Raw genomic sequence first — 286,654 nt, 5'->3', positions numbered from 1 at the left:
TGGCTCCTTTTACTTTTTGAGACAGCGTCTTGCTAAGTTGCCTAGCCTCAAAACTGGGATCCTCCTGCCTCAGCCTGTTGAGTGGCTGGGATTACAGGTGTGTACCAGCCCATGCTCAGTTAACTATTTTTTTATACTGCTTTCTTTTCTTGTTTTTTTCTTTCTTTCTTTTTTTTTTTTTTTTTTTTTTTTTTTTTTTGCAGGTCTGGAGATGGAACCCAGGGGCATTTGACCTCCAAGCCACACCCCCTGCCCTATTTTTATTCTTTATTTTGAAACAGGGTCTCACTGAGTTGCAGAGGGCCTAAGTAGCTGAGGCTGTCCGCGAACTGCGATCCTCGGGTCTCAGCCTCCCGAATGCTGGGATTGCAAGCGTGCGCCACCACGCCCGGCTACACTGCTTTATTTTCTATACCCCTTTCCTGGCCCTGCAATCCTTTCCCTTTGTACTGGAAGAAGTTTGTGCTTACAGACACCGGCGGCAAGGGTTAGTGCTAGAACACAAATCTGCTGGACTGCCTGAGGCTCTTGGCACATTTCTAGAAGCAGCCAAGTCTGAACAGCGAGCCCTAGAGCCGATGACAACTGGTGATTCCTGGTGAGCTGCAGCTTATCCTCCAAATACCCGCTTGAGCGTCGTGTCTTATACTTGTCACTATACTAGTACCTTGGCCCGGGGAAGACTTCCCTGAACAACCCCAGGGCACGCTGACCTTCACCCGCCTGATGTGGCCACAGGCAATGGGCATCACTAATATATTAATACTGGTATTCAGCAGAGAAGGTAAGGAGGAGCCGTTCATGAGTGGCGCGGGGAAACCATCCTGGAGCAGAATCACCTATAATCTAAGGACTGTTATCCCAGAGAGAAATGGCAGTGGCCCAGGCCAGAGCTCTGGATTAATGCTACCCAACGGAGTACTCTGCAACGATGAAAATGTTCTATGCTTGTGCTGATACGGTAGCTACTAGCCCCATGTGTCTTCTGGAAATGTGGCCAATGCTACTGAGGTCTCACTTTTTAATTTTATTTAATTAAAAATTATTTTATAGCCGGGCATGGTGGCGCATGCTTGTAATCCCAGCATTTTCAGGAGGCTGAGACAGGAGGATCGCAGGCTCAAGGATAGCCTCATCAAGTAATGAGACTCTTCATCAACCTAATGAAACCCTGTTTCCAACTAAAAATAAAATAGAGCTGGAGGTATAAGCTTGGAGGTAGGATGTCCCTGGGTTTAATCTTTAGGACCACAAACCAAAACAAATTATTTTGGGTACTGGGGATTAAAACCAGGGGCATTCTAACTCTGAGTTACACTCCCAGCCCGATTTTATTTTGAAACAGGGCCTTGCTAAGTTGCCAAGGGTCTTACTAAGTAGCTGAGACTAGCTTTGAACCTGGGATCCTCCCGCCTCAGCCTCCCAAATACTGGGATTCCGGGTGTATGCCACCACGCCTGGCTAATAGCTCCTTTTTATCCACTGAATATCAACTCCTTAGAGAGGTGACCTTCCCTGTCCGACGTTCCAGCTGCCTCTCCGTCGCAGCCCCCTGGTCTAACATATATTATCTAATCTATTGTTCTGCTGGGTATACATACAGAATATTTACATTCTGTTGTGGCCTTTGCCTTCACCTGTAATGGTGTCTGGCTCCTCTCACTAGCAGGTAAACCCCTTGAAGGTAGAAACCAGTTTTCTTTTTATCCCTAGCAGCAAGCTCTGGGCCGGGCACAGAAGAGACGGTCGTGTTTGTTGCACAAAGAAGTGGTGAGGAGGGAGAGTCATCCTGGGGGGCCCTGGGGCCACCTGGGGCCCTGGCCAGTCTTGTCTTGGGAGCCTGTTCTTCCTTGCCTCGTCCAGTACAGACAGGACGAGGGCAACAGGCCAGAGTAGGCCCCACAGGTCCTGGCCATGGGGACGGGGCGATGCTGAGAGGCCACAATGATCTCATCCTCCATCTCCTCCCAAGGGGCAGACGGTCCAAGCACACAGCAACTCGTGTTTTAAAAACATCCATCCTGAAGTTGGGCATGGTGGTGTACACCTGTAATCCCAGTACTTGGGTGGCTGAGTCAGGAGGATCGCAGGTTCACAGCCAGCCTCAGCAACTTAGCGAGCCTCTCAGCAACCTAGCAAGACCCTATTGTAAACTAAAACTAAAAAGGGGTTAGGGCGTAGTTCAGTGGCACAATGCATCTTGGTTCAATTACTGGTCCCAACCAACCAACATCCCTCACCACCTAGCAGCAATCTACCTAGTAGAAGTCGGAGGCAATTTAGCTTAATGGACATGCTCTGCTTTATGAATCTTATATGATCTCACTGCAGCCGAGCACCAAACTGTGGGGAAAGGCAGGGAGTAAGAAAACCAAGTCCCCTCCAGGTGACACAATTTGCTCAAAGGCCGTGAGATGTAAAACAATGTGCTGAAAGGCAATAAGGTCCAGTGGGAAGGCTGAATGTGGTGGTGCACGCCTATAATCCCAGAACTTGGGAGGCTGAGACAGATCACAGGTTCAAGGCCAGCCTCAGCAAGTAGGGAGACTCTCAATCTAGCAAGACCCTGTTTCCAAATAAAAACAAAATAGGGCTGGAGGTATAATCGGAGGTAGGTTGCCTCTGGGTTCAAATTCCAGTGACACACACACACACACACACACACACACACACACACACACACATACACACAGATGCAGAGTCAGGACCCGGGCTCCTTTGGGCTCCAGACCTCCTCTTTCCTAAAGGCCAGCAGGGTGGGCTGCCTGGCCAGCTGCCTGCACCAAGCTCCACAGTGCCAACTTGAAGATGCAATTCTTCATGACCCCATGAGACCTGCCACCCAGCCACGCTCAGGACCCCAGCTTCCCGGTCCAGTCTCCTTCTGCCCTTAGCTTCCAAGACAGTGGGTCACAAACAGTATGTTGTACCTGAGTCATGCGGGGTACTTGTTAAAAACATGGATTTCTGGGGTCATGTCTCCAGAGATTCTGATTTTGTAGTCTTGGAGAAGAGCCAAGGATATCTTTTTTAATTATCACTGTAGACTAAATAATTCTTTAATTATCCATTTTTTTCTCACTCAAGTGAAACATCGAATTCTTCACAGACCTTCAATCCTGGGGTCAGTTTTCTGAACTATGACCCAATTCTCCAGTCTCAGATTCACGTCCACCTGAGATGTTTGAGTGGCAGAATTTGTTTAGTGCCATCTTTTGGGAGGGGGGGAACAGTGTCTCCTTCAAATTTGTATCTACCTATCCAGATGTGGTGGCACACATCTGGAATCCCAGTACTTGGGAGGCTGAGACAGGAGGAGCCCAGGCTCCAGGCTAGCCTCAGAAACTTATCGAGGCCCTCAGTAACTGGTGAGACCCTGTTTCCAAATAAAAAATAAATTAGGCTGGGGGTGTGGCTTGGAGGTAGAATGCCCCTGGGTTTAATCCCCAGTAACACTCACACACACACACACACACACACACACACACACATACACACACCCCACAAAATTTATATCTACCTAGAACCTGTGGATGTGCCCTGTTAGATAAGGTTAGAGTGAATTAGGGTGGGCTCTAGCTTCAATATTTACTGGTGTCCTTGTAAGAACAAAAATTATATATATATATTCTCCACAGCTTGGAGACAGAGGGCTGGGTCTATAAGCTAAGGATGGCCAAGGACGGCCATCCTGCCTTGGGAAAGACCCTGGAGATATTCCCCCTGAGGCCTTGGAAGGAACCAAGCCTGCTAGTGTCTTATGTCAAACATCTAACCCCTAGGACTGTGAGACAGTACATTTCTGCTGTGTTTTTTTTTTTGTTTTTTTGTTTTTTTGTTTTGGTGGTACTGGGGTTCCTGGAAGCCCATCTAACCTCCGGGCTACACTCCCAGACCTATTTTTTTTCTATTTTGAAACAGAGTCTCGTAAGCCAGCGCAGCTGGCTTTGAACCTGCGCGATCCTCCTGTCTCCGCCTCCCAAGCGCGGGGATGACAAGCGTGCCCACCACGCCCGGTTCATTTCTGCTGTTTGAGTGGTGCTTTGTGACAGCAGTCCTAGAAAACCAATATAGCTTCACTGCAAATGAGGTCCTCCTTCGTGAATGATATCCTTCGTTTGCTATTATTGTGTTTTCCATTTTTTGCAGTATTGGGGATGGAACCCAGGGGCATTCGACCTCCGAGCTATACCCTTAGCCCTACTTTTTATTCCTTATTTTGAAACAGGGTCTCACTGAGTTGCAAAGGGTCTCACTAAGTAGCTGAGGCTGTCTGTGAACCGTGATTCTCATGTCTCAGCCTTCCAAATGCTGGGATTACAAATTGGTGCCACCATGCTGGGCTTGGAATCTCTTTTAAATAAGCTTCTCTAAAGTGGGCGTGGTGGCGCAGGCTTGTAATCCCCGTGCTTGGGAGGCTGAGACAGGAGGATTGCACAGGTTCAAAGCCAGCCTCAGCTACTTAGGCTTTGAGAAACTTAGTGAGATCCTGTTTCCAAATAAATTACAAAATAGGGCTGGGGGTGTAGCCGGGAGGTAGAACGCCCCTGGGTTCCATCCACAGTACTGCAAAAAAAAAAAAAAAAAGTTTCTCATGCCGGGCGTGGTGGGCACGCTTGTAATCCCCGCGCTTGGGCTTGGGAGGCGGAGACAGGAGGTTGTAATCCCCGTGCTTGGGAGGCGGAGACAGGAGGATCGCGCTGGTTCGGAGCCAGCCTCGCTGGCTTAAGAGACCCTGTTTCCAAATTAAAAAAAATAAAAAATAGGTCTGGGAGTGTAGCCCCGAGGTAGAAGGGCTTCCAGGAACCCCAGTACCACCAAATAAATAAATGACTAAATAAATAAATAAGCTTCTCACGATATTCTCTTGTGTGTGTGTGTGTGTGTATGTGTGTGTGTGTGTGTGTGTGTGTGTGTGTGTGTGTGTGTGGTACTGGGGATGGAATCCAGAGTCATTCTACTTCCGAGCTGCACCCCCTAGCCCTATTTTTTATTCTTTATTTTGAAACAGGGTCCCACTGAGTTGCAAAGAGCCTCACTAAGTAGCTGCGGCTGTCCGCAAACCGCGATTCTCCTGTCTCAGCCTCCCAAATGCTGAGATAACAAGTGTGCACCACCATGCCCGGCTTTCTCATGAGATTCTAATGAGAGGAGTAGGAAGGAGGAGGAGGAGGAATCAATTTTCAGTTCCCTTGCCCAGAGGGACAAGAAGTTTGTTGTACAGAACTTCCTAAGAGGCGCTGGGCTCCCTGCTGCAAACATGGCAGCTTGCTGGATCTCCTTGCCTCTGGTTGTCTGGGCACACACTGACCTTGACCTCAGGCTTCTTTCTCCTCTAACTCGTCTGAACACAGAACAGTGTAGAACCCATCCTGGTGCTGCGTCTGTATTCTCCCCCATCCCCAAATCCCTGCAGTCCCCAGCTAGACTCTCTGCCATTCTGTGATTGCTGGACAGCGCTCACTTTGGACTCCACACCCCATGGACGGTGGACCAGAGCTGTCAAGTACCCAGAAATGACTTCTTCCTTGCTCCAGCTCCCGGACCTCAAGGTCCAGGGCAAGCTACACAGTCCCAGCCTCTGAAAGTCGGATTCAACTGCGTCCCCAGGGCCCGCAGCGTGGCCCAGGGTGACTCTTGGCCTTTTCAAGTGGGGCAGAATCTTGGCTGGAATAGAAAGAGGAAAAAAATGAATGGTAAAAACCTAATAAAAATTGGTGATTTCATTGGTACACCAAAAAAAAAAAAAAAATCTCAGGGAAGTGAAATGCTTAGGTAAAACAAACAAACTGGACATGGGTCTCTCCTGTAATCCCAGTACTTGAAAGGTTGAGACAGGAAGACCACAGGGCAGCAACATAGCAAGGTTCTTACCAACTTGTTGAGACTCTGTTTCACAATAAAAAATAAAATGGGCTTGGTGTGTGTAGCTCAGAGGTAGAATATCCCCTGAGTTCAATCTCTGGTACCAACTATAAAAAAAAAAAAAGAAGTAAATGGAATTTTTTTTCTATATTCCTTATATGAAAAGAACAAAATATGACATTAGGTGAAAAGTAGCCGGTTGCTGGGTGGTACGCATCCCAGGATTCCTTTCCCTTCCGTGCTAACTAAAGAGAGACCATGCGTGTGCGTGCATGGTATATTTCTGCGAAGCTGCACATGAAATTTCATGTTGAGCTGGGCGTGGTGGCGCACGCTTGTAATCCCAGCATTCGGGAGGCTGAGACCGGAGGATCGCGGTTCGCGGACAGCCCCAGCTACTTAGTGAGGCCCTTTGCAACTCAGTGAGACTGGTTTCAAAATAAAAAATAAAAAATAGGGCAGGGGGTGTAGCTCGGAGGTCGAATGCCCCTGGGTTCCATCCCCAGACCCGTAAAAAAAAAAAATTCATGTTGATAGTACTTTTAATTATTTAAAATGTACAGGTTAGGCCGGGCGTGGTGGCGCACGCTTGTAATCCCCGCGCTTGGGAGGCGGAGACAGGAGGATTGCGCAGGTTCGAAGCCAGCCGCGCTGGCTTAAAAGACCCTGTTTCCAAAAAAAAAAAAAAAAAAAATAGGTCTGGGAGTGTAGCCCGGAGGTAGAAGGGCTTCCAGGAACCCCAGCACCACCAAAATAATAATAATAATAATAATAATAATAATAATAATAAATAAATAAAATAAAATAAAATGTACAGGTTAGCTGGGCATGGTGGTGCACACCTGTTAATCCGCGTACTTGGGAACCTGAGACAGGAGGATCACAAGGGGCCAGCCACAGCAACTTAGCAAGACCTTGTTTTGAAATAAAAAATGAGAAGGGCAAGGGGTGCAGCTAGCAGTAGAATGCCCCTGGCTGCCATCCCCAGAACCAAAATAAATGAATAAATTTTAAAAAGAGCCCTTGTCTGACTGCTGAGAGGGACCGCTTGGTCAATTGGCTGGCATCAGCCCCAAGTCCACCCGGGTGTCAGGGCCAGCTCCCCTTAGGGGTACTTCAAGCATGGTGGAACCAGCAGCAAGAGGGACCACTCCCGTCTCCCTTCCTGCCAAAGGCTGCACTCTTCAGCCAGTTTTGAGCTCCACCGAGCCGCCAGCACACGCTCCAGGGGCATTTCCTCAGGAGCATGGACCAGGGAGGCCCAGCTAGACAGGACGTGGCGCCCTCCCCCTGCCCCTGGAGGCCACCTCTGCCGGCCTGGCATTCTAGAGGTGGCCGGGTCTCAGAGCACTCTGTCACGGTCACGGCCACGCCGGACTGGCGCTGGGCGTCAGGACCGGCTGCCGCTGTCCTCTGGTCCTGACCCAGGAGCATTCTACCTCGCTCTGATAGGACCCCCATCTTAGAGGGGAACCCCATCTTGGAGGGGAGCCGCAGCAGCCGCGTCCCAGGTGACCTCCCTCCCTCCCTCTAGATCTGGGAGAAGTTGGTGAAGACAAAAAATTCGGAAGCAATGGCAAAGGAGAGGAGGGTCTGTACAGCCACCGGCCCTGGGCAGCCTTCCTGGACATTTAAGGATGAAGTGGACAGAAACCTTACTTTAGCGTCTGCCTTCTTGACCTAGCAGCTCTCTTTCCTCTTTCCTTCCACGATTTTTATTTTTTTTGTACTAGGGGTTGAACCCAAAAGAGTTCTACATTTATTTATTTATTTATTTATTTATTTATTTATTTATTTATTGCAGTACTGGGGATTGAACCCAGAGGCATTCTACCTCCAAGCTACACCACAAGCCCTATTTTTTTTTTTTTTTGGTGGTACTGGGGTTCCTGGAAGCCCTTCTACCTCCGGGCTACACTCCCAGACCTATTTTTACATTTTTATTTGGAAACAGGGTCTCCTAAGCCAGCGCGCGCGGCTGGCTTCGAACCTGCACGATCCTCCTGTCTCTGCCTCCCAAGCGCGGGGATTACAAGCGTGCGCCACCACGCCCGGCGTCCTATTTTTTTATTCTTTATTTTGAAACAGGGTCTCACTAAGTTGTGGAGGACCTTACTCAGTAACTGAGTCTGGCTGTGAACCTGTGATCCTCTTGTCTCAGCCTCCTAAGTACTGGGATTACAAGTGTGCGCTACCATGCCTGGCTGGGTTCTGTTTCTGAGTTCCACCCCCAGCCCTCTTTTATTTTTTATTTTGAAAAAGGGTCTTGCTACTTGTCCAGGCTGGCTTCGAGCCTGAGATCCTCCTGCCTCGGCCTCCCAAATACCGGGATTACAGGCATGCACTGCCATACCTGGCACATTTAACAGAAGAGAGAATTGTCCACTATCCCAGACACGTCAACTTAGACACCAAATCAGGCTCATATCTAAGCCTCAGGCCCCTTTAAGGGCATTCTGAGGACCACAACTCATCATTATGTTAGGTCCCTGCCCCAGACTCAGGATGTTTCACAGTCTCTATTGGTCGTAAAAGAAGTACTTCTCTAGCCTGGTTAAATTAACATGGTCTAAATCAAAGACTGCCTGATACAGCTGCCCAAAGAAGGCCCCTCTAGGGCTATTTCTTTTTGGTACTGAGGATTGAGCCCAGGGGCATTCTACCTTTGAGCTATACCTCCAGTCCTTTTTATTTATTTATTTATTTATTTATTTATTTACTTATTTATTTATTTTAAAACAGGGTCTCCCTAAGTTGCTCACAGTCTATGTTGCTGAGGCTATCCTCGAACCTGCGATCCTCCTATTTCAGCCTCTCAAGTACTGGGATCATAGACATGCGCCACCATGCCCAGCTCCCTTAAGGGGTTAAAGACTCCAAATGTACTTTTTCAAGCCAACACATTGCCCCATCTCACACTTTGACCTCCAGCCCCTCACTCTGTGGAAGGAGGGGCAGCTGCCAGGAGGTGGGAGCATTTGACTCTTGGGTTAATCAGTAACTGAGCAGGCTGAGTCAGGTGGTAGGGGAGGGAGCGCTCATTCCACTCCGGAAATCTCCTTGCACAAGTACACACTGCCACAGAGCATCTTAGAGGTGCACACTGCCACAGAGCATCCTAGAGGTACACACTGCCACGGAGCATCCTAGAGGTACACACTGCCACGGAGCATCCTAGAGGCACACACTGCCACAGAGCATCCTAGAGGCACACACTGCCACAGAGCATCCTAGAGGTGCACACTGCCACGGAGCATCCTAGAAGTACACACTGCCACGGAGCATCCTAGAGGTACACACTGCCACGGAGCATCCTAGAAGGCAGAAGTGGTTTATAAGTCTGGAAAGCAGACAGGTTCAGCCTGAGGACCCTTCTTTTATCTCTGGGCCATGGGAAGGACAAGAAGGGATGCCTAATGGCATCTCACCCTGGATGGCTCCAAGGGAAACATATCTGCTCCCTTGGCTTAGCTGCAGGGAGCGGCTTTGTTCCTAAGGGGTGTGCAATGGCTGTGCAGGACACCTGGGACCGTATTCCAGGATCTCTGAGCTATTGCTTCCTACATCTGCTTCCTCTACAAGTTCAAATGGAAAACTAAGGGAAATATTTTTAATAAAATGTAAATCACTATACAAACTTAAGGTATATTACTATTCTATGAGGATCACTGTCACCCAAGTTCTTTTCTTTGTGTGTATGTGTGGTACTAGGGACTGAACCTAGGGGCATCCTACCTCTGAACAACAACTCTGGACTTTCTTTCTTTCTTTCATTCCCTCCCTCCCTCCCTCCCTCCCTTCCTTCCTTTCTTCCTTTTCTCCTTCCCTCCTTCCTTCCTTCCTTCCTTCTTTCTTTTCTTTTTTTTTTCCGGTATGGGGATGTAACCCAGGGGCATTCTACCTCTGAGCTACATCCCCAGTCATATTTTTTATTTTGAACTAGGATCTCACTGAATTGCAAAGGGCCTCACTAAGTAGCTGAGGCTGTCCACAAACCTGGATCTTCCTGTCTCAGCCTCCCGAATGTTGGGATTATAAGCGTGTGCCACCATGCCCAGCTCCTACTTTATTTTTTATTTTAAAACAAAGTCTCGCTAAGTTGTGGAGGGCCTCATTAAACGTTGCTGAGGCTGACCATAAACCTGCGATCTTCCTCCCTTAGCCACCCAAGTATTGGGATTACAGGCATGCCCCATCATGCCTGGCACCCCCAGCCCTTTTTATTTTTTATTTTGAAATATAATCTCACTAAGTTGCTGAGGCTGTCCTAAGCCTGTGATTCTCCTAACTCAGCTTCACAAGTACTGGGATTACAGGTGTGTGCCACCATGCCTGGGCTACACCCAAGTGGTCTTTATCCAAGTCCCTGAAGATTCAAGTCTCAAAAGGCAGAAAAAATCTTAACCTGCAAATATTCACGAGTCAATTGATGAGTTATATGTTTAATCCCTGGTCACAAAAGACCACCTCCTTCCCCAACTTCTCCCAGACCGTCTAGGTGGAACATTTTCTCTTTCATGGTTAGAGGTTGCCATTATCTCACAACTCAATGCAATGAAATGGAAAGAAAAATGAAAACTCTCTGCAAAAAAAAATATAGAAAATGTCATGAATGCAATGAGAGCCACAGAAAACTGATTTACAATTCCACTGTGAAATGAAGACCTGGCCGAGTTGGGCCAATTCAAACGGGAAGGTGGGTAACCAGCAAAGGATGGGACCCTCAAAAGAGACTAACCTGTTTATCAAAGGGCCAAGAGAAGCCGGCTGTGGTGGCATACACCTGTAATCCTAGTACTTGGGAGGCTGAGACAGGAGGATCGCAGGTTCGAGGACAGCCTCAGCCACTTAACAAGGCACTAAGTAGCAACTTAGATCTTGTTTCAAAAAAAAGAAAAAGAAAATAGGGGTGGGGAAGTAGCTCAGAGGTAAAACACACATACATAAACACACACACACACACACACACACACACACACACACACACACAAAGAGAGACCCTTCACCTTCAGCTACATTTGCTAAAAATGACTCCTGGTGAAATTTAGAATATTACATTGTAGCTGGAGGTGGTGGTGCATGCCTATATAGCCTCAGCACTTGGGGGCTGAGATAGGAGAATTCCAACATGTAGGCTAGCCTCAGCAATTTAGTGAGATCTGTTTTCAAATAAAATAGGGCTGGGGGTAGGGATGGAATAGGGAGCTCCTACATTAGATAAAATTAAAAAAAAAAAAAAGCTATATGACACCGGGCATGGTGGCACACGCTTTTAATCCCTGTGCTTGGGAGGTGGAGACAGGAGGATCGCACAGGTTTGAAGCCAGTCTCGCTGGCTTTAAGAGACCCTGTTTCCAAATAAAAATATAAAAATAGGTCTGGGAGTGTAGCCCGGAGGTAGAAGGGTTTCCAGGAACCCCAGTACCACCAAACAAACAAACAAACAAACAAACAGCTATAGCTTGGCAGTAGAAGCCCCTGGGTTTAATCTCTAGTACCCCCCTGACACACACATGCAGAATGCCACATTGTGCAACCAACACAGTGTATAAAAACAGCACTGTCTAGCCGAGCGTGGTGGCGCACGCTTGTAATCCCTCCGCTTGGGAGGCGGAGACAGGAGGATCGCGCAGGTTCGAAGCCAGCCTCAGCTACTTAGTGAGACCCTGTTTCCAAATAAAATATAAAATAGGTCTGGGAGTATAGCCCAGAGGTAGAAAGCCTCTGGGTTCCAACCCCAGTACCACAAAAACAACAACAACAACAAAAAACCCCAGCACTATCTGATTCATTATTACTCCCATTTAAGAATTTGCACACAAGTATGACCTTCAGTTTGCACAGTCATACCCTGCATAGCCATGGCTCATATACAGGAAAGTGGTCCCAGAAAGTTCATGTTACCTAGTACTTTTGTGTGTAAGCACACTGCATGATATCCCTCCCCCCAAAATTGCCTAATGACACATTTCTCAGAGCTCATCCCATGTTCAGCGACACATACTTTTCAGTTTCTTTTTTTGGAGAAAATTAAATCCCTTATTCTAACTCCTATTCCCATCATCTGAGAAATTTTGGTCTTTGTTTAACATAGATTCACTTGGTGGGGGGTTTGGAGGAGGAATTAATGAAGGAAACACTTCCATTGACATTGTATACCTACATGACATTCTCAGTGCCAATCCAGATACCATGTGTGGGGAAGGGGAGGGGGAGGGGAAGCTTGCCAAGTGCTTGAGCTCGGATGCCACCCTCGCTTGGAACTTCATTATGATGTGGGACTTCACCGCACCAGTAAAAGTATATTTAAAAAATAAACCCAGAAAAACAAGGTAGATTGACTTAAGCAAACTTTTTTTTTTTTTTGGTGGTACTGGGGTTCCTGGAAGCCCTTCTACCTCCTGGATACACTCCCAGACCTATTTTATATTTTTGAAACAGGGTCTCTTACACCAGCGTGGCTGGCTTCGAACCTGCGCGATCCTCCTGTCTCAGCCTCCCAAGCGCGGGGATTACAAGCGTGCGCCACCACTCCCGGCGACTTAAGTAAACTTTTACTCCAGTATTCAGGGTTTCTTCTGTCTAGCTCCAAGGAACCGATGATTTTTTTTGACAGTACTCTGTGTCCAATCCATTTAAGCCTTTATATACCTGGTAGTCCAAACAGATAAGAGGAAGCCAGGATGGTCTGGCCTTTTCCCTGATTTGGGGCATCACAGAAGTTGCATTTATTTTGTCTAATATAGGGACTCCCTATTCCATCCCAGCAGCAAACCTCAAAGTGTAGACAGTGAACTGAATTAAAAATTTCAGGTCTAGCCAGGCATAGTGGTGTACTCTTGTAACCCCAGTACCTGGGAGGCTGAGACAGGAGGATCGCAGGTTTGAGACCAGCCTCAGCAATTCAGTAATACCCTGTTTCAAAAAACAAAGTAGCCAGGTGTGGTGGTGCACATTTGTAATCCCAGTACTTGGGAGGCTGAGACAAGATGGTCACAGGTTCGAAGCCAGCCTCATCGACTTAGTGAAGCTCTCCACAATTTAGTGAGACTCTGCTTCCAAATAAAAATAAAATGGAACTGGGGATATAGCTCAGAGGTAAATGCTCTTTGGGTTCAATCCCCAGTATGTAAAAAAAATTAATAAAAATAAAATAGGGCTGGGGGTGTATCTTAGAGGTAGAATGTTCCTGGGTTTAATTCTCAGTCACACACACACACACACACACACACACACACACACACACGCACACAGAGGTCTTTTTTGATCTTTGTGAATAAATGATACCCATTTCATAAACTTTCATTATCACTGTTATTATTATCATTATTACCATTGTTGGGGATTGAACCCAGGGATGTTCTACATCTGAACTACACCACTAGCCCTTTTTTTTTTTTTTTTTTTTGTGGTGCTGGAAATTGAGCCCAAGGGCATTCTACTTCCAAGCTATACCCCCAGCCTGATTTTTAATTCTTTATTTGGAAACAGGGTCTCACTAAGTTGCTGAGAGCCTCACTAAGTAGCTGAGGCTGGCTGCGAACCTGGATCCTCCTGTCTCAGCCTCCCAAGTACTGGGATTACAAGCGTGCGCCACCACGCCCGGCTACCCTTTTCTCTTTTTGTTTTGAAACAGGGTCCAAGTTCCTCCCCCCTCCACTAAGTTTTTGCTGCTGGCCTCAAACCTACTATCCTGTCTTAGCCTCCCCAGTACTGGGATTATAGGTATGTACCACTGGGCCCAACTATAAACTTTTATTACAACATAAGCATAGGGACTACTTAAGAGCAATTAGGGAGGTTATTATGAGTTATTAACATTTGGAGCTCACAAACTAAAACCAGCTATTCCTAGAAATCTCCTAAAGACTCAGATTCCATTTTTCATTAGGAAACCTCCCATCATTCAATGCCAAGCAATGTTCAGAAGACCCTCCTGGACACAGGAGAATATAGAGAATCAGAATTCTCTACTCTGTTTTAAAGGAGGAATTACGAATAATTCACTTAGGTAATAATTAACCAGATTTGTTGATGGTTGTAGGGCTCACTCTGTATGGTCACGTGTACTTCCAACAATGCATATTCTGGCTGTAGATCTTTTTTTTTTTAAGTCCTGGAGATTGAATCCAGGGCCTCGTGTATGCTAGACAAAGGTTCTTCCACTGAGCTACGTTCCCAGCTCTCTTGTTAAATTTTATTTTAAGCTGAGCATGGTGGCACATGCTTGTAATCCCAGGATCTGGGAGGCTGAGACAGGAGGATCACAGGTTCACAGCCAGCCTCAGCTACTTAGTGAGACCCTCTGCAACTTGGTGAGACCCTGTTTCAGAAATAAAGAATAAAAAGTAGGGCCTGAGGTGTAGCTCTGAGGTGATTTTATTTTTTATTTTGAAACAGGGTCTAAGTTACTGCCTTACTAAGATGCTCAGACTGGTTATGAACCTGTGATCCTCCTGTCTCAGTCTTCCAAGTACTGGGATTATAAGCTTGGGCCACCACGTTTGGCTTCATTCGGTGTTTTCTTCTTCTTCTCCTTTTCCTTTTTCTTCTTCTTTTTTTGCGGTACTGGGGATGAAACCCAAGGGCATTCTACCTCCAAGCTACACCCCCAGCCCTATTTTCCATTCTTCATTTTGAAGCAGTCTCACTGAGTTGCAAAGGGCCTCACTAAGTAGCCGAGGTTGTCCAAGAACTGTGATCCTCCTGTCTCAGCCTCCTGAATGCTGGGATTACAAGCGTGTGCCACCACCTTTTTCTAAGGCCAACGTCACCTCTATATTTTGCAGGAGACTTCTGGGAGGAGCAAATAGAGGTGGGGAAGATGGGAAGGCGCTCTGCCTGCTCACACTTGCTCATTCCCCTCCTCCCAACTCCCAACGCTCTCAGCTAATGAACAGGAAAGGAGGTTTTTTTACATTTTAATTCTTTAAGTATCTTGTGTATGTTAATAATTCATTCCTTCCTTCCTTCCTTCCTTCCTTCCTTCCTTCCTTCCTTCCTTCCTTCCTTCTTCCCTGTACCGGGAATTGAACTCAGGGGAATTCTACCTCCAAGCTATGCCCCCAGCACTATTTTTAGCTCTTTCTTTTAAAACAGGGTCTCACTAGGTTGCAGAAGGCCTCACTAAGCAGCCCCGGCTGGCGGGAACCTGCGATCCTCCTCTCTTAGCTCCCAAATTCTGGGATTACGAGTGTGCCACCACGCCCGGCTTACCATTTTCCTTTCCAATCATGCGCACAGCTTGGTTTTCCAAGCGGCTCATTCATTCACTCCGATACTTCTCAGCTCTGGCCGGCATGTGCCAGCGTGCTAGCGCATTTCAGAGAAACCCAGGAGAGCCAGACCAGTCCTCAGGGATCGTGGCTTAGTAGACAAGATAATAGGGAAGAAAAGACGTGCGATGACGATTTAGTCATAAAGAAGAACATTATGAATTCTGTAACGGGCTATATAGGTGAAGTGCCTCGAGAATGGGGAGCAAGGTCAAAATAGCTCTAGGTCAAGAAGTAAGGCGGCCGGCGTGGTGGCACACGCTTGTAATCCCAGTACTTAGGAGGCTGAGACAGAAGGACTGCAGGTTCCTGTCAGCCTCAGCTACTTAGTGAGGCTCTCTGCAACTCAGTGAGACCCTGTTTCAAAATAAAGAATGAAAAATCAGGCTGGGGTGTAGCTTGGAAGTAGAATGCCCCTGGGTTCCACTCCAAGCATCACAAAAAGAAGGAGGAGGAGGAGGAGAAGGAGGAGGAGGAGGAGGAAGAGGAGGAGGAGGAGGAGGAGGAGGAGGAGGAGGAGGAGGAGGAGGAGGGAGATCTCTGTGCGTGGAGAGAGCATTTGATGGACAAGCCAGTTTTATCTTCTTCCTTTTTGGCACTGGGGGTTGAACCCAGGGACATTCTACCTTCAAGCCACACCTCCAGCCCTATTTGATTTTTTATTTGGAAACAGGGTCTCACTAAGTTGCTGGGAGCCTTGCTAAGTTGCCAAGGCTGGCTTTGAACTTGCGATCCTCCTGCCTCAGCCTCCCACGTCCTGGGATTACAGGTGTGCACCACCACGACCAGGTTACCAAAGACTTCTTTTGCCAGTCACTCCCCATTTTTTCCCCTTCAACTGCCCATGGATTCCCTAGGACAGGACAGGCAACGGAAGCAATTGCTTTTAAGGAAGGAAAAGGACCTGAGTGTGATATCCCAATAATCCCAGTACTTGGGAGGCTGAGACAGGAGGATTGCAGGTTCAAGACTAGCCTTGGCAATTTTGTGAGACCTTCAGCAACTGAGCTAGACTTTTTTTTTTTTTTTTTTTTTTTTGGTGGTACTTGGGATGGAACCCTTCTACCTCCGGGCTATACTCCCAGACCTATTTTATATTTTATTTGGAAACAGGGTCTCTTAAGCCAGGGAGGCTGGCTTTGAACCTGCGCGATCCTCCTGTCTCCACCTCCCAAGCGAGGGGATTACAAGCGTGCGCCACCACGCCCAGCGAGCTAGGCTTTTTCAAGATAAAATAATAAAAAGGGTCAGAGGTATGGTTTCCTGGAAGAATGCCCCTGGGTTCTGTCTTCCCCAAAAAGCAAAGAGTAAGGGAAAGGACTAGGAGTAGAGCTTAGTGGCGGAGCATGCATCTATGAGCTCCTGGTTTCCATCCTCAGGATTGACTGATGATTCTAAAGAAAAGAATGATGATCTCCTAGCCATGGTATTGACCGCTGGGGGCTGCCCCGTAGACAGCATCAATCCTGTTTCTGTGCAGTTCAAAGACAGCTCTCTCTGTCCTGTGGTGATAGCAGTCAGGACAGCAGCACCTCTTGGGGTGCTATTGTCTGGGAGGAGGCAGAAGCCCACCATAGGTGCTAGAAGGTTTCTATATCTTGACCTGAGTGGTGGAGATAGAAGTGTTTACTCGGATTTAAAAAAAAAAGTTTAAGCTTTGTCTTCTTTTCAGGGAAGGGAGAAGTGAGAGAAACCAGCCAGGGAAAGAGAGGTGATGACCGGGGTACAGGAGGAGTGGTTAGGCAGGCTAGTTCCCTCCCTCCCCTGTGTCTCTGTCCCAATACCTGGTACCCACGGTAAGTATGTTATTTACTTGCCAAGAAGCACTTTACAGACATGATTAAGTTAAAGATGTTGAGAGAGGGATTATCCTTGATTGTGTGGGTGTGCCAAAGTCATCACAGGGCACTTACAAGCGGAAGATGCAGGAGGAAGACTCAGAGTAGGAGACTAAGCCGAGGCCAGAGTAATGAGATTGCTGGCTGGGGACCAGGAGCCAAGGAATACTGGCAGCCCGGAGAAGGCAGATAAAGCAAGAAAACAGATTCTAAGCTGGGCGTGGTGGCGCACGCTTGTAATCCCCGCGCTTGGGAGGCTGAGACAGGAGGATCACGCAGGTTTGAAGCCAGCCTCAGCTACTGAGTGAGGCTCTCAGCAACTGAGTGAGACCCTGTTTCCAAATAAAATATAAAAATAGGGCTGGAAGTATAGCCGGAGGTAGAAAGCCTCTGGGTTCCACCCCCAGTACAAAAACAAAACAAAACAAACAAACAAACAACAACAAAAAAACAGGTTCTAGAGTTCTAGAAGGACTAGAAGTCCACTCATTTCTTTTTTTCTTTCTTTCTTTCTTCCTTCCTTTCTCTTTCTTCTTTCTTTCCTTCTCTTTTCTTCTTTCCTTCTTCTTTCTTTCTTTCTTCCTTTCTTTCTGTACTGGGGATTGAATCCAGAGGCATTCTACCACTGAGCTACACTCCCAGTCATATTTTATTTTTATTTGGAAACAGGGTCTCAGTAGGTTTCTGAGAGTCTCACTACTTGCCGAGGCTGTCCTTGAACCTGTGATTTGCCTGTCTCGGCCTCCCAAGTACTGGGATTACAAGCATGCCTCAACACACCTGGCCTCTGTACACTCATTTCTGACTTTGGACACCCAGAATTGTAAGAGAATACCTCTGTGTTGCTCCAAGTTGCCACATATGTTGTATTTAATTATAGTACCAATAAGAAATGGATCTAAGCAGAAAACCCAAAGGGGAAGGTATCCAGAAGCCATGGGAGGACAGCGTGGCAGGCAGGGCAGGGGCCCTCGTCAGGAATGGCTGCCAGGCCAGGGAAACCAGGGTCACACCAAGGACCAGGCTCATGAAAGCCAAGGTCTTGGCATCCCTGGCAAGGGCTTGTTCGGCAGTGTGGCGGGTGTCAGTGTGGCTGCTTTACAACGCGTTTAGAACCTGCCTACATAAATGAAGGCAACATCTGGATTAATGAAGAGTGTGTGTCATCAAAACAAAACAAAATTTTAAGGAAAGAGAACATGACAGGTGCCACTCAGGCATTCATTTGAGTTATCTGGAGTATTTCCAAAGATGACTTCTCTCATCTTTCTGGGGTTCATTTTCATTTTTCTCAATTCTGGGTTTCAAAGCCATTCACTGAGTCCCGGGGCAACCCAGAGCAAACTCCGGGGACCTGTGCCTCCTCCAGGGTGGGCATGAAACACTGGTGACCGGGTCCCCGGATGCTCTAGCAGCTGGCCCTGGGCTTAGCCTCCAGGCCAGATGTGCCTGGCACAGCAGCAGACCAGGGCACGGTGAGGATAGACAGATTGCCGATGGGCCAGTGGGGCTCGCCGGGACCTTCCTGCTGGCCAAGAGGCTCTCCACCTGCTTGGGCTAGGTGGCTGCCCTCACCTGCAGCAGGGAGGGAGCCGTTTAGCAAGTTCCCCAAGCCCCAGCTTTTAGGAGTTCTCTGCTCAGACCAGCTTCCCAGGTTGGAGATCTTCTGGGAGCTGGGGTAGGGTGGGAACCTTAAGTCTTCCTGCCCTTGGAGCTCCTCCCTGTTGTCCATTCCCATTGAATTACTCAAGCCCTGAAGCTCTGAGTGGCCATACTGGCAGAAGTGCATGTGGCAGAATCTAGGGATTCCTCTGCCACTTAGAGCCCCGACCTCTGGGATGAGGCGCTCAGAGACCTCCAGACAGCAGAGGACTCAATGCCAGCACCTCGGGAGTTGATCTCTGCAACCTGTCTCCAGTCTGTTCCCGAGCAGAGGGCTTTCACGCAGCTGGCCCCTGGATGAGACCGCCAGGTTTGGGGGGCGATGTGGAAGAAGGATGAGCCACTCTCCCATCCCCTTGGTGGCAGGTTTAGGGTTAGAAGGGGCCCTGAGCCAGGTGCAGTGGCGCACACTTGTAATCCCAGTACTTGGGAGGCTGAGACAGGAGGATCGCACGTTCGCAGCCAGAGCCAGCGACTTCGTGAGGCCCTCTGCAACTTAGTGAGACCTTGTTTCAAAATAAAGAATAAAAACAGGGCTGGGCTATAGGTCAGAGGTAGAATGCTCCTGGGTTCAATCCCCAGTACCAAAAAAGGGGGAGGGGCTAATTGGACTGTGATAAAAGATGTAGTTTTCTCACTAGAAAAATGCACACTGACACTGTATCTCTGTGTGTCACTAGGGATTGAACACAGGGGCAGTCTACTTTTGAGCTATACTATCAACCCTATTTTACTTTTTATTTTGAAACAGGGCTTCACTCAGTTGGGAAGGGTCTCACTGAGTTGCGGAGGCTGGCCTTGCACCTGTGATCCTGATGTCTTGGCCTCCCCAAAAACTGGATTACAGGCATGCTCCACCGTGCCCGACACATTGCCACATTTTTCATACAATTTCATCTCTTTCATCAGCTTCAGAAAAATGATCCACGGGAGGGCAGGATTAAGAAGTGCTGCTCTGGCTGTTTTCCATTGGTGGTATAAAGGATGATTTTAGGGGACAGGAGGATGAGCATTTTAATAGTTTTATATTTATTTTAACCTGTCATTATACTGCTCTTATCACTTAGAGTGAGTTAATAAAATAAAAAGTTAACAAAATAAAAAGTGAGTCAGTATAAAGATAAATCAAAAAATATAACAGCGTGTATGGCAACTTGGAAAGAGGTGTAATTGTGATTCATGAATAACCAAGGCCTTAGAAACATAGGACTATAGCCCTGGAAGAGGATAATGACCCAAAGTCCTTTCTCTGTTCTCTCTCTCTCTCCCCCTGCGTGTGTGTGTTACTGGGGATTGTGTTACCTCCAAACTATACCCCTAGCCCATTTTTATTTTTTATCTATGAAACAGGGTCTCATTAGGTTTCTGAGAGTCTCACTAAGTTGCTGAGGCTGTCCTCGAACCTGCAATCCTTCTGTCTCAGCCTTCCAAGTACTGGGATCACAGGGTACACCACCATGAACAGCTTCTATTTCTTTTTTGAAAAAAAGCTGTTTGCAGTTCAAGAAATGGACTTCATGTTCACGGTTGGGAGAGCACTGCTCTTTCTGCTTGGGCTGAGATTCCGTGACAAGAGGCCAGGCCTCCATCTCGGCTTAGGAACCTTTCACTTGCTCCGGGTGGGCAGCTCACTGTCCCCAGGTTCAAGGCCACCGCAGAACCTGTCTCAACCCCCCTGCACTGTGTTGGCTCAAACAAGTTTGACTTGTTTTGTGTGTGTTCCTTTGAGTGAGTGTGAATGTGTGTGTAAGTGTGGACACAGAGGGGGTGTGGCAAAGTGGGGGACAGAGGAACCAAACAGGGTAGGTCTTCTCCTTGGAAGAAGACGGAGGATGCGCTCATTCAAGGACCAAGCCAGGGTAGAAGAACCCCCAAGGGGAAGCCATTCAGAAACGAGCCCCGACTGGCTCATGGTGTTTCCCTCCTGCTCCTCACATTAGAGGAGCGAGGCTCTCACCTGAACAGGTGTGAGCACCCCAGTCCAGAAGGAAAGAAGGTAGGTGGGGAAGGTGGGGTGGACTGAGGCTATTATGACTGTCATCTTCTCCGCATCCCTGGGTAGGACCTGAGGATACCAGCCATACACCACGCCCGGACACAGGTATCTCCGGTGATGGCAGCCGTTGGAAGCAAATGTGAACCAAGCGTTCCCTCTGCCTCCTCCCACAGGTCAGGTGAGTGTAGGCACAGCAAGGCAAAACCAAGCCCCGGTGTGGGTGGTTGACAGGGCCGGGAGGTGGGGCTGCCCAAGGCAGCTGGTCCAGATGACACGCCTCGAGGCTCCTGTCTCTAGGCCAGGCCGGACCATCAGCCGTCCCGAGCCTGGCAATCTCTAGGATCTGGATTTCAACTTCTGTTATTTGTTGTACTCTATTTTTTTTTTATATCTCTGGCTAACCCTTGTGCCCCTTCAGCAGAACCTCACGCCAGGCATCACCTTCTGAGGCTAAATCAAGTTCCCACTGCAGAATGCCAAGTCTAGGCATTTTACTTATGCAATCGCGCAAAGTCTCCCCCCAACCCCCTAGCACCACAGCTCCCACAGCTGTGCCCTTCTGCCCATCTCCTCGCCCCCACTCGGGCTCCCTTCACTCCTCCTTGGCGCTGCAGGGAGGTGACTCTTCCCAAGATGCAAATCTGACCTGCCACGCCCCGGCTCGCATCTCTTCCCTGCTTCCTCAAATCCTGACCACAACCGTGGGGCTCGGCGTCCTCTGGGCCTCAGTGACCTCTGGCCCCGCCCACACCTCTCTCCTGGCCCACCAGTCTCTGGCCACTTTGATTTTATTTCTGTTCTGTGGCTGGGCCAAGCTCTTCCCCTCCAGAGCCTTCACACCCTCTTCCTTGCTCAGCCCTATCCACCAATCAGCTCTCAGGGTAAATGTCACAGCCTCTGGAAAGCTCTCCCTGAGCCCCTCCCCTCCGGGTCTCTACTCTGCTAGCACTATGGAATTAAATAATTCTCATGCAGTTGGCAGTCTCCCCTTCCTCCGCATTTGCCTGTCTACTCTCTGAAGACAGGACTCACATTTTGTTCCCTGGTGCCTGCCTGTGCCTAGCACCGTGCTGTCTGCTCATCGAGGAACCCAATCAGTGACTGAATAAACATGAAGGACTCAGTACAGTGAGGGGGAAGCCGTTCTTCTAAAGATCTGATAGCGCTTGCGAGTGAGAGCAGGCAGTGGGCAACAGCTGTTGGTTTATACCCAAGCATGATGCCCCCAGCCCCCGCTCACCAGTCCTATATCCGGGCTCATAAAACAAGGTGCCAGCTTGCTTTTGGCCTGAGCCTACCCCGAGCCCAGCAGTTAGGGGCTGCGTTTCTTGCCCACGTGAATCTTTGGGATGGAGACGGCACTGACTTTACAGTCAGATGCACTTGGCTTATCCCACTAACGGGTTGTTTGCCCACAGACATTTGCAGAGCCTCTCCTGACATCCTGACATGGGGATAACAAAACCTGCCCCAGGAGCTGTGCTGCACGGTAGTGTTCGGCTTAGCACACAGCCTCGGTTCAAAGTACTAATCCCCCCTGCCCTCAGCAAAGCTGGCATCTGTCTTTCATTTCCTCTTCCACACCCATGCTGCCAGGTCGGACAAGAAATAAAGGGAGATACAGGGCTGAGAGGACACAGTTCGCCGATGTGGCCGGGAATTTGCCACCCACCCAGGAGAGTTCCCACCCTCCTCCGGGGGAAAGCCGAGCGAGCTGAGCAAAGCCTGGGACCCGGGCCTCCTTGAAGCAGGGGCAGGGTGGGGTGGGAGGGCAGGTGAGCCTCGGAGCTAGACCAGGTGCAAAGAAAATGAGGCTGATAAGGCCGGAGAAAGGGAAGGCTGGAAGTTGAGCTGGGGCCAAGAACTTGGGAGAGCTAGAAGGAACAGTTGCTCGGGGCAGGGAACTGGCGAGGTGGGAGCAGGAGAGGATGGAGACGGGTCTGGCGATGGGAGGGCGGGCGGGCAATGACCTGTTACCTGGAGAGAAGAGAGCGCAGAGGGAGGGGAGGCGAGGGCGGCACCCTGCGTCCTCCCGGAGGGCAGGAGCCGGGCTCGGCGCGGGGGTGGGGGGAGAGGAAGTGGGGTGCGCCCGCCCCGGCCCGCGGTACCTGCAGGTCAGCTCGCAGCTCGCCCACGTAGTACTGCTCCAGCCAGCGGCGCGCGTTGGCAGAGTGTCTGTGCGGGGGTCCGTCCAGGTCGGCGCCGATGTCCTGGCCGGCCCGAGCCCGCAGCAACTGCTCGCCGCCGGGGTGGTGCTGCACGAAGCCCGAGAGGTCGTAGAGGCGCGCCCCGCGGCGGACCCAGCAGGCGCCGGCCGCCAGGCGCCGCTGGACCTCGGCGGGCGAGAAGGAGGCGGCGGGGGGCGGAGCGGGGGCCATGGTGCGCGCGGAGCCGGAGTCTGCAGGGCGGCCGCCGGCGCGCCTCTAACAGCCCGGGAGCCCGGGGCCGCTACGGGCCCGCCGCCACCGCACCTGCTCATTTGCATGCCGCGCTCCCATTGGCCGCTCCGCGGGACGAGCCGGGGCCCCCTCCCCATTGGCCGGCAGGAGCGCCACCCGAGCGGGGCGGGCGAGGGGCAGCGCCGCGGCAGGTGCCGGCGCAGGTAGGGGGCGCGCCCGCCAGGTGCATCCCTTTGCCGAAGGAAGGCGGCTCCTGCGGGCGGAGCTAGTCTTCCCGCCCCGGGGAGGTGTCCGAACTCAACCTCGATGGGCTGATCGCCACTAGAGTAGACAGTTGCAAGGGAGAAACTGACAGTGTCGATCTTAAGACTCCAGGAGGGGCCAAAGAGAGGGCGAAGCGGGACGCGGGGGCAGGGTGGTCTAGGGTAAAGTGAGTGGGGCGCTGGGCTCGGGCAAACAATTGAAAGTGTCTCTCCCAAGTTCAGTAACTCAGTAAGCACAATATGTAATATCTTAATATAATACGTAATATTTTAATATTGCAATAATATCTCAATATGTAATATCTTAACGTCTTTGCACAATATGAATGTACTGAATGACACCGAATTGTACACTTAAAATGGTTGAAAAGCTGGGCGTGGTGGGGCACGCTTGTAATCCCCGCGCTTGGGAGGCGGAGACAGGAGGATCGCGCAGGTTCGAAGCCAGATGCGCTGGCTTAAAAGACCCTGTTTCCAAATATAAAAAAGTATAAAATAGGTATGGGAGTGTAGCCCAGAGGTAGAAGGGCTTCCAGGAGCCCCAGTACCACCAATAAATAAATAAATAAATAAATAAATAAATAAATAAATAAATAAATAAATAAAATGGTAAATTTATGCTCTTGTGTAGTTTAACATATATCTACATATATTACACACACACACACACACACACATATTGCTTTGGGAGGTTGTTTTGTTTTGGTTTTGGTACTGGGGATTGAACTTATGGGCATTCTACCTCTGAGCTATACTCCCAGCCCTCTTTCTTTCTTTCTTTCTTTGGTTTGGTTTGGTTTTGAAACAGAGCCTTACTAAGTTGCTAAGAGTCTCACTAAGTTGCGGAGGCTGATCTAGAACCTGTGATCCTCCTATTTCAGCCTCCCACATACCCAGGATTGCAGGCATGCATCACCACACGCGACACCAATATAATTTAAAAAAATTCTTAGCTGAGAGTGGTGGTGTATGTCTGTAATTCTGGTACTTTGGAGGCAGAGACAGGAGGATCAGAGGCTGAAGGCCAGGCTCAGCAACTTATCAAGACCTTGTTTCAAAGTAAAATAAGTAAAATAAGACAGCCGGATGTAATCCCAGTACTTCCGAGGCTGAGACAGGAAGATTGCAGGTTCACCACCAGTCTCATGTACTTAGTGAGACCCAGTTTCAAAATAAAGAATATAAATAGGATTGGGAGTATAGCTCAGAGGTAGAATGCCCCTGGGTTCAATCTCTAGTGCTGCAATAAATAAATAAATAAAAATAGCCGGGCATGGTTGTGCACGCTTGTAATCCCAGTTCTTGGGAGGCTGACACAGGAGAATTGAAGCTTCCCGGCCAGCCTCAGCTACTTAGTGAGGCCCTCCACAGCTTAGGGAGACCCTGTTTCAAAATAAAGGATAAACTCTGGAGCCAGGCGTGGTGGTGCACGCTTGTAATCCCAGCATTCAAGAGGTTGAGACTGGAGGATCGTGGTTCGGGGACAGTCTCAGCTACCTAGTGAGGCCCTCCGCAACTTAGTGAGACCCTGTTTCAAAATAAAGAATAAAAAATAGGGAAGGGGGTATAGCTTAGAGGTCGAATCCCCCTGGGTTCCATCCCCAGATCTGCAAATAAAATAAAATAAAATAAAATCTGGCTGGGGATATAACTCAGAGGTAATATGCCCCGGGTTCAATCCTCAGTACTGTGAAATAAATAAATAAATAAATAAATAAATAAATAAATAAATAAATAAATATAGAAGAAAGTTATGCTATTTTGTTCATCATGGATTTTTTTTTTCGGTCCTGTGGGTGTAACCCAGAGGCATTCTATCTCTGAGCTACACCCCCAGTTCTATTTTTTATTCTTTATTTTGAAACAGGGTCTCACTGAGTTGCAAAGGGTCTCACTAAGTAGCTGAGGCTGCCTGAGAACCTGTCTCAGCCTCTCAAATGGTGGGGTTACAAGCGTGTGCCACCACGACTGGCTCTTCATCATGGATTTTTTTGCATTAATTTTGAATTCTTAAACTATTGCTTTAAACTATTGGAAGGGAACTTTTGGCACCCAAGGTCATTGGCTCACCCCTTCACTGCAGTTGTGGATCATGGGAGATGTCCATGGGAGAATCCTGTCTCCATCATAGAAGGTCTAAGGGTTGGTAAAGCCCCGGGGGTCTCAGAGGGAAAGGGGGACTGAGAGTGTTTATCACCGCTGTTAGAAGGGGGCGCACAGATTTCCTTGCCCAGCAGCAGAAGATCCTGGAACTCCTGTTTGTAATCAAAGTCCCCTGGTTCTGAGCGCTGCCCTATGCAGCTGGCCCTTGCCCATCTCGGGAAAAGGTGCTTTCATGGTTGTCTCTGTCATGGCCTGCTGTGTGGGAAGCCAGCTCAGATGCCTCAGGGGCCACCACGACAACGGAGGTGCCCAAGGTCAGGATTGCTGCCCCTTCTCTGTCTCCCTTCCAGACCTCTCTCGCTTCAGCCTCGGGGACTAGGCCAGAGCTCTACTGAGCCTCTGGGTCTGCTGTGAAACACTTGCCCGTCAGGCCTGGAGGTCTTACATCACTAGGCTTGCAAGCACCGAATACATAGAGAGTCACCCTCACCCCACTTGCACACCTGCGCCACCCCAGATGTGCTGCATGTGTCTGAGCCGCCAAACACACACTCACAGGTGTGCTCTGGTACTTCCTGCCAACACCATCCGGGGATACCCCATTTGGGTGTCTTGTCATCTCTTTGGTGAGACAACTCTCTTTGTCAGAAGTGGAACAAACAAGTTAGCCATCTATTCAGAACTGTATCCCTCCCCCCCCCCTCTCTCTCTCTCTCCTTCTCTGTCTCCTTTCTTTCATCTCTTCTTTTTTCGTACTGAGAAGAGAACCCAGGAACCCTCTACCTCTGAGCTACACTCCCAGCCCTTTTTATTTTTATTTACTTTGAAACAGGGCCTTGCTAAGTTGCTGAGGCTGGCCTCAAACCTGTGATCCTCCTGCCTCAGTCTCCCAAGGACTGGGAAAAGAGGCACGCACACCACCACGCCAGCTTTAACACTCATATTTCTTGCCCTAGTAATTTCACTTCTGGAAATTTGATCTTATATATATGTTGTATCAAGATGTATGGATAATACTAGTAATGGCAACATTGCTTATAGACTAGAAGCAGTCTAAATATTCATCCATTAGGGAGGACTGGTTAAATTTTAGCATATTCAGATGGTGAAGTGCTACGTAGACGTTAGAATGAGTTAGACCTATGTGTTCTGATTTGGAATAATCTCCAAGACATGAAAATAACATGAAAAGTATGTATGACATGCTAACGATGCCCTTACTATTTTTAATTATTTAGTCTTTTAAAATATTTTGTAGCCGGGTGCGTTGGTGCACGCTTGGAATCCCAGCATTTGGGAGGCTGAGACCAGAGGATCGCAGTTCGCGGACAGCCTCAGCTACTTAGTGAGACCCTGTCTCAAAAATAAAGAATAAAAAAATAGGGCTGGGAGTGTAGCTCGGAGATTCAATGCCCCTGGGTTCCATCCCCAGATCCGCCAGAAAAAAAAAAAGAATTGTACACAAACATAAGAATACATGTAAGAGGTGTGTGTGTGTGTGTGTGTGTGTGTGTGTGTGTGTGTGTGTGTTGCTGAAGATTGAGCCCAGTAGCATTCTACCTCTGAGCCACACCCCAGCCCTATTTTATTTATTATTTTTGCAGTACTGGGGATGGAACCCAGGGCATCTATTTCTAAGATATACCCCAGCCCTATTTTATTCTTCCTTTCTTTCTTTCTTTCTTTCTTTCTTTCTTTCTTTCTTTCTTTCTTTCTTTCTTTCTTTCTTTTTGGTGGTTCCTGGAAACTCTTCTAACTCCGGGCTACACTCCCAGACCTATTTTTTATTCTTTACTTTGAAACAGGGTCTCACTAAGTTGCAGAGGGCCTCCCTAAGTAGCTGAGGCTGTCTGTGAACCACGATCCTCCTCTCTCAGCCTCCCAAATGCTGGGATTATAAGCATACACCACCACGCCCGGCTGGCACACACTTCTTGTCTCAGTACTTGGGAGGCTGAGACAAAAGGATTGCAGATTTGATGCCAGCCTCAGCATCTTAGTGAGACTTTTTCAAAATAAAAGGAGTTGAGGGTGTATACTGGACGTAAAATATGCCCAGTGCAAAGATTTTTTTTAAATGTAAGCAAAAATAGTGCAATTCCTTGGATCTGTCTCCTTGCTCAACAGCTAAGACATTACCAAAACTACAATATTGCTTTTTATTTTCTATATACATACTACGTGTGTGTGTGTATTTTTTGTGGAACTGGGGATTGGGGGATTGAACCCAGGGGCATCCTATCTCTGAGCTATACCCCCAGACCTATTTTTATTCTTTATTTTGAAACAGGGTCTCACTTAGTTACTGAGAGCCTCATGAAGTAGCTGAGGCTGGCTGCAAACATGATTCTCCTGTTTCAGTCTCCCAAGTACTGGGGTTACAAACATGTATCTCATGTGCCACCACGCCAAGTTTATTTTCAGTATTTTTATCAAGTCTGTGTGTGCGCCTATAGATGATATTGTCACCATCAGCTTGGTTTTGAGTTTTATGTAAATTATATGACATTGTATTTAGTTTCCCCTGGCCTTTCATGTTTCACTCAATATTATTTTAAAATTCATCCACATTGTCGAGGGTCAGTGCAGCCTCATATAGAGTTTCAGGACATGAACAAAACGTCAATAAGTTTTTTGCCAAAGTGTAACACACATGGCCTCTACCACATTTCCCTATGGAATCTTCTTTGCCCTTCGTAATCTCCTGAGCAGAGTCTCTACCACCTGCCTTTCTAGCCACATTCTGGTCCTTCCAATTTCCTCTCACAAACCAGTTCCAAAGATTTACGCAGTCAGACTTAGATGTAGCGGCGATCCCACTCCTCTGGTACCATCATACGTACCTGTCAGCATTCTTGCATAGCCTACAATCCATACTCTGTTCTGCTTTAACTGTGTCTTGGTTTATACTGAATTTTCCTTTTTCTCAGATAAAATTTAGAATCGTTTTGTCCATATCCTTGATGAAGCCTACGGTGATTGGGAAAGCAAGTGCCTTGGATGCACTGATTAATGTGGGGAGGTTTATGTTTGAAGTATGGAGCCTTCCTACGTGTGCACCTGAGCTGTCCACTTATTCAGGTCATGTGTACTCTCATCACATAAAGTTTAAAGTTTCTGCATTAAGGGCTTGCTCATATTTGTTAATTACTAGGTATCCTAAATATTTTCTATTATAATTTTGTGTGTGTGATACTGGGGATTGAACCCAGGGGCAGTCTACCTCTGAGCCATACCTCCAGCTCCTCTTTTTGGAAGAGGGTCTTGCTAAGAGGGTCTTGCTAGGTTGCTGAGTCTCACTAAATTCCAGAGATTAGCCTTAAACTTGTTATCCTCCCCAGCCTCCCAAGTATTGGGATTGCATGTATATGCCACCATGCCCAGCTAAGTCTTTCTTTCTTTTCTCTCCTTTTCTTTTCCTTTCTCTCCTTTTCTTTTCTTTTCTTTTCTTTTTTTCTTTATTTTTGTACTGGGGATTGAACCCAAGGCATTCCACCTCTGAGCTACATCCCCAGTCTCATTTTATTATTTTTATTTGGAAACAGGGTCTCAGTAAGTTGTGAAGGCTCACTAAGTAGCCGAGGCTGGCCATGAACCTGCGCGATCCTCCTGTCCCAGCCTCCCAAGCACTGGGATTACAGGCATTTGCCACTATGTTTAGCTTAAATGGTTTGTTTGTTTATTTATTTATTTATTTATTTATTTATTTACTTACTTATTTTTTTGGTGGTACTGGGGATGGAACCTGTCTACCTCTGGGCTATACTCCCAGATCTATTTTTTGTATTTATATTTGGAAACAGGGTCTCTTAAACCAGTAGAGGCTGGCTTAGAACCTGTGTGATCCTCCTGTCTCCAGCTCCCAAGCGTGGGGATTACAAGCATGCGCCACCACGCCCAGATAAGTGGTTTCTTTTTTTTTTTTTTTTTTTTTTTTTTTTTTTGGTGGTACTGGGGTTCCTGGAAGCCCTTCTACCTCCGGGCTACACTCCCAGACCTATTTTTACATTTTATATTTGGAAACAGGGTCTCCTAAGCCAGCCCGCGCGGCTGGCTTCGAACCTGCGCGATCCTCCTGTCTCTGCCTCCCAAGCGCAGGGATTACAAGCCTGCGTCACCACGCCCGGCCTAAGTGGTTTCTTTTTAAAGTAAGCTTTATATTAAAGTATGACTTGTAGAGAGAAGGTACACAAGTCATAAGTATACAGTTCAATGAATTATCACAAAGCAACCATATGCTTCTTAGGAAACAGGACAAAGGAAAGGAAAGGAAAGGAAAGGAAAGGAAAGGAAAGGAAAGGAAAGGAAAGGAAAGGAAGGAAGGAAGGGAAAGGAAGGAAGGAAGGAAGAAGAAAGAAAGAGAGAGAAAGAAAGAGAGAAAGAAAGAGAAAAAGAAAGAAACAGAACACAGAACTCTCCCTCAAGCCTTTCCAGTTTCTGCCTAATCACCTCTCCAGAGAAAGCTGCCATATTGATTTCAAACACTGCTATGGTTAGATATAATATATCCCCTTGAAGAGATCATAAATTGGCGTCTGGAGCTGATGTACTTGAGTCATGAGGGTGCAGTCCCAGAGTGGATACATCCACTGTGATGGATTGCCTGGGTGGTACCCAGTAGGCCAGTAGGGTGTGGCTGGAGGATCCCTGGGTCAGCCTTGGAGACTATGTGGTTTCTCCTCTCTGGGATCACTCTCTCTCTTGCTTCTGGTCTCCATGGTGAACACAGCCCATGGGCTCTCCTCTCCTCTTCCTGCCACGGTGCCCTGAGATACACAGTCCCTTTTTATGGTCCTATTCCTTCCTTTGGGAATGCCTTGAACCTGCTGTCCTGTCTGGACCCATGTGACCTGCTTTTTATTTTGATTTTCATTGTCTTTTACAGGGGCTCAAAGAGTTTACCTTGAGTTTCAGACGAGACTTTGGACTTTGGGGCTTTTCAGCAATGCGGGAACTGTTAAGACTTTGGGAACTCTTAAGAGAAGACTACATGCATTTTATTTATTTATTTATTTATTTATTTATTTATTTATTGGTGGTACTGGGGGTGGAACCCAGAGGCTTTCTACCTCCGGGCTATACTCCCAGACCTTTTTTATATTTTATTTGGAAACAGGGTCTCACTAAGTTGCTGAGAGCCTCACTAAGTAGCTGAGGCTGGTTTCGAACCCGTGCGATCCTCCTGTCTCAGCCTCCCAAGTGCGGGGATTACAAGCGTGCGCCACCACGCCCGGCCGACTGCAGTCATTTTGGATTCTGAGCTGGGCATGAGCTCTTCATGAGCCAGGGGTGGAATGTTCCGGTTAGATACAGAATGGCCCCTCGACGAGCTCATAAATTAGCGTTTGAGTCATTGAGTCATGAGGGCTGTAATCCCAGAAGTGGCTATTGATAAATCCATCATAATGGGTTACCTGGGTGGTACCCGGAGGCTGGTAGGGTGCAGCCGAAGGAGGTGGTTCCTGGGAGGGCAGCCTGGGGGATTATATAAATGGCTCCTCCTCCCCCGCTTGCTCTCTGGCTTCCAAACTCCATGATGTGAACACAGCCATATGTTCTCCCGCCTCCATGTCCTGAGATCCGGGGTCCCCAACTTCACATGAACTGAGCCCAAAGTATAAAAAAAAAAAAAAAAAAAAAACTTCTTTCCACTAAGTTATGTGGTCAGATCTTTAGATCATAGCTGCAAGAATGATGATGGATATGCACTGTATGGTGATTTTGAATTTTATATAAATGGACTAATACTGAATAGACTTTTTAAGCTATCTTCTTAGCCAGGTGTGGTGGTATACACCCATAACCCCAGTACTTGGGAGGCTGAGACAAAAAGATCACAGTTTTGTAGCCAGCCTCAAGCAACTTAGTGAGACCTTGTTTCAAAATAAAAAGTAAAATAGGGCTGGGGGTGTGGTGCAGAGGTAGAATGCCCCAGCACTTTATGACTGCCGTTCTGACTGGGGTCGGATGAGATTTCAGTGTGGTTTTTATTTGGGTCTCCCTGATTGCTAATGATGTTGAACTTTTTTCATGTCATCTGTGTCACTGGTCATTTGCAGCTCTTCTTTTATGAAGTGTCTATTCAGCTCAGTTGCCCAGTTCTTGATTGGGTTATGTGCGCCACCATGCCCGGCTACCTTGACGGTTTTGAAAAGTACTAGTCAGCTATCTTGTAACCTGTCCATCTGTTGGGATTTGTCTGACATCCTTCTCAATATTAAAGTGGGATTACGGGCTTGGAGGAGGATGACCACAGAGATAAAATGCCATTTCACCACGGCATACAAAGGGTAACCATGATCAGCGTGACTTATCTCCATTGGTGTTGACCTTGACTACTTGGCCCTGGCAGTGTTTGTCAGGTTTCTCCATTGCAACATTCCCCACACCATCTTTTCATATTGCATCTTTTGGAAGGATGCCATTTATATAGATACGTTTAAGAGAGAGGAGTTGGGCTCTAAATCCTCGAGTGCACAGCATCTACACAAACTATGTGGTGCTTTCCACATGGGAAAATTTGTCTATTGTCTCTAATATACTTGTATATTCAACAATTCATTCTTATGCCTGGAATCCCAATACTTGGGACGATGACACAGGACGATAGTAGATTTTAGCCCAGCATGCAATAACTTAGTGAAAGCCCATTTCTTTTTTTCTTTTTCTTTTTTTCTTCTTCTTTTTTTTTTTTTTTTTGGCACAGGGGGTGGAACCCAGGGGCATTCTACCTCCGAGCTCCACCCCCAGTCCTATTTTTTATTCTTTATTTTGAAACAGGGTCTCACTGAATTGCAAAGGGCCTCACTAAGTATTAACTGAAGCTGTCCTCGAACCGCGATCCTCCTGTCTCAGCCTCCCAAATGCTAGGATTACAAGCATGCGCCACCACGCCCGGCTCAAATATTCTTGTCTACCTCCCTTCTTCAGGGACTCTAATTACATGTATACTAACCCATCTAAAGTTGTCTCACACAAGACTGATGCTTTGTCAGATTTTGTCCTGTTCCTGCTCTTTTTTTTTTTCCCTGTAATTTCTAGCTGGTTCCTAATCTTCTACAGAATATTTATCTTCTCAGACATTATAGATTTTTATCTTAGAAGTTCGATTTGGATCTTTTTTCCTATCTTCAATGCCTCTACATAATATATTCAGTCTTTCCTTTAGAGCGTTTGAAGCCAGGTTCGAAGCCAGCCTCGCTGGCTTAAGAGACCCTGTTTCCAAATTGGAAAACATATGAAATAGGTCTGGGAGTGTAGCCCGGAGGTAGAAGGGCTTCCAGGAACCCCAGTACCAAAAAAAAAAAAAAAAAAAGAATATTTGAAGATATAAACACTAATAATTTTCCAGATTTGATGAGAAACTATATTTTTCCAGATTCAAGAATTTTAACAAACCTTAAGCACAAGGGTAATAAGAAATTTACACCAAAGATCATCAAAGGCAAATTGATTAAAACTAGCAATAAAAAGACATATCTTAAAAGGAGCTGAGGGGAGAAGGGAGCATTACATACTGAAGAACAAAGATTAGATTAAAACAGATTTCTCACTGATAACAGTTTGAGATGGAAGCCAGAGAAGCAACACCTTTAACTTACTGGAAACCTAAAGCTCATCAACCTAGAATCCTCCGCCCAGCGGCAACATCTTTAAGAATAAAAGAGAAGAAGGAAGACATTTTCAAAAAACTGAAAGAAGACATTTCTGGTAGACAAATTTAACTGCTAGAAATGTTAAAGTTTTTTTTTTTTTTTTTTTTTTTTTTTTTTTTTTTTGGTGGTACTGGGGTTCCTGGAAGCCCTTCTACCTCCGGGCTACACTCCCAGACCTATTTTATATTTTTGAAACAGGGTCTCTTACACCAGCGTGGCTGGCTTCGAACCTGCGCGATCCTCCTGTCTCCGCCTCCCAAGCACGGGGATTACAAGTGTGCGCCACCACGCCCGGCGTTAAAGTTCTTTATGTAGAAGTAAAATGATATCAGATAGCAATGCCATCTATGTGAAGAAATGAAGAACACCAGAAATGATGACTCTGTGGGAAAATATTAAAGAGTGTGTGTGTGTGTGTGTGTGTGTGTGTGTGTGTGTGTGTGTGTGTTACTGGGATAGACCAAGGGGCATTCTACTTCTGGGCTATATTCCCAGCTCTGTTTACTTTTCAGTTTGTAAACATGGCCTCATTACTGACAGCCTCACTGAGTTGCTAAGGCTGACCATGAACCTGCCTCCCTCTGTCTCAGCCTCCCAAGTACTGGGATTACAGGCATGGGCTGGCTAAGAATTTTTATTATTACTTAAATATCATATAGCCGGGTGTGGTGGCGCACGCTTGTAATCCCAGCATTCGGGAGGCTGAGACCGGAGGATCGCGGTTCGTGGACAGCCTCAGCTACTTAGTGAGGCCCTCTGCAACTCAGTGAGACCTGGTTTCAAAACAAAGAATAAAAAGATAGGGCCGGGCGTGGTGGCGCACGCTTGAAATCCCCACGCTGGGGAGGCTGAGACAGGAGGACTGTCCAGGTTCGAAGTCAGCCTCAGCAACTTAGTGAGACCCTGTTTCCAAATAAAAAAATATAAAATAGGTCTGGGAGTGTAGCCTGGAGGTAGAAGGCCTCTGGGTTCCATCTCCAGTACCACCAAAATAAATAAATAAATAGACTAAAAAATAGGGCAAGGGGTGTGGCTCAGAGGTAGAATGTCTCTGGGTTCCACCCCCAGTACCAAAATAAATAAATAAATAAATAAATAAATAAATAAATAATAGGGCTGGGGGTGTGGCTCGGAGGTAGAATGCCCCTGGGTTCAATTCCCTGTTTCAAAAAGAGAAACAAGTTGGAGGAGGAAGAGGAGGAAAAAGAACGAATTGGAACATTCAGCAGTGCTACGATGTCAGCTCTCCCTAGATTGAGGAATACTTTGAACACAAGTCCGTCCCAAGAGTTCTGCTCCTCTCTACACAATTACAGTCCGTTCCTCCTGCCTCCTGCCCCCACGCCTTAGTTCATCCTCAGCTCCACCAGTCATGTTCAAATCCTTTCTCTCCTTAGGAAACCTGTGGGCAAATCTCGGAAGGGGCCAGGAATCCTGGCACACACCCAGGGCAAGAGTCCACTAAGGAAGGAAACTGGCCCCTCAGCCGGCCCTGTAATCTGCTTTACACACCGCTTCAGAGAATGGACGGTAGGCAGAGAACACACCACGTGGTTTTCCAGCCTTAAGCCCAGGAAAGAAACTCTACAACTTTACTTGGGGGGAAAGCAGAAAGTCCTTCAAAATGCCCCCCAATAGCCGAGCCTACCAACAACCCATCCCCCGCTCAGAAGCCCCCGGGGCCCAGGCCTTGCCTCCCTCCCCAGGGATGGGCTGATTTACTGTAACAGTATTGGATACCATTGTGTAAGAAAGTAATTCCCTTACCCATTCCCCCCCAGCCCTTTTAATTGTGTCAGAGAGAACCCTAAGTCTTTCACACCTTGCTGAAGATTAGAGCTTTATTTATTTATGTGTTTATTTATCTGTTTTTGTAACCTAGGGGGCATTCTACCTCTGGGCAACACCCCCGGCACGGTTTTCATTTTTATTCGGAAACAGGATCTCGCAGGTCGATGGCGTTCTCACTATTTGCTGAGGCTGTCTTTGAACCTGCCGTCCTCCTGTCTCAGCCTCCCAGATACTGGGATTACAAGGATGCGCCACGACGCCTGGCTAAAGACGAACATTTACACTGGGGGTCCGGGGGGTGGGTCCCCATCGGGGATCCTGGGAGCGGGCGGCCAGTGAGGGTCCCGGGACAGCCTCGGTGCTGTAGGTGCGACCTCCCGGCCCCGGGACCCGGAGCGCAGCTCCGCCCCTCACCACTAGGTGGCGGGGTCGCGCCCAGCGAGTTGGCGCGGGGCGTTTTCCATTCCTCCCCACCCCACCCGGCCTGGTGCAGCTTGGCTCCTGGCGACCATCAGGAACCATCAGGAACCTCTGCCTCCTTCCGCAGAAGAGCCCTCCAGACAGGGAGGGGCCGGGCACAGCGCAGCTACGCTCAGCAAACAGAATCCAAACCAAACCCCAGAGCTGCTCGAGCCACAAGAAAATGCAGATAACACCTGTGCTGATCCCCACCCACCTTTTTGCAGTACTGGGGTGGAACCCAGGGGCAAGCTACCTCTGGGCTACACCCCAGCCCTATTCTTTATTCTTTATTTTATTTTATGCGATACTGGGGATGGAATGCAGGAACATTCTACCTCTGAGCTACACCCCCAGCCCTAGTTTTTTATTCTTTATTTTGAAAATAAACAGGGTCTCACTGAGTTGCAAAGGGCCTAAGTAGCTAAGGCTGTCCTCGAACAGTGATCCTCCTGTCTCAGCCTCCCAAATGCTGGGATTACACGCCCGTACCACCAAGCCCGGCATTATTCTCCTCCTCCTCCTCCTCCTCCTCCTCCTCCTCCTCCTCCTCCTCCTCCTCCTCCTTGTACAGATGAAGCTCTGGAGCTCTTGTTTTTATTATTTATGTGTTATTATTATTATTATTATTATTAGTAGTAGTAGTAGTAGTAGTAGTAGTAGTAGTAGTACTGGGGACTGAACCCAGGGCCATCTACTTCCGGCTTGCACCTGTTGCCGACAGCTAAGTATCCCTAGTATCCTAAGTATCCCTTTGCTCTGCAAGAGGGTGACAAGTCACAGTCACTTTAACAGGACCCCCTGGCTGCAGAGTCGACAGCCGACCAATGCGGGGAGGCCGGGCGGGAAGCCCGCCCCTCCTCAGCTCCGGGTTGCTGGGGTTGCACATGTGCCACCGCGCCTGGCCAGACCCTGCGGGATGAACCAGAAATGTGGGTCAAGCCGTCTGCTCCGACGGGTGCCTGTGGATGTGGAGGGAAACTGCTGAAGGAAACAGGTCTTGAAAGGAGCCCGGCGACCATGAGGAGTGGCTGGGTGAAGAGTCAGGGCGTGGGCTGTGCCACTGCATGGGTGTCAGCAGCCCCGCCGCTGCCCCGCCTGGGAGGGGAGGCACCGGGCACAGGTGTGCGCAGATGAGGCTGGTCCTCCCGGGTGTCGGCTGGGGGGTGCTGCCCGGGAAGGAGCAGGGGAGACAGGAAGGCTTCGGGGGTCTCCTAGAGATTTGAAAAGGCCATGGCCGGGCGTGGGGGCGCAGGTTTGTAATCCCCGCGCTCGGGAGGCTGAGACAGGAGGATCGCGCAGGTTCGAAGCCAGCCTCAGCTACTTAGTGAGGCTCTCGGCAACCTAGTGAGACCCTGTTTCCAAATAAAGTATAAAATAGGTCTGGGAGTGTAGCCCAGAGGTGGAAAGGCCCCTGGGTTCCACCCCAAGTACCACCAAAAAAATAAAAAAAAAGAAAGAGCCATGATGGTAACTAGGCTCAGATTGCAATTCTTCAAGATGCTCCCTGAAACCCTTTGTGGGGTTCTCTCCGCCCGGTCAAGCCTGGCCTGACCCCCTCTCTCCGCCCGGTCAAGCCTGGCCTGACCCCCTCTCTCCGCCCGGTCAAGCCTGGCCTGACGCCCTCTCTCCCGCCCGGTCAAGCCTGGCCTGACCCCCTCTGGGTTTTGTGTAGAGTGTTTGTCCTAGTCCAGCTTGTTAGATCCAAGAGCTTCCAGAAACCGCGTGCCAGCCCAGCGAGAGCCAAGAAGTTTTGAAATGTTCAGTAAGGTCAGGGCCGCAGGCTGTGCACACTCCTAATCCCAGCTACTCTGGAAGCCGAGGCAGGAGGATCACAAGGTCAAGGTGATTCTGAGCAATTTAGCAAGACTTTGTCTCAAAAGATAATAGCAGAGTAAGGGATGGGGGCTGGCATGTGGCTCAGTAGCAGAGGGCTGCCTCACATGCACAAGGCCCTGGATTCAATCCCCAGCACCAAAGAAATGAATAAATAAGTAAATAAATAAATAAATAAAATTTAATAAAAGAGTGTCAAGGTCCATTTAGGAAAAAACAATCACACTAGTTTTTTATAGTGTGTGTATGTGTGTGGTATTGGGGATTGAACCAAGGGGCATTTTACCTCCAGACTACACACACATTCAACCCTTTTTATTATATATATAATAAAAACATTTAAAATATATATATATATATATATATATTTTTTTTTTTTGGTGGTACTGGGGTTCCTGGAAGCCTTTCTACCTCCGGGCTACACTCTCAGACCTATTTTATTTTTGGAAACAGGGTCTCTTATGCTAGCGCAGCTGGCTTCGAACCAGCGCGATCCTCCTGTCTCCGCCTCCCAAGCGCGGGGATGACAAGCGTGCCCACCATGCCCGGCACACTAGTTATTTTAACAGAGAGAAGTTTAAATAGATATAGGAGGAAAGAAGACAAAAAGAGAAAACTAAGACACACAGAAACTGTAACTTCAGGAAGAAACCCCCACCCCCAGGACAGGGAGACCAAAGGGGGGGAGGTCTCTGAGAACACAGAAGCTTAAAGGAGGGGCCCTGTGTGCTGCAGCTCAGATCCTGAGGCAAGGCACTGCTTGGCTGACCCTGGTGCCTGGAAGGTAGAGGGATAAATCTCTAGAGCTCGGACCTGTGATTAATCCAGATTTGTTTGATATAACAAAATACCTGAGGCTAGTGGGGTGTAGTTAACACATGCCTGTAATCCTAGTTCTTGGGAGGCTGAGACAGGAGGATTGCAGGTTAGAGGACGGCCTCAGCAAATAGTGAGACTTTCATCAACCTAGCAAGATTCTGTTTCAAAACAAAAATAAAATAGGGCTTGGGGTATGACTGGGAGGTAGAATGCCCCTGAGTTTTAATCACTGAGTTTTATTTCAATAAATAAATAATTAATTAATTTAATTAAATACCTACGCCAGGCTAACTTTACAAAACACGGCTTATTTATTTAATTTTTTTTTCAAAACTAATTCGGTGGTACTGGGATTAAAAATGGCTTATTTCGCTGGCCGCTCTGGGGCTGCAAAGACAAGCTAGCCGCCAGCAGCCGCCCGGCTTGGCGAGACCTGAGGACCACGGCCGCACAACCACAGGAGCCGGTGCAAAAGGCAGAGCGATTCGGTCCCTCTCTTCCATCCCGCTCTTGGGGGTCAGCCTTACATCACGGTCTGACATTTCCTGTCCCGGCGCCGAGTTCACCTCTGACAACCTTTTCTCTTTCTTCACACCCTTTGGGCAGGTGCCCAGGTCGATGACACGCAATAAAACTGCCCCGTGTGGCACCTGGAGCACAGGCCGGCAGCGTGGTCAGCATCTGCCCAGTCCCCCGGGGCAGAGGGACTTTCCCACTTCCCTCCTCTGGATTTGTACCAGCAACCAATATATTGAAGCCCGATCGCACCTGCCAGAGATTTTGCAAAACACCCTCCTCTACAGACTGATTAGCAAAACGTTCTCAAAGCGAAATGCCTGGTCACAGACAGTAAAAAAAAAAAAAAAACCAGGGCTGGAGCTGCAGCCCAGTGTCAGAGGGCTTCCTACCATGCACAAGGCCCTGGGATTCATTTCCAACACTAAGTAAGTAAGTAAGTAAATAAATAAAGTAAAAAAAGAAGCTCAAATGCTCCAACAAGAATTCTTTCAGTGGCTGCTGTTGGACCAAAGAATGCAAAATTAAGGAGGAATTTTTTCTCGACCATCCTTACCAGTCAGGGATGTGATTGAACTTGACAACCTTTGTATTGTCCAACAACTACTGCTACTTCTTCCTCTTCCTCTGCCTTCTTTCTTTCTTTCTTTCTTTTTTTGTAGTATTAGGGACTGAACCCAGGTGCTTCTGCCCTCGAGCTACACCCCCAGCCCTATTTTATTTTGCTTTGAAACAGAGTCTCACTACGTTGAGGAGGGTCTTGCTTGAGGAGGGTCTTGCTGAATTGCGGAGGCTTTTCTGGAACCTGCCATCCTCCTGCCTCGGCCTCCCCGAGTACTAGGATTTACAGGCATGCGCCACCTCGCCTGGCTCTTAATGTCCAACCTCTGAAAAGCAACTTGAGGACTTAGAGGGGCACAAAGATGGCTTGTGCCCACCCAGAGGGGATCCGTACCACGGCCGGTCTGCCTCTGGTCTTGCCAGAGGCGGGAGCAGGAGGAAGGCATCCCTCCTTCGCCCGTGCTAGCTTCTGCCCCTCTCTGGCCTTCCACGCCCATCTCTGGAGACTCTCTGGACCATGGGGGTCCGTGATAGATGCCTGCGTGGAGGTCCTCTGTTACCCAAGGCTTCTGTGACTCTAGAAACCCCAGCTCCACGGAAGCCAGCCTGAAATGCAGCCGCCACAGTGGGGGCTTTAAGGAGCGGATGAAATTGGCCACCTGGAGGGAGGGCGACCTTTTGTGCTGGCAAAGACCCTCCCCAGAAGGGTCTCAGAGCCGTCGTTTAGGGAGCCTGGAGAAGATGGGAGAGGGGACCATCCTGGGGCGAGTGTGGCTGGTCCCGGAGCACACCGCAAGCCTACGGGGAGCTGAGTCCGGGGCTCGCCTCTCACTGAGTTTTGGGGAGCCAGGAAAGATGAAGAGGCTTTCCAGGCATCCAATAATATGCCAGCTCTGACCAGTGGAAGCAACGCAAACTGTCCCGGGGTGGGGCCGAGGCGATAGAGCAGGGGCATTTCAACCCCCCCGCACCTGCAGCCAGGGCCGTGTCCAGGAAGGAGACACGTGGAGCGGAAGGTCCCTGGCTCCAGGCGCCGCCATCTCACCTGCTCTAGCCAGGGGCAGCGGACGCAGGGCGCGCTCCTCCTCCCCCCGGGCCTGTCCACTGCGCTGGGCTTCTCTGATTTATTTACCTTTTCGTTTCCTTCTTTTCTTTTTTCTTCCTTCCTCCCTCCCTCCCCTCCTTCCTTCTATTGAACCCCTGGGTATTTTGCCTCCAAGCTACACATTCAGCTTTTCTTATTTACTTACTTACTTACTTATTTATTATTTATTTTTTTTTTTTTTTGCGGTACTGGGGATGGAACCCAGGGACATTCTACCTCCATGCTACACACCCAGCCCTATTTTTTAGGTTTTTTAAAAAAAATTTTTTGTAAACAGAGTCTCACTGAGTTGCAAAGGGCCTTGCTATGTAGCTGAGGCTGTCCTTGAACCGCCATCCTCCAGTCTCTGCCTCGTTTTTTTCCTTTTTTCTTTCTTCCTTTTTTTTTTTTTTTTTTGCAGGTCTGGGGATGGAACCCAGGGACATCAGGGACATTTGACCTCCGAGCTACACCCCCTGCCCTGTTTTTTTATTCTTTATTTTGAAACAGGGTGTCACTGAGTTGCGGAGGGCCTCATTAAGTAGCTGAGGCTGTCCAAGAACCATGTTACCTCCTGAATGCTTGCTGGGATTACAAGCATGCGCCACCCTGTTCAGCCTTACTTTTTAATTTTGTGGGGTTTTTTTTTTTTTTTTGTGGTACGGGGATTCCTGGAGACCCTTCTAGCTCCAGGCTACACTCCCAGACCTAGTTTTTATATTATTTTTATTTGGAAACAGGGTCTCTTTAGCCAGCAAGGCTGGCTTCGAACCTGCGTGATCTTCCTGTCTCCGCCTCCTGAGCACGGGGATTACAAGCGTGCGCCACCACGCCCGGCTTACTTTTTAATTTTGAAATAGGGTCTCCCTGAATTGCTGAGGCTGGTCTCAAACCTTGGATTCTCCTGTCTCAGCCTCCTAAATACTGAGATGACAGAGGTGCACCATCATACTCAGCTCTGATGCTTAATTTAAAAATGTTTGCTGGGTGTGGTGGCACGTACTTGTAATCCCGGTACTTGGGAGGCTGAGACGGGAGGATCACAGGTTCAAGGACAGCCTCAGCAAGTAATGAGACTCTTATTAACCTAGTGGGACCCCATTTTAAAATAAAAAAAAATTTAAAATGGGGCTGGGAGCCAGTCATCATGGCACATACTTGTAATCCCAGTACTTTGGAGGCTGAGACAGGAGCATCACAGATTCACAGCCAGCCTCAGCTACTTAGTGAGGCCCTCTGCAACACAGAAAGACTGTTTAAAAATAAAGAATAAAAGCCGGGCGTGGTGGCGCATGCTTGTAATCCCAGCATTTGGGAGGCTGAGACCGGAGGATCATGGTTCACAGATAGCCTCAGCTACTTAGTGAGGCCCTCTGCAACTCATTGAGACCCGGTTTCAAAATAAAGAATAAAAAATAGGGCAGGGGGTGTAGCTCGGAGGTTGAATGCCCCTGGGTTCCATCCCCAGACCCACACACACACACAAAAAAAAGAATAAAAAATAGGGCTGGAGGTGTATCTTGGAGGCAGAATGCTCCTGTATTTAACCTCCAGTACCAAAAAGAAAAAGAAGGAAAAGAAAAGAGAAAAGATAGGGCTGGGTATTATTGCAAGACTGTCTCAAAAAATAAACAACCACCCCCCCCAATATTAATGCATATTATCAGGCAGCAACCTCTGACTCCAAATAACTGAGGCTGAGAATTAGCATTTTTATGTATGTACGACTGGGGATTAAACCCAGAGTCATTCTACTTCTGAGCTACACCTCCAGCCCTATTCTACTTTTTATTTTGAAACAGTCTTTCTGTGCTGTAGAGGGCCTCGCTAAGTAGCCGAGGCTGGCTTCGAACCTGTGCGATCCTCGGGTCTCAGCCTCCCAGGCGCTGGGATAACTGGGATAACAAGCGCGCACCACCACGCCCGGCTCTCTGCATCTTAAAGACCACAACAGGCGGGTGGATTGGGAAGGGCCAGGTGAACACTGTCCGGTACTTCAAAGATTCACCCGTTCTCATTCTCATTCAGCCTCGGGGAGAAGCCACAGAGGAACCGGAGCCCAGCGCCACTTTTCTTGAAGTGTGATGGGGCAACCCTGTTGGTGGCCTGCCCTCCAGCACTGGAGAAGTTGGTTGCGCCCTGCTTGCGTGGCACACTGCCCTGCCTGGCCCGAGAGCCCTGGGAAGCTGTGCACCGCCCTGGGGGCGGCCTCTGGCCAGTGCCTAATAGCGGAGGTGTGAGTAGAAGAGCCGGCCCCTGGCCTGCGGGGAGGAGGGGACGGGCCCTGCGCACAGGCCGCACGCCAGGCCTCCCCGGTCAGGCTGAGGTTGGACGTGTCCCGGACCTTGTCTTCGCTTGGCCTTTCCCCCTGTGTTAACCTACTTCCCTCGCTGCCTTACCAGTTTCTCTGGGGATCCCAACTCAACCCAGCACGTCCAGGAGAGCCACCATTTCAGGCTTTGCCTCTGGGAAACCCAGCCTGGAGAGGGTCACACCCGACACCAGTCCCCTAAGATGATCAGCGAGAAACAAGGTCCCCGGCCAGAGAAGTGTGGGCAAGGCTGCCCAATCTGTTCTCCTACAAAGTCCAAATGCACAGTTCAGGTCCTGAGAAATCTCTAGCTAGAAGCACTAGCCGGGCGTGATGACGCACGCCTGTGATCCTTGTACCTGGGGAGGCTGAGGCAGGAGGCGCACAGGTTCAAGGTCAGCCTCAGCAACTTAGCCAGACCCTCGGGAACTTAGCAAGACTCTGTTTCTAAAGAAAAAATAAAATAGGGCTGGAGTGTAGCTTAGCGGTAGAACACCCCTGGGTTCAGTCCCCAATACAAACAAAAAAGAAATCCCATAATAAGGAAACTTCGTTTCTTTCTTTTTCTCTTTTCTTTCTTACTCCCTCCCTCCCTTTTTTTTTCTTTTTCTTTTTCTTTTTCTTTCTTTCTTTCTTTTTTTTTTTTTTTTTTTGAAGGGGTTACTAGGGATTGAGCCCAGGGGCATTCTACCTCCAGGCTATTTTATTTTTATTTTGAAACAGGGTCTTGCTAGGTTGATGAGAGTCTCACTAGTTGCTGAGGCTGACCTCGAACCTGCGATCCTCCTGTCTCAGCCTCCCAAGTACTGGGATTCCAAGCCTGTGTGCCACCACGCCTGGCTAAGACACCCGTTTTAAACTTGCTCAATCCTATCAGTCTCAGAAACTTAGAAAGACTTGTCTAAGCAATGTCCAGAGGGAGCCAGCACCCCTGAGTCAGACAGAAGCACTAGATGGGGAAATGAGGGTTGGGCAGAATTACTGATCTAGAATATTCTAAGGCTAAATCTATGGTGCGGGTGGCTTGTGGGTTTGGTTTCAGTTTGGTTGGAGACTAGAGAGAGGGTTTGTTCTGTGCTGGCCCATACTGCTGAGGAGACGTTTGACCTTGAACACAGATGACCAGGCTGCGGGGCCTGGAGCAGCGGGGTCCCTCTGACCTGCCACCTGCCGGCTGCCCCAGGCGTGACTCCCGGGGCCCGCGCTGCTCGAGGCTGCACTGGCGGCCACCTTCTTCCTTTCAGTCGAATGGGAAGAATATCATTCGACTAGAGAAAATGTCTAGGTATATATTTATTTTGGTATTGGGGATTTTTTATTTTTCAGTACTGGGGGTGGAACCCATAGGCATTCTACCCCTGAGCTACACCCCTAGCTATTTTTTTCTTTATTTTGAAACAGGGTTTCCCTGAGTTGCAAAGGGCCTAAGTAGCTGAGGCTGGCCACGATCCCAGATCCTCTTGTCTCCGCCTCTCCAATGCTGGGATTACGAGCGTGCGCCACCGTGCCGGCGATGTCTAGATTTTTCTGTTTGGCTTCCCATTTTAACCGTGGGCCACAGGGGAGCGGGCCTCCTCCCTGCCAGTGTGGGTGCTCACGGTGTCTTCAGCCACCCCGGGCTGGGGCCCTGGGCACGGCCGGCAGGCCCCCTCAGCCCAGAGGGGCATCCTGAGCGCATCCTCGCCATAGGAGACGGGGCAGCATCGCCGTTTTGAACTTGCGCAGTCTTTGAAATCAGCGTGTCCGGTCCATCTTGATTCATACCAAGCCCACTTCAAGTGCTCAGAGGACGCATATTGCCTCTTCTTTTGTTTATCCCTCCCTCCCTTATTTCCCCCCTCCCTTCCTCCCTCCCTCCCTCCCTTCCTTCCTTCCTTCCTGTGATACTGAAATTGAACCCAGAAGCATTCTACTCAGAGCTACACCTCCAGCCCTTTTAATTTTTTGTTTAAAGCAGGGCCTTGCAGGTTGGGCAGAGTCTCACTACTTGCTGAGGCTGGCCTTGACTCTGTGATCCTTCTGTCTCAGCCTCCCAAGTACTGGGATTACAGGTGTGTACCACCATGCCTAGCGGCCCCCCCCTTCCTTCTCCCTGTCCCCGCCCTCCCCCCTTTATTTCTTATGGTACCGGGGATTGAATGCAGGGATATTCTACCTCTCATGCTACCTCCAGTGCTTTTTTTTTTTTTTTTTTTTGGTGGTACTGGGGTTCCTGGAAGCCCTTCTACCTCCGGGCTACACTCCCAGACCTATTTTTACATTTTTTAATTTGGAAACAGGGTCTCCTAAGCCAGCATGCGCAGCTGGCTTTGAACCTGCGCGATCCTCCTGTCTCCGCCTCCCAAGCGCGGGGATTACAAGCGTGCACCACCACGCCCGGCCTTCCAGTGCTTTTTTTTAATGATCTTTTTTATTTTGGAATAGGGTCCGAGGTTGCTGACCATCTTGCTCCATTGCTGAAGCTGTCTTCAAATCTGCAATTCTCCGGTCTCGGCCTCCCAAGTACTGAGATCACAGGTCTACACCCCCACGCCTTTTTTTTTTTTCTTCTAACTGAAAAAATCCCAAAGTCAAATTCAGTCTGTGAGACCAAATCATCGCAATTCAACTTCTCTTTTCTCCATCCTAAGACATGGGGATCACTCTCACGGGGTGCTGGAGGTCCGCCTAGCTGGGGAGACGCGAGATTAACCCCAGTATGAGGAACTTGGTCTCCGTGCTCACCATTACTGAAGAGACGCCATCCTTACTCATCAGTTAAACCCCAGTAAGCCTGGAGAGACATCATTGCCGAACGTCACACAGGAAGCCCACTTCAGCAAGCCGCAGCCCCAGAGACAGTACTTGAATTATTCCCAGATGTGAAAAGCCACAAGTCCTGTGAAGCCACAGGCTTCAGTGGAGAAAGAAAGAGTTTAGATTTTCTTCCTTAAAAGAAAATTGATCAAAATTGATACTGAAGCCGAGCGTAGTGGAGCACGCTTGGAATCCCGGAACTTGGGAGGACTGTGCAGGTTCGAAGCCAGCCTCAGCTACTTAGGCCCTTTGCGACTGAGCAAGACCTTGTTTCAAAATAAAGAATTAAAAAAATATATGGCTGGGGGTGTCGCTCAGAGGTAGAATACCCCTGGGTTCCATCCCCAGTACCTCAAAAAAAGAAAAATTGATCTATCGAACAAAATTGGTCTATTGATCAAGACCCACCCGTGTTGATGGATTCGCTAACACAGTGGCCTGACATCACCCTGATTCCCAGGATGCCGATTACCGAGGCCATTCTGTCTGAGGCCTGAGACCAAGAAGGGAGCAGGAGAGGAGGCTCGTGGTGAAGGAGGCTTGTGGCGAAGATGGTCACGTGGCCCCCAAGGCTTTGTGCACCTGAGGGGGCTTGCGGCGTGGATGTGCGGGAGGGGCCGCGGGCTTTGATTCCAGAAGGCTGTGGATCTGAGAGGGGACTTATGGTGCGTACACAGACATTTGCGTGTGGCCCTGTGAGCCTGGGTGTAGAAGGCTGTGTGCACCGAGGGGCTCCTGGTGTGGACATGCGTCGCTGTGCCTGAAGAGACTCGGGCTGTGGGTATAGACGACACTGTGCGTCCCGCAGAGTACGATCCGGTTAAACCAGACCCTGTCCCCCAGCAGAACAGGCATTTAAAAGGTTAAAATAGGCTGCTTTGCCGGGCGTGGTGGCGCAGGCTCGTCATCCCCGCGCTTGGGAGGCAGAGACAGGAGGATCGCGCAGGTTCGAAGCCAGCCGGGCGCGCTGGCTTAGGAGACCCGGTTTCCAAATAAAAATGTAAAAATAGGTCTGGGAGTGTAGCCCGGAGGTAGAAGGGCTTCCAGGAACCCCAGTACCACCCCCCCCCCAAAAAAAATAGGCTGCTTCCTCCTCTTCGCAGCCTGCTGTTTGGACCCCTTCTGTCCCGACTTAGCAGGCTCAGCTCAGCTGCTGCAAGCCATGAAGATAAAATGAATGCCAACACCTAGAAAGTTACAGACCTTAAAACTTAGAAGGTCATGGCTGAAAAAAATCACCCTCTCCTGCAGATGCTGACAGAGCCGGCCTAGGGGCCTGGGAACTTGGCCACCCAGATAAGGAAGACTAGATAGGACCAGCCCTATTAAGACTGGGGGCCAGGGGGAGCGTCAGCGCTGGCCCTCCCCCCGCCCGCTGTCTGTTTGAGACATGGTGCTATTACGCTTACTTTCTGTTGGTTGTACTGGGGATAGAAACGAGGGACATTCTACCTCTGAGCTCCACGCCCAGCCCGATTCTTTTTCTTCTTTCTTTCTTTCTTTCTTTCTTTCTTTCTTTCTTTCTTTTTTTTTGTGACACTGGAGATGGAATCCATGGACATTGTACCTCCGAACTATACCCCAGCCATATATATATATATATATATATTTTTTTTTTTCAGGTCTGGGGATGGAACCCAGAGGCATTTGACCTCCGAGCTACACCCCCTGCCCTATTTTATTTTATTCTTTATTTTGAAACAGGGTCTCACTGAGTTGCAGAGGGCCTCACTAAGTAGCTGAGGCTGTCTGCAAACCGTGATCCTCCAGTCTCAGCCTCCAGAATGCTGGGATTACCTATTTTTTAGTTTATTTATTTATTTTAAACAAGGTCTCACTGAGTTGCAAAGGGCCTCACTAAGTAGCTGAGGCTGTCCACAAACTGCGATCCTCCAGTCTCAGCCTCCCTAATTGTGCACCACCACTCCCGGCCCAGCCCGATTTTTTATTCTTTATTTTGAGACAGGGTCTCACTAGGTTATGACGGGCCTCCCAAGTTGCTGAGGCTGGCCGCGAACCTGTGATCCTCCCGTCTCAGCCTCTCAAGTACGGGGATTATAGGCATGTGCCACCGTGCCCGGCTTACTCTTGCTTTTATAATAAATCCTTCTTGCCCGGCTCTAAATTCCAACTGGTTCCAGGAGGCGGAACCCTGGAAGCCAGAAGCAGAGATATTGCGAGACTACAGGTGCCACAAGACATACTTGAGGTCATGAGAGTACAGATGTCGCGAGAGAATCTGCATATCTATAAAACATCGGTGCCTCCGATCCACCACGTGACTCAGCCAGCCAATCAGGACTATGCACAACTCTCCAGATGCCTGGCCCATCGATCCCTTCCCCCACGGGCCGGCTGACTCCCCAGAGGGTGCCGGGTTGGGCCGGTCTCTGATAACCTGGTTGGTGTTTTTTTTTTTTTTTGGGGGGGGGGTTTGGGGATGGAACCCAGGGGCATTTGACCTCCGAACTACACCCCCTGCCCTATTTTTTATTCTTTATTTTGAAACAGGGTCTCACTAAGTTGCAGAGGGCCTCACTAAGTAGCCGAGGCTGTCCGCGAATCTCAATCCTCCAGTCTCAGCCTCCCGAATGCTGGGATGACAAGCGTGCGCCACCACGCCCGGCTTCTGATTGGTGTTTTTACCTCTCTCCTAAATGCCCTAATTCTATTTTCAACTTTTCAATTATATCTATCTAGGCTGAGGGATAAAAATTCACAGCGACCACCGAAATGGTAACGTGGTGGACAGAGGGACCTGTGCATCCCTGAGGGGACCGCCGGTGTACGCACAAAGGGCTATGTGTCCCCAAAGGGTCTGCGGCGGAGGTGGCTGGCAGTGTACCTACGCAGTGTGACGTGTGGTATGGACACAGCAAACAGTGTTCCTGAGGGGCTTGTGGTATAGACAGGGTACAAAGTGGCAAAAATATGAGGGTCCCAGGGATTTGGAAGTTTAACTATAAGGTCGTGTGAGCGTGAAGAAACTTCTAACATGCACACCATGGTGTGTAGGCTCAAGACAATGTGTGGATAGAGTTAGAAATCTGTTTGTTCCCAAGAAAACTTGTGCTGTGCACATAGAAGGCGGTTATAGTACGATCATTCCCAAGTACTTTGGAGGCCGAGACAGGAGAATACCATGTTCGAGGTCAGCCTCGGCAACAGAGCAAGACTCTCAGAAACCTAGTGAGACCACAAACAAATAAAATAAATGAATAAATGGGTGGATTGTATGGCACATGCAGCCTATCTAAATAAAGCTATCAAGAGCCGGGCGTGGTGGCGCACGCTTGTAATCCCAGCATTTGAGGGCTTGAGACAGGAGGATCGCGGTTTGTGGACGGCCTCAGCTACTTAGTGAGGCCCTCTGCAACTCGGTGAAACCTGGTTTCAAAATAAAGAATAAAAAATAGGGCTGGGGGTGCAGCTCAGAGGTCGAACGCCCCCGGGTTCCATCCCAGTATCGAAAATAGAAAGAAAGAAAGAAAGAAAGAAAGAAAGAAAGAAAGAAAGAAAGACCAGAGACTGTTTCACTGGCCTTTGATATTTTATTTATTTAAAAATCATTGTTTAGATACCCTTAAAGGGCAAAAAGCTTTCCCAATCTGGATTAGCAGATTAACTGGATTAGCAGGTGCATGAGGCCAAGTCCGAAGATTAAGGTTCAGGTCCCAGAACATCCTTTACTTTGGCTTGGCCCTTTGCAGGCGAGTTGGGACTTGTCTGGAGTTTCATGGGGGTAGAGGAGTAAAATGATGTCTTCCATACTTCTAAAATGTAGACAAGTGTCAGGCGTGGTGGCGCACCCTTGTAATCCCTGCGATTGGGAGGCTGCTGAGACAGGAGGATCGCACAGGTTCGAAGCCAGCCTCAGCTACTTAGTGAGGCCCTCACCAACTTAGTGAGACCCCTTTTCCAAACAAAATATAAAATAGGTTGCCAAGCATGGTGGTGCACGCTTATAATCCCAGCACTTGGGAGGCTGAGACAGGAGGATCGCGCAGGTTCGAAGCCAGCCTCAGTTACTTAGTGAGGCTCTCAGCAACTTAGTGAGACCCTGTTTCCAAATAAAATAGGAAATAGGTCTGGGAGTGTAGCCCAGTGGTAGAAAGCCTCTGGGCTCCACCCCTAGTACACACACACACACACACACACACACACACCAAAAAAAAAAAAAAAAAAAAAACCCTGGCCGCCTCTGATTCCCAGCATTCAGCAAACTGAAACTGGAGGATCGTGGTTCGCGGACAGCTTCAGCTATTGAGTAAGGCCCTCTGCAACTTAGTGAGACCCTGTTTCAAAATAAAGAATAAAAAATAGCTCGGAGGTCGAATGCCCCTGGGTTCCACCCACCAGATCCACACACACAAAAAAGAAAGAATAAAAAATAGGGCAGGGGGTGAATGTCCCTGGGTTCCATCCCCAGGCCCGCAAAAATAAATAAATAAATACATAAATAAATACATAAATACATAAAATATAGACAAGGATTCTGGAGGATGCAGAAACCACAGAAAACCAACCCCCTTGAATTTCCTGTTGGTTTCTGGAGAGAGTGAGTCATAGCTCTGACCACCGCTCCCGCTGCTCCCCAGCTGCTCCCCAGGCATGGGCTGGGCTGGCCCTCCTCCCCATCTGTTCTCCTGTTGACCCCTGGCCGCTGCTGGATCACCTCACAGGCCCAACTCATCCTAGACCATCAATAAATGGGTTAAATGTAAACCTAATAAAGTGTGTTTTTGGCCAGGTGTGGTAGCACACCCTTGTAATCCTGGTAAAAACGGGAGGATTGCAGGTTTGCAGCCAGCCTCAGATACTTAGTGAGACCCTGTTTCAAAATAAAGAATAAAAAAATAAAAAATAACCGGGTGTGGTGGCACATGCTTGTAATCCCTGCGCTTGGGAGGCTGAGATAGGAGGATTGCACAGGTTTGAAGCCAGCCTCAGCTACTTAGTGAGGCTCTCAGCAACTTAGTGAGACCCTGTTTCCAAATAAGATATAAAATAGGTCTGGGAGTGTAGTCCAGATAAAGAAAACCTCTGGGTTTCATTCCTGGTACCACATACATAAAAAAAAAAAAAATAGGGCAAGGGGTGTAGCTTGGAGGTTGAATGCCCCTGAGTTCCATCCCCAGGCGCGCGCACACACACACACACACACACACACACACACACACACACAAATAGAGCTGGGGGTGTAGCTCGGAGGTAGATTCTGTCCCCAGTACTGCAAAATAAATAAATAAATAAATAAGCCGGGTGTGGTGGCGCATGTACTAGTAATGGGAAGAGGTTTTAAAATGTATTAATGTATCAATATTGGGAAAGATTTCCAATTTTAAAAATATATCTTTTATACTAAGAAAGCCAGGGCATTCAGGAGGCTGAGACCTGAGAATCACGGTTCGCGGACAGCCTCAGCTACTTAGTGAGGCTCTTTGCAACCCAGTGAGACCCTGTTTCAAAATAAAGAATAAAAAATAGGGCAGGGGTGTAGGTCGGAGGTAGAATGCTCCTGATGTCCATCCCCAGACCCACAAAAATAAATAAATAAATAAATAATTTACAAAAAATAAAAAAAATTTAAAAAATTTAAAAAATGGCTGAGGGTATAGCTCAGAAGTAGAATACCCCTGGTCCAATCCCTAGTACCACAATTAAGAAGGAAAGAAAGAGTGTTTTATAGAAAATGATGAGGAACCAAACACATGACCCACCTACAGAAACTTAAGTTTTCTAGTAGAGACCCTGTCTCAAAACAAGAAAATAAAAAGGGCTGGGAGTAGCTCAGAGATACAGTGACCCTGGGTTCTAAGTCTTCTCTCTCCATCCCCCCTCCCACACAACTTATATCTAGATCTACATAGTTATACCGAGGATTAAACCCATGGGCATTCTACCTCTGAGCTGCAGCCCCAGCCCCTATTTATTTATTTATTTGTTTATTTATTTATTTATTTATTTATTTACTTATTGGCGGTACTGGGGTTCCTGGGAACCCTACTACCTCCGGGCTACGCTCCCAGCCCTATTATATAGTGGCTGTGCACTGCGCGGTGCGGGCTTGGGTGCTGTGGCACGGTAGCCCGCGGTCTGAGCCCTTCATGGCTTTACACCTGCGTTGCTATAATAAAAACCGACGCAATCGGCCGGCAGCCCACGCTCGGCGCTCACACCAGAACAGGCGATGTGTTCGGAGCAGCACCCACACTGTAGCATCTAATCACCTCAGCAGCCCTGTGAGTGCACACCTTTGTTACACTCACTTTCCACACGGGGCAAGCAGAGATTAGAAATATTAGGAAACCAGTCCAAAGCCACACAGCTACCGGGCAAAGGCGGCAAGCTCGGGAGCCCCGGGCAGAAGCTGCCTCACAAACAACCCGACATGTCTCCTTAAATTCCCACGCCCACTAGCAGGCGGCTTTCTTTTCGCGTCTTGTGCAAGCTAAGCCTCCCTGTGCACTCTTCCAGACTGCACTGGGAAGGATGCAGTGCTAACTGGATATTCTTTTTTTGTGGGTGTGTGATACTGGGGATCCAACCCAGGGGCATTCTGCCCCTGAGCAACACCTCTGGCCATATTTTATTTTATATTCGTTTGCTTGTGTATTTATTTATTGAAACAGGGTCTCAGTTGCAGATGGTCTTACTGAGTTACTGAGGCTGGCCACAAACCTGCGATCTTCCCGTCTCAGCCCCCCCACTATTAGGATTACAAGTGTTCACCAACATGCCTGGCTTATTCCTTTTTTTTTTTTTTTTTTTTCCTTTTCCCCCTGTGGATCTGGAGATGGAACCCGGGGGCATTCGACCTCCGGGCCACACCCCCTGCCCTATTTTTTATTCTTTATTTTGAACCCGGGTCTCACTGACTTGCAGAGGGCCTCACTAAGTAGCTGAGGCTGTCCGCGAACCGCGATCCTCCAGTCTCAGCCTCCCGAATACTGGGATCGCAAGCGCGCGCCCCCACGCCCGGCTTCTTCTTTCATTTTGACAAACAGAATCCTCACCACCATCATGGATCATTTTAAACATGGTTAGGAAATACCTGGGTGTGAGTTCAGGCCCAGGTGTCTGTCTACCTTTTGTTTAAAACTAAAAGGCAATAATTTACTTCCCTATGGAGTCTGATTTTGGGGTTCCAGTTCTTCAGGTTGTTAATTTTTAGACAGAGATCAGAACAGGAATTGTCTGTTTGACTTCTGTGTTTTGCAATGCGATTTAATAGTGCTCCGAAAGGCCCAAATCTGCCAAAACGCATGACCTTCAACCTTCTCCAGCGCCTGCAGGGCGCTGAAAATCTAGTTATGAGCAGCAGGAATCATTCGGAGGCGTTCTAGGGGAAGTGAACGGTTATGCTGCTGTGTGTGTGTGTGTGTGTGTGTGTGTGTGTGTGTGTGTGTGTGTGTGTTTACTGGAGATTAAATCCTGGGCCATTCTACCTTTGAGCTACGCCCCCAGCCCTATTTTATTTTTTTATTTTGAGACAGGGTCTCACTCAGTTGCTGAGAATCCCCCCGCCTTGCTGAGGCCGTCCTGGAACCTGCGATCCTCCTGTCTCAGTCTCCCGAGTACTGGGGTTAGAAGCATGCGCCGTCATGCTTGGCTGGCAATCTGTATACTCTTGGTACAGGCATTCCTAAGATTAGGAATGTTTTCTGCTTGCTTTGGAGGAGGTTTAGACAACGAAAAAAGCACGATAGAGTTCTAGATTATAGGCTCTGAAGTTCTTAAAAAAATTGGCATTACTTAAATTCCACTGATTTGCCTGCTTAGTAAGGTTGATTTTGTATATGTGTGTGTGTATGGGGGTGCTGAGGATTGAACGTAGGGGCATTGTACCTCCAAGCTACAACGCCAGCCCTATTTTATTTTTATTTTGAAACAGGGTCTTATTAGGTTGTTCAGAGTCTCACTATTTGCTGGGACTGTCCTCAAACCGGTGATCCTCCTGTCTCCGCCTCTCAAGTACTGAGATCGTAGGCATGTCCCACAAGGCCCGGCTCAAATTCTAGAATTCAAAAGCATGACAAATAAAATTTTTAAATTCCCTAGAAGGAGCCAGGCATGGTGGCTCATGCTTGTAATCCCAGTACTGGGGAGGCTGAGTCAGGAGGATCGCAGGTTTGAAGGCAGCCTTAGCAACTTAGTGAGGCTCTCCACAACCAAGTGAGACTCTGCTTCCAAATAAGAAATAAAATCAGGCTGGGGGTATAACTTGGAAGTAGAATGCCTCTGGGTTCAATCCCTAGTACCAAATATAAATAAATAAATAAATAAATAAATAAATAAATAAATAAATAAATAAAGCAAGCTCACTAGAAAGGTTCAGTAGCAGGTGTTCTTTTTTTTCCCTTCTTTTTTCTTTTTTGGTACTCAGGATTGAACATAGGGGAATTCTACTTCCAAGATACACCCTCAGCCCTTTTTATTTTTATTTATTTATTTATTTATTTATTTATTTATTTTTGGTGGTACTGGGGATGGAACCCAGGGGCCTTCTACCTCCAGGCTACACTCCCAGACCTATTTTATATTTTATTTGGAAACAGGGTCTCTTAAGCCAGCTGAGGCTGGCTTCGAACCTGTGTGATTCTCCAGTCTCAGCCTCCCAAGCGCGGGGATTACAAGCGTGTGCCACCACGCCCGGCGAGCCCTTTTTATTTTTATGAGGCTGGTCTCTTTAAGTTCTGAGGGTCTTGTTAAGTTGTGGAGGCTGGCTTCAAACCTGTGATTCTCTTGTCTCAGCCTCCCAAGTACTGTGACTATAGGCCTGTGTCACCACATCCAGCTTCAACAGCAGATTGGAGCAGTTTTGAAGATACATCAGTTGAGATTTTTTCCAACCTGAAGAAGGATAAGAAAAATGAATAGAGCTGGGCAGGATGGCTCACACTTGCAATTCCAGTACTTGGGAGGCTGAGACAGGAGGATCCGGGTTGGCGGCAGCCTCAGCTACTTAGTGAGGCCCTCCGCAGCTTAGTAAGACCCTGTTTCAAAATAAAGAATAAAATCAGGCTCGGGGTGTGGCTCAGAGGTAATATGCTCCTGGGTTCAATCTTCAGTACCACACACACACACACAAAAAAAAAAAAAAAAAAAAAGAAAGAAAGAAAAAGAAAAATGAATAAAGAAATAATAAAAAGAGCCTCAGAGATCTGTAGGAGACCATCAAGTAAGTCAATGCACCTTACAGAAAATTACTGAAGAGAAGAGAGAAAGGGAGGAACAGCAAGGCTATTTAAAGAAATAATAGCTGAAAAATCCCTAAATTTTATAATTTATTTATTTATTTATTCATTTATTTTTGGTGGTATTAGGGATGGAACCCTTCTACCACTGGGCTACACTCCCAGACCTATTTTTTTATATTTTTATTTGGAAAGAGGGTCTCTTAAGCCAGCGCAGCTGGCTTCAGATCTGTGCGATCCTCCTGTCTCCGCCTCCCAAGCGCGGGGATTACAAGCGTGCGCCACCACGCCTGGCCCTAAATTTTATTTTGAAAAGATTTTTCTACATACCCAAGAAACCTAACACATTTCAAGCAAAATAAACAGAGTCGGATGGGCGTGGGGGCGCACATCTGTAACCCTAGAATTTGGGAGGTGGAGACAGGAGGATCACGGGTTTGAGAACAGCCTTAGCTACTTAGGGAAGCCCTCTGACACTTAGTGAGGCCCTGTTTCAAAATAAAGAATAAAATAAAATAAAATCGGGCTTGGGGTGTAGCTTGGAGGTAAAATGCCTCTGGGTTCAATCCTCAGTACCACAAAAACAAACAAACCAGTAGACTCACTGAATCACATGATAATCAAACTGTTCAAAGACAGAAGAGAGAATCTCTAAAGCAGCGAGACAAGTGGACCCTCAAATTCAGAGGCACCTCGGCAAGATTAACAACTGCTTTCTCACCAGAAGCCACACATGACAAAATACAGTGGAACGGAAAATTCGCATAACTAAAAACATACATATAGCCGGCGTGGTGGCGCACGCTTGTAATCCCTGCGCTTGGGAGGCGGAGACAGGAGGATCGCGCAGGTTCCAAGCCAGCCGTGCTGGCTTAAGAGACCCTGTTTCCAAATAAATAGGTCTGGAAGTGTAGTCCAGAAGTAGAAGGGTTCCATCCCCAGTACCACACACACACACACACACACACACACACACACACACATTCAGCCGAGAATTCTATATCTGGCAGAATTATCTTTTAAAAATTTAAAGATAAATTAGGTAAGGTAGCCGAGTGTGGTGGCGCACGCTTGTAATCCCCCCGCGCTTGGGAGGCGGAGACAGGAGGATCGCACAGGTTCAAAGCCAGCCTCAGCTACTTAGTGAGACCCTGTTTCCAAATTTAAAAAAAAAAAAAAAAGGTCTGGGAGTATATCCTGGAGGTAGAAAAAGCCCCTGGGTTCTACCCCCAGTACCACAAAAATAAATAAATAAATAAATAAATAAATAAATAAATAAAAGGGCAACGTTTTCAAAATATAAAATAAAATAGGGCTGGGTGGGCAGCTCGGAGAGAGAATACCGCTGACTTCAATCCGCAGTTGGAGAAAGGGGGGAGGATTAGTTATTTCCATATAAATAAAAAGTAAGAATCTGTTACTGACAAACCTGACCTACAACAGTTACTAAAGAGACTCCTTCAGGCTGACATGAAAGGTTACTAGACAGTCACCTGAATCTACGAGGAGATAAAGGGCATTTGGAAAGGTGACTCTACAGCCAACAGGACAGAGCTATGATGCTCTTTTGTAACTCGCTTTATCTCCGATCTGATTTAAGAGCCAACTGCATAAGGCAACAGTTATAAATCAGTGCTAATGCGCTATCATCTTAAAACAATACCATCTTCAAATAGAAAGAGCAGAAGGCAGGGGAAGCAGCCATTCGGGAGCCCAGTGTTTCTATAATCCTTAGATTAACTTGGAGTCATCAGATTTAGATTTTCATAAGATGTTCCTTGGAACTCCCAGGACAGCCAGTAAAACAACTTACAAATCTTTTTTTTTTTTTTTTCCAAGGGCAGAGGGGCCGGGTGTGACAGGGCACGCCTGTAATCTCAGGATCGGGAGGCAGAGACAGGGGGATCTCAGCAAGTAGTGAGAGTCTCATCAATTTAGTGAAGCCTTGTTTCAAAAAAGAAAAATTATACATATGTGCCCACCATGCCCAGCCGCCAACCTCCCCCCCCCCTTCTTTTTCTGGGGCTTGAACCCAGGGCCTTTTGCAGGCTGGGCTCTACCACTGAGCTACACTACAGCCCCAGCAGGTAGGCCCTGAGTGTGCCCTCTGTCTCCTGCTGATTGCTTGATCAATGCAGTGTAAACAGTGTGTAAAACAAGAGCAAAACTAGGAAAGTCCAGCTTGATTTAGAACATGCAATAATTACTCCAGGGAAGAACAGCTTATTTGCATGCATACGAATATTATTATTATTATTATTATTAGTAGTAGTAGTAGTAGTAGTACAGGGGATTGAACCCAGGGGCATTCTACCTCTGAGCTACACCCTCAGCTCTATGTTTGAGTCTTTATTTTGAAACAGGGTCTCACTAAATTGCAGAGGGCCTCACTAAGTAGCTGAGACTGGCTGTGAACCTGCGATCCTTCTGTCTCAGCCTCCCAAGTACTGGGATTACAAGCGTGCGCCACCACGCCTGGCTCCATAAGAATAATTTTATAATGAGCAGGGCAGGGCAGCATATGCCTGCAATCCCAGTACTTGGAAGGCTGAGACAGAAGGATCACAGGTTCGTGGCCAGCCTCAGCAACTTAGCAAGACCCTTGGCAATTTAGTGAGACCCTGTTTCAAAATAAAAAAATAAACCGGGAGTGGTGGTGCATGCTTATAATCCCAGTACTTGGGAGGCTAAAACAGGAGGATCGTGGGTTCAAGGACAGCCTCAGCAAGGTAGTGAGACCCTGTTTCCCAATAAAAATAAAACAAATAAAAATAAATAGGGCTGTGGATGTTGCTTGGAAGTAGAATGCCCCTGGATTAAATCTCCAGTATAATTCTAATGTGTTCTTTTGCTATGTGTGAGAGAGGTGAGCCCTTGAGTTTCCGTGTAAGTTTCAATGATCTTCCTACATTCTTCCTCACACTGCTTCTTGACCCGTTCTTACTTTGTGTGACATCAGGGATCGACGTGGAAGGTTCCTGGATCATCACAGAGCTGAATCCACGAGGCCGAACTTCATAATCTGCTTCTTGCTGATGGCTTGAGCTGGGCTGAGTCCTTTCCCAGCCTCAGGCAGGATGAAGCCACGCTAATCCTTGTCCTTCATCAAAGTTGCAGAAAGCAGAGCACAGGGCAGGTTTCTGCAAGTGTGCTGTGCCGCCTCGTGAGCCGAATAACCGGACAGCTGAGGGGCAGCAGGGTCGCCATGTGTGGAATTCACAGGAAGTGCCAGCGAAGACTTGAAGCCCTGAAACTGGACTTGAGCAAGGGATTTCCTCCTCCTCCTCCTCCTCCTCCTCCTCCTCCTCCTCCTCCTCCTCCTCCTCCTCCTCCTCTTCTTCTTCTTCTTCTTCTTCTTCTTCTTCTTCTTCTTCTTCTTCTGGTATGGGGATAGAACCCACGGTCATTCTATCTCTGAGCTGCACCCCTAGGTCTATTTTTTTTTTTTTTTGGTGGTACTGGGGTTCCTGGAAACCCTTCTACCTCTGGACTACACTGCCAGACCCATTTTTAATATTTTTATTTGGAAACAGGGTCTCTTAAGCCAGCTCACGCGGCTGGCTTCGAACCTGCGCGATCCTCCTGTCTCTGCCTCCCAAGCGCGGGGATTACAAGCGTGCGCCACCACACCCAGCTTTTTTTTTTTTTTTTTAATTTTAAAACAGCATCTCACTAAGTTGCTGAGGGCCTTGCTAAATTGCTTAAATGGGCCTCAAACCTGCAGAAACTACAATCCTCCTATCTCAGCCTCCGGAGTAGCTGGGATTATAGAACTCACATAGTTTTGAATAATCCGGTGTCTTCCTACAGAGCAAAGACTCTGTAATCATTCTTCCTGAAAAGCTTTTCTAGATCCATGAGTCCAGCCCTGGCCCAACAAGTTGGCTGAGCCCACAAGAGCCTTTTGTTTCCAGTGGAGAGGTAATAATTGTAGGATTTGTCCTTAATCATGTTAAGCCATTATAATTACACTTATCTTGTGGTTTCCTACAGTACATTTACCCAAGCATTTTTCTTTCTTTTTTTTTTTTGTATTTAGATCAACTCTTGACTTCTACCAGGGCTGGGGGAGGGGCACCATAGAGCTAGAAAAGAATCGCCCAAGGGTTTACTCTGCCCAAAAGAAAATAAATTTTGAGTAAAACTGTCCCTGTTTTTCTCTGGCAAAGTCATTTTCACCATATCAATACCAACCACTTATCTGCATAATCCCAGATCCTGGCTACGTTTTTATCTTTTGAAAATCTCTCCTTTTGTTCCACGTCCTTGGTCAGTTATTTCTCCTTCTAAGAACTGGCCAGGCTAAAATCAAACACAGGCCGTGCAATGCTGGCTGAGCTCACAGCTTTGTTGACTTGATGCTGTATTTTCTGGGCCAGTGAAAGAGCCACTAACAAGCCTTGATTATTTTTTTTTCCCTCCACACAACACAAATTCATTATCTCACAGTTCTGGAGGTCAAAAGTCCAAAATGGGAGCCATGGTGGCACATGCCTGGAATCCCAGTACTTGGGAGGCTGAAACAGGAGGATTGAAGGTTCGAGGACAGCCTCAGAAACTAGTGAGGCTCTCATCAACCCAGTGAGCCCCTGTTTCAAAAAATAAAAAATAAAAATAGACCTGGGAGTGTAGCTCGGAGGTAAAATGCCTCTGAACCAGGCGTGGTGGCGTGCCCTTGTAGTCTCAGTACTTGAGAGAATGAGACAGGAGGATCACAGGTTCAAGACCAGCCTTATAGCAAGACTCTCAAAAATTAAAATAAGGCTGGATGTGTAGCTTGGAGGTAGAATGCCCCTGGGTTCAATCCCCAGTGCAAATAAATGAGAGAGAGAGAGAGAGAGAGAGAGAGAGAGAGAAGAAAGAAAGAAAGAAAGGAAGGAAGGAAGGAAGGAAGGAAGGAAGGAAGGAAGGAAGGAAGAGAGAGAGAGAGAAAGAAAGAAAGAAAGAAATAAAGAAAGAAAGAAAGAAAGAAAGAAAGAAAAAGCAAGCCTTGGTAAATTCCCATGGTTAAGGCTGGCGATCCTCCTATACCAGCCTCCCAATTCCTATCATTGCAGGTCTGTGCCACCACTCATGACCTGATCCTATCTTTATATCTCTTTTCTGCTCCTGACCATTCTCTCTCTCTTCAAAGGCCCGTTATTACACTGAGCGCACCTGCTTGGTCTTGGATAGCCTCTCCATCTAGAGATCCTCAATCTAATCACATCTCCCAAGTCTCTTCTGCTACAGAAGGTGACATAGCTTCTGGGACCCGGGAGTGGAGAGGGCAGGAGAGTTCTCCAGGTGGCCTCGGACAGGTCCAGTTCTTCCCTCTTTCTTGCTATAGTTCTTAGGAATAATCACAGAATGTTCTGGAAATGCAACACTCTTTTCTTTTTTACTTTTTGTGGTAGTGGGGATGGAACTCGGGCATTCTACCTCCGAGCTACACCCTCAGCCCTATTTCTTTTTTTTTTTTTTTTTTTTTTGGTGGTACTGGGGGTGGAACCCAGAGGCTTTCTACCTCTGGGCTATACTCCCAGACCTTTTTTTTATATATACTTTATTTGGAAACAGGGTCTCACTAAGTTGCTGAAAGCCTCACTAAGTAGCTGAGGCTGGCTTCGAACCCGTGCGATCCTCCTGTCTCAGCCTCCCAAGCACAGGGATTACAAGCGTGCGCCACCACGCCCGACTCTCAGCCCTATTTTTTATTCTTTATTTTGAAACGGGTCTCACTGAGTTGCAAAGGGCCTCGCTAAGTAGCTGAGGCTGGCTGCAAACTGGGATCCTCCTATCTCAGCCTCCCAAATGCTGGGATGACAAGCGTGCGCCACCATGCCCGGCCTATGCAACATTCTTAAATAAGGAATCACTGGTGGGAACAGCCCGGGCTCTGTTCCTGCATCCTCTAGTACAGGCTACCCCGCAGTACTTTAGGCCAGCAAGTCAGGTGACCAGCAGGGTATGAGCGCAGGGTGGGCTGTTTCCCAGGGCCCTGACCTGCGGTTCAACTGGGGCGTGTCCAGATGAGATTCCACCTGCCCTGGGCGGGTCTTCTGGGCCTTGGGAAATCGGCTCACCGTGAATCCTCGGCCTCTGCTGTCTCTTGCTGCCCGTCTGTAATCAAGTTTCTTCATTAACTTGTGTGAATGTTCTCTGTCTTACTGGACTTGGGCCAGGGGTGCAAATCACAGCCCACGATGCGAGGGGCTGGAGTGGAGATCAGCGCGTGGGGACTCTGCTTCCCCGGGGACGCTGTGAAATCTTTCCAGCCGACCGCAGGGAGATTTTCTATTCGCTTGACCAGCGAATAGAAAATAGTACTTTAGCTCTGGTCTTGTTTTCCAACTTGGCATACTGTAGCCAGAGCCACCAGCCACGGGAACCTGTTTGCAAAATCCCCTTAAACAGGGGAAATAGGGGTGTGTGTGTGTTTTACTGAGGATTGAACCCAGTAGCCTTCTACCTCAGCTACACCCACCCCTTTTTATTTTTTAATTAATTTTTTTGTGGTGCTGGAGATTAAAACCTGGGGTATCAACCTCCAAGTGGCACCCCTACTCCTATATTATTTTTATTCTTTTATTTTATTTACTCTTTTTTTTTTTGCAGTACTGAAGATGGAACCCAGGGGCATTCTACTTCCAAGCGGCACCCCCAGCCCTAATTTTTATTCTTTATTTTGAAACCGGGTCTCACTGAGTTGCAGAAGCCTCACTAAGTAGCTGAGGCTGTCCGCGAACCGCAATCCTCTGGTCTCAGCCTCCCGAATGCTGGGATTACAAGTGTGCATAACCATGCCCAGCTTATTATTTTTATTTATTTATTTATTTATTTATTTATTTATTTATTTATTTATTTTTGGTGGTACTGGGGTTCCTGGAAGCCCTTCTACCTCCGGGCTACACTCCCAGACCTACTTTTACATTTTTTTTTGTTTGGAAACAGGGTCTCCTAAGCCAGCGCGTGCAGCTGGCTTCGAACCTGCGCGATCCTCCTGTCTCTGCCTCCCAAACGCGGGGATTACAAGCGTGCGCCACCACGCCCGGCTATTATTTTTATTTTGAAAGACGGTCCTGCTAGGCTGATGAGAATCTTACTACTTGCTGAGGCTTTCCTCGAATTTGTGATCCTCCTGTTTCGGCCTCCAAAGAACTAGGATTACAGGTGTACACCACCATATCCATCTTAGGTTATTTTTTTTTTTTTTTGTGGGTCTGGGGATGGAATCCAGGGGCATTTGACCTCCAAGGTACACCCCCTGCCCTATTTTTTATTCTTTATTTTGAAACAGGGTCTCACTGAGTTGCGGAGGGCCTAAGTAGCTGTCTGCGAACCTGTGACCCTCTTTTCTTAGCCTCCCAAGTACTGGGGTTACAAGCATGTACCACCTGGCTGTATTTTATTTTCAAACAAACATATAAAAAAACTTTAAAGCCACTGTATGGAGTTAGGCAAGTTTATAGTTTTTCTTTGCATTTAGGCATTTGTAAAATACATTTTTATTTCAAATATAACAGAAACTCCACATGTTTCTATGAATCAAGGACAGGCTGACTAGGTATGAGCTGAATGTAGCCAGGCCTGATGGTGCCAGCTGGTAATCCCTGCACTTAGGAGGCTGAGATAGGAGGATCACAGGGGCGAAGCCAGCCTCAGCAACCGAGTGAGGCTCTCAGCAACTTATTGAGACCCTATTTCCAAATTAAAAATAAAAATAGGGCTGGGCGTGGTGGCGCATGCTTGTAATCCCCGCACTTGGGAGGCAGAGACAGGAGGATCGCGCAGGTTTGAAGCCAGCCGCGCGCTGGTTTAAGAGGCCCTGTTTCCAAATTTAAAAAATGTAAAAATAGGTCTGGGAGTGTAGCCCGGAGGTAGAAGGGCTTCCAGGAACCCCAGTACCACCAAAAAAATTAAAAAATAAATAAATAAAATAAAATAAAATAGGGTTGGGGGTGTAGCTCAAAAGTAAAATGCCTCTGGGTTCCATCCCCAGTACCATGTGCACATATACACAAACACACACACGTGCACGCGCGCGCACACACACACACACACACACACACACAGGCTCAATAAGGTAAGAAACAACCCTAACCTATATCCCTACATTGTAAATTTGTTACTTAAGAGAGAAGAGGGTAATAACAGGTTGTCGTAAGGATTGCCTTTGCCTGAAAGCCCAAGGCTCATCACGTCAGTGACTGTCAGGACTTTATAAAATTCAATGCACAATGATTGCAAAGAAACATGTCCGTTCGAGGCGCGCAGCTATCACAATGGGTTTGTGCTTGACTGTGTTGTCGTGGATGAGTTCATTTTCTCCCCTGTGCTCTCTCGCCTAGAGAGGTGAAGAAATCGAGGCAGAAAGTTAACGCGCAGACGAGGCGTGCGCAGAGAAAACACGTGCGCGACGGGAGCAGCCCAGGCCTAGGTGGCCTACTCCTGACCTGTCAGAGGGTGGGGAAGTCGGCGGCCTTTGGACTGAGAACAGGTCAGGAGAGCTTCGCTTCTGCTCTCATTGTCTCTGACTTTACCTGAAAAAATAAGGCCAGAAACTTAACAGGGGACACTTTTTTCCATTTTGTTAGGAGTGCTGAGTTCAATCTGTCAACAACCAGCTATGCAATGGGGGTAGGTGGAGAGCTTACACATCGGGAACGGAAGTCCACGAGCTTCCTAGCAGGCAGCGGGAAGATGGGCTGCGACCCAAGAAGGGGAAGGAGACAGCTGCTAAATTCTTTCTAGCAGAGTCAGATGGTCCAGACTGGTACGAGGGAGATGTCAAAGAGGACCCCAAGTGTTTGACACCCTGGGTTGGAAGTTTGAAGATGTGGTCTTGAGAGCCAGACACTGAAAACGGCTTGTGCCGGCCGCTCCGTGTGCAGCTACGGGGACCCAAGGTCCCCAAGTCCTGGCTGCCTTTGCTCAGTCACCCTGAGTCACTCCCAGGCTGGGGCCCTCACTCAGCTCCCCTAGGTAGCTGAGTGAATTTGCAATCTTAGAAAGGCAGGAGAAATGCGCCAGGAGCCTGGCGAGAACGTTTTGAAATGCACTGTGTCAATCCCGCTGTGAAAAGTCTCGGCATGGTCGTATTTCTTGTTAGATACTTTATCTTTCTCTTTTGGTGGTTTGGAATATTTCACGCAATCTGACATTCTAGAGAGTTCTTTAAAATTCTTAGAAAATTTAACTCAGTGGGCAATGAATACTGAAATGTGGAGATTGTGATTTTCTAAATGTTTTAACATAAAAAAAATGTCTGGGCATGGTGGCGCACGCTTGTAATTCCAGTGCTTGGGAGGCTGAGACAGGAGGATCGCAGGTTCAAAGCCAGCCTCAGCAGTTTACTGAGGCTATTGGCAACTTAGTGAGACCCTGTTTCCAAATAAAATATTTTTAAAAATAGGTATGGAGGTGTAGCTCAGAGGTAGAAGGCCCCTGAGTTCGATCCCCAGTATCACACACACACACACACACACACGCGTGCGCACGCACACACGCACGCACTGCTTTAGAGGTCAGAATGGTGACATACAACTATTATCCCAGTACTTAGGGAGGCTGAGACAGGAGGATCTCAGGTTTGCAACCAACCCCAGCTACTTAGGCCTTCTGCAATTTAGTGAGACCCTGTGTCAAAATAAAGAATTAAAAAAATAGGGCTGGGGGTGTAGCTTAGGGGTAGAATACTCCTGGGTTCTATACCCAGTGACACATGCACACACACACACACACACACACACACACACTCACGCACACACTCACACACACTCACACACACACTGCATACTGAGATATGATGGGTGAAATAATCTGATACTAGCACATTGTTTCCAAACAATTCTGTGCAAGATGGAGAGGGCAGGGGATGAGGGTTGGGGACAGAGATGAAACAGGGTTAGCAAGTGTCGGCAAGAGACGGAGTGGGGTCAGGACTCTATGGGGGCTCACCAGACTAGCACGCGCGTGTGTTTGTGTGTGTGTGTGTGTGTGTGTGTGTGTCACTGGGGATGGAACCCAGGGACATTCTACCTCCAGTCTATACCCCAGCCCTATTTTTTTATTTTTTATTATTTATTTATTTATTTTTGGTGGTACTGGGAGGTAGAAGGAAGCCCTTCTACCTCCAGGCTACACTCCCAGACCTATTTTATATATTTTTTTAAATTTGGAAACAGGGTCTCTTATGCCAGCGTGGCTGGCTTCGAACCTGCGCGATCCTCCTGTCTCCGCCTCCCAAGCGCGGGGATTACAAGCGTGCGCCACCATGCCCGGCTCTATTTTTTATTTTGAAACAGGATCTCATTGAGTTGCAGAGGGCCTCACTAAGTAGCTGAGGCTGTCCACAATCCTCCTGTCTCAGCCTCCCAAATGCTGGGATTATAAGCGTGCACCACCACGCCCGGCTTCATTTTTATTTTGAAACAGGGTTTCGCTAGGTTGCTGAAAGTCTCACTACTTGCTGAGGCTATTCTGGAGCCTGTGATCCTCCTGTCTCAGCCTCCCAAGTCCTGGGATAACAGATGTGCACTACCACGCCCAGCTCTACTATCTTATCTTTGTATATATTGGGGGAAAAAAATTTTTTTTTCAGTACTAAGTATGGAACCCAAGACCTCATGCAGGCTAGGTAAGCACTCAGCCAGTGAATTCTATCCTCAGCCCGTGTGTGTGTGTGTGTGTGTGTGTGTGTGTGTGTGTGTGTGTGTGTGTGTGTGGTGTGTATTTGTGTCTCATGATTGAACCCAGGGGCATTCTACCTCTGAGCTACACCCAGCCCTATTTTGTTTTTAATTCTTTATTTCGCAACAGAGTCTCACTGAGTGGTGGAGGGCCTAACTTGCTGAAGCTGGTTGCTACCTTGCGATCCTTCTATCTCAGCCTCCCAAGTACTGGGATTGCAGGTGTGAGCCACCAAGTTGGCCTTGTGTATGCTTTTATTTTTTATTTTTTTGAAGATTTAAAGAAGTTTATTAGAAAGATAGAAATACAGAAAATAGAAATACAGCTCCATACCAGACTGGCATGGAGGGGTGACTTGAATGAATACACCCAATGTGTATGTTTCTAAAATGGGATTAAAATTAAGGTTTAGGTTGGGCGTGGTGGCGCATGCTTGTAATCCCCACGCTTGGGAGGCTGAGACAGGAGGATCGAGCAGGTTCAAAGCCAGCCTCAGCTACTGAGTGAGGCTCTCAGCAACTTAGCGAGACCCTGTTTCCGAGTAAAATATAAAATAGGTCTGGGAGTGTATCCCGGAGGTAGAAGGCCCCTGGGTTCCATCCCCAGTACCACACACACACACACACACACACACACACACACACACACACACACAGTTTAAGGTTTAAACCAGGTGTATGTAGTGGCCTATGTTTATAATCCCAGGATTTGGGAGGCTGAGACAGGAGGATCGAAGGTTCACGGCCAGCTTTGGTTACTTAGTGATACCCTCCACAGTTTAGTGAGACCCTATTTCAAAATAAATAATTAAAAAATAGGGCTGGGGTGTAGCTTGTAGGTACAATGCTCCTGGGTTCAATCCCCAGTATGAAAAAAAATTAAGGTTTAAGTATATAATTTGATAAATAGAATATTAATATAACTATACATTTATATGCCTTTGTAATAATTAAAAGGAATAAAAAGTTAAATTATAAGTTAGTAAAATAAATAACACCATTTCCCCCCATATATGCTTACAGCTCTTGAATCTACCCAGGTATCACTTTGGAACACTAGGGGTTCCATGAATCTCAATTATGAACTTCTAGTTTGAGAAAAAAGAAAAACATAAAAAAACTTTGGGCCAGGCATAGTGGCACATACCTGTAATCCCAGTCCTTGGGAGGCAGAGACAGGAGAATCATAGGTTGGATATCCGCCTCAGCAACTTAGCAAGGCACTGTTTCAAAACAAAAAATAAAATTGGCTGGGAGTGTAGCTCAGAGGCAGAATGCCATTGGGTTCAATCCCCAGTACCAAAAGCAAAAACAAAAACCTATAAACGTCCATTGGAGGAAATTACACTTGTTAATATGTATATCGTAGCCGGGCGTGGTGGCGCACGCTTGTAATCCCCGCGCTTGGGAGGCAGAGACAGGAGGATCGCGCAGGTTCGAAGCCAGCTGCGCACGCTGGTTTAGGAGACCCTGTTTCCAAATAAAAATGTAAAAATAGGTCTGGGAGTGTAGCCCGGAGGTAGAAGGGCTTCCAGGAACCCCAGTACCACCAAAAAACAAAAAAAACAAAAAAAACAAAAAAAACAAACAAACACAAAAACAAAGCCAGATGCGCTGGCTTAAGAGACCCTGTTTCCAAATAAAAATATAAAATATACATATTTATATAGAGGTCTGGGAGTGTAGCCCGAAGGTAGAAGGATTTCCAGGAACCCCAGTACCATATATATATATATATATATATATATATATATATATATATATGTATATATATATATATACATACATACATACATATACACATATATACACACATACATATACATACATATATACACACATATACACATATACTCACATACACACATATACATACATACACATACACACATATATACATACATACATACATACACACATATATACACACATACATATACATACATATATACACACATATACACATATACACACATACACACATATACACATATACATACATACACATACACACATACATACATACACACATATATACACACATACATATACATACATACATATATACACACATATACACACATACATATGCACATATATACACATATACACATACATACACATACACATATATACACACATATACACACATACATATACACATATACATACATATACACACATATATACATACATACATGCATATACATATATATACATACATACATATACACATATATACACATATATACATATATACATATATACATATATATGTATGTATCATAGAAACCATTTTACTTGAAGTTGCAAATTGTTTTTCTTCAGAGACTTTTTTAATCTACCAACCTAATGATAATTAATTCACTAGCTATCAACTGAGTTTTTACTCAAGTCGCCCTATTCTGAGTCTAGTTATATTCGTTTTCTATTACTATATCACAAATTTAAAAACACCTAGGAATCATATCCAAACACAGATTCAGCTCGAACACCGCCCAAGTCACCAAACACCAGGCGTCTCCTCCTCTAAGCCGCACGGGGAGGGAGGCTCCTTCACCGTGTCAGCCGCGGGTTTGTTCTGGGCTACCCTTCCGGGGAAATAGCCAATCACAGCCGAAAGACGCGGCGCATGCGTATAAACCCAGCACTTGGGAGGCCGAGGCGGGAGGATCACAGGCTCAAGGGCGGCCGCAGGAGACTTGGTGAGGCCCTGTTTCAAATCAAAAGAGTAGAAGTAAAAGGACTGGGGGTGTGGCTGAATGCCTCTGGGTTCAATTCCCAGTACCACAAAAATAAAATATCCAATCATATGAAACTAGAAATCCTGGCGCTGAGAGCAGCCAGAGTCAGAGAATCAAGGGTCACACATCTTCTTTCTTATGTGGATGCCAAAGAGAAAAACAAGAAAGGAACCTCGTGAAAATGTAGGAGAGCAGTAGAAGAATAGCAGGGGAGGAGGAGAGGACGTTTGGGGAAGGAAACAGAAAATAATGTATGTGCGGATATAAACGCATCGCCATGAACCCCGCTGTCAAGTACAAGCACAGTACAACAATAAAAAAGTTTTAAAGCTATCCAATCATAGAATTACCTTCGCTTCCAGATCTCTATCCATCTGCACTTTAGCAAACCTCCATTTCCGAGAACCCACCCCAAAATCACAAACGAAAAGGTGAAATCGTGGAAGAAAGATCTTATCACACGCTCTCCATGAAACAGCCAGGGCTCCACAGACTGAGGAATAAAAATACACTTCTCTATCGAAGTAGCGAAATTACCTAGAAGTGTGTTATTGTGCACTTTGTAGCTTTACCTTAGACATCCATTTTGTAACTGGACACGTGTCTGTACACTCCACTCTCTGGATCATCCCGTGTTCTGTCTTAGCTCATATGACCTTTGTTTGACCAGAAAATTCCAAAATGTTAACCTTTGGTTTGAACTTGCTGACTGTCGTAGCAATAAGGAAATCACTGCAGTTTTGCCAAACGTTTCAGAATTCCTGTCTGTCTTAGAAAGTAGCCAATCATGCAGAGTTGTGGCCCCAACCTCTCACCAATCAGGACAAGGGGCGGAGCGTGTCAGGTATAAAAGCCCAGTGGACTTCCCCATGCCGTGCTTGCTGACCAGACTTGGTGTCGGTTCACACCCTTCTGCAGAAGTAAATTGCCTTGCCAACTTACTTCCTTTCCATTCCATGAGTTTTTATTTGCATTTTCCCTAAGATTCATTTCTAACAATGGTTATCTACTTCCTGATATCCGTGGATATTAGTGATATCATTCCTAATTTTTTTTGTTGTTGAAGTTCTGGGGATGGGACCCAGGGGCATTCTACCTCCAACGTACACCCCCAGCCCTATTTTTTTTACTATTTTTTATTTTTTATTTTTTGGCGGGTCTGGGGATTGAACCCCCGAGCTACACCCCTGCCCTATTTTTTTTTTTTATTTTTTATTTTGAAACAGGGTCTCACTAAGTTGCAGAGGGCCTCACTGAGTAGCTGAGGCTGTCTGCGAACCGCAATCCACCTGTCTCAGCCTCCCGAATGCTGGGATTACAAGTGTGCGCCACCACGCCCGGCTTTATTCTTTATTTTGAAACAGGATCTCACTAAGTGCAGAGCACCTCACTAAGTAGCTGAGGCCAGCTACAAACCTGCAATCCTCCTGTCTCAGCCCCCCCCAAGTACTGGGATAAGTGTGCGCCACCACGCTTGGCTAGTGATCTTCTTAACATTCATTTCCCATTCTTCTGGGTAATACACAGTACCGGCTGGGCCTGGTGGTGCACACCTGTAATCCCAGTACTTGGGAGGCTGAGGCAGGAGGATCACAAGTTCAAGGACAGCCTCAGCAAGTAGTGAGACTCTCATCAACCTAGCAAGACCCTGTTTCAAAATCAAAATTTTAAAATAGGGCTGGGGGTGTAACTTGGAGGTAGAATGCGTCTGGGCTCCATCCCCAGTGCCACCCAAACAAACTAAACCGGCGCCGATTCTATTTTTCAGGTAACCTCTCCCACTCGGCCTACCTTTTGATTTCTTGGCTTACAGGGACTCCAAAGGCCAAGGCCAGTGCCGACCGCCGATGCCGGGGCCCAGGAGCTCCCAGGTGCTCCGGGCAGTGGCCTCTGAGGCTGGCTGTGAACCTCCGCCCGGCTGGGGGCGGTGCCAGCCCTCACTCCCCCAGCTGCCCCTGAGCTGTCGCTCTTCCCTGTACGAGGGGCAGGTGGATCAGAGCTGGGGCTGGGATTCCACGATTAAACTATGTGCAAATGCAGTTGCTGGTGATCTTACAAAACTCCTAACACGAATGGGAGGCTTTGAAAAATCCTCTTTTATTTAATACATTCTCAATATTTACCCCAAAGGGTTCTTCTGTCTCTTACTTGGGAACTGATTACCCTGGAACTGATTTCAGCTGCTGTTTGAGTTAAAACGACTGATCGACTGATTGTCTTGACTGGCAGATTGGGGGTACTGGAGCTTGAACTCAGAGCCATTTAACCTCAGAGCTATGCCCCAACCCTTTCATTTATCTTACCTTTATTTTGAAACAGTCTATGCCAGGCGTGGTGGGACATGCTTGTAATCCCAGCATTCAGGAGGCTGAGACAGGAGGGTTGGGGGTTCGCGGCCAGCCTCAGCTACTTAGTGAGGGCCTCTGCAACTTAATGAGACCCTGTTTCAAAATAAAGAATAAAAAATAGGGCTGGGGTAGGCCGGGCGTGGTGGCGCACGCTTGTAATCCCCGTGCTTGGGAGGCGGAGACAGGAGGATCGTGCATGTCCGAAGCCAGCCATGTGCGCTGGCTTAGGAGACCCTGTTTCCACATAGAAAAGTATAAAAATAGGTCTGGTTTGTAGCCCGTGGGAGTGTAGCCGGAGGGAGAAGGGCTTCCAGGAACCCCAGTACCACCAAAAAAAAAAAAAAAAAAAAAATAGGGCTTGGATATAGCTTAGAGGTAAGATGTCCCTGGGTTCAATTCTCAGTACCACAAAAAGAAAGAAAGAAAGAAAGAAAGAAAGAAAGAAAGAAAGAAAGAAAGAAAGAAAGAAAGAAAGAAAGAAAGAAAGAAAGAGAGAAAGAGAGAAAGAAAGAGAGAAAGAAAGAAAGAAAGTCTTGCTAGGCTGCTGAGAGTCTGGCTAAATTGCTAAGGCTGGTCTTGAACCTGAGATCCTCCTGTCTCAGCTTCCCAAGTACTGGGATGTCAGGTATGCACCATCACACCTGGCAAAATTTTTCTTTTAGTCTTAACAAAATCAGTTTTGAGACTAGTTTGAGAAAAGTGTCAAAGTTTCTTGGTTGCATTATTATTTCAAGGCATGTGTAATATCCACAACATTAAAACTCTTCAGGGAAGAATTTTTATTATTTTAATTTTATTTATTTTTGTGTGTGCACCAGGTGTGTACCGCGCGCCTGTAATCCCAGTACTTGGGAGGCTGAGACGGGAGGATCACATGTTCAAGGCCAGCCTCAGCAACTTAGTGAGACTCCATTTCAAAATAAACAATAAAAAGGCTGGGGTGCAGCTTAGAAGTAGAATGCTTTTGGGTTCAATCCCCAGTACCAAAAAGAGTCCAATTTTGCTATAATTCCTCATAACACCTACTTTAAAACCTCATCAACACCTTGCTTACCCTTTGAACACTGTTCCTCCAGCAATGTTCCAGAACAGAACAGAACAGTGGCCCATAATGTGGCAAGAGTAGGACTCTTTCCCTTCTCCAGTGAAGTCTGGAATTATACTGAGCCTCTTTGTTTTTAAGCCATAAATGCACATTGTTGGCTCATAGCACACAGTTAGCGAAAGTCTTTAAGTGTTTTCCCCTATGAACCACCTGAGCCTATACACCTTCAATTGTTTCCAACTCACTGCAAACTTTGCATGCGTCATAAAACTTGACTTTCCTCAGGCGTGGTGGCGCACGCTTGTCATCCCCGCGCTTGGGAGGCTGAGACAGGAGGATCGCGCAGGTTCGAAGCCAGCCTCAGCTACTTAGTGAGGCTCTCGGCAACTTAGTGAGACCCTGTTTCCAAATAAAGTATAAAATAGGTCTGGGAGTGTAGCCGGGGGTGGGGGGTAGAAAGCCCCTGGGTTCCTTCCCAGTACCCCCCCCCCCCCACACACACACAAAACCTTGACTTTTCAATCTAGATACACAATCACAATTTGTTAAGATTTTCATCTTGGTTTGATGCACCTATCTAACAATATAAGTTACTTACGTCATCTTTGTTTCATTGATAGGCACACCTGTGTGTGTGTGTGTGTGTGTGTGTGTGTGTGTGTGTAACTGGAGATTGAAGATTGAACCCCAGGGAATTCTACCTCTGAGCTACACCAGCAGCCCTTTTTCATTTTAATTTGGATCTTTCTTTCTTTCTTTCTTTCTTTCTTTCTTTCTTTCTTTCTTTCTTTCTTTCTTTCTTTCTTTGTTATTGAGGTTTAAACCCAGAGATATTTTACCTCCAAGCTAAACCTCTAGCCCTATTTTATTTTTTGTCTTGAAACAGAGTCTTGCTAGGTTGCCGAGAGTCTCACTACATTGCCAAGGCTGTCCTCAAACCTGTGATCCCTCTGTCTCAGCCTCCCCAATGCTGGGATTACAGGCAGGCACCTCCAGGCCCGGCTTATTTTATCTTTTGGCACAGAGTCTCGCTAAGGGTCTTGCTGAATAGCTGAGGGTGGCCTCCAAACGGTGACCTTCCTGTTTCAACCTCTCCAGTGCTGGGATTACAGTCATGCACCATCTCTGCCAGTTTCTAAGAACAATCTTCTAAGAATACATTTTCCTAAAAGCTAGCCATTGGAGATCGCTGGACAATCTTGCTGTTAAAGCAATGTGGTTCAGCAAAATAAACTAGGCTAAAGTATAAGAAAGCTGGGTTCCCATCCAAGCTGTGTGGTTTTTCTCTGTGACCTTGGGCATAATGTCTCCAGCCTTCTTCTCGCCAACTGTCAAAAGACCTGTGTCCCAGAGAGGCCTGGTATGAAGGGCAACGGTAAACAGAACACGAAAAGACGTGCATCTTACTTCAGCTGAATTTTTAAATATTTTATCCATTGTTTCTGCTTTTTAAAATTTGCTTTGGAATTCAGCATTGGTAGATTCTCCTGAACCACTTCACAACTAGGCTCCCAGATCTGACTTGCTCACACCCATAGCCCTTATTTATATCATATTTTAATTCTCATTCTCTCTCTCTCTCTCTCTCTCTCTCTCTCTCTCTCTCTCATACAGGGGATTGAACACAGGGACACTCTACCTCTTAGATGCAGCCCAACCCTAATTTACTTTTATTTTGAAAAAAGGGTCTTGCTAAATTGCTGAGCCTGAGCCGGGCATGGTGGTGCACGCTTGTAGTCCCAGCATTCGGGAGGCTGAGACAGGAGGATCGCGGTTTGCAGACAGCCTCAGCTACTTAGGCCCTCCGCAACTCAGTGAGACCCTGTTTCTAAATAAAGAATACAAAATAGGGCAGGGGGTGTAACTCAGAGGTCGAATGCCCCTGGGTTCCATCCCCAGGCCCACAAAAATATATAAATAAATAAATTCCTGAGCCTAGCCTTAAACCTGCAATCCTCCAGTCTCAGACTCCCAAGTACTGGGATTACAGATGTGCACCACGACACCCGGTTTTTTTTTCTCATTTTAAGATGACATTTGAGGGCTATGATGTAGCTCGGTGGTAGAGTACTTGCTTAGCCTGTGTGAGGTCCTGAGTTCAGTCCCAGTACTGTACTGAAAAAAATAAAGAAAAAGAAAAGAGGCGGAAAAGAAAATTTATTTATTTATTTGCTTATTTATTTTTGGTGGTACTGGGGTTCCTGGAAGCCCTTCTATCTCTGGGCTACACTCCCAGACCTATTTTTATATTTTTATTTGGAAACAGGGTCTCTTAAGCCAGCGCTGCTGGCTCCGAACCTGCGCGATCCTCCTGTCTCCGCCTCCCAAGCGCGGGGATTACAAGCGTACGCTACCACGCCCGGCTGAAAAAGAAAATTTAAATTAATATTATGAACTCCCACTTAATGCGTGAGACATCTTCGTGCCCCAAAAGGCAAGGGGCAGGACTTCTACCGACTTTTCTTTCCTGATGTTTGTTCAATCCTGCATGGGTGAATGCAGAGTGAATTACAGGTGAGCCTCTACATTTCATTCTAGAGAAACAAATGCAGTTGGAATTGACCTTGACCCTCAACTTTCTTTCAGACCTCAATGCGCCAACTCACCAGCTCTCTGCTGCCCCTAGTGTTCAGACCTCAACGCGCCAGCTCACCAGCTCTCTGCTGCCACCTAGTGTTCAGACCTCAATGCACCAACTCACCAGCTCTCTGCTGCCCCTAGTGTTCAGACCTCAACGCGCCAGCTCACCAGCTCTCTGCTGCCCCTAGTGTTCAGACCTCAACGCGCCAGCTCACCAGCTCTCTGCTGCCCCTAGTGTTCAGACCTCAACGCGCCAGCTCACCAGCTCTCTGCTGCCCCTAGTGTTCAGTGTCTCAGCTCTGGCGGTGTCGCTCTTTTGGCCGCCCTGACTCAGGACCCGCGTGCACCTGGAGCTTCTTCAGCCACCTGTTTCAAGGTCGCTGCAGCAGCGGCGACGGGCACGATGCTGGGCTGAGAGTGGGAGCTGAGTACCAAGCTCGGAGCCCTGCGCTGGGTTCAGGGGCTTCAAAGCACACAAGAGAGGAATGCTTGGACGGTCTCCATCTCACAGCATCCCAGGTGCCAAAATGGATGAATATATTGCACTTATAAAGGAGAAACCTGGCTACACTTCCAGATAAGACCGTTGCAGGCCTTGTAAAATATTATGGTTCTTGGGGGAAAGAAATCTGCTTTGGGATAGGTTTGATGGATTGCCAGGCTTGAAAATCAGCCACTGGACATAGTTAGGATAATGGTGATAATGATGTGGAAGAAACGCGCCCGATGGGTGGGAGCGGTAGTGATTATGATCCTACACAGGAAGCCGAACTAGCAGGACTGGGCTTGGAAGGAGAGGATACCAGAGTTCGCCATAACTCACCATCCACAAGGTTTTTTATTTTTTTAATTTATTATTATTATTTTGCGGGTCTGGGGATAGAACCCAGGGCCATTCTACCTCCGAGCTACACCCCCAGCCCTATTTTTTTACTCTTTATTTTGAAACAGGGTCTCACTGAGTTGCACAGGGCCTCACTAAGTAGCTGAGGCTGTCCTCGAACTGTGATCCTCCAGTCTCAGCCTCCCGAATGCTGGGATTACAAGTGTGCGCCACCACGCCCGGCTCCATGCGCAAGGTCTTAAGTGCGTGCGGTCCACCTAAGGGCATCTGTGTAACGCAGGAAGATGCGGTAGCGGTTTCTTGTAGGCCCAATGCAGCCAACGCCATCCTGAGGAATCTGCACATTTTACAGTTGATCTCCCCAAAACGTCAGGTTCAGAATGCTAAGCAGGTTAGCAGTGCGCTTAAACAGAAAACGGAAGGTGGGATTGAAGAATTCCGACCCCAGGTCGAATCAGAAAATTAAAGGCCCGCTGGACCGCAAAGGAGCAGCTTCTCGCTGGCGGTGCAAGGTGCCTGCAAATATGATAAAGATTTTCAAGCCATCGCGGGTGTAATCGGCAACAAGACTGTTGGCCAGGGGAAGAGCTTCCTTGTACACGACGGGCGTCGGTTGAACTTAGGGAGGAATTGCAAGCCTGGGAAGCAGAGCAAGGCGCCCAGGCTTCCAGTGGTGGCGCCTCCACTGCAGGGGAGGGGCCCAAAGTGCTTCTAATGTGCCATCGGAGTAAAGTTTTTATGAAAGAAGAAAAACTGGAGCCACGGGTGGTGGCGCACACTTGTCATCTCAGCATTTGGGAGGCTGAGACAGGAGGATCGCGGTTCGCGGACAGCCTCAGCTACTTAGTGAGGCCCTGTGCAACTCAGTGAGACCCTGTTTCAAAATAAAGAATAAAAAAATAGGGCTGGGGGTGTAGCTCGGAGGTAGAATGCCCCTGGGTTCCATCCCCAGTACTGAAAAAAAAAAAGAAAGAAAAAAACGAAAAACCGGGTGTTTGTGTTATGCTTATGCTTTCCTTGTGCTTTTTTGGGGGCGCCTGGTCTGAAGAGAACTTCTCCATGGCTCCCCCGGCAGCAGCATTGGAGACATCCTGATCTGACTTGGGAGGAAGCAGTCCGCGGAGTTTAGCTCCGAATCTCCAAAGCGATGGCAGGCATCACAGTTGCCACACTCCGACGTGGTTTTATTTTTTAACTTTTTATTTATTTATTTTTTGGTGGTACTGGGGTTCCTGGAAACCCTTCTACCTCCGGGCTACACTCCCAGACCTATTTTTACATTTTTATTTGGAAACAGGGTCTCCTAAGCCAGCGCGCGCGGCTGGCTTCGAACCTGCGCGATCCTCCTGTCTCTGCCTCCCAAGCGCGGGGATGACAAGCGTGCGCCACCACGCCCGGCTCCTACGTATTTTTAATCACTTTTCAACCTCAGGTGCTACTAGACAATAACTGCCACCCCTATAAGGACCAGAATCAAAGCAGTAAAATTGGAATGAGAAAAGAGCAGTTTATTATTGTATGCCCATGACGCCACCTAGTGGTGGCGAATGCAGGCCTGAGCTCAGTCCTGCTGAGAGCACAAGGAGCAACGGTCTTCCATTTACCTCTCCATCCCCACTATGGAGGGGTTTCTTTTACTTTTCTTCTTCTTCCTTTTTTTTTTTTTTTTTTTGTGTGTGTGGTTTAAGGTACTGAGGGTGGAATCCAGGGGCATTTTACCTCTGAGCTACACCACCAGCCCTGTGTGTGTGTGTGTTACTGAGGGTGAAACCCAGGGGCTTTTCTACCTCCGGGCTATACTCCCAGATTTATTTTATATTTTATTTGGAAACAGGGTCTCACTAAGTTGCTGAGAGCCTCACTAAGTAGCTGAGGCCGGCTTTGAGCCTGTGCGATCCTCCTGTCTCAGCCTCTCAAGTACTGGTTGGGATTACAAGCGTGCGCCACCACGCCCAGCTATATTTGTATTTTTCTGATTTATGAAAATAAGTTAATCCCACTTATTAAAATCATGGTCGGGCACGGTGGTGCACGCTTGTAATCCCAGTACTTGGGAGGCTGAGACAGGAGGACCTCAGGTTCTCAGCCAGCCTTAGCAACTTAGAAAGGCCCACGGCAACTTAGTGAGACCCTGTTTGAAAATTTAAAAAATAAAGCTAGGCGTGGTGGCGCATGCTTGTAGTTCCAGCACCCAGAAGGCTGAGACTGGAGGATCACAGTTAACAGACAGCCTCAGCTACTTAGCAAGGCCCTTCACAACTCAGTGAGACCCTGGTTCAACAAAAAGACTAAAAAATAGGGATGGGTGTATAGCTCAGAGATACAATGCCCCTGGGTTCCATCCCCAGCACCACAAATACATACATACATACATACAAAATAAAATAAAGCTGCAGGTGTAACTCAGAGGTAAAATACCCCTTGGTTAAAACCCCAGTAAAACACACACACACACACACACACACACACACACACACACACACCATATGGGACTGGCAGGAAAGGACAGAATAGTAACAAAATTTTAAATGTTTCTTCAATTAGAAAAAAACAATAAAGATATAAAAATCTTTCTGTGCTGGGCGTGGTGGCGCACGCTTGTAATCCCCGCGTTTGGGAGGCGGAGACAGGAGGATCGCGCAGGTTTGAAGCCAGCCATACTGGCTTAAGAGACCCTGTTTCCAAATAAAAATGTAAAAATAGGTCTGGGAGTGTAGCCCAGAGGTAGAAGGGTTTCCAGGAACCCCAGTACCACCAAAAAAAAAAACCAAAAAAAACTTTCTGTAAAAACATGTGGGTTAGCCGGGCGTGGTGGCGCACACTTGTAATCCCAGTACTCAGGAGGCTGAGACTGGAGGATCGTGGTTCGCGGACAGCCTCAGCTACTTAGTGAGGCCCTCTGCAAGTCAGTGAGACCCGGTTTCAAAATAAAGAATACAAAATAGGGCAGGGGGTGCAGCTCGGGAGGTCAAATGCCCCTGGGTTCCATCCCGAAAACTGCAAAAAAAAAAAAATGTGGGTTAAATACAAACTTGAGGTTGGAGACATAGATTCCTCCCCTGGGTGTGATATTGTTGCATAAGGAATATGTGCACTTGGTGTCTGTCTGGTCCCTCACAGGGCTCCTGACTTCTCATTTCCTGAGCAGCAGGGCCGCTAGAAGATCTTCTGTTCTAATATTTGGCCGTGGCTGGAGCTCCTGACACAGAGCCTAAGGCCTTCCCAGCTGCCAGAATGATAGCATCAGACACCGAGCTGACTAAGCCCCTCTAAACTTCCTGGGTGATAAGCAGCTCTGTTCTGCGCGGGCCCTTGGTGGCACCTGGGCGAGCTCAGGGCGGGGCTGCTCGCCTGGGCGTACTAGAGGCTGGCGCTTCCAGCCCGCCCTGGGCTCCGGGTTGAGCTGGTCACCACGGCAATGATTTGATCAACGCGTCTACTCACCGAAGCCTCCATAAGACCCCCAAAGGATGGGCTCAGAAGGCTCCAGGTTAAGTCCGTGGGTGTCTGGAGGGCGCGGCACAGCCGGAGAGGGCATGGCGGCTCCTCGCCCCACATGCCGGGCCCCAGACCTCTTCGCCCGCTGGCCACCTGCATTTTATAATTTATACTAACTGGGTTAGTTAATTTATACTAACTGGGTTCATGTAAGTGAAGTGTGTCCAAGTCCCGCCAGCCTCCTGTTGGGCCTGCGGAGGGGTCGCAGGAACCGTCTTCGGCTGCTTGGTCGCAGCAGTCCACCTCGGACGGGAGACTGAAGTCGGGGCAGCCTTGCAGGGCTGAGCCCCCAACTTGTGGGGTCTGACAGGTCTCCAGGAAGATGGTGTCCGAATCGAGGTGAATTCCAGGGCACCTGTGGGCATCTGTCTGCTGGAGAAGTGTTTGGCATTCGGGGACCCCTGGTACCTTTGGGTCACAGAAGCCTGCCATTTTGGGGCACCGCGGGGTTTTGGCTGCTCGTCCTGAGCAAGGAAGAGGTCGAGGCTCAGGCGAGGACCGTCCCCACCACCTCCAGGCAGGTGGGCGGCTGGGGAGACAGGTCAGAGGCAGAGGGCCAGTGAAAGACTGGAGCCCAGGCCTAGGAAGAGCCCAGACTCCTCGGCAGAGCGCTCCTGCCCGGCCTGCTTCATGAGCTCCGGCTCGGCTCCGGGAGCCAGGCATGGTGGCGCACATCTGCCACCCCGTGGGAAGCAACACAGGATGGTACAAAGCCGGCCTCAGCAAGTTAGTGAGGCCTCGGCAACATGCGGTTTCAAAAACAAAATAATAAAGTAGGGCTGGGGGAGGAGCTGAAGAGGTTGAATGTCGCTCAATCGCCCCCCCCCCCACACACACACCTATTCACAGTAACCAGGTGGTGGCACACATCTGTAATCCCAGGGCTTGGGAGGCTGAGACAGGAGGATGGCAGGTTCCAGGTAAGCCTTAGCAACTTAGTTAGACCCTGTTTTAAAATAAAAAATAAAACAGGGCCGAGGGTGTAGCTCAGAGGTTGAACACCCTTGAGTTCAATCCCCAATCCAAAAAATTAAAGAAAAGAAAAAAGGAAGAAAGAAAAGGTTTCAGTGCTCTCCCAATGCTGGCGCCCCACCCGCCTTGGCACAGCCTGTCCTGTGCCCTCATCTTCCCCCCTTGGAAACACTCATCTTCCAAAGGCTCGGCGTGCCCCACGCTGGGGACCTCAGCTGGCTTAAGAAACCCTGTTTTCAAAGAAAAAATATGATACAGGTCTGGGAGTGTAGCCCGGAGGTAGAAGGTCCCTGGGTTCCATCCCCAGTACCATAAAAACAAAAAACAAAAAACAAAAAAACCCCACAATTCCCACGCTGGGAGCTCCGGCCCTTATTCAGTGGCTCCGTCTCAGGTGGAACGCGCCAGGAGCTGAGGGAGGCAGCGGTCGTTTACTCGGCCAGCGGCGGCCTCCGGACACCCGGCGGAAGGCTTGGGGAGCCATCAGCGGTCTCTATGCGACAGAACGATTTCTTAGAAGGTTGATTTTGTTAGCAGCGGAAAAAAGCAGTTGGGGAAACGGGTATAAAGCACAGCCCCTCCTTTGCGCCTTCCCCGAGGCTGGAGAGAGCAGTCGGGTGTTATACACACAATCCTAAGCTAGATCCCAGGGAATAAAACACACCACGGGTTCCTCTTCTTAGAATCCAACGTCTTTATCAGAAACAGATAAATCTACCATACTGGCACCGTCATTGCAAGTTTAGGTCGCCACGGGGTCACTGACTTGGTGTTTTTTCCTCCTATCTCAGAAGGCCCCAAGTACTGGGATTACAGGCACGCGCCAAATCCTACTGTATTATTTATTTATTTTTATGTTTTCTTTTTGTGGTACTGGGGATTGAACGCAGGAGCATTCTACCTCCGAGCTACACCCCTGGCCTTACTTTTTATTCTTGGAACAGGGTCTCACTGAGTTGCAGAGGCCTCACTAAGCAGCTGAGGCTGGCTGTGAACCTGGATCCTCCTGTCTTGACCTTCCAAGTATTGGGATTACAAGCGTGTGCCATCATGCCCATGCCCGGCTCATAGCCCTATTTTTTATTCTTTATTTTGAAACAGGTTCTCACTGAGTTGCAGAGGGTCTCATTAAGTAGCTGAGGCTGGCTGTGAACCTGCGATCCTCTGGTCTCGGTCTTCTGAGTACTGGGATTACAATCGTGAGCCACCACGACTGGCTTATTTTTATTTTGAAACAGGGTCTTGCTAAGTTGCTGAGGCCGCAATTCTCCCGTCTCAGCCTCCCAAGTACTGGGATTCCAGGTATGTGCCACCATGCCTGGCTTGGCTCCTACTTTATTTTTTATTTTGAAACAGGGTCTCACTAAGTTGCCGGGGCTGGATGTACACCTGCAATCCTACTGTCTCAGCACGGATACTGGATTACAGGTGTGCGCCGCCAGCCAGTCAAGGCATTAAATGCTGGGTTTTATCCATAAATTGACCTCAAAATCCACTGATGGGTCCTTAGTTTTGAGGCATGGGGATGCACGACTCTCCTGTCACTGATCGTGCAGTGTCATTCCTTAATTTAACCAATTTGGAAGGACAGAATTCTTAGAAATAGAAATTGCAACAGAAATACCAAGGGATAAAAAACGATTTTCCTTCCCTGGCACATATGCGGTGCGGAGAGTTGTTCTCAAGATGCGGTGGACACGAGAGCTGTGCCCCTCGACACAGATAAGCCCAGGCAGTGAGCAGGAGGCCCGAGCGGGGCGGAGCCGAGACCCAGCCGCCAGGCAGCCTCCTCCTTTGCCAGAAGAAATAATTATAGGACGCTCAGGGCTGTGAAGAACCTTACATGTCGAGCTCTATTTTCTCCTGCCAGATGACCAAAGTAAATGAGCATTTCCTTTAAAAACTGGAGCACACTGATTTGGGACCTATCCGAAACCGCTAGCTTCGATCAGAAGTCGGGTAAAGATGATTCACCGAGATGTTCAGTTTTCTGGTTTTTTTTCCCCCAAACAATGACTAGAATTTTATTAGTCAAGGGAAAACAGCTGATGGAGAAATAAAAACAAATAAATCTTAAGAATTCTTAAGTATATCACATATTTACACTTTTAGGATATTTTACCTTTTTTGCTTTTGGTGCAGGGGATTGAACCCAGGAGCATTCTACCTCTGAGCTACACCCCCACCTCTTTTAGTTTTTGTTTTGAAACAGGGACTCACTAGGTTGCTGGAGGCCTCGCTAAGTTGCTGAGGCTGGCCTTGAACCTGAGGTCCCCTATCTTAGTCTCCCAAATACCGGGATCGCAGGCACGCACCACCACGTCCGACTAACATCCTATTTCAGAAGGCCACGGTCCGTCAGCTTGTTAGAGTCAGTGTCTGAAGTCACAGACCCTCCACGTAGATGGCTCTCCTTGGTCCTTCGGCTCGGGGACCAGCAGCTGCCGGCGGGGTGCGCCGGTGTCAGGAGAGCCTGCTCCGGGGTTTGCCCTGGGGACAGCGCTTTTCTCCGTGTAAATTTCCACGCACACCCAGCTCTGCGCCAGCCTGCGCTCCCCAGGGCCGCGGTGCAGGAAGGCGCCGGAGCAGATGCCGCGCAGTCTGAGGGCACAGCTTCCGTCTCTCGTGGACAAGCCGGGTTCTGGGGGCCACCCCTGGCAGAGACGTCTTAGCGGCACTCGTGGGGTCCTCCAGGATTTCGGACACCACCTCCACCCGGAGCTCAGAAAGTGCTTTCCAGCAGGCAGTGGCACCCACACCCGGTGGGGCACACCTCCTGGGTCCGAAACCACTCCATCATGTGGCTGGTGTGGCCCCCGTGCCCGCAGGTCAGGCAGAAATTGGACGAGCCGCGCACGGCCACGTGGCAGATGGCGCACTGGAACGTGAAGCCTTTGCAGATGGCGCACTGCGTGCCCCGGACCTCGCTCCGGCAGTGGCTGCAGTACACCCCGAACTCTGGAGACGGCAAAAGGAGAGGCGGGGTGAGTTTGGTCCTGAGAAAGGAAGCCGGGGCTGGCTGGGTAAGAAAGCTGTCCTCTCAGCCAGGTACAGTAGTGTAAGCCTGTAATCCCACTACTTGGGAGGCTGAGACGAGAGGAGTGCAGGTTCGAGGCCAGCCTCAGCAGCTAAGAGAGACCTTCAGCAACTTAGTGAGACCTTGTTTCAAAAAAAAAAACAGGGTCGGGGGTATAGCTCACAGGTAGAATGCTCCTGGGTTTAATCTACAGTACCACAAAAATAAAAAAGGAAAGAAAAGAAACACCAACAGTATTCCCCTTCAAATTCTATAGCCCGTGGCTTCCCCTCTCTGGAACCCAGGCCAGACTACCGCAGGGGAGCCGCGGCCGCGCGTCGCCGGAGGGGCTGCTCCCGGCCCTCGCAGCTGCTGCTGTCTGACGCCTCTTCCTGCCCCGCGGCTGCCCGCGTCCGTCACACAGTTTGTTTGAGGAATGGCACGAGTCAGGAAACCTGAGAAAACCACGACCCAGAAAGCCTGGGGAGCGACGGACGGACGGACGGACTCTCCAACTCTGCAGCCCCCGTCCCCGCAGCCGGCCACTGCCCCGGCCGGGGTGGGTCCCCGCGGCCCGGCCGGCCTCCTGGGGCAGACCTGAGGCCCCGCTCCCTGTGCCAGGCAGCCCCGCAGCCCCGCGGCTGCCGGGCCCTGCAAGCCCCACCCAGGCCGCGGCCTCAATCCTGCCGCCCGGCCTGAGTCCGGTGATGGCGGCGGCCCTGGACTTACTCGGCGGGGCTCAGGCCACGGCTTCCTCCACCTTCCCTGTCGGCGCCCCCCCCTGGTCCTGGGGTCTCCACCCACACGCACACCGCCTTGGGTCTCCGCCTTCTCCTCCCAGGCCCGGGACCTCTGCCCCTTTCTGGCTGAACTTTCCCCTTTGACCAACCTATAGAGACCTTTTGGCAAGTGCCCTGGCCTCCTTCGCCCTCCTCCCCCACAGCACCGCCAGGCCCTGGAGGCCCAGGAGGCCCAGGAGGCCCTGGAGGCCCAGGAGGCCCTGGAGGCCGCCTCCCTCCCCGAAGCCCCTGCTGGCGGGCTGCCTCTCCACGCAAGGCCTGCAGGCTGGCTCGCCTGCCCTTCCCTCAACAGTCGGACCATGTTGCGATAGGATTACTTACTAAACACTGCATAAATCTTCACGAGGAAAAAGGTTTACGTATGGTCAGGGAAATTAACCCAGAGGTACTCTACCACTGAGCTACACTCTCAGCCCTATTTTGGTTTTGATTTTGGGACAGGGTCTGAGTTGTCGAGGCTGGCCTCAAACTGGCGACCCTGTCTCGGCTCCCTGAGTTCCGGGATTCTGTGCCGGCCTCCGACCTTCGCGCCTCCGGTCTCAGCTTCCTGAGAGCCGAGATAAAAGGAGTTGTGCCTAAACTCTGAAATTATACATCCCAAGAGCGGACGCGCCAGCAGGGCTCGGCTGACTGACGGACTGATATGTCGGTTCCACATCTCTGTGATTTATATGTTTTCCTAAAAACTAATATGAAAAGACAAACCTCTCCAGGCTATCATTACTCTCCTATCCTTTCCTCATTTAGATGCTATGAAAAAATACACTGCCTAAATAGCTTTTTCTGTGTGGGGGGCACTGGGGACTGAACCCAGAGCGCTCTACCTCTGAGCTGCACCTTCAGCCCTATGTCACCTTTTATTTGGAATCAGGGTCTCACTAAGTTGCCGAGGGCCTAAGTTGCTGAGACTGTCCTCAAACTTGCGATCCTCCTGTCTCAGCCTCCCAAGCACTGGGATCGCAGGCCGGCACCACCACGCCCGGCTCCAAGCAGCACTTTATGTCTCGGCATCTCTTCAAAAACGTACGCTGAAGTCAGTCATATTAGGATAATTCTTGTTATTTGCTGTTGAAATTTATGTATTATTCTGGTTTTTGACACTGAAACTACATGCACACACTAGTTACGGAGTCAAATTGGTCCCCGCATCTTATTATAAACTCAGCACTCCCGCCGGGCCTCCTCCTGGAGGAATCTTTAACTGACGCTTCTGTGTTTACGTCCTCATCTCTAAACACACATTTATAAAGCTACTGCTCTTTCTTTCTTTCTTTCTTTCTTTCTTTCTTTCTTTCTTTCTTTCTTTCTTTCTTTCCACTGAGGATTGAAACCAGAGGCATTCAACCTCTAAGCTACAAATCCACTTCTTTTTATTTTTTATTTTGAAACAGGGTCTTGCTGAGCTGGGCATGGTGACACATGCCTCTAATTCCAGTACTTGGGAGGCTGAGACAAGAGGATTGTAGGTTTGAGGCCAGCCTCAGCAACTTAGCAAGACTCTCAGCAACCTAGTGAGACCCTGTTTCAAAACACAAAAGGGCTGGAGGTGCAGCTCAGAGGTAGAATGCCCCCAGTTTCCATCCCTAGTACCATAAACAAAACACAGGGCTTTTCTAAGGTGCTGAGACTGGCCTCAAATCTGCAATCCTCTTGTTGCAGCCTCCCAAGTACTGAGATTACAAGTGTGTACCACCACACTTGGCAAACTACTTCCTTCTTCCCTCCCTCCCTCCTCCCTCCCTCCCTCCCCCTTCCTCTGCAGTGCTGGGGATCAAACCTGGGCCTTGCACATGCTAGGCAAAAGCTATTTCTTAAATTCCACATTTAAGTGGCTTCCCACGGTGGGATCTCTTGCACTTGCACACACACACACACACGCACACACACACGCGCACACACACACTCACGCACACACACGCACACTCACGCACACACACGCACACACACGCACACACCCCTGCACCAACTCCCGCTGCCCACGTGGGTCCTCTTCTGCCCAGGCACTATTTACCTGGGTAAACACCCTTCACGCCATGTATTATGACACTTTTCTTTTTGTGAACATTTTGTTTTCCCCAGAGCTGGTGCGTGTCTGTTTTTCATTTGCTTCGTTTGCTATGAGCTCATCGATAATTCATCTCCAAGCTCTCCCTCAAATATAAAAGGCGCTGAGCACTGAAGTGCGCGGATGGCGGTCTCGGCGCCCTCTCCGTGGAGGGGCGCGCTCCGGGCCGCTCCGGTCCTCTCTAGTCTGCCGTGGGGACGCGTCCACCAGCACGCCCGCCCCGTCTTTCCTGGCCTGGATCCAGTCTTCCTTCTGAGCAGGCCGAAGGCTTATTTTCACACACACTGGATAATCTGGGTTCCAAATTCTGGGTTATAAATTTTTTTTGGTACGGGGGTCGAATGCACAGGCATTCTACCTCTGAGCTAGACCCCCAGCCCTTTTTATTCTTTTTGTTTTGAAATAGGGTCTCCCTAGGTTGCTGAGAGTTTTGCTACATTACTGAGGCTGGCCTCGAACCAGCAATCCTCCTGTCTCAGCCACCCAAGGACTGGGATGACAGGCATGGCCGCCATGCCCTGCGGAGATGGTTCTTGGGTATTTTGGAGGCCCCACTGCCCCGTCCTCTGCACGTGGCCTGGCTCCTCTCTGCCCTCTGGGCCCCTCTCTTCTGGCCCGCTGTGTTCTGGCCCCGCGGCCTCCCGACGCCTACTAGGACGGTAAGTGGCGCTCTGCGGCTGCGCCCTCCGCGAGGCTCGCCTGCCCCTCGCTGCTCTTCCTGGGCCTCCTAGTCACGCCGTGGCCTCAGCTCCTCGGGGAAACCTCTGCAACACACCCGCGCAGCACCTAGGAAGTTCTCCCTCCCGCCCTCCCTGCCCCGATGGCGTTTCTGCTCGCTCATTAATATCTGCTGCAATCTGTAATTACTTAATTTTTCTCTCCCACTCAGCGGTGGGTTCCATGAGGGGAAGAAATGTTCAGGCACTGAGCGCTGTGCCTAAGAGCACTTGATCCATATTAGTTCAATAAATAAGTAAACATCACCACTTCCAATCAATTCTGAGTACTGTATATCTAACGCTACTTCTGATACAATAAAAAATCAGTCTTGTTATCAAATCTAAGGGTCAGCCGGGCACGGTGGTGCATGCCTGTGATCTCAGTACACGGAAGGCTGAGAGAGGAAGACTGCAGGCTTGAGGCTAGCCTCAGGCAATCTAGCGAGGCCCTCAGCAACTAAGTGAGACCCTGTTTCTGTCATTTTTTTCTTTTTCTTTTTCTTTTCTTTTTTTTTTTTGCTATTGAGGGCATTTTACCTCTGAGCTACCACCCTGAGCCCTATTTTTTTTTTAAATTTTAAGCTGTGGAGGGCCTCACTAAATTGCTGAGGCTGGCCGTGAACCTGAGATCCTCCTGTCTCAGCCTCCCAAGTACTGGGAATACAAGTGCATGCCGCCATGCCTGGCTTGAAGCCTGGTTTCAAAACAAAGAGTAAAAAAGGCTGGGGGTATAGGTCAGAGGTAGGATGTCCCTGGGTTCAATCTCCAGTACCAAAAAAAGAAAAAAAAGTAAGCGTTTACAGAAGCTTGGAACAGACTCAAAATGCTTCAGAAATTTCTTATGAATGAGAAGCAAAAAATTCATCCCAAGGCTGAGGCTGTGGACTGCTTAAATGACAGGCCCTTCGGCGAGCGACAGGAAAGGAGAGAAGGCGGTACTCACCGATCCCTTTGTGCGGGTCAGGGGGGCAGGACACGAACTTGAGCACCTCCGCCCGCTTCTCCCTCAGCCCCCAGCGGTAGAGGATTTCTCCGTAGCATTTCTTAAAGTCATCGAATTGCTGGGTGTTGGCAGGGTCCAGAAGCCTGGGTAAAATTCAAAGATTTCCCGTCAGTTCCAGGAAACGCACATCCCTACTAAACGGCACCTTCCAGATCTTTCTTCCAGCAGCTCTCTCCCTCTCCCTCCCTCGCGCTGTGTGCTGTCCTGGGGGCTAAGCCCAGGGGCGTTCTACTTCTGAACTCCAGCCCTATTTTATTTTATTTTATTTATTTTATTTTATTTTATTTTTGGTGGTACTGGGGTTCCTGGAAGCCCTTCTACTTCCGGGCTACACTCCCAGACCTATTTTTTATACTTTTTTATTTGGAAACAGGGTCTCCTAAGCCAGCGCGCGCGGCTGGCTTCGAACCTGCGCGATCCTCCTGTCTCTGCCTCCCAAGCGCGGGGATGACAAGCGTGCGCCACCGCGCCCGGCCCTCTTTTATTTTTTTTCTGCGTTGATGCAGGGTCTCGCTAAACTGCCCAGGCTGGCCTTGAACCTACGATCCTGCCATCTCAGCCTCCCAAGTCCTGGGATTCCGGGCTGAGCCACCTGCCAGGATTCATGCGTCTCCCCTGCGGCCAGGGCCGCGCTCTGGGAGAACGGGGCTCCGGGAGGCCGTCACCTCTTGTTCCTATCATGCAGGTCGCGCTCCCGCTCGCGAGGGTCGCTGTAGGTCAGACTCCCGTAGCGCAGTTCCTCGGGCGAAGGCTCTCCCCAGGGTGAAGAGGTGGGCTCGGCCTCTCTCCCCGCTGGAGGGGCAGGGGAAGACGGTGAGAAGGTCGCACCTGAGAACCCCCGCAGCGTCCAGCTGACGCCCTGGAAGATTCTGAGAAACAGAACCACACAGAACTCCTTCCTAGCTTTATCTCTGTCTGTCTGTCTGTCTGTCTCTCTCTCTCTTTGTTACTGGGGATCAAAACCCAGGGCATTCTACCTATGAGCTATACCCGCAGCCCTTTAAATTTTTGTTTTGTTTTGAAACAAGGCCTTGCTAGGTTGCTGAGAATCTCACTATGGTGCTGAGGGGCCTCCGACCTGCGATCCTCCTGCCTCGGCCTCCCAAGTACTGGGATTATAAGTATGCGCCAACATGCCTGGCTATATTTACTTTTACTTTTTTCTTTTTCTTGTGTGTTGGGGTGTGCTGGAGACTGAACCCAGGGGTATTCTAACTCTGAGTTACATCCTCAGCCCTATTTTATTTTTAGTTTAAAACAGGGTCTCACTAGGTTGCTGAGGCTGGCTTTGAACCTGTGATCCTCCTGTCTCAGCTTCCCAAGTCCTGGAATTACAGGTGTGTACCACCACGCCCGGTTTACTTTACTATTTTAAGACTCAGGGTCTTGCTATGTTGCCCAGGCTGGCCTACAATTCCTGGGCTCAGTACCCTCCTGCCTCAGCCTCCCGAGAAGCTGGGATTACCATGCCCGACTCAAGTACTATTTTTGTAAATAATAAAATAATTTTGAAAAGAAAATTTAAAAACTCTAGGAAATACAAAGACCCTTGTTCATGAAACAGACTCTTACGGCCGGGTAAAGACGGGTCCAGCGTTACTTGTCTACACTGAAGGCGCTCGGGGAAGGGGTGGACGATGGGAAGTGTCAGAGGGTCTCGTGAAGGAGAAACGATAAAGCTTGGCTCGGAGGAAAGGTGAGGCGATAGAGCTGAGGGCCGGTTTCTCAAGGTTACGAGCCAGAAAGCCACCCAGCAAGGCTTGAGGCCTTCCAAACGCCAGCCAGGGCTGGCCTCGACAGCCTTCCTCCCGCACTAAATTGAGAGAGATGTAAGCAACAGAGAAAAGCAGGGCGCGTCTGCACCGCGCACACCGACCTATGTTCCAGCCGCCGGTGCTGAGTCCTGGGTCTGACATGCTGGAGCAGGAGCCGGAGGAGGTGAAGCTGGGCTGCGGGGCAGAGGAACACACCGGCATCAGGACGCTGCTCCGCGCGAAGGCTACGTGGGGGAAAACCAGACGCGAACCGAGAGGCAAACTCACGTATCGACTGTGGGACACCACGAGGTTAGAAGCCCGGTTAGGAAAAGGCCCGAAGGGGCTCGGCAGCCCCTGCGGCCGAGACTGGGCTTCGAAGACGCTGCAGAGCATGGCCAGGGTCTGGACGTCGCGGAGCTGGCAATAGTGAGCCAAGCTGGAAAAGAGACGCGAGGAGGGAAGGGCGTCAAGAGCGGCTCGGAGGAAGGCCGCGCGTGGCCACCAGACACCGCCCAGGGAGGAGGCCGCGCCGTCCTGCCTCCAACCTGTGAGCTGGGCCTGCCGCACACCCAGGCTCGCCTGCCTTGGGTGTGGCTACATCTGTGCCGGAATAAAAGCCATCAAAGCATCACAAATGCCTTCGACGCCCAACCTGAACGCTGAGGCCGGCACCCAGGCCGGGCCGCACACCAGGGCGCTTCTCCCCGGGAGCCAGGCCGACGAACCTAGCGTCTGAGCCGGGCAGTCCACGCTCAGCCAGCCTCCCCAGCTCCGAGGAGGACTCTCACTGCTTTAGGGGAGCTCCTAGACTCGTCATTCCCATAACCTGAAGCTACAAGACGGTACTCAGAGAACGCGGCGCTGCCGCAACGTGGCGAGCAGGCCAGTGGCTCCGGACCTGGGGTTCTAGGTATGAACTCTTAAGTATGAACAAGGAAAATTTCTTTTTCTTTGTGGTGCTGGAGATGGAATCCAGGGCACTCTACCTCTGAGCTACAGCTACAGCCCTGTTTTTTTTTTTTTTTTTTTTTTTTTTTTTTTTTTTTTGTGTGTGTGTGTGTGTGTGTGTGTGTGGTACTGGGGTTCCTGGAAGCCCTTCTACCTTCAGACTACACTCCCAGACCTATTTTTTATATTTTATTTGGAAACAGGGTCTCTCTCTTTTTTTTTTTTTTTGGTGGTCCTGGGGTTCCTGGAAGCCCTTCTACCTCCGGGCTACACTCCCAGACCTCTTTTTACATTTTATATTTGGAAACAGGGTCTCCTAAGCCAGCGCGCGCGGCTGGCTTCGAACCTGCGCGATCCTCCTGTCTCTGCCTCCCAAGCGCGGGGATTACAAGCGTGCGCCACCACGCCCGGCTACAGCCCTGTTTTATTTTGAAACAGGGTCTTGCTAAGTTACCACACACTGGCCTCAAACCTTGATCCTCCTGTCTCAGCCTCCCAAGTACTGGGGTTACAGGTGTGCACCACCATGTCCAGCGACAGGAGGGGTAACCTCTGAGGTACTCCTGAGCCCTCTGTTTTTCAGGACCATCACCCTAGAGCATGAGGTAGGGATCCGAGACTTTCCTGACGCCTCCTACCACTCAGTGCCCAACATCTTGAGGGTTTTCGCACTCACTGTTAACTGAAGCCTTATCTGACAGGCGCAGAGCAAACGTCACGAGCTGCGCCTTGGTGTGTGAGGCAGCAGCGTGCGCAGGCGCCCCCTCGGGGGAGCATCCCCGCCTGAAGGAAGGGGCTTCCCTCACCCCGGCCCTGAGCCTCCGTGTTACAGAGATTCGAGTGGTTTTATTTGGTGTCAAACTATTTTATATATCATAATTCCAGCTGGCTATGTTTCAGTGTAATAAACTGGACATCAATTCAATGTTTGCACGACTTGCCCGACAGGGTGAGCGCGTCCTGGTACTGGGCGAACACGAACCTAACACGCGGTCCTCTGTCTCCTCCCTGGGCCTTGGCCCAGGGCATCCAGGGGGAAACCTCACCCTCTCCCCAGCTCAACGCCTGTGTGCAGACTGCTGCGACGGGCCAGCTACGGTCTGGCTCTGAAACACATGTCTAGGGGCCTCTCGTCCTTGTTTAAGTGATACGGAATAGATTTGTCTGCTCTGTTCAGTCTGCAAGAGGCAATTTCAGCTCTAAAAGGAAAGACCCTGCTTCCCCACTTCCCTGGCCTCGGCGCCTTTCTCAGGTAACGCCTTACAGACCCGACGTGGACACCACGCACGCACGGGCCTCACTTCAGCTCTCAGCACCTACAGGGACTCCAGCAGCTGCCGCCCAAATGGATGTCGAGCCCAGGGTGTCTCCAAATCCGGGTCAGACTTCGGACCAAGGCACAGGTCTGTAGCTACAGTGGCCAGCGACCAAACCTGGATGGATCAAAGATCAAAGTCAGACGCAAACTCAAACCGGTGAGGACAGGAACAGAAGCCAGGAAGGAACCTGTCTGTCTACCCTCCATCCACGCCCAAAAGCCACCGCACCAAGCGCAGGACACTCCTGGGAACATGATGAAACAGAACTGCAGGCCCCACTTGGAGCTATGAGTCACAATTTGCATTTCAAAAGATTCTCAGGGGATTTGTGCGTACTACAGAATTTGAGAAACACTAGTCTTAGCTGGACACGGTGGTGCACACTCGTAATCCCAGTACTTGGGAGGCTGAGACGGGAGGATTGCATGTTTGAGGACAGCCTCAGCAAGTAGTGAGATTCTTACCAACTTCAGTGAGACCCTGTTTCCAAATAAAAATAAAAGAAACACTAGCCTTAAGACATTCATTAAAGGGCCGGGGATGCAGCTCGGTGGTACAATGCTTGCCTAGTGTGCGCAAGGCCCTGGTTTTAATCCCAGCCTTGAACAACAACCACAGCAACCACGGTCATTAAGTAAACTTCGAGAAACGACAGCACAAGAATGTCAAGGGCTGTCGATGTAACCACTGACTCGTGACTTTCTGAGCTTCCCTGGTGACCTGGGCTAGCAGGGAGCAAAGAAAAGCACTCGGCATCATGTTTAAAACCTGCCCCTCGCCCGAATAAAGGAAAAGTCAGAGCCCGGAGTGTGGGGCACACCTGTAAGCCCAGTCCTAGGGAGGCTGATACGGGAAGATCACAGGTTCAAGGCCATCCTTGGTAACTTACTGAGGTTCTTAGCAACTTAACGAGACCCTGTTTCAGAGTAAAAAATAAAAAAGAATGTGCCTGTGACTCAGAGGTAGGATGTCCCCGGGTTCAATACCAGGACCAAAAAAACCACTTTGTTATCTTCATTATAAAGGTCTTGGTGTACTCTCTAAAGCTAAGGAAGAACAGGCCCAGACTAAACAGAGCGGCTTTCTTTTTGCTGACATCATATCTGAGGAATACCTCCAAACGTGGAATCTCACAGGACCTGGAGTCATCAGAAACTTGTCCTTTCGGTGTCTATTAACTCCAAGGGGCAAGATAAATATATCATGCCATAAACAAAGTTCCTGACCTCCCTCTCTTCCTTTCCTATGTCTTTCCTATCTGTTCTCCTTCCTTCCTTGTATGCTTCTAGAGACTGAACGCAGGGGCGCAATACCACTGAGCTACACCCCGAGTCTCCCCCTTTGTGAGACAGGCTCTCACTAACTGCCCAGGCTGGCCTCAAACTTATGACCCTCCTGCCTCGGCCTCCCAAATACTTTGACTGCAGGTACCCTTGATACCTTTGAATATTGAATAATACTTCTGGAAAATCTTTTCTAATAGCAACGCACAATTATATGCCCATTAACTGGAAAGTACTAGACTCTGAGAGCTTGAAGGAAGAAGACACTAAATTTGAATCAACGAACGGATACTTTTAGAAGAAAGAATAAACAAATAAAAACGCTGAGCAACAGAAACATCGGACATGCAAAATCAAGAAATCATGTGGCACAAAAATACGTAGCAACAACATACAGGTATTGTTGAAGGGATGAAACTTGGAGTTTACGTCATCTCTGTAAGCGCCAAATGGTTGCTAAAAGAAATTAAAGGCAGGACGTGGTGGCCCACACCGGTAATCTCAGTCCCTGGGAGGCCAAGAGAGGAAGACTGCAGATTCAAGACCCGATCCTGCACTTAGTAAGACTTTCAGCCACTTAGCGAGACTGTTTCAAAAATAAAAATGAAGAGCTGAGTGTGGTGGCACATGCTTGGAAACCCAGTTCTTGGAGGGTGAGGTAGGAGAACTGCAGGTTCACGGCAGCCTCAGCAGCAGAGGAAGCCCTCTGCAACGCAGTGAGACCCTGCTTCAAAATAAAGAGTTATAAAAGAGTCTTGAGGGTATAGCTTGGAGGCAGACTACCCCTGGGTTCAATGCCGAATACCACAAAAAATAAAGTAAAATAATATGGGGCTGGGAGTGTAGCTCAGTGGTAGAATGCCCCTGGGTTCAGTCCTCAGTACCATAAAAATTAATTAATTACCACCCTCTTGTGCCTGGGAGGAATGACCCTCAGGGCGCTCGTTTCACACCGAGGCCGAGCCTGGCTGAGCGGGCGTGCCACGGCGCCCATGCGGCTGTTATCTCAGTTGCCTTCTTGGTGTTCACAAAGTCTAGGCAGCTGGGGCCTTCCAGAAAGAGCCTGATCCATCACGGAATTTCTCTTAAAACAGCTTCGGGCAGAGACTTGACAGTGTTTACCAGAAGATCAATGAAAATCTTCAGGATTTTTTAAATCAGATAAAAATCAAGGACAGGCCTTAGAGTTGATTCACTTGGAGGGTTAGAAGGGAAAATACTGAGCTGACAGAACCACTAGTAATTTCTATTGCTCAAGTAAAGGACAAGGTGCAACAGACACAGAAAGCAGGCTGCTGAGGGCTGGTGGAGACAGCTGAGCGCAGACAGCTAAGGAGCTGGGATTCCTTTGGGAGTAACGAAGATGTTCTCAAAGTGCTTGTGGTGGTGACTGCCCCACTCTGAACACTCTAAAAGCCACTGAATGGTACATTTTATTTATTTTTATTTGATTGGTACCTCTGAGTTACACCCCCAGCCCTATTTTTTATTTTTGAAATAGGGTCTGTGCTGGGGAAGTGGTGACGCACGCTTGTAATCCCCACGCTTGGGAGGCGGAGACAGGAGGATCGCGCAGGTTCGAAGCCAGCCTCAGCTACTTAGGCTCTCAGCAACTGAGTGAGACCCTGTTTCCAAATAAAAAAATATAAAATGGGTCTGGGAGTATAGCCCGGAAGTAGAAAGCGTCTGGGTTCCACCCTCAGTACCACCAAAAAAAAAAAAATAATAATAATAATAAATAAATAAATAAAAACAATATAGGGGCCAGGAACAGTGGCACATGCCTGTAAACTTGGGAAGATGAGATAGGAAGATCACAGGTCCAAGACCAGCCTCAGCAACTTAGGAAGACTCTGTTTCAAAATCAAACAAAAAAAAAAAGAGCCGGGGAGAGACAGGAGTGGTGACACATACCTGTGATCCCAGTACTTGGGAGGCTGAGACAAGGGGATCGCTGGTTTGAGGATAGCCTCAGCAAGTAGTAAGACTCTCATCAACTTAGAGAGACCCTGTTTTAAAAAAATAAATACGCTTGTAATCCCCGCGCTTGGGAGGCAGAGACAGGAGGATCATGCAGGTTCGAAGCCAGCCGTGCACGCTGGCTTAGGAGACCCTGTTTCCAAATAAAAATGTAAAAATAGGTCTGGGAGTGTAGCCTGGAGGTAGAAGGGCTTCCAGGAACCCCAGTACCACCAAAAAAATAAATAAATAAAAATAAATAAATAAATAAATAAATAAAGAGGGCTGGAAGTATATAGCTCAGAGGTACAATGCTCCTGGGTTCAATCCCTCATATTGAAAAAGGGGGGGGGGCTGGGGATGTAGCTTGGAGGTAGAACGGTTCAATCACCAGTATCATAAAAAACAAGTGTGTGTGTGTGTGTGTGTGTGTGTGTGTGTGTGTTTTACTGAGAATTGAACCCAGGGGTATTCTACCTCTGAGCTACATCCCCTAGCCCTATTTTATTTTTTGTTTTGAAATAGGGTCTCTCTAGGTTGCTGAGGTTATCCTTGAACCTACAATCCTCCTGTCTCAGCCTCCCAAATACTGGGATTACAAGTGTGTGCCACCATGCCTGGTGCACCCACCCACACACACACACACACACAAAGACACAGACACAGACACACACACACAAAGACACAGACACAGACACACACACACACACACATTTTATTTTTGGTACTGGGGATTGAACTGAGAGGCATTCTACCTCTAGGCTACTCCTCCAGCCCTATGTTTATTGATGAGAATCTCACTATTGCTGAAGCTCTCCTGGAGCCTGCGATCCTCCTGTTTACAAGCATGCCGCACCATGCCCAACTGCTTACGTGTATATTTTAAATAAATACGCATATGTCAGCAACTCGCTTTAATACACTGATGCGTTCCTGCAAAGATGAAGAATGTTTTCATTTTTGTAAGACGAAATCATATTTTACAATCAAACACCTCTAACTAAAGGACACTCTGGTACTTCTGTAAGATACAGTTCTGTGTTGCTTGCCGTGCTGGGGACGGGCCAGGGCCTCGCGTACGCTGGGTACGTGCTCTACCACCGAGCTCCATCCCCAGCTCTTCATCTTGAAAGAGGGTCTCGCTATGTTGCCCCTCCCAGTTGAACTCGCGCCCCCCTACCTTGGCCTCTGGGGACTTAGAAAGCCACCCGAGCCCTACAGAGTGGGAAAAAAAAACAGGAAAAGAAATCGCAAATAGGAGGAATAATACCTTATGGTTGCTTAAAGCACCACTATCAAGCGAAAACCACTCGCTCTTAACAGACAGCTCCATGGGGCAGGAAGCACAATACCTGGACGAGATCCCTTCTCCCCACCAGCATGGCCGAGGTGGCGTTCTTCTGACACGTCTCCTGAATATCATTCACATTCAGGCTGGAAATTAAAAAAGAATAAAAAGGTGTCTTTCTACTCAGGCTTCCTAAGTTAGTGCCTCCTGGTTTCACAGACTAGGAACTGCCTTTCTGGTGTTCGCTCTTTTTTTTTTAATTTTGTGTTGGTCCTCAAGCTCCTTTCTAGCTGACACGGGGGACGGGTTGACTAGGGCTGATGTTCTTTGCCGAGGGAGGGTGAGATCGCTCACTATTCTGAAGTAGAGGATGCCATCCTCAAATCTAATTTGCCAACCTGCTTTTCCATGGAGTTCCCAAGGCTTGAGGAGTTTACGTATGTGCGGCTCTGGCTGTGACTTCTACAGAGTACTGTGCTGTGCTGACACCACAAACAGTGTGTCATGTGTTCAAGTTCAGGACAGGTAAGGAACCCAAAGACCGGCCTCGACTTGCTGGCCACCTACCTCCCGCTTCCCTGCAACCAAAGCCGCTCCTTCCATGTGCTTAGCTTAGTGAGTGCAGAAGGTAGGATTCTAAGATGGTCCTCAGGATGCCTGCCCCCTGACATACACACCTTGCATAATCCTCTCCCCAAAAGGTAAGTGAGACCAGTGTATTCTGATGGGATATTGTACTGATGATGATTTAGTTAAGCAGCTGACTTTGACTTTCTTTTCTTTGACTCTGACAGGCCTGACATAATCAGGTGGGGGAAGGCCTGTGAGCTATGCCTGCTGGTCTCAAGGCAGATGGAATTCCCATGAGCATTCCAGAGTTACCAGCATGGCTGAATTCTGATACTACGGTGTCTGCGGTCGGCTAGGGCCTTGAGCATCAAGAGACAACCACCTGGCCAGTGCCATAGTTTTAGCCAGGTGAGATCCGGAACAAGGGCCCAGCAAAGCTAAGCCCGGACTGGCCACCTAAAGAAACTGCAAGGTAATAAATGTGTGCTATCGGAAGCTGCTAATTCTGTGATCATTTGTTATGTGGTAACAGAAACTTAATACACGGTGCTTCCCCTAAAACCGTTTTTGAAGAAAAGCTTCCAACACTTATAAAAAGTGACTAAGCGATCAGCGCAGCGTACTTAAAATCTTGAACGTACATGTACAGTTCTCCCAGGGACTTGTGAACAGGAAGGAGGCACGACACATCCTGGACGATGACTTTCCCAGCAGCCTTGATGGGCCGATTGCCAGAGTCCGACCCCTCGCGCTTGCTTTTCCACCTCCTTGATTTCTGGGGGAGACGACAAGATATAACTAATGGGGGCACTGAATCGTGGCGACCTACAGTTGCAGAGCACGTCATATTTGGGTCATTGGTAATTTGCAGAGACTTTAAATTACATCATGCCCACAATTACATGAATCAGCATCTGTAGGAAATAAAAGGATGACAAGGGCACTGATTTCTTGATCCAAAATCCTAACAGGAAAATAGGCACCTACTGCAGGGCCATCTACATTCTGCAGGTGCTCAGAAAGAGGATCCAGGAAGCCAGAATTAATAGATTTTTAAACAGCAGGTAAATAAGTTAGTGAAGACCCCAAAATGTGGGAGAAATTTTAAGGCTGAGTTCAGTATTAGCCTCAAAGTCCTTGCCTGAAATGAATCAGCTTTTTTTTTTTTTCCTCAAGCAATTTCAATGGGGTTTGTTGAAATTTTAATTCTGACACAGCAGTGTGAGCTCTGCAAACCTTAATCTATGGAGGAAGATAGAGAAACCTGGCAGCTGGAGAATTACCCTCTTTTTCTAGCAGACCTGAATTATTCCTAAAAGAGATCATTCTAGAAGGTCAGAAATGCTGGAGTTGGGGGATTTGGATAATGGATGGGAGGGCTCATGAGCAAATGTCCCAGTTCCCCAAAGCCATTCCTCCACGTGGCTATCTACGAGAAGGGTCCGTATGTGTGAAATGGGAAATAGCCTGGAAGACAACTCTACTGGAGGTTAGCTCCATCTGCTGTCTCCAAACTGCCAGCCAGCTCTATCTTATTTCCAGAAGTTCAAAAAAGAGGTCACCAAAGTGATTCGACTAAGGAAAGGAGTGATAAGGGAGCAAGTGAAGAGGGCCTGCGGCTTGGCATCAGAAGACCAAGGTTAACTGGTCTCCACCACCTGTGCTCAACTGGATGCTGCTAAGTCCATTATTTTTGTGGTTTTCATCTGCAGGTCCCTCCTTTGCCTGCTATAACTTATGGTTAATGATGAGCTCTGCGATCTCATTTCATGAGTTACTAAGAGTATAATGAAACTATATGGGTGAAAAACAAGAAGTGCAACCTAAAAAACACAATTACTATGAATGTGTATCAACTCAGGAATCTAGGTTGCAGGAAATTCCCGCCTCACAGGCCAAGTCACTAAATATTTAGATTATTGGCAAACTCATTTTTCACAAGCGATTTTTAAATTTATTTTTATTTTCATTTTTTGTGGTACTGGGAATTGAACCCAAGGGCATTCTACCTCTAAGCTACGCCCCCTAGTCCTTTTTATTCTTTGTAAGGAAACGGGGTCTTGTTAGGTTGCTGAGAATCTCAATGTATTGCCGAGGCTGTCTTCAAACCTGCAATCCTCCTGTCTCAGCTTCCCAAGCACTGGGATTATAGGTGTGCACCACCACGCCCGGCTGCAGTGATTCTGACATAATCACTTCTTTATGACTTAGCCTTGCTCCAAATCCAGGCATTTCTGACCACTGATGTTCCATGTAATCCCAAAGGTGCCCAGTGCATGTAACTTGATTTGCATGTATTTTGGAACCTACTAAATCCAAGACACCTGGACTCTGTTCTAGTCAGGCTAATGAAGAAATTTAGCTGAAGCATCCGTGAATTAGCAGTCATCATTTAGAAGTATATATGTTCCATTACCAATTTGGAGCCTCAACCTATCTCAAGATCTTGAGCAGCAGTCCGGTTACTATTTACTACTTATCCAACACAAGGTGTCGTTCTTTGGTACAGGGGGCGCTCCATCCACTGCTGTGGGGTAGGCCTTCAGTTCTCTATGTGCCCTGGTTCTTTTCTGAAAATTTACCTGCGTACTCGCAGAGATACTATCCTAATAGCCACAAACATCCTGACGTGGGTACAAGTAAGGAAAGGGCGTGGTGCAGAGCAGACAGCCTGTCTGAAGGGGCTGGAGCGGCAGCGGTGACTGACAGTAGACAGATGTGGCGGCGTGCACACTCAACGCTACACAGGACTTGGTGGAGGGGAGCAACCGAGTGCACGTGGAGCCTGAGGCACAGTGAGCGGCACGAGGTGCTTTGCCTGCTGGAAACAAGCCACAGGCCCCGCGTGGCTGACCATCTCCAGCAAGACTTAGGGCACTCGATTTCTGAAAAATCTATGCTAAAAAGATTCCACCCGGAACGGACTATGATCCATCTAAGTTGGTCCTGCAGGTTGGGTGGAAGGCTTCTAAGACAGGAGGAAGTCACTCGAGCTCCTGAAAACAGGAGCAGCTGAACAACAGGGCGACACATGGGCGCTTATTCAGCTGCACAGCTCAAGGAAATGGAGGCTCTGAGAAGAATCTGGTCTACTAGCTTTTGGAACTCAGGGAAAAGGCCCACAACTTCCTGACTTTTAAGGCAAACCTAAAAAAAGAAAACAAATCATACTATTAAATCTACCAAGGCTCATGTGCCCAAAGTGGCTCACTGGCAAGTGGACGGTGAGACGAATGGAAGTGTACCAATGTTTGGCGCTGGATGTAAAGTCCTGTCTGTTGTTTGCACGACTGTGTTAATTCCTGCTAATAGCCTGCCCACTCCGGGCTGGCAGGAGCTCACCGCAGCCCCGCGGCATGGTGGGCACCACCTCCATTTATAGGTGGGGATGTGAGGCTTATTCCAGAGCACAGACATAGAGTCGAGATTTGAACAGGCCTGTAAGGCTGCTAAGCCCAATAACTTGCTTTTCGGTATTACATATGCTTTTAGATTTACAACGAAAAAAGTAAGATCGCTTAGTCTATTTCTGCATGTAGGAAGAGTAACCTCTGATGCTAGTGATGCCGACCCCGTCACCTTTCTCCGAGGGAGATCCTGGCACTTCCTCGGCCACTTTTCTGCCAGACATCGTGACTGCGTCCTGCTAAGCCAGGGGAGTCTGCTGAGGACCAGCTTCTGTAGCCACGCAGCCTTCCAGATTCAGACCATGATGCTGTAGCTCAGGCTGGCTGGAGGCTCTGCAACTCACACTTCTGTGTTTACTCTCCTTCTAAGCATTTGTCAGGATTAAGCACTTCCACATAGAATAAAACTCAGAGTCCAACGAGATGTCTTGGGACTCTCCTCCCGCTTGCGAATGGATCTCTTCTTATCACAGAGATCATAAAACAAACCAATGCAAGCCATCAATAAATGCCTGATGAAAATAAAAAGATGGCAGTCTTGACAATCACTTTTGTACAATTATCTTTCCTGAATTACGGAAATCACAGTCTGTGTTTCCTGAGGCCTCACTCCTGGGACGCCAGCTTTGGAGCCGTTCCTGTTGGATCTGCACTGGACATAGAGGCGCTTTATGAACCTGCACTCAGTTGCCTCCGGACCCACACAGAAGCTCTCCAACACGGGACCTTTCCAATTCTAACCGCCACCAAGAATCCAACTGCGGAAGCAATTGTGGAACAGTGCTAGTAGTTTTCTGTGTGTTTGTCCTGCGGCAGTGGGGACTGAACCCAGGGATATTGTACCCAGCTTGATTGGTAGTTTTAAATATGAGTTATCTGCCCTTCAGCCCATAGGCATCACCCAGTAATCCTGTCTTACGACCAGTCATTCTGGAGATTTAAATGAGATTGCCTTCAGTAACAATATGCTAAAATTCAAATCGGATCTTAGCTGGGGCCTTGGGTCATGGCTGCTCACAAGAAGAAAAGACAAATTTTCAGGGTGTTTCCTCCCGGGCTTTGGCAGCAAAAAAGCATCCCTGCTGCATCTACACTTCCCTTAAGAGTCTCTCCCTTCATATCCTGCAGGCTATTTTAGGAGTCTCTCTCATCGGGACGAGTATCAGGTAACACCACACAGATTTCTCTGGGGAGTCTTTGGTTTCAGAGAACAGGGTCACGCTAGGCTGGGGTGTGGTTGCTCTTTCTGGGCTAGGGAGGGGCACCATGATCTAAAAGCACCGACCCTCCTGCACTGCTCCAGTCCCAATCTGATGGGCTTTGGTGTGGATCCTTTTCTGTGCCGTAAAACCGGTATCTCTGGGAGGCAAAGGACTGCATTTCTCTTAGGTCTTGTCAATCCTCCATCAACAGAGAGTAACCCTTCCCCACAGACTTCATGAGAAGGGGCTGAAGGAAGAGAGACGAAGCGAGACAGACAAATTATCACGTGATGAGCTCCGGGACGCCCCTCTGGACATCCCAGCACCGTGTTGGCGGAGTATGGCAGAGAGAACAGGGACGGGGGTGGGAGGGAAGGAGGGAAGGAGGCACTGGTGCAAACAGCACTGAATGACAACCAACAGCCAGCTCGCCACTGTGCCACCAGTGTTCACTGCTACAATTGGAGGCAACATCGATGCCAGAAAATGGGTTAAATGTAAAAACGGCCCAAGAATAAGCCACCAACTGCTTCGCAGCAACCCCATCAACAGTAAATAACCAGCAGAGCAGGCAGTGAGCCGAAACGCGTTCCTATGCAAGCAGCAGCAGAAAAGGGCACTTGTGGAAAATCGGTGGAAATTCAGCAGTTGGGTGGGCTGGGACCGGCTCCCCGCGGGAGGTGGCCGCGGCGGCGTGCGCAGCGGTGGTGCGTGCTGATCCGGCTCGTGATTTCGACTGGGTTTTGAGTGAAGAGGCTACAGGACTGTCCCTCTGAGCATTTAGGAAATCTGCGCAGAGCCTCAAGGCTGCCTTGAGGTCACACTGGCACTACTGAAACATGAAGGGAACGGGAGAGGAAGACAGAAGAGGGGGACGGCTGACAGCAGTGAGCAGAAAGGAAAGAGACGCAGAGGGGGTTATCCACGACAGAGGTCTTATCCTTAATGCGAAATACTGAGGGGAAGGGGAAAATTTGTTCTAGAAAATTCCCAACGGACAAAACTCGTGTATGCATCATGCCAATGAAACAGGTGGGCACCTCCCTCTCTGAACTAGACCAAGACTATTAAAACAGAGGCTAGATGGTGGAAGCCTCTTATATCTTCCTCTGCTCCCCCCATGCCAAAGGTAGGCTTTCGAAAGCGCCATGGGATTATATAAATGCTCTAAGGGAAATCTTGGGAGCTAAAGACTTTCGATCGGGGTTCCTTCCAAGAACCCGATATTAAGTTTTCGTCTGTCAAGGAGTCCATTCATGGTCCTTAGCCACATTTACCCACTTGAAACACCATGATCGAGCAAGGGGGCAGTCCTTGGGGCCTGACCCCCCAAAGCGTGGAATTTATTGTTGCTGGTCCTGACAACCAGCCAGCCTGTCATTTCAGGTTCCTCAAAGCCAGGCAGGTGGCATTTTATTCTTGGGCCTTTGAGTAGAGACAGGATTAGTTAAGGAGAGCATTTGCACAGCGCACAGTACCGGGAAGTCGTTAATTGCTTGTATGGACCAACGTCGCCGGGCAGAGCGAGGAGACATCTGTGCGTGAAAACGTTACACCCAGGAGGAGGGAAGAAAAACACCGAGAAAATTAAAAGGGAAAAAATAGAGTAAAATGAAAGCTTCCCACACATGTGATGGATTAAACGGTATACACACTACAAACCCAGGATCCGAATGACTAAAACACTGGGACCCCAGCACCTCAGCATCTGGGTTCCCTCGCCCAACCCGCCCCATTCTGACTCAGGCTTCAATTTCTTTGGTCTTTGGTCATATTTCAGGACACAAGAAGGCGGATGTGAACACATCTCTGACAAAGAAGCTATGGTCAATGTTTGAAGTACTGAACAAGGACTCAGATCATAGTGGGAGCAGAGAAACCGAGGAAAATGACTTTCCCCTGAACAGGTGAGAGGAGCCAGCACAGAGCGCACCCTCATTCCTAGCAGGGAAGAAGCTATTTGGTAGGTTCAATGCACAATTTTGGCAGTGTGTGTGGCTGAGGGGGCAAGGAAGGAAGTGTGTGTGTGTGTGTGTGTGTGTGTGTGTGTGTGTGTCGTGGGGGGTTTGTGTGTGTGGGATGTGCGTGCTGGGATTGAGAGCAGGGGCATACCTCTGAGCTACATGCCCAGCCCGTTTTGTTTTCTGCTTGGAAGCAGGGTCTCACTAAGGTTGCTGAGTCTTGCTCTACGTTGCTGAGACTGCCCTCGAACTGCGATCCTGTCTCACATTATAGGCAGGTACCACCAGGGACCACCCAATTCATAGCTGAACTGTCTTGACACTGGAACTGCAGGAGTATGTTCAGAGCTAGGGAGAAGTGGAAGTCCCGGAGAACTGAGGAGAGGAGCGGACTGAGCCAAGGAGGGCGCTCCGGAGGCGTTTTCACCTGAGCATGGGCTGGGAGGGCACCATGCTGAGTGGCGATCAGAAGTGATTCTCTTAAAATGTCTGTCGGGCACTGCCTATGGTTCATCCTAAGTTCTGGGCTTTCTGATTTATTGTAGAAGTAAACAATCCTTCATCAGCTATTAACAGCTGGTTACTTGCCAGATTTATTCATGCTAGCGTCTCTGCTTTCTGACTTCCTATGAGATGTGATAGGTTTTTAGGTCTGTCACATTCTGAAGTTTTTAGGAACAAACCCTGGAATTCCATCTGGAGAACACTGGGTGAACAGAACCATGTCATTGAAGTAAAGCAGGTTGAAAACACAAGAGGAAGAAATAATAGCTTCCAAATGGCTCTGTAAAGATCTCTGTGATCTCAAAAGCGCCTGGTGACTCCTACACTGCGAGGCTTTACTGCAAGCTTTTGTTTGAGACGGGGTCTCGTCTTGCTGCCCGGGTGGGCCTGGACACCCTCTGGTCTGGGTCTCCGGAGGAGCGGGGATTCCAGGCGCGTGCCACCACCCCGCCGAGGCTCGCATAGTCTCCGCCTCCATTCTCCCTCATAAAGCTCTCAGGAACAGAGATCTCCGTGTGAATACAAGCATACAGGAGAAACATGGGGGCATGAAAAAAATGCGGTAAAAAATGTAGCCAGCTGGAAATCTTTCCAGAACAAAAGTAATAAAGTGGTGTCATTGGACAGGTGAATCCGAGCTCCTGAGGACTAGAAAATACTCCTCAAGGAGGAGTGACCTCCGTGAGGAGGACGAGGCTTGTCTACACAAGAGGCCACGGTAGCCTCCATCGCTGCCATGCGCTCCCCCGTCCTGTCTGAACAGGAGAGAGAAACTCATTTCAAATTCATCACGAAAATAACTGACTTATTCATCTTTGCTTTCTTAGATTAATGGGCTGAACCAGATGGCATTTTAGATGAAAAAAATGGTCTAATATCAGCAATTTCAAACAATTTACCCTAATAATTATGTGTCATCCATTAAAACGTATCCCCCTACCCGGGGCTTCTGAGGGTCTAACAATGTTCTATTTCTTGACCCATGCGACTTATTTTCTTTGTGTGTGTGTGTGGGGGGGTGTACTGGGGGTGAAACCCAGGGTCTTTTTTTTTTTTTTTTAATCTCTGGTATTTTTTTTTATACTCCCAGTATTTTTTTTTTATATTCCCAGACCTATTTTATTTGGAAACAGGGTCTCACTAAGTTACTCAGTAGCTGAGGCTGGCTTCGGACCTGTGCGACCCTCCTGTCTCAGCCTCCCAAGCGTGGGGATTACAAGCGTGCGCCACCACGCCCGGCTACGACCCAAGTGACTGTTAATTCACTGAACTATACACTTAGGATGTGTGGGCTTTTCTGTACGTATTTTACGTACAAGTATCTTAGAACCTACGAGTGGGCTTTGCACTACTACAAACCCAAAAGTACTAGTCAATCTCTCCTGCCCGACCTGAACCCAAGCAGGGGGAGCACGTGAATGAGCTGAAGGGGGATGAGAAGCGCCCGGTTAAAGATCGCCTCGGCCGGCCTAATGCTAAAGAAGGCTCTCGCGTTCCTCCAACCAGGGGTTTATTTGGCTTTTGTGGCAATGAAATGCCTTAGTTCCATGTAGTTCATCAAATCATTTATCCGGTTACCTGTTAGCTTGCAGAAAAAGAAAAAAAGAGTTACATTTTTTAATTTAAAGAACTCGGGGAGGATACAGTTTGGAAAGTATACCAGGGACGTCTGTGGCAGCCGGGAAGGCAGGACTCCCTGAGGACGAGAAGGGGACCGCAGAGAGTGGGCCGGGAGGGGGACGCTCCCTATGTGACTGAAGGGCTTTGCTCAGGACTGGTCCAGTCTCGGGCACCAGCTGCTCCCATTCAATTCAGTCACCTGCACCCTAAGAGCATGCAACGTCAGAACTGGTCAGCGTACCCACGGGAGCCGACACCTCAACTGCACTGAAGACACCCGTTTCAGTACTAGGGAATGAACTCGGGAGCATTCTACTTCTGAGCTACGATCCCAGCCCTCTTTCTTTTTGACTTTGAAACAGGGTCTCGCTAAGTTGCCGAAGCTGGCCTGGAACCTGCAACCCATCTAAGCCTCCCAAGTACTGGGATTATAGGTGTGCACCACACGCCTATAATGTGAAGACATTCTAGTACCTGATAGAAACTGTCGTTGTTGTTTTGATTTAAAACAATTAAACTTAAAAAATTTAGTTATGAACAGGACAGCCTTTCTAAAGACCGAGCACGTGCAGGAGCCCAGTGGGCGCTCAGGGCAGCAGCTACGGCCCGCTCACGCCAGGCTCTCGGCGGGAAAGCACCGTCCCTACGTTCGCTACGCTGCCGCTGGCCCGTGGTAACTACTTTCAGGACAACAGGCTCCTTAAGAGCCCCAGAATGCAAGGGCAAATTCAGGTGATTTTGTATAAACTGATCCATTCAAGTGGGTACTTAAATATATTCTTAGCAAAAGTATAAACCTTTTAGAGAATGACTTTCAAGTCCTCACAGCTGTGGAGTCCGTCAAGATCCCAAGTCTTCAGAAGCACCCCTTAACGTGTGGACAAACTTCAAAATACCGAGGGCGCTGAAGCTGTGCTACTCCAACGGCACCATGGGACCAGCTCGGCGAGCAGAGGTTACAAGCACAGGGTTCAACGGGGTGCGAAGGGCATGGAACACCCCGCCCCAACTCCCAGCGCCAAAACCAAACGAAAGGAACAGACCGCGGTCCTCCTTGAAGACACTAATGACGAGAGTGAGCCTATCGAGGGACCAGGGACCGCTAGGTCAGCCGCTGTGCGGCCCCAGGGAACCCAGCAGGGATCCAGGAGAAGGGGCTGGAAGGCAGGGCTGGCGCTTACCCGCTCCTTGTAGTAGAAGGAGCTGACGGAGACCTGCTCCTTCTCGCTGCGCGTGGGGCTCCCGCTGTACAGACGAAGGTTCCCGGGGGCCTCTGTGCGGATCTTCATTGGCGCAATCAAGCCCGTGTGATAGGCAGACAAGGCGGAGAGAGATCTGCGATTGTAAACAAAAATGACCCATACGTGCCTCTAAGTAGGGATATTCTTAGAACTTGATGAAACCAAGAGGAAAAGACACGGGAAGAAAGAGGAAACTCCGAAAAAAGAACCAAGTAAAAGCTGGAGAACGGAAAGACGCTGCGTCAGCAGAAGCACGCAGAATGTCTCCATGATGGTAAACACAAAAAGTTCAAAGGAATCTACGAACTACTAGAACTCAAAGGTGAACTTAGATTCAAGGTTAACCTAGAAAAGTGTGCCCTAAGCCAGAGGTGGTGGTGCACACCTGTAATCCTGGTACTTGGGAGGCTGAGACAGGAGGATCGCAGGTTTGAGGACAGCCTCGTCAAACTACTGAGGCCCTCTGCAACTTAGTGAGACTTTGATTCAAAATAAAAAAATATAACAGGGATGTGGTACAGCTCAAAGGCAGAGTCCTCCTGGGTTCAATCCTCAGTACCACCAAAAATACATAAAGGTACTGTATTCCTACACATTAGAAACAAGTATTTGAAAAACAAGCTTCTAAAAAATGTCCTTTACAATACAGCAAATACTCAGGGACAAACTTAATATAAAAACATGAACTGAAAATATAAAATACTGCTGAGAGAAGTTAAAGAGACACACAACAGAGGAGAAATACCCGTGCCCGTGGATGAGGGGGCCCGCACCGCGTGACCCCTGTGTTCCCTACGCTCATCTGTGGGGTCAATGCAATCCAATCGAAATAGAAGCAGGCGTGTTTGTAGAAACTAAGCTGATTTTATAATTTTAAAAGAATATAAAAAGGCCGTTAACAGTGGACATAAAATTATAAACAAAAACGATAAAATTAGAGAACTTCCACTGTCAAGTGAAAACGTACAAAGCTATATTATGAGTGTAGTGTTGGTGGAAGGAGAGAGAAATAGAGCAGAGGGGAAAAAAGAGAATCCAGGAGCAGACCAGATGTATCACCATCTGGTTTTCACCAAAATTATCAATACAATTTCAATAAAGACGGGAAATCTTTTTAAAATGCTGCCAGAACGACTGTGTATCTCTACTGGAGAAAACAAACTGACCCTTACCTCGTGCCATACCCCAAAATCAGAGATGGATCACAACCTTAAATAAGGAATTGAAAATCAAAAAAAGGTTTCCAAAGAAAATGCAGGGGGGATATTTTTGTGACCTCGAAGCAGGCGATTTTTCTGAGCACAACACAAAAATCACTACCCATAAAATTAAAAAGTGATAAACTGGACAGTGCCAAAATAGGAAACTGCTATTCTTTGAAAAATCATTAAGGAGGAAGAAAGACAAGCCACAGACTAGGAGAAAATTAATACGCACGTCCAGCAAAGGATTTGCAACTGAAATAGGTAACTGCCACAGATAAACCAGAAACGCCATCCAGAGAAGTGCGCGATACTTCAACAGGCACATCTCAAAGGAAGCCCGATGGCCAAGGAACGCACAACCGTCACCATGGAAACGCAAACCCCAAACAGGAGACAACCCTTCACACCCACCACAACCACTGAGGTCGGGAAGATGAATGGGCGCTCGGACCACGCTGACGAGGGGAAGCACGACCACCAGCCACAAATGTTTTTAGTAATTTCTAATAAAATTAAATACACACCTCTCCTAGGGGTCAGCAATTCTCCTCACCGGGTACGGAACAGAAGAGAAATTAATAATATCCATAAAAAGATATCCATAAAAGGACATGGATATCTAGGTTTACTCATAATAGCTCCAACTGGAAATAAGCCAAATGTCCATCAGTAGAGAAATAAAGAGCCCCTGCTATTCATGCGATGCAATTCTTGACACAGGAGTCACGTGGGTCCCTTCAATAACATTAGGTGAGCAGAGTAATCCAGACACAAAGCCATTCAGGAGTTCATGCTGCACGATTCTACTTGAGTAACATCTAAGGACAGACAAACGGATCTGGGTGACAGACATCAGGACAGTGGTTCCTTTCAGGCTACGAGAAGCTAGAGAAGCGCTGGGAGCCTCAGGGGTGACAGACACCGCGCTGTCTCTTGATCTGCGTGTTGCTCACCCAGCCAGCACACTTCGAGCTGTGTACTGTTGATTATGCTTCAATAAGGACTGCTGAAAAATGTCCTCCCCAGGACATCTGATCCAAAGTCTAGATACAGATACTCCTTGTTTCCCCGTGAAAGCAGGTGACTGTTTTCTAGTCCAACCCTTCCTTCCAATAAGGAATCTGGTCTGGTGCAGCGCGGGCCCCTGGCCACTTGGTCCCCGGCTCCTGTGGCCAAGAGCTCACCTGCCGCGTGGCCCAGAGCCAGGCTCCCTGCCAGTCTCGGGGGTGGCTCGCACTGCAGCCAGTCACTCTTGCTAGCTCTGGCTACAGCTCATGACAGTATCCAATACATCCAGGTGTTTGTAAAAGGAAAGTTTCCAGTCTCAGTCACAACATCACAGAACCAGAAGTCTAATACATAACCTTAAAGTTTAAAAACAGTGGTCAAGCTGGGCGTGGTGGCGTACACTTGGAATCCCAGCATTTGGGAGGCTGAGACAGGAGGATCATGGTTTGAGGATGGCCTCAGCTACTTAGTGAGGCCCTTTACAACTCAGTGAGACCCTGTTTCAAAATAAAGAATGAAAAATAGGGCTGGGGGTATAGCTTAGAGGTAGAATGCTCCTGGATCCGTCCCCAGTACTGCAAAAGAAAAAAACCCCACAGTGGTCATAGCAGGAAACCTGCCCCCGCGCTCCCCAGGCGCCGGACAGTGTTTTCGATGCCTTTAAAGGGACTTACTAGTTTAACATCTCCCTGACACTGTTGAAGAAACGAAAGCAGGTTCAGGAAGCTCCCACAGCCACAGAGTGACAGGGCCGCAGGCGGCCTGGGCAGCCTGGCAACGCGGTCCATACCCTACCTGCTACACTGGATTTGCTGTCCAAAAAACACAGAAAAACGATGGGGGTGGCATGGCCACAGCCTGCCAATGACTGAGCGTCTCCCTGGAAAGAGAAAGAAGGCGCGCGTGTGTGCGTGTGTGTGTGCGTGTGTGTGTGTGTGTGTGTGTGTGTGTGTGTGGTACCGGGGTTCCTGGAAACCTTTCTACCTCCGGGCTACACTCCCAGACCTATTTTATATTTTATTTGGAAACAGGGTCTTTTAAGCCAGCACGGCTGGCTTTGAACCTGCGCCATCCTCCTGTCTCCGCCTCCCAAGCGTGGGGATTATAAGCGTGCCCACCACGCCCGGCTGCGCTTTCTTATTTTAACAAAAAACTTCCACATTGCTTTTCCAACGTGCTCCTTATATAATTTTTAAGATGAAAGCTATCTTGGCAATGTCAGACATGGCTATCAGTGTTGTAGAACTACAGATGACGTTTTTCCAGTTGGATGACTTTTTTCAGTTTGATTGAATATTAAATTACATAACAATTCAAATAAGTGATAATAAAGTAACACCTTAGCAAAAGGAGGAAAAGCACATTTAAAAAGAATTTTTATCAAGCTATTTCTTCACGTGATTCGGTAATAACCTTGCAGCAAAAATCTCTGTTTCTCTGCAATTTAATGAGTCTCTTTCTTTCCTTCTTTCTTTCTTTTCAGTACTTGGGATTGAATCCAGGGGAATTCTACCTCTGAACTACATCCCAGCCCTATTATTTTTTCTTTATTTTGAAACACGGTCTCACTAAGTTGCAGAGGCCTCACTAAGTAGCCAAGGTAGGCCACAAACCTTCGATCTTTCCTGTCTCAGTCTCCTAAGTACTGAGATTATAAGTGTGCGCCACCATGCCTGGCTCAATCTTTCTTGAATGAGTGTGTGTGTGCGTGCGTGCGTGTGTCTGTATGTGTGTGTGTGTGTGTGTGTGTGTGTGTGTGTGTGTGTGTGTGTGAGTGAGGGGGGGGGAGAGGGAGAGAAAGAGACAGACAGACAGACAGACAGAGGATCGACTCTAAGGACATTCTGCCTCTGAGCTACACCCCTAGCCTTATTTTACTTATTTTGAAATAGGGTCTCACTACATTGCTGAGGCTGGCCTCAAACCTACAATCCTTCTATCTCAGCCTCTTTCTAAATACTGGAATTACAGGCATGGGCCATCATGATCTGCTTGACTGAATCTTACAGCGGCAGTTTACTTAAGAACTAAAACTGTCCAAGGACAAGACTCAGGGGTCCTTCCTAGATCTCTGCCTGCTTCTGGCCACATGGATGCAGACTCCTCCACGTCTCTAGACTCACCTGGGAGTAGGTTCTGTTGGAGACACGGCTCGATGCATCGTCATGGGCCTTGTGAAATACACCAGGTAACCTAAAGAAGGGAACGGCACATGTGCACATCAGTGCCAAGGAGCTGGATGCGGGAGATGCCGAGGCGGACTGGGCAAATCTCTCTTCTGCTTCAATGTACCTGAAGGCTAAGATACATTTTCATAAACTGCATGGCTACAGTGACCCTTACTAGGAAGGAAGGTAAGACTCTGAGGATCCAGGGAAGAGGGGATCTATGTGGATTAGATGAGTCTTCACAGGTCCTTTACACAGTTCTACTAGGGGGCATATTGTCCTTAAGAATCGGACTCTGAGCCAGGCCTGGTGGGACACATCTGTAATCCAAGTACTTTGGAGGCTGGGACAGGAGGATTGCGGCCAGCCTCAGGAATTTAGTAATGCCCTCAGAAACTTAGTGATACTCTGTTTCAAAATAAAAAATAAAGCCAGGCCTGGTGGTGCACACCTGTAATCCCAGAAGTTGGGAAGCTGAGACAGGAGGATCACAGATTGGAGGTCAGCAATTAGTGAAGCCCTCAGCAACACAGTGAGACTGTTTCAAGCTAAAAAATAAAATAAGCCAGGTGTGGTGGTGCACACTTGTAATCCCAGTACTTGGGAAGCCGAGACGGGAGGATCTGGGTTCAGAGCCAGCCTCAGCTACTTGCTAAGGCCCTCCACAGCTTAGTGGGACCCTAAACAATAGGGCTGGAGATGTAGCTTGGAGGTAGAATGCCCCTGGGTGAAATCCCCAGCATTATAAAAAAACAAAATAAAATAAACTTGGCATGGTGATGCACACCTGTAATCCTAGAACTTGGACAGCTAAAACAGGAGGACTGCAGGTTTGAAACCAGCCTCGGCAACTCAGTGAGGTTCGTATCAACTCAGCAAGATGCTGTTTCCAAATAAAAAATAAAACAGGGCTGGGTGTGTAGCTCGGAGGTAAAATGCCCCTGGGTTAAATCCCCAATAACACAAGTAAAAAAATGTAAACATAAAAAATAATAATAAAATAGGGATGAGGCTGTAACTCAGTGGTAGAATGACCCTGGGTTCAATCCCCCATATCATAAAGAAAAAAAGAATTGGGACTCTGCTGTGTGTGGTGGTAGATGCTTGTAACTCCAGTACTTAGAAGGCGAAGACACAAGGATTCCAGGTTTGAGGACAACCTCAGCAAGTAGTAAGATTCTTTCTCATCAACCTAGTGAGACCATTTCAAAATAAAAGGGGGGTGTAGCTTAGAGGTGGAATGCCCCTGGGCTCAATACCTAATATCACATATACGCAAAAGAAATGGGGCTCTGAGCAGACTAAAAACCAAGCCTATCAGAATGAAAAAAATTAAGCCGGGCGTGGTGGCGCACGCTTGTAATCCCCGTGCTTGGGAGGCTGAGACAGGAGGATCGCGCAGGTTCGAAGCCAGCCTCAGCTACTTAGTGAGGCTTTCAGCAACTTAGTGAGACCCTGTTTCAAAATAAAATATAAAATAGGTCTGGGAGTATAGTCTGGAGGTAGAAAGCCTCTGGGTTCCACCCTCAATACCACCAAAAAAAAAAAAAAAAAAGAGAATGAAAAAAATTAAGACTCAAATTCTAGTGACCACTTTTAGGGCATGCTCACAGAAAACAATGTGGCCTTACACCATACAATGCACTGCAAATGATCCGTTGAAGCCAGGTGTACTTAGGAGGCTGAGACAGGAGGACTGCAGGTTCAAGGCCAGTCTCAGCAATTTAGTGAGGCTCTCAGCAACTTAGTGAGACCTTGTTTTTAAATTAAAAAAAGAGCCAGACATGGTGGCACACGCTTGTAATCCCAGCATTTGGGAGGCCAAGACAGGAGGATTGTGATTCACAGACAGCCTTAGGTACTTAGTGAGGCCCTTTGCAACTCAGTGAGACCCTGTTTCAAAATAAAGAATAAAAAATAGGGCTAGGGGTATAGCTCAAAGGTAGAATCCTCATGGGTTCCATCCCCAGTACCTAAAAAAAAAAAAAAAAAAAAATTTAAAAAAGGCTGAGGCCGAGGGTGTAGCTCAGAGGCAGAATGTGCCTGAGTTCAATCCCCAGTACCACCCCCCAAAAAAGAAGAAACATCCTGTTGAGTTTTCAAAAAATAAAAACAAAGACACTATATATTTTTTTGTGTGTGTGGCACTAAGGATGGAACTCAGGGGCATTTTATCTCCGAGATATACCTCCAGACCTATTTTATTCTTTTATTTGGGAACAAGGTCTCACTAAGTTAGAGATGGTCTCACCAAGTTGCTGAGGCTGCTTCTAACCTGTGAGCCTCCCGAATCAGCTCCCCAGTGACTGGGATTACAAGTGTGCACCAGCATGCCAGGCACAAGACACTCTCTCTCTTTCTTTTCTTTCGCGGGTCTGGGGATGGAACCCAGGGGCATTCGACCTCCGAGCTACACCCCCTGCCCTACTTTTCTTATTCTTTATTTTGAAACCGGGTCTCACTGAGTTGCAGAGGGCCTCACTAGCTGAGGCTGTCCGCGATCCTCCGGTCTCAGCCTCCCGAGTGCTGGGATTACAGGCGTGCGCCACCACGCCCGGCTCGTAAGACACTTTTCCTGATGAAGTTGTTACGCAGACTAGGAGACATGCCGGCTCAACTCTGGAAATGCAGATTCAGAGAACCAGAGGGACCAACCTGCTCCACAGAACCTGGCCCCGGAAGTCCTAGGAAAGGGGACGTTGGCGTCCTGGTAGGACCCGTAGGCTGTGCTCACCCGCGCGAACGTCGGTAACGGCGGAGTGACGGGGTTGGGGAGCGCAAACGGGTTGCTGGAGGCACTGTCTTCTTGGTTCTGAAATTTCAAAAACATCAACAAACTAAAAACCAACCACCTGTCATAAGGCTCATTTACAAGACAGGGGGGCGAGACTACAAACTCAGGGAACCCAGGATTTTAGGGAGACGAGATGAAACCAGACCCCAGGGACAGGCTGGTTTAACAACTTCACGTTCCCCACCACAAAAGACTCGAGGCAGGAGACGAGCTGGCGCAGGCAGGGCTCCAGGCAGCTCTGGTTCCGCTTCACTTTTTGCAGGGACGTGTCCTTCAGGATCTAGAAAAGGCCAAAACACGGTCACGAAGCGCACGGGTTCCCGTCTGCACAGCAGGAGGAGGCGCGCGGCACGGGAGCCGAGCTTGGCAGGACGGGGCTGGCCGGCTCTCCATCTGCCTACAGAGGCTCCTGGGAGGGACTCGATCCTCAAGCCTACAGAGATCCTTCCCTCAGCCAGGGCAGACACGCACCGGTGAAGGGAGGGCACGACCCAGGGACAGAACAACCGTGCTTGCTTTCTAGTGAATTCCGATCCTTCTGTCTCCCTGACCCCAGCCCCTTCATAAGAAATCTCAGCAGATTGGAAGTAATACCAACTGATTGCACGGGAAAGTGCTGAGATGGATGTCAGGGGAACAGAATTCTTTTGAGTAAAGATTACAATGTATTTCTTTTCATTCATTAAAATGATAAACCTTAACATTTTAAGATAATGCCAGATGAGCGGATGCGCCAGGCCCCCACACAGGGCTATGAAGCACTTGAAATGTGCCAGGAGCAAACCGAGGGGCTCTAAGAGTAAAATTCACAGCCAATGCTGAACACCTGGTTCAGAAAAACAGAATAAAATATCCATAATTTTATATATGTTGATATGACAGTATTTTGAATGTGCTGGGCTAAATTAAAATACTATTAAAATTAACTTACCTGCTTTTTATTTTAATCTTTATAGTATGGCTACTGGAAAATTTGGAATTACACACAGCTTACATAGTATTTCTATTGGACAGCACAGAATTACACCTTTAAAGGAAATTTCCAATCCTATCAATAAAAATCTTTTTTTTTTCGTATGTCTAAACTAGGTGCTGAAATACTCAGAGTCCAAGTTTAAAATGTCAAGCACCATAAAACTCAGAATAATTAGCATTTCGGGGATCCCTAAGTTTGAATCTTGAAAATTTTCTGGTTCCATGCAAGACCAGGACAGAATGGGACAATCGAGTGCGTACGATCCAAAATGGGCAACAGACAAACGACACCGAGGCTGGCTCGGCTGTGAGGACACTTCGGTCTCCTCACTTGTGACACCGCTCAAACTGAAAGTCCGTCGTCGCCTGGCACACGGGCTTTCTCTGATTAGCCCCCCATGAAACGGCACATCGGGCGTCGGACCCTGTAGGACTGAAACCCAAGCGCAGGCAGAGCTCCCCCAGACACCACGCCGAGCTCCAGGGAAACACTGGCTCCCTGCATGGGATGGATCGGTTGTTTTTAATAACTAAGAAGATTTTTCCTTAATTATCAAATAGAGTGAGCGTGTGTGTGTGTGTGTGTGTGTGTGTGTGTGTGTGCGTGTGTGTTTGTGTGTATATGTGTTTGTGTGTATGTGTGTGTGTGTGTGTGTGTGTACGTGTGCGTGTGTGTTACTGGGGATTGAACTCGGGCATTCTAACAACTGAGCTATACCCTCAGTCCTTTTTATTTTTTGTTTTGTTTCGAAACAAGGTCTTACTAGGTTGCTGAGAGTCTCACTAAATTGCTGAGGCTGTCCTCAAAAGTGACATCCTTCTGTCTCAGCCTCCCAAGCACTGGGATTACAGGTGTGCACCACCATGCCTGGCTTACCAAATATCTTTTAGCTTCAGAATACATCTTGCCTATTTCTAGGTAGATAAAATTTTGCTACAGGGCTCTTAACCTAGTATTAATGCATAGCTTAATGAGATCTGTGAGCAGATTAGATGTAATTCATACACTTATATGCAGTGTTTCTGAAATTATATGCAAGATTTGTGCAAATTTTTCTAAAGAAGGACCCATAGTTTTCATTAGACTTCCCAAAGGTATCCATCTCCCAAAAAAAGATGAAAAAGCCACTTTTCTAATGTCTACACAAAGCAAAGGCCAACGCAGTAGCTATACTGCTCAGGACACAGAGTGAAGGAACAAACACGCCCAAACCTTATCTCAGAGTCTCCACTCGACTTCCCGACTCAGCGGACGCTAATGTATACGAGCAAGCTGGGCTTGTCTTACAAAACAAGAACTCGGGAGCCCAGAGCCCCACCTTCAGCAGCTTGGCTTTCATGGTGGATGTGATGGTCGTGGGGTTGATGAACTGGAAGGAAGGGGCAGCGTTGTTGGGGTACTGCGCCGGGAACTTCACCAGCACCTTGACTCGGTGGTTGCTGCAGTGCACGGACACCGTGCAGCTCCTGTCAGCGGCATCCATCTGCAAGACAAACCCGCGGCTGAGCAGGAGGCAGACCGCGAAGGGTCTGCAGATGCGAATGGACTTTTACATTTTTATTTATTTAACTTGCAATGCTGGCCCTGAACCCAGGTTTGGCCCACGCTCAGGAAACATTCGAACACTGACTTATACTCTGAGCAAGATGCAAATCCCTTTAAACAAACTATCGGAACGTTCCGCGTTCTTGGAAACTGGGTAAAAGGGAAGAATCTACAATTTATTTTCCAAAGAGATCCTGAAAGCCGGGCGTGATGGCACACGTTTGGAGACTGAGACGGGAGGATTGCGGTTCGAGGCCAGCCTCAGCTACTTAGTGAGGGCCTTTACAACTCAGTGAGATCCTGTTTCAAAATAAAGAATAAAAAAAAGGACTGGGGGTGTAGCTCAGAGGTAGAATGCCCTTGGGTTCCATCCCCAATACCAAAAAAAAGATATTGAAAGTTTAGTGCTGATTCAAAAAATGCAAATATTTTCACTTAAAAAGTTTCGCCACGGATCTGATTTCTACCCTGAACAGAGGAAAGTCATAATATCATGAGGCGAAGCTGGACATGGGGGTGCACGCTTGGAATTCCAGCATTTGGGAGGCTGAGACAGGAGGACTGTGAAGACAGCCCAGCTACTACTTAGTGAGACCCTCTGCAACTCAGTGAGACCCTGTTTCAAAATATAGAATAAAAAATAGGACTAACAAGTATAGCTTGGAAGTAGAATGCCCCTGAACCACCAAAAAAAAAAAAAAAAAGTTTCACCGGGCGTGGTGGCGCACGCTTGTAATCCCCCACTTGAGAGGTGGAGTCAGGAGGATCGCGCTGGTTCGAAGCCAGAGAGGCTGTTTCCAAATGAAAATAAAAAATAGGTCTGGGAGTGTAGCCCAAATCACAGCCACAACAACCCCCTCCCACAAGCGGCACCAGTAAGCAGGTGCCCCCGTGAACCGTGACTGACCTCCACGCTGACGTTCCGGATCTGCACATTGATCAGGGAGAACTCCTGCTGCAGAGTCTGAGGCAGGCCCAGCTGATCTGATTTCTTCTCTTCCAGGAGACTGCTCGGGGGGTCTTCCTTTAAGGCTGGCAGGAAAGATGGTCAATGTTGGAAACATTCCGGAGAATTAGTCAGTCCTGGGGTCTCTGCTGTACAACTCGGAAGCGCGCCGAGGGGCCCCTCCTCGGGACACCACTGTGCCGTGTTACCTTCTTCCTCCCCGTGGCTGGAGTTGGGCTGGAGGTCTGTGTCTTGGGTATGCAGGGTCTTCTCTGGTTCTGGCAGAAGAGATATGCTCTCGATGAAGTCATCAACACCGTCCAATATGTCATTGGCACAGAGCTGCAACAAAGGATAAAGATACAGGGCTAGAGAGGGCAGCCGAAACGGCCGGGGTGTCTGGCTAAAGAGTCCTGACTTGGCCAGGTGTGGGGGTGCACACCTGGAACCCCAGTACTGGGGAGGCTGAGACAGGAAGATTCCAAGTTCAAAGCCAGCCTTGGCCACTTAGTGAGACTACCATCAACCCTGTTTCAAAATAAAAATAAAACAGGGCTGGGAGTGTAGCTCAGAAGCAGAATGCCCCTGGGTTCAATCCCTAGTACCACACATAAAAAGATTTTTTTTTTTCAGTACTGGGGCTGGCACTCAGGGGCATTCTACCTTGAGCTATACTCCCAGCCCTATTTTTTCCTCTTTACTTTGAAACAAGGTCTCACTAGGTAGCTGAGGCTGACCTTGAACCTGCGATCCTCTTGTCTCAGCCTCCCAAGCACTGAGATAACAAGCATGTACCACCATGCCCAACTTTCAAAACAGAATTCTGACTTAAAAATGGGAATCACCGGGCCGGGCGTGGTGGCGCACGCTTGTCATCCCCGCGCTTGGGAGGCGGAGACAGGAGGATCGCGCAGGTTTGAAGCTAGCCGCGCATGCTGGCTTAGGAGACCCTGTTTCCAAATAAAAATGTAAAAATAGGTCTGGGAGTGTAGCCCGGAGATAGAAGGGCTTCCAGGAACCCCAGTACCACCAAAAAAAAAAAAAAAAAAAAAAAAAGGGAATCACCAAGGACAGAGATGTGTGAAACAAGAACTGATGTGATCAGCGCAGGCCTGGACCACCATCGGCGGCATCACTCTACTCCAGACACTGTCCATCACATTCAGAGTTTATGCGGGGCTCAGAAAAATTAAATTTTGAGACTTAATGGAGTTACTCAGTTAACTCATGAGCAAAACATCAAAACCTCAAAGCATGTGGAGCATATAATACATTTTGGAGAAATCAGCTGAAAAGGCAGTTTAGTGAGGAGACTTAGCCAAAATGCTCGAGAGAGACTTTAATCAGTATTATAATTTTTTTCCTTTTGTGTGTGTGTGTGTGTGTGTGATACTGAGATTGAACCCAGAGTCATTTTACCTCTGAGCTACACTCTCAGCCCAATTTGGGTTTTTGCTTGGAAACAGGGTCTGGCTAGGTTGATGAGAGCCCCCTCCTTGCTGAGGCTGTCGTCAAGCCTGCGATCTTCCTTTGACAGCCTCCCAAGTACCGGGATGACAGGCGTGCGCCACATGCCCGGCCAGTATTACAAATTTTACTCAGCGTTTCCCACAGGCTGTGTGCCAAGCGCTGTGGGGGATGCAATATCTGCGGATACATATCTCGCCACCCAGGGATTCAGCTACCAAACGAGAAGACAGACAGCCCTGACATGCGGCGGAGCAGAGCAAGGGTCGTGACAGCAGTTCACACCAGCTACCACTGTGGTTTATGTAAGAAAGGAATATCATATAGGAAGAAAAATACTGGGAAGAGCTTCCCAGAAGAGGTGTTGCTGATGAATGAAAGGGGTCTACACAGGCAACGTACAGGGCTGGCTTCTTAGCCCTACGAGAAGAGAACGAAACGAAGCCCGCACGCCAACTGCTCATCTCACACCACAATGAGAAAAGAAAGATGCTTAGAGCCTCTTGGTCCTAAAGACTGTGGCTCTTACACACCTCAGAGTCAGTGTGGCACATACAAACCACTCACCCAACCGCCATACCCGCTGAGAATCTACCACGTATCTGCTAACTTCCACAGACACTGCATCTTGTGTTTCTGGCTAAGTTTCTAGTGTATCCAGCTATATTCTTGCACAAAAGCATTGCATACATACCCTCTGCATCTGGAAATCCACCCGCCACATCCTCAAGGTCTGATCCCGGGACCAGGTGACCAGCTGGTAGTCCTTGGACCCTAGAAATGACCAAAAGAGAATCCTAACAATTCTTCTGGACTTGACGACAGGTCACAATGGAACAAGATTCACTCATTGCTAAGGACGTACTTCCAACATAAACTTACCAAACATTTTCTCTATGCCAAGTACTGTTTTAGGCACCAGGATAATAGCGTGAATAAAATAATCTCTATGGATATCACATTCAATGGTGAAAAGACAAGCAAATAAATACGGACTGTAATGTCTGGCAGAGTGGTAAGTGGCACAGGAGTAACGGGATAAAAAGAGAGACCGATGGAGAGCTATTTTAGACAGGACTCCCTGGGGAAGTCCGGTCTGAGCAGAAACTTAAATGAAGTGGAATAACAGCTGGCGAATGAGGAGGTGGAGAACGATGCTGAAGCTTTACGTCACACTCAACTTCACCGCTGCAAACGTTCCTCCTTTTATATGCTCCCAAAGAGCTGGGGGCGAATACATTTTTGGCAAAAATGAATTGTTTTAAATGCATAGTGGCATCTTACTGTTCAAAAGGGGTTTTTTTGGTAAAAATGATGCATCTCTTTATAAAGTGAATAACCGGCCTTTAATCTTCTTCACTGATTGGATCATATTTTCACTTATCAGGTCTAGTCAAATGGAAATTATTCTAGGAAGTTCAGTGTGCTTTATGAGAGATCAGGATGTAATTATGCACCATCTAGAATCTCCTTTGCAGTCATCTAAAGAGAGTCCAAAATTTAGAAATAATTCTATCCCGTTCCCTCATTTCATGGATGGGAAAACTCAGGCAACAGAGAACACGATCTGTCCCGGGCAACATGATGAGACAAGGTCCAGTTGTCGTCCCCTTTAACATTTCTTTCTCTGTGTCATCACCCTCGATCAAAAATTCACTCCAGGGCTGGGCATGGTGGCGCACGCTTATAATCCCTGCCCTTGGGAGGCGGAGACAGGAGGATTGCGCAGGTTCGAAGCCAGCCACGCTGGCTTAAAAGACCCTGTTTCCAAATAAAAAATAGATATGTATAAAATAGGTCTGGGAGTATAGCCCAGAGGTAGAAAGTTTTCCAGGAACCCCAGTACCACCAAAGAAAACAAACAAACAAACAAAAAAACCCTCACTCCAGGGCCGGTTGTGGTGGTGCACTTATAATCCCAGCGCTTGGGAGGCTAAGACAGGAGGATCGCAGTTCGTGGACAGCCTCAGCTACTTAGTGAGGCCCTTTGTAACTCAGTGAGACCCTGTTTCCAAATAAAGAATAAAAAATTGGGCCGGGCGTGGTGGCGCACGCTTGTAATCCCCGCGCTTGGGAGGCTGAGACAGGTGGATCGCGCAGGTTCGAAGCCAGCCTCAGCTACTTAGTGAGGCTCTCAGCAACTTAGTGAGACCCTGTTTCCAAATAAAGTATAAAATGGGTCTGGGAGTATAGCCCGGAAGTAGAAAGCCTCTGGGTTCCACCCCCAGTACCACCAAAAAATTGGGCTCGGGGTGTCACTTGGAGATAGAATGCCTCTGGGCTTCATCCCCAGTACCACACACACAAAAAAAATTTCACTCCACCTTAAGCATGCTAACAAGATAGCAACTATCCTGAACCAGCTGGCGTTCCCCTGTCCAGCTCATGTTCACGGTCATCAATCTGGCCTCTCTGCGTGCTCCTGACTGAGGGGCAGGTATGCCGGCATGCTTTACCGACTCAGATCGTCTGTCGGCACCTTCTGAACCACTCGGCCCAGGCCCTTGCTTTCCCGCGAAGCCCTGCATCCTCCCCCGCCTTCAAACACAGGGCAGCAGGCTCTGCCGACCGCGCATTCTGCGCTCCTTGCCTTTGAAGATAACAGAGCTGGGTCCTGTGGTCTCTCTTAGGCTGCCCTGAGACCTGGCTTCTTGCCCCAGTCTGCTTGGGAACGCCTCTCTTAATGGCTTCCTTTTTGTTCATTAAGAGCTTTCCTCCTGCGCTCTGCACTCTGCTTCCTTCGTGCAGCAGCCTTTGCCCTTGGCCACAGGACCTGATTCTCTTCCCACCTTTGAGAGGTCCTTCCTCACAGCGAAATCGGAATCAAACCACAATCCAATAAACACTGAGAACGCACGGCCACAAAAGGAAATCAGAGCAACATCATGTTGGGAAAAGTAAAATGTGAGACTAAACACAGGATAATTAATTTTATAAAAGGTTAAAAAAACAGCAAACCTATTTTTACAAATTCATAAATAGGTAGTGAAACCATAAAAGACGAAGCTAGGAACTGCTGTCCTAAGTACTGAGCTGGTAACACCCCGCGGAAAGGAAGACTGGTCAGGAAGCTCCGAGGGTTCTGGCCTTGTTCTTTCTTGACCGTGGTGGGATTTACACAGACTTTTTTTTAACTTCATAATTATTAAACTATACATGTTCTATGTAATTTTCTAGACTTTACAACACCAAATAAACATGTGGGGGTGGTCCTGGGGGGTGAACCCAGGGGCCTTCTACCTCTGAGATATACCCCCTGCCCTATTTTAGCTTTTATTTTGAAACAGGGCCTTGTCAAATTGCTGAGGTTGGCCTCCAACCGCCTAAAAACTAGGACTACAGGCCTGTTTCTCTCCACCCAGCTCAAGTGATTAAAAACAACAACACCACAAACTATAGGCTGTGACTATAACCAAAATTTCACTATTAGCTAGATGGTTCTAATTTACACAACTCCCCCACTAGCTTAAAGATGATATAGGTACAACCAGGTGTGGTGGCACACACCTGCAAACTCAGGACACGGGAGGCTGATTCAGGAGGATTGCAGGCTCAGGACCAGCTCCAGCAACTTCCTGAGAGTCTCAGTAATCTTTGCAAGACCCTATTTCAAAACAAAACAAATAAAAAAGGGCTAGGGGTGTAGCTTGGAGGTAGAATGCCCTTGAGTTTATTTAATCCCCAGGACCACCAAAAAGGAAAAAAAAAATTTGAGTATAGATAACTAAAATTGGGTTGCTAAAAATTATTTCAGCTGGGTGTGGTAAAGTATGATTGCGATACCAGTAGTCGGGAGGCTGAGACAGGAAGATCACAGGTTCACTGCCGGCCTCAGCTACTTGAGACCCTGTTTCAAGACTAAGAATAAAAAAATAGGGCTGGGGGTGTATGTCAAAGGTAGAATGCCGCCGGGCGTGGTGGCGCACGCTTTTAATCCCAGCATTCGGGAGGCTGACACCTGAGGATCGCGGTTCGCGGACAGCCTCAGCTACTTAGTGAGGCCCTCTGCAACTCAGTGAGACCCGGTTTCAAAATAAAAGAATAAAAAATAGGGCAGAGGGTGTAGCTCAGAGATCAAATGCCCCTAGGTTCCATCCCCAGACCCGCAAGAAAAAGAAAAGGAAAAAAAAGGTAGAATGCCCCCGAGTTTAATCCCCGTTACCGCAAAAAAAAAAAAAAAAAAAAAAAAAAAAAAAAAAAAAAAAAATATATATATATATATATATATATATATATATATTTCAGCCAGGTGTGGCGGCACACGCTTGTAATCCCAGCATTTGGGAGGCTGAGACAGGAGGATCGCGGTTCACGGACAGCCCCAGCTACTATTTAGTGAGGCCCTTTGCAACTCAGTGAGACCCCGTTTCAAAATAAAGAAGCAAAAATAGGGCTGGGGGTATAGCTTGGAGGTAGAATGCCCCTGGGTTCCATCCCCAATACTGTAAAATAAAAAAAAAAATTTCAATCCATAACCGCAGGTCAATCCTTCCCTGCCAGACTGGAAGAAAAGTAGATCATCTGTTCTCTGTTATAAAATTGGAAGCCAAGAGCCATGCACACAATTTGTAGCATAAAGACCAGGAAGCCTAGTGTTTCTGGAACCAAAGGAGATGCTGAAGATAAACAAAATTAAGAGGATGATCCAGAGGCCCTGTGAGCTCACTCTGGGAGGCCAGGCGGACCTTTCCCACCCACCTTCCTTCTGTCTCCTCCACTGGAACTCCAGCACCACGTCGTCGTGCCCCACAAAGGTGTGGACCGGGGCGTTCAAGTCAAAGACATTCCACAGGAGAAGGCTGTTCTCCCGCCGCAGCTGGGGAACCATCACCGTCACTAATCCATTGCTGAATGGCTGCAGCAAGAAAGGGAAAGTCGTCGCTATTCCAGGGAGAAGCAGCCACGTCCCAGTTTCCAGAGTTGGAATTCTTCCTAACTAAAATAAATTAAGATGACAGAAGGCCCCCACCTGTCTGGGGAAAACATCCCCAAATACCACTAGGTCTCACATCAAGCCTCCTCTGCTTAGGGAAGGGACTGTGGCAAGTGAGAAGTACAGCCGAGCCGGATACTTGCAGAAGAACTGTGAAAAGTCCTACAACGAGCAAATGTCTGTGACTGGCGTTTCCCATCCTAGCTACTCTCCATGAGTTCCTTCTCAAAAATGAGCGTGTGCTGGGCATGGCTGCCCACATCTGTAATCCCAGTACTTGGGAGGCTGAGCCTGGAGGAGCTCGGGCTCCAAGCCTCAGCAACTTAGTGAGGCCCTCTGCAACTTAGTGAAACTGTTTCCAAATAAAAAATCAAATGGGGCTGGGATTGAAGGCCCCTGAGATCAATCCCCAACACCAAAAAATAAAAAACGGATGAGGCAAGGGTGCCTGGGAAAGCCCTTGGAGCAACAAAACATGTAGAGAGCCGGAGGCATGCCATCCACACGGTGCACCACCTCCCCGCTGGCCCAGGGCGACGTCCACTCCAAGGGAAACTCGGTAACCTCAGGACCGATCCACTTCATCGCGCAATGCCCAAGCTGCTAGGAAGATAAGGAGCCCATTTGGTCGATAATGGACTCTGTTATTAAAGGAATAAGAGCACATTTATTTATCTTCACTCCCCCATCACACTCCTACACTTTTATGTTTACTTTTTAAAGCAAACATATTAATCTAGAAAAGTCGGACCCTGAGAAGAGTGCCTGATTTCTTGGCAAGTGATCCCAGATAAAAAAGAAACTTAACACCCAGTTTATCTTCTCGGCTCCACGACGCCCCACAGTGACAGCCTACTGTATAAAGGTAGCTTTATTCACGCCTGTGCTTGCTTTCAAAGTGACAGTAAAAGAAAACATTAACTCTGCCCAGCAGCATCGACTCTGATCGAGGTGGCCACGGGACACGCAGGGTGGGCTGGCGACCACCGCCCCGGGTGCTGCTTCTCTGACTCGTAGAGCACATTCACGTACATTTGAAAAGGAAGGCAGACTGTGGATGTACCAAGTGCCACCAAACCGTCCATGTTAAAATGGTGTATTCTTTCATAATAACAAAAAGGAACATAGTAAAAATTATTCTTCACAGTGTACAGGGAAGGGGTTATTTGCTCAAAACCAGGCGGCTGCTCGAGGGCGCATGAACACTAAATGGCAGTGCTGGGCCCCAAAGAGGCCTCGGATTCGAAAGCCAGAGTCCTTCCCTCCGCAGTTCACTGGCTGCCAGACCCTCGACCCTCCACTCCGCCCTTCACCTGCTGCTCCGCCCCAGCGAACACCTTCAGACCGCCCAGCTTCACTGTGGCGCTGTGGTCCGCAATTCCTTTTTTTTTTTTTTTTTTTTTTGGTGGTACTAGATATTGAATCCAGGGACATCCTACCTCTGAGCTATACCCCCAGTCTTATTTTGTTTTTAATTTTTATTTTTTACTTTGAAACAGGAACTCACTAAGTTGCTGGGGCTGGCAGAGAACCTGCGATCCTCTTGTCTCAGTCTCCTATGTACTGGGTTCACAGGTGTGCTATGGTCAGCAATGCTAATGCGGAACATCCAATGTTCCAAGAGGAAATCTCTAAGAGGTTAACAGCATTTATGCCACATTTGCTGTATCCACAAAGCAACACGGTAAGAGAAAACTGTTTCATAAAAAAGAAAATGTCCCCTGACCCTTTGCATCGGGAGCACCAAGAGGCGGCTTCCTAGCGGGGCGGGGCGTCTCACTCACCGTGTATCTGGCCTTCCACACGGGCACCTGGCAAGGGAGAATGTTGAGGTATTTCCGAGGCTGTCGGTAATCCCAGAACTAGAAGAAAGCAAGATGATTTGTGAAATAAGTGCCACTTGAAAAACTCTGAATTCTCCCAAGAAACATCCCAGTAGTGTATTTTTAGTTCCGCCCCCATAACCATGCTACTGTGAAAGACAAAAAGAATCCTCTTTCACATTAATGAACACTACAGGAGAATTCCTGGACTTCACGAGGACTTCTCGAGGACTGCCAATCAAGACAGATGGCTGTCAGATGCCTGCGAAAGGCCTTTGGAGCGAAAGGTAAAAATGACAGGTCTTGATCCTGTGTTACTTTTACGCAATGCAAGTAATTTAATACCAATAGCTGACATGCCCTACTTACTGCTCTTCAGGAGTATACGTAAAACTTTAAAGTTTCTTAATCCTATTTAATCTTCATAACCACCATAGAGCAGAAGCTGTTAATCCTTTTTGAAATGTAGAATAAGATGGTTTTTGGCTCCTGAACTTGGTAGATAAGCTGATGGGGATGTGGGACAAAAACTCCAACGTGCGACTAACAAAATAAAAACAAACAAACATGCCACTTCTAGCACATAAAAGTAAACGGCAATCAAGCACAGTGGCGCATGCCTGTAACTGTAGCCACTTAGGAGGATCACGGGTTGGAGGTCTGCCCGGGCAACTTAGGGAGACTCTGCCTCAAAATAAATAAAAAAGGGCCGGCAATGTAGCTCAGTGGTAGAGCACTTGCCTAGTATGTACAGGCCCTGAACTGAATCCCCAGTACAGTGAAGAAGGAGGAGGAGGAGGAGGAAACGATGACAACAGGAAAAAAAACTTGAACCCTAGATTTATACACCTCAAAATAGAAATTAACTAGAATCACTTATGCGTGATTCTATTTTTGCTAACCACACCAAAAAGGCACCGTGCATAGCTTTGTAAATATAATAACGCATTAATTAATTAATGATGCTGAATCACAAAATTGCTAAACCAATTTCTGTGGTCAAATTCTTTTTTTTTTTTTTTTTTTTTGGTGGTACTGGGGATTGAACCCAGGAGCATTATACCTCTGAGCTATACCCCCAGCCCTATTTTGTTTTGTTATTTGGAAACAAGATTTCACTAAGTTGCAGGGAGGTCCTCGCTAAGTTGCTGAGGTTGGTCCTAAACCTGCGATCCTCCTGCTGCTGCCTCCCAATATTGAAATTACAAGTGTGCGCCACCATGCCCAGCTCAAATCCCTATTCTTAGGGACCCTGCGCTGCCGCTGTTCTGATCACGGGTGCACAGCACAGGTCACAGTGAGAAAAGACAAAGAAGGAATGTGGTCCTCAGGGGTAAACCAAAAAAAACCGGGTCACTAGAACACATAGAATCTTAGCATTTCCTGCAGGTCTTGCTAGGGAGAATGCCCAGAAAAGTTACTGCACTTTAGCAACGCTCATGTCTCAGTTGTCGTAACTCCTGCAGATTATGATCATAGGAGAAAACTGCTGTTTTCCACCACGGACAGACTGATCGTGCTTGGTAACCTTTTAACCTAGCAGGCTTCTCTCCTTTACGTCTAGCTCTCTGTGTATATCTGACTGCCTTGCACCTTTTTTTTTTGGTACTAGGGATGGAACCCAGGGGCATTCTACTTCCAGCTATACTCCAGCCCTTTTAATTTTGTATTCTGAAACAGGGCCTCACCAAGTTGCAGAGGCCGTGTATCTTCTTGGCAACCAACTTCTTTGACTTCCTAAATGCTTTTGTCTCTGATTTCTTTTCACAGAGGTTAAGGAAAGTGTTTGAACAAATTCTATGAGCACTATTGAATTCTACCGTATCACCCTGGCTGGCCACTACAACCAGCCTATTGCTCCGCTTCCCAAAAGGCACTTGTGCCCATAACGCAGCACCCTCACCAACGTGCCGGCGTGTACACCTCCTGACAGCTCCTCCAGCCGCCCCGGGGGCGCCACTCACCTTGACAGAGTTGTCTTGACTGGAGGTCGCCAGAATGTGCTCGCTGTCTGGGTGCCAGTCCAGGCCATGGATTTTGGAGAGGTGAGCTGCAAGATATTCCACTGCCGTGCTGGGTTTCTACAAGGCAGTCAATTTGGAAAGAACTCAATGAGAATCTACCGTGTGATGGTCTGCCGGGCACTAAAGGGGGACACAGAAATATTGCCAAATACTGTCTCTGCCCCTCAGAAATGCCACTTTCTTTGCTTAAGCCAAACAAATCAATAAAAACAGCTTTTTTTTTTCCTCTGCCAGAAGCTGAGGGCAAATTTCTCTTATATTGACAGTGTGTACTGCTTGAGTTCCTAGAAGTGGCTTCACAAGCCTGTAGGGGAGCCCGTCTCGGCTCTGGTTTCCCCAGGGTCTCTCCGGCTCCACAGATGTTCGGAACTACATTCCAGTGCCTGTGAAACATGAATAAGTTCAAGACTCCTCAAGATTCTAAAGCCAGAAAAATTTGGAACTTCCGGGAAGATGGCGACGGAGGAAAGCGGCACTTACAAGTCCCGCTAACAATCCAACTCTACTACCTCAAAACCAGCGCCTTTCAGAGCCAGAAAACACCACAGCAAAGAAATAAAAACGGTAAATACAAGAGACAGAGAAAAAAGGGCTGGAAAAACAAGACACCGGAAAAAAACCAGCCCGAAGTGCTGCGCCCGCGCGGCGCAGAGCGGCCTGAGCAGCCGGAGCGGCCAGAGCCGCAGCGCGGATTGGGGGGAGCCGCGGAGCGGAGTGGCCTGAGCAGCTGGAGCAGCCAGAGCCGCGGCGCGGAACAGCCGGAGCGGCCAGAGTGGCCAGACCCGCGGTACAGAGCAGCTGGAGTCGCGGTTCCGAGCAGCTGAGCAGAGCAGCCAGAGCAGCCGAGCGGAGCGGCCAGAACAGCCGGAGCAGTCAGAGCTGCAGCGCAGATTGGCTGGAGCGGCGGCGCGGAGTGGCCGGAGCCGCGGAGTGGAGCGGCCGGAGCAGCTGGAGCAGAGTGGCCAGAACAGCTGAGCGGAGCGGCCAGAGCAGCCGGAGCGGAGCGGCCAGAACAGCCGGAGCAGCCAGAGCCACGTCGCGGAACGGCCGGAGCGGCCGGAGTGGCCAGACCCACGGTGCAGAGCAGCCAGAGCCGCAGTGCAGAGCGGCCGGAGCAGCCGGAGCAGCCAGAACCGTGGTGCGGAGCAGCCAGAGCCGCGGCGCAGAACGGCCGGAGCGGCGCGGCCTACATCTCCCCTAGCAACACCAGGCTCCAGAGAGGAGGGAGACTCAAAACAGAGCTCAAATCCAGAGAGGAGGTACTCTGGCCTCGCGGCCTAGGATGCAGAAGCAGCGTCTTACTGCTGGCGGCAGCGGCGAGTTCACCGGACGGCCCTAGACCAACCCACTCAACCAGCCACCAGGCGCCTGAGAGGAGGGGTGGACAGCGAGCCGAGGTGAGCAGGTGCTGAACAGCTGGGCGGCAGTCAGCAGTTTTGTTGGTGCAGGGAACATCTAAAGCTCCCAAGGGCTGGGCGCAGCACAACTGGCAAGGATTCAGAGCAGAGTTCAAAACCAGAGAAGAAATACGCCGCATCACGGCCGAAGGCGTGGCAGTGGTGCCATATTGCCAGTGGCGGCAGCAGCGAATCCACCGAGTTCACTACAGCTCCATCAGCGCACTCAACAACCGTGAGTCAAATTGCGGCCCCTAGGGGAGAAATCCCAGTACTGCACTCCCAGGGACTTGCGCAGATAGTCTCCCTGGGTCGGAGATTTTAGCAGTGCAGCCCAGTGGGGGAGTGGCAGTGGCAGAGATATCATACCATAGTCACAACTCCCCACTGGAGAACGCCCAACTTGGCACCCCCCACGGTCTAAGCAGCCTTGATTGACTCCCTGGGTCTGAGACTTTGTGATACAACACAGTAAAGGAGTAGTGGTGACTGAGATACCATAGACTAGAGATCCAGAGCATCTTAAGTGAACTCGTAGTGACTCAGGGAAGAACCCAGAGAAGGCACAAACTTCCAAAATCATGGGAAAGAGAAATAACAATGGAGCAGTGAATGCCAACAACACCACAACATCAGAATCTGATAACACAGAAACCCAAAGATCTCTAGAAGATCAAATTAGGAAAATAACTTTAGAAATAATAGAGGACTTTCGAAAAGAATTTAGAGAGAGTCAAAAAGAGATAAAGGATGCAATTAATGAAGTAAAGGCCTCAATTCAAAGTATAAACAACAGATTAGACCACATGGAGAATAGAATCTCGCTTCTTGAAGATGATCATGCTAAAAATGAACGCATAGTTTCTAATTTAGAAAAAAAAACCCGACAGCAGGAATCTGACATTGAAGAAATATGGGCCCATTTCAAGAGAGCTAACCTAAGAATAATTGGAATAGAGGAGGGAAAAGAAGGTGAAACCAAAGGGATCAACAATCTCTTCAAGGAAGTAATAGCGGAAAATTTTCCAAACATAGAGCAAGAGGTCGATACAAAGGTCCAGGAAACTTATAGAACTCCCTTTAGACAGGATCAGAGAAGAGGATCCCCACGCCACATAATTGTCAAAATGACTAATGTGGAAGCCAAGGAGAGAATCTTAAAGGCAACAAAAACAAAAGGCCATGTGACATACAGAGGCAAACCAATTAGAATCACTCCAGACTTCCCAAACCAAGTTATGAAAGCCAGAAGGGCTTGGAGTAACATATTCCAAACTCTGAAAGAAAACAACTTCCAGCCAAAAATTTACTACCCAGCAAAACTATCCATCAAATTAGATGGGGAAATAAGAAGCTTCCATGACAAACAGCAACTGAAGGAATTTATGTCTTCAAAACCAGCGCTAGAGAAAATACTCAAGGAGATTAACTGCAAAGAGGAAATGGGTAATTCACGCCAGAACCAAAGAAACAAGAATTCCCATCCAGCGGACAACTAAGCAAAGAAGAATAAACAGTATCTCAAACAGAAATAAGATCTTAACATGTTGGGAATTAAAAATTATCTCTCTATAATCACACTAAATGTAAACGGCCTCAACTCCCCAATAAAAAGACATAAAGTGGCAAAATGGATTAAAAGCCAGAATCCATCCATCTGCTGCTTACAAGAAACACACCTCACAAGTAAAGATAGGAACAAACTCAAGGTAAAGGGCTGGAGCAAGGTAATCCATGCTAATGGTACTCGAAGACAAGCAGGAGTAGCAACTATGATATCAGACAAGTTAGACTTCAAACCCAAACTTATTAGAAGAGACAAAGAAGGTCACATTTTACTGGTAAAAGGAATAGTCCAGCAAGAGGAAATAACAATAATCAACATCTATGCCCCAAACGTAGGGGCAGCTACTTTCATAAATCAAACTCTTTGTGACATGAAGCCACACATAAATCCCAACACAATAATACTGGGAGACTTCAACATACCTCTCACAATACTAGACCGATCTTCCAGACAAAGGGTCAGTAAAGATGTCTCAGAACTAAAGAACACCATTAACCAAATGGACCTTTTGGACACATATAGAATATTTCACCCAACTACAGCAGAGTTTACATTTTTCTCAGCTGCTCATGGAACCTTCTCCAAAATAGATCACATCCTGGGACACAAAATGAGCACTAGCAAATTTTAAAAATGTTACATACTTCCCTGTGTCATTTCAGACCATAATGGAATGAAACTAGAAATCAACTATAAGAAGACCCAGAGAAACAACATAAACATGTGGAGACTGAACACCACACTTCTGAATGAAGAATGGGTCATAGAAGATGTAAGAGGTGAAATCAAGAAATTTCTAGAAACAAATGAAAATAAAGAAACAACATATCAAAACCTCTGGGACACTTTGAAGGCAGTATTAAGAGGAAAATTTATAGCACTGAGTGCTCACATAAGAAAAACAGAAAATCTTCAAATAAATAGCCTTATGACACACCTCAAAGCCCTTGAAAAGCAGGAACAATTGGACCCCAAAGCCAGCAGAAGACGGGAAATTATTAAAATTAGAGCAGAAATTAACGAAATAGAGAATAAAAAAACAATACAGAAAATCAACAAAACCAAAAGCTGGTTTCTTGAAAAAATTAACAAGATTGATAAACCACTAGCCAACCTAACTAAAAAAAAGAGAGAATCAACCCAAATTATGAAGATAAGGGATGAAAAAGGAGACATTACTACTGACAGCGTAGAAATCCAGAGGATTATCAGAAACTACTTTGAAAAACTATACTCCAACAAAATGGAAAATCTGGAGGAAATCGACAACTTCCTAGATAAATACAACCTTCCTAAACTGAGTCAAGAAGATACAGAACACTTAAACCAACCAATAACAATCAAAGAGATTGAAATAGCAATAAAGAGCTTACCATCAAAGAAAAGCCCAGGACCAGATGGTTTCCCAAGTGAATTCTATAAAACCTTTATAGGAGAACTAATCCCAATACTACTCAAACTATTTCGGGAAATAGAAAAAACCGGGACTCTCCCAAATACATTCTATGAAGCCAACATCACACTAATACCCAAACCGAATAAAGACAGTTCAAGGAAGGAAAACTACAGGCCTATATCTCTGATGAACTTGGATGCAAAACTATTAAACAAAATACTAGCAACACGCATTCAAAACCACATCAAGAAAATCATTCACCATGACCAGGTAGGGTTCATCCCAGGGATGCAAGGCTGGTTCAATATACGAAAAACAATCCATGTAATTCATCATATAAACAGAATCAAAGACAAAAACCACATGATCATCTCAATAGATGCTGAAAAAGCATTTGATAAAATTCAACATCCATTTATGATAAAAACACTGCAGAGAATTGGAATAGAAGGAACATATCTCAACATTATTAAGGCAATCTACAATAAGCCCACTGCCAACATCATATTAAATGGGGAAAAACTTCAAGAATTTCCCCTAAAAACTGGAACGAGACAAGGATGTCCACTATCACCACTTCTCTTCAATATAGTACTAGAGACTCTAGCCAGAGCAATAAGGCAAGAAAAGGAAATCAAAGGAGTACAAATAGGAAAAGAAGAACTTAAGCTTTCACTATTTGCAGATGACATGATACTATACTTAGAAAACCCAACAAACTCAACCAAAAGGCTTATAGAACTGATCAACAAATTCAGCAAGGTATCTGGATACAAAATCAATCTTAAAAAATCAGAAGCTTTCCTGTACACCAACCATAAATCCACTGAAAAAGAAATTCAGAAAACACTTCCACTCAGGATCTCCCACAAAAAAATAAAATACCTAGGAATAAACTTGACCAAGGAAGTAAAAGATCTCTACAAAGAAAATTATAAAACACTGAAAAAAGAAATCGAAGAAGATCTTAGAAGATGGAAAGACCTTCCAAGTTCATGGATTGGCAGAATTAATATCATTAAAATGGCCATCCTCCCAAAAGTGATCTACAGATTTAATGCAATGCCCATTAAACTACCAAGATCATTCCTCACAGACATAGAAAAATCAGTCCTTAAATTTATCTGGAATAACAAAAAGCCCAGAATAGCTAAGGTAGTTCTCAGCAACAAAAACCACGCAGGAGGAATCACAATACCTGACTTTAAACTATACTACAAAGCCATTGTAATAAAAACAGCATGGTACTGGCAAAAGAACAGATATATAGACCAATGGAGCAGAATAGAAGACCCAGAAACAAGTCCACACACTTTCAGCCAATTGATTTTTGACAAAGAGGCCAAAAACATACACTGGAAAAAAGATAGCCTCTTCAACAAATGGTGTTGGCAAAATTGGTTAACCATATGCAGAAAATTGGATGTTAATCCCACTTTTTCACCCTGTACAAAAGTCAACTCACGATGGATCAAAGACTTGGAAATTAAACCAGAGACCTTGAAGCTCCTTGAAGAGGGCATAGGTCCAACACTACAACACATAGGTACAGACAAACATTTCCTCAACAAGACCCCAAAGGCACAACAAATTAAAAGGAGAATCAATACATGGGATTGCATGAAACTGAAGAGCTTCTGTTCAGCAAAGGAAACTATCAAGAATCTCAATCGAGAGCCAACAGAATGGGAGAAGATTTTTTCCACCTACACCACCGATAGAGGACTAATATCTAGAATATACAGAGAACTCAAGAAACTCAACACTAAGAAAACAAAGCATCCAATAACAAAATGGGCAAATGAACTAAATAGACACTTCACAAAAGAAGAAATTCAAATGGCCAATAAATGCATGAAAAAATGCTCAACATCACTGGCCATCAGAGAGATGCAAATCAAAACTACCCTGAGATTTCACCTAACTCCAACTAGAATGGCCATCATTCAAAACACAAACAACAACAGATGCTGGCGAGGATGTGGAGAAGTGGGAACTCTAAGACATTGTTGGTGGGATTGCAAATTAGTGCAACCACTTTGGAAAACAGTATGGAGAATCCTCAGAAGAATGGGAACAAATCTTCCATTTGATCCAGCAATACCACTGTTGGGTATCTACCCAAAAGAAAAGAAACCAAACTACCAAACTAATGCATGTGTATCTATGTTCATAGCTGCACAATTCACCATAGCCAAACTATGGAAGCAGCCAAGATGTCCATCAACAGATGAATGGATTACAAAACTGTGGGATATGTACACAATGGAATTTTACTCAGCCATCAAAAAAAACTCAATTACACCATTTTCAGGGAAATGGATGGAACTGGAGGACATTATGCTAAGTGAGATCAGTCAGGCACAAAAAATAAGAAATCAGATGCTTTCCCTAATATGTGAGAGTTAGGGAGAAATGGGTCATAGGAGGAACTCTTGGAAGAGGATCAGTAACTTTTAACTCTGTTTACATTGTCTTTGGATATACAATATTTTTTTTATTTTTTAGGGAGTTTATTTACTCTTTTGTTGCCTGTGCCATTGAAATCATATCCAAGAAATCACTTCCAATTTCAATGTTGTGAGGTTTTATGACCCAGATTTTCTTCTAAAAGCTTATAGTATTAAGATTTATATTTAGGTCTTTTATCTATTTTGAGTTAATATTTGTATATATGTTAGGTAAGGGTCCAATTTTATTCTTTTTCATTTATTATTATTTTTCAACAATATTTAGTTAAAAGACTAGTATTTCCTCCACCAAAAGTTCATGGAAACCTTGTCAAAAATAACTTGACAATGTATGGAAGAATTTATCTCTAGGCTTTTAATTAGCTCCAATGGTTTATATATCTGCCTTTATAACAGTACTACACTGTTTCAATTATTGTAGCTTTATATGGTTTGAAATCAGAAAATATACATCTTCTAGCTTTGTTCTTCTTTGAGACTGTTTTGGGTATCTAGAGTCCATATTCCATATCAGGATAGATTTTTTTCTGAAAAATAAATAAATAAATGTATGATAGTTTCACCTAAAAAAAAAAAAAGAAAAAAATATTCTCTGGTAAGAAAGAAAGCAAAAAGAAATATTGAAATGTTATCTTTAAGTCATCAAAAGTTTGGTACCAGACAAATGAAACTGTTATGTGAGATTATCAATGTTAATATTGTATAAATTGCTATAATACTAGATGTCAACCAGTAAGCCAAGCGTGGGAAGGAGGGATGGGGAGGGAATGGGGTGGGGATCGGGTAGGGGCTAACTGGGCGAGATGTGCATGTATGTCCACAAAAGTATTTTCTTTATACCACTATGATGTATGAATACATTGCACCAATAAAAAATAAATTAAAAAAAAAATAAAGAGTAAAAAAAAAAAAAAAAAAAAAAAAAGATTCTAAAGCCAGCAAAAAAAAAAATAAATAAAAACAAAGGGGCTACTTGGCTCTCCTGCGCAGGCTCTATAAAGCGGCCTGTCAGTCGGATGCTACCTGATGCAGCCTGGAGCGTGACTTATGAAAGATACAGGCAGCGGGGGTTTCCACCCTCTCACAGTGTAACCTCATCGTCCCACTCCCCTCCTCACAAATGGGTGTGACACCAACACAAGCACCAAAGCAATTTATTCTCAAACATGAAGATAAAATCATTAATCTTTTTTTCTTTCTCCCCCCTCTCTTTTTCTTTCTTTCTTTTTTTTTAGTACTGGAGATTGAATTCAAGGGCATTCCACCTCCAAGCTATACCCCCAGCCCTTTTAATTTTTGTTTTGAAATAGTCTCACTAAGTTACTGAGAGTCTCACTAAATTGCTGAGGCTGGTCTTGAACCTGCAATTCACAAAATTCTATGTCAGCCTTCCAAGTATTGGGATTGCAGGCGTGCACCACCATTCCCAGCTAAAATCATCAATCTTTTTTGTGTTTCTTTATGGTACTGGGGATTGAACCCAGAAGTATTTTGCCTCCGAGCTACAACCCCAGATCTACTTTTATTCTTTATTGTGAAACAAGGTCTCACCAAGTTGTGGCGGGCCTTCACTAAGTTGCTGAGGCTGGCTGCAAACCTTTGATCCTCCATCTCTGCCTCCCAAGTACTGGGATTACAAGTGTTGTGCTACCATGCCTGGCTTAAAATCATTTTTTTTTGGGGGGGGGCAGTACTGGGGGTGGAACCCAGGATCATTCTACCTCCGACCTCCACCCCCAGCCCTATTTTTTATTCTTCATTTTGAAACAGGGTCTCACTGAGTTGCAGAGGGCCTCACTACATAGCTGAGGCTGTCTGAGAACCGCGATCCTCCTGTCTCAGCCTCCCGAATGCTGGGATTACAAGCGTGCCCACCACGCCCGGCTTAAAACCATCAATCTTCACAGTGATTGAGCATTAAGATCCCAAAAGAGAGTGAATACTTAGTACACCCCAAAATTATATTAATCACGTTATTTTATTTCTTATGTATATATGTGGTACTAGGGATTGAACCCAGGAACAATCTGCCTCTGAGCTATACCCCAGGCTTTTTTTTTTTTTTTTTTTTTTTTTGCAGGTCTGGAACCCAGGGGCATCTGACCTCCGAGCTACACCCCCTGCCCTATTTTTTTTTTTTAATATTCTTTTTATTTTGAAACCGGGTCTCACTGAGTTGCAGAGGGCCTCGCTAAGTAGCTGAGGCTGTCCGCGAACCTTGATCCTCCCGTCTCAGCCTTCTGAATGCTGGGATTACAAGTGTGTGCCACCACGCCCAGTTTATCTTTTAATTTGAAATAGGGTCGTGCTACATTGCTGCGGGCTTGCCATGTTGTTGAGCCTGGCTCTGCACCTGCAATCCCCTTTCTCAGCCTCCCGAGTGCTGAGGTTACTGCCAGGTGCCAAGTTCGTTTTCTCAACCACTGATGCTAACGCCTCGCTCGCTTATCTTCCTTTCACATCAGTCTGATTGAGAAGCAGATGCCATCTGGCACTGCAGGCTCACATTGACACCGGCACGCTGCGCCGAGCCAGGCGGCGAGTCCCGGGCCCCGACAGCCTCCTCAGCGCCCGGGGGCGAGCGCAGGGCGGCAGCCCACTCACCCGCTTGTCCCAGATGCGGACGTCACCATCGTGGCTCGTGGCGAGGCAGTGGGTGTTCTTCTTATTCCACTTGACCTGCGAGGCCCCGGCTGCAAAGAGAAGGCAGAGGAAGCAGGCTGCTGCCCTCGCCGCCTCCAGGAACACGGCGGCGCCCGCCGGGCGCTGGGCAACGCGTCCTGGAATAGGCGCGGAATCCTTCTGTTTCTGGGAGGGCTGCACCAACTGCCCCATCGCAGAAAAGCAGCAGCCAGAGAGAAGTGAATTAGTACCTGGGAACAGGATCACAGTCACCTAACCACGGAAACCATCTCCGGAAAATGGCCCGCCACGGACTGAGCAGAAGCAGAAGGAAAATGTCGTTTCTTTGGGAGCAGCGGTCAAGTGGTCACCCATGGCTGGCTGGGAGGTGACCTGCCCACGGCCTCCCGATCCCTGCTCGGCCCCTGCGACACCAGAAGAGCCTCAGCTCTTGCACCGGCTCCGTCCCACTCTTAATCGGAGTCGCTATCTCTGAGTCTTGGAAACGCAAGGCGTGAGCCGAAGCTCAGCTGGGACGTGGGCCCCGTGCGGGCCAGTCCCGCTCCGGGTTCACTGCCCCGACCGTCAGCTGAGCGGCACCAGCAGCCCGGAGCCAGCCCGGCGTCAATCTACTCCTCTTCCCTCTGCTGACGGGAGAGGCAACACGAGGGTGAAAAGAGCGGCCTAAAGCAGGCGAGGTGGCCCACGCCTGGAATCCCAGCACCTGGGAGGCTGAGACAGGAGGATTGCAGGTTTAAGGCCAGCCTCAGCAAGTAGGGAGACTCTCAGGAAACTAGTGAGACCCTGTTTTAAAATGAAAATGTAATAGGGCTGGGGGTGTAGCTCAGAGAGAGAATGCCCCTGTGTTCATCCTCAGCAACACGCCCACAAATACACGCACAAGTATATACGTGCGTGTGTGTACTACTGTGAGATAGCACACTAGAACTTACTCCTCCTATTTAGCTAGATCTGGGTACCTATTATCCAACTCCTCTGCTCCCCGATTTGTCTTTTTCCTTTACTTCTTTCCTTTTCATGGTACTGGAGATTGAACTTGGAGGCCTTCTTTCTCTGGGCCACACCTCCAATTCTCTGTAATTTTTGGTCCGAAAACAGGGTCTCACTAGATTTCTGAGGACCTCACAGCGTTGCCGAGGCTGGCTGGAACCTGTGGTCCTCCCGTCTCGGCCTCCCAAGTACTGGATGGCGGGCGTGCGCCACCGTGCCCGACTTTGTTTTCTACTGAGATAGAGAGTACCGCAACTCGTCAAAGGACGAACGTGGGGAAAGGTAGCACGTTACTTAAAAGACTCGGTTTCCAGACAGGGCATCAACTAGGGGAGAAAGAGAAAAAAGCTTGCTCCATCTCCTCTTGAAAGAGACACTTGAGGACTTAAAAGTTCTCAAGTAAACTACTTTCCCAGTGGGGGCCTCATCGGAACATGAAGACTCCCAAAGGATTCTGGGAACACCCAACTCAACTTGCCTCACTAGGCTCGTGATAGCAGAGCCCAGTGAAGGTCCCCGGCGGGGAGTGCTCTCGGACTCAGAGAGCACTCTAGAGAGCGCGGAGAGGTGCTCTCTCACTCCTCCCCAAACAGCAGTCACACTGACAGATGGGGACCGGCGGCCCGAGCAGCAGGACCCAAGGCTGCGCTCTCAGGGAAGACAGAGGAGCCTTTTAAAGGTCCATCAACTTCTTTGCTTTTTTTTTTTACCCCCTCCTCAGGTAGTTCTGGCGCCACTCCGAAACCTCAATGATGGACAAAAAGGAAAGAAGTCTCCTACTTCTACTTTTTTTCCTCCTTAAACTGGGGATTGAACCCAGAGGTGCCCTACCATTGAATCATACCCCAGCCCTTTTTGTTTTCCATTTTGAGACAGGGTCCCACTAAGTTGCTGATGCTGGCCTCAAACCTGCAATGCTCCTGTCTCGGGCTCTCAAGTACTGGGATTACAGGTGTTTGTTTATTTATTGTAGTACTGAGGACTGAACCTAGGAGCATTCTACCTCTGAGGTACACTCCCAGCCCTGTTTTTCTCTTTTCTTTTTTTTCTTTTTTTATTTTTTGATGGTAGTGGGGATGGAACCCTTCTACCTCCGGGCTACACTCCCAGACCTATTTTTATATTTTTATTTTTGGAAACAGGGCCTCTTAAGCCAGCAAGGCTGGCTTCGAACCTGCGCGATCCTCCTGTCTCCACAGGGATTACAAATGTGCGCCACCGTGCCCGGCTCCTTCCCACAAAGCTGCTGAGTATCGCAGTGAACCTGCAACCCTCCCAAGTACTGAGATTATAGGCCTGCCTCACCGCATCTGACCCCTAATCTGATATCAAACATAAAATGTAGATAACACATGACCTCACAGATCAGCCTGGGTAGCTAATGTAATCATGATGGTAAATATCTAAGAAATGAAATGTGGAGGTACAGAAGAAAAAAGAATAATGGAATCAATTTACAAATGTATATTCAGATGTACCAAGAAGATGCAAAAAAATTAGGATTTTTTTTTTTGGTACTGAGGATTGACCTCAGGGACATTCTTCCTCTCAGCCACACACCCAGCCCTGTTTTATTTGGAAACAGGGTCTCTCTAAGTTACTGAGACCCTTACTAAAGTGCTGAGGTTGGCCTCAAACCCGCAATGCTCCTGTCTCAACCTCCCAGCACTGTGACTACAGGCGTGCGCCACCATACTAGCAAGGAACAGGATTTAGGAAACAGAAAGTATATGTTTTTATCATGGATTCTAAAACATTGATGAGCCGGGCGTGGTGGCGCACGCTTGTAATCCCCGCGCTTGGGAGGCTGAGACAGGAGGATCGCGCAGGTTCGAAGCCAGCCTCAGCTATTTAGTGAGGCTCTCAGCAACTCAGTGAGATCCTGTTTCCAAATAAAATATAAAATAGGTCTGGGAATATAGTCCGGAGGTAGAAAGCCTCTGGGTTCCACCCCAGTACCACCAAAATAAAGAAATAAATAAAGAAATAAAGAAATAAAACATTGATGATTGGGCTTCATCACTGTGAGCAAATCACACGAGTTTTATATCCACATTCTACTCTCAGAAAGTGGTTGGAAGATTCCCTAATGAGCCCCAATTGAGAAGTGCAAAAATAGTCAATTCCAAGGAACCATGAAAATAGGTGGATCAGAAGGTAATTTCAAAGACTCAGGTCATCCATGTTTGATGACACCATGGGATACAATCGGCACAATCTAGATTTGTGGAGAAAGCTCGGGACAAACAACCTGGTTTCTTCAACCGTCTCTGAAGGAAAGAAGAACAAATAAATCCAAAGAGGAAGGAAAAAATAACTATCAACTAAAAAAGATGAGAAATATATCAACCAAGCTGAGCTGGCATGGTGCATGCCTATAATCCTAGCACTTGGGAGGCAAAGACGGGAGGATTGCAGGTTCAAGGCCAGCCTCAGCAGTTTAGCAGTACCCCCAGGAACTTAGACCCCATTTCAAAATAAAAAAGGGCTGGGGTATAGCTCAGAGGTACGATGTTCCTCAGTTCAGTCCCCAGTAACCTCCATATTCAACCACTTAGAAGTAAAGATTTTATTTTATTTCTTACTGAAAAAAAAAATTTTTTTTAAAGAAATGGGCTGGCTGGGTGTGGTGGTGCACGCTTGTAATCCCCGTGCTTGGGAGGCGGAAACAGGAGGATCGTGCAGGTTGGAAGCCAGCCTCGCTGGCCTTAAGAGACCCTATTTCCAAATAAAAATATAAAAATAGGTCTGGGAGTGTAGCCCGGAGGTAGAAGAGCTTCCAGGAACCCCAGTACAAGAAGGAGAAGGAGAAGGAGAAGGAGAAGAAGAAGAGGAGGAGGAGGAAGAAGAAATGGGGTAGAATGGGTTTGGTAGCACGTGCCCGTGATACCAATACTTGGGAGGCTGAGACCAGAGCATCGCAGGTTCAAGAGTAACCATGGCAACTTAGAGACACTCTCAACAACCTAGCAAGAAACCTTGTATTTAAAAACAAAACAAATTTTAAAAGGGTTGGGGTATATCTCAGAGGTAGAATGCCTCTGGGTTCATCCCTAGTACCAAAAAAAGAGAACAGAAATGGGCTGGAGGGATAGATCAGTAGTCAAGTATGTGCTTGGTCAGCATGCACAAAACCCTGGATTTGATCCCCAGCACCAAGAAAAAGAGAGAATGAGAAAGAGACAGACTGACAGACTGATTACTGGGGACATCTGAATACTTCTTAGATACATGATGATATTAAAGAAGCCATGATTAATATTTTAAATATGTTCATGGTATTGTGATTACTTTCTGTGGTATAATAGCAAGGTTTGGTTTCAAAATAATCTGAAGAGGAAGCGCAGGGGCAGAGGTAAAGGAAGACCGGGTGTGTGGGGAGAATCCTGAGGCCCAGGTGGGCTGGGGTCAGCGGCAGGGTGGCTCCTCGCCACGCGGGGCTCACGATTCTGCCCAGCACGGCAGAGCGTGGACGTGGCTACTCAGACATGGCTGTGAGAGGGACGGACAGGGCAGAATGAAGGGACAGGAAGGCGTGGGGCCAAGACGGCAGGGCGCTTGCACTCACCCACGGCAGACAGCGCCACGGCGGGTTTCCTCGTGTCTCTGAAATAGAAAGCAGAAGTCAAATGCCCAGCCGTGCGCCGCCAGGCCCGGGCTTCTCATCCTTTACGCGTACACTCTGCTCGCTCCTCAGTGGGTCTTGGAATTAGATCTGCTGAGAGCACCTTACGAAATATAAACAGAGACCTGTTTTCCCTCGAGGTGGATGGACTTTCTCAGCCACTTCAATCGAGGCTGAGTCTAAATTTCAAATCCAGTGACTCTGCAGAACGCAGATTACACGACTCTGCTGGCGAGGGTGGCCCCGCATGGCAGGAGGAGCGCCACACACCCCCTCCTGGGGCACCGCTCCTAGGGGCAGCAGGTGACAGTGGACAGAGGAACTGCAAGAGCCTTCCAAGGGCATCGCAGAGGTGGCCCCAAAGCCGCTCCAGGCGTCCCCGATACGGAGAGCCAGAAGCAACAAACGAGTGGGCAGACGAAATGCGGCACAGACACAGATGGGGAATATTCACCTAAACAAGGACGTTTGCACCTGGCAGGCAGAGACAGGAGGATCGCAGGGCCTCCTGTCCATTTCCCCTCTTCCATCTCCCCTGGACTCAGCCTCTCCCTGGACGCTGCCTTTGGCTGGATGGGCTCTGAACGCTCAGTCAGCTTAGAGGCACACCCCTGACTCCCTGGGAACCTGTCATGATCGACACGTGGGGCATCCCCTGGAAGAGCTCACGTACTGATGTGGGGATGTTCGGAGGTAAAGTGACTGAATCATGAGAGCTGGTCTCATGGGTGGATAAATCCATTAACTGATTACTGGCTGGTAAGCAGGGTGTGAGTGAGGAGGAGTCGCTGGGGTGTGGCCAGGCCCCTTCTCACTCCCTCTCCGCTTCCCGCTGCGGCTGCCACATCTTGAGCTCTGCGGAGAGACCTGGCCCAGCATCTGAGAGACCCAGCGCTGTGAGCAGATGAATCTTCCTTCTTGAGCTGCGGTGCTCAGGTATTCTGATCACCACAGTGAGAATGCTGACTGTGCTGGACTGGAGGGTCCGCCCCATCGCAATGCCTGCCTTGCCTTCTGCCTCCAGCCCCACCCTGGGTAAAACAGTGCCCAGTTACTGCTGAGGGAAGCAGCGCCACTGGCTGGAGGAGAGGGCGTCCGGCCTGGGAGACTACTGATTGCCCCTGCCCAGAGTAACACCTCTAAGCACACAAATGGAACGTTCTGTTTTGGTTTTGGGGGGTTTTTTGAGTACTAAACATTGAACCCAAAGGCATTCTGCCTCTGAGCTACACCCTCAGACCTCTTTTTTTTTGTTTTTAAACAGGGTCTCACTAAGTTGCAGAGGGCCTCACTAAGTTGCTGAGGCTGGTCGTGAACTTGTGATCCTCCTGCCTCAGCCTCCCAAGTACTGGAATTACAGGTGTGCGCCCCACCTGCTGTTCCACTTTGTTTTCAGAAGGGGTCTCGTCATGCTACCAGGCTGGGCTCAAATTCAGTCCTCCCCCTTCAGCCTCCCGAGTAGCTGACCAGCAGGAACACTGTTCTTACAAATGTGCAGCCCCAGCCAAGGGCTCCTTCACTCTTTGCTCCAGGAGGTGCAACCCTGAGAGGTGGATCTTTGACAGATGGGGAATGGAGGCTCACAGAGTCAGCAGAGAGCTGCGGGGCTCAGCACTGCCTGCTGTAGCAGATGTGTGTCTGCGCCCCGCTGCAATCCCACACTGACACTTGCCACCTCAGTGAACTCCAGCTCTACTTCCAAACGCCAGCACCTGTGCTGCTCTGCCAAAGGGATGTCCCTGGCTGCTGCGGCCTGCTTTGCGGAACGCTGGCAGGCCTCAAGTGCCAAGGAATCCAGGCCCAGGGGGCTGCCTTCAGCACTGACGGCACCGTAGTGCCCACGTCCTTGGCCCTCTGTGGGACACCTCCAAGAAGGGAGTTCTGCACCAGCTCCTCACTCCCCAGTAAGATTTAGCTCTGTCTGTTCAAAGTGGTACCCAGAGGATGTTCCCTCTCTTTACAGCCTTCCCCATCTGCTTCTCCTCTCCACCCCCTTACCAGCACTTCTTTCTCCTCCTATGTAATTGTACCCAACCTATCTCAGAATCTGCAACTGGAGAAAACCAAACTAAGCTGTAATCGCTAAACCAAGTCCTAAATCATCCCACAAGCAAGCGCTTGTGCCTCTTCTCTGTCCTTACTTGATATCCCAAATATAGATGTAGGTGTCCACAGAGCTGGTGACCAGGAGATCTGGCTCGAACACTGCCCAATCCAAGTCGCTGGGACAGAAGAAATAAACAGGACAAAGAAAAAAAATTAGTGACTGGTTCCAAAGCACTACTAAACCTAGGCTCTAGCAGCTTTAGAACGATGCCGTCCATGGGCTCGAGAGCACCCAAAGTTCTCTGGGAATGACCAAGGGTTTACTGCACTTGGAAAGAACCATCCGAGCCCTTCTCTCTGTAGTTACAAGCTATACTAACACCTGCTCTCCCAAAATAGAGTATCTCAACTTAAAAAATACAGTTTCTCTCTCTCCCTGAATAAACAGACACAAATAGACAAAACAAAGGGAAAACAGACAAAGTAATATATATAATATATATATATTTATTTATTTGTGGGGGGGGTACTGGGGACAGAACCTAGGGGCATTCGACCTCCGAGCTACACTCCCAGCACTATTTTTTATTCTTTATTTTGAAACAGGGTCTCACTGAGTTGCAAAGGGCTTCACTAAGTAGGTGAGGCTGGCTGAGAACCTGGATCCTCCTGTCTCAGCCTCCCCAATGCTGGGATTACAAACATGCACCACCATACCAGGCTGACAACGGAATCTTTAAATTGCTATTTTTTATTTATTTTTTTATGCTGGAGATTAAACCCAGGGGTATTCTACTTCTGAGCTATACCTCCAGCTCTGTTTCATTTTAAATTTTGAAACAGGGTTTCATTAAGTTGCTGAGGTCCTCACTAAGTTGCTAAGACTGACCACAAACCTGCATCCTCCTGCCTCAGCCTCCTGAGTCCTAGGATTACAGGTGTGCACCATCATGCCCAGTAAACTGCCTTTCATGTGTATGTAATACTGGGGATTGAACTCAAAGGCATTCTATCTCTACCTCTATTTTATTTTTATTTTGAAACAGAGTCTCCCTAGTTGAAAACAGTCTCCCTACCTGCTGAGGCAGTCCTCAAACCTGCGATTCTCCTGTCTCAGCCTCCCAAGTATCGGGATTATAAACGTGTACCACCCATCCAGCAAGTTGCCTTTTTTTATTTTTTATTTTTGCTAAACTGAGAATTGAACTTAGGAGCATTCTACCTCCAAGCTACACCTCCAGCCCTATTTTTTATTCTTTATTTTGAAATAGGGTCTCACTAAGTTGCAGAGGACCTCACTAAGTAGCTGAGGCTGACCACAAATCTGCGATCCTTCTATCTCAGCCTCCCAAGTACTGGGATTACAAGCGTGTGCCACCTCGCCCGGCTGCAAGTTGCCATTTTTTAAATCAGACTTAACCACAGGAACTTGGGTAGACCCACCCTCTTCATCAGAGGCGAACGACCACATTTCCACACAGCCTTCCGTCCCCTCAGCCCTGGAAAGGCAGTTTAGCCCACACAATGTGCCCCACGCTTGGGGTATCCGAGCTCTCCCATCACTCCACTTTCATACCCATGGGACTCCCAGGTGCTGCTCCCCAGAAACAGTTCCCCGGGGAAGGAGGGGGTCAGTAACACTCTGGAAGGCTGTAGTGGGAGGCGGCTGCGCGTCTGGGCCATGGACTACGTGCAGAGCCCGGCGTGGTAACCCACACGCCAGGGGAAGGGCAGAGGGCGGCCGCTCACTGCCGTCTGCACACACTCCTGGGACTGCGGGTCCTGAGCTGGGGTTCTCTTGCGTGGCCTCTCTCCCTCCTGTAGCAAAAGCAACACGAACCCTTCACCCTGGGCTGGGGTACAGCCAAGCCTTCTGGGACTGGGATCACAAGCTACCTGCATGACGGTTCCTCAATACTGGCTGTCTGCCGAGTTCTCTGCCAGCAGCTCGGTGGGCACGAGGACCTCCCAGCCACAGCAACATGGCGGACGGCATCTTCACTAACCAAAGCACCACAATGAAGTGAGGCGGGCCGCCTACCTGATCACACGAGTGTGGCCCTGTAAGGTGGTGCCGACTTCCCCAGTGCCGTCTTTCCACTTATAAAGATCGACCCTTTGGTTACTCTGAAAAGAAACAAGGGAGAGAAGGCATCGTGTAGCCCGGCATGCACAGCGGAATATACATCCTCATCCCAATCTAAAGTGGAGGACTTGCCAGGCGAGGTGGTGCACGCTTGTAATCCCAGCATTCAAGAGGCTGAGACCGGAGGATCGCAGTTCACAGACAGCCTCAGCTACTCAGGGATGCCCCTTGCAACTCAGTGAGACCCTGTTTCAAAAATAAAGAGCCAGGTGTGGTGGCGCACACTTGTAATCCCAGCATTTGGGAGGTTGAGACAGGAAGATCCTGGTTCACAGCCAGCCTCAGCTACTTAGTGAGGCTCTCTGCAACTTAGTGAGACCCGGTTTCAAAATAAATAAAGCCAGGCATGGTGGCGCACTCTTGTAATCCAGCATTTGGGAGGCTAAGACAGGAGGATCACAGTTTGTCTCAGCTATTTAGTAGGGCCCTTTCAACTCGATGAGACCCTGTTTCAAACTAAAGAATACAAAATAGAGCTGGGGGTATAGCCTGGAAGTAGAATGCCCCTGGGTTCCATCCCCAGTATCAAATAAAATAAAAATAAAATAAAGAATAAAAAATAGGGCTGAGGATGTAACTCAGAGGTAGAACGTCTGAGTTCAATCCCTAGTTCCACGAAAGGAAGGAAGGAAGGAAGGAAGGAAGGAAGGAAGGAAGGAAGGAAACGAAATCAAAGCCAAATAAAACAAGGCATGTGACACAGGCTTGTTAATTCCAGTAAGTTGGGAGGCTGAAACATTGGGATGGCAGGTTCAAGGACAGCCTCGGCAACCTAGCAAGGCTCACAGCAACCTAGCAAGACCCTGTTTCAAAACAAAAAATGGGTTGGGGATGTAGCTTGGAGGTAGAGTTCAATCCCCAGCAACACACACACATGAACCAATCACTTCATATACACTAGGAATGACTATAATTTAAATTTAAAAGAAAATAACAAGTGTTGGTAAGGATGTAGTTTTTAAAAACTGGAACCCTGTGCATTTGGTGGTTCCTTTAAAAACTTAAAAACACAGAATTACCATATGGCTGTTTAAGTCCACTCACAAACATACATCTAGCAGAACTGAAAATGAGTATATCCATACTCGTGTTCAGATCAGTATTAGTCATTATAGCCAGCAAAAATGTTCATCAATAGGTAGGTAAACAAATTATAATATATATAAACAATGGAATAAAATTCAGTCATAAAAAGGAATGATATTCTGGTGCCAGGCGTGGTGGTGCACATTTGTAGTTTCAGCACTCACGAGGCTGACACCAGAGGATCGTGGTTCGTGGACAGCCTCAGCTACACAGCAAGGCCCTTCCCAACTCAGTGAGACCCTGTTTCAAAAACACAAAGACTAGAGCCGGGCGTGGTGGCGTACGCTTGTAATCCCAGCACCTGGGAGGCTGAGGCAGGAGGATCACACAGGTTCAAAGCCAGCCTCAGCTACTTAGTGAAGCTCTCAGCAACTTAGTGAGACCCTGTTTCCAAATAGAATATAAAATAGGTCTGGGAGTATAGCCCTGAGGTAGAAAAGCCCCTGGGTTCCAACCCCGTACCACAAAAAATAAAATAAATAAAATAAAATAAAGCCAGGTGTGGTGGTACACGCTTATAATCCCAGCATTTGGGAGGCTGAGACCAGAGGATCCCGGTTCTCGGACAGCAGTGAGGCTCTTTGCAACTCAGTGAGACCCTGTTTCAAAATAAAGAATAAAAAATAGGGCAGGGGGTGTAGCTCAGAGGTCGAATGCCCCTGGTTCCATCCCCAGACCCGCAAAATAAATAAATAAATAAATAAATAAATAAATAAATAAATGGCTAAAGAAAATAGGGCTGGGGGTGTAGCTCGGAGGTTACATCTCCAGTACTGCAAAAAAAAAAAAAAAGAAAGAAAGAAAGAAAGAAAGAAAGAAAGAAAGATAGATAGATAGATAAATAAATTCTGGTACTTGCTATAATATGGATGAACTCAGAAACATTTAGCTAAGTGTAAGAGGTCATACACAAAAGATCACTTCTTGTGTGATTCCATTTCTACGAAATATCCAGAAGAGATAAATTCATAGAGACAGAATGTAGGCTGGTGTTTACCAACGGGGAATTGAAGAAAAACCACATAAAGGGTAAGGGGTTTTATTCTGGAGTAACAGAAATACTGGAACTGGATAAAAATGGTATTTATAAAGCATTATGAATGTAGAAAATGACATAGACTCACTCTTTAAAACTATTAGTCTCCCGTTATCCTTGGTTTCACTTTCCATGATTTTAGTTACCCATGGTCCACTGTCGCCCAAAAACATTCAATGAAAAATCCCCAAAGGAAAACAGTTCATCGATTCATGGGTTTTAAATTGGGTGCCGTTTTGAGGAGTGTGACACTGGGATATGAGTCACCCCTTTGCCCGCAGACTCCACACTGCAGATGCCACCTGCCTGGGAGTCACTCTTGCCGTCTCAGTTTTTTGAAATCAACCACTACACTATCACAGTGCTTGTGTCCAAGTAACCCTATTTTACTTAATAATGACTCTTAAGGAAAAAAGGAGTGATCCTGGCAATATGGATATGTCAAAGAGAAGTTATAAAGTGCTTTCTCTAAGTGGAAAGGTGAAAGTCCCCTGAGTTAACAAGAAAGAAATTGTATGCTGAGGCTGCTAAAATCCGTATTCAGTTATTCTTGTCGGTCTCTTGCTGCGCCTAACTTGTAAGCTGAACCTTATCATAGGTATAGGAAAAACATACAGAGGGTTCAGTAATAGCTGCAGCTTCAGGCATCCACTGGGGATCTCGGAACACATTCCCCGTGGATAAGGGAGGAAGGGCACACGGGCGTGGTGGCACATGCTTATTACAATCCCAGCATTTGGGAGGATGAGACAGGAGGATCACAGGTTCAAAGACAGCTTCAGCTACTTAGAGAGGCCCTTTGCAATTTAGTGAGACCCTATTTCAAAATAAAGAATAAAAATAGGGCTGGGGATGCAGCTTGGAGGTAGAATGTCCCTGGGTTCCACCCCTAGTAGAGGCACGGCTGTCTAATTGTGGGAGAAGAGAATGAGGACACAGCATCTTGGAGAAAGAAGTCACAGACGGCCTCGCCCAGATTCTTTTGGGGTCATAAATTTCTCAGGAAGACAAATAAAGCTTATGCATATTTTCCCCTGAAAAAATTCACTCATAAACAGGCACTCAAATTTAAGCAACTTAAACAATCTCATGAATTGGGATCGGGGAAGAATTCCTTCCTCTGAGCAGAAAGGTTGTAGGAAGCCTTCTGCTCTCTCTGAAAGTGAGGAAGGCCAAGCCCAGACCAGCTTCCTCCCAGTCACTCTCCTCAGAACATCTCTCAGGGCGGTTTAGCCACTGGCTAATTACATGGCTGCTGATGAAAACAGGTTCTCCCTGTGATCCCAGTACCTGAAAGGCTGAGAGGGGAGGACTGCAGGTTCACAGCCAGCCTCAGCAACTCAGCAAGGCCCCCTGCAACTTAGTGAGATCCTGTTTCAAAATTAAAAACAAAATAGGGCTGAGGGCATAAGCAGCTCAGGGTAAATGACCCTGGGTTTCATTCCAAGTACTGAGAAGAAAAGAAAAAAAAGATTCTTATTATTCTCATTACACACAGAATTGAAGGCTTCACTTATTTCCCTTTCAAAAGCTGGATACAGGCTCTAGAAAGAGAAGGCCTGACACTGATGGAACCAGCAAATATACACAGATACACACAAAAAAAATGTTTTTAAATCTGTACTTGACTCTGTTTCTTGCAAAACCATCCTAACCTCTTATCTGACTGAGCAGTGGACTGCGTTCTCCTCTCTTCAGGACACCAACCTGCCAGCCCTAGATGACACATTTTTTTTTTAATTGGTGCATTGTAATCATACATCACATTGGAGTACAAGACTTGAGGGGATATACAAGCACACATCATCCAATTAGCCCTCATCCAGCCCCCATCCCATTCCCTCCCCCTCCCTTGATCCCATGCTTGTTTGGTGATTAACTTTGATACATATGTTTATGCACCTCCTGCTTTTTAAAGAGGCTCCATCCTCCCCTATTCCATACCCTCTGATTGGTCACCTCAGTTGCTTCACTATAGGGCCCTTTCTATAGCTCAACCTCTTCTGTTGCCCCTTTCCTCCTAGCTATTGCTGATTAGGGGAAGTATCTGGTTTTTATTTTCTGTGATATTTCTCTGTGCATGCCACATTGCAAGTACCGATCCCACTCTTGACAGCCCCAGTAGTGGCCTGGCTACCCGGTGGACTGATCCAGACCTCGCTGGCTCAAGCAGCGGCCTTGCCTCATGGGAGGCCCCGAGTCTGGTCTCGCTGGCCCCGACACCAGCCTAACCCCTCAGCTGGCTCCAATCCTGGCCTCGCTGGCCCCAGCACCGTCCTAGCCTCAAGGCAGGCTCCGATACCGGCCTCGGCAGCCTTGCCTCCCGGAAGGCTCCGATGTCGGCCGCTGGCCCTGGCACCGGCCTAACCCCTCGGCAGGCTCCGATCCCAGCCTCAGAGGCCCCAGCTCCGGCCTTGCCTCACGGCAGGCTCCAATCCCGGCCTCGGAGGCCCCAGTAGCAGCAGGCTCCAATGCCGGCCTAGATGACACATTTAAAAGATGACACATTCGTAAACAAACTCACCGAAGCTGCAAAATAGTGTGCGGCGCTGTCATGAGGGTTCCACTGCACCGCGCCAATGTCCCACTTGCTCTGGCGGGAGATCTTCCGGTGACCTTCGAAAGGCGCGTCTAGGTTGACGATGTACAGGAACCTGCGGCTGGGAGAGCAGCATCAGCATCAGCATCGCAGCGATGCTACTGCATCAGCACTGAGCAGAGCAGCGCGCTTACAGCTGCAGACACACCGCGCAGCGCTCCTGAGCTCCCAGATGCACACGACATTCACCTCCCCTGAAAGGCATCCGGGTGGCAAGGCCGCTCGAGCCGGCAGCTCTGTGAGCGTCCACCTCCAGAGCTGGCCTACCATGAGCGTCACCCAGATTCTCTGAACTCAGTCAGCCCCGGCCCGTTGCTCCCCCAGTCTCTGCCCACGCCCGTTAGGATCAACTACTCTACCCAGTATTCCCACTGCGTGGTCTGCACCTCGACTGCTGTGCTGACCTCTATGGCAGGGCTACTAATGAAAGGCTCTTGAACCAGTTCAACTCAGGCCTGGCGCAGGGCCCGTGCCTTGAGTGTCTCTGTGTGCTCCGCCTCGGTAGGCACAGTGCTCTGCACTCCAGAAATGTGTCTTAAATTAAAAACGTCATTTTTCACTAGGCCAAAATCCTGCTGAAAATGTCAAATTCCCCTGAAAATCTACTACCTAGAAACTAAATTAAATCTATCAGGAAGGAAAATAATAACCCCACAAAAAGAAATAATCATTAAAATAACATAGTAAACCGGGCGCGGTGGTGCACGCTTGTAATCCCAGCATTGGGAGGCTGAGATTGGAGGATCACAGTTAGTGGACAGCCTCAGCTACTTAGTGAGGCCCTCCGCAACTTACTGAGATCCTGTTTCAAAATAAAGAATAAAAAATGGCAGGGGGTGTAGCTTGGAAGTAGAATGCCCTTGGGTTCCATTCCCAGACCCGGGAAAAATAAAAATAAAAAAACAAAAAAAAAACAACATAGTAAGTGCCAATAATATCCAAGGTGTCAATCAGTATAAGGAATCTGAGCCAGGCATGGTGACACATGCCTGTAATCCCAGTACTTGGAAGGCTGAGATAGGAGGATGATAGGCTCAAGACCAGCCTCAGCAACTTAGTGAGACCCTCAGTAATTCAGTGAGACTCTGTTTCCAAATAAAATAAATAAAATACAGTTGGGTGTGTGGCTCAAAGGTAGAATGTCCCTAGATTCAACCCTTAGTACCAAAAGTTAAATAAATAAAAATTTTTAAAAAGGGCTAGGGGGAGCCGGGTGTGGTGGCACATGCTTGTAATCCCTGTGCTTGGGAGGCTGAGACAGGAGGATCGCACAGGTTTGAAGCCAGCCTCAGCTACTGAGTGAGGCTCTCAGAAACTTAGTGAGACCCTGTTTCCAAATAAAGTATAAAATAGGTCTGGAAGTATAGCCCGGAGGTAGAAAAGCCCCTGGGCTCCACCCCGAGTACCACCAAAAAAAAAAAAAAAAAAAAGGGCTGGGGGGGTAGCCAGGAGGTAGAATGTCCTGGGTTCAATCCCCACTAAACAAACAAATAAATAAATATCCTGAAAATAAGGATGTCCTATGTTCACCTATTTTCCTTTTAAGTAAAAAATAAATCATTGGCATGTAAATCAACATTTCTGCAGTCATCTGCTATAGATCCTTCAGTAGAAAGTACTCGAAGCCTCCAGCTATCAATAAGAAAAGGCAGACTCAAAAGTAAATTTTAGAGTCCCTATTCAGAAAAATGACAGGTTAACCGGGCATGGTGGCGCATACTTGTAATCCCAGTACTTGAGACAGGAGGATCACAGTTCGCAGACAGCCTCGGCTACTTAGTGAGGCCCTCTGCAACTCAGTGAGACCCTGTTTCAAAATAAAGAATCAAAAATAGGGCTGGGGGTGTAGCTCAGAGGTAGAATGCCCCTGGGTTCCATCCCCAGTACTACACACACACACAAAAAGAAAACCACTCTCTTTAATTAAAAAAAAATTATGACAAAATACAGTTGACCCTGAACTTGCAGTGGGTAAAGAAGGCCAAGTGAGGCCGTGCTCTGCGGAGTCTGGGAAGCAAGGCAGTTCATGTTCCAGGAGCAGCACGACTTCTCAAGGCAAGGACGAAGGGCAGCGCCAGCAGACAAGAGACAAAACGAAGTAAAACCAGAACTGATCGAGTGTGCCAAGGACAGTGGTTACGTGGCCCCACAGCCAGAGGAGGGTAGGCACTGTCATTCCCTCAGAAAGCCCAAGCCAGGGGCAAGGAACTACAAAAAACGATGGGGTTTAATTCATTCTTTTTATGTGTGTGGACTGAAACCAGGGGCAGTCTGCCTCTGAGCCCTGTTTTAGTGTGTGTGTGTGTGTGTGTGTGTGTGTGTGTGTGTGTGTGTGTAATTGAATACTGGGAATTGAACCCAGAGGCATGCTACCTCTAACCTACACCCCCGGCCCTCTTTCATTTTTCACTTGGAAACAGGGTTTCACTAAGTTGCTGAGGGCCTTGCTAAACTGCTGAGGCTGGCTGCAAACCTGAGAACCTCCAGTTTCAGCCTCCCAAGTACTGGGGTGATAGGCGTGGATCACCACACCTGGCCTTGACTGTTTTTTTGTTTTGGTTTGGTTTGGTTTTCGTGGTACTGGAGACTGAACCCAGCTTTGTACCTCCAAGCTACACTGCAGCCCTTTTAATTTTTTTGTTTTGAAGCAGGGCCTCGCTGGGTCACTGAGACTCTCCCTAAATTGCCGAGGCTGTCCTCACACCTACAGTGCCATCTTAGCCTCCCAAGTACTGGGGTCACAGGCACGTGCCACGCCTGGCCTCAATTCATTTTTAACGAAACCCAATTCCTTCATGAGAAAACCAAAGTGCAGTTAAGTCAGCCAAATAAACATGTGGGGCACATAATTAGTGGCACTGCCAAACTAAAAGCCAGAGCCCCTCAATCCCAGTAACTGTGTGACCAGAGCAGAGCGCTTCCTTCACGTCTGCGCAGTAAACAGAAAATCACAGTTTCAAGACCAAACTACCAGACACTAAAATGCCAATGGAATTCTACTGCTTACCTGTGAAGGCAGAGACAAAAATAAACTGCCAATAATCCCTGGGCGTGTCCTCGCAGTCACTGGGTTGTGAGAACTGAATGATGTGATCGTAAGCCTTACATGTGTAAGGATGTTTTCCAATTTCCCAGAAACTGGGTTGGCAATTTGTTCCCCAGAAATGGTGGCAGACACGCTCTGAAAGCTCACTTACCCGGAGAGCACTGCGTGCTGCCCAAGACAGTCCACAGACATTGCAGTTGCCTATGAGAGAGGACAGAGTCAGTGCTGCCAGCAAACCCGCGGGGTGGAGACAGCCGTGCCTTGGCTCTCCCGCACCCAGCTCCCAGGCAGGCAGCCCCCGGCAGCAAGTAGCACGAGTGCTCTACAGTGGACGCGCCCGCTCGAGTTCCCGCCCGAGCCTTCCTTCATTTTGAACAGCAGGGCTGTTGCTATCTCAGCTCCCATACCAGGATCTCGCAGTCGAGCTGGCACAGTCTAAATTGAGGAGAGAGAAGTTCCAGGACCCTCAGAGAGTCTGACTAGCACGGAATAAAGAGCAGCTACTCTGCACCAGAGCCTCTTCCAGGGAGAAGCCGTCCTGAGGCGCTGCCCCATGTGCGCACACGCCCCACCGTGCCTTCCCGAGGCCCGAGCCGGGCAGCGCCTGGCCCTCTTCAAACACCATCCCCACTGAACCCCAGGTCCTATTCTCGCTCCCAAGATGCCCGGTTCGTATTCAATCTGACATTTCTAGGGCATTTTACTGGTTTCCATTTCCCAGGTCTGCCCATTTCAGGATGCGATGTCTAATTCCCAAAATATCCATACCTGTAAGCCCAGCACTTGGGAGGCTGAGACAGGAGGGAGGATTGCAGGTTTGAGGCCAGCTTCGGCAACTTAGCAGAAGCAACTTAACGAGCCCGTTTCAAAATTTAAAAATAGAAAATAGGGTTGGGGAGGTGTAGCTCAGAGGTAGAATGTTCCTGGGTTCAATCCCAGTACCCTCCCCACCTGACGCCACTCCACCGCCCCCCAAAAGACTGCACCGAGTCCAACCGATCTGCGTTCCAGCTGCAGCACGAGGCTGATTTAAATCCTGGCAGCTACAGCACTGCATTTACTTACTTGGACAAGTTTAAATCCCGTCGCGTTCCCATGGCACGAGCATGAAATGGTGTGTGCCACTGTTTGGTCATTAAATGTGCTAAGTTCTTTCCAAGAGCACGTCAAGAGAATTCCCTTCAAATGTGCTGCCGCAATCCCAAATCCCAAACGGCAAACACAAAGGCTCTCCCACCCTCTCCTCGGCCTTACTAATGGCTTTCTCCCACATGCCCACCCTCGAGATAATACTGGGGACACGGAGGCAGAGTGCGCTCGCTGGGCATGCAAAGTGGTGCGCGTGCAGCCCTCCCGTGGCGTGAGAGCGTGAGACAAGACCGGCTCCACTGGAGAGGCAGGCCCAGGAGCAGCCCGCTTCCAGCACTCTCCTGTGCAGTACCCAGATTAATGCTACGAACGAGCGCAGGAAGGTTCCCTCCCCAAGGGCCAGTGTGATCTTTCTGGAGGGCACATGGCTGGCAGGGTCCTAAGCTGGCCTCCAACATGCTGGGCCCCTGGTGTGCACATGTGGCCTCCCTGCTGTCCAATGCCAGTAAAACACTCATCTAGGTACTGAAGTGAAGGGACTTCAGAGGTATAAAATAAGCTCTCAAATGAGCTGGCCTCAAGACAGAGAAAGACCTGAAACATCCCAAAATGGGTGAATAGGGAATACACAAAATGTGGAATATTATTCAGCCTTTAAAAGGAAGAAAATTTAGCCAGTCGTGGTGGTGCATGCTTGTAATCCCAGCATTTGAAAACTTGAGACAAGAGGATCTCAGGTTTGTCGCCAGTCTCAGCAACTTAGTGAGACACTATTCCGTGTGTATGTGTGTGTATTGAACCAGGGGCATTCTACCTTAAAGTGACACCCCCAGAACTTTCTATTTGTTTTTTCCCTCCTCCTCTTCTTTATGGCACTAGGGATTGGACCAGGGATATTCTACCACTGAGCTACACCCAAGTTCTATTTTATTTTTTTGTTTCAAAACAGTCTCACAAAGTTGCAGAAGTGCCTAAGTTACTGAGCCTGGCTGCCAACCTGAGATTCGCCTAGCTCAGCCTCCCAAGTACTGGGATGACAAGGGTGCATCACCACGTGTGCCCAGCTGTTTGGGATCTTAATTCAAACATATATATATAAAGAGCCGGGCGTGGTGGTGCACGCTTGTAATCCCCGTGCTTGGGAGGCTGAGAAAGGAGGATTACACAGGTTCAAAGCCAGCCTCAGCTACTTAGTGAGGCTCTCAGCTACTTAGTGAGACCCTGTTTCTAATAAAATATAAAATAGGTCTGGGAGTATAGCCCAGAGGTAGAAAGCCCATGGGTTCCACCCCCAGTGCCACCAAAAAAATATAGATAGATAGATAGATAGATAGAGCGAGCGCGCGCGCGCACGTGTGTGGGCTAGGAGTGTAGCTCAGAGCTAGAATGTCTCCCCAGTATTACATGAATAACTAAATAAATGCCTGCCTGCTACCATAGGCAGTGTAGTCTTAAAAGCATATGCTAAACCGGACATGGTGGTGTACACCTGTAATCCCAGTACTTAGGGTGCTAAAACAGGAGAATTGCAGGTTCGAGGACAGCCTCAGCAAATAGTGAGACTCTCATCAACCTAGTGAGACCTTGTTCCAAAATAAAACTAAAACAGGACTGGGGTATAGCTTGGAAGTAGAATGCCCGAGTACCACACACAAAACAGCATATGCTACACAAAAACCTATTTATAAACGGTGAAAGCCACATTACTCATGATACCCCCAAAGTGAAAACAACTCACAAGCCCAACAATTGATAAATGGATACATAAAAATGTGATGTCAGCCAGGCATGGTGGTGCACCTATAATCCAGCACTTAAGAGGCTTAAACAGGAGGATAAAGGGGTCGAGGAGCTAGCGCAGTGGCAGAAAGCCCCCGGGTTGTCCCCAGTACTACCAACAACCCAAAGGAATGAAGTCCTGAACGCACAACTACATGAAAGTGAGTAGTCACAAACGCTAAGTCATTTGATCCTATTTACATGCAATGCCCAGAAAGCACAAATCTGTAGAGAGAGCAGGAGATAAGTGGCTATTCCCTAGGGCTGGAGGGGCGGGCGGTGATGGCTGAGGGCATGGGACTTCACAATGGGGTGGTGAGTGCATTCTTTTTTTTTTTTTTTTTGGTGGTACTGGGGTTCCTGGAAGCCCTTCTACTTCCGGGCTACACTCCCAGACCTATTTTATATTTTTTTGTTTGGAAACAGGGTCTCTTAAGCCAGAGGGGCTGGCTTCAAACCTTCGTGATCCTCCTGTCTCCGCCTCCCAAGCGCAGGGATTACAAGCATGCGCCAACACGCCCCGGCCCCGGCGTGGTGAGTGCATTCTAAAAATGACTGTTGCTGGGCATGGTGGCTCATGCTTGTAATCCCAGCACTTGGGAGGCTGAGACAAGAGGATCGCAGATTCACAGACAGCCTCAGCTACTTAGTGAGGCCCCCCCATAACTTAGTGAGATCCTGTTTCAAAATAAAGAATAAGAATAGAGCTGGGGATGTTGCTCAGAGGTAGGATGCCCCTGGATTTAATCCTCAGTACCACAAAAATAAATAAAAAATAAAAATGACAGTGATGAGTTTACAGTCTGTGAGGACAATAAAAGCCACTGAGTTATGCTTCAAGCAAGTTAACTCTATGGCATGTGAATTGTTAATAGCTCAAAAAAGCGATCAACAAAAAAAGCTCATGCTTTAATATTTTCATCTTTTAAGACCAACAAGCATAAGCCGGGCGCGGTGGCGCACGCTTGTAATCCCAGCATTCGGGGGGCTGAGACTGGAGGATCCCGGTTCGCAGACAGCCTCAGCTACTTAGTGAGGCCCTCTGCAACTCAGTGAGACCCTGTTTCAAAATAAAGAATAAAAACTAGGGCAAGGGGTGTAGCTCAGAGATCAAATGCCTCTGGGTACCATCCCCAGACCCGTGCGCGCGTGCGCGCGCGCAAACACACACACACACACACACACACACACACACACACACACACACAAACCAACAAGCACTTAAAATACTTTGTAATAGTTATTAACACTGAACTTAGAGATAGATTGCACTAAAAATCCATTTTGGAAGCCAAGCATGGTGGCACACGCCTGTATCCCAGCACTTGAGAGGCTGAGACAGGAGGACTGCAGGTTCATGGCCAGCCTCAACTACTCAGGAGGGCCTTTGCAACTTAGTGAGACCCTGTTTCAAAAGAAAGAATAAAAAAAAATATGGCTGGGGGGTGTAGCTCAGAGGTAGAATGTCCCTGGGTTCCATCCCTAGTACCACATTAAAAAAAAAAAAAAAAAATAGGGCTGACGATGAAACTTGGAGGTACAGTGCCCTTGGGTTCAATCCCCAATATCTCACCCCGAAAAAATCCACTTTGGACTTATGGTTAAATTTTGGCACAAACACAAAGGAGTCTTTCAGAAAGCTGATCTCTCTGGGAAGAATTCATCGTACAGCTTCGTAAGGGTATCTTTCTACCCTGATTGAAAGCAAAGGACAGCCTCACTATAGAGGACTTTTGCTATCTACAAAACAAAAGCTGGGGTTTGCTTACCTGAAAAGACTAGGAAAGAGATCGATTCTTCCTCTTTGAAACCCAGCTGGGTAAGAAAGATCTGTTCGCAAAAAACAAAAGCACTCCGCCTCTCCATCCTCCCCATGATGCAGTAACACCCAGTCATGCAAATCAGAGCTGGGTCAGAGGCCCCAGCAAAGACGGTAATGTATGCACTATCGGATTTCAGACGCTAAAACCACAAGCTGAAGCCCGCTGATATGAAAAGGATCGGGCCATTCCAGACGACAAGATCCAATCTCTATTAAATTAAGACTGCCGCTGCTGCCAAAATTATCTTTGAGCCATCCTTGTCTAATGCCTACCCCCCATGCACGGCTTGAGTTCGCACGTTCAGCAAGAGGTGTTACATGGAAGCCCCCCCTTAAAATGGGAGCATCCTCACCTCCTCAGGCTCAGGCAGCACCCGGCACACGGCGGGGCCCACGCGGTGAATCGTCTCACCTCTGCAGGGCTGAGGCCCTCATCCGTAAAGTAAGAGGGAGAGAGGACTTCCAAAGCTCCTCTCAGCTCCAAGTCTCTCTCTCGGGGCCCATCTGTCGTTTCCTTAGGTCAACGTCCTAGCATTGCGATAGCAATTGAGCCAGGCAGGGATGGTGGCGCACACTTGTAATCCCAGTACTTGGGAGGCTGAGGCAGGAGGACGCGGGTTCAAGACCAGCCTCAGAGACTCGGGGAGACTCTCGGCAATCTAGCAAGAGCCTGCTTCCAAATAAAAACTAAAACAGGGTTGGAGGTGCAGCTCAGAGGTAGAACCTCCCGGGTTACATCCCCAGTACTATACACACAGCCCCCCAAAAAGCAAAATAATTGATAATAAAATACTGAAAATAAACACATTACCAATCACTTAGTATATGCCCATCACTGTGCCAACTACTCTGCGTTGCTAATCTCATTTACTCCTCAGAGCAACTCTGCACAGCACTGTGCACAAAAGAGCCGGCACACTCGGCCTGGGGAGCGCCTGTAATCACAGTACTTGGGAGGCTGAGACAGGGAGATGACAGGTTTGAGGACAGCCTCCACAATGTAGCAAGATTCTCAGCAAGTGAGAACCTGTTTCAAAATAAAAAATAAAATAGGGCTGGGATGTAGCTCAGAGACAGAATGCCTGAAATTAATCCCTAGTACTACAAAAAGAAAGAAGGAAGAGAAAGAAAGAGAGAAAGAAAAGTAAGCAAGCAGGTAGGTGGGTAGGTGGGTAGGTAGGGAGGGAGGTATAGCAGGCCTGAGACTGCTATCCTTCCAAAGGCCTGCTCATAGGGGTGGCTCTTGGCTGGTATCTAAAAACTTGGATTTTGGAAGTGATCCCACCAATCCTTCACTGAGAAGCATGGCTGGCCGACTGTGAGATAGGCCCAGTGGCACAGGTATGTAATCTTAGTACTTGGAAGACAGGAGGATTCAAGGCTAGCCTCAGCAATAGTGAGACCCTGTACTAATCCTCCCCCTCCCCCGGTACTGGGGATTGAACTCAGGGGCATTCTGCCTCTGAGATACACCCCAGCAAAATTTTTATTCTTTATTTTGAAAGAGTCTCACTGAATTGCGGAGGGCCTCACTAGTAGCTGAGGCTGGCCGAGAACCTGTGATCCTTCTGTCTCAGCCGCCTAAGTACTGGGATTACAAGCGTGAGCCACCATGCCCGGCTTCTAATGGGTCTTAGAGAGGGATATGTTCTGGGGAAAAGGCAGCATTCAAGCCTTAAAATTAACCAGAAATCCAGGCACAGTGGTGCAAACCTGTAATCCCAGTACTTGGAAGGCTAAACAGGAGGATCATGGGTTTGAAACCAGCCTTGGCAATTTAGCAAGACCCTTAGCAACTTAAAATTGAGGCCATATTTCAAAACCTAAGATAGCCAGGTGGGGTGATACACACTTGTCATCCAGCACTCGGGAGGCTGAGACCGGAGGAGCGCGGTTCGCAGACAGCCTCAGCTACTTAGTGAGGCCCTCTGCAACTCAGTGAGATCCCGTTTCAAAAAATAAAAAATAAAAAATATGCCGGGCGTGGTGGCGCACGCCTGTAATCCCAGCATTCGGGAGGCTGAGACCGGAGGATGGTTCACGGACAGCCTCAGCTACTTAGTGAGGCCCTCTGCAACTCAGTGAGACCCGGTTTCAAAATAAAGGGGAAAAAAAATAGGGCAGCTCCGAGCCAGTTCACAGGTGCCCTGGGCCCCAGCAATTATGGGAATGGGGGGAGGGCGGGAGGCAGGCTCCTCACCTCAGACTGCGAAGTCACTAGCCAGCAGGAGGGGCCGGCCACAATGTGTTCCCGGCCAGCTTAACCTACAGGTGACCTGCGGAAACGTTTGCAGATGCGCGTGCATATGTGGATTAGTGCACACGGGTGTATTTGGGCGTACATATGTGGATTAGTGCACACGGATGTATTTGCGCGTACATACGTGGATTAGTGTACATGGATGTATCTGCGTGTACACACATGGATTAGTGCACACGGATGTATTTCCTTGCTCCGTCAGCTGAGAGGGCCTCGAAGCAATGACATCTAAAGTAATGAACACATCCAGCACCAGGTCTTGATTTTTATTTTCATTCTCCAATAAAACAAACCAGGGCTCCTTGAAGAACCAGCTACCTTAGGACCAGGGCAGGAAATAGACAAGATGAGAGCTGTGTGTCTTGTAGTGCAAGAAAGTAAAATCCAAACCTCAGCCGTGTGTGGTGGCGCGCCCTTGAGATCCCACTACTGGGGAGGCTGAGACAGGAGGCTCGCGGGTTCACGGACAGCCTCAGCTACTTAGTGAGGCCCTTCACAACTCAGTGAGGGCCTATTTCAAAATAAAGGATAAAAAATAGGTCTGGGGGTAGAACTCGGGAGGTAGAATGCCCCTGGGTTCAATCGCAAGTACTGCAAAAAAAAAAAAAAAAGGCAATACGAATAAATTTAATTTTCTCTTCTCTCTATTCTTGAAATTGTTAATGAGTTCCTGCCCTCCCCAAACATCACTAACATCAACCGCAGAACCACACTAATTCACACTACAGATGTGTCCTTTCAATTAAACAGAAAAATCACAAAGAACAGAAACTCCCACAAGGCAGTTCAACTGCCCAGTTTCCTTTGTTCTCTTACTCTGACAACTGCTGTTTAGGTTTCATTATCTGCTCCTACTTCTTAGCATCCTAATGTATGTGTCAGCTCTCTCTCTGCAAGCCTCTTCAATTACATCTCCGTCAGGAAGTCGGAGTGAGACTACCTGGGCTTCTGTGAGAATTAAAGGTTTTGCAGATTAGTCTCTTCCAAATTAGCAGGCTCGGACACACTGTACAGGATTTGGTCCTGTCACCGTCCCCAGGGAAAGCAAGTGACAAGGAGGGGAACCGCAATATGGTTCTGTTTCCCTAGAAGCCTGGCACCTTGCTTGGGAGAACTGGCCATGCAAAGACGCCATGGTAACAATGCAAAGTGCTTCCGGATCCCTGCATCCAAGAGCTGCCGGTCATATTCCCCACGGGGGCTACTTATCAGAGGGCACCACAGAGCAGGCTTCTCCATACAGTCCCGCTTGTGAGGAAAGTCAAGATGGGGCTTTAGAAAGGAGAAGCCGCGGGCTGGGATGGAGCTCAGTGGCAAAGTGCTTGCCTGGTAAGTGCACCGCCCTGGGTTCAATCCCCAGTCCAAGAAAAAAAAAAAAGTCTCCCTTAAAAAAAAAAAAGCCGGGCGTGGTGGCGCACGGTTGTAATCCCAGTACTTGGGAGGCTGAGACAGGAGGATCGCACAGGTTCGAAGCCAGCCTCAGCTACTTAGTGAGGCTCTCAGCAACTTAGTGAGACCCTGTTTCCAAATAAAATATAAAATAGGTCTGGGAGTATAGACCAGAGGTAGAAAGCCTCTGGGTTCCACCCCCAGTACCACCAAAAATAAATAAATAAATAAATAAAATTAAAAAAAGAGCCGGGCATGGTAGCACACATTTGTAATCCCCGCGCTTGGGAGGCGGAGACAGGAGGATCGCACGGGTTCGAAGCCAGCCTCAGCTACTTAGGCTCTCAGCAACTTAGTGAGACCGTTTCCAAATAAAATATAAAAATAGCTAGCCTGGAGGTAGAAAGCCTCTAGGTTCCACCCCCAGTACCACCAAAAATAAATAAATAAATAAAAATTTAAAAAAAAAGGAGAAGCCACTTGCTTACTGTAATCTGGATTTCCTTCAGTGTAAACCAACTCAGTCCCAACAGCATGCCGGGCACAGTGGACACCGGGTAGAAGCTCAATAAACACTTGTTGAAAAACACGAGTGAATAAAATTCTGGCACACGAAAGGTATTTAATAAATCCATATTGAATAAGCAAAGAAAATCATCAAGACACTGTGCTACCTGCAGGGAAGGGGGTCATGATTTTTATTGTAGAAGGGCTCTCACCCTGAGGCACCGTGGCGTAATGAGTGGAACAGGGCTCTGGGGTCGGAGCCTGTGCAGCCAAAGGGGAATCAGCTTTACTTTTTGAAATAAAGGTGTGACACCCAGTTACTCCGCATGTTTTCTTCATGAATTAGAAAATGTGAACCAGGCATGGTGGCCCACACTTGTAATCCCAAGGAAGCTGAGACAGGAAAATCACAAGGTAAGGCCAGTTACTGGTCTAACATATAGAAGAAGAAAAAATTCTAGCCGGGCGTGGTAGCGCACGCTTGTAATCCCCGCGCTTGGGAGGTGGAGACAGGAGGATCGCGCTGGTTTGACCCTGTTTCTAAATAAAAAATATAAAATAGGTCTGGGAGTGTAGCCCAGAAGTAGAAGGGCTTCCAGGAACCCCAGTACCACAAAAAAAAAAAAAAAATCTACATAATACACATAGATCAACGGTTAAAAAAAAAAATCCTAAGTACAAACATTTCTTGAGACTTGCCAAGTACCCGTCAATGTGCCACACTTACTGCTGAGGCTGGCCTCGAACCTGCAATCCTCCTGTCTCAGCCTCCCAAGTACTGGGGTTACAGGTATACGCCACCGTGCTCAGCTATCGTGCCACACCTTCTAAATGTTTGACCTCAAAATCCTCATGCCCATCCTGTGAGGTAGGTCCGATGATGTCTTCTAAAGTAAGAAAACGGAGGTTGTAAACCGGGTGCTGTGGTGCACACTTGTAATCCCAGCATTTGGGAGGCTGAAACAGGAGGATCCGGGTTCACAGACAGCCTCGGCTACTTAAGTGAGGCCCCTGCAACTCAGTGAGACCCTGTTTCAAAAAGAAAAAGAAAAAAAAAAATAAGGCTGAGGGTGTATCTCGAAAGTAGAATACCCCTGGTTCCATCTCCAATACCGAGAGAAAGAAAAAAAAAAAAAAAAAAAACAGGTTGTAGCCTGATGGCTGGGCAGGGTCTGCGGCAGGAGGGTCTGACCAATACATGCAGTGCAGTGTACACTCCGGTCTCTTACACGGTATTTCCCATTACTCGAGCATCAACAACCACATACTCGCTCAAGCTCTGAATCCAAGCACTCTGCAAACAGCGTTTACTGAATCCACCCCCGAAATCCTGCGAGGCGGAGTCAAACCCACGCCGCTGAGGCTCAGGGAAGTTCTGGGGCCGGTCGCCGGGCCGTGCTTCCTCGCTCCCCTGAGCGCGGCGGCGGCCCCCCGGCGCTGCTCGCCTCTCCTCCGCAGACCCCACCCCGCTAAGCCCGCGGGGAGCCCGGACCGCGGCCGCCCCAGCGCCCCCAACGGCCCTGCCAGGCCTGACAGCCCCAGGTCGCCCCTGGCCCGTCTCCCCCGCCTGGATCAGGGGTCTCCCGCGGCCCTTGGACCTGTGCCGCGGCGTGGGGGAGGGGAACCGCGGAGGCGCGTGCCCCACGGCCCCCCCGCTCACCTGGGAGTCCCGGAACTCCACCACCACATTCTCGCTGCTCCATCGCGCCGCCATCTCCCTCCCCGGCCGCGGTGGACGCGAGACGGAGCCGTCCGGACCCCAGGACCCGCGTCTGGTAGAGACCCACGGCGCGGGTGAGTCCAGCCGGTCACGCCCCGGGCTCCCTCTTCCCTGACCGCTAACTATTGGCTGACCCAAACAGAGGCCCCGCCCCTTATTCCGTCTGCTCCAATTGCGGTGCCGAGTCTGCCCCCCAAATAGACACGCCCCCTGTCCGTCATCAGCTCGCGTCACCCACGCGCCGGGCAGCTACGGGCACGCCCCCTGCCGCGAGCTCTGCCGGGAATTGTAGTCCAAAGTCGTTCACAGCTTAGCCCACACAAGAGTTTGCAGGTTAGGATTTGGACCAGGGCAGAAGAATCCTGTTATCCTCCACCGCCTTCTCCGTGGTGTCTCCGGCATTCTCCCAGACCCTAATTACAAATCAATACCCAACTTTCGTGCAAATTGAAGAGACTTCTTTTCCTGATGCCTCCTCATCAAGGCTTTGAAAAGTCTTAATGCCCCAGGATTGGGGGGGGGGGGGGAATGCCTGTAATCTCATTATTTGAGAGGCTGAAACAGAAGAATCAAAGACTGGACACCAGCCTCAGCCACTTAGCCCAGATCCTATTTCAAAAACCGGGGGGGGGGGGAGTGCTGTGTGCATATATGTCATTGTCAACATGATTTACATTATGAGACTATAATGACCAATAAAAGCACATTATTTAAAAAAGAACTTAAAGGGGAGGGGGCTGGGGTGTAGCTTAGAGGTAGAATGCCCCTGGATTCAATCTCTAGTACCAAGAGAAAAAAATGTCTCAATGTTCAATTTGTTGCTTCATACAGAACAGCAGCACCTCTCAAGTGCTCCGTGACCACCGCAATCCTTTTTATGTAGGATAGAAGAAATAAGTAGGTAGAGAGGAGACAGAAAGGAAAAGTAAAATATAACTTTAATATAAAAACCTGGAGCAATTCAGCTTCAGCCTCTAGTCCACAGATCAGTTCTCTTTCCCAGACGTGACCCTCCCAAATTCCTGGGAAATTTGTAGATCCTAGAGTTAACTAAAAGAAACTATAATTGTCCTGTGCATTGATAACAACACAGATACAATATTTCGAGAAACCCATAATTTAGGACACTCCAGCTTATCTGTCAGTCAGCTAAGGAGGACTCCGATCAACCTGAGGACCCTAAGGTTTACCAGACCACCAGGAAGTGCCTCATGACTATCAAACTGAGATCATCCACTCTGAAAGGTGACCGGACTACCAGACCACCATAAACTGCCTCGGGGACTACTGAACTGAGATCATCCGCACACACCTCCTCTAGCCCACCCCTCATGAAAGTCCCCTATAAGAGAGCCCTGAACTTCCCACATAGGTCTTCCTCTTTTGGGGATAAACTACGTTCTCTCTCCTTTCTCTCCTCTCTCACCTCTCTCTCTCTCTCTCTCTCTCTCTCTCCCTCCCTCCCTCCCTCCCTCCCTCCCTCTCTCTCACTAGTGATAGAACCCAGGGGCATTCTACCTCCAAGCTACACCCCCAAGCCTTATTTCTTATTCTTTAATTTGAAACAGAGTCTCACTGAGTTGCAGAGGGCCTCACTAAGTAGCTGAGGCTGTCCTTGAACAGCAATCCTCCTGTCTCAACCTCCCGAATGCTGGGATTACAAGCGTGCGCCACCACACCTGGCCCACATTCTCTCTTGAATGTGTATTTCTTCCCTTTTTCTCAAACAAACCTCTGTCCATGTCTCTGACTAGTGTGTGATGAAATTCTTTCCATTATGTAGCCAAGGAACCTGCAGATCCTTAGTTCCTGACCTGAGGATGCACCCTGAGACTCTCAGGGGATCTTGGAAGGCAAACAATTTTCACAGCCCTACTAAGACATTATTTTCACTTTCTCTCATCAGTGTACAGTAGATTTTTCTGGAGGCTACTTGGAACTAATGCAGCCAATTGACTATAGAAGCAGATGTGATAATCCAGCTGTTTTCTAGTAAGCCAAATATTTTAAAATTTGCCACAGCCGGGCGTGGTGGCGCACGCTTGTAATCCCCGCGCTTGGGAGGCTGAGACAGGAGGGTCACACAGGTTCAAAGCCAGCCTCAGCTACTTAGTGAGGCTCTCAGCAACTTAGTGAGACCCTGTTTCCAAATAAAATATAAAATAGGTCTGGGAGTATAGCCCGGAGGTAGAAAGCCTCTGGGTTCCACCCCCAGTACCACCAAAAATAAAAAAATAAAAAATAAATAAAAATTTGTCACTATTTCAAGAAACATATTTTTGGTTTTAGAAAATATAGTTATTTCTCTTTTTTGTGGTACTGGGGATTTAACTCAGAGGCATTCTACCTCCAAGCTACACCCTTAGCCCTATTTTTTATTCTTTATTTTGAAACAAGGACTCATTAAGTTGCAGAGAGGCTAGTCTCAAACCTGTTATCCTCCTGTCTCAGCCTCTTCCCATGGTCCTCCTGTCTCAGCCTCCCAAGTACTGGGATTACAAGCGTGCACCACCATGCCTGGCTAACAGAACATTTTAGAATGAGAAATAAGAGCCGGTCATGGTGGTGCACGCTTGTAATCCCAGTACTTGGGAGGCTGAGACAGGAGGATCGCAGATTGGAAGCCAGCTTCAGCTACTTAGTGAGGTTCTCAGCAACTTAGTGAGACCCTGTTTCCAAATAAAATAGAAAATAGGTCTGGGAGTGTTGCCCAGAGGTAGAAAGCCCCTGTGTTCCACCCCCAGAATGGCAAGAGAGAGAGAGAGAGAGAGAGAGAGAGAGAGAGAAGAAGAAGAAGAAGAAGAAGAAGAAGAAGAAGAAGAAGAAGAAGAAGAAGAAGAAGGAGGAAGAAGAAGAAGAAGAAGAAGAAGAAGAAGAAGAAGAAGAAGAAGAAGAAGAAGAAGAGGAGGAGGAGGAAGAGGAGGAGGAGGAGGAAGAGGAAGAGGAAGACAGGGAGGGAGACAGGAGGATCGCAGATTCAAGACCAGCCTCAGCTACTTACTGAGGTCCTCTGCAACTTAGTGAAATCCTGTTTCAATATAAAGAATAAAAAATAGGGTCTGGCATGGCATGGTTTTGTACACTTGTAATCCCAGCATTCAGGAGGCTGAGACTGGAGGATTGCAGTTCGTGGACAGCCTAAGCTACTTAGTGAAGCCCTTCACAACTCAGTGAGGCCATTTCAAAAATTAAAAATAAAACTAAAAAAATAGTGCTGAGAGTGTAGCCTGGAGGTAGAATGCCCCTGGGTTCCATCCCCAGTAACACACACACACACACACACACACACACACACACACACACGAGAATAAAAAATAGGACTGGAGGTGATAGAATACCCCTGACTTCAATCCCTAGTACTTCAAAAAAAAAAAAAAAGTTTTATTCATGGTAAAGTGAGTCCGAGCATGGTGGTCCACACCTGTAACCCCAGTACTTAGGAGGCTGAGATGGGAGGATCACAGGTTTGAGACCAGCTTCAGCAACTTAGGACAGACCTTGTTTCAAAACAAAAAATAAAAAAGGGCTAAAGGTGTAGCTTAGAGGCAAAACACCCCTGGGTTCAATCCCCAGTAACACACACACACACACACACACACACACACACACGCACAGACACTAATGTGAATTGAAGTTTAACTCTAATGAATATTTTTATGTATTTTATTTTATTTTTGGTGGTACTGGGGTTCCTGGAAACCCTTCTACCTCTGGGCTACACTCCCAGACCTATTTTATACTTTTTTATTTGGAAACAGGGTCTCTTAAGCCAGCGCGGCGGCTTCAAACCTGCGCGATCCTCCTGTCTCCGCCTCCCCAGCACGGGGATTACAAGCGTGCGCCACCACGCCCGGCTAATGAATATTTTTAATTATCCATTATCGTTTGTAATATTTACTATCAATACATTAGCCCACATTAACGTTTCTTAGGATCTTCAATAATTTTTGACAGTGTATATGAATCATGAAATCAAAAAGTTTGAGAGCCATTGTCTTAGCATAGTAGATGCTCCCCTTCGGTCCCACGCTCTCAAATCCTGGCTGGCTTAGCCTCCGTGTGGTTACATGAACGCAGATGACTTAACCTGGTTTGGCTGTTTGTTCTAAGCACAGGGCCTGGGACACCGTAAGTGCTCTAGTATAAACTATTATTGTCCTTGTTATTAATATCACTATTTCTTTGTGCAAGTTACAGCTTGAATAGAGAGAAGGTGTGGATGTAAAGGAAAAGACAGATTCATCTACAGATTTTGTTTGCCTGGGGCTTTCCAGGTTTTAGCACCGTGTCCAGGAAAGAGTCCTGCCTCTCAGAAAACCCTTCAGTACCAAGAAAACTGGAACAGTCGGTCCCTCTACAATAGGTACGTACTTGGCAAAATGAATCGTCTATTATAATAGACTCGCAAGCAATGTGCCAGGAGGGAACAGCCTACGTGGGGGACCTGAAATGGTATCTTGAAGGTGACAGTTAAGCTTCTCAGTATAATACAAAGGGTTTTTTTTCTTCTTCTTTATTTTTTGTGATACAGGGAATTGAAACAGGGGCATTTTACCTCTGAACTGAACCCCCAGATCTATTTTTAAATTTGAAACAGAGCCTCACTGAGTTGTTGAGGCTGATCTCAACCTGTAATCCTCCTGTCTCAGCCTCTGAAACACTGTGTGCGTGTGCATGTGCGTGTGCATGTGTGTTACTAGGGATTGAACCCAGGGACATTCTACCTGTGAGCCATACCCCCACCCCCCTTTTTTTTGCATACTGGAAGTGGAACCCAGGGGCATTCTACCTCCGAGCTATACCCCAAGCCCTACTTTTATTCTTTATTTTGAAACAACTGTCCTCGAACCAGGGTGTCCTCCTGTCTCAGCCTCCCAAATGCTGGAATTACAAGTGTGCTCCACCATGCCTGGCTCCATCTATCTATCTATCTATCTATCTATCTATCTATCTATCTATCTATTTTTTAAATTTAAAAACAGTCTCACTAAGTTGCAGAGGGCCTCAACTAAGTTTCAGAGGGCCTCAACTAAGTTGCTGAGATTGTTTGTGAACCTGCGATCCTCCTTACAAGTCCTGGGATTACAAGGGTGTGCCACCATGACCCGCTCCTAAATACTTTGATTCATTATTTATTTTCAACCTTTAGGAAAACAAGACCCAGGTGCATTTTGTTGGGGCCTGCATGGTAACTGCATATACAGGCTACTTTATGAATATTTTTCCAACGAATGAATACAAACAACATATAAAGTCATGGCCCCAGAGTGCTGTCAAGATCAGAAGGACACCTTCTGTGCAAACTAAAAGTAATTTCAAAAGCTGCTCAAGGCCTCTGCTTGTAATTCTTAACATCTAGAAGGAATTACAGAATCACCAGTTATTCTAAAAAATCCCCTTGCTTTCCTTCCTTCCTATCCACCCGTCAGGTTTTCTCTTTAAAACTCCTTGAGAGCCGGGCATGGTGGCGCACGCTTATAATCCCAGTACTTGGGAGGCTGAGACAGGAGTTTCGCAGGTTTATGACCAGCCTCAGCTACTTAGTGAGGCCGTCCACAATTTAATTAGGCCCTGTTTCAAAAAAAATAAAGAATAAAAAAAACAGGGCTGGGGATGTAGCTCAGAGGTAGAATGCCCCCGGGTTCAATCCCCAGTACCAAACACACACACAGAAAACCTCCTTGATCCAGGTGTGGAGACCCATCCCTGTAGTCCCAGCACTTGACTTGGGAGGAAGGCTAAAGTAGGAGAAACTTGAGCTCAAGAGTCCGAGACAAACCTAGACATCCCAGCAAAATCCTGAATCAATCTCTCTGTCTCTGTCTCTGTCTCTCTCTCTTTCTCTCTCTCTCTCCCCAGGGGCATTCTACCTCTGAGCTATACCCCCAGCCCTATTTTTTTATTCTTTATTTTAAAACAGGGTCTCACTGAGCTGCAAAGGGCCTAAGTAGCTGAGGCTGGCCACGAACCATGATCCTCCAGTCTCAGCCTCTCAAATGCTGAGATTACAAGCGTGAACCACCACGCCCGGCTCCGAAACCCTCTCTCGAAATCAAAAAATTCTGCTATAGTCCTGACTTCCACTCTCTTCTAAGGTCCTTTCTTCCAGCCTCCCAGTATCCTCTGAATTCTCCATCACAAAAGGACAAAGTCTAGCCAGTCGTGGTGGCGCACGCTTGTAATCCCAGCATTTGGGAGGCTGATACAGGAGGATCGCGGTTCGCGGCCACCTCAGCTACTTAGTGAGGTTTCAAAAATAAAAAAGGAATAAAAAATAGGACTGGAGGTGTAGCTAGGAAGTAGAATGCCCCTAGGTTCCATCCTCAGTACCACAAAATAACTAAATAAATAAATACTGGTATAGATAGGGAAGGAGATATCCCAAAGCGCAATGTGTCTACATATACCTTGACCACCTGCTTCCAACCCAAACCAGTAGGATCGCCCTGCCTGCCTGAGCATCCCATCACCCTCATCCCATCACCCTTCCCACTCCCACTCTTCCGTCCATTTTTATCTAGCTCTCAAGATCTGCCTGTTACAGACTGCAGGCACAGAAAGTACTTTGAGTTTCAAGCCTTTTGGAGCTCTCTGTCTCTCGATATTTTCTCTCTCCAAGGTAAAAAGCATTCTGGAGTTGGAGAGTCTTCGCACCTCCCCGCTTCCCTCCTTGGGCCCTTCCTCTTCAAAATCTCCAGCCCACACTGTCTCACCCAGTGTCAAGACACTGGCATCAAAGGGTGGGGGCGCTGGAGTAAGGCGAGAGCTCTGCTGCTTCTGCATTGCTATGAGCCTCTGAGATTCACAGGTGAGGCCTGGCCTGAATCAGAGACTCAGGTTCACTGGAGGTCACTTGCCAAGTAGACCTCAACGTGTGGTGCGGGTCACAGGGCCCTTATCAGCAAACTACTTCAGGTCACTCAGGCCATAAGAAATCAGGGTAGCCGGGCGTGGCGGCACACGCTTGTTATCCCAGCATTTGGGAGGCTGAGACAGGAGGATCGCGGTTTGCGGACAGCTTCAGCTACTTAGTGAGGCCATATGCAACTCAGTGAGACCCTGTTTCAAAGTAAAAAATAAAAAATAGGGCTGGGGGTATAGCTCAGAGGTAGAATGCTCCTGGGTTCTATCCCCATCCCCAGGTCTGAAAAGAAAGAAAGAAAGAAAGAAAGAAAGAAAGAAAGAAAGAAAGGGTATAAAGCAAACCCAGAAATACTGGGCTATGGCTGGCTAGACAGACAGACAGACAAACAGACACTAGGTATTGAACCCAGAAGCATTCTACCTCTGAGCTACATCCCAGTTCTACTTTATTTTTATTTTGAAACTGGGCCTCACTAAGTTGCTGAAGCTGGTCTTAAACCTGTGATCCTCCTGTCTCAGCCTCCCAGGTAGAGGGTTTGTAGGCGAGTGGCACCCCGCCCAGCTCTTGGCTGGCTTTTACCAATAGCTGGCCGTGCAACTTGAACACAGCCTTTTATCTTTCTAGTCTTATTTCTTCTTCTGCATAAGGCAAAGTTGTCACCATCTGGGGATTTGAGGAGGTTTCTCCAGAGGCAGAGACCACCTCTACTCGGACCTCCCAGCCTCTTGATACACGGCAGAAAAGAACTGAATGATGCAAGTCAAGTCAGGTTCTAGGTAAAAAAAAGAACTTTATTAGCAAGCTGAACATAGTTGTTTTCAGAGCAGAAGGCATGTATACTCAAGCCTGAGTCAGGCTTTGCGTCTGGCAGGCTTTTTTCTAATACTGGGCATTGAATCCAGGGCCACTCTCCCATTGATCTGTACCCTCAGCCCTTTTACTTTTATTTTGAGACAGGGGCTTGCTAAATTGTCCAGGCTATGCTCAAACTTGCAATCCTCCTACATTAGCTTCCTGAGTGGTTGGGATGACAGGCAGAGATCATTGCACCTGGCCAGCTGCTCCTCTTCCTCCTCTTCCTCTTCTTCTTCCTCTTCCTCCTCTTTCCTGGTACTAGGGACTGAACCCAGGGGTGTTATACCTCTGAGCTACACCCTCAACCCTACTTTATTTTTAAATATTGAAACAGGAACTGGCTAAATTGCCGAGGCTGGCCCCAAGCCTGCAATTCCCCCATCTCAGCCTGCCAAGTACTGGGATTAACAGCCATGCAGGACCACACCTGGTGGACAGGCGAGGGTCTGTGGGAACAACGTCAGCCTGGAGTACTCAGGTCTTTGATCAGGGCTCTCAAGGTGTCCGTGGTGATGTTGCCCTCTCCAGCATGGGTGGTATGATTGCTTCCCAGCCTCGGGGCTAGGATCAGTGCAGAATATGCAGGTTGACCTTGTCTCCTCTACCTGGATCTTCTTTCTTTTTCTCCTCCTCCTTATTATTTTTTTTCTTCCTAGAGCCTTGTGTACGCTAGGCAAGAGCTCTACCACTAAGCAACACCCTCCTGCCCAATACTCTTTTTTTGACAGTCCTGGGGATGAAACCCAGGGGCATTCGACCTCCAAGCACACCCACTGCCCTATTTTTTATTTTGAAACAGGGTCTCACTAAGTTGCAGAGGGCATTACTAAGTAGCTGAGGATGTCTGTGAACCGAACCGTGATTCCTCCTGTCTCAGCCTCCCAAACGCTGGGGTTACAAAAATACGCCATCACGCCTGACCATTCTGGACATTTCATATATAATATATACCCTTTATGACTGGCTCCTTTTAATTTTACTTATATACCTTTATTGGCGCATTGTGGTATCACATAAAAATGTAGTTGAGACTGAGAAGGATGCACATGCGCACAGCACTTGCGGGCTTCCCGGACTCCCTCTCCACTCCCCCCGGACCCATACACGATAGTGAGATCAGCACTGACAGTTTCACATATGTACATAATATCAATGGAAGTGTTTCTTCATTAATCCCTCCTACCTTCTCTAGACCTTCAATCGCTCCTCTGGGCTTTCTCTCCCTCGTTATCTAAAATCCCTCTTATAGGAGCCGGGTGTGGTGGCACACGCTTGTAATCCCCGTGCTTGGGAGGCTGAGACAGGAGGATCGCGCAGGTTCAAAGCCAGCCTCAGCTACTTAGTGAGGCTCTCAGCAACTTAGTGAGACCCTGTTTCCAAATAAAATATAAAATGGGTCTGGGAGTATAGCCCGGAGGTAGAAAGCCTCTGGGTTCCACCCCCAGTACCACAAAAAATAAAAATAAAAAAATAAAATAAAATCCCTCTTATATCCCAATTACTTTCTAACTTCCATTGATAAAAAATAAATATGACCCTTCAGTTTCTGTGACTGGATAGTCTTACTTCACATAATGTTCTCCAGGTCCATCCATTTTCCTGCAAACGACATAATTTCTTCTTTATTACCGCGTGGAATTCCATTGTGTGCGCCAGGTGTGGTGGTGCACACCTGTAATCTCAGTACTTGGGAGGCTGAGACAGGAGGATCACTGGTTCAAGGACAGCCTCAGCAAGTAGTGAGACTCAGCAACCCAGCAAGACCTTATTTCAAAATAAAAACAAAATAGGGCTGGGGACGTAGCTCAGAGGTAGAATACCCCTGGATCCAATCTTCAATACCATAAAATTTCTATTAGTGTGTGTATTCCATAATTTGCAATCCAGTCCTCTGTTAATGGACATCTAGGTTGGTTCCCTAATCTGTGAATTGTGTTATATAAACATGGATATGCATTATCACTGTAATATTCTGATTTCAATCCCTTTTGAAAGATTCCTGGGAGCGGCGTACCTGGATCATGCGGTGGATCCATTCCCAGTGTTCTGAGGAATCTCCACGTTGTCTCCATAGTAACTGTACCAATCTGCGATCCCACCAACAGCTTTTAAGAGTTCATGCTCCCCTCCATTCTTTTTACTTTGCATGGTGTTTTCAAGATTTAATCATGTTGTGGCATTATCTGTACGTGTGTGTGTGTGCGCGCGCGCGTGCATGTGTTTAACTGGAAATTGAACCTAGGGGCATTCATTACTTCTTATTTTGAAACAAGATCTCACTAGGTTGTTGAGGGTCTTGCTACACTGCTGGGGAGGCTGTTCTCAAACCTGAGATCCTCCTGTCTCAACCTCCCAAGTGCTGGCATTATAGGTGTGCGCCACCATGCCCGGCTACATTATTCTTTTTTTTTATGACTGAATGATATTTAATTGTATGGCTATAACAACTTGGTTTATCTGTATATAGGTTGATGGACATTTGAGTTGTTTTACTTTTTTTTCAGAGCTACACTCCCAGACCTATGTTTATGCTTTTTATTTGGAAACAGGGTCTCCTAAGCCAGCGCACGTGGCTGGCTTCGAACCCGCGCGATCCTCCTGTCTCCGCCTCCCAAGCGCGGGGATGACAAGCGTGCCCACCACGCCCGGCTAGAGTTGTTTTATTTTTGTGGCTATTTCATATAATGCTGCTATGAACACTGGGAGTACAAGTATGTTTGTGGATATGTTTTCATTCCTCTTGGAAATACACCTAATAGTAGAATTGCTACATAGAATTGTAACTCTATGTTTAATTTTTTTTTTTTTTTGAAGAACTGCCAGGCTGTTTTCTAAAAGTAAAAACTACCTGGATGGTTACAGTGGTAATTGAGTGCAATCTCCCCATTAAGGGTCTATCAAGAATTCCGATACTGTTTTCCTGCAGAGTACTGAAGCATTCCTCTTTTGACACCAGAGTCCTTCTGAGAGGAAACTGGGTTAGGTGTAAAATTTCTTATTTCTCTTCAGATAAGTCACTTGGATCTGAGCTGCGCAGACTCCCCACTTAGGGACATGCAGATAATGTGTTGGTTTGGGCTCCTTTTGTTTTCTGCTACTTCTCTTTCTCATACAATATCTCAGTCCCCTTGAGCAGGACTTTTGCTCAGTCTCGGGCACTCCATGTTCGCAAATAGCTGTCTTCCTGTCTCTCCAGGCTGTGTCTCCAGGCGAGTCACACTGGAAAAATCAATATCTGCAATCAGCATCTATCTTTTTGGTTTTCTTTTTTCTTTTTTCTCCCCCCCCCCCATACTGGGGTTTAAAACCAAAGGGACATTCTACCTTCAAGTTATACCCCCAGCCCTATATTTTTATTCTTTATTTTAAAAAGTTTTCTTGTGGTTCTGCGATAGAACCCGGGGACATTCTACCTCTGACCTTTAACCCTATTTTTTATTCTTTAATTTGAAACAGGGTTTCACTGAGTTGCAAAGGGCCTCAATAAGTAGCTGAATCTGTCCTCAAACCATGATCCTCCTGTCTCAGCCTCCCAAGTACTAGGATTACAAGTGTGCACTACCATGCCTGTCTAGTTTTCTTTTAATATTTCTTCTGTTTGGGGCTCCTCAGTCTGGAAGGATCTGGGGACACTTAAGAGGAAGAAAGTCAGGCCAGAGACTAGAGGATGCTCATAGCCAGCACTTGGCCGTCCAGAAAGTTGTTCAGTGTATGAATGAATGAATGACCGAAGCACAGGGACTGAAGTGGAAAGGTGACTGTCGGTTGCAAAATACAGATTTGGTTGACAAATATTTATTCAATGCTCACTGTACCCTTGTCTTGTGGCGTATGTCAAAATGTGTGGCACATAGCTCCGCATGATGGTGCACACCTGTAATCCCAGTACTTGGGAGGCTGAGACGGGAGAATGGCAGGTTTGAGACTCGCCTCGGCAACGAAGGGAGATCTCAGCAACCTAGAGAGACCCTATTTCAAAATAAATAAATAGATAAGTACACAAAAAGAGCTGGAGATGCAGCGTGGAGGTGGACTGCTTCTAATTTCAATCTCCAGAACCAACCAACCAACCAAAATCCACTAGCACAAGGAAGACCACTTCTGGCTACTTGATTCTATTTCCTTGTCCATATCTTCTTTTTTTTTTTTTAATCATATACCTATTGATTTTGAGGATTCCATTTTAGCTAAGAAATCGACTCACTTGTTCAAACCCCCAAATAGGAAGTTGTGATTTAATGTGCTCCGAGCCCTTCCTTCCCCTTCCCGAGTCCTAAGAGCCCCAGGGCACAATTACCCCTCTAACAGCGAACTCCCTAACCCCCCAAATGGGGTCCTCGGCTGGGGAGTCGCCGAGAGAGCGGACAGCACGTCCACCAGAGGGTGCTGTGGGGGCAGATTCGGGCCGGGAGGGGAGCTCGCCCAGTGACCCTCGGAGCCAGGTAGGCGTACCGAGTGATTTCCTTTCTTCCCGGCGTCCCCTCCCACCCCCGGGCACCGCCGCCGCCCCTCCCCCGCGCCCCCGAGCCCCGAGCCTCTTTCGGGGACCCCCGGGCGCGAAGGGCACCTGGCCCGGGGCGGGGGCCGGGGCGGGGGCGGGGCCGGGGGCGCGCGGGGCCGGCGCCGAAGGGGTTAACGCGGCGGGCGGCGGCGGGGGAGGGGGAGGGGGCGCGGGCCGCGCCTGCGCTCTGCCGCCCTCCATTGTCTCCACGGCGGCGCGGCGCCGGCGAGCGCTGCCGGGGAGCGGGCGGGCGGCCGGCTGGCGGGGCCGGCGGCGGCGGGCGAGGGCGCGACGCGAGCGGCCGGCTCCCGGGCTCCGCGGGACCCGCAGCCGCCGGGCGAGCCGAGCGGGGCCGCCGGCGCCCGGCCTCCCGGCCCTGCGGCGGCCTGCCCGAGCCCGCGGCGGCGCCTGCTGGACCGCGGGGGAAGCGCGCCCGGGCGCGGATGGCTTAGATCCTGAGTTTGGGGTCCCCGCCCGCCCCCTCCGCCCCGCAGGTTTTCTGCCTTTTTTTTTTTTTAATTTTTTCCTTTGCTCCCTCCGGTCTCCTTTTTGACTCCCTCCCCCTCTATGCTCGCCCAGCCCTCCCCCCGCTGCTGAGAAGTGGGGGAGGGTCTCGGCCTCCAGGCTCCCGCCCCGCCGGGGCCGGGCCAGCATGGGGGGCAAGCAGAGCACGACGGCCCGCTCCCGGGGCCCCTTCCCGGGGGTCTCCACCGATGACAGCGCCGTGCCCCCGCCGGGAGGGGCGCCCCACTTTGGGCACTACCGGACGGGCGGCGGAGCCATGGGGCCGCGCAGCCGCTCGGTCAGCTCGGTGGCGGGCATGGGCATGGACCCCAGCACGGCCGGAGGGGTGCCCTTTGGCCTCTACACCCCGGCCTCCCGGGGGACCGGCGACTCCGAGAGGGCGCCCGGCGGCGGAGGGTCGGCGTCCGACTCCACCTATGCCCATGGCAATGGTTACCAGGAGACCGGCGGCGGTCACCATAGAGACGGGATGCTGTACCTGGGCTCCCGAGCCTCTCTGGCGGATGCTCTACCTCTGCACATCGCACCCAGGTGGTTCAGCTCGCACAGCGGTGAGTCTCTGGGTGGCGGAGGCCTCGGAGGGTGGAGTACGGGGAGGGCGCGCCGGGGCGCCGGTGCCTTCTCTCGCGGACCCGGGCTTGGGGATGGAGCGCGCTCCTGCCTCCGCCTGTCTTTCCTTCGGTTCCTGGTGCCGGAGGATGAATGGGATACCTCCGATCTAGAAAAGAGGCTTTCTGCAAGGACTGCGGAGCTGGGCGTTTGGGGACTCCAGGCGTGTGTTCACTTGTGGATGGCAGCGTGAACCCTGCCCGTTGGAGTCCCATGAATCGGCATCCCCATGCTCAGAGGAGAGGTCTGGTCGGGCTTACAGCGGTCGGCTTGGGCGCCTGCTACTGCAGCATTGTGCTACCTCACGGTGAACCGAGAACGGATCCAGTTTGACCAGACAGTGTCTCCCAAACAAAAAGAGTGTGAAAGGAGTAAAATTGAGGGCAAGTGGTGCTTGGATGAGGGTTCTCACCCTCGCCGGGAGAGGAGGATGCCCAATTTTGCCACCCTACTGGAGATCTGTTCGATTTAAGATGGAGCAGGCGGTAGCAGAGACAGGTGTGGCCTGCCGAATGGAGGGCCTCCTTCCCAGGCTTTGCAGGACCAGGTTCTGGTCACTCGTGCTGCATGCAGTAGGCTTGGCTCAGCGCTGTTCACGTCCCTCCATCTTTTCTCTTTTTTCATTTCTCCTGGTTCATGCTAAGCATTACTCCCTCTGTCCCGTGAATCTGCACCCTTTTGTAACCGAGGGCCTGGCTAGGTGGGGTATGATTACCTAGCTATTGGCACATGACCCGGGAAGAGGAGGATTCAGAGAATCTGGATGAATTCATTTTGTGAATTTCTGGGGACAGGCCAGCCTAAGGCTGCAGGGGGATTTCCCTGGCCCTGGCGGGCAGGGCAGAGAAGGCCTGGCAAGCCTTCTGGAGGAAAACAGGTCTGTCTGCTTGGCTATCCCGAGAAGCCAGGTCAGGCGGCTAGGAGATTGGTCAGAGAGGGTGTGGGGCTGCCATTTGCCAATTGGCAAGGTGAGTGAAGAAGTTAGTCAGACTCCTTTGGCTGAGTTGGGGAAATTTAGATATTGTGGAGAAGGAAGATTTCTTCTGTCCTTGGGGTATTTTATGGAGGGTTTATCTAGTGAATCACTGTTACAGCTATTCGGAAATCGGGTAGACTTTTTGAATCTCTCTTTTTTCTACAAAGTTTCTTGCTGTCAATTCTATAAAATTTAATTTTTGAAGTAATTTTTTGAGGACATAGTGACTAATTCCAAGGGTAACACTTGAAAGTAGCTTTAGAATTGCCTTTTTTTTGGGGGGTGGTGGTACTGGGGATTGGACTCCGGGGAATCTACCTCTGAGCTGCATTTATTTTTTTGAAACAGGGTCTCACTAAGTTGTTGGGAGCCCCAGTAAGTTGCTGAAGCTGGCCTCAAACTTGTGATCCTCCTGTCTCAGCCTTCTGATTGGTGGGATTACAGATGTGTGCCACTTAATTGCTATTCAAATGGTGTTTTAATCCCTGGATAGAACTCTGGATATCATTGGAGCTTCTCTGACCTGCAACAAATTACCCTTAATGAAATGCAAGGCGCGTCTGCCTTCGCCACTTTCAGGCCTTTGATCAGCTTTAGAAATTAATAATCTTGAAACTAATCATCTTTCTTATGCAGGTTAGCCCAGAAAAAGTCAGCCCTATTTATGATATGCTTGTAGTTAAGTTTTTAAAAGAACCGTCATTAGTATCTGCTTTTAAACTGAACAGCACTGTAAATGGGTTCTTTAAAGTTAGAACTTCAGGCTGGGCGTGGTGGCACACGCTTGTAATCCCCACGCTTGGGAGGCAGAGACAGGAGGATCGCGCAGGTTCGAAGCCAGCCGCGCGCTCTGGCTTAGGAGACCCTGTTTCCAAATAAAAATGTAAAAATAGGTCTGGGAGTGTAGCCCGGAGGTAGAAGGGCTTCCAGGAACCTCAGTACCACCAAAGAAAAAAAAAAAAAGCAAAAACAAATGTGATCTTATACAAAAGTTTGTGTGGAGAAGGAAGAAAAGTTCTCTCTTTGCTAAAATTTCTTAAGAATGTCTCTTGCTAGAAACTTCTTTATCCTTATTCCACTACCAGGTTCCGTGTTAGAGTTAAGAGCTTGCAACTGGATTTCAAAATTTCACACTCTTCCACTGTGAAGCCTTAATCCCCCCACCCCATCTAGTTGTGGTGAGGGCAGGGAGATCCACTGAGCCACGGGGAGACAGGAAAAGCTGGAGCATATTAATTCATTTGGAAAGGGCATCTCCAAATTTGATGGGGGCGCTGTTGTTAATATTCTGTGTAATTTTCTTTACTATATAGGACCATTCAGCTTGTTTTTTTGTTTGTTTGTTTGGGTTCAATACCCAGAGGTAGAATGCATTCTACCTCCAAACTATACCCCTAAACTTTTCTTTATTTTTGTTTGAAAACTGGGTTTCGCTAGGTTGCTGAAAGTCTCACTAAGTTGCTGAGGCTGGTCTTGAACCTCCCAAGTATCTCCCAAGTCTCAGCCTCCCAAGTACTAGGATTACAGGCATATGAGCCGTCACACCTGGCACCATCCTGTCTTTTTGCAAGACATTGAACATACCTGGCCCTGCCTACTAAATGGCAGTACCAGAGTGTGCTTCGACCCAGAATGCCTTTGTAAATTCCCAAACGCCCTTTGCGGGGTGGGGGTACCACTCTGATCGGGAGCCACTGCTTTGGGCCATGTTGCTCTATTCAAACGACATCATTGGCTCTTCTTGTGCAGTTCACGGGAGACGAGCCCTCCTATGCAGCAGTGGCTCTCTCTTGTTTCTTGAACGGGCCGCAGGATCTTCTGGGCCATCCCTTCCCTCTTTCGTTCATTGCTGCAGGAAGAGACTCGCGTTTCTACTCCGGGGCCCTTGCATCAGGTCTGAGCAGCTTCTTTTCCTCTCGCATGGTAATTTCAGAGCGTAGGGATTTCGGCACACAGCCGCTGAGACGCCTGGGAGCTGGCAGAGCGATGGCTTGTGTTTCTAAGGTACTTCTGGGACTCTGCATGGCACAGAAAACAGCCAGGAATGAAGTAGGTAGAAACAGTGGCAAGAAGCTTGCAGAGGGGTCCTGTCCCCGCTCCACTTCTGAGGAGCTGTGACCTTGGACAAGACACATCGCCTCTCTAGCCTCATCTTTGTGATTTTAAAAATAGATGTGGTAATCCTCAGTGGTGGCAGCCTATGAGGGACGTTCCCCGAGTCCCATGAGACACACGCTGCAGTCACATTTGTCTTCAGGATTCCCATGATCTCCCGTGCTGTGACTCCCACACGTGCCAGGCCGGGGATGCTTTTCCTTCCGCTCTTCATAGGAATGGCGCCTTTGGACCCCCTAGTGCTGCACTGAGTGTTTCTCCTCGGAGATTGCTCTTAAAAACTGGCCCTTCCCGCTTGAAAATATTGGATAAATATTGAGTTAAGTTGTGATGTGTAGGCCAGGTGTGGGTGGGACATGCTGGTATTCCCAGTACTTACAGGAGGCTGAGATAAGAGAATCCCAGTACTTGGGAGGCTGAGACCCTGTTTCAAAATAAAAAATAAAAACGGCTGGGGTATAGCTCAGAGGTAGAAAGCTCCTGGGTCCAATCCTCTGTTTCACAAAACAAATATAGCTGGCCCTTCCTGTGATTGACTCAGTTACATTTAATTCTAGTGTGTGTGTGTGTGTGTGTGTGTGTGTGTGTGTGTGTGTGAGAGAGAGAGAGAGAGAGAGAGAGAGACAGACAGACAGACAGACAGACAGACAGACAGAGTATTGAACCTAGGGGCATTCTACCTCCAAGCTACACCTTTAGACCCATTTTATTTTATTTTACTTTATTTTCTCGAAACAGGGTCTCATCATTAGGTTGCTGAGAGTTTTGCTAAGTTGCTGAGATTGTCGTCCAGCCTATGTTTCTCCTGTCTCAGCCTCTCAAGCACTGGGATTACAGGTGTGCACCCCTGTGCCTAGCTACCTTAATAGTTCTTAACACACGTTTACCTGTTTACTTTTTCCGCTTGCAGTGTGACTAAGCTCTTAGCTCCATCTTTTGGGTGCTCCTGGAACTCTTGGACTGTGCCTGGCACAAGTAGTTGTTGAGTGAACGAATTAGTGGTTTATGTCCATCATCGCTTCCACTCTATGACATGAAGCCATCTTCCTGCCCCCAGTTATAGGTGAGGAGCCAGGCTTAGGGGGAGCTCAGACAGCGAGTAGTTGGCAGAGTTGGGGCTGGAGTGCAGGTCTGGGGCAGAACCCAAGCTCTTAACCATCATTCTTGAACCTGCGACCCGGAAACATGAGGAAGCAAGGTGGTGTCCTGGAAGCTGTTGACGGCTGCAAGCTCATCTCCGGGTCGTGCTGCTAATTATAACTGCCTGGCCTGTGACCTTGGCAGGGGAGTCTTTTAGGCTCAGAGTCGCCGCTTCTTCATCGTAGGATGGTGGTGGATGTTTGTCTTGCTTACCTTGTAGAGAACTCTATAGTTCCTGCCCTCTCTCTGTCCTCAGAACCTGAAGGGCAGAGAGGTTTACAGCTGCGGGTAGGTAGCTCCCAAACACGAGCTATTGCTGTCAGAAATCGAACCTACATCAGCCGGCTCTTGGGCAGCAAGAGCGCCGCCAAGGAGAGCTGCCTCCTTTTTTTCCTTTTTTTTTCTTTTTTTTTCTTTATGGTACTGGGGATGGAAACGGGGGGGGGGGTATTGTACCCCCAAGGTCCGCCCCCAGCTCTATTTTTTATTCTTTATTTTGAAACAGGGTCTCACTGATTTGCAGAGGGCCTCACTATGTAGCTGAGGCTGTCCGAGAACAGAGATCCTCCTGTCTCAGCCTCCCGAATGCTGGGATTACAAGCGTGCGCCACCACGCCCGGCTGGAGAGCTACCTTTGAGAGGCAGTTCGGGGCCCCTCCTTTTCTGTTCCAGTGTCAGTTTTGCTTCCGGGCAGTGCTACAACTCCTACTGGTTGTCTGGGTGCTACTCTGCAGCACTGGTCCTCTTTGGTAGTAACCCTGTTTAATCTCACAGGAGATGTTTCTAAATGACGGAAGAAAGCATGAGGACCTGCCCGCCGTGTTGGAAGACTGTGCTGTTTTCTGGTCCTGCTATAAAATGGCTGTTGCCTGAGGTTTTCACCCTGGCTTCTTAGCCATGTATGTATATACATGTGAGCATTCAGACAAACCCAAACTGTTTTCTGTTGTTGCCAAGCCATCAACTGAGGCCATCACCAAGTCAAATGAGGTGACGTTGGATAATCTCAGAACACGCTAGCAAGGGTACCTCCTGGGTTCTATTTTCCTGCCACACTAGGGTACTCAAGCGGTTTAATTTTCTCTATTCTTAAGTAATGAGAGAGAGTTGCCAACGCCATTGGAGTGGATCAGAATGCCTCTTTGTGACTCACCATAGGTGTGCTAGAGGCAATGGCCCTTTCCATGGCTGCCAAAGAAGGAAAGCATTCTGCGGTCTCTGAAGAACTGCTGCAGGCCCTGCCCTGCCTGTGAAGTTCTAATCTTAGGGAGACTTTTCTTAAAGCAAAATGTTTAGTTTTCTATTACAGCTCTATTACGGCGGGGCCTTATTTTCCATACGAAAAGTTACGTTGAGGCAAAGATAATTCCTTGGGGGTCATAGTTAACTCTTGTTGATTTGAGAATTGAAAGACTTGCAAGCAATAGTCCTTAATTTCTTAAAGGGTTTGTTTTATGGGATGTATACATTTTGATACAAGCAAAGACTCACCCCAAACATGTCACAAAGAATCCTCTGAGCCAGGCCACTCTCAACCACAGAAAGATAGCCCTGGTTCCTTCTAGGAGAAGGAAGATGCTTTGTATTTTACAAATGTGATAACAACCCAAGCTTATCTGGCACTGACATTTTAGTATACCCAATTATGAAACTAAGCTTCACTTGTGAGTTTTAAAATTTAAAAACACTTCATAGGGAAGTGGTGGTGACTTAAATGGTATGTTGGTCTTGCTCCTGCTGACCCTTAAGTAGGGGTGTTTTTAATGATAGTGGGTCACTGAGGTTGTGCTACTAGAATCTTGAAGTTAGCCCCAAACCTAAATCCTATCCTTGCAGACTTTTAAAGTGAAACACAAGCATTAATTTCAATGTTTCTTTTCTAAGCTTTGCTAGAGCTTGAATCGTATGGTCTGTAGGATCTTCTTATGGGTATAGGCTTGAGTTTTAGATGGGACTGATCAGAGACCCAGTAGTTTTCTCTTCTGAATCTTTTGTTCTCATTAGGATACAAGTTTATCCTTAAATCCAACTGCTAGGTTCCTGTCTTTTTTTTTTTTTTTTTTTTTTTTTTGTCCTATATCTGGTGCTGGGATTGAATCCAAGGGCATTCTACTTCCGAGCCATGCCTCCAGCCCCGTTTTTTTTTTTTTTTTTTTGAAACAGTGTCTCTCTTAAGTTGCTGAAGCTGGTCTCGAACCTGTGATCCTCCTGTCTCAGCTTCCCAAGAACTAGGCTTACAGGCACGCCTCACCACGCCCGGCAGGTTCCTGCCTTTATGCGCCCTGTGGCTAAGGGTTGAGTGGTGGCTTCACTCAACCCACCAACCTCCAAGTATGGAGCAAATAAAGAACCCAATTTAGCCTTAAAGAAGAAACTGGGATCATTTGTGAACTGATGGGACTGTGTGCCTTGACGTCTCCCTGGCATCTTTACTTTGGGGAGCCCCACTGCATCTTTTGGGAGGCAAGAGGAAGGGATCTTCCCTCCGAACTCCAAGTCAGAGGAGGCACGATAGGAATTTATGGTGCACTCTCGGATCTGTAACAAGAAGGAGGCAGATGAAAACAAGAGCTCTCCTGATCTCCATGACTGGTTCCCCAGTTTTCTTAAACTTTCCTGTCCCCCTCGTCTCTAGGGAGCTCCCTAACAGTATGGATGACTGGGCCCCACTCCCAGAATTCAGTAGAGCTGAGAAGAGACTCCAGACTCAGAATTTGTAACAAAGATTCTGAATGTAGCCAAAGAACAACTACATCTGAAACTCAACTTACCATGAATTTAGTTTCTCTCAAACAGAGAAAGAACTCTGAATGCTTTTATAAAGCATTTTTCTTAAATATTACTAAACTAGTAAGATATTTCCTAGGCAGGATTCATACAGATTGTTTTCTCTCTGGCTCCCAGAGGGTAAGTTCAGCCAGCAAGGGTGTTCTTCACTATTTGATGGTTTTCTTTCACATGGAAGAAAGCATTTCTTTCTCCATAGAGGCCTAAGCCAATCTGCCCTGGTTCTGAGAATTAAAGTTGCTCCGAACAGAAGGTAATTGTGTCTGCCTTCTCTCTTGACTTTCCCCTGACCAGCTGCTATCGGTTAGGGTGCTGTTGGCTGTTGGTGCTATTAAAGGGCTTACTGAGTTATACCCACTCGCGCAGGCCCAGTCAGGCAGCTGAACGTGTCCAGCTCTTAGGATGAATCTGGACATTAAAGCGGATGGAATTCTTGCCCAGCACGATGGTGCACACTTGTAATTCTAGTACCTGGGAGGCTGAGATAGGAGGATGACAGCTTTGCGGCTAGACTCAGCTAATTAGTGTGGCCTTCCGCAACTTAGTGAGACCCTGTTTCAAAATAAAGAATAAAAAAAATAGCCTGGAGGTATAGCTGAAAGGTAAAATACCTCTGGGTTCAATCCCCAGTAGCACAATAAAAATAAATAAATAGGATGGAATTTCTATTTTCCCTCATTGACCCCAGAACATCAAACTGTTTTGTTTGTGTAGAAATCTATTGCGCTGAGACATTCATTTATTCAATTGATATTTACTGAGGCCTGCAGTATGCCAGGACCTATTGTAGGTGCTAGGAATACATATTTTTTTTTTTTTTAAGATTTAAAGAAGTTTATTCAAAAGATAGAAATACAGAAGATAGTTATAGCCCCATGCCAGAATGGCATGGGGGGGGGGTTCAAATGAATACCCCACCCTGCATATTTGTTTTAAAGATGATTAACCTGATTGTTCTTTCTAAGAATCTTTGCTTCCTTACTCCCTGAATCTGAGGATTGCAGCTTACAGATTTTTACCTCTCTTATTGGTTCCTGTCTTGAATAAACAAATTCAGGTGTTGGCGAGGCCACTGCAAGGGTGTATTTCTTCTCTACTTTTACTGGGCTATTTATTTATTTATTTATTTGGTGGTACTGGGGATGGAACCCAGAGGCATTCTACCTCCGAGCTATACCCCCAGCCCTATTTTTTATTCTTTATTTGGAAACAGGGCCTCACTGAGTTCAAAGGGCCTAAGTAGCTGAGGCTGGCCGCGAACCGCGATCTTCCTGTGTCAGGCTCCCAAATGCTGGGAGTATGTGAGCCCCCGCGCCCGGCTTTTCTCCTCTACTTTTCAACCACACTATTTGTCTCTTCCTAAACACAACTTCAGGGAGGAGGCAAGTCACCCACCTCCCCTCTCTTCTCCCCCTCTCCCTCTCTCTCTCTCTCTCTCTCTCTCTCTCTCTCTCTCTCTCTCTCTCTTCCTCTTGTGGCACTAGGAGTTGAGCCCAGGGGCATTCCTCCCCTGAACTACACCCCAGCCCCGTTTTTTATTTCGCAACAGGATCTCCCTAGCTTGCCGAGAGTCTGCTGCGGTGCTGAGGCTGGCCAGCAACCCGCAATCTTCCTGTTTTTGCATCCCAAGTACTGGGATTGCAGGCATGAACCACCACATCCAGCTCCTTTTCTTTATGGCTCAGGCAAGAGCCTACTAAGAAATTCCTCCTGTGTCCCAGTATATGGGGGTCCTCTGTCTTCTCAATGAGAGCATCAAAAGAACAACTGTATTTTCAAACTCTTCCTGCTTATTCTTTTTTTTTGGGGGGGGTACTAGGGGTGGAACCCAGAGGCTTTCTACTTCCAGGCTATACTCCCAGACTTTTTCTATTTTATTTGGAAACAGGGTCTCACTAAGGTGCCAAGAGCCTCACTAAGTAGCTGAGGCTGGCTTCGAACCCGTGCGATCCTCCTGTCTCAGCCTCCCAAGCGCGGGGATTACAAGCGTGGGCCACCACGCCCGGCTTCCTGCTTATTCTTTGACTTCAGGATCTTTGTCATCCCCAGAGCCACTTTTCTTTCTGGTCATCGAACACGGTTTTCTAGAAGCATGATTCTCTACTTTTAAAATCTGTCTTTGTTAAAATGTATCCCAGGCCACAATATACCCATAAGGAAATTTCTTCCTTGGTCTTTTAAGCATAGGTCTCACTCCTTCAACTCTTTTTGTAAAGTATATGTAACAAAATTTGCTCTTAACTTTTTTTTTTTTTTTCACCAGGGATTAAGCCCAGGGGCATTCTATTCCTGAGCTGCACCCCTAGCCATATTTTTACTTTTTATTTTTTATTATTTTTTATTTATTTATTTTTATTTATTTATTTATTTATTTTTGCAGATCTGGGGATGGAACTCAGGGGCATTTGACCTCTGAGCTACACCCCCCTGCCTTATTTTTTATTCTTTATTTTGAAACCGGGTCTCACTGAGTTGCAGAGGGCCTCACTAAGTAGCTGAGGCTGTCCGCGAACCGCGATCCTCCAGGTCTCAGCCTCCCGAATGCTGGGATTACAAGTGTGCGCCACCACGCCTGGCTTACTTTTTATTTTTAAATAGATTCTCACTAAGTGCCCAACAGCCTGGTTAAGTTGTGGAGACTGGCCTCTATCCTGTGATCCTCTGTCTCAGCCTCCTGAGTACCTGAGATTGCAGGTGTGCACATTTGTTAAAGTCTTACATATGGCCGGGCGTGGTGGAGCACGCTTGTAATCCCCGCGCTTGGGAGGCTGAGACAGGAGGATCGCGCAGGTTCAAAGCCAGCCTCTGCTACTTAGTGAGGCTCTCAGTAACTTAGTGAGACCCTGTTTCCAAATAAAATAGAAAATAGGTCTGGGTGTATGGCCCGGAGGTAGAAAAGTCCCTGGGTTCCACCCCCAGTACCACCAAAAAAAAAAAAAAAGTCTTACATATGATAGCCAACCCTAGTGACTCTAATGTTATTTTCCAGGAATAATAAGTCTATGTTATATTTGAGTATTTTTGCCCAAAATGAAGAATTTGAAAGACTCCTGTTGAGAGAATCGTGTTCTGTAGGACAGCAGAGGAGAATAGAGAAGCCTACCCCAGTGAAGGATGTATGGCTGGACTGTGTGGTGATGCCTTAATCTATGAAAGGTGATTTCTGGAGAAAACTCACCCATATTTAGGCATGTGGAGGTTGGTCATCTTGGTCTTGGTGAATTAGACTTAATCATAGCCTGGCTCCATACTGATTAAGCCATACTTCACAACGAGTGGTTCTGAATCAGACATAATGGCACATGTCTGTAATCCTTGTTACTCAGGGGGCTGAGGCAGGAAGATCTCAAATTTGAGGCCAGCCAGGGAACTTAGGAGACTCTCTCAAAATAAACAAAAAGGATGCCGGGCGTGGTGGCACACGCTTGTAATCCCAGCATTTAGGAGGCTGAGACTGGAGGATCGCAGTTCGCGGCCAGCCTCACTTATTTAGTGAGGCCCTCTGCAACTCAGTGAGACCCGGCTTCAAAATAAAGATAGGGTTGGGGATGTAGCTGGGAGGTAGAATGCCTCTGGGTTCCATGAATAGTACAAAAAAGAAGAAGAAGAAGAAGAAGAAGAAGAAGAAGAAGAAGAAGAAGAAGAAGAAGAGGGAGGAGAAGAGGAGAAAAGAAAAGACAAGACAAGACAGGACAAGCCAGGCGTGGTGGCGCTCACTTGTAATCCCAGGAGGATGGCAGTTGGTGTTGGGGTAGCTCGATGGTGTAGTGTCTGCCTAGCATGTGTGGATCCTTGGGTCCACTCCCCAGTACTGCCTATCCCCCAAAAGAAGCCGTTTGAATGTAATCACTTTCATTCTGTTTTGTACAGTATCTTTTAAGGGCAAGTTGGTTTGTTAGCATTTGGGAGAAACGGAAATTCTGGAATTACCCGGATGATCTGAGACAAGCCAGGAGAACCCAAGAGCCCAGGCCTCGCCAGCATGGTCATTTTGCCCGTGTTTCTTAGCTCTTTGGTTAGTTTTTCCCTTTGTTTCCGTCTCAAACAAAAAGATTCTCCCCTGCTGAGAAGATATTTTTTCCTTAGAGCTATTAAATTCTTTTATCCTGATCCCTAGTTAAGGACTCTGGGAATCCTACAGGAACTTGAACCAGCCCTTGGGATTTCTACCTGAGAAATTATTGTTTTACCCCATTTAGGTCGTTTGCACCCCGAGTGGTATAATACCACCTAAGTCAACCCTTCAAAGGAACTTTCTTACAATATGGATGACTACTATGACAGGCATCTCCAGGTACTCGTGCGTACCATAGATGACTCGATCTCCTCAATTTCCTGGGCAGCGGTGGCTGCAACATCCAGACTGTTGCCACCAGTTGCATTAGGGAGCTGTCGTCGACCTGCAGTGACCCTAATGGGAGCGGCCTGCATTGCTGGCTGCCTTCCGTCTTGGTATCTGTTGAGCCCAGCCACCCAGGCTGTGTTTAATCCATCCATTTCCTACCTCCCATCTCAACCTCAGGGCCAAATGCGGCACAGAAAGATAAGCAGATCTAAATGTCTCCAGCGTTCTGAGGGACAGGAATCTCCTATGAAGTGGCAGACCTTGGAGAAATAGTATTATGAGCTGTTCTGTTTTGCTGTGGCTTTGGAAAACCTTTGGATTTTTCTACTGAAATTTGTTTGAAAAAAAAAAAAATCTTTTTAATGAAACAGCGTGAGTCACAAAGCAGCCGCCCCTTCTCATAATAGCGTTTCTCACCCGGGGAATTTTCGGTAGCGGATGGGGAGGGATTCGAGTAGGCTGTGGTTGGTGCATCTCTTGGTGGAACATGACCAGGGGCTGCCACATCAGAGCCGCGGAGCCTCCGTACCCAGCATTTACAGGCCCCGCGTCGGCCCCCTGGGTTCCACAGGGCCGTGGATTCCGTGCTGTTGAAGGGGCACGGCCAGGACCTTTCCTTCGCTGCCTGTGCCTCCCGGTTCCGTATCATGCAGTGGCGGCGTGGCACCCGGGGTACTGCTCATGGCGTCCACGCTCCTCCGGGCTCTTAAGATTTTCCATCTGATGTGTGTAGAAGGACACCCCCTGGAAACTCACTACCCAGCGGCCCCCGTGTAGAGGATGAAAAGGAAACGCAGCTCTAGAGATGCTGACATCTCAGAACAAGCCAGGATGAGGGTATCCGCGTCCAAATCACCTGCCCTTAACTTTTCTGCCGGCCGGAGCCGAGTTCTAACTGTTTCGCCTTCACTGATTTGCGACTCTTCTAGTCTCATTTCTGAAGCACCGTTTCATGTAAGCTGCAGACACGGGCAAGTCTGAAAGGTTATTCCAACTCCTAAGATGCGCGAGTCACGGCTGTCTCCCCTCTGTTCCCTGGCTTTATACTTTTCTTCAAAGCCTCGTACTGTGTCCAAGTCTCCAGAGCTCGGTAGAGGGAAACAGGAAGTCAGTGTTTGATGCTTAAGAGCCAGCAGTAACTAATAGGGAAGAGGGCACAGGCGCCGCGCCGGGACCGGGTGGGGGAGTCCTGGGCCCCAGGGTACCGGCCTGGAGAGCTGCAGATACACCCTCCAGCGTGACCCCTCCCAATGCCTTCGACAAGGAAGAAGCAACAGGGACCTCTGTGGAGAGAAGGCTCATTTTTCTTAGGTCCCGTAGCAAGAGCTCTACGCTTTTCTACGGTAACATCATTATGAAATGTCTCTTGCCCAGGAGTTCACTTACAGAGAAAGTGATGCTCACTGGTAGTAAGTAGAAGTTATTTCCCGGTCTCTGCAGCGCGTGTCTTATCTTGGGATCCAGGCCGCTCCTGCTTCTTCCTTTTCCTGTCCATTCACTTAGTAATGAGCTCCTAGCGTGTTAGTCCCGAGTGCCGAGTGGGAAAGGCACAGCGGCTTGTGCCCTTTCAATTTTGGTTTCACTCATACATTTCTGGAAATCAGTTAGTGACGTGACTCTGGATATGATCTCTCTGGGGTCCCGGATTGCCTTCCAAAATAAGTAAATAAATAAAGTATTTCAGGAACTCCAAAGAGATAATATGCAGTACAGATGTTATCATGTATACCCTGCCCTGTTACCACTTTTTATATCCCTCCTCAAAGAATGAGCTATGCATGTTGGCACATGCCTGGGTTCAGTCCCCAGCGTCTGTCTGTCTGTCTCTGTCTTTGTCTGTCTGTCTCTGTCTCTCTGTCTCTCTGTCTCTGTCTCTCTCTCTCTCTCTCTCTCTCACACACACACACACACACACACACACACACACACACACACACACGGTAGCTACTAGCTGGACTTGGTGGCGCCCACTTGTAACCCCAGTACTTGGGATGCTCACAGTGCAGGAGGATTGCAGGTTCGAGGCCAGCCTCAATAACATAACAAGACCCTCTTTCAAAGTAAAAAATGAGAAGATGAGGGGTAAGCTACCCCGGGTTCAATCCCTAGTACCAAAAAAAAAAAAAAAAAAAAAAGGAACCACCGCACTGGCTCTAGTGCTCATCCTGCCATGTACGTTCATATTTTTGCTGCATGTATCTCTCCAAAACAGTATTCAAGCCGGGCGTGTTGGCGCACACTTGTAATCCCAGCATTTGGGAGGCTGAGACAGGAGTATCGTAGTTTGAGGACAGCCTTAGCTACTGAGGCCCTTTGCAACTCAGTGAGACCCTTTTTCAATATAAAGAATCAAAAATAGGGCTGGGGTGTAGCTCGGGGACTGAATGCCCCTGGGTTCCATCCCCAGCACCGCAAAAAAACAAAAACAAAACCAAAAAACAAACAGTATTCATTTTATCTGTTTAATTTTATCTAAACTTTATGTAAATCATGTCATAATGTCTCTACCCTTCCATATCTATATACACACATATATATCTCAAAACAGAATTGAGATGTATAAATTCACTACTTTTTGCTACATAGCACAGTCAGTATTGCTCTACTCTATTATATGAATTTCCCACCAATATACCATCTGTTGTTATTTTCAATTGCTTTGGGAATGGTATTCTGTTTCCTTACGTACTTGAATGACATTGGTGGGTATTTTTGTTTTGACTGGCAGTACTGGGGGTTGAACCCAGGCCCTCGTGCATGCCAGGCAAGCACTCTACCATTGAGCTATATCCCCAACCCTTTTTATTTTATTTTGAGCTAGGGTCTTGCTATATAGAGCCCAGGCAAGTGTTTCAGCTTAGCATCCTCCTGCCTCAGCCTCCCGACTAGCTCATCCTTACTCATGGATTAGCTGGGTCACAGGTGTGTGTGTGTGTGTGTGTGTGTGTGTGTGTGTGTGTGTGTGTGTTCAACTTTGAATAAATATTGCCTCCTAGGTAGCTAGTATGCTTGTACCAAGCATGTTTTTCTTGCTTCATGTCTATGCCAAAACTTTATATTGTTGTACCTTAGTTTTTAGCAAGCTCAGGAGTCCGGCACAGTACTTGAGAGGCTGAGACAGGAGGATCACAGGTTTGAGACCAGCCTCAGCAACTTAGGCCTGTTTCAAAATTAGAAGAAATATTGTATGCCGGGCGTGGTGGCTTGTAACCGGGCGTGGTGGCTTGTAACCCCGCGCTTGGGAGGCGGAGACAGGAGGATCACGCAGGTTCGAAGCCAACCGCGCTGGCTTAAGAGACCCTGTTTCCAAATTTAAAAAATATGTATAAAAATAGGTCTGGGAGTGTAGCCCGGAGGTAGAAGAAGGGCTTCCAGGAACCCCAGTACCACCAAAAAAAATTGTGTTTATTTTTTTTTACAAACTTGGATGAGTGTAAATGGTATATATGATTGTGATTTGATTTGTTTTTTATATATATATATATATATATATATATATATATATATATATATATTGGGGGGGGGCAGGTCTGGGGATGGAACCCAGGGGCATTCGACTTCTGAGCTACACCCGCTGCCCTATTTTTTATTCTTTCTTTTGAAACCAGGTCTCACTGAGTTGCAGAGGGCCTCACTAAGTAGCTGAGGCTGTCCGCAAACCGCCATCCTCCGGTCTCAGCCTCCCGAATGCTGGGATTACAAGCGTGCGCCACCACGCCCGGCGATTTGTTTTATATATTAAGTAAAATGTATTTACATATAATTAACATATTGCATACTTAATCACTGAGCGTCATCTTCTGTAAAGTGCGTTCCTGTCTCACCTGTGTTTGTTTGGTTTCTTTTTCCTTTTTTTTTTGCAGTACTGGGAATGGAACCCAGGGGCATTCTACCTACAAGTTACACCTCAGCCCTATTTTTAAATTTTGAAACAGGGTCTCACTGATTTGCAAAGAGCCTCACTAAGTAACCGAGGCTGTCTGCGAACTGGGATCCTCCTGTCTCAGCCTCCCGAATGTTGGGATTACAAGCGTGCGCCACACGACCGGCTTGGCTTATGCATTTTTGGGTTGAATATTTTTTCCTCGAGCTCATGCAGGTAACCCATTTTCTTTAAAAGGTTGTAGATTTTGCCTTTTATATTTAAATCCTTAATCCTTAATTAAAGGTTTTGAATGGCGTGAGGTATAGATAGATGTTCCTGCTTCCATAGGAGCGATCATCTCTCCCAGCAGGCTGTGCGGTCCTTCCCGGGGACTTGCAGAGCCTCCTGACTCTTGTGTCAGTTCCCTTCTGGGCATGTTTGTTGCTGGGCTTTTGTTTTTTCCACGGGTCATTTTGTTTGTTCTTGTGCTAATACTCTCCTAATTGCTGCCAGTTTTGTAATAGGTTTTGTGTGTGGAAGGGCAAATCCTTTCACCTTATTTGATTCTTTTTCAAAGCTGTGTTGGTTAAATGAAACTTTCCAGGGCACAAACAAGGGAGTTCAGATAGAATCAACAAAATGAAATACAAAGCACCAGGAACTGCTCTGTTTATAGCTGGTATTCTTTCTTAATGACAGGACATCTGGCAAACCCACCCCAACGGAGAGTTTCACATTCCCCCCCCCCCTACTATATTGCACAAATAATAACATTTCCCTATGTCTTTGTGTAGCAAACAGCAGAATAAACAGTTTTGTATGTTAACAGAGAACAATAAAGACAACAAAAACTGCTTAGCTATTTTTGGCGGTTTCTGCTTCCAGATAAATTTTAGAATTGGCTTTGTTAACTTCTGTGAGCAGAAAGACTGTTAGGATATTTATTGGAATTCCATTGAATTGATTGGTTGCCATCTTTATAAAATTGAGTCCATCCATGAACCTGTGAGAAATGGATTTACAGATACAGGAATAGATTTTTTTTAATACTTTTTGAGATTTAAAAAAAAATCTGAAATACTTTCAGTCTGAAAAATGTCAGAATTGATACAAATAAGGGATACCTGTTGCTTAGAAACCTCAGCTGTAGCCAGAAAGACACATAGTTCTTGATTCTGCAAAGCAGCTTAATGTCTTTTCTTTTTGAGGTACTGCAGCTAGAACCCAGGGGGTACTGTACCATTGAGCTACACCCCCAGCCCTTTTTACTTATTTATTTTTATTTTGAGACAGTCTTTCTAAGTCACCCAGGCTGGCCTCAAACTTGGCATCCTCCTGCCTCAGCCTCCTGAGTAGATGGAATTACAGGCCTATGCCACCATGCTCAGCAGCTTAAAGCCATAAATGAAACATCTCCAGTCTGAGAAATCTACATTAGCATGCTCCTACAAATGAGACCTTAAAAGTGACAGGGGTCTGACCGTATTAGCTGGGCCTAGTACTGAGATCTACTTCAATCAGCGTTGACCTGTATCCTTATGTGAACTGAGATTGCTGCTGCCACCGTGTGCTCCCAAGCTTTGTTCTCTGCTCCCATCCAGTCTGTTGAGAGGTGGGCCTTTTACCTTTCAGTCCCGTCTTCTCTGGAAGCAGAAGAATTCAGTGTGCCTCTGGATGGCCTGTGAATGGCCACTGGAAGCTTGGCTCAGTCAAGCCAGAGGTGCCTTCTGAGAGGAATCAGACTCTGTTGGAAGAAGAAATGTGAGGTAGTGGCTGAGGTCTGCAGGCTGGATCCCAGATTGCCTTAGGTGTGAACCCCGAAGTTGGAGATTTTTACTTTGGGCATTTTTTCTTCTGTGGTGCTGGGGACTTGAATCCCAGGGGCCCTGACCATGCCAGGGAAGAACTATACTGCTAAACTCTATCCCTACCCCCTGAATTTTAGTTTTGGAACCTTGATGAAGATGACCTAAAAAAACACTTTGTGCTTCATTTGTTTGCCACTAAAGTGAGGCTAACAGTAATAATAGCACTTATCATATAGGACTTTATATGCATTGAATGAGTTGACAGGCATGTCCACCATACTTGGAACGCTGCCCACTCCGGACGTGGTGGCACACACCTGTAATCTCAGTACTTGAGAGGCCGAGACAGCAGGAGGATTATAGATTCGAGGACTGCCTCAGTAACCTAGTAAGACCCTGTTTTAAAACAAAACAAAACAAAAAAAAAATTTTGTGTGTGTGGTATTGGGGATTGAACCCAGGGCCATTCTAACTCCGAGCTATACCCTCAGCCTATTTTTTCTTCTTTATTTTGAAACAGGGTCTCACAAAGTTGTGGAGGCTGGCAATGAGCCTGCAATCCTCCCATCTCAGCCTCCCAACTGCTGGGATTACAAGTGTGCGCCACCGTGCCCGGCTTAAAAAAATTTTTTTTTAAAGGGCTGGGGGCGTAGCTTGGAGATAGAATACCCCAGTGCCACCCCCCCTGCAAAAAAAAAGTGCCCAATAGGTAGAAATTTACCAGTAAATATAAGCTCTTATTATTTAATGTTGTTAGTCAAAGTTTTATAACTTTTTCAAGATTTTGAATCTTTTATTAGAATTATCACTAGATACATTGTAGGGTTATTGCTGTTGTTGTTACTGTAATTAGTGACCTTTTATACTTTTCATAATTGTTTCAGGTCTCTTGTATATTTGATACTTACTGATCTTGTTTTGTTTTCGGGCGGGTCTGGGGATGGAACCCAGAGGCATTTGACCTCCGAGCTACACTCCCTGCCCAGTTTTTTATTCTTTATTTTGAAACAGGGTCTCACTGAGTTGTGGAGGGCCTCACTAAGTAGCTGAGGCTGTCCGCGATCCTCCGGTCTCAGCCTCCCAAAGGCTGGGATTACAAGCGTGCACCACCACGCCCAGCTAGGTCTACTGGTTTTAATGAAAAGCATCAACATAGAATCCAAGAGAATCATGTCTTCTACAGATGATGACTGCTCCGCTTCCTCTTTTCTAACCCTCTTCTGTGTCACTTCTCTTTCTTATTTTAAGATCCCTGGCCAGTTCCTCAAATAAAAACAGCTGGAGGTGTAGCTCAGAGGTAGAATCCTGGGTTCAATCCCCAGTACCAAATAAATAACACCCAGCCCAGCCCATTTTATTGTTTCGGTTTGAAACAAGGTCTCCATACCCTGCTGAGAGCCTCCATAAATGGCTGAGTTTGGCCTTGGACTTGCAATCCTCCTCTCTCAGCTTCCCCAGCACTGGGCTCACAGGCGTGCACCACCCTCCCGGCTCTTACTTGATGTCTTATTTGTGCTACTGGCCATATGTTCTGTTTGTATTTTGCCTCCTTTCCTGACTTGCGTCGATACCTTGGGTTTTCTTTACCCCACACTTCCCACTGGCGCCTTTCTCCCTCCCCGCCATCAGGAAGCCTTCAGTTCTTGTAGAGGCTCCTCTTAAAATTTTGTGCGGCGTATACTTCAGTGCCGCTGCTCTTCCTAAATAAGAGCCTACAGTTTGCCTTCCATATTGCCAAGGTTGGGTGTCACAATTCCCTGACATTAGTTATTGCTCCTGTTACTTGATCACACCTGCTCGTTCTGATTCTCCAGCCTGCCCACCCCTTCCTTCCTCTGCCCCTGGCTCCTTTCTTTAGATTTCACCCCTCTGAGCTACATTCTTGCTGCCAGAGATGGGCTGTAACTTTTTTTTTTTTCCAGTTTGCTAGTTCTAAATTCCTTTTGCTTGCCTAACCATGTTTTTATTTGTCGTAACCACTGGATAATTTAACTGGATATAAAAATCTGGATTTGCAGTTACTGTTGCTCCACAGCAGTCAGACCATGGTACTCTGTTTCGTGATCCTCTAGCTTCTAATTTTGTAGCCCCGAAGTCAGCTTCTCAACTGTGAGAGCTCTTTTATTCCTTAGCGGCTTTCTTATCTTCTCTTTGTTCATGGTGTTCTGCAAATTTACTGTCCTGTTTCCTGATTTGATTTACTTTTATATATCCTGCTTGCACTTTGTCCTTAAATATGAGATTTCATGTCTTTCAAAGCATCTAAGAAATCCCCATACATTTATCTCTTCAAAATTTAACTGCTAGCCGGCCGTGGTGATGCAAGCCTGTAATCCCAGTACCTGGGAGACTGAGATAGGAGAATCACAGGTCACAGGTTCAGAGTCAGCCTCAGCAACTTAGTGAGGACCCTCGGCAACTTAGCAAGACCATTTCCAAATTAAAAAAAAAAAATAGGGCTGGGGGTTTATTCCAGAGATAGAAGGCCCTTGGGTTTCACCCCCAGTACCATGAACAACCACAACAAAAATTTTTTTTTTTTTTTTTTTTTTTTGTGGTACTGGGGTTCCTGGAAGCCCTTCTACCTCCGGGCCACATTCCCAGACCTACTTTATACTTTTTTATTTTTGGAAACAGGGTCTCTTAAGCCAGCACGGCTGGCTTGGAACCTGCGCGATCCTCCTGTCTCCGCCTCCCAAGCGTGGGGATTACAAGCGTGCGCCACCACGCCCGGCAACAAAAAAATTTTTAAACTGTTTTTATCTTCTCCCATTTCTCCTTTTGGAAGTCCTTAAATGTCATATATTGAAATTTCTTATTCGATCCTCCATGTTTCTGGAAGTTTCACATTTTCCAACTCTTCCGGCTGCGCTCTAGGTAATTTTTTATCCCTACTTCTCCACACATGCACTCTCTCTTCACCTACTTTAAACCTCTGTACTGAGTTTCATATTTCATTGAACTATGTTTAAAATTCCTTGAATAGTTTGAAGGTGGTTTGGTTATCGCCTTTAACTGTGTAAAAACAATAAAAACTGAACAAATCACCTTGCTTGGATTTTTCTCGTTTTCTCATTTGGGAAAGTAACTGGCGCGGGCTCGCCTAATGTCGTCCTCCTGGTCAGAGCTCCGTGAAGCCTTATCAGCCCCGCATTTTACTCTGAGCAAACAAGCAGCAGGAGGAAGGAGGCCGGAAGCCAAGCGGCTCTGTGCTCCACGCCCAGAGGAAGAGCAGCTCCTGACTCACGAGGGAAACCTTGCAGCATCCTACCTCTGGGGCCCACAGCTGTGGCAGGGATCTGTTTCCATGACAACAGAAGGCTTAGCTCTTCCTCTGTACACTGCGCAGAGGGAGGAGACAGGATAAACTTTTAGAGCGGTCCACATTGCAGGCAGGCCAGGGCAGCCCACTTCCTCTTCTAGACCACGCTGTTCCATACGGTCGCCGTTAGCCTCAGGTGGTCATTTAAATGTCAATTAGTTAAAATGAGTGAAAATTTAGCCGGGCGTGGTGGCGCACACTTGTCATCCCCGCGCTTGGGAGGCTGAGAAAGGAGGATTGCACAGGTTCGAAGCCAGCCTCGGCTACTTAGTGAGGCTCTCAGCAACCTAGTGAGACCCTGTTTCCAATAAAATATAAAAAAGGTCTGGGAGTATAGCCCGGAGGTAGAAAGCCCCTGGGTTCCACTCCCAGTACCACCAAAAAGAAAAAAAAAAACCCAAAAACAAATAAAATAGAAAATAGGTCTGGGAGTGTAGTCCGGAGGTAGAAAGCCTCTGGGTTCCACCCCCAGTACCACAAAAAAAAAAAAAAAGAAAAGAAAAGAAGAAAAAAAATGAGTGAAAATTTAAAGCTCCATTTCTGAGGCACCCTCGCTACATTTCCAGAGCCCCGGACCCACTAGTGGTAGTGAGTTCTGTAATTGGACGGCACACATAGAGGACATTCCCATCATTGTAGAAAGTTCTGTTGTAGAAAGTGCTGTTTGTTCTACACCCTCTCACAGTAGACACAATTGGTAAATGTGTATAAGTTACTGAGGCTGGCCTCGCCCTGAGATCCCCCTGTGTCGGCCTCCAGAGTACTGAGATTACTGGGGCGCATCGATTCTGTACTGTTCATTTGTAGAAAGAATTCAGAGAGAGGGTTACATTTAAGTGTGATTGGTAGATCGTTGATGATCCAAATTTGGTACAATGGGAAGAGGGGAAGCCAGGTAAATAGGAAGGTAAATGAACTCCTATGTAAGTAAGCTTAGGGAGAATCGAGAAAAGTTTTGCATAGGTTTACTGCTATTGTGAATGGGAATAACAGAAAGAAAACCAGCCCAAGGTTTTAATCACCTAGAGTTTGACCCCGCTGGAAATCTGCTTCTCTTCTCTCTCCTCACATTTCATCTCGTTGCCTTTTGAATAACTGTAGAACAGTTGAAGGCTGTGGAGGTAAGAGGTACCCTGCACACTTCAAAGGCAGCAGCACTGAGACCGCTGGACTCCAGGTAGACCAAGCTAAGAACAATGTGGGTCTCTCCAGCCCTGGCCCCAGCAGGTGATGCAGAAAGGGAAAAGCCACAGATCCCAGCCTTGTTTTTTGCTCACGTTAGACATTGCTAAAACTTACTTACTCTTTGTTACGGAGCTGTATGCACCCAGAATCCTTCCCAACACGGTGGTTTAGATGCCCAGAGCCCATACAGACTGCTGGAGTTGGCATGTAAAACCTGTTTCCCATCCTTTGGTGAGGGGTTTGGAGTTTGCTATTAAGAGAAGGAATGTTGTTGCTGGTTGGAGAGTGCCAGGTGAGAAGCTGGGCGTGGTGGTGCACACTTGTCATCCCAGGACTTGGGAGGCTGAGACAGGAGGGTCGTGGTTCACAGACAGCCTCAGCTACTTAGTGAGGCCCTTTGCAACTCAGTGAGACCCTGTTTCAAAATAAAGAATGAAACATAGGGCCGAGGGTGTAGCTTGGAGGTAGAATGCCCCTGGGTTCCAGCCCCAGTACCGCAAAAACAAAAAACAACAAAAACAAGCAAACAAACAAAAAAACAGGTGAGAGAGTTTTGTAAAGAGTCTATCGTGCATACTCATGGCCCACGGTATAGAAGAAGTACCTAAACAGGAGGATCACAGTTCGTGGCCAGCCTCAGCTACTTAGTGAAGCCCTCTGCAACTTAGTGAGAGCCTGTTTCCAAATTAAATAATATAAACATAGGGCTGGGGATGTACCTCAGAGGTAGAATGCCCCTGGTCCATCCTCAGTACTGCAAACAACAACAACAACAACAAAGTCGCATTGAGGATGAAGCTAAGAAGAGCTGGGCGTTGTGGCACATACCTGTAACCCCTGTTCTTAGAAGGCTGAGACAGGAGGACCTCAGGTTCAAGACAGCCTCAGCAATTTAGCAAGAATTGTAGTGACCTACAAAGATCCTGTTTCAAAACAAAAAATGAAAAGGGCTGGGGATATAGCTCAGAGTAGAATACTTGGGTTCAGTCCCCAGTACCACACACACAGACACACACAAAAAGATGAAGGCAACTAGAAGCTGGGCGCAGTGGTGCGTGCCTGTAATCCCAGCTACAGGAGAGGTGGAGGCCAGGGGATCCTAAGTTCAAGGCCAGCAGCAGCAGTAGGCAATTTAACAAGATACTGGAATCGAAATTTTTAAAAGCCATAGTATAGCTCAGTGGTAGATCGTTTGCCTAGAATGTATGAGGCCCTAGTATCTAGGTTCTAGTACACCCCAACCCCCACATGTGGCAATTTTAGGGGCAAAGGTAAAGGTGGTTTGTGTTAGAAAGGGGTTTAGTACTTAGTTTATTCTGGTGATTTTTATGGAGTTGGCAAAGGTGGCTTGGAGTTGACTTTCTGGAAGAAATTATTCTGAAAGGGAAAAGACGGTTTATAAACTGACAGGGAGGAATTTAAAAAGAATTCAGAAACAGAATTTGCAGAAGGAAGAAATCATTAAAAAAAAAAAGTGTTAGAAAGATTGAACTAATACGTGCTTTGCAGAAACAAAAGTTAACAGACCTCTGTGGTTTCTGAATCAGTGGGAATTTTTTTTTAAAAAAAAGTAAATCTGGAAGCAAAGATTCTTCCTGTTTTTTTTTTTTTCTGATTACAAAAATAATCAGAAAATTCACTATAAAAACTTCAGACACTAACATAGAAAGTGCAGACTCCCTCCTCCAACCCCCAGGATCCCTTGGGTTCTTCCTGATGTTCGCCTCTGGACGAATGTCTACATATAAAACAGTGGAGCGCACGCTTGTTTCATAGCTTCTGCTCCGTGTTTTAATGCCCTCTCCATTGTTCCATGTTCTTTCGTGCATGTGCGCATTCTTTTGTTTTTGTCCCGGTTACTATTTCCAGAAACTTGTCCTTCCTGGAAGTTGCACCTATTTAAAGTGAAATCTCTTCCAGCACCCCCAGCCTCTGTGTCTGTTTGAGAGAAGTCATGCAAAAACCTTTTGCCAGGGGGACCATAGCTACCATCTCTGTAGTTATAAGGTATAAGGACAACTCAAAGAAAGGTCATATAGCACCTCCGATAAGCAGAATTTGTTTTTAGGAGACAAGTTATTTTTATTTATTATGTGTGGTGTGGTGTGTGTGTGTGTGTGTGTGTGTGTGTGTGTGTGTGTGTGTGTGGTACTGGGGATTGAACCCATGGGCATCCTACCTCTGAGCTACACCCCCACCTCTGTTTATTTTTTATTTTGAAACAGGATCTCACAAAGTTACAGAAAGCCTCACTAAATTGCTGAGGCTGGCCACAAACCTGCTGTCCTCCTGTCTCGGCCTCCCAAGTACTGGTATGACAAGCATGTGCCACCCACCATGCCCAGTTTAAGAGTCAAGATATAAGCAAGAAGGAGCCCAGAGTGCGGCTCAGCTGTAGGAAATACTTAATAAATGAGAAACCTCCTTCTCTCCCAGCCCTTAGTTCTCAAGTAATCTGGATTTTACTGACTTGTTCTAGAGTCCCATTTTCCTTTCTGGATGAAAGAAAATCATTTGGTTGTATGATTTCTTCTACCAGAGGCTAGACTGAAATATGTACATACATACATGTAATTATATGTTAGACACACACTTATGCACTTTATGAGACCACCTGTGAGGGTAAGAGCACAGGTGCTCTCTAAAACCTGGAAATAGAGTTTAGAAGGAGTCGGACCCATCACCCAACAGCGCCTCACTGTCTGCAGACTCTGGCGCGCTCAAGGCCTTTGGGATCTATATGATTTATCCTGGGTTTGCAATCTGAGCAGCTCTAGAAGACATGGCTGAGCAGTGGGGAGTGACCAGCAGGAGAGGCAGCTCGGCCCCAGGGTCTGCTCAGCCAGGTTGCTTCCTGGGGGTGCTGCAGATGCAGGCTGCCATGCCGGCCGCGTGGTGGTGGGGCCTCCGCAGTCTCTGGGCCTGGGACCTCTGTCCGGGGTTGGCGCTTCTACAGGGTGGACCTGCCTGCCCACCCCAAGATCTGTGTAGCTGCAGGCCCGCAGGTGTCTTGATTTTCCTCCTTCCAGGAACTTGTAGAGTAGTAATAAAACAACCAATAATGAAACATCTTATTTGAGTTGTAGAAGAACTGATCTGTGCCTAAATGAACATGTAAACCATTTCTAAATAAGAAAAAGCCTTTCTTTCTTTCTTTCTTTCTTTCTTTCTTTCTTTCTTTCTTTCTTTCTTTCTTATACTGGGAATGGAACCCAGGGGCTTTTCTACCTCTGGGCTATACTCCCAGCCCTATATTTTATTTGGAAACAGGGTCTCACTAAGTTGCTGAGAGCCTCACTAAGTAGCTGAGGCTGGCTTCAAACCTGCTCCATCCTCCTGTCTCAGCCTCCCAAGTGCTGGGATTACAAGCATGCGCCACCACGCCTGGCAAAAGCCCCCTTTTTTAAGGTTTGGTGTTTGTTTTTGAAAGATGTTACTGTTACATGCGGCTGAGGCCAACTTTAAGGGCAGGAGGAAAGATACAGTCGAAAGCCTGCACAGAGAGTTTAGTTTGAACCTGTCACCCAAGGTCACTGTTCTGAGAGCCGGTGAGCTCAGGGCCCTTTTGGATGACATGTGTCATGTCCCCCATTCTTGTGGAAAGTCGAGAAACAGGAGCAGATTAGGAAAAAAAAAAAAAAAAAAAACTATTCGGAAAATGTCTGTAATGAGTTGAGCCTCAGCCAGGCTTAGCATTTGATGTTTGAACTCTTCCCTGCTGAGACCGTTGCTTTCATAACAGTCTGTTTTTGTTGGTTAATGCAGCTTTTGAAAATAAGAAGCAAGTCGACTCATAACAAATAGTGGTATGTGATAGCAATATTTCTAATAGCAGGCATTTATCTCGTGCGTACCGGGCGCCTGCCGCCATTCCGAATGCTTCGCGTGTGTTTCCTCTTTGACTCTCCACCCTGAGAGGGGGTGAGCGTCCATTCCCATTGGGCAGATAAGGAAGCTGAGCCCCAGCACCGGGAGCCCCCCCCTAACTTGGCCTGGCTAGAAAGCTGTGTGGCCTGCGTGTTAGTAAACCGCAGTCAGTCTGGCCGTCAGAAATGCACCTGTGGGACTCCTTTTCACACACACACACCCCCCCCCCGTGGCCTTCCCACCATTTACACGCCTATAGCTTTGTAAAATGGTGGAGAAATAAAACAGGTTTCCCTCCCGTGTCCGCATCAAAGTTTCCACCCGTGATTGCGCTCTTTCGCTCCTCCTCACATGTGCGTCTTCTCAGACCCATGGATCCCGTTCCCTTCTGCCTGTCCCTCGCCACCGCCACTGTGCCGCCCTCTGCCCTCTGAGCAGCAGGCCCACCCCACGGTGGTCCTCGCAGCCCCTCCCCTTCCCTGCCGGCACACCTCGGGCTGCTCTGGGTGTGTGCTCCTGGGTTGGTCCAGCCTGTTTCCTGGCCTCTCTTAACTCGTGATCACTGACCTCAGGCGGGCCCTAAAGCTGCCGGGGAATCCTGCTGCCTTTACACAGCGCGCCCCTTCTCCAGCCTCCCGAGGACTACCCCATGCCTTCGTTCTTTCCAAAACTCCCTTCTTTGCTCTTGACTTTGCTCTTTGACTTTTGCGAATCACTGTATCCACCCATCCACCCGAGTCTCTGAGCGGCCCCTGTGCCCTGCGTCCTCGCCCGGACGGCGCCTCGGCCTGCCTGTGGGTCCCTGCCGCATCCCCGGTCCCCCACATCGCTCTCCTCCACCTGGCTCCTCTGCGCTCTCCCCAGCAGCTCGCCATCTTGAAAATAACAGCAGCAAGTGAAATCTCCTGATTCTACTGCTGCAGATACGACTTCCTTTTATACTGAAACCCCGGAAGAATTCTCTTTCTCTGGAGGATAGTACTGAGGACTGAAGCCAGAATCTTGCTAAATTGCCCAGCCTGGCCTCCAGCTTGCAGGTAGCGGAGCTACCTGAGCTTCCAGAGCTTGCTTCTTCGCTCTCCTTGAACCTGCCCCAGTCCTGCGGTCGCCCCCGCTGATCCCTTGAGACTGCTCTTGCCAAGGTCACCGAGGACCTTCATGTTGCTAAATCAGGAGCCTGTGCATGCTCAGTTCTCAATTTGGGAAAGGCAGCTGCAGTTGACACAGCGCGCCCTCTTCTCCTCTAAACACTTTCTTTTTTTTTCTTTTTTTCTTTTTTTTGCAGTACCAGGGGTTGAACCCAGGGGCACTCTACCTCTGAGCTCCACCTCCAGGTCTATTTGTATTCTTTATTTTGAAACAGGATCTAAGTTGCAGAGGACCTCACTAAGTAGCTGAGGCTGGCTGCAAACCTGCGATCCTCCTACCTCAGCCTCCCAAGTCCTGGGATTATAAGCATGTGCCACCATGCCCAGCGCGTGCGTGCGTGTGTGTGTGTGTGTGTGTGTGTGTGTGTGTGTGCGTGTGTGTGTGCGTGTGTGTGTGTGCGCGTGTGTGTGTGTGTCACTGGAGATTGAACCCAGGGGCATTCTACCTCTGAGCTACACCCCAGCCCTATTTTATTTTTATTTGGAAATGGTCTTGCTAGGTTGATAAGAGTCTCACTATTTGCTGAGACTGTCCTTGAATCTGCAACCCTCCTGTCTCAGCCTCCCAAGTACCGGGATTACAAGTGCGTGTGCCATCACGCCCAGCTCTTTAAACACTTTCTTTGCTGACTTCCAGAACAACCTGCTCACCTAGTTTTCTTCTCCCTTTCTCATTGAGCTCTGGTGCATTTTTTCTAGTTTTGTAAAATGGTGGAGAAATAAAATAGGGTTCCTTCCCATGTCTTCCCTTTGCTGATTTCTTCCCATGTCTCTACCTCTAGGTTGAGGGGCGCCAGGCTTCTTTTTGGGGCCAGATCTCATTTTTGTGTATATCACATCCTTGGTGAAGCTGGTGTCTCTAAGTACCACGTGGACTCCAAAATTTACATCTCCAGCTCCACTGCTCCCGGTCTTTCTTTTTCTTTTTTTTTGTTGTACTGGGGATTGAACCCAGGGCCACTCTACCATTGAGTTACAACCCTAACCCTTTATTTTATTTATTTGGATTTGTGTGTGTGTGTGGTACTGGGGGTGGAACCCAGGGGCTTTTCTACCTCTGGGCTATAGTCCCAGACCTATTTTATATTTTATTTGGAAACAGGGTCTCACAAAGTTACTGAGAGCCTCAGTAAGTAGCTGTGCGATCCTCCTGTCTCAGCCTCCCAAGCACCGGGATTACAAGCTTGTGCCACCATGGCCGGCTTATTTTATTTACTTGGAAACAGGGTCTTGCTAAGTTGCTGAGACTGGTCTTAAATTTGCTATCCTCCTGAGTACCTGGGGTTACAAGTGTGTATCACCACAGACAACCCCCTCGGTCTTTTTTTCCATTTAACTGCATTTATTTATTTATTTATTTATTTATTTGCAATTCTGGGGATGGAACCCAGGATTCTACCTCTGAGCCCAGCCCTATTTTTTTTTTTTTTTTATTCTTTCTTTTGAAACAGAGTCTCACTGAGTTGCAAAGGGACTCACTAAGTAGTAGCTGAGGCTGTCTGTGAACCACCATCCTTCTGTGACCTTCCTGTCTCAGCTTCCCTGGCTGGGTAGGCCACATTTTGTCTTTCCGTTCGTCAGGTGATAAGACATTTGGGTTGTTTTCACATTTGGGTTGTTTCCATTTTTTGGCTATTATGAACAATGCGGCTATAAACATTCATGTACATGTTTTTCTGTGGACATATGTTTTTATTTCTCCTGGTTCTATTCCTAGGAGTGGAATTGCTGGGTTGTATAATATGTGTAATAACTCTCTTATCTTTCCTGAGGAATCGCCAGACTGTTTTCTAAAGCAAGCCGTACCATTTACAGGGCGCAAGGCTTCTGATTTCTCCACATCCTCTCCGACGCTTGCTTTCAGGTCTGTGTGTGTGTGGTGCTGGGGGTTAGCACTTTCTGGATCATCTCTTTCTTATGCTTAGTCTGACTAGAGATTTATAAATTTTACTAATTATTTTAAAGAACCAGCTTTTGGGTTCATTGGATTTTCCTCCATTCTCTTTCTGGCTTTTATTTCGTTGGCTTCTGCTACTTTCTCCTTTCAGTTTAATTTTCTTTTGTCTTTTTACCTTGAAGCTGGAGCTGAGATAATTGATTTTTAGTCTCCTTTTTCTTTTAGTACTGGGGATGGAACCCAGGGGCATTCTACCTCCAAGCTACACCCCAGCCCTATTTTGTTTTTATTTTGAAACAGGGTTTCGCTAGTTTAATGAGAGTCTCACTACTTGCTGAGACTGTCCTGGAACCTTTGATCCTCCTGTCTCAGCCTCACGAGTACTGGGATTCCAGGCGTGTGCCATCACACTCAGCCTTTTCTTAGTCCCCCCCCCCCACAGTACCAGGGATGGAACCCTGGGGCATTCTACCTCTGAGCTACACCTCCAGCCTGATTTTTTTATTCTTTGTTTTTTGAAGCAGGATCTCACTAAGTTGCAGTAGGCTTCACTTAAGTAAGTAGCTGAGGCTATCTTCAAACTTCAATCCTCTTGTTTCAGCCTCCCAAGTACCAAGATTACAAGTGTGTGCCTTTATTTAGCTTTTTATATTATGTTCCCCATAAATTTTGACATTTACTTTAATATATTTTCCAATTTTTCTTGTGTTTTTTTCTTCCATCACATGTCTTATGAAAATTGTCTTATGTGATTTTCAAATTCTAGAGATTTTCCAGCTATCTGTTTTTCTGCCTTTTTTTAGCCTGATTCTGCACCTTGCACACCTTGAATCCCCTTACGGTCTTTTTTTGAGACTTGTTTGAGAGCCCAGGATGTGTTGTAGCTTGGTGAATGTTCCACGTGCGTTTGCAGAGAATGCATTTTCTGACGCCCTTGTATGGATTGTTCTGGTAGTGTCCGTGGGTCGATTCGGTTGGGGTTTTTCAGACCTTCTGAACTCACCTGATTTTCTAGCCACTTGTCTTATTGATCACCGAGGGAGAAGGGTCCTACGGCCACTCCAGCTTTCTTCTGATGGGTCTTTGCATAGTTATCCTCATCTATTCTTTTCTCTTGTAATCTCTCTGGAAGAGTTTTTCTTATAGAGAACATATAATTTTGGCCAGGTGGAGTGGTGCACACCTGTAATTCCATTACTTGGGAGCTGAAACAAGGTTCGAGGCCAGCCTCAGCCACTGAGGGAAAATCCTCAGCAACTTAGCGAGACCCTGTTTCAAAATAAAAGATAAAGTCGGGCATAGTGGCGCACGCTTGTAATCCCAGTACTTGGGAGGCTGAGACAGGAGGATCTCAGGTTCAAGGCCAGCCTCAGCTACTTAGTGAGGTCTTCTGCAACTTAGATCCTGTTTCAAAAAAAGTAGGGCTGAGGGTGCCCCTGGGTTCAATCCCCAGTATCACAAAGAAAAAAAAAATAGATAAAATAGGGAATATAATTTGGTACTGCTTTTTTATCCGGGCTGGCAGGCTTTGACTTCACTAGAATGTTTATACTTCAGGTAATTGTTAATATAACTGGTGTAAGCTAACCTAGTTTATTTCCTTGCTTATTTTATTATCTTATTTCCTATATCTCATCTGTTTCTTCCTCCCCCCACTCTTTCTTTTTGTTTGGATTAAGAAAGGTTTTTTATCCAGCCCAGAGTGGTTGCGCAAGCTTGTATGTAATCCCAATACTTGGGAGGCTGAGACAGGAGGATCCGGGTTCGTGGCCAGCCTCAGCTACTTAATGAGGCCCTCCACAACTTAGTGAGGCCCACCACAATTTAGTGAGACCCTGTTCCCAAATAAAGAATAAAAATTCGCCGGGCGTGGTGGCGCACGCTTGTAATCCCCGCGCTTGGGAGGCGGAGACAGGAGGATCGTGGTTCACGGACAGCCTCAGCTACTTAGTGAGGCCCTCCGCAACTCAGTGAGACCCTGTTTCAAAATAAAGAATAAAAAATAGGGCAGGGGGTGTAGCTCAGAGGTTGAATGCCCCTGGGTTCCATCCCAGACCCGCAAAAAAAGAAAGAAAAAAAAAGGAAAAGAAAAAAAAGAATAAAAAATTGGAAATTGGGCTGGGGGTATAGCTTGGAGGTAGAATGCCCCTGGATTCAATTCCCAGCCCCTTTTCATCTCCACTATAGGCTTATTAGCTTTACGTTTTGGGCTTGTAGAGGAAAGTTGCTCATAAATCTTTAATTTATCAGTGCGCCCTCAGTGAGTATTTACCAGTTCACTTACAGCCCAAGAACTAGCAGCAGTGTTGGCTGTGTCTCTCATCCACACCTCTGTGCACACACACAGCACACCTCAGAACACTTGGAGCTTTTTGGGGGAGGTGAACATTTGTCGGTTTTGGATTTTGCTTTTAAAAGATTATTTAAAGAAAGTTAAAATTGGAGCCGGGTGTGGTAGTGCACGCTTGTAATCCTGGTACTTTGGAGGCTGAGACAGGAGGATCGCGGTTCCCGGACAGCCTTAGCTACTTAGTGAGGCCCTCTGCAACTCAGTTTCAAAATAAAGAATAAAGAAATTGGGCTGGGGGTGTAGCTTGGAGGTAGAATGCCCTTGGGTTCCATCCCCAGCACCAGGGGAAAAAAAAAAGGAAAAATTGGGAAATCCTTTTATTATTTACCCAGGTTAACTTGATTTTAAATGGGTTCAGAAGTAACACACTCACCCGCCTTCAGCAGATCTCTAAGCCTCTTCCCAAGCCCAGATTCTCCTGAGAGGAGGGCAAATGAGTAAGTAGGTTCTAAATTTTAAAAAACTCCAGAGTTCACAGTTCATATTAGCAGACATGTGAATATCGTAAGATCACAAGTCATATGCAGTTGGTACTTGAAAAGTGCTGATATCTCACCTCGTTTTCCTGGTTGTGTGCTTCAGGTGGCTAAGAGAGTAAGGGCAATCTTAGTGTAACAGGGACAGGTAAAGGCTGGCTATAATTAGGAGGCTGCCATTTTTAGTTTCATGCCAGTTAGCATAGCAGGCTCCACTTGCGTAAGACTCAGGCAGGATCACCCTGGCAGTCTTCAGTCCCCTTCAAAACTCTAGCACGACTGAGTTCCTCTAGCTGCCGGTATCCTTCTGGATGTGAAAACCGTGCGTCCTGTTTCATCTAAGCCTTTCTCTTTCTGGAGCACTAGACTCACACACCTGTTGCTTCCACAGGCTGAAGGATTCAGTAGCCCGCTCTCAGGAGTGGGGATCCTTAAGGCTTGCCTAGGTGCCTGGGGTTCATGGCCGTCTCCGCAGTTCTCCTTTTAAGGATCCATCCCTAGACAAGCACAGTCTGTTCTCTGGCAGCTAAGTTATCTGCTGTCTCATCCAAAGAGCTTTGGACAACCTATCCAGAAATGCAGAAGCAACTCTTTCCTATTATACAATTGACAGGAAGTGTTGATGTGTGGACAGAGAGGAGGGTCCCGGCCGGCCCTGCGTGTCTCAGGTCCTTTGTCCTCCCAGCTGAGACACTGGACAGGCTGGTGCGAGCGATAGCCCCCCCCCATGCCTCGGTTTCTTTGTTAAACAAGGCAGCCTGGAGATAAATCAGTTAGGATGTCATTCACCATTGTTTGTTTGTTTGTTTGTTTGTGGGCACATATTCTCTCTGCCTCTCTTTCATTTCAGATTTTTTTTTTTTTTTTGGTGGAATTGGGGGTGGAACCCAGAGGCGTTCTACCTCCGGGCTATACTCCCAGACCTATTTTTTATATTTTATTTGGAAACAGGGTCTCGCTAAGTTGCTGAGAGCCTCATTAAGTAGCTGAGGCTGGCTTCGAACCTGCGCCATCCTCCTGTCTCAGCCTCCCAAGCGCGGGGATTACAAGCGTGCACCACCACGCCCGGCTGTCTCTTTCATTTCAATTCCCCTTTCCTTCCAGTTTCTTTCTTTCTTTTTTTTTTTTTTTTTTTAAGTTTCTGGAAATCTGTGAATAGAACGTACTTGGGAAAGAAGAGTAGGGAGCTAAACGTTTTTGCACTCAGCCACTGATTTTAGTCAGCTTGGACTTCGGAAGGGACAGAGGCATTCGTGTCATATAAGTTTAATAAGCAACAAAACCTTTTGCTAACAAATGCAGGGACGCCTGTGAGTCAGTGGTCTGGATGCGGCTTGTGAGCACTTGTTCTCCTCCAGGACCTGGCAGCTGGTTTCCCATCTCCTCTCACCCCTGAGGTGATGACCATGATCCATTATCACTTTCTTAGAAGAAGGCTTGAGAGCTGACTCAAAATCTATTTTTGTTGTTTGTTGTTAGGTATCAAAACCAACCTCAAAACTTAATGACTTAAAAATCACAGCTCAGCCGGACGTGGTAGCCTGTGCTTATAATCCCAGTACTCGGGAGGCTGAGACAGGAGAATCCCAGGTTTATAGCCAGCCGCAGCTGCTTAGGGAGGCCCTCTGCAATTTAGTGAGACCCTGCTGCAAAATAAAGGATAAGATAAATCGGGCTGGGGGTGTAGCTTGGTGGTAAAATGCCCCTGGGTTCCAGCACCACACACACACACACACACACACACACACACACACGCACACGCACGCACGCACACACGCACACGCACGCACGCACACACACAGCTCACTTATATTGGTTATTACTCTGTGACTGTGGGTTTCAGACAGGGCTCTGCTGGGTGGTTCTCATGTGGCCACAGTGGGGGTGGCTCCTGAGGTTGTGGTCAGACAGTGGTGGCTTCACTCACATATCTGCCATCTTGACTGGGAGGCAAGGATCCCTCCCTCCTCTGTCTCTGTCTCTGTCTCTGTCTCTGTGTCTCTCTCTCCTTGTGGCTTTCTCTTCACTCAGCTGGCTTGGCTTCTGTTCTAGGGCAGCTAAATTCCAGGAGTGGGCGCTCTAAGCAGCTGAGATAGAAGCTGCAGTTTTAGGCCCAACTTTGAAAGCCACGAGAGTGTCAGGAGAGGAGACCTTGCAGAAGAGCCCGTGGGGCGGAAACCTCCTCTCCTCCTCCTGTAGCTGAGCCCCACTGCAGGCCAGTGACATCAGAATCCCCGAAGAAACAGCGGGCGCTCCCAGGAGAGCCGGTGTGTGTCTTCTCAGTGAATGCCCACGGAGTCTGCAGTTAGCGTGGCCTTCCAGCGCCCGAGACTGAGCCCCCACTCCTTTGAGCTATACCTGTAAGAGAAATTGAAAATAATTTAAGTGCTGTTGCATCTTTTTCTAAGACACAGTCCTCCTCTATAAAAACTCCCCATTTTATATGTAGTTTTTATATGTAGCTCAGTGGTAAAGCGCTTGTCTAGCACATGCAAGGCTGCAGTGGTGTGTGTATATACATATATATGTATATATATGTAGATATATGTATACATATATCTATGTATACATATACATAGATATATGTATATACACACATATATACATATACATATATACATATATACATACATATATATGTATACATATATATGTATATGTATATGTATATCTCTTTGCTCCAGTACGCGGTGATACTGAGTACTATTGTTTGTATAATAATGGAAGAATTACTGGTGAGAGCCCTGTCATCTCCGATTTCTAACCTCTGTGAAGAGCTCCACGTTAGAATCCAGTAGACACGTGGTAAATCCTTGGGTTGGACCATTAAAACTAGCACCGCTGCTGGGTGGTGCCTGTCAGAATTGAACAGAATTAATAGATTCTGTAGATCTGTTACACACCCCTGTTCAAAATTCAGAAAATCATGTGATTCTGAAATGAACAGATTTAAAATTAGATTAAACTTGAAAAGTGGCCTAGACGTTCTTAAAGCAGAAAACATTTTTTAAGCGTGGAAGCATAATTAGGATATATACGTAATGAATGAATATAATTTACTTCCCTGTAATTACTTTACTTAGAAAAGCCTAAGGCAGGACTTTTCTGAATTCTAATCACTTAAAATATAGGGAATTTATTTTGTCATTTTTTAACACAGAATCACAGATTTCACTCTTGAAACTGCTTCTGAAATCTCTAGTTCGTGGAGTGGCATTGCAGCCGCGCAGGGCTCTCAGCCGCCAGCTCGCAGGCTTCGCCCTGACGTCCGCAGGAAGCAGAGCTCCCGCGTGTCCCTCCCTTAAAGATCCCTGGAGGCCTCTGGCCAGCCCTTGGGATCTCTGCCTTGGGTGAGCGTTCCTGGAGCTTACTAGAGGCCTCACCCCAGACCACTGGGCTGGGTTGGTCTGTGGTTCCAGGTGACGGTCACACCTGCTTCAGTGGAAGAAGTGCCATTGTAGAGAAATTCATTTCTTAGTTTTGTGCCTGAAAACCACCCACCCACCCACCTACCTACCAACCTACCTACCTTTCTTCTTTCTTTCTCTCTCTCTTTCTTTCTCTCTTTCTTAATTTCTTTTTTTTATGTTTTTATTTTATTTTTATTTATTTATTTATTTATTTTTTTATTTTTTTTAATTGGTGCACTGTATTCATACATCATTAATTTCTTTTTCAGATTTGTAAAATAATGTTTTTGTTATTTCAGTACTGAGGATGGAACCCGGGGGCATTTTACCGCTGAGCTACATCCCCAGCCCTATATATATTTTTTTATTCTTAATTTTGATACAGGGTCTCACTGAGTTGCAAAGAGTCTCAATCTTTATTTTTTTAAAGTTAATAAGTGTATTACAGGAAACACAAACACAAGCAGAGAACAAAGTCCTCCAGTCAACAAGCAGCCTGTTTGGGTGTGGCCTTCCAATGCCTGTGTAGACATACATAGCATCCCCTCCACGTTTTTGTTGTTTTGTTTTGTTTTGTTTTGTTTTTGGTGGTGCTGGGTTCCTGGAAACAGGGTCTCTTAAGCCAGCGAGGCCGGCTTGGAACCTGCGCGATCCTCCTGTCTCCGCCTCCCAAGCGCGGGGATGACAAGCGTGTGCCACCACGCCCGGCTAAAACCACGTTTTTATACGAAAGTATTCCAGAGATTTTCACCGAGTGTTGGAGCCTGTAGTTAGGGGCCCTCCAGATAGATGGGGTATTGGTGGTGGTGGTTTTTAACCTGTGGTGTAAGTTACACACCATAAAGCCCATCCATTGAGTATTTTTAGTGGTATTTTAGTAAATGCATAGAGTTGTGCACACATTACCAAAATCCGATTTCTTTTCTCACTTCTATCCCCAGAAAGTTTCCTTCAGTCTGTCTGTTGTCGATCCCTGTCCCATCCTCCCGACAGCTATGGGCTTTGCACCCGCCTTTTCTGGAGGCTTCATATAAATGAAACCACGCAGTGTGTTTCCCTTGCACTTGGCTTCCTTACTTGGACGTTTTTGAGTTCCGTGTATGTCACGCGTGAACGTCGCAATTTTCAAATCGATTCGCTCTATTCGACTGTATGGGCCTACCGCATTCCGTCTGTTCATTCACCGGGCGGTAGGCTTCTGGATTGCTTCTGCACGGAGACACTTCTGAATGTTCACGTGCACATCTTCGTGTGGGTATGTTTCCATACGGCAGGTCTCTGTCTAACCTTTTAAAAAGTCGGCAAGCCGGGTATGGTGGCGCACACCTGCAGTCCCAGTCCTCGGGAGGCTGACGGGGGGTTGCGGGTTCAAGGACGGCCTCCGCAAGTGGTGAGATTCTCATCATCTTAGTGAGACCCTGCCCCAAAATGGGCTGGGGTGCAGCTTGGAGGTTGGATGCTGCTGGGTCCATCCCAGTACCACAAACAGAACTTAACTGTTTTCTAGATTTGGCAGTAAAGTTTTTCCTTCCCTCCCTCCCTTTCTTTTCTTTTCTTTTCCTTTCTTTCTGTGGTACTGGAGATTGAACCCAGAGCCATTCTACCTTTGAGTTCCACCTCCAGCCCTACTTTATTTTTTATTTTGAAACAGTCTTACCAAGCTTCAGAGTTCCTGAGGCTGATGGCAAAGCTGGGATCCTCCTGTCGCAGCCTCCCAAGCACTGGCAATACAGGCCTGTTACCATCACACCCAACGTCAACCCTTTTTTGTGTGGTACTGGGGATTGAACCCAGGAACATCCTGCCTCTGAGATTCCCCCCAGCCCTATTTTACTTTTTATTATTTATTTAGTTAGTGGTACTGAGGGTGGAACCCAGAGGCTTTTCTACCTCTCGGCTATATTCCCAGATCTATTTTCTTTTATATTTTATTTGGAAACAGGGTCTCACTAGGTTGCTGAGAGCCTCACTAAGTAGCTGAGGCTGGCTTCGAACCTGCGCGATCCTCCTGTCTCAGCCTCCCAAGCACTGGGATTACAACCGTGCGCCACCACGCCCGGCTTTTCACTTTTTATCTTAAAACAGGGTCTCACTAAGTCGCTGAAGGCCTACTAAATTGCTGAGGCTGGCTTTAAACCTGTGATCCTCCTGTCTCAGCCTCCCAAGTGCTGGGATTATAAAAGTGCACCATCACGCCCTGCTCAGCCTTATTTTATTTTGAAATAGGGTCTTGCAAAGTTGTTGAAGGTCACTCTATAGTGCTGAGACTGGCCTTCTGTTTCAGCCTCCCAAGTAGTGGGATTATAGACATGAGCTACCACACTCAGTTTTATTTTTATTTTGAGACAGGATCTCATTTTGCTGAGGCTGGCCTCAAATTTGCGATCCTCCAGTGTCAGCCTCCCAAGTACTGGGATTACAAGTGTGTGCCACTGTGCCTGGCTCCAGCACCATTTATTGAAAAGACCATCCTTTTCCCCACCAAATTCCTTGGACAAAATGAGCTGTTCATAAATGAAATGGTTTATTTCTGAATTCTCTGTTCTGCTCCATTGGTTTCTATGTTTGCCACTATCTTGGTTATTTATCTTTATAGTAAGTTTTGAAATGTGTAGTATACATTCTCCAAGTTTGTTTCTCTTTTTTTAAAAGTTGTTTTGGCTATACTAGGTTCTTCATATTTCCATAGAAGTTTAGGGTCAGTCACCAATTTCTCCATAATGATGATCAATTTGTGAGTCCTGATTTTTTTTTCTTTTCTTTCTTTTTTTTATCTGTGCTAAGAATCAAACCCAGAGCCTCACCCATGCTAGTCAAGCTCTCTACCGCAATGCCACACCCCTGGCCCCTGAATCCTGATATTTTTCAGTCAGTGATTGTCGTGACTTCACAAAGAGGGGCTGCCACCAGCTCTTTGAGAGTGTAATGAATGAGGGCCTGGTGTACGCCCACCCATGAGCTCTTGGCATTCTTCCAGGCCGGGCGTGTTAGGGTTAACACTAGTGAGAACACAGCTGAGGCCAGCTCCGTCCCCTCCGGGCTGTGCCGTTCTGCCTCCTGTCTCACTGGTCGTTGGCACTCCATACCCAGACAGAAGCGAGAGAGAAGCCAGAAAGGCTAAGGTGGGGACGGGGCTTTCGGCCTCTATCTTGCCCAGTGCCCCTTATTTTTTATTTTTTATTTTTATTTATTTATTATTTTTTTGTGGTACTGGGGTGGAACCCAGAGGCTTTCTACCTCCGGGCTATACTCCCAGATCAATTTTCTATTTTATTTGGAAACAGGGTCTCACTAAGTTGCTGAGAGCCTCACTAAGTAGCTGAGGCTGGCTTTGAACCTGTGCGATCCTCCTGTCTCAGCCTCCCAAGCACAGGGATTACAAGCGTGCGCCACCACGCCCGGCATCCCTTACTTTTTTAAAGCCATCTTTATTCCAGTGAGTTTGGGAGCAGCCTGGCCAAGTCTGGTCCCCTCCGCTCTGAGTGATAGGCAGCTTTGAAGTCGACTGCTTTTACCAGATTTTTTTTTAACCTGTTTTTGCATAAGTCTGTAACACATTATCACTCAGACCAGACCCAGACGTGCTTTTATCTTTTCAGAAGCTGAGGAGAGGAACCTCACCCTGCACGCTGGTGCTTCCCTTCTCCAATTTTTACTCTGTGGGACATTTTATCTCTTTCTTGCATAAGTTGGCTGTTCATCTTTTAACATTGAAATATGTATTTCTTTTTAACAGGTGCTACCTTCCAAAACTGAGTTTTTAATCTTCTATCTTCCTCACCAGGCCTTTTGCTTCCTTGCAGGAGTCTCCTAAACTCAGTATTTATTGACCACTTAACTCTGTGCACAGATCATTTTGGGCCCTAACACATGCAAGGAAATAGGCTCACTCTTACGGGACTTACATTCTGGACAAAGTACACAAACAGTACAAATACACAAATGGCCGGAGGAGGCAGCGTACAGGAACAGGGAAGCCGAGGTTGGGCGGAGGAATAGATTCCCGAGGAACCTGTTGTGCAAGGGAGCTCCCGTGCTCCGCGTCTTACAACACATGGTCTTGACTTTCCGAGTTTAAACCTTGGATATCGCTTGTGGCGGTGGACGTCACCCTTCCTGGTGCAGAACCGGGTTCTTGAGTCCTGGGTGCTCTCCACTCTGCGGACTTGTTTTGCAGCCACCGATTTCACAGGGCTGTAGGCTAGATTTTTGATTGATACTGTTTTCCCTTGGAAAGGGGACTGCATATATAGTGATTGAACCATGAGTGACATACTTATTAATGGAGTGACATAATATTTTTAGGCACCTCATCTGTTATTTAATATAATTCCCCAAGGGGAGTTTCGTCTGGTGCTCTGTCACCCATGTGCTTCTTTAAAAACAGAATTCTTGCCGGGCGTGGTGGCGCACGCTTGTAATCCCCGCGCTTGGGAGGCGGAGATGGGAGGATCGCGCTGGTTCGAAGCCAGCATTGCTGGCTTAAGAGACCCTGTTTCCAAATAAAAAAAATATAAAAAAAATAGGTCTGGGAGTGTAACCTGAAGGTAGAAGGGTTTCCAGGAACCCCAGTACCACCAAAAAAAAAAAAAAAAAAAGGGAATTATTTTCTCTATTATTGCTTAAAATTTGTCTGTCTGTGCAAGCCTATAATCCCAGCAACTTGGGGGACTGAGGCAGAAGGATTACAAGTTCGAGGCTAGCCTGAGCACCTTAGCAAGGCCTTGTCTCAAAAAAAAAAAAAAAATCAAAGGACTGGGGATTTAGCTTGGTGGTAGAGCTCTTGCCTTGCATGTGCAAGATGCCGGGTTCAGTCCCCAGTACTTGGGGAGGACTTCTACCTGAAGGAGGAGTGGGTAGAGTATTTGAAATAGTTATTCTGTGGCTGCTGCCTTCTCTGGGGGAAACCCTTCTCTCTAGCAGAGTCTCTCGGTGAGTGTCCTGGTTGGCTTAATGGGTGGCGCTGGTCTGGTGACCTCAAGGACCTGACTTAGGCACATGTTCTTTGAGTCCTTGGTGTGACAGTCTTTTGTTGTTGTTTATTGTTATCATCTTTGGTACTGCAGATTGAACCCAGGAAGCTTCTACCTCTAAGTTACAACCCCAACCCCTTTTATTTTTTTATTTTGAAACAGGGTCTTACTATATTGTTGAGGGTCTCATCAGGCTGGCCTCAAACCTGTGATCCTCCTGTCTCAGTCTCCAAGTACTGGGATTACAGGTGTGTGCCACTGCACCTGGATGTCTATTTTTAATTTAACCCACACCCATACAAAACATTCCAGTACCAGAATAACCCGGCTAAGGCTCAAGAAAAGCTCAGGAACTGACCTAAAATTAAATACCTAATACATAGACTCTGCCTGCCTTTGCATTATGGTTTTTTGGTTAGGTACTCTTGACCTTTTTCTCCTTAAGAGAAGAGAAACGGCTGGGCGTGGTGGCGCACGCTTGTAATCCCCGTTCATGGGAGGCTGAGACAGGAGGATCGCACAGGTTCGAAGCCAGCCTCAGCCACTTAGTGAGGCTCTCAGCAACTTAGTGAGACCCTGTTTCCAATTAAATATAAAATGGGTCTGGGAGTATAGCCCAGAGGTAAAAGGCCCCTGGCTTCCACCCCCAGTACCACCAAAAAAAAAAAAAGAGAGAGAGAGAGAGAGAGAGAGAGAAGAGAAACTTGAGTCCTTATTCTAGACAGACAGATTAAGTAGGGAAGGTTACTGCTAAGAAGCCTAGGTGAGACCAGAATAATTTTGCTCGGTGTAAGTTTCTTTTTTCTCCTAGAATCAAGATGTTATGGCATCAGCAGTCACTGATTTATTCAAGTGCTTCTCAGTGGTCTTGACTGGGAGCCGTGGATTTTACTGCCCCTGGTGGCAGTAAATCCTCCTTCGGCCCGGTAATGAGCTCTACAAGCCGTCCCAGGTGGAGAATGTGTTCTGTTTATCTCCAGCACCCTTCAGATGATAGGAGCTCATGGGAGCTCTGAAGCAGGGGCTCTGCCTAAGGTTGGTTTTTATTCTGACCTCAGATAAATTGCTTTCTTTGCTGCTTTTACCTTCCCTTGTGTGCACGTGTGCCTGGGATAGAAGCGGGATAGGAGCCTGCCTTGAGTCCCCGGAAAAGGCCTGTGTGTGCACAAGGGGTGCAGAGAGCATGGGACATTTTTTGTGTGTGTAGTACTGGGGTTCCTGGGAGCCCTTCTACCTCCGGGCTACACTCCCAGACCTATTTTATACTTTTTATTTGGAAACAGGGCCTCTTAAGCCAGCACGGCTGGCTTCGAACCTGCGTGATCCTCCTGTCTCCGCCTCCCAAGCGTGGGGATTACAAGCGTGCGCCACCACGCCCGGCTCTCATTGGCTTTTAATATACTCACAGGGTTCTTCAGCCATCGCCACAGTCATTCTAGAAGGCTCACGTGACCCCGAGAGGGAGCCTCACCCTCCCGAGGCGCCCCGCGCACGCAGTCTCCTTTCTGTCTCTGTAGGTTCGATTGCTCCGGAGTCTGCTTTTAAGATTTCCCCCTGAGTTCTGCCTTAGCCACATCCCACGAGCTCTCTTTAATCATGCAGGAACTATTTCTCTATCCCCTTTTTATTGTTTCTTTCTAAAAGTCACTTTGATATTAACATAAGAAGCCTTATGCTGATTGAGGATTCAGGATTCATGGTTATAGAACGCATAGTGAATTATTCTTAGATCTTTCGGTGAAGTTGGCAGTTACGTTTCCTCAGACGATCCAGCACACATGCGTACTGTTTGCGCTGTTTTAAGTAGTATGAAATTAAGATCATACAAAGTCCGTAAACGGATTTCTCCCACCCATGACCCCCTTAGGGCTTCCTCGTCTCTAAACTTGGAACCACATTAAGTCATCGATTAAAGGCCTCTGTTCTCTTATTCCTTTTCTCCAGCGTACGCCAGCATTGCTGTGTTAACCTTCTTTGTCCACAGGCTTTTGTGCTTATAATTATATAAGGTGCGTTTTTTAATTTTCTTCAATTTATTTAGAAAAATCCGAGTCCTGTAGAAAACTGGAAAGAACAAGACAACACTTCTATACCCCTCACCTAGATTCAGTTTGTTAACATTTTGCCATATTTGCACTACTCTTTCCCATTTTTTCCTTTTTTTTGGGGGGGGGAATTGATGGGATTGGGGGCCTTGAACCCAAGGCTGTTATACATCTGAACCACATCCCCAACCCTATTTTAATTTTTAGTTTGAAACAGGGTCTTGCTTAGTTCTACACACTGGCCTTCAACCTGCGATCCTCCTCTCAGCCTCCCAAGTTATGGGAGTGCGGTGAGTGCCACCCCACTGGCTTTTTTAATTTTTTTTTTTTTTTTAGCTGTTTAAAATAAGTTGTAGCAGCCAAGCGTGATGCATGCCTATAATCCCAGTGCTTGGAGGCTGAGACAGAAGGATCGCACAGGTTCGAAGCCAGCCTCAGCTACTTAGTGAGGCTCTCAGCAACTTAGTGAGACCCTGTTTCCAAATAAAGTATAAAATAGGTCTGGGAGTATAGCCCGGAGGTAGTAAAGCCCCTGGGTTCCACTCCCAGTACCACCAAAAAAAAAAAAAGTTGTAGCTGGGCGTGGTGGCTCATGCTTATAATCCCAGCATTTGGGAAGCTGAGACTGGAGGATCCCGGTTGGCATCAGTTGGCAGACAGCCTCAGCTACTTAGTGAGGCCCTTTGCAAGTCAGTGAGACCCTGTTTCAGAATAAAGAGTAAACAATAGGGCTGGGGGTGTAGCTTGGAGGTAGAATGCCCCTGAGTTCCATCCCCAGCACTGCAAAAACAACAAAACAAAACAAAATAAAATAAGTTGTAAGCCGGGCTTGGTGGCACACGCTTGTCATCCCAGTACTTGGGAGGCTGAGATGGGAGAATTGTGGTTCTCAGACAGCCTCAGCTACTTAGTGAGGCCCTCTGCAACTTAGTGAGACCCTGTTTCAAAATAAAGAATTAGCCGGGCGTGGTGGCGCACGCTTGTAATCCCCGCGCTTGGGAGGCAGAGACAGGAGGATCGCGCAGGTTCGAAGCCAGCCGTGCTGGCGTAAGAGTCCCTGTTTCAAAAATATAAAATAGGTCTGGGAGTGTAGCCCGGAGGAAGAAGGGCTTCCAGGAACCCCAGTACCACCAAAAAAAAACAAAAAACAAAAAACAAAATAAAGAATTAAAAATAGGGCTGGGGTGTGGCTCAGAGGTACAATGCCCCTGGGTTTCACCCCCAGTACTGAAAAAAAAAAAACAACTTGTAGTTGTCGAGACATTTCACCCCTAAATACTCCCTTAGGTATTGCCTAAGACAGACATTGTCCAAAGCTACAGTAGTCATCACACCTAAGAAAATTGGGATTGATATTACATTTAATTATTCAGTAGTAACATAGATATTATGTCCTCATTCATATTTCCACTTGTCTCTAAATTTCCTTGATAATTTTTATTATTATTCTTTTATTGTTTTTTTTATTTTTTGGTGGTACTGGGGATGGAACCCAGAGGCCTTCTACCTCCGGACTATACTCCCAGACCTATTTTCTATTTTATTTGGAAACAGGGTCTCACTAAGTTGCCGAGAGCCTCACTAAGTAGCTGAGGCTGGCTTCGAACCAGTGCGATCCTCCTGTCTCAGCCTCCCAGTCACAGGGATTACAAACGTGTGCCACCACGCGCGGCTTAATTTTTATTTATTTTATTTATTTTAATTTATATTTTTTTGCGGATCTGGGGATGGAACCCAGAGGCTACACCCCTTTTATTCTTTATTTTGAAACAGGGTCTCACTGAGTTGCAGAGGGCCTCACTAAGTAGCTGAGACTGTCCACAAACCATGATCCTCCGGTCTCAGCCTCCGGAATGCTGGGATTACAAGCGTGCGCCACCACGCCCGGCTAATTTTTTTAATTAATTTATTTATTTTTTGCTTGTAGTATTAGGCATCAAACCCAGGTCCTTGCATGCTGGTCAAGAGCTCTACTACTGTGCTGTTTTTTATTTTCAAGTCCAAGGTTCAATCAAGAATGAGGTTCAACATGTAGTTGTCATGTTGTCTTAGTCCTGTTCTGTAACAGCCCCCTGCTCCCCCTTCATGAGGTGGACATTTCTCAGGAGTACAGGCCAGGAACATTTCATAATTTGGATTTGTCCAATTACTTCCTTGGGATTAGATTCAGATGAAACCAAAGGACCATGTAGATGGTTTGTTTTGATTGATTTTTGCAGTACTGAGAATTGACCCCAGGGGTATTCTACCTCCCAGCTACACTCCCAGCCCTGTTTTAGTTTTTTGTTTTAAAACAGGGTCTCACTAAATTGCTGAGGCTGGCCTCAAACCTGTGATCCTCTTGTTTCAGCCTCCCGGGCACCGGGATTCTAGGTGTGCGCCACCACGCCCAGCTCCCTGTAGATGATTGTGTCTTCCTATTATTATACTAGGAGGCTCATGACATCAGTTTGTCCCGTGTCTGGTATTGGTTAAGGTGGACTTGGTTAAGGCAAAGAAGATCAGCTGAGGTCGAAAGCTCTGAAACCGTGTGACTGTCTCACTTCCTGGTGACTTTGACCCACGGGTGTTTGGAATCATGGATAATCTCCAGATTCACTGATTTTTTTTTTCTTTTTCTTTTCTTTAGTGGCGCTGGGGGTTGAGTCCAAGGCCCCACATGCTAGGCAGCACTCTACCACCTGGGAGTTGCAGCCCATTACTGGTCACGGGCGAGGCAAAGAATGAATGCTCTTTCCCCTCCCGCCCCGACTTACTTCTCTCTGTTTCTGGTACCTGGGAATTTCCAGTTCCTTCTTCATTCTCCACGGTATTCGTTCTTTGTTGCAGCAGGGTTTTCTAGTCGTCTTGGCTGTTGTATCGCTGTACCTGGAAGTTGCCATGGGTTTCATTTTCAGAATTGAGAGTAGAAGCCGGGCGTGGTGGCGCACGCTCGTGATCCCAGCACTTGGGAGGCTGAGACCGGAGGATCCAGGTTCACAGCTGGCCTCAGCTACTCAGTGAGGCCCTCCGCAACTCAGTGAGACCTTGTTTCAAAATAAAAAGAATAAAAATAGGGCAGGGGGTGTAGCTGGGAGGTAGAATGCCCCTGGCTTCCATCCCAGTACAAATAAATAAATAAATAAATAAATAAATAAATAAATAAATAAATAAGGATTGAGAGTAGACACTTCAGAGGTTTGCCCTTGCCTCTCTGAGCGGTCAGCAATTGACTGGAGTTGAGATCTTCCTCATCAGTTAGCAAGTCCTAGGATCTTGGCTCCCAGACTGTTATTAACCTGATTTCAAGGGTCTTAACAGATGATTATTATTTAAATGATTGGGGGCTAGAGAGGGTGGGATGGTAGCAAATGCTAAGGAGGATAATGGAACTGTACACGCTTTAAGTGTCTTATTTTGCTTAATCTTTTACTTCTTAAGGGCATCAGTGCATCAACGTTTAAATGTGTAAGGTTTTTGTCATTTTTTTTCCCAATATGATTAAACTGGAACAAAGTCGTTCCATTTTAAAAGATGAAAGAAATCATCCTTTAATCCCCTGTTGAGGTTGTAGCTTATGAATTTTTAATTTTTTTCCAAGACAGGGTCTTATTTTTAACAACAGCTGTGTGTAGAACACGCTTCCCTCATGCTTCTTATGACGTTTACTAGTGAGAAATAGGATAGAGCTCTCGAAGCTGAGAGAATCTAGGTTTGGTGTGGCTTTCAGTTACTACAACAACGTACCCGACACAGCTGACTTAAAAAGAAGAAAGGTTTGTTTGGACATCTTCGGTCCACGCTCAGTTGGCCTTGCTGCTTTGGGTCCTCTAGTGAGGCCGCACATCTTGGTGTGCGTGTGTGATGGAGGAAGCGGCTCACATGTGGTGTCCAGGAAGCCAAGAGAAAAGAGGAGGGGCCGGGTCTCAATAGCCCCTTCAAGGGCATGCCCTCTATGACCAGAAGAAGTCTAGGTAGGCCCCTATCTTTTGTGTGTGTATGTGTAATCCCAGCACTTGGGAGGCTGAGACGGGAGGATCCAGGTTCATAGCCAGCCTCAGCTACTTAGGCCCTCCGCAACTCAGTGAGACCCTGTTTCAAGGGGCATTCTACCTCCCAGCTACACCCCCAGCCCTATTTTTTATTCTTTTTATTTTGAAACAGGGTCTCACTGAGTTCCGGAGGGCCTCACTAAGTAGCTAAGGCTCTCCGCGAACCTGTGATCCTCCTGTCTTGGCCTCCCGAGTCCTGGGATTACAAGCGTGCGCCACCACGCCTGGCTGCCCCTCATCTCAAAGGTCCCACCACCTCCCAACAGCACCACAGGGCGGGACCACACCCTCAACACATGGGCCATGGGGCCCCTTGTCCAAACTGTAGAAGTTGGGGATGCTGGTGTGATACATTTTAGATTTTAAATTTGCAGCTTGCTCCAATGTTAATATAGAAATATTTTTTTTCTTCTTGTGGCCCACTCACTCTACCTTTCCCCCTCAAAAATATTGCCTGTTCAGATCGTCTCAGTCCTAATGTTTGAGGGAACACAGTTATTTCTTGCCAAGCTCACTATTTTAGAGAATGAAGAGGTGGTCTCTGGGCACAAGTGGCTTAGAAGGAGCAATGAACATGAATGGTCATTTATGAGTTAATTTTCCTTTAGTTTTAGAATTAAAAGATAGGAGCTTTTGTGATTGGGAATCCCTATGGGCTTTGGTTTTCTTCTCAACAATATGTGGTTAAACTGAACAATCGGTTCTTTTGTGTGTGTACGGTTCTGGGGATTGGACCTGGGACCTTGCACCTGCTAAGCAAGTACTCTATGACTGAACTACACCCTAACCCCTTTGGAAAAATAATTTTTTTTTTTTTGGTGGAACTGGGGGTGGAACCCAGGGGCTTTCTACCTCCAGGCTGTACTTCCAGGCCTATTTTTATATTTTATTTGAAAACAGGGTCTCACTATGTTGCTGAGAACCTCACTAAGTAGCTGAGACTGGCTTCGAACCTGTGCGATCCTCCTGTCTCAGCCTCCCAAGCGCAGGGATTACAAACATGCGCCACCACGCCCAGCTGGAAAATTTTATTTTGAAACCTCAAACTTACGATCCTTCAGGGTTAGCCTCCCAAGTGAGGGGATTTTAGGCGTGTGCCACCATGCCTGGCTCCAATTAGTGGTTCTTATCCAGGTTTATGTTTTAGAATTATCGGAGGAACTTTTAACTTTTCACTTTGAAATAATTACAGATTCATTCAAAGTTGTAAAAATCACAGGTACAGCCAGGTGCAGTGATGCACACCCGAAGTCATAGTACTTGTGAGGCTGAGACAGGAGGATCACAGATTCGAGGGCAGCCGCATCAATGTAGTGAGACCCTCGGCAACCTAGTGAGAGGCTGTTTCAAAATAGAAAGGGCTGGGGCTGTAGCTCAGAGGTGGAAGGCTCCTGAGTTCGACACCTCAAACCAAAATAAAAATAAGATAAAATAAGCCGGGCGTGGTGGCGCACGCTTGTAATCCCCGTGCTTGGGAGGCGGAGACAGGAGGATCGCGCAGGTTAGAAGCCAGCCGCGCTGGCTTCAGAGACCCTGTTTCCAAAAATAAAAAAGTATAAAATAGGTCTGGGAGTGTAGCCCGGAGGTAGAAGGGCTTCCAGGAACCCCAGTACTACACAAACACACACACAAAGATAAAATAGGTGGTGCCATGGACCTTACCTTTCCCCCAGTGGTACATCATCTTCCCACCTTACATGTACAAAGGAGGAAACTGACCTTGGGACCTTGGTACAGTCCTCAGGCCTTGTTCAGATTTGACCAAGTGTGTGTGTGTGTGTGTGTGTGTGTGTGTGTGTGTGTGTATGTGTGTTTAGTTTTATATGTGTGGAGTCCTGTTTCGTATACCACAGTCAAAATACAGACCCGCTTTGTCACCGCAGAGGCTCTCGGCACCGCCCACCCCGTTCTTTGACAACCAGAGGCCTGTTTCCTTTCTCTACAATTTTATCATTTTAATAATGCTGTGTAAACGGAATCACACAGCATATAGCCTTCGGGATTCGCTTCTTTCTTTACTCACCAGTTCCCTACCCAAGCTCTTGTGTCAATCTGTAGTTCATTCTTTTTATTGCTAAGGAGCATTCTATGGTACGGGTCGGTAAGTTTAACCCATCTGAGGAACTTACTTCCTTTGAAGGGGGATAATGGGGATTGAACCCAGGGGCATTCTACCTCTGACCTGCACTCCTAGCCCTATTTTATTTTTTAACTTTTGTTTTATTTTGTTTTTTGGTGGTACTGGGATTCCTGGAAACCCTTCTACCTCCGGGCTACACTCCCAGACCTATTTTTATTTTTGGAAACAGGGCCTCTGAAGCCAGCGCGGCTGGCTTTGAACCTGCGCAATCCTCCTGTCTCCGCCTCCCAAGCGCGGGGATGACAAGCGTGCCCACCACACCCGGCTCAAAGGCCCCTAAATTTAATGCTGCCCCATGGAGGACGCTTGCTGGCTTGAGAGGCCTCCGGGCCGGCAGGCTTGTCTGGGATGAGCCAGGGCCTCTGGTCTCCGGTGTGTGTGCGTTCCCACTCCCGCGAGGCCACCTCTGCCCTCTAGCACACGGGCTGGCCAGAGACAGTAAGATGGAGAAGCAGGCACTCCCAGAGCCCCCCCCCCCCCCCGAGCCCCAGCTGCGGCCGACCGTCCCCCGTATTTGCTCCATTGAAGTGGCATGTGCACGGTGCTCCCGTCCCTCGTCCGTCTCACCTTCATCTTTGCGTGATGTTCTCTGTGATTCTGCTTCTGTGGAGGGAGCACAGATTTACCCGCTTGAAACAGAGCTGGTGGCCCTGTAGAGAGAGGAGGCCGAGCCTGCAGGCGGGAGGGGCCTTTTCATGTGCCGGGGAGGGAGATGCCATGGCGGAGGGAGATGCCATGGGGGGCAACCGGCCTCTGCCTCACTCAGCTCCCCCCGCCCCGCGGCTGGATTGAGAGCCCAGCCTCGAGCCGCCCTGCCCTGGGAGGCTGTTAGCCTCCCTGGAGCTCTATTTACAGATCTCAGAGGAAATCGAGGGGATTTTACCTCACCTCCCACCCTGCCTTATAAAATTAGTTCAGGTGGGTGGCTAGAACCTTAAACACCAATTATCTAAATATACGTATGAAGTGGGAACAGAGGGTCAGAAAAGAATTATGTTCTGTAGCATGAAGACTCCAGCTGGAAAGATAAAAACTGCCGGTGCCCGCTGTCTGCAGCTGCCAGGGCTCCCTGTGAGGGTTCCCTCTGGACATTCCCGACTCACCGCGGGCCAGCCTCTCACTGTCAAATGAGCTCACGCGCCAAGGCCGCGATCCGACTCGCACACCGTAGGGCTTCTTTTCTCAGAAGCTCCAACTCTGCCCGTCCAGTTTGCACTTCGGTAAGCACGAGTCACATTTTCAAGAAAATGTTGGCTTGAGACAAGAACCTTTAGCATACCCCCCGCGCCCTTGGTCCAGGCCCCCTGCTGTAGCGTCCATGGCCCAGTTGGCTCCTTCTGGGCCACAAGTTCTTCTGAACAATAGTCAGAGTCCAGAGTCTTCCAAAGCTCTGGTACCACTTGCCTGCCTGCCTGTCTTGTTTCTTTGTTTTGCGATGCTGAAGATTCAGGGCCTCATACCTGCTAGACAAATGCTCCACCGCTGAGCTACACCTCCAGCCCTTTTTATTTTTTATTTTGAGGCAGAGACACACTCAGTTGCCCAGGCTGGCCTTGAATTTACGACCTTCCTGCCACCCAAGGGGATGGGACTACAGATGTGCCTCACTGTTCCTGGTAAAAGTTTGCTTTCTGTTTAATCAGCTGTTTATCTCTTCTTTCAGCTAATAAGATTGGTGTGTGTGTGTGTGTGTGTGTGTGTGTGTGTATGTATGTGTCTGGGGATGGAACCCAGGGGCATTTGACCTCCGAGCTACACCCCCTGTCCTATTTTTTATTCTTTATTTTGAAGCAGGGTCTCACTAAGTTATAGAGGGCCTCACTAAGTAGCTGAGGCTGGCCGCGAACCGCGATCCTCCTATCTCAGCCTCCCGAATGCTGGGATTACAAGCGTGCGCCACCACGCCGGGCTCTTATTTTTTATTTGTAAACAGGGCCTCACTAAGTAGCTGAGGCTGGCCGCAAACCACAGTCCTCAGGTCTCAGCCTCCCGGATGCTGGGATTACAAGCGTGCGCCACCGCGCCCGGCTGGCATGGTTCCATTTTAAGCGATTTCTTCCATCCATGTTGCCTGTTTGCTTTGGGTTCCCCCGCCCCCCAACAAGGACCCTCCGTTTCCTCTGGTTTCGCAGTTCCTGGGGAAAAGGCAGAAGCCTGTATGGAAATGATCCAGCCCATTGTTTTTACTTGGGGATTTGTCTTCCAGAGTGTGAAGCCCGGTGACCCTATTGATGTACTTTCCGACTTTGGCAGTTTGGGTTTGCAGAAGGGAAGTGAGCCCAGGGAGCTCTGGCGGGGGCTGGGCGCCTTGGTCCTGGGAGCCCAGGCGTGTGGGGACGTCCTCCTGGCAGAAGGCAATGCCACTTTGCTCTCCTGGTACCCTGGGCTGCCCCTGCGCCGTTGACCACGGAGGCTCGAGGGGCAGCCTGGGCCCTGGTTCACTTTTTCATCAGAGGTCTGGATAGATTTCCCCTGAGGCCTGGGGAGGAGAGGGACAAGGGACAGATGTGTCACATGCTAAGGAGATTACTGTGTGGGGCTTCTCGGGCCCCATCCTGGGCTTCCCCTCAACTGGTCTCTGAGTCACACAATACTAACTGAAGGGTCTAAGGAATCATTGCCTTTTACTTTATTTTTATTTCTTTTTGCGGTACTGAAGATAGAATCCAAGGGCATTCTACCTCTGAGTGACACCTCCACGCCTATTTTTTATTCTTTTATTTGTTGAAACAGGGTCTTACCGAGTTACAAAGGGCCTTACTAATTAGCTGAGGCTGTCTTCGAACCATAGTCCTCCGGTCTCAGCCTCCCAAATGCTGGTATTACAAGCGTGCGCCCAGCATTGCTTTTTACTTTAAACAGCGATATAATAATTTGGCTGTCAGATGGTACAGTACAGCAGCTCCCCTATCCTTGGGGGATAGGTCCCATGATCCCAGATGGATGCTTGAAACTGCAGGTGGGTGCCGAGTCCTGTACGAATTAGCTTTCCTCCTCTGCCCTGCAGTGTCTCACCTAATACTGGAGTTAACCTATTCTTCCAGGTTTTATTCCCTGCTGTCTCACTTATGTCACTATTTCTGTGCTTTGGACCACTACTAAGTAAAATAAATGTTCCTTGACATAAGCAGTGTTGATCTGATAACCAAGACCTACCTACTGGGCGAGTATTACGGGGCATGGTTCTGCCAGGCAAAGGAAGGATTCACATCTCATGGCGGTATGAGAGTACTCACACCACCAGCACCACATGCAGGTTAAAACTTATGACTTGTTACTTACGGATTTTCCATTTAATATTTCTGGGCTACAACTGACTAAGCACAGCCAACTGGAACTGGAAAACAAAACCGTGGCTAACGGGGGACTGCTGCGCGGGCACCCTCGCTGCCAGGGCTTCCCCTGCAGCCGGTCTGCCAGGGCCTCTCTTGATTCCTCTCCCGATACTAATCCCTTTGGGAGACTGGCCTTCCCGACTCTGTGGGTCGTGTTCTCACAGGAGCGTGGGACTTTCTCCGTAGTGAAAGGTGTTGTGACTTTCGCCGCCCCATCTGTGAGATGATCTCAGACCTCCTTGTCTCGCACATACCAGATTTCCCACTGGCCAAGTCCAAACAAGAGTGTCTGGCTCTCTTCCTGGTCTGCTCTCATATGTAGCTTTCTTGTTTAGAGCGGTAATTAAAGGGGCTGGGTGTCTTGATGAACCTGTTACTGAGATGCTATCAGCTTTCCAGAGCAAACGCAAAGAGAAGGCCTTTGTGACGGGCTGTGCGGGAGGGCAGACGTTCAATTAGAGCGATGGCTCCCCGCTCCCAACAAACAGGGCTGGGCACTGCCCCACACCGTACCGTTGGGGGAAGTGAATCCAGACGCGTGGGAACACCATTTGGACTTCCCCTGGCTCCAGCTTTCAAAGGAAACTAGTCCTCTGGTTTAAGTGAGGTGGCAGCACTGGTTTACTAGAACTTAGAACCATCCCTCCCTTGGTGTATATCCACTCCATTTTTCTAGTCTCCGGCCTGTGACTTAGTCTTGTCTTCTGGCAGAACCAGGGCCCCGACATAAGGCTCTTGGTGACTGGTGAAGAACGCGGCCTTCAGCACTTTCCGTGCCCCTGAGCAAGGCACGGGCCCACGTCGGTTCTCAGAAGTGAGGTCTCAGGTAGGCTCTGGGCTCCATGAGAGGCGCTGATCACACCCGAGGAGAGAAGCCTTTTCCTTTACCTTGCTGGGGTTCAGAACATGGACTCTCAACCCTGGTGCTTCCACGAGAGAGTGTAGACGGCAGCAGCACGTGTACGGAGGGCCTTTCTCTAAGTTGGCTGAGATGACCACAGGAAATCTCTGCAGGAGAAATGCGTTTGTCATAGCCCCTCCTTGATGTCTCCCTGAAGAAGAGTAACTCACAGAAAGACGAGACCAGAGGCCTGCCGCCTCACCCGGAGAGGGAGCGGTGCTGCCACAGACAGCGGTGGTGTACTCCGAGGGCCGGAACTGCATTTGCTCAGGGAGCGAGCCTCGGCTCCCCTGCGCGTCCTCACCGTAGCTCCCAGTGCTACTTACGCCCAGCCACCTGGCCCTTCTTCGAGTTTCATACTTTGTGTGATTCCCAGTGATTTGCGTGTTAATTTGTAGACTTTATCTCCTGTTTTTCTGTCTCCTGCCAGTTTATTCCTCAGACTCTAAATATCAAACCTCCAGAAGGGAAAGAGAAGGTTTTTTCATCCCTGTCGCCCACAAAGCCAAGGCACCGTGGGTCTGTGCTCCCAGGGACTGTCCCCTGAAGGAAGAATCTCCTTCCTGCCAGTCTGCGGAGCCTGGCTTCTGCTGGGAAGGGGCGAGAAGGCCATCCCTAGACCTCAGACCCTCCCTAGCTCTCCAAGTGAGCTGCAGATGGAAGGACTTTGATTTCACAGATGAAAAGCAGTATAAAATACAGGCTTCTGTAGTAGTTATTGCCTTTTTTGGAGGGGGTATTAGTATTGGGAATCACACTCAGGGGCATTTTACCTCCAAGCCACATTCCCAAACCCTTTTTATTTTTTGAAACAGAGTCTCGCTAACTTGCTGAGGCTGCCTTCCATGTACTAGGGTTTCAGATGTGTGCTGCCACACCTGACTTAATTATAGCTTTTCTAACTAAAATTAATTTTCCCTGTGTAAGTCAGCCTTGTCTCTAGGCGTATCCTTGAAGGACCAAGAGGGTGTCCTTTGTATCACAAACTCCAGAGAAAACAAGTGTATTTCTGCTCTGGCATTTCCTAAGGAAAGACACTTAATAGCTGGCAACCCAAAGCTATCCCCTAGCTGCTCAGAATTTATAATCAATTCCTGTGCTGAGCATGCAGATTATACATAATCAGGAATGTTTGCTATTGGAGAAAATTCTAAGGTTTGTAGGTTGTTTGTTTGGTTTTTGGTGCTAGGGATTGAACCCAGGGACGTTCTGTCTCTGAGCTACATCCCCAGTCCTATTTTATTTTTTATTTTGAAACGGAGTCTCACTAAGTTGTGGAGGACCTAAGTTCCTGAGGCTGACTTTCAAACCTGTGATCCTTCTGTCTCAGCCTCCCAAATACTGGGATTACAAACATGGGCCACCATGCCCAGCTGGTTTGTAGTTATTTTAACTTTTTTTTTTTTTTAGTACTGGCGATTGGAACTAGGGGTGCTCTACCACTCAGCTACACTCTGAGCCCCTTTGCATTTTTTATTTTGAAAACCAGGTCTCACTAAGTTGTCCAGGTTGCCCTCAAATTTGCCATCCTCCTTTCTCAGCTCCCGAGTCACTGGGGTTCCAGGCATACGATGCTTGGCCCAGCTCATTGTAACTATTAGTGGTTGATTCTGCAGGGCCCCTCCCCAAGGCACTTTAGAACTCCTTTTTTGTTTGTTTTCATTTTTATTCATTTGTTTTGAAGCTGAAGGGTCTATAAAGACAGATTGGAAGTCTCTTCTGAAGAGGCAAGGGCTACAGAAGTCGACCTGTGAAAGGTTCCTCTCCTGTAGACCTCAGCCTGCAGGCCAGCGGCCGCGCGCTCGCTCACGTGGTCATCAGGCAGCTCTGCCCAGAGGCCCTGGGAGGGTCGAGGTGGGGTCAAGGATGCTACCGTTTCAGGGACAGTGTTCCGGGAGATCCAATGCTGTAGTCAGAACAGGTTTGAAAGTCAAGCGTATGATTCTGTCTGATGCTGGTGTTGACCTTTCTTGACCGAAGAATAAATCTGGTGTCACTTCTTTTTGACTGGAATAGAAACAAAGACTTAAAGATATTATTTATAAATAGCATGATCTGGGAAGACAGATCTTCATTTTATGAGTCTTGTGGGGCAGACTCCTTTTTTTTTTTTTTTTTTTTGCGGTAATGGGATGGAACCCAGGGGCATTCTACCTCTGAGCGACACCCACAGCCCTAATTTTTTTTTTTTTTTTTTTTTTTTTTGGTGGTACTGGGGTTCCTGGAAACCCTTCTACCTCCGGGCTACACTCCCAGACCTATTTTTTTATGTTTTTATTTGGAAACAGGGTCTCTTAAGCCAGCAAGGCTGGCTTCGAACCAGCGCGATCCTCCTGTCTCTGCCTCCCAAGCACGGGGATTACAAGCATGCGCCACCACACCCGGCCACCAGCCCTAATTTTTATTATTTATTTCGAAACAGGGGGTCTCACTGAGTTGTAAAGAGCTTCACTAAGTAGCTGAGGCTGTCCTTGAACTGCGATCCTCCTGTCTCAGCCTCCCAAATGTTGGGATTATAAGTATGCGCCACCACGCCCTGCTGGGGCAGACTTTTAATGCCACAAGGTTCCTTTCCATGGTGCATGCAGTCCTGGAGTCCTTGGGTTCAGTTACTTGGGTATCTGCAATTCCACATTGAGGCTTTTTTTTTTTTTTTTTTTTTTTTTTTTTTTTTGCAGTGCTGGGGATGATTGAACCCAGGGGTATTCTACCTCTGAGCTACACCTCTTTTCTTTTCTTTTTCTTTTTTTTTGGGGGGGGGTGGGTCTGGGGATGGAACCAGGGACATTGGACCTTCAAGCTACATCCCCTGCCCTATTTTTTACTCTTTCAAAGTAAACAGTGTGTCACCGAGTTACAGAGAGCCTCACTAAGTAGCTAAGGCTGGCCGCGAACCGTGATCCTCCTGAATGCTGGGATTGCAAGCGTGCGCCACCACGCCCGGCCCTTTTCTTTATTTTGAATCACTAAATTTAGCAGAGGATGGCCACAAACATGCAGTCCTTCCTGTCTCGGCCTCCCAAGTACTGAGATTACAAGTATGTGTCACCATTCCCAGCTCCTTTTTTTAATTTTTTAATAACAAGTTTTCTCTTTACAGAGAAACGCTGTTGGAGTTTCTTCCAGATTTCTTTAGAATCTCTTGGGGGCTTCCCCACTTGGAGTCTGAAGATCTCCCCTGCCTCCATCCTTTCTCAAACCCTCTCTTGCCCGGCTTCCTGGACGCCAGTGTATTTCAAATGCGTATTTTCTGCTATTTATGCTAAGCAGACTTCTGATCTGAGTGGACTTTAGTGAGGTCAGTGCAGTACAAATATAGACAGCAACAAAGTTTTGTTTCCTTGTTTGCTCTACAAGCACCACCAGGTTTGATGAACACCTTGGAGGGTTTTTTATTATTATTATTAATTTGGTCCTGGACTGAGAGGTGCTTGGTAACGAACAGTTTCTTACATACACTCCAGGGGTAAAGCGCCTCCCGTAGCAGGGCAGCAAAAGGACCGTCCTCTCTGTTCTGCCCTGAGCATCCTCTGGGTCCCGTTCACGTTTGAACCTTCTGATTCTAGTTACAAAGACAGACAAACTGGAACCCAGCTTCGCAGGTGAACATTTTTAAAACCTGACCAACGAGGGATTCCTTTTCCCTAGCCTCAGGCAGCGCAGGCAGCCGGCAGCAAGGACGCCAGCGGGATGGCTTCTTTCTGTCTACTATGGAAACCGCTGCTCATATCCGTGGGGCTGTGCTTGGAGAAGGGCAGGGTCAGTGCCATGGTAAAGCCCTCAACAATTTGGGGGCCCTGGGGAGCACCTCTCTCCTGCCCCTTTTCATCCTGTTTGATCTGGGCTCCGTTGGCTCTCTCCGTGTCGATCTGAGGCTAGCCAAGGGCTGTCCCCGTTGGGTAGGCTGCTCTCATCGTGACGTGCAGCCTTCGCTTCCTTGGCTTTCGGTAGCTTTGCTTGCGAGGGCACCCAGAGAGAACACAACAATGACAAGTCTAACGATTACTTCCCCCAGACTGAAGGCAGCAGCGGCCACGGCTCCCAGAAGAGAGAGAGAGAGTTAACGATGGCGGCAGGTAGTCCAGACCAGAAGCGAGCGCCATGGTAGGGGTTGAAGGGGAACTGGAGCCCTGCTGGCCGGTGCGGCGACAGCCCTTCATGGGTGCACTCGGACAGGAAGGGAGTGGGCAATCCCAGCAGAGCGCTTTGGGAAGAATGGTCGGAATTGAATTCGGTAACTGGATCTCAGGCAAGACCGAGAGGTCAGGTAGCAGCAGGCCGTAGTGCTTACTGCCTGCTCTGCTCTCCCGGCTGGGTCTAGGAGGACTTGTACTTTCTGCAGTTCCTTTCCTCGTCGGATGTAAATAAATCAGGTCTCATCGCCCAGGAGATGCGCTGGGCTTCCTGGGGCCTCAGTTAAGAGTGTTGGGCCACATTGGTTTTCCTGGGCTGATTCTGAGCTGTGCCAAGTGTTTTCCACCCAAGGGGCTACCACCTGCTGGGCTTTTCATATTTGGTTCTAAATGACTAGACCCTGCCCTTGGTCCCTTTACTGCGTGAGCCCCCGAGCACAAGCTGTTCCAGATGGCATCAGGGCTCCTCATAGGCACTGGAGCTGCCTTTCCCTGTTGGGGACGTGGCACCAAGTGTCTGCAGAATTTCAAAAAGAACAGCATAATACATCAAGATCAAGCATAATAAATCTCTGATACTGTGGGGGTATCAGAGAAAACTACAGCCTTTTTATTTTTGTTTGTGGTAAAATGGCTCAGATCTCCTAGGAACCAGTTTTTCTGCCATCAAAAGACTCCAGTCTCTTGAAGTTTGTTCCCAGGTCTTATTTGATCCTTCTGTTTCTATATGTGAGCAGAGAAACGTTTGGAGCCCAAAGTTGGAGGGTTTTCTTCTGCTTGTAGTGGTTGGAAATTGTATAAATCAATTGCAAAGTGGACTAAAATCCTCCCCTCTCTCCTCCAGGCTGACTTTGGTTTGTTTTTTTTTTTTTTTTTTTTTTTGACTCTTGAAAGTCTGCCTTGCAAACCAGGCGTGGTGGCGCACGCCTGTAATCCCAGCGCTTGGGAGGCTGAGACAGGAGGATCGCACAGGTTCAAAGCCAGCCTCAGCTACTTAGTGAGGCTCTCAGCAACTTAGTGGGACCCTGTTTCCAAATAAAGTATAAAATAGGTCTGGGAGGTAGAAAAGCCCCTGGGTTCCACCCCTAGTACCACACACACACACACAAAAAAAATGTCTATTTTGTGTGTGGCAGTGGTACTGGGTGTTGAACCCAGGGCATTCTACCACCAAGCTACACCGGCCGTCATCAAACCCATGATCCTCCTGCCTCCGCCTCTTGAGCACTGGGATTACAGTACTACCACACCCTCTGAAAGTCATATTCTTGGGGTTTCTTTGTCCCTTCTTCCCACTTCTCCCTTTACTCCTTGTCTAAAGGAGTTGGCAGTGTGGGTGGGGTTATATGACAGACATCCTGGTCTGATTATTTGGTAAAGTCCAGGCTATGAGGAGTCTCTCTCGATGGTAGGAAACCTGGAAGCATCTGATTTGCCATCACCAGGCCCAGGTCACCGGTAGCACTCACCTACACGAGGGCAGTCCTACCCTGCTGTGGCAGGATTGGGGAATTATTTTTATCTATACATTTGAGCACCAGGCCATGAAATCCACCCTGGCGTACCAGAATCAGGAAATCTGAAGTGTGAAAGAAAGTTTAGGATTTGAGACACCTGGATTCTTTTTCTTTTTTCTTTTCTTCTTCTTCTTCTTCTTCTTTTTTTTTTTTTTTTTTTTTTTTTTTTTTTGGTGGTACTAGGGATGGAACTCAGGGGCATTTTACCTCTGAGTTATACCCCCAGACCTATTTTATTCTTTTATTTGGAAGCAGGGTCTCACTAAGTTGCAGATGGCCTAACTTGCTGAGGCTGGCTTCCAACCTGTGATCCTCCTGTCTCAGCCTCCCAAGTACTGGGATTACAAGTGTGCGCCACCACACTTGTCTGAGAAACCTTGATCTTAATCTTGACTGTAACCTTGATTTTGAGAGAAGATTCTGAAGTCATCTCTCTTTCTCCTTTTATGAGGGTGCTGGAGTTTCCTAACTATATGAGGAGGAGGAGGAGGAGGAGGAGGAGGAGGAGGAGGAGGAGGAGGAGGAGGAGGAGGAGAAAAGGAGGGAACCAGTTCCCAATAAGGCTGCCCAGGGTGACTCCCTTCCTGCCCAGGGTGACTTCCTTCCTGCCCAGGGTGACTCCCTTCCTGCCCAGGGTGACTTCCTTCCTGCCCAGGGTGACTTCCTTCCTGCCTAGGGTGACTTCCTTCCTGCCCAGGGTGACTTCCTTCCGGGACACTGATGAGTTCAAACCCTGCAGTGGAGATCTGACTTTCTTCCTGGCAGTTTTGTGATTTGAGTTTTGTGTATGTAGTTAGATGGCTTAGTTAGAAGTCGCAGAGGGAAGAAGACATAAAAAGTAAGGTACCTCTCCACTTCTCAGTTAACCTCTGCACTCTAATAATACTATCACTCCACCAGTTTTCCTCACAAGATTAATCTCCTCGCCTCTGGCTAGGAGGCAGCTTCTGTGCGGCAGCCCTTGACCTTTGCTGACAGCTGGCCGCAGCCTCCTAGTGCTGGGAGAGGCTCCCTTCCCCTGGAGCCTGCCGTGGAGATGATGGCAGAGGCTGGTTTGCTATGGTGTTTCCCTCAAATTAATCTCTGAGAGAAACGTAAAATTAGGTTATACTTTTGACAAGGTGTCAACGAGAAAATACCCATGTTCTTCCTGTAATGCTGCATAGCAGTCGAAGCAAATGGCTGTTCAGTGACTTCAAAGGAATTGAAAGTGTTTAAAGAACTCGCTTTGACAGACCTGCTCCAGCTCATTTGTAATAACATGCTTAGCACCTTCTGCGTTTAAAGGACCTGGAGAAATCCAGGCGTGGTGGCGCACGCTTGTAATCCCCGGCTTGGGAGGCCAAGACAGGAGGATCTCACAGGTTCAAAGCCAGCCTCAGCTACTTAGTGAGGCTCTCAGCAACTCAGTGTGACCCTGTTTCCAAATATAAAATCAGTCTGGGATTGTAACCCAGAGGTAGAAGGCCCCCGGGTTCTAGCCCCAGTGCCACAAAAATAAATAAATAAATAAATAAATAAATAAAGGCACCAGAGGAAAAATGTGCCTTGAAGTTTCCCATCTGGACAGCATTAGCACAGCCCTGGAGCTGGGGTGTCAGAGGCCAACACCCCTCCGTAGCACCCGCCTCTCCAGGCATCTCTGAATGCAGCCAGTGAAGTATCCATGCTCAGTGGTTGATGCTCTGACCTTCTGCTAAAGTTGAGTGTTGCTGAAGTAAGATGAATTATTTTATTTATCAGAAAAAGTGAATTAAGCCAGGCGTGGTGGTGCACACAGGTTTGCGGCCAGCCTCAGTAGTTAATGAAGCCCTCTGCAATTTAGTGAAACCCATTTCAGAAATAAAGAATAAAAATAGGGCTGAGGGTGTATTTTGAAGGTAGAATGCCCTGGGTTCAATCCCCAGTACCACAAAACCACAAAAAAAAAAAAAAAAGGGAAAGAGTAAATTGAATTAAAAGGGCTAAGTGTGCGGGCGCGGCGCGTGTTGACCTCTTGGCGGCAGCTTGGCCGCGCGTCCCACTCCGCCGCTTCGTCTCTGTGCGGCAGCGGTTGGGTGGCCGCTCATCAGGAGACGCTGGGACACCTCATGTCAGCCTTTCATCCCTTTGTGGGAGCAGCTGCGCTTCAGGCGACCTGTCATCAGGAGAGAGTGGGGAGCCCAGTGCAGCACGGGGTTCCTAGAGGAGCGGTCCAGAGGGCCCGCTGTACCGAGGATGGAGGAGGGATGAAGAGGAATCTTCTGAAGTTGATAATCTCCACTCTGATAAAAGAAATAGTCCAGAGTTGTCCTAAATTTAATGACTAGTCTTGGCGGGGAGGCACGAGATAAGAGAAGTTAGTCAGCTAGCAGCTATTGGCAAAACCAACAAAAAGCTTCTACAAAGCCGGGCGTGGTGGCACACGCTTGTAATCCCAGCATTCGGGAGACTGAGACCTAGAGGATCACGCGTTCTCCGACAGCCTCAGCTACTTAGTGAGGCCCTCTGCAACTCAGTGAGACCCGGCTTCAAAATAAAGAATAAAAAATAGGGCAGAGGGTGTAGCTCGGAGGTCAAATGCCCCTGGGTTCCATCCCCAGACCCGCAAAAAAAAAAAAAAAAAGCTTCTACATTCCTGAGAGTGTGTTGAAACTTTGACTTAGAACCCTTGGCACGCCCCCAGGCACAACTAGCTTCTTTTTACTTATAAACTTTCTGGACTTCTAACCCCATCAGATCCAGAGGCACCAAGTACTGCTCCTGGACTGGCCTCCCGTCCCAAGCTGTCCCCATCATCCCATCCCTCTCACCTACAGCCCATGTCGTGTAAGTTTAATGTAAACAACTTCCGCCTTCTTTCCCCAGATTTGCATCCTGGAAACGCTCTTGGCTCAGGTTTCCAACTGCTATCTAGCTTTGCTACTGGTAGTCGCAGAACTTTTTGCCAGGACCCGGTCCTTTTCTCGCGAGTAACTATAAACCTTTTTTTACTCGGGGAACCATCAGTCAAGAGTTTTGGGTTAACGGTGAGAATAACAAGTTTCCTCTTACCTTTTGAAAATATGAGATGCGGGGCTTCCTGATCCTTTCTGCGCACCTTTAAATAACGCTGCTTTTTTTAAGGTGTATAAGAGCTCAGAGACTTTTCTGAACCTTCCCTCAAGGGGACCCCACAGTAAGAGGGAAATGCCACCACAATCCCTAACTCCAGAATTCTTAAGCCTTAAAATTGGAAGCACACGCAGAGGCGTAAGCCAGTCTTCTCACTTTACAGGCGAAAAAAAATGAAGGGCAGGTCCAAGGATCACGCAGTCACCGAGAGTGGGGGAGACCCTATGAGAGGATCTGCTTGTCCTCCTCTCCCCCACAACCCCAGCAGCAGGCGGAAACGCCAGCTTAGTCCTCCGGGTTAAGGCACCAGAAAAAGCCAGGCGTGGTGGCGCACACTTGTAATCCTAGAGACGGGAGGATCGCAGGTTTGCGGCCAGCCTCAGCTACTTAGTGAGGCCACCTGTAACTCAGTGAGACCCTGTTTAAAAATAAGGAATAAAAAATAGGGATGGAGGTGTAGAATGCCCCTGGGTTCAATACCCAGTACCACACACACACACAAATAAAGAATATTTGAGTGAATAGGTAAAGGCAGGTAACACGCTGGTGGTTTTGAGAGTCGGTGATATAGTCTGTGAAGTCACTCTGAATTCTAAACACTTTGTGACACCCCCCACCCCCGTGTGACTTGCGGTGTTTGGCACCCCGCGTGTGCACAGCTGTCAGGACGGGGGAACACTCGGGCACGTTGCTGACCTTCCCCTGCCCCTCTGCGCAGCGGGTCAACAGAATCCCTGCGATCAGACGAGGACTGAGAAGGGGCTTTCGCCTGGCCATGAAGAGGGAAAGTGCCATCTTGTGCGTTGGGTGGATGGAAAAGCCACATGACCAGCGGACTCCGAGCTGCTCCGGAGAGAGAACACAGACATTTGCTGGCTGCTCCTAGCTAGCCCTGCAGCGCCTGCCACCCGCGTGTCTTGTGTCGATGAGAGCCGCAGGGGTGTTTGGAAGGCCCAGCCTGCCCGGTGTTGCCCGGCCGGGCCCCTCGCAGGCCCCACAGCGGGGGCTGGGGCAGCACTGGGGTGCGCACTGGTCATGCGGGGACGCAGAGTTCACCTCTGACTCACAGAGCGGGGCCAGGGGTGCGTCCCACTCTCCCCTCTCGAGTCAGAGAGCCGCCCTGCGTCCCGGCGCCTGCTCTTGTGCTCCAGACAAGGAACGAGCAGTGAGCCTTCAAGGAGGAAGAGCCGACCCTTCACCTTGGTGGCTGTGGTAAGTATCACCTGTGATACTGCAGGACGCCAGAGCTGCAAACAAGGGAGAGGAGAGGTCGAGGAAGGCCCGGGGAGGCAGTTTACTTCTCGTCCGTCCGACACGCTGGCTCCTTCGCTGGCGTCAGCGGGTCCGCCCGAAACAATGGCTGCAGCAGTTCCGACCATTGTGGTGTTTGGCTAAGATCCCAGTTAGCCCGAGGAGGGATGATTGGGGTGGGTGTTAGGAAGCAAGGGCACTTAAGTTTTTAAAAAGTTTTGTGTAGCCGGGCGTGGTGGCGCACGCTGGTAATCCCAGCATTCGGGAGGCTGAGACCGGAGGATCGCGGTTCACAGACAGCCTCAGCTACTTAGTGAGGCCCTCTGCAACTCAGTGAGACCCGGTTTCAAAACAAAGAATAAAAAGTAGGGCTGAGGGTGTGGCTCAGAGGTAGAAGGCCCCTGGGTTCCATCCCCAGTGCTGCACAAGAAAAAAAATGTTATTTTTGAATTATGAAAGTCATGTTCGTTATTTCGAAATAAGACAGTCCAGAGCATTGAAAATCAGAGGTCCTAGCCCTTCTCTTGCTCTCGCTCCCTGCCCGCGCTGGGCACGGGGTCGAGGTGTTCGCAGCGCTGGCGGCTGCGCGTACAGGCACCACGGCTCCCTTTGTTTTCTAAGGCTACGGCTCTCCATGTTCTACAAATTGCGCTTTTATTGTTTTCATTCGACTTGTAGACAGGTTAGTGTATGGAAATTTTACCTGCTTGTTTTTTTCTCCGGCTGCTAAAGGACATTCCACAAGTTACTTGGGGACAAAGGGTTTTTTGGAAGTCTGTATAAGGAAGTCACAAGGTAACTGCCCTCGGGTCTCCCGCCTGCCGCCGTTAGTGGCCGGCCGAGCTCCTGAGCGTGGCTGAGGACAGAGCAGGGCCAGGTGGGTGTCTTCTCTGCTTCCGGAGAGGCGCCTTAGGGCCCGACATCCAAGGAGGGGGACTAGAGGTGGGAGGATCTTTCTTAAAAGAAGCTGGACACCAAAGGAAAGTCCTGCGGATGCTAATGCTTAGTCGCCAGTGAAAGCTCCTTGTCACCTCTGGTACAGAAATCCTGAACAAAGCGTCAGCCAGCCAACGCGGCAGTGCATTGAGGACATCACAAGCATTATTTTTCCCCAAAAATACAAGGACAGTGCAACACTGTAATAAATAGGAAACCCTGTTTATTATATCAGCAGACCAAAGGAGATACAAATATGATTACTTCAGTTAACACAGAAAACAAATTTGATGAGCTCAATACCGTTTTATGTTTAAGATTCTCGATAAAATAATAAGGGGAATACTTAATTAGATAAAAATCCTATATGAAAAATTTATAGCAGGCATTCTAATTAGTGGAAGAACTTTGATTAAATATAGCAGTGGATAGCCGGGCGTGGTGGCGCACGCTTGTAATCCCCGTGCTTGGGAGGCTGAGACAGGAGGATCACAGAGGTTCGAAGCCAGCCTCAGCTACTTAGTGAGGCTTTCAGCAACTTAGTGAGACCCTGTTTCCAAATAAAGTATATATAAAAAAAAGGTCTGGGAGTATAGCCCAGAGGTAGAAAGCCTCTGGGTTCCACTCCCAGTACCACCATAAATATAGCAGTGGAGGTATTGACCAAGAAATTAAGGGAAGAAAAATTAAATGAAAGAAGAATTAGAAGCAAAGAGATAACACTTTATTTGTTTGTTTATTCATTTATTTATTTATTTGGTGGTACTGGGGATCAAATCCAGGGCTTGGGCATACTAGGCACGTGCCTCACCCAGTTTTACACCCAGCCCGTAGTATCTCATTTTGAGACAGGCTCTCACTAAGTTGCCCAGGCTGGTCTTGGGCTTGTGATTGAGTTCAAGGAACTGGGATTAGAGGTTTGGGCCGCTGTCTCCAACAGTGCATGATACAGATCCATGTCCTATCTATCAAAGACTACTGTGCCAGCAGTAACCAACTAGAAATACAAGAAATAAAACAATAGCAGAAGAAACCGTAAAGTTTCTGGTATTAACTTAAGAATGTGTAGAACCTCTGTGGGAGATGATGATAAGTGGAAAGACATCCAGACATCCTGTTTCCTTGCATGAGATCTAGTTGTAAAGACTATAATCTTCCTTCCACATTGATTTACAAATCTGGCGCTATCTGAGTAACTCTGGGGGTAGCAAATTCTCCAAAACTTAATAGTGTAAACCAACAATAATCATTATCGCTCACAGTTCTTCTGAACCAGGAATCTGGGAGCAGCTCTGCCAGGCTCTTTTGACCTGATCCTGTTTCAAAATAAAAATAAAATTGGGCTAGAGTTGTAAGATAGAGGTGGAATGCCCCGGATTCAATCCTGAGTACCAAGATTAAAAAAAAATAAAAACAAAAACAAAAAACAAAATGCTTCTGACTCAAAGGTTAACAGATAAGAGACCATAAATGCAAAGAAGAAAATGTAGGATATCTGTGTTACAAGAGCAATGAAGACCTTCTTAAGGCAGAAACAGATGGTACTAATAGCCCAGAGACTCAGAAGCAGGAGAACTGGAGATGGAACCCAGGGCATCCTGCCTCCGAGCTACACCTCCAGCCCTGTTGATTTGTTTCAAAACACTCTCCCTGAGTCCCTGGCAGTTTCGCTAAGTTGCTGAGGCTGGTCTTGAACCTGTGGTCCTCCTGTTTCAGCTTCCCAAGTACTAGGATTACAGGCATGCAACCACCACGCCCAGCTGATGAGCAGTTTTGAAGGTGCAGTGGAGACAGAAGTCTGGCTGGAGTGAGTTTAGGGGGAAAAGGAAGAGAAAAATTAATGAGTGTAGACAACTTCTTCCTTTTTGGAGAAGGGATGCAAAAAAATGAGAGCCGTTTGGGAACACAAGGTCAAGAGAAGGCATTTTTCCAGAATTGGACAAATACCAGCATGTTTGTTTGTTGATGGGAATGATCTTAAAAAAAGGGGGGGGGGTAAAAAGTCACATACTCAGAATAGCAGTCCACGCTTGTAAGCCCACCTCGGAGCCATAGGACCGCGGGAGGACCTGCAGGGGCTGCTCGTGGGCGAGGGGCTGCAGGGAGAGTGGATACAGCCCTTGGGGCTCAAGGGGAGCAGGACAAAGGCCTCTCGGGCCAGTTTGGTGGGAATGGCCGCGTGATTAAGTCACCTGAGGATAAAGCAGGTGCAGAGAGCAGCTGGCCTCACCTCAACTGGCAGGGAGGCCACTGGGGGAGGAAGGGTGCGGGCCGAGCTAGGGCCTGTGGAGTGGCAGGTAAACGGGGAGGACTGGAACCCAAGGCAGGGCCTCTCAGCAGGTAGGTGTCCTGGGGGCACCTAAAAGACTCTCAGTAGTTACCACTAGGGGTTGGATTGGAGGCCTGGGGTCAGGTGAGGGGCCTGAACTGGGGATTGAGTCCAGTGCTATTTCCATGGCTATCCCCCCCAGCCCTTTTTATTTTTTATTGTGAAACAATTTTACTAAGTTGCTGAGGGTCTAACTAAATCACTGAGGCTGGCCTCAACCTGTGATCCTCCTATTTCAGCCTCCCAAGTACTCAGATTCCAGGTGTGTCACCTCAGCGGACTCACTTACGCTGTCTGTTTTCGGTGCTATTGAAGCCGGAGCTTGTACAGCGTGCACAAGCACTCTGCTACACCACTTGCCCTATTTTGTTTGTTTTTGTTTTTTGTTTTGCAGTACTGGGGATAGAGCCCGGGGCATTGTACCTCCAAGCTACAACTCCACCCCCATTTTTTAGTCTTTTTTTTGTGTGTTGAAACGGTCCTGCTGAGTTGTGAAGGGTCTTGCTGAGTAGCTGAGGCTGTCCAGGAACCACGATTCCTCTGCCTCGGCCTCCCGAGTGCTGGGATTACAAGCGTGCGCCACCACAGCTGGCTGTTTTAAGTCTTGCTATGTAATCATTTTAGTTCAGAAATACATTTTTTAAATAAAAACCTTGCTGGGCGTGGTGGCGCACGCTTGTAATCCCAGTGCTTGGGAGGCTGAGACAGGAGGATCGCACAGGTTCGAAGCCAGCCTCAGTAACTTAGTGAGACCCTGTTTCCAAATAAAATATAAAATAGGTCTGGGAGTATAGCCTGGAGGTAGAAAGCTTCTACTCCAATACCACCAAAAACAGATAAATAAATAAATAATTAATTAATTACCTTAAGCCAGGGTGATTTCGTTCAAAGCACCCCCTCATGTTACCCTTGGGTAACACAAGGCTGTAACTGTCTTCTGAATTTCTATCTTTTTAATACACTCCTTTAAATATTCAGCCAAAAAAAAAAATCCTTAAGCCAGGCGTGGGGTGCACGCTTATAATCCCAGCATTTGGGAGGCTGAGACAGGAGGATGGTGGTTCTTGGACAGCCTCAGCTACTTAGTGAGGTCCTGTGCAACTCAGTGAGACCCTGTTTCAAAATAAAGAATAAAAACTAGGGCTGGGCTATAGCTCGGAGATAGAAGGTCCCTGGGTTCCATCCCCAATAGCACAAAATAAATAAATTAATTAATTAATTAAAAACCTTAAGCCAGGCGTGGTGGCACACGCTTGTAATCCCAGCATTTGGGAGGCTGAGACCTGAGGATTGTGGTTTGCGGACAGCCTCAGCTATTTAGTGAGGCCCTTTGCAACTCAGTGAGACCCAGTTTCAAAATAAAGAATAAAAAATAGGGCAGAGGGTGTAGCGCGGAGGTCGAATGCCCCTGGGTTCCAGCCACAGACCCGCAAAAAAAAAAAAAAAAAAAAAAAAAAAAAAACCTTAGCCAGACATCATGGTGCATACCTGTAATCCCTGCACTTGGAAGGCTGAGACAGGAGGATCGCAGATTTGCAGGCAGCATCAGCAGCTTAGCAAGGTCCTCTACAACTTAGTGAGACCCTGTTTCCAATTAAAAATAGGGCTGGGGGTGTAGCTCAGAGGTAGAATGCCCCCAGGTTCAATCCCCAGGACCACAAAACAAAATAAAACCCTTCACTGTATAGGGTGTAGATTGTCAAATAGAACAGGCCTCAAAGTTTGAACTTATTTCTGGTGTGCATTTCCCAAGAGAGCCACGTGCTAGGAAAGCCTTCAGTGAGAGGAAGCAGCAGACAGAGGTGGTGCATACGTTCTGCAGCTTGCTTGCACTGCTGGGAGGAGAGTCCTTGAGCGATACACATCTCCAGCAGGGCTAAAGCAGGTGCCCCGCCAGCCAGCGGCCAGGCCTGAGTCTGTGGCTAATCTCTTTCCAGTAGGTCCAGGTGGGTTCTAATTCACAGGGCTGTTCCTTTCCCACAGCTTTTCTGGTAGATTGGTTTTGCCTATTAAAGTGAAACTCAAATATTTGTCAACCCGGATGCTTACAGACCCAGCGATCCTGGTTTGTAGTGTGACGTTAGGAGGCCTGTCGCCAGGTGTGTGAGAGGCCTCTGCCCCTCGCTGCCTGGCGCAGTGAGCGGGCCGGATTGGGTGGGGGCCTGCAGCAAGCGCCTGTCACCTCTGCGCTGGTGGCCACCTCCCTCCCGGAGAGCACGATTCGCCTTCACCTGCTCTCTCTCCCCTTGCTTGCCTGAGCCTTTTTCCTCTTCCATAAAACAAGCCTCATGGTATCTCACCCAGTTATTTTGGGTGCACTCAAAAATGTACGGAGCCCAAGAAAGTCAGAAAATGTTATGTTGTACTCTCTGCAGCCAGAAGCATGAACAGGGATAATCAGTTCATCACATTAAAGATCTTATTTAAATTTAACCGAAGTCAGGGGACAGTCTTTTAGTAACTCTATTGCCTTTTCAGCCACACGCGCACACACACATGTGCACACGCGTGCACACACACAAACCAGAAGAATAATAGAAGATCTGCTTCATACACAGGCATGTAGTTTGGGAACATCATTTGTTTGGAGGTCCCCCGCCCTCTCTGTTGTGCACTGTAGATCTTCTTAGCTGCTCTCTTTTATTTCCTGTAGCTGCCATGTTTGCACAGCTGTTCTAGTGTGGTCCCTGACAGTTACCTTCCCTCAGGGCTCAGACTGGGATTCTTATGTATTTCTAGACTGTGCTTCTCTGATTCCAGCCCCCCACCCCTTTTTAACTGTTTGTAACCCACTCAGGATCTCCAGTCCAGATCATCTGGTATCAGTACACCAGATAAACCAAGTATTCCCACTTGCATGGCTGTCAGATTCCTTGCAAAACTTCATTAACTTGGTATGTCCAAAACTGAACCATCGTCTTCTTCCCTGTGCCCTTTTCTAGGCACCCATCCTGCTTCTAGGATTCCTGTCTCCATGGAAACCATTTATTTACCCAGCTACCCAAGCCAGAACCTTGAAAATCATTGTTAACTATGTCTGTACTCCCATACTCCCATGCCTCCTACTTCTAAGCTAATAACAAGGTTAAGAAACTGGAGACTGTAAAGATCTTTTTTTTTTTTTTTTTTCCCCAGTACTGGGGATGGAACACAGGGGCATTTTTACCTCTATTCTACACCCCTCACTCTATTTTTTATTCCTTATTTTGAAACTGAGTCTCACTAAGTTGCAGAGGGCCTCATTAAGTAACTGAGGCTGGCTGGATTACAATTGGGCACCACCATGCCCAGCTATGGCTTTTAATCCATATAATTTTCTGCCAGATCTGGGCACAGATTATTAGAGGAAGTCAAAGTATTTAGTAACCAGAGCCTAACATGAATGACATATTCATTCATGTACTTCCAGCATCTCAGGAGGCTGAGGCGGAAGATCACAAGTTCAAGGCCAACCTGGGAAAGCTACCGAGACTTTGTCTCAAAATAAGAAATAAAAGGGTTAGGGATGTAGCTCAGTAATAGAGTGTCCATAGGTTCAGCCTCTACTACTACAAAAACAACAACAACAACAAACCTCAGTAATTAGGATAAACAGTAGTTCAGAGTCAGGTCGACCAGATGTCCATTCTGGATTCAGAGTCCACCAGATGGCCCACTGGGCAGCCAGCCCACAGCCCCAGTAGCATAGAGAACCTTAATATTTACCAGGGGTTGATAGAATAGTGAGGCCTACTTCTCTTCATTCACACCACCAATAAGTAGCCTGGCTGACTGTAGCAGCCCCCTAAGTGCCCTGCAAGTTCTCAGACCAACTTACTGCTCTGTGGCCAGTGTCATTTCTAAAGCATAAGCCATCTCGGAATGTTTGGGGAGGGTGCAACGTTCCTGGAATGACAAGCCCAGATCCTCAGCGTGGTTCACCAAGGACTGTCACATCTGGTTCTCACTCAACTTCAGCTTCCATGCTCTTTGCCACTCTGCCTGTCAACATTTTTAAAAAGGAAACCTGCCGGGCATGGTGGCACACGCTTATAATCCCAGCATTCGGGAGGCTGAGACAGGAGGATCTGGGTTCACGGACAGCCTCAGCTACTTAGTGAGGCCCTGTGCAACTCAGTGAGACCCTATTTCAAAATAAAGAATAAAAAACAGGGCGGGGGGTGGAGCTCTAGGGTAGAATGCCCCAGGGTTCCATCCCCAGACCCGCCAAAAAAAAAAGGAACCCATCACCTAGAAATTAGACCAGAAACTGCAAGGACTAGAAGAAAACATAAGCACTGGTAGAGGCTTCCTCAGTAAGAAGTAAAACTGAGACCCAATAAATGGGATGGCATCAAATTAAAAGTGTGTACAGCAAAGGAAATGATTGAAAGTCCGGAGAGAACCTATAGAATGAGAGAAAATCTTTGCCAGCTACACCATGATAGAAGACTAATATATAGAATATATAAAGAACTCAAAAAACACCAGCTGGACATGGTGGTACACACCTGCAATCCCAGTACTGGGGAGGCTAAGATGGGAGGACCACAGGTTTGAGGCCAGCCTCAGCAACTTAGCGGGACTCTCAGCAACCTAATGAGACCCTGTTTCAAAATCAGTTTTAAAAGAGGCTGGAAGCTGGGCTTGTGGCGCATGCTTGTAATTCCAGCGCTTGGGAGGCTGAGAGGAGGATCGCGCCGGTTTGAAGCCAGCCTCAGCTACGTAGCGAGACCCTGTTTCGAAATAAAATATAAAATTGGTCTGGGAGTATAGCCCAGAGTTAGAAAGCCCCTGGGTTCCGTGACCAGTACCACCGAAAAAGGGGGGGGGGGCTGGAAGTGTAGCTCAGAGATAGAATTGGTTTCAATCTCAGTAATACCCAAATAAAACACAAAAACATAACTCAATTAAAAAATGGGCAGCTGGGCATGGTGGCGCATGCTTGTAATACCAGTATTTGGGAGGCTGAAACAGGAGGATCACAGTTCACAACCAGCCTTAGCTACTTATACCCTTTGCAACTCAAACCCTGTTTCAAAATAAAGAATAAAAACCAGGGCTGGGGGTGTAGATCAGAGGCAGAATGTCCCTGGGTTCCATCCCCAGTACCAAGGGGGGGGGGCAGTTGACCTGAGTAGACATTTCTCAAGATAAGAAATACAAGTAGCTAATAAATTTATGAAAAATTGTTCAACATCATTAGCGATCAGAGAAGTACAAATAAAAGCTACAGAGATTCCTTCTAACTTCAGTTAGAATGGTGATCATCAAGAACGCAGTCAACCAGCCAGGTGTGGTGGCTCACACTTGTCAGATTCAAAGCCAGCCTCAGCAACTTAGTGAGACCCTGTATCCAAACAAAAAATAAAATTCGTCTAGGGTGTTGCCTGGAGTTAGAAGGCCTCTGGGATCCATCCCCAGTACCAAAAGGGAAAAAAATGAAAAGAATGCAAACAATAATAAATGTCCACCAGGATGTAGGGAAATAGGAACTCTTACACAGTAAGATTTTAAATTAGCACAGCTATGGAGATCAGTATGGAGGTTCCTCAGAAAGCTTGTAAGGGTGCTACGTACGACCCGGCCTTACCGCTGCTTGTTACCTTTCCAGAAGAATTAAGTCAGATACTATAGTGATACATGCATATACACACGTGTTTTATAGCAACACAGTTCACAATAGCCAAGTTATGGAACCAACCTAAATGTTTATTATCAACAGGTGAACAGATAAAGAAAATGTGGTGTACACACAATGGGATTTTACTCGGCCATAATGAAGAATAAAATGACGTTCTTTGGAGGAAAATAGAACGAGAGGAGATTGCGCTGAGTGAGAACGGCCGGTCTCAGAAAGTCAAGGGTCGTAGGTTTCGCTCTTAAGTGGAATCTAGAAAGAAAATTTGAAACGAAAGGGATTCCAGATAAATGAGAGGCCAGTCAAGTAATGGAAGGGGAGTTGAGAAGGGAGATGGGAGGGAAAGGAAATAGTCCAAGTAGCGTTCCGTCCAGACATGAAGGCATCACTTCAATCTCACTGACAGGTATGGGGAGGCCGGAGGGCGGGTGGTGGGTACAGAAGGAAATAGTGACGTGCGCATGTGTGCATTCATCACTTCGGATCTCGCGATGCTATAGAATCACCGTGCACCAGTAAGTGTGTAAAAATAGAAATAAGTCATTATAGTTCATCGTAAGTATCTGTCTTGATGAATTTTCACAAACCGAACACCTCTCTATAACCCTTATTTTGGGCACCCCCCACCCAGTGTCCTTCTGCAGTCAGTCCATTGCCTTAGAAGCGGGTGAATGCTTTTCTGCCCCGTAACGGCGTAGGTTGCCTGACCTAATTTTGTCCTTTAAGTAGATAGAATCAAATAGTATGTAATTGTAGGTCTGCCCCCTGCATTCAGCATTGCTGGTGAGAGCCGTCCGTATTGTACGTAGCACTGTAGACCTTTCATTAGCCGTACTTATAATAGCTTCCATTACACGATTAGACTCTATCCATTTGTTCTTCTCCTGAGGCTGCATAACAAAATGCCCCCAAACTGAACAGGGTACAACTGTTTCTTGTGTTCATGGATCCGGCGGCTCAGGTGTTTATTCGCATAGGACATGGCAGGAAGAGCTTGTCTCTGCTTTTGTGTGCGGGGCCTCGGCTGAAAACTGGACACTGGGCATTGGTATCTTTTTTTTTTTTTTTTTCAGTACTGAGGATGGAACCCAGGGGCATTCTACCCCTGAGCTACACCCCCAGCCCTATTTTGTGTTCTTTTGAAACAGGGTCTCACTGAGTTGCAGAGGGCCTAAGTAGCTGAGGCTGTCCTCAGACCATGATCCTCCTGTCTCAGCCTCCCGAATGCTGGGTTTGCAAGTGTGCGCCACCACACCTGGCTCATTGGTATCTTTTTTCTTTTCTTTTCTTTTTTTTTTTTTTTATGGTACTGGGGGTGGAATCCCAGTACTTGGGAGGCTGAGACAGGAGGATCGCATAGGTTCGAAGCCTGCCTCAGCTACTTAATGAGGCTCTCAGCAACTTAGTGAGACCCTGTTTCCAAATAAAGTATAAAATAGGTCTGGGAGTGTATGGCTCATTCCCTCCGTGTCTGGCCCTCAACTGAGACCTCAGCAAGGGCTGTCCACCTGTGTGCTGATGGTGGCCTCTCCATGTGGCCTTCCACACAGCATGGTGGCTCATTCCCAAGGTCCAGAGAGGCAGGCAGCACGTGGGTCTTTGTACCCCCTCGCCTCTCAAGTCGTTCCTCCTGTGCTCTGTGGGTACCGATGAGGGAGGCGGCGTTCTCGGAGTGCGCATGGGATTGGGAACATGGCTGTGGTGTACTTTGAATTATCGCTTTGTATGCATACATTGGATTTTTGGTTTTGTTTATTTAGGATTTTAGTTCGTCTTTACCTAGTTCTTTTCAGAGACATACAAGATTTAGTTAGGGAAATAGAAATTACTTATTTAAGGGAGAATGTGGGCCCCTCAAAATTAAGATGCGGCACCTTTACTCCTATTTTAACTCAAGGAGGTATCAAGGTGCTATCGATTCTTCTGTTTTTTCACTCAGTAGTGTTTTGAAGTCCTTCCCGTGTGTCCATGTAGTCCGTTGCTTGTGCCCACTGCTGGTGGGCATGGAGGGGCCGCCGTACAGTTCCACAGGGTGTATCTTGGGGGCACAGGCCCCTCCCTGGATGCTCCCAGGCTCCCTGACGTGATGCTGTGGCAAGCATCATCTGCTGCCTTCTGATTGACGGGTGCCAGGCTTTCTCTGGGAAGTAACCCAGAAGTGGGGCCGCTGGATCAAAGACCTGTGAACTCTCTAGAATTCTCTCTTCTGAGAACCCAGAAGACCTGAAAGCCTCTCATTTCTCCCTGCTTGCTTGTGTCAGGAAGGTTGCATCAAATGCCCCAGCTTTCGGCCTGGTCCTGGAATTTTTTTTAGTGATAACATCCAGAGAGCAGAGATAAAGGTTGGGATTTTATTTCATTGTAGGTTGGTTTGAGATTTGAGTTCAGTCACTTTGAGGTGTTCAAACTCACGCTGTTCTTTCTGAATCCATGTATAAAATGAGCCGCAAACACTGAAGTCTGCTCTGCTGTGGTGGGTCCATGGCTGTTTGAAGACCCTGTCTGCACGCAGTGGGGGTGGCGGCTGGTGATATCGTGGAGTCAGGTTGGCACAAGGCACATTTGGCTTCCCTGCGTGTGAGCCAGCCCTGTCTGTAAACTGGATTCACGCCTCCAGGCCACAGGTGGTGTGCAGGGTCCACAGGCCAGCACATAGCCATTCCAGTCTGCCCAACCCTTTACTTCCTGCTTTTAAGACATGAAAACCCGTAGCACAAGTATTCGGAGGAAAGAACACGGTGTTCCATAAGTTGGTGTTTAGAGGGTTCGTTGACTTGTCTTTAAATCTTTGCTACCATACCATGAAATATTTATGGGTGGACATATATATCATTCCTGGAATTTGCTTCGGGCTGGTGCAGGGAGAGTGGGTGGCTTGCAAATGAGATGACCGTGTCATTCAGCCTCAAGCTCAGGCTCAGCTGAGTCTGAAGGAGGAGCTATTAATCATACCAGGACAAGAAGCTTAAGCGGGGATTGTCCTGGCAAACCAAGAAATGGACGCCCCAGGGAAAAGTAAGACAGCTGACCCTGGGCTGCCCGGGGTTGGAGTTCCTTGATGAGTACCCCAGAGCTGTTGTAATCGTTCTTTATTGTTCTAAAATTTCCATGATAAAAAGGGTTGTTTTTGTTTTATTTTGTTTTGTTTACTGGGGATTGAACCCTAGGACCTTCTACCTCCAGGCTATGCCCCAGCCCTGTTTATTTATTTTGAGACTGGAGACTGAACTCAGGCACTCTACCTCCAAGCAATACCAGATTTCTGAGCCTTTTTTGTTTTTTATTTAGAAACAGGGTCTCCCTAGGTTTCTGAGAGTCTCATTAAGTTCCTGCGGCTGGCCTTGAACCTGTGTTCTTTGCATTTATCACCCATGTAACAGCTTAAAAATGGATTTGAAAAAGGAAATTTGTGTGACTGCTGGAGCATTCAGAAATCCCCACTCTCCAGGAAATGGCTGCCGGATCCCTTGCCAGCCCCGGTGTGAGGTGGGAAGCCCCGGTCACCCGGTGCTGGCGCGTGTCCAGTGCCTGGTGCTTTCCAGCGGGGTGTGGTGGGAGCCGACGCAGAGCCCCACCTGCCCTGGGTAGGAGGGATGAGAAACTGCAGGTGAGTCCAGCCCAACCCGCGCTGGTTCAGCAAGAGGACAGAGCGCCCTTTTTCCCCCTAGTGCCGTCAAGGCCTGCCCAGGTGACAACCAAAAGCGACCCCCTCGTGGCCACTGCACACCCCAGCCCGCAGCAGGTGCAGCAGAGCCTGTGTGCACGCTCACGTGGTGAGCATCTGCGCCCCCATCAGAGCGGTGGCTGCAGGAAGCGCCCTGACCACAGCGGGTGCCTAACCGCGCCGCCGAGTCACACACGGACTTCCCCATCCTGCTTAACCCTCGCCGTGGCTCGGCAGTTGCTGGAACTGAGTGGTGAGAGCAGCTTCTTCCGGGAACGGACGCCGCAGGCGGACACACCATTGGCTAGTTATCTCTTTCCCGTTATACAACTGGGTCTTTTCCACACAGTTCCCCCAAAGTGTGATATTCATTCATCAGCAGATATTTCCAAGAGCCTCTCCTATGCCAGGCTCTGAGGATACAGCCATAAAAGAAGAAGACTCTGCCTTCAAGGAGCTTGTACTGTAATGGGGGCGACAGGCGGTGGGGGCAGCGGCGGTGCGTGCCGACAGGCTAACAGAGTTCACGGGCGGGCTGTTAGACGTGGTGTCTGAGCAGGTGTGAGAGAGGGCCTCAGAGACAGGTGCAGCCGCCTGGGGTGGGCAGGCGGGGGAGGGTCGGCTTGCGCATGCTGCTGGGTGTTTGAGAATTGATTTTAGGGTGCTGTCATGTGGAGTCATTGGCAACTGTGGTAAGGAAGGTTTGGGGGATTGGAATAGGGTCAGGAGGGCCTGGAAGGAGAGGAGGTGTAGACGGCTGTAGCAGACAGCTCTTCCCAGGCGCTTATTGTGAATGGAGTTCTGAGGTGTAGGTGGGATCAAGGGGGAATAGTGCACATATGCAGACTCAGGGGAAACGTGTTCAGTGGGACTCACTGTAAACAGCCCCCTTACACGCTTTAGCGACTGCTGAGTGACCCTGAGCATGAAGCGCAGAGCCCTGGGGGCCTCGTTCCGTTTTCTTCTTCCCCAGGAATTCCATCAAGTAAATCACAGGTGCTTGGACCATTCCCAATATATCTGTTATAATATGCTTTAATCTTCTCTTTGTAACCTTTCTCGTGGTATACAAATGGTTCTAAACTTGTGGGTGTAAGGTTTGAGCCCGCAGGGGGCAGGGCCGGAAGCTAGGAGGTGGAGCTCTGTGATTCCGGGAGGGAACCAGGCCTCCCGGGCCCGGAAGAAGAGAGTGCAGAGTTCAGAGAGGAGCCCGAGAAGGAGGGACGCACGCTCTCCCCCGCCGCCAGCACCCCCCCACGCGGGGGGCTGGAGGCCGATCTCCCACGAATAAAGATATCCATAATATATTTACTATGGATCTCCGCGTGTCTCTATGCGACTGGGGGACACACACGCTCATCAATCATTCAGTGGGTTTATAAACCCAGACCCTTTTGACAACCTGGATCTGTGGATAATTCCTGAGAACGCATCTCAAATGAGAACTTGGCACATGGCTGCCGGAGGGTGATCGGTCGCGAGTCCATCCCAGGGGTGTCCAGGCGGAGAGCTACATTAGACAGTCACTAGGAGGCCACCAAAGGTGGTGAAAATCAGGAAGGGTGAGAGCTCTGTGGCCATTGCTCTCTTCCCTGATGGGTTAGCAGTTTATTAAGTATAGAAAGTAAACATTTTGCCATACTTACTTACCACTTATAGCTAGAGCAAACATGAACGGGCAGACGGGCTGACTTTTTGCTTTTCCTATCTGAATGTGGCCAGCAGCTACTTTTTCAGTGATGCCCCAAGAAGACATGCCGTGTGCTGCGGGCTGAGTGCTGGTGCCCTGCTCTTTGACTCATTGTGCCCAAGCCCTGATCCCTAGTGTGATGGTATTTGAAGGCAGGACTTTTTGGGAGGTGATGGGCTAAAAATTGTGAGGATAGAATTCCCGTGCTGGGCTTGCCCTTAGAGGCACAAGGGCCCTCCACCAGGTGAGGAGACAGCAAGAATGTGGCTGCCTTCAGCTAGGAAGAGGGCTCTTAGTAGATGCCACATCTGCCAGCATCTTGGTCTTGGGCTCCCCAGCCTTCAGGACTGTGGAAAATAAAATTGTTTGTAAGCCAGTCTGTCTAATTCTGTGGCCCAAACTGTAAGACACAATACTGCCAAAATGTTAGCAGAGCCAGGGAACCACACCTACTCTCCTTTTAAATGTGGTGCTTTGGAAGGATAACCATGTCTCCTGTACCACTTTTTATTAGTGTCCTGTTGCTTCTGTAAGTAATCACCTTATCACACATTTCTCTCCTCCTTCCTTCCCTCCCTCCCTTTCTTTCTGTCCTGAGGATTGAACCACCAGGCAGGACCTCTACCATTAAGCTCTATCCCTATCCCTTTTTAAATACTTTGAGACCGTCTCACTAAGTTGCCCAGGCTGACCTCAAACTCATAGTCTCTCTGCAAGCAAAAAGTAAAATGGTCTTCTTAGGCTGAAAGCGGGTGTTGGCATTGCTTCTAGAGGCTCTGCGGGAAATCCATTCTCTGCCTTTCCAGCTTCCAGAGGCCGCCTACGTTCCTCGGCTCCTGGCCTCTTCCCCATTTTTTAAACCAGCATGTGACACCTTCAAATCTCCCTCTCTGACTGCTCCCACAGTCAGATCTCTGACTCTCCTGCCTCCTTCCTTCCCTTGTAAGACCCTGGACGACTCCATTGGGCCAAAATGGATAACTCTCCCATTTTAAGATCCTTAATTTATGATGTCTGCATAGTCCTTTTGTCCACATAAGGTCATACTCGGGTCCTGTGGGTTAGGATATGGACATCTTTGAAGGGCTGTCATTCTGCCACAGCACCTGAGTACTGCTACATACACATATGCTCTCAGTTCATGGATAGGTTGATAAAACTATTCCTGTGTTACAGGGGACAAAGTGGGAGCTGAGGAGGCAGAGTGGCTTGCCACTGGCCGCCATTCTTGTGAACAGAAGAGGCAGCACTTGGACGCTTGAGTTCTGAGCCCGGCTCTGTGGGTTTATTTTTTCCCCCCGTCTGGCTGCTTCTTTCTTTATTCTTCTTCTGTATTTCAATACATAGCATTTGTCAATGTTTCTGTTCTTAATGCCAATATTCTGGAAAGTTGCTGTGCTGACCTCAATTGAGAAGATGCTGAAATCAACGTTAAGATAGTTCTCAAGGTGAAATGTCACCGCGAAGGACTTTTCCTCTTGTCTCATAAACATTTACGTATACCTTCTAATACAGCGACTGCTTACTGGGGCAGTCGTCTGTCCACCAGCCTGTGCTTGTCTCTCATGTTTCATTGCATCACAGATCTTTTGCTTTTCAGCCAGATTACTTGTTATCTTTAGGAGATCCCTGACTTTCTTAACCTTGGATCTCTTATCCTTACTAAAGATTCATGAGGTGTGCTGGAACCTCCTCCTCCACCATCCTTGCTGCCACCTGCTCCCCTCACATTCTTGGGTACCAGATTCAAGTCACCTGAAGCCGAGGAAAGGAAAACCATTACAGCGGCACACCCGCGTGGGTAGCGGTCACGCGCTACTTTAGGAACCTTAGAGTTCACGGTCCTTCTCATTTGTGCTTCGTGTCTAGGGAATCTCTGTAGGAAATTCCTTTTGGCCCTTCACGGCTCTCTGGGGTCTTTCCGTCTTCCTCAGTGGTCATCGTAGCCGGGGGTGTCAGACACACGAGGCTGAAGCGCAAAGGCCCTCTCATCCCCGCTAGTCCGTTCCCTTTGAAAGGCTGGCAGCTGCCCTGCTGCTGCGCTCTCAGAACAGCTCCGTCCCACTCCTTTAGCTTCTTCCTCTTCAGATGCCATCAAAACACAGTTGCGGCCCACAGGACTGCGTCCTCTGAGCTCCTTCTCCTCGGGGATACGGCTGAGCCGAGGTGCTTGGATGAGAGGGGGCCAGGCCGGGGTCCTAGCAAGAAGTCAGCCCGCAGCGTTGCTGTGCGCCAGGGCCCAAGCTGGGCCGATGGCTTTTATGAAATGAATACAGCCGCGTGTGTCCTGCAACCTGGGATGACAGCGGTAGCCGTGAAGAGCCTTCTAGTGGCCCTCCAGTGACGGGAAGGCCGGCGCTGTGGGTGTTAATAGGTGGAAGCTACGCAGGACAAGGCAGATGGTTCTGTTTCATAGGTGTAGTCATTTAGGTGCGAGTATCGTGCCCCTGCTGGTGAGTCAGATACTGTGCTCTGTACGATCCAGGAGTGTGTTCAGGCATTCTCCTTCTTGTCAGTGAAAAAATTGCAGTCAGCCAGTGTGGTGGACGGTGCCTTTAGGAATTCAGAACTAAACTGTTAGTCCTGTATAGATTTTCTTTCTTTATCCTTTTCCTTCCCCCAGCTCTCTCTCACTCAAAAAGGAAAGCTAATTGAAGGTTGAGTGGGGATTTTTCCTTTTTTAACCCACATCAGTAAAGCCTTAGGAGTGGAAAGCAGTCTTCATCCAGTGGAGAAGAGAGGCTGCTACAGGGCGGTTCCAAGGCCAGCCCTGGCTCTCCGGGAAGGTCTGCTGAGGGCAGCTGCTAGGGCGAGGCCCCACCTGCCTGGCGGGATCCCTGCCCCAGGGCCCCCCTTGAGCCGGAAGAAGCTCCCTTCTCTTGTAACATAGAAACAAGCCCACCAGTCCCGAGTCTGGCCATTGTCTCTTTGGCTTAGTGACCAGTTCTTATTAATCTCTTTCTCTCTTTTTTTGCCTTTTGCTTTTTGAAGAGAGGTGGTCCTTGGCCCTGCTGTGTGCTGCTGACTTAGTGAGAAATTTACCAGGGGATTTAGGAATTCAGCTCAATCCTAAGTGTTCTTTGGCACTGCCCAAACACCAGAAGGTCCACAACAGCAGTGGTTGGGATCGTCCGGTCTCGGGGCCATAGGTGTGTGGTGTGTCGGGGATCAAAATGGAGCTGAGGCAGCCCGTTGAGAGAAGAACATGACATTCAGCTAAATATCAAGCGGTTCCTGGCCAGCCGCGTCTACCCCGCTGCCCAGCTCTTAGGTAACTTTACCTCTAATGTCTAAGAACTAGAAGGAATTCTGACGTGAGCCTGTGGATGCTGAACAGTCTTTCTCTTTGAACAGAAGCTCCTTCCTTTAAACAAGACGGTCCAAAATCCAAGCCAGATGCTCGCCGGGGGACTTTTACATCCACACTTTTTGTGTCAAAACTGGATGCCCCTCCAGCATGATCGACAGGTGACAAGGAGTCAGGAATCAAAACTCCTCTTCCTTGCTCACGCTCTCGGGGAGGTTTTCCTCTTCCACCTGCTCAGGCTCCGGCAGACCGTCCTGCCCCGGCCCCTCCCCAGTTCTTTCCTTCTCAGCAGCTCTTCCCCTCTCTAGAAGAAATGGGTTAGAAGGTCAAAAGGAAGAGGCCCCGTGGACGGCGCGCACGCTGCTGGCAGACGCCTTTCCTGCTCTTCCCGGGCTGGAGCGCTGCCGTGGCGGCTTGGCCGTGGCTGCGGCGCGTGCGTTTGACCCCCAGGCCCACCTCGTGGGCTCCCCTCACTTTCAGCTGTAGGTGTCTTCCCTGGGCCTGTTTGGCTTTGCAGCAAGCGAATAGGAATAACTCTGCCGTGTCAATGATTGAGGCCGTGTGTTTGTTCAAATATGTGTTTTTCATATATTCATTGCTTCTGAGGCCTGTACATCTCGCAGTTTTACAATTCCACAATTTTATTTTCTTTTTGCGGAGCTGCGCATCCAACCCAGGGACGCGTGCGCGAGGCAAGTGCTTTACCACTGAACCACATCCCCAGCCCACACTTAACAACTCTGAAACCAGGACGTGCCGCACAGTCACATGGTAAATTGTCATCGGCAGCCTTTCTAGTTCATAACGGTGCCTCTTATAAGTAGTGGCACTTAGAGTCCACAAAATATATTATGTAGGTACAGCTCATTTTTCATTCTTTGCATGAAGAACTTGTGAATTTCCCTGGATAGGCAGGCTTATTAGCAAGCCTCAGGGTATTGGAGCAGGGCTGGGTGGAGCCAGGAAGAGGGGCATCCACATTTCACGTGGCCGTACCCAACGTGGAACATGCATGCTTCCATCTTTGGTTGGGCTTAAAGTAGTTCTGAACAGTGGGCAAAGCGCTGTGTGGACATTACCAAGCAGCTTGTCCAAGGCCACCTGGCCAGTGCCTGGCAAAGTCTGATTTTTGATTTTTGATTTTTACTGACTACTGGTCTGATTCTTTTGCCTCCAGACCAGTCAGCACAGAATCCAGAAACAGCAGAAATATGTCGGGGGTGTTATAGAGTATGCTTAGAGTAAAGAATAGAGATCATTCCTGAGAGAATCTTTGTAGTAGACAAAAATTGGGAATCCTAACACCCAGCAGAAGAAAATGACTAAGCACAGTATGTTAGATTATCAATATGGAATACAGAATCAAAAATAAGTCTGTAGATGATTATTGATTCGTGTATATTTAAAGAACAGAATATGAATACCCAAGCAGATAGGAACCTGGGAAGATAGTGGCTCGAGCATACGCCCCATCTCCTTGACTCTCAGTGCCGCCACCCATTTTTTTCTCTGAGCCAAGCAGAGGGACAGGCAGGCAGGCAGGGCCCAAGGGAATTGGAAAGCTCCAGAGAAAATACCAGGAGAAGCGATGCAGGAAGAAATACTTGACACAGGCAGAGGAAGGGTGTACCAGTCAGGGGAGGTGATGACGAGCTTCTGCTGCAGTAACAAGCAGCCCCGGAAGCCCAGAACATTATTTTCCCAGTGCTGTAGCATGCAGTTCAGGGCAAGACGGGGCCTCTGCCCACGATTACTCTGGGGCCCATGCCGACAGAGGCTTTGTCTCTTTGACACTTTTTGCCGACCGCTGCAGCACGCCGTGTCGCTTGGTAAGCCATGCACAGGCTCTTGGAGTCTGCTTGGGTGTGTGCTCCTTACAGCTACACACATCTCATTGGCTGAGGCAGATCCCAAGCCCACCCGTAACTTCAGAGGGAACAGGCTTACAGGATACCTGGAAGAAGAAGAGATAGAAAAAATCAGCGACTAACACTTAGGACTCACCGCCAGGGGAAATGATGAACCACATGGAAGAAAACTTCTCAAAAAAGGAAGAGTCTGTATATTGAAAGGTAAAGCTGGTGAGAAAAGACTCGCCTGAGCCTACCCTGGTAACATTTCTGAATGCTTGAGATACAGAGAAAAGTCTTTCAAGCTCTCAGATCAAAGGAACAAATTATTTACAAAGGGGGGCAGAATCACAGATTTCTTATTTGCGGTACTGAGAAGCAAGATGATGATGGAATTTCATCTAGAGACCACTAAGGAGAAAAGGATGCCAAACCCCGAACCCAGGGAAGGCATCCGGTTGGCCGTGAGAGTGAAGGAAAAGTGCTTAGTGGATGCGAGCGCTCGCTGCGCCCGGCCCCCGCCCACACTCACGGATCCTGGACGCTGCCCTCACTGTCCCCACTGCACCCAGGCCCCTGCCCACCCGTCGCCCCTCAGAGGCCTTTGCTCACCGCCCGGTCTCAGCTAGCCAGCGCACACGCCTCTCCCGCTTCCTCTTCACAGCACAGCTGCTGCCTGGCCCTTTGACCAGTGTTCCGTCATGAAAATTGCAAGTATACTAAGAAGTTGGAAGAAGTTTAATCCGAGTGTCTCATTTTGGGACGCAGTTTTTTGTTTTTGTTTTTGTTTTTTATTTCTTTTGCAGTACTGGGGGTGGAGCCCAGGGGCATTCTACCTCCGAGCCGTACCCTATCCCTATTTTTTATTCTTTATTTTGAAACAGGGTCTCACTGAGCTGCGAAGGGCCTCACAAAGTAGCTGAGGCTGGTCGCAAATCGTGATCCTCCTGTCTCGGCCTCCCCAGTGCTGGGATGACAAGTAGCGTAGCGTGTGCCCCACACCCGGTTAATGCAGTTCACTGTAATGCAGCCATCGGCACACTTCCCTCTAAGAGCCTTTGGAGGTATGTCCTAACTACAGTTCAGTATTTATTTACAGGCTTTTCTTTTTCTGGTTGAAGTAAAATTTGCAAACAATGAACTCTCAAGTCCAAAGTGTGTATCTGGTGAATTTTGGCAAGTGCGTGTATGTGTGTAACCTATCACCTTCTCGGTCAAGCTGGCCCCACGCCTGCCCCGTAGAGACAGCCGCGGCGCCGATCACCGACTGGCGTTGCCCACTCTAGAGCTTCTTACACTGGAATCTTACTGTGCGCTCTTTGGCGTTGAGTCATTGTTGCCTTTTGTTGCTGAGTAGTTTTTCCTTGTATTTCATAAATGTCCCGGTTTCCATATCCATCCCGTTAATGGACAGTTGGGCTGTTGCCAGTTTTTGCTTGTGAATAAAGGTGTGGTATGCGTTCTTGTGAATTTCTACTTATAGACACGTGTTTTGATCTGGGGGGAAGTGAATACATAAATGATAGATTGCTCGGGTCACAGCTAGGTATGTATTTGTTGTATAAAGAAACTCCGTGACCTGCCTGGTGCGGTGGTGCATGCCTGTAAGCCTGGTATTTGGAAGTCTGAGGCAGGAGGATCACAGCTTCGAGGCCAGCCTCAGCAACTTAGCAAGATCCTGTTTCAAAATTAAAAAATAAAAATGAGCCGGAGTGTAGCTCAGAGGTAGAATGTTCCTGGGTTCAATCCCCAGTACCAAGAGAAAAAAAAGAAAAAGAAAAAAAACTACATGACCTTTTCCTAAAACGGCTGTCACTGTGGGCTCCCTCGGCATGCGAGAGTTCTGGTGGTTCTGCCGCCTCACCAACATTTGGTGTTATCTTTTAAACTTTATTGTTTCTCGTTTTAATAGACGGATATATTAGGGTTCTCCAAAGAAACAGAACTTCTGTGCATGTGAAGAGATTCATTTTAAGGAGTTGGCTCAGAATCCCAGTCTGTTGTCTGCAAACTGGAGACCAGGAAAGACAGTGGAGTGTTCCCAGGTCAGAGTCCAAGGCCCGATGGCAGAGGAGCAAGACCAGACCGGCGTCCCGGCGCGAGGCCCAAGCGGCCAGCAGAGAGAGCACGGCCTCGCTCCCCGCTTACATTCCAGACAGGCCTTCAGCACACTGGTTAGACTGCCCACTAAAGGCAGGGGGCAACCTGCTGTGTCCCATCCTCCAGTCACAGTGCTAAACTCATCTGGAACATCCCTACAGACACTCAGGAGTAATAGCTAGGCACCCCATCACCCAGGCATGTAATATTAGCCATCACCACACACACACACACACACACACGTTAGTGTGGCTCTCCTCTGAGGTCTGCTTATGGCTCCTGGAGTAACAGGTGAGCCCCCGACCCTAAACAGAGCTGTAGGAGCCGAGTCCAGAAGAGAGGTGTTGAAAGGCCTGGAATGCCTGGGCCTGTCCTCAGTCCAGAACGTTCTCCAGAAGACATTGACTCACATCTGGGCGATTGATTAATCCTGCATTGATTTTTTTTTTTTAGTTACTTAAGAGAGAGAATGTGTCTGTGTCTTTGTGAGCGAGGAATGTAATACCTACAGGATAGAAAAATAAAGTCACCCTGTGTTAGCCCCTCCGTCTTCTATTTGCAGTGGATCCCATTCGAGCCAGGCGTGGCGGCGCACGCTTGTAAATCCCAGTACTTGGGAAGCTGAGAAGGGAAGGCTGCAGGTTCAAGGTCAGCCCCGGCAACTTAGGCCCTCGGCAGCTTAGTGAGACACTGTTTCCAAATAAAAAATAAAATAGGGCTGGGGGCTGTAGCTCAGAGGTAGAATGCCCCGGGTTTCATTTCTAGTACCAAAAATTTTTTTAAATAAAAATTCCCATTTAATAAATTCATTTGGTCAAGTCCCATCTTATTGGCAGGAGGCCCCACAAGACTGTGGCAGAAAAAGAGTCAACTGGACCCGGGTGTGGACGGAGCGGGGCCGCTCTTGGAGCCCAGGCCGAGGCTGCGTGGCTCCTCTTCACCAGACAGGAGGCCCCGCCTGGGCGGACATCTTCATTTATGCTGGTTGCTTCTTTTGATTCCTCTACCTGTAGGTGATCCCAGAGACAGGCAGAACTGGGGCAGCCGTTAAAATAGCGCATCAGCACGGGGAGGGAGGGAAACTGGAGCAACATGCAGCCAGCACATGGGTCTGCCCGGAAACCAGGTCTTAAAGGAGAAGCTTGCGGTTTAGGGAAATGAAAAGTGTAGCAGTCCCCAGAGCTCAAAAGCTCCAGCTCACACTGCAGGGTTCGCGCTGTCATGGGTTGGGGCAAGTTCTGCACCGGTCGCCCGGTCCTTCTTCCGCCGCACATCGGTCTGATGGGAAGACCTGGGTGGTATCTGAGGCCGGGTTGACCTGACCCAGGAAGATGCGTATCAGCGTACATGAGCACTTTGGGGGCCATGGCGGGTGCACCTGCTGGCGGGCTTGCCCTGGCACTGTGCATGGTTCCCTTTGGCCTGGGGCTGAGGGAGTCACCGGGGACGGGGACAGGCCTTTTTGCTTGGGAGCCCTGGCATTTGGAGGCAGCTGAGTGGAAAAGGAGCCCCCGCTGAAGCAAGGCGCTTTTTAAGAGGAAGCAGCTGCAATCTGGCAGGTCAGACTCTCCCCTGCTCTTCCGGCTGTAGAAAGAGTGGACTGATCCGACAAGGAGAGGAAGAAATTAGGTCTCCATTAGACGCGCCGTCCTGGCCACTCCTGATCCGCTCCCTTGGCCGCACATGCGTGGTAGAGCACCGGCCCGGAATGGGGCCACCGCAGACACTCCCCGTGGCGTGCCATCATGCGCTCCCCCTCATTTTGAGACACTGGCAGGAAAGGACGAGGCACCACTAAGTGCCCGAGTCCGTCTCAGTCTGAAGGCAGGAGGCCGCGGCCTCGGGTGAACCAGTGTCACCTTGGCCGGCCAGCCCGAGCCAGCCAACACCCCGCTCATGTCAGTGGGAAACGTGGCGGGTGCACTAGGCACCAGGAGGCCGGTGAGCCCTGGCTGCTGGTCCTGGCCAGGTGTGTGGGAGAAAGAGTCTGCTCTCCAGAGCAGCAGGAAGAGTCCTGGAGAGCCTACCTGTGCTTCCTCTGGAGGAACGAAGCCCCTCGGGTCCGCTCTGCCCCTGCGCTTCCAAAGCCACCAGGGAACCGTGGCAAAGTCACGGTGCCTGCACGGCTTCGCGGGCCTTCGGCTTATCCTTGTCTATAGGGTTGATTTTTATTTGGTACTGACTTCTTTCCAAAATGGAATCCAAATTTCCTCGATATTCTAACCTTCAGATAGCTCTTAAATATCAGTACTTGGGCCACTGGTGCTGAATTGAGACTGGACAGGAGAAAAGATGGGGGCGATAGATAGTGGACTCCGTCTTTGCAGGAAAGAAGGTGGAGACGTTAGTGTTTCTCTCCTTAGTTCTGTACTTTTCTGTCCCTTTTCCCTTATGTCCTTTATTTTCCACTTAAAAGGTAATTTGCAAACTCAGCCTCTTAACAACTAGTGCTGTAGGCTCGGTGCCAAATGGAAAGCAGACCTCTGCAGTTCCAGAAAGAAAACCAAGGCATTGTTTCAGGGCATGGGATTCTCCGGAACCCTAGGTGCTTCGGGAGAAATGCGGGGACAGTATGGAAGGTTTGGGCAGAGCGTTTGCTAAGACGCTGCCCGTATTCCTTCTCCATGTAACTCCGCTGTGCTCGCCAGCAGAAGTACCCAGGGGCACTGACCCTGCTCTGGCTAAAATGCAAATCTCCAGCCGGGCATGGTGGCGCACGCTTGTAATCCCAGCATTTGAGAGGCTGAAACAGGAGGATTGTGGTTTGCCATAGTAAGGCCCTTTGCAACTCAGTGAGACCCTGTTTCAAAATAAAGAATAAAAAAAGTGGGGCTGGGGGTGTATCTCAGAGGTAGAATGCCCCTGAGTTCCATCCCAGAACCACAAAAATAAATAAATAGATAGATAGATAGATAGATAGATAGGGCCGGAGGTGTAGCTCAGAGGTAGAATGGCCCTGGGTGCAATCCCCAATGCCATATACACACACAAAAATAATGAATGAATGAATGAATGAATGACATCTTCAGTCCATGCAACCCAAGTTCTCTCCATTTGTGGGGGGCGGGGCTGGATCTGCGCATTTTTAAACTGGGTTATAAAATAATCTGTCTGGTGCATTTTAGGTTCAGTCAACCTAGAAAACTAGTAATGGAGTGCTGCCCTCCTCACCCCCACTTTCTTTTCCGTCTTCTGGCTTTGTAACCAGGCAGAGGTCAGACACAAATACATCCCCTTCTCAAAGCTTGTCCAGAGTGCCTGGCTTGGTACCATCTCCAAGACAGTTTAGCTGAGATGCTGAGCTACTGAAAATCTCTGGGGAAAGTGTTTGGGGCTGGAGGCGGGGCTGTCCGTGGAGTGGAGTCTCCACCTTGCCCATAGTCATTCAGGCCCAGAGCTTCCTGTTTGGTCCTATAGTTTAAAGCATCATCACTGAAAAGCAGAGGATCTGGATTCTTTAGGCGAATGCTTGTGCTGGCTTGCTCCCTGCCTCGGGGCCCCCCATGCCACCCCACCCCAGTCACGACTCCCATGTGGAGTAGGGGGCAGCTATGTGAAAGGCGCTGGGAGAGGTGAGAGTATATTCCCTGTCCTGCGACTGCTGAGTGCGCTCCCTTTATCTGCTTGGTAAGAAATGTCACAAGTGGTTGTTACCAGCATCAAATAAAACCATGGCTGAAAATTATGACTAAAAATTAACAGAAGAGAGAAATCTTCCCAGCAGTAGTTAGATATGCCATATTAGGAAGTCCGGATGGGGTAGGTAGGAATCACCATCTCCGAAGAGAGAAACTGTGTTATGTATAAGTTGATTCAGGTAGAGCCATAATTTTTCAAAGGTAGTGAATCTTTTTAGTAAAATTCACACAGAAAGTAATGGACTCATTTGAAAGGCACTTCAAGAGCCTGGCGTCTGAGACAGGAGGATCTCACAGGTTCAAAGCCAGCCTCAGCTACTGAGTGAGGCTCTCAGTAACTTAGTGAGACCCTGTTTCAAAATAAAAGAATTTAGCCAGACGTGGTGGCGCACACTTCTAATCCCTGCACTTGGGAGGCTGAGAAAGGAGGATCGCGCAAGTTTGAAGCCAGTCTCAGCTACTTAGTGAGGCTCTCGGCAACTTACTGAGACCCTATTTCTAAATAAAATATAAAATAGGTCTGGGAGTAGAAAGCCCCTGGGTTCCACCCTCAGTAACACACACACACACACACACACACACACACACACACACACACAGAGTAATAATAAATAAAAATAAATAAAATTTAAAAATAGGACTAGGGGTATAGTAGGAGGTAGAATGCCCCTGGGTTTAATCCTCACTACCACAGAAATAAATAAACAAATAAATAAATAAATATTAATTTTAAAATAGATCAAGGAGTTGGGTTTGTTTAATGAAGTCCAACTCAGAAGATTCCCGGCCAGGATTCTCCAGTCCCCCAAGAAACACTGATGGAACCCTGTGAGTCTACAAGTGGTCCATACCGCAGACTGGGAAGCCCGTGTTACCCAGCAGGCACCAGGAAGTAGCTGCGGCACTTGGGGGAACTGGGGGCACTGGAGGGCCGCGTGCTGCTGGCACACTTCTCAGATGGCAGCTCCCTCAGCCACAAGGGGGGCGAAGGGTGCTCTGGGTGAGGGATGAGGGTGCGCCTGGGCAAGGAGGCAACGGAGCGGGGTGAGGGGTGGCCCTAGTGGCTCCTCCCCGAGTGAAGCAGCCATGGGGTTTGAAATGGAGAAACATGGCATTCTTTATTATTCTGTGGTCCTGATTGGCTTCTGCCCTCCCCTGTTGTCCCTGCTCCCCCATGAGAAAGGGTCTCAAAGAAAATTAAGCTCAAATGGGGCATCGGCGACCTCTGTTAAACATTACTGAGGGACCTCCTCCAGCAGGCCAGAGATTGTGGCAGAAAGGTCCGAGCTCCATGACTCGGGGGAGGGGTGGGTCCAGGATCTGCCCGGCCAGTCATTGCCCGCGTTGACACTCTTGCACACCGTTGACGCTCTTGCACACCGTTGACGCTCTTGCATACCGTTGACGCTCTTGCACACCTGTTGTTTTGGGGGCGTGTGTTCACTCGCTGTGGGTTTGGAGAGACTTTTCATTCTGTTCTCTCTTTCAGGTTTCAAGTGCCCCATTTGCTCCAAGTCCGTGGCTTCCGATGAGATGGAAATGCACTTTATAATGTGTCTGAGCAAACCTCGCCTCTCCTATAATGGTAAGAGCTGGGCCTGCCTCCACAGCCTTGACCTCAGTGTGGGGAACCCGGGAGCTTCTGATTGAAGGGTGCTCCGTGGGGTCTTACCCCACCTTCTGGGCAGCAGTGCCTGCGTGGTGGTGAGGAACTCGTTCCTTCAGGGACCCCTGAGTGCAAGTTGGTAGCGAAGGAGTGGGCCAAGAAAGGCGGCCCAGGGGAGGGCCTTACCCCTGAGCGCTCGGGCAGCCCTGCCCGGATAGTCCTCTGCCCTCCTTGTTCTACGGACTCTCACTGGGAGGCATAGCTCTTCTTTTGCCTGTTGGTACACCTGATGACCGCGGCAGTCCCCCAGGACAGCCAGGCTCGCTCTAAGAGCCGGCAGAGGGGCCCCGCAGGTGTGTCTTCCCTCCCTGGGGAAAGGAAGCCTGGTGGTACCAGCAGGGTACTGGGAAGCTTGGTCGCCCCTCCTTACTGTGCAACTTAGGGAAGCACCTGATTAAGCCCTGTGCCTCCCTGGGGCAGGGAGCTTGCCAGACCAGGGCAGTCGTGCTCACTCCACCACGCCTCCTGCAAATACAGCAGGGAGGGGGAGGAGTCACCTAACACGACATCTCTGGGAACAAACAAGTGTCGGTCTGCCTGGTGTGCCTGGGTGAGCATTTGGAGTCCAGCCGATCAGTTCCGATCCACCACCGCTCACTGGCTGGAATCTCGGAGAAATTGCCGAGCTTAGTAAAGCCTCAGTTTTCTGGTCCATAAGATGGAGATGATAATCCCATGTTCTCAGATCTTAAAGTCTGAGGACATGTTTATCCCCTGCCCCATCTTGACAGTGACATTTCCTGTGGATGTTTTGTTTTGTTTTGTTTTTCCATACCAGATGTGTCCTTCCCACACATCTTGGGAAATAAACCTGATGAAGTTGATCTCCTTGGTTCTCCTAAAAACAAATCCTACAGCAGGTTGGGAAACCCTTATCTGAATTGCTTGGGATCAGAAGTATTTCAGGTTTCAGAGTTTTTATATTTGGGACATTTGCATAGATTATCATTTGTACATCTCTAATCCAAAAATCTAAAATCCAAAATGTGAAACTCTCTGAGTGTCCTGTAACCACTCGGGGGCCACGGGCTTACCTCAGTGGTCAAGCACTTGCCTAGCATGCAAAAGACCCTGAGTTTAGCCCCTAGCATCTCCACACCCAAAAAAAGAAGGTTTCAGATGTGGCGGGGATCGTGGGAATAAACCCAGGAGGATTCTACCTCAGAGCTACACACACACCCCATCCTATTTTATTATTTGTTTTCTTTGGTACTAGGGATTGAACCCAGGGGCAGTCTACCTCCAAGCTATACCCTCAGCCCCTTTTTATTTTTTTTATTTTGAAACAAGGTCTTGCTGAGTTGTTGAGGTTGTTCTTGAACCTGTAATCCTCCTGTCTCAGCCTCCCAAGTACTAGGATTACAGGCATGTGCCACCATGACCAGCTTTTCTTTTTTACTTTGAAATAGGGTCTCACCAGTTTGCAGAGGGCCTCACTAAGTTGCTGAGGCTGGCCACAAACCTGTAATCCTCCTGTCTCAGCCTCCCAGATCCTGGGATTACAGGCGTGCGCCCCCACGTCCAGCAAGGTTTCGGATTTTCTGAGTAGGGATTTTCAGCCCATATTTTTGTCTCTTTTATTTACCCGCGTGGCTAAGATTCCAGTTGTGGACCGCAGCATTACCTACTTGTCTCGACTGTGTATAGTCTGATAACCTTTGTTCAGGTTGGAGGACCAGCCACCGGGCAGGCCATGGTCCTGTCTCTGCCTCTGGGGTTTCCTTTTCTTTTATACCCCGTCTGGTGTCCAGAAGCCCCAAGGACTTAGTGCAGCCACCCGTCATGTGCGCCCCAGGTGGCCCGCGCTCAGGCTCAGCTTTGTCCCCGTTGGCCGTCCCCGTTGGCCATCTCCGCCTGGGACAGGAGGGCGTGGCTTCTCCCGTGTCTCCCCAGCCGAGGCCTCAAATGCTGTATTCACTTCTGCGAGACCTCCTGAAGACCTTTTTGTCCCGTGAGAGCTCTCTGCTCTGTGAGAGCTTCTTTGCTGTCATAAGAACACAAAGGCGCCTCAGAGGGGGCTCGGCCTGGGAGAGCCTGGCCAGAGCAGCTGTGGAGGACAGTGCTCTCGGGGCCACCCTGAGTTGGGAGTGATCTCACACGCGTGCAGGGAACAGGCGCGGTGAGGAGCTCCCTCCCAGAGAATTGCCCCACACCCTCCAGTGTCCCCAGGCCACCCTTCATGTCGGCGCTTGGGTCCATCTGCCTCCAGCGGCCCGGGGAGGGTCCCTTAGAGGAGGGCAGGTCTGCTGGCCGAGCATAGCTGTCCATTTTCATTCTGCTCCTCCCTCCTCCTGTCCTGTACTGGAGAAGCCGCCTCTTCAGGATGTGTGTCCATGTGCAGACCAGAGTGTTTAAACACAGTGCTGTCTTGCCGGGTACAGTGGCACACACCTAGAATCCCAGCAGCTCAGAGAAGGCTGAGTCAGGAGGGTCTTGAGTTCGAGGCCAGCCCGGGCAACTTAAAAAGGCCTTTTTAATTTTAATTTTTATTTTTTGGCAGGTCTGGGAATGGAGCTCAGGGGCATTCGACCTCCAAGCTACACCCCCTGCACTATTTTTTATTCTTTATTTTGAAACCAGGTCTCACTGAGTTGCAGAGGGCCTCACTAAGTAGCTGAGGCTGTCCGCGAACCGAGATCCTCGGGTCTCGGCCTCCCGAATGCTGGGATTACAAGCGTGCACCACTATGCCTGGCTTGGCCATGTATTTAAAATAACAACAGCCAGTCGTCATGGCACACACCTCTATTCCTAGTACTTGGGAGCCTGAGACAAGAGTATTGCAGGCTTGAGGCCAGGCTCCGCAACATAGCAAGGTCCCTCAGCAACTTAGCGAGACCCTGTCTCAAAATTAAAATAGGGCTGGGGTTGTAGCTCAGAGGTAGAATGCCTCCGGGCTCAACCTCCAGTACCAATAAATTAGTTAACATCAACCACCAGTCCTTTGCCACCAGAGGCAAAGAGGCCAGATGCCTACGTGAGAGAAATCATCTTAAAGTGATGAGGGTGCCAGCCGGGCGTGGTGGCGCACGCTTGTAATCCCCGCGCTTGGGAGGCGGAGACAGGAGGACGCACAGGTTCGAAGTCAGCTGCACTGGCTTAAGAGACCCTGTTTCCAAATAAAAATATAAAAAAAAAATAGGTCTGGGAGTGTAGCCCAGAGGTAGAAAGAAGGGCTTCCAGAAACCCCAGTACCACCAAAAAAAAAAAAAAAAAAAAAGCGATGAGGGTGCTTCAGAATTGACGCCGGCCCCGCTGTGCGCCCAGGCAATGTGAGAGGGGGCTTTGATGGCGTGAGCGTCTCACGTTCCATCATTATCTTCAGAAGATGGTCAGCCGTCCAGGCAAGAGGACCGCGCTGGCCACCTGGCTCTGTGTGCGACACCCTGGCACACCCAGAGCCTGATGTAGCCCCGATGGAGTGTGAGCCCTTCGGGGCCATAGGCTCAAGCTTCTGAGGCAGGAGATCTGGGGTTTTTTTGTGGTTTTTGCCAAGTAACAGCTTCTACCCACAATTTCTCATCATCCCAGTCTCGCCTGCTTCATGTTAACTTTTCTACTAAAAAGAAAATGCAAGGCGACTTAAAGAGCCTCTGAGATCCGAGCGCTTGGAATCTTTCCGCAGAGGGACAAGGCGAGGCTCTTAGGTGGTGGGGAAGTTCTCCTTCTCACCGAGAGTCACTGGAGCGTCTGGCCACTGCCCTTGAAGACTTCGCAGCTACGCACCACACGCGCGCCTGCCGTGGTTGCTGGCACCAATTAGAGAAATCTCCAGAAAATCCATGATGGTTATGCAAGATGAAATTTAGTTAACCACCAAAGAAAAAAAGTAGAAGCCTCCTAAATGAGGCAGATGGAAAGTAGTATTTTTCTTATTATGACGGCTGGCCAGGTTTTTTTTTTCTTTCTTTTTTTCTTTTGGTCTCAGGAAAGGCCAGACTAGTTTAACTGGTTCAACCAGTGCTCAAGAGAAAAGTGGAGCCCATTACCTGGCACTGCCAGGGCAGGCACCTGCTGGGGAGGCTTGGCACTAACAGGGGCCCTGCTGCCGAGCAGGGCAGGCACAGCCCCCGAGCACCGGCTGCAGCCCCTGTCCTGAGTCTTCCAGGGAGAGCCCTGAGCCCAGGACTTCTTCCTGGGAGGCAGGCGGCTGTGCAGGAGGACGGGAGGTGGCGAGGGTGCAGGGTGAGAAAGGTAGCTTCAGCAAGCTTTTTAATTCCTCTCCCTTCCAGCATCTCTGTGTTTCTGAGACTAGGGGAACTGGTTTGAAAAGCACGCACACACATTTTGACCATCAGCTTGCTTGAGTCGCAGAATGAGTCCTGAGATGGGGATCTGATTTCTACCCTGAACAAAGTAAAGTCAATATCACGGGGCCAAGCCGGGCGGGGTGGCACACGCTTATGACCCTGGCATTCGGGAGGCTGAGACAGGAGGAGGATCACATTTCAAAGACAGCCTCAGCTACTACTTAGTGAGGCTCTTTACAGTTCAGTGAGACCCTGTTTCAAAATAAAGAATAAAAAATAGGGCTGGGGCTGGGCATGGTGGGCACACTTGTAATCCCAGCATTCCGGAGGAGGAGACGGGAGGATCGCGGTTTGCGGACAGCCTCGGCTACTTAGCAAGGCCCTTCGCAACTCAGTGAGACCCTGTTTCAAAAATAAAATGACAAAAAAATAGTGCTGGGGGTGTAGCTTGGAGGTAGAATGCCCCTGGGTTCCATCCCTGGTTCTGGAGGGAAAAAAAAAATCATGGGGCCAACCGAAAGCTTAGGGGCACTATTCCAGGAGCAGCCGGGCTCTCCAGCACTGGGACTTCGCGTGGGGCTGGTCTGCAGCAGCAAGGAGAGCATGGTGGCCAGCACACTGCTTTGGGGGGGGACCCTTTCCCCAGCTGTTTTCTGGAGAGCAGGCCCGGGACCATTTTCTTGGCTCAGAATGTCTGCCCCCTCCTCTATTCAGTGCTTCAGGGCTCTGGAAATGCTAACCCTTGCATGAGCTTTCTTCAAAGGAGAAGTAACTTGGCTCCCTTAAAAACAGAAAGCATACTGGGCGTGGTGGCACACACTTGTAATCCCAGTACTTGGGGGGCTGAGACAGGTTCATGGCCAGCCTCAGCTACCTAGTGAGACCCTGTTTCCAAATAAAGAATTAAAAATAAGCTGGGCATGGTGGCACATGCTTCTAATCCCAGCATTTTGGAAGGCTGAGACGGGAGGTTCACGGTTTGAGGACAGCCTCAGCTACTAGTGAGGCCCTTTGTAATTCAGTGAGACGCTGTTTCAAAATAAAAAATAGGGCTGGGGGTGTAGCTCAGAGGTAGAATGCCCCTGGGTTCCATCCCCCATACCACAAAAAGAGACAGAGAGAGAGAGAGAAGGAAGAGGAGGAAAAGGAGGAAGAGAAAGAGGGAAGAGGAAGGAGAGGAAGAAGAGGAGGAAGAAGAGGAGGAAGAAGGAGGAGAATAATAATAATAATAATTAGGAGGTGTAGCTTAGAGATAGAATGCTCCTGTGTTCAATTCCCAGTACCACCAACAAAAAAGCAGAAAGCCTCCTGCTACATTCGGTCCGAGCCGGCAGGCCTGGGTGAACAGGTGCTTGTTTTTGAGGTATCCTCTGCTCTCTCCCATGATTGGGATGGAAGCGCCTGGCCTGGGGAAGCCTGGTCCTGGCGGGGGGCCAGTTGGCCTGGCCCTGCCCGGGGCAAGAGCTATTGCTAGATGCGGGCTGGAGTCTGACATCTGTGGAGGATTCTGCCCGGATGCCCCTCCTACTGGGGAAAGGCCGAGTCACCTGCTGGTGCTGGTGGGGAGGATAGGAACCAGTGGCTAGGGAAGACTGCGTGGGGCGCTGCAGGCAGGGAGGCACCCAGGCCGGCGCTGTAGACGGCTCTCCCCTCTCATCCCCCGTGCAGCCTGACTTGCCAAAACGTTGGATTGCACCTCACAGTCCTGGCGTGTCGGGATGGGGCACTGCTGATAGCACAGATTCTCTGCTCAAGATCTCCCCTTTGCCTGGAGAGTAGAGCACCCCAGATTCCCCAGGAGGGAGCATTGCTGCCCTGGCCTGTCCCCTGGCCGACTGGTCGGCCGCTCTGCCCTTGACCATGTGCTAGGGCCCCTCCTCTGGGTCCCACATCTCTGCCCACTGCCACCTGGGACAAGGCAGAGCGGAAACGCACACTCCTCTCAGCTGCTGACGCTGTCACCTTCCCTCCCAGCCCAGCCGGTCAGTGGAAATGCGTTTTGGGCTCTCTACCCCAGCGCCCGGGTCACCAGCTGCTCTGAGGTTCCTTGGGAAATGCCATGCCAGAGCTCCCTGCAGGGTGGCCCGGCCCTCTCCCTCCTCCTCTCCCTCCCTCTCCTCTTCCTTCTTCCCCTGCCCCTTCTCCTCCTCCCTTGACAGACAAGAGCTGCGCACCCTGACCTGGGCAGGGAGTGTCACCCCCACAGCCCAGGCAGAGCCATCACACCTCCCGTGTGGGCCCAGAGAGCTTTGCCTGCCATTCTGGGTTGGCTCCCTGGTCTGGTTGGAGGGATGGGCACTGGCACCGTCTAGCACCACCCCCGGCCAAACTCCCCAGTAGACATCCGTTGACTTCTTACATAGTATCAGGAAGGGGCTTGAGAGGCAGTAGGAAACCTCAGAAGCCACAGGCAGGAAGCTCAGCTTTGTGCCCGTGTTCTGATCCTGGCCTCTGTTGGGCCCCCGCCTCCTCCAGGGGCCTGGGCAGCCAAGGGCTTGACACCCAGGCCATCCACAGTGCCACCTCAGCTACGGCTGGGATACAGCCGCTGCTGGGTGAATGTGGACGTCTACAGGAACCAGCTGAAAGCCAGGCTTCTGCTCCAGCCATTTCTAGTCCCTGCTGCGATCCCAGGGACGTCTGGGGGCTGCAGATTCCCAGAGCCCCAGGGATTGGGACAGGAAGCCTTGCTCAGCCCACGCAGGCCCCTCGCAGGTCTCTGCTGCTCCTGCCTTCTGCCAGGGAAGAATGCTGCTCCCCGGGCACCGGCCTAGGTGTGGGCACAGCTGGCTTCCCCGTGCAGTCAGATTCCAAGCCTCTCACTCCTGCCGCCCCCAGGAACCTCCAGGTGGCCTTTGGCAGCCTCCGTCCCAGTGAAATGTGCTCCCTGCCACGTGCCAGCCTGGCAGGGCAGCTGCACCATGCGCCTCTTCCCCCGTGCTGCCAACCCAGCAGGCCAGGACGGCGGTGGCAGAGCTGCAGGAGCTCAGGCCTCAGGCTAAGACCCGGGCCTTCCACGAAAGGACGAGAAAATGCCACCTTTGCACCCTCAGCCCCTTCCCTAGTGACGACGTGCGGTATGGGGAGAGAACCGAGCCCCGCCTGCTGAAGAAGAAAGCCCCTGAGCTGTCTCCCCATGCCTGTCTCGCTGCCCCTGGGTCTGTCACCTCCGAGGGCCACAGGCCCCTCCTGAGCAGATGCAGAACCAGGTGCGGGAGGCTGTGTGGGACGCAGAGGTCACCCTGCCCCTGGGCTCAAAGCTGAGCTGTCCAAGTAGAGGGAATAAGTGCCGGGGATCTGCTTTTGCAGTGATGTTTGCTGTGCTCCAAGGAGCCACCCAAGGGGCGCCCGGGGCTGGGGCCCAGACGCCACGTCAGGTGAGCTGCCAGTGGAGAAGAGATGGCCAAGAACGTCTGCAGGACAGTTCCGCCCTCCGAGAGCAAGGCTTTCTTTCCTCCCATCTCCACTGAGGGCTTTTTTCTCCAATATCTTATTCTCAAAAATATTAAGCTGGGCGTAGTGGCACACACCCATAATCCCAGTACTTGGGAGGCTGAGACAGGAGGATTGCAGGTTCACGGCCAGCCTAGCTACTTAGGCCCTCTGCGACTTAGACCCTATTTCAAAATAAAAAGTAAAATAGGGCTGGAAGTATAGCCCAGAGGTAAACTGTCCCCTGTTCAATCCCTAACACCGCAAAAAAAAAATAATTAGCAATTACAGAGTAAAATGATAGTCCAGTACATTTCTTTTTTTTTTTTTTTTTTTTTTTTTTTGGCGGTACTGGATAGAGAACTCAGGGGCATTCTACCTCTGAGCTACATCCCCAGCCCTATATTTTATTCTTTTTTTTTTGAAACAGGGTCTCACTGAGTTGCAAAGGACCTCACTAAGTAGCTGAGGCTGTCCGTGAACCATGATCCTCCAGTCTCAGCCTCTCGAATGCTGGGATTACAAGTGTGCGCCACCACACCCAGGTATAATACATTTTTTATTGGTTGTTTTTTTTGTTTTGTTTTGATTTTTTCTTTTTTTGAGGTATTGGAGATAGAACCCAGGGCCATACTACCTCCAAGCTATATCCCCAGCCCTGTTTATATTTTTATTCTTTATTTTGAAATAGGGTCTAACTGAATTGCAAATGGCCTCACCAAGTAGCTGAGGCTGTCTGCAAGCCACGATCCTCCTGTCTTAGCATCCCAAATGCTGGGATTACAAGCGTGCACCACCATGCCTGACTTGGAGTTTTTAAGTATATAAGTAGTACATGTTAGCAGGGTGTGTTGGTGCACACTTGTAATCTCTGTAGTTGGGAGGCTGAGACAGGAGGATCGCACAGGTTCATAGCCAGCCTCAGCTACTTAGTGAGGCTTTCAGCAACTTAGTGAGACCCTGTTTCAAAATAAAGAATAAAATAGGTCTGGGTGTAGCTCAGAGATGGAATGCTCCTGAGTTCAATCCCCAGTACTGCAAAAACAAACAAACAAAATTTCTTTAAAAGGGTTGGGGAGGGGCAGGCTGTGGTGACGCATGCTTGTAATCCCAGCATTCGGGAGGCGGAGACTGGAAGATTGCAGTTCGAATACAGCCTCAGCTACTTAGTGAGGCCCTTCACAACTCAGCAAGACCCTGTTTCAAAAATTAAAAGACTATTTATTAGTGAGGCTCTCAGCAACTTAGTGAGACCCTGTTTCCAAATAAAGCATAAAAAATAAGTCTGGGAGTATAGCCCAGAGGTAGAAAGCCCCTGGATTCAACCCCCAGTACCACCAATAAATAAATAAATAAATAGACTAAAAAATAGGGCTGGGGTGTGGCTTGGAGGTAGAATGCCCCTGGGTTCCATCCCCTGACACTGCAAAAAAAAAGGGGGGGAAGTTGGGACATAGCTTAGAGGTAAAATGCCTCTGGGCTCAACCCAGAACAAACAAACATACCTATATACATATGTACATACATACACACATACATACATATCAAATGCTTTAAAACCATGAGCTCATAGGCTCCTGGTTGTTATGTTTTGTTTTTTGTGGTACTGCGGATTGAACCCAGGGGCATCCCATCTCTGAGCTACATCTCCAGCCCCACTTTATTCTGTATTTGGAAACAGGGTCTCACTAAGTTATAGAGGGCTTACTAAATTGCTGAGGCTGGCCTCAAACCTGTGGTCCTCCCATCTCCGCTTCCTAAGTACTGGGATTACAAGCGTGCACCACCACACTGCAGGTTGCCATGTTTAAAATCAGACTGAACCCAACCTCTTGATCAGGGGCAAACTACCACAGTTCCACACGACACGTCAGTTCCGTATGTCACTTTTTAAAAGAGGAGAAGAAAGAAATCCCCTTGCCCTTATGTGCTCAAGCCCTATTTCCCCTTCCCCATAGACCTGACCTACTTTCTTGTCTGGACGTGTGGGACCAGTAGTCTGTACAGTGGGTGGCGTCCGCGTCTGGCTTCCCGACGCAGTGTCGTATGTCCAGGCCTTGCCCACGCCGTAGCGCCGTGGGTTCCCTCGTGCCTTCCATTGGACGGCACACCTGGTTCCGCTTAGCTCTCTGTCGGCCGGAGGACGCTGGGGCAGTCTCCACCACTGGTATTACGGGTTGCACCGCCGTGGGCGTTCATGAACAGGTGCAGCTTGAGGCCTCCGCCTTGCACTCGCTCTTGCCTTGAGCACCTCCCCAAGCCGTGTTTTTCCAAACCAGAAATCGGCGCAGGTACAAACGCGCGTCAGGGGCAGCTCGCCTCCTGCCTGGGCTGCTGTCCCCCCCACACCCGCCGCCCCGAGACCTCTCTCCTCCACCACCTGGACTGGGTTACTTTTTTTTTTTTTTTTTTTTTTTTGGTGGTACTGAGATTCCTGGAAACCCTTCTAACTCTGGGCTATACTCCCAGACACCTATTTTTTATATTTTTATTTGGAAACAGGGTCTCCTAAGCCAGTGGGGCTGGCTTCAAGCCTGCGCGATCCTCCTGTCTCCGCTTCCCAAGCGCGGGGATTACAAGCGTGTGCTACCACGCCCAGCACTGGGTTACTCTTATTTGGGGGATTAATCCCATTTTGTCTTCAGGCTCTCAACGTGGTATGCATGTCTTGAGCCCACAGCTAGAGTCTCGGGGCCAAGGTCCCCCACAGAGCTGGCAGTTCGGGCTAGCCAACTCGCTCCTAGACCTGGGCTTGCTCTGTGCCACCCACCCACTGGTGCCTAACCCTGCCCTTCCTGTCCCCTGCAGATGATGTGCTGACTAAAGATGCGGGTGAGTGTGTGATCTGCTTGGAGGAGCTGCTTCAGGGGGACACGATAGCCAGGCTGCCCTGCCTGTGCATCTATCACAAAAGGTACGAGGACCTGGCAGGGCCCCGCACGTCCACCTGCCCAGGATAGACCTCACTGCCAGCCACTCTGTCCCCTTTGGTGGTAGGGCAGCCCCTGCTCCCATCAAGGGCCCCAAGGGGTCGGGCGTCCACTGTACCCATGGGAGTTCCAGGGGCAAGGCGGGTGAATTGCCTGAGGTTCTGCTCTCCTTTGGTGACTTGGCAGGGATGGGGAGACGAGCCTGCAGGGTGAAGGCCCTGGGGACCCCACCTGAAGCTTGACAGCACCCCTCTCCCTGAGTCTCATCTTCCTGCAGGACGGGAGGGCCAGTGTGGAGGGTATCCTGGCTGCCCTGTGCTTGCCCTTCTCCCCAGAGGGCCAGGCGGCAGGAAGAGCCACTGTGTGTGGGCACCGAGAGCTGCTATAATTAGCAGGGCTGAGGAGTTTTGGTCTTGTTTCCAACTGGAAAGAAGACACCTCCTTGCCCAAGACAGGAGGACACCCGTGTTCCTGCGGCCACCGCCAGCTCTTGGCACAAACTTCCCAAGCCCAGCCCACAGCCGCCAGTCTACAGGGTGACCACCGTGCCTGGTATACGGGCGTGGCTGGTGCAGAGGCTCCCTCTTGGCCTGGGGGTGGAATCATGGCTCTTGGTCTGGGTCCCTGCACAGAGCCCTACAGTGTCCCAGGGAGATTCTAACCAGAACCAGAAAAGGCAACGCTTGGTCCTCAGAGAGATTCACATGAATTATTTTAGGTTCCTGTCTGAAAACGCCCAGATGATGGTTTACAAATCTTGACCCTGTCTTGGGACAGTCCTTACTCTGTCTTTGATGCAGATAGTCTTTTTTTTAGAGTGTCCTAGAGGTTGAACCCAGGAGCATTCTACCTCTGAGCTACACCCCCAACCCTATTTTATTTTTATTTTGAAACAGGATTTCACTAGGTTGATGAGGGTCACCACTTGCTGAGGCTGCCCTCAAACCTGCCATCCTCCTGTTTCAGCCTCCCAAGTACTAGGATTATACGCATGCGTTGCCACGCTCAGCCCTACTTTTAAAACAGGGTCTTACTAGGTTGCTGAGCACCTCTCTAAGTTGCCGAGGCTGGGGTTGAACCTGCGATCCTTCTGTTTGAGCCTCCCGAGTATTGGGAATCCAAGCGTGCACCACCATGTGAGGAACTCTAGAGACAAGGGCTTCACTGGAACTTCTCCCCGGCTCACTTTCTTAGCAACGTCTCATGGCCCAAGAGTCTCTGACCCAGGAGGGAGCTCTCAGAACCCCAGAGTGGGCAACACTGCCATCCCCTGCCATGTGTCTGCCCCTGAGCCTGGAGTGTTGACCCGCTGCCTGGCACAGTCCCTGCATGGCGCCGGCACCTGCTGTCACCCTCCTGGGCTCCCTACTCCCGGCCCTGGTCCTCTGGAGGCCTCTCTCCCCCTTTTGCAGCGAGCAGCCATCTGAGCTGTGCACCCTGCTAAGCCAGGACACTCTGTCCTCCCTTCTCCCTGCTTCTACGAGGGGCATGGTCGTATTTCCCTGGGGTTCTGTCAGGGGTGACAGGAAGCCCTTGCCCAGGAGTCTGGTCCTGGAAGGAAGTCTGTTCGGCGGCGGCGGCGGCAGCAGCGTGGTGGGCAGGGGCGGTGTCGGCTAACCTGGCTCCCTTTGCCCCCCACGCCCAGCTGCATAGACTCATGGTTTGAAGTGAACAGATCTTGTCCAGAACACCCTGCGGACTGACCCTGCCGGGCTTGCTTGCCGGATCCTCTCAAAGGTGAGCCCATGGGGCGGGGGTCCAGGCTCGGGTTGAGTTGCTGAGGACTGGGGGCTGGGGCGGGGGCCTGGGCTGCCCTGCCAGGTGAGCCGCCAGGGAGCGGGAAGTGGAAGGGGTTTGGCGGGCGTTACCATGTGCGTGTCGCGGGGAACACGCAGGAGAGACTGGGAGGGGCCAGCGCGTTCCAGCAGTCCAGGGCAGATGTCCGGAGGAGAGCCGAGAGCCGGCTTCCTCACCTCCCAGGCTCCCTTTCCTGGTGACAGGAAGTGACTCCCTGTCACCTGGACACGCAGTCACTAAGCAGTGGGGACGGCGCCTCGCCCTCCGCACAGCGTTGTTAGCCAGGGGGTCTCTGCCAGTTCTGCTGTGGGCCCCCTCCCTCGCCCCTCCAGAGGGGTCTCCGCCTCTCCATTTCCTCCCCGGCCACTTGCCTCCTGTGGGCCACCCTCTCCTGTCCCCCACCCCACCGTCCCTCTGAGGTCCAGGCTGCCATTTTATTTTTCCTGGCCCCCCCCAAAAAAAAAAAACTAAACTAAAAAGCCAGACACCCAACTCCTCACTCCCATCCAAAGGTTTGGGTCCGTTTTTCCTTCTTCTCTCTCCCTTTGTTTTCTTTTGTTAGGTTTATTTTATCTATTCCAAATAAATGCCCAGCACAGCCGATGATGTCAGACAAATCAGGGACACTTGCTCTTTATACCTTCACCTCAAAAACTGATGACAGAGGAGAGAAGCGAGTGTGAGAGCTAGGCGAGCGTGTGCCGGCTGCTGACTCCCCCGACCCACACAGGGCCGCCCAGCCCGTCCGAGAGGAGGCTCCTCGGACACACGCGGGCAGAGCCGAGCTGGGGACACCGTGGGAGCAGGGCGGCCCGGCTGCACTGACCTCAGCGCGCGGCTCCCCCTCCTCCCCGAGGACACCAGACCACCGGACGAGCGCGAGTTTGCGAGAATTGCAAATCGGCCGCCATCCTTCCCCTCGCCCTCAGCCCAGGAGGGAAAGGGCATTTTCTTTCTCACCTTTGAAAGGCATTGTGGGTCTGTCTTTAAAGTGTTTACAAAAAAAAAAATTATATATAAAAAAAAAGTCTAGTGTCGACTGGTGTTTTCCCTTGTGATGTTTACAGATTGCTGTCCGCTGCCCGCTCTAACCCCTCAGTGACAGGACCGAGGGAGCCGCGCTAAGCCCCGACGCGCCGGCGGCAGGCGGGCACGTGGAGTCCCCCTTGCCCAGCACCCCACTAGGCTCCGCATCACCCACCTCTGTACCTTGGGGTCTGTCCCACTTTTCTGGCTTGGTTTTGCACTTTTATTCCCTTGGGACCCCGATATCTTGATTTCATTGCTTCCCCCCCAAAAAAAAAATGCCCGAGGACTCCCACCCCATCCCCATCTCTGCCCCCTCCTTCCCTCCTCATTCTGGTCAGTTCAGAGGCTCTCACAACCACAGTGACCTGCGAAAATGCCTGCACATTTTTTAGGCCCTTGTGGATTTTTTTTTCCCCCAGAAAACTTAAAAGACTTACTAAAAGAAAAATGTACCGCTACCCGTTCTCAAGCACTCTGTTCGAGAACATTTTAGCCATCAACATTCACACCTGGCATCAGCCCATGCAAGATAGGTTTCTGTATTTATATATTAAAATACAAAAAAACTTACAAAATGTTTAAAAATGTTCAAAGCTTGAGAGAAAAGCTTTCTTCATCAGTCAAGGTGTTTTGATATGGTATTAAAATGTCTAATACAAGATGCACTGTGTGATTTTATTTAATAAGCTATTGTTATAAAATCAAGACATGTGGGCAAAGGCCCACCTGACTCCAGCCTCCCTCCAGCCTGCCATGCGCGGGTGTGTGCAGCGCTGCAGTCTTTGGGGCCTGGGGAGAGGGGAAGTGGTCCAGGTGTGCGTCCTACAAAAGTTTACTAATCTTTGTAAGCATTGCCGGTCATCTGGTGTGATTGTGACTGAACTTTTCTACGGGCAAAGATCTTGCCTCCAGGAGGCCACAGAGGCCGTTTTCCTCCAGGTAGGGCCCGGCCCTTCCCTGGGCCTGTGCTCTCCAGCCCTGCTCTCCCCACCGCACCTGCCTGTTGCTCCATCCACGCTCAGTGCTGACTCATGGGCCCGCTTCATTGAAGCCCAGGAAGAGGCCCTGGATTGGGGCTGAGCCAGCTCAGAGCCCTTGAACCAGAACCAGCCACTCGGGCTCACAAAAGTTGGCCAGCTGCAGGCTGGGCAGGAAGCTCAGGGCAGGGGGCAGCAGTGCGTGCCCAGCCTCTGTGCCAGCCCTGGAGCTGCTGGAGGGCCGCCTGCAGAGCCGGCCAAGGGACGCTCTGGAGGGAGCCAACTCCACCCGCCCCGGCCCTCCCAGGCCTGGCCCTTGTGCCCTTGTACCAGGGTGGACCCCGCAGGCCCAGGCCCGGCCGACTGCGATGCTGGCCTGGCCCGCATCTTCCTTTAGACACGCGGGAGCACCGTGCAAGGGCATCTGTTGCAGACTAGTGCGCGTGTGAGCCAGGGAGACAGGCGTGCCAGAGGCCCGAGGGGGAGCTGGTGATTTGGCGCCTGGGTCTCGCTGCCAGACCTGCGGGGGCGGAGACCCCGGGACCTACAGCTGCTGTCGTGAGATTTGGCAGTCAGAACGTGACCTCAGCATTTCGATTCTACTTTTTGGCAAAATGATCTTGGGGAAATGACTTCCTCCGAGCTTGACATTCCTCGCCTGTGAAGTGGGCACAAATCGCCCGGCTCCGAGGTCACCGCGAGGGTGGGGAGATCCGCCCCCAGGGCCTGGCACATGCGCAGCGGGCTTCCTTGTAGCTTGGTGTCTGCAAAGGGTACCGTTCTATTCACAGCACCTCCTGCTTCTGCCTGGCAACCGTGTCTCCCTGTTCTATATTTAATTGCACCAGCAGAGCTGGCAGGGCAGGGCCCAGCCCTGAAGGAGATCTCCTTGCCTGACCTGGGCGCCGAGGCAGAGGCCACCGTGCGCCCACCTCGGCGCCCCGGGCAAGCCCAGCGGCCAGCAGGGCCGGGCCCACGCCGGTGCTATTCCAGGCGCCCGGGGCCGGCGCTCAGCTCCACCTGGCGCCGCGGGCCTCGCCGGCCGCCTTCTGCTGGCCGCCCGGACTTGGGGGCCCAGGGTCCCCGCGCCTGTGCGGGGTGGACGGGAGTTGTCCGGGCTCCCCAGGCGGAGCTGGCGCTGGCCACCCTCCATCCAGAACGCTCCCCACCGTCCTGTGCTGCGCCTGCTCTGCTGGGCCCAGCATGCTGTGGGGGCTTCTGAACAGGAGCCCCTCATAAAAACCAATTCATCTAATAGCCATTTAATAGTATGGTTTGTAGCGGGAGATCCTTATTCTTGCTGAGTTATACAGGTGAATGGTTTCGAGAAATGTGTAATCTAACTCCCAGTGGTTCCCCCCAATAAATACACATAAAGCAAATAAGACGAAAATGTTCATTGTTGACTCTTGGAGCTATCATTTCCAGTGCACAGTGTACTTGTTCTTTCAACTTTTCTGTATGTTTGCAATCTTTCTTAATAAAAGAAACTGGGGAAATGGCCATTGCTGCGCGCCTTTTAGTTGCGAGGCACTGGAGGGGACGTCGGCGAGCCCTGCCCAGCCCCAGGTGGCACTGCAGAATTCCACCTGGGGGGCTGCAGCGCTGTTTCCATGGGGACCAGGGGGCTGAGGGGTGTGTGGGGAAGGGAGAGGGCCAAGGGGACTTGCACCAAATCGCCCTTGGCACAGTCACACAGGAGTGGCCGTCTGCGGGAGCCCAGTGTGAGCCGAGTGGGGGCCCAAGAACAGGTGGGAGTGAAGTGGGAGGTGTTAGGGCCTCGCGGGCTGAGGAGAAGGCACCGCACCTCTCACCAGCTCCCTTCCTAAGGGGCCCTCAGGTCTGGGGTGGTGCAGATGAATGGCCACAGGTGCCCAGGACGCAGGAAGGGGAAGGCTTGGAGACTGCCACCAGGTCCCTCCCAGACTCAGAGCTGCGACGCTGCGGTGCCTGAGCTTTCTGGTGTCAGACGCCCTCTTGTGGTCTTAAGGGGAAACTGCAAGTACCCGAGCCAGGTGGGGAGGGGTCTGACCAGGGAGCCCAGGACAGGCAGGCCCCAGGGAGGGTGAGCTGACCTTGACCTTGACCTTGAAGGGCAAACGCTGTGAAGAGGTTAGCTACAAGGAGGATAATCTCTCTTTCATCGCTAGCGATTGGTAGCTAGTGCATGGAGAATGTCCAGTGTTCTAAGGCCAGCGGAAGCCTGGTGGGAGGCAGGCCCTTGGCCTGAAGGTCTCAGAAGCGGGGGCATTGGGACGGGGACTGGCTCCCTCCAAAGCCTAGACCCATCCCCCTCCCCAGTCAGAAAGCAGGCTCAAAACAGATGGGTCACCGGCCAAAGGTCAGAGAACCTGGAACGGAGGAGGGGGAGGACATGGGAGATGCTGCCCCAGGACCTTCAGAAAGCCGCAAGTGGGGTTCAGATTGATTTGGAGGAGCCCCATCAACGTGCAGTGGAAGGGCCCTGGGCCCCAGCAGGGGAGGCCTCCACAGAGGGTGTGTTCCTTGGGCTGGAGTGTCCGTCCCTCCCAGCCAAGACAGGCTGGCTAAAAGCAGAGAGGAAACAACTTCGCTGAGCGCCTCCTGCGTCACTCGAGGCTGGCCTCCCGCAGACGGCAGGAGGGCCCGGCTCTCCTCCCTGCTCTTTGGCCCTGGCCACAGCTACAGAGCGTGGCGACTATCAGCCACGGTTCGTCCCTTGCAGGATCACCAGCATGAAGGAACTTTCCAGAATGAGCTCTGTCATCTGGGGGCTTAGGGGCCAAGTCCAGGGAGCTCTTCACAGCACCTTGCCTGGGTTCATGAGGCCTCGGGGGTCCAGCGTGGCCTTGAGCAGCCGCATGGTCTCCATGCCCACGGCGCCCACCTCCTCCTGCAGCAGCTGCCTCTTGCCCAGCCCAATGCCATGCTCCCCGGTGCACGTCCCCTGAAGGGCCAGGGCCCACCTGGGAGGCCCCGTGGGAAAGAAAGAATGCTCAGCAGGCTCCCCCCCCCACAATACCCCCACCTCCCCACTCAGCTCCTACCTGCCCAGCTGGTCTGCAAAGGCCTTGACCCTGTGCACCTCCGCGGCATCCTCCGGGTCGACCAGCAAGATACAGTGGAAGTTGCCATCGCCCACGTGGCCCACAATGGCTCCTGGGGTCCGGGCACAAAGCTGTTGCCTGTGGCCTCCCCTGCCTCAGCTCAGCCCCCTCCCCCCGTGCCTCCCGCCTTCTTCAGGAGGGAGCAGACAGAACCTGTGAGCCCCGAGGCCTTCAGCTCCTCCTTGGTCCGCACCAGGATCTCTGGCAGCCGGGAGATGGGCACACACACGTCGGTGGAATAGGCCTGGGGCAGAGGGCCGCGCACAGGGCTCAGGGTGAGTCCGGGGAACTTAGCCTTTGGCTCACCCGTCTCTACACAATCAGCCAGGTATGCTCCAGGCCTTCGCTACTCCCTGGGCTCCCCACCCCTGATCCCCAAGCCCACACCACTGAGCCTCCTAGCGAGCCATTCCTCCCCCCTCCCCTCCTCTCCAAGTCACTTTCTCCAAGAGTGCCTCCTCCTCCTCCTCCTCCTCCTCCTCCTCCTCCTCCTCCTCCTCCTCCTCTTTCTTGTACTAAGGGATTAAACTTGGGCATTCCACCTCTGAGCTACACCTCCAGCCCTTTTTTTTTTTTTTTTAAGACCTGGGGATGGAACTGAGGGGCATTTTACCTCCACACTACATTCCCAGCCCTATTTCTTATTCTTTATTTTGAAACAGGGTCCACTGAGTTCCACAGGGCTTCTAGGGCCTGCTCTGCTAAGCCTGTCCCCCCGGCGGACCTCAGCCAGCAGCTCTGTACAGTAGGGCTAAGGCCAGCGTTGATGGTCCCACCTCCTCCCATGCCCAGCTCACCTTGCGTCCTGGAGCCAGTGCCAAGACTGCGTACCAGGCATTGTGCCGTGCCGCCCAGAGCTGGCTGCGCTCCTCCGCTTCCTTGGCCCAGGAGAAGGAGGCAGCTCCATTGTGCTGGGTGATCTCCTCTGCAGCAGAAGGAGGATTAGTTGACACCTGTACACCCTCTCCCCGGGGCCCCGTACCCTCAGCACACCTGCCCTCTGCAGCTGCTCTGCCAGGGCCTGTTCAGAGCCGTGGAACTCCAGGAAGAGCGTGGGCGCCACGGAACAGTTCAGCTTGCTGTGCCGGTTGCAGGCGTCCATCATGACGTCATCCAGTAACTCTGAGATGGGATGAGATGGGGCACAGGGATGGCCAGGTGAGGCCTGGCCTGCTTCCACGGAGCCCGCCCAGCCCAGCAGCACCAGCCCTTGGCTCACCGATGCGGGCCACAGGCACCGCGGCCTGGAGGATCTGCACGGTGCTGTCCACAGCCGCCTGGATACTGGGGAATGCACAGGTGGCGGCCACCGTGGCCTCGGGGACAGGGTGCAGGCGCAAGGTTGCAGAGGTGATGAGCCCCAGCGTCCCCTCGGAGCCCACGAAGAGCCCCGTGAGGTTGTAGCCAGCTGCGCTCTTCCTGGGCCCAGGGGTATACAAGGCAGGTGAGTGCCTGGGCTGCTGGGTGAGGGGTGTGTGTGTGTGTGTGTGTGTGTGTGTGTGTGTTACTAGGTATTGAACTACTCAGAGGCATTCTACCTCCAAGCCACACCCCTAGCCCTATTTTTTTTGGGGGGGGGTACTGGGGAGGGAACCCAGGGGCATTCTACCTCCAAGCCACACCCTCCAGCCCTATTTTTAATTCTTTATTTTGAAACAGGGTCTCACTGAGTTGCAAAGGGCCTCACTAGGTAGTAGCTGAGGCTGTCAGTGAACCGCAATCCTCCTGTCTCAGCCTTATTTTTTATTTAGAAATAGTGCTTCACTAATTACTGAGGGCCTAAGTTTCTGAGGTTGGCCTTGAACCTGTGACCCTCCAGTCTCAGCCTCCCAAGTGCTGGGATTACAGGTGTACATCGTTGGGCTGTAATGAGGGATTTCTGTCCAGCGATCTGAAACTGGAACCCAGAGCTCCAGCTCCTAGGAACCAGGTGTAGACTGGCCCCTAGCCTCCCTGAGAGCAAACCCCAGCCCGTCTGACTGGCCCACGTGCCAGGGTTTCATTCAAAGCCCTCCGAGCCTCGACCTCCTCTGCAGGAGGCTGGCTGGAGGAGGTCCCAGGAGCCCACCTGAAATGGCGCCCCCGGCCCGCGGTGTGAAGCAGGCGCCCATCGGGCAACACCACCTCCAGGTTGAGCACGTTGTCTCGCATGGTGCCATAGCGCACAGCGTTGGTGCCCGAGGCCCCTGTGGCTGCCATGCCACAGAGAGAGGCATCTGCGCCCGGGTCTGTAGGATGGAGAGCAGGAGAGGGCATCCTGCCCAGGTAGGAACTTTCCCTTGAGGGGACCTCTGAAGCCCCAGGAACCGCCCAGCCCTCAGCGGACCCTCAGAGCCCCGGGATGATATGAGCCCCAAGCCTACCCACGGGGAACCAGAGGCCGCTGTCACGCAGGTGGGCATTGAGAGCTTTGCGGGTGATGCCGGGTTCCACCACCACAGAGAAGTCTTCTGTGTTCAGCTCCGTGATCCGGTCCATGCGGGTCAGGTTAATGCACACACCGCCCTGGTAGCCGTGGGCCAAGAAGGGTGGGCAACCTCCATCTCCAGGCAAGGCACAGCCCCTAGGACCCTACCCCATGCCCGAGCTCCCAGCCAGAGTCCCAGACGGCTGGCGGGCTGGCCACGGGGGTATCAATCAGGTGTAGTGAGAGCAGACCCGGCCCCCCCATACCTGCGTGGCGCAGACGCCTCCCTCAACACCGGTGCCCGTGCCGAATGGGATGATGGGCACGCCGTGGCTGTAGCACAGGGCTGCCAGCCGGCTGACCTGGTCCACATTCTGGGGCCACACCACAGCATCCGGAGGTTGGCACCTGGGGGCAGTTTAGAAGGGCCTGGCACCCCCTGGTCCTGCTTTTCGAGGAACCTGGAGGTTTCGCGGGGCTTGAGTCCACATGGCAAGCAAGGGGGCAGAGAACACCCTTCTGCAAAGAGGGTGCCAGTGTACCCCAAGACAGGTGGGTGTTGGAGGAGAGCCCGGGCCCTCTGTCCCGGCTGGTACCTGTGCATGGACTCATCGTGCCCGTGATGCTCCCGCACGGCAGCCGCAGTGGACACCTGGGGGCCCCCCACCACCGCCTTCAGGGCCTCTACGAAGTCCTTGCCGAGTGCACCCTACGGGGAGGAGCGCATTACCAGGGGCACCCAGAAAATAGCTGGGGCCCTACGGCGGGGTGGCTGCTTGTCAGGGTGCACCATGACACCGCTGAGCGGGGGGGGGGGGGGGGGCCTAGCACGACCCCTCCCTCCTGCTGCCCACCCACCTGCGGCCCCCTGGTGCAGTAGCCCCTCCAGGGGAACCGCCCCCAGGTTGCAGCCCGCAGCAGCAGAGCCATCTGCGTCATGGTGTTGCAGCCAGTTTGAGCCCTGTAAGGGAGAGGGCTCTGGCAGCTGGTCACCCTCGCTCTCTCATTGGCTGTGGCAGGGGTGGAGCTTGCTTAAGGTGGTCCGAGTTTAAGGTGGCCCCTGCAGGCCTTGCCACATCTGGGGCCTCTGTGAGCCCCAGCTTCTGCAGGAGAGGCGAGGCGAGGCTTGCCAGACACACAGAAAGTAGGACAGCAGCGACGCTCCACCTTAAACGTCGGCTTCCCAAGCC

General features: G+C 48.5%; 4 protein-coding genes across 11 annotated transcripts in view; 1 reads left to right on the top strand and 3 right to left on the bottom strand.

Moving 5' to 3' along the window:
- Nucleotides 1-23,014, bottom strand: part of FA2H (fatty acid 2-hydroxylase) — a gene marked incomplete at both ends in the record, with an annotated part of 60,041 nt that extends 37,027 nt beyond the window's left edge. The window contains one exon of the mRNA XM_080703376.1: nucleotides 22,745-23,014. Coding sequence (XP_080559502.1) covers nucleotides 22,745-23,014 — 270 coding nt within the window. The remainder of the gene's footprint in view (nucleotides 1-22,744) is intronic.
- Nucleotides 23,015-81,849: 58,835 nt separating this feature from the next.
- Nucleotides 81,850-163,286, bottom strand: WDR59 (WD repeat domain 59; the record flags this gene model as incomplete). Of its 5 annotated transcripts, none has more annotated exons than XM_080702049.1 (27): nucleotides 81,850-82,085; nucleotides 86,671-86,813; nucleotides 87,396-87,522; nucleotides 88,601-88,679; nucleotides 88,773-88,923; nucleotides 90,756-90,868; nucleotides 95,349-95,430; nucleotides 96,496-96,629; nucleotides 101,942-101,998; nucleotides 105,730-105,883; nucleotides 110,126-110,195; nucleotides 112,826-112,982; nucleotides 113,149-113,244; nucleotides 115,259-115,423; nucleotides 116,393-116,517; nucleotides 116,641-116,773; nucleotides 118,593-118,672; nucleotides 122,597-122,753; nucleotides 124,616-124,693; nucleotides 126,619-126,735; nucleotides 136,114-136,202; nucleotides 140,711-140,748; nucleotides 142,909-142,989; nucleotides 144,855-144,940; nucleotides 149,606-149,741; nucleotides 152,878-152,927; nucleotides 163,233-163,286. In XM_080702049.1, the coding sequence occupies 27 exons, from the start codon at nucleotides 163,284-163,286 to the stop codon at nucleotides 81,850-81,852; spliced, it is 2,988 nt and encodes a 995-aa protein (XP_080558175.1). The 5 variants fall into 5 exon arrangements, with proteins under 5 accessions (XP_080558175.1, XP_080558177.1, XP_080558176.1 ...); XM_080702051.1 differs by having other exon boundaries at nucleotides 87,396-87,515; nucleotides 88,603-88,679; XM_080702050.1 differs by having other exon boundaries at nucleotides 88,607-88,679.
- A 12,879-nt stretch (nucleotides 163,287-176,165) lies between these two features.
- Nucleotides 176,166-277,871, top strand: ZNRF1 (zinc and ring finger 1; the record flags this gene model as incomplete). 2 transcript variants are annotated; one of them, XM_080702923.1, is made up of 4 exons in its annotated part: nucleotides 176,166-176,589; nucleotides 265,381-265,476; nucleotides 276,047-276,152; nucleotides 277,814-277,871. In XM_080702923.1, 4 exons carry the CDS (start codon nucleotides 176,166-176,168, stop codon nucleotides 277,869-277,871), a joined length of 684 nt encoding a protein of 227 aa, XP_080559049.1. The 2 variants fall into 2 exon arrangements, with proteins under 2 accessions (XP_080559049.1, XP_080559050.1); XM_080702924.1 differs by lacking the exon at nucleotides 265,381-265,476.
- Nucleotides 277,872-282,750: 4,879 nt separating this feature from the next.
- LDHD (lactate dehydrogenase D) lies at nucleotides 282,751-286,394 on the bottom strand (the record flags this gene model as incomplete). Of its 3 annotated transcripts, none has more annotated exons than XM_080702921.1 (11): nucleotides 282,751-282,916; nucleotides 282,998-283,109; nucleotides 283,211-283,301; nucleotides 283,855-283,982; nucleotides 284,051-284,179; nucleotides 284,277-284,476; nucleotides 285,126-285,285; nucleotides 285,421-285,562; nucleotides 285,731-285,872; nucleotides 286,061-286,173; nucleotides 286,305-286,394. In XM_080702921.1, the coding sequence occupies 11 exons, from the start codon at nucleotides 286,392-286,394 to the stop codon at nucleotides 282,751-282,753; spliced, it is 1,473 nt and encodes a 490-aa protein (XP_080559047.1). The 3 variants fall into 3 exon arrangements, with proteins under 3 accessions (XP_080559047.1, XP_080559046.1, XP_080559048.1); XM_080702920.1 differs by having other exon boundaries at nucleotides 284,277-284,514; nucleotides 285,122-285,285; nucleotides 286,323-286,394; XM_080702922.1 differs by having other exon boundaries at nucleotides 286,323-286,394.
- Between the last annotated feature and the right edge of the window lie 260 nt (nucleotides 286,395-286,654).

The sequence above is a fragment of the Muscardinus avellanarius genome, assembly GCF_963383645.1.
Source record: "Muscardinus avellanarius genome assembly, chromosome: 10".
Classification (NCBI taxonomy): domain Eukaryota; kingdom Metazoa; phylum Chordata; class Mammalia; order Rodentia; family Gliridae; genus Muscardinus; species Muscardinus avellanarius.
The sequence above is the reverse complement of the archived record's forward strand: the minus strand, read 5'-3'. Positions and strand labels throughout refer to the sequence as shown.